At 38.6% G+C, this 254,304-nt stretch overlaps 17 protein-coding genes, 1 long non-coding RNA gene and 2 other non-coding genes across 26 annotated transcripts; 12 read left to right on the top strand and 8 right to left on the bottom strand.

The window, feature by feature from the left end:
- The first annotated feature begins 856 nt into the window (after positions 1-856).
- On the top strand, positions 857-10,365 carry LOC139951355 (steroid hormone receptor ERR2-like). Its single transcript, XM_071950212.1, has 7 exons — positions 857-1,143; positions 2,191-2,589; positions 3,570-3,704; positions 3,999-4,148; positions 5,188-5,395; positions 6,037-6,230; positions 7,551-10,365. Exons 2-7 carry the CDS (start codon positions 2,253-2,255, stop codon positions 7,793-7,795), a joined length of 1,269 nt encoding a protein of 422 aa, XP_071806313.1. The 5' UTR covers positions 857-1,143; positions 2,191-2,252; the 3' UTR covers positions 7,796-10,365.
- Positions 10,366-10,596: 231 nt separating this feature from the next.
- Positions 10,597-13,783, bottom strand: LOC139951356 (uncharacterized). The gene is made up of 4 exons (XM_071950213.1): positions 13,682-13,783; positions 13,101-13,155; positions 12,289-12,398; positions 10,597-11,231 (listed from the first exon to the last, which is right to left on the bottom strand). The coding sequence occupies exons 1-4, from the start codon at positions 13,728-13,730 to the stop codon at positions 11,116-11,118; spliced, it is 330 nt and encodes a 109-aa protein (XP_071806314.1). The 5' UTR covers positions 13,731-13,783; the 3' UTR covers positions 10,597-11,115.
- A 4,809-nt stretch (positions 13,784-18,592) lies between these two features.
- On the top strand, positions 18,593-29,068 carry LOC139951444 (uncharacterized). 2 transcript variants are annotated; one of them, XM_071950348.1, is made up of 10 exons: positions 18,593-18,729; positions 20,696-20,907; positions 22,485-22,698; positions 23,652-23,785; positions 24,279-24,774; positions 25,145-25,343; positions 26,158-26,330; positions 26,762-26,869; positions 27,251-27,440; positions 28,050-29,067. In XM_071950348.1, the coding sequence occupies exons 1-10, from the start codon at positions 18,723-18,725 to the stop codon at positions 28,144-28,146; spliced, it is 1,830 nt and encodes a 609-aa protein (XP_071806449.1). In that variant the 5' UTR covers positions 18,593-18,722; the 3' UTR covers positions 28,147-29,067. The 2 variants fall into 2 exon arrangements, with proteins under 2 accessions (XP_071806449.1, XP_071806450.1); XM_071950349.1 differs by having other exon boundaries at positions 18,604-18,741; positions 28,050-29,068.
- Positions 29,069-33,532: 4,464 nt separating this feature from the next.
- On the top strand, positions 33,533-40,212 carry LOC139951861 (uncharacterized). Its single transcript, XM_071950928.1, has 6 exons — positions 33,533-33,859; positions 37,505-37,640; positions 37,986-38,504; positions 38,761-38,930; positions 39,236-39,401; positions 40,070-40,212. The coding sequence occupies exons 1-6, from the start codon at positions 33,533-33,535 to the stop codon at positions 40,210-40,212; spliced, it is 1,461 nt and encodes a 486-aa protein (XP_071807029.1).
- Positions 40,213-41,797: 1,585 nt separating this feature from the next.
- Positions 41,798-47,366, bottom strand: LOC139951443 (uncharacterized). The gene is made up of 4 exons (XM_071950347.1): positions 47,061-47,366; positions 44,604-44,796; positions 44,041-44,127; positions 41,798-43,172 (listed from the first exon to the last, which is right to left on the bottom strand). Exons 2-4 carry the CDS (start codon positions 44,773-44,775, stop codon positions 43,138-43,140), a joined length of 294 nt encoding a protein of 97 aa, XP_071806448.1. The 5' UTR covers positions 44,776-44,796; positions 47,061-47,366; the 3' UTR covers positions 41,798-43,137.
- Positions 47,367-55,182: 7,816 nt separating this feature from the next.
- On the top strand, positions 55,183-58,212 carry LOC139951505 (uncharacterized). The gene is made up of 3 exons (XR_011787788.1): positions 55,183-55,275; positions 55,885-56,014; positions 56,747-58,212. It is a non-coding gene; the product is annotated as an uncharacterized lncRNA (long non-coding RNA).
- A 16,096-nt stretch (positions 58,213-74,308) lies between these two features.
- Positions 74,309-101,392, top strand: LOC139951304 (uncharacterized). Of its 2 annotated transcripts, XR_011787749.1 has the most exons (12): positions 74,309-74,457; positions 74,943-75,121; positions 76,967-77,051; positions 77,730-80,239; positions 82,937-83,054; positions 85,388-85,463; positions 86,061-86,845; positions 87,500-87,602; positions 88,340-88,540; positions 93,054-93,183; positions 95,510-97,480; positions 97,619-101,392. XR_011787749.1 is itself a non-coding variant. In XM_071950128.1 (11 exons), the coding sequence occupies exons 4-11, from the start codon at positions 80,095-80,097 to the stop codon at positions 96,490-96,492; spliced, it is 2,541 nt and encodes an 846-aa protein (XP_071806229.1). In that variant the 5' UTR covers positions 74,309-74,457; positions 74,943-75,121; positions 76,967-77,051; positions 77,730-80,094; the 3' UTR covers positions 96,493-101,392. The 2 variants fall into 2 exon arrangements, 1 of the variants encoding a protein (XP_071806229.1); XM_071950128.1 differs by having other exon boundaries at positions 95,510-101,392.
- Positions 101,393-109,542: 8,150 nt separating this feature from the next.
- LOC139951606 (coatomer subunit delta-like) lies at positions 109,543-122,098 on the bottom strand. Its single transcript, XM_071950573.1, has 10 exons — positions 121,984-122,098; positions 120,100-120,363; positions 119,067-119,246; positions 118,061-118,269; positions 116,808-116,975; positions 116,015-116,189; positions 114,841-114,988; positions 113,837-113,948; positions 112,725-112,929; positions 109,543-111,517 (listed from the first exon to the last, which is right to left on the bottom strand). The coding sequence occupies exons 1-10, from the start codon at positions 121,984-121,986 to the stop codon at positions 111,428-111,430; spliced, it is 1,554 nt and encodes a 517-aa protein (XP_071806674.1). The 5' UTR covers positions 121,987-122,098; the 3' UTR covers positions 109,543-111,427.
- A 382-nt stretch (positions 122,099-122,480) lies between these two features.
- LOC139951670 (porphobilinogen deaminase-like) lies at positions 122,481-130,760 on the top strand. 2 transcript variants are annotated; one of them, XR_011787819.1, is made up of 10 exons: positions 122,481-122,619; positions 124,056-124,128; positions 124,740-124,923; positions 125,306-125,383; positions 125,739-125,814; positions 126,347-126,460; positions 127,170-127,382; positions 127,678-127,773; positions 128,674-130,502; positions 130,667-130,760. XR_011787819.1 is itself a non-coding variant. In XM_071950652.1 (9 exons), exons 1-9 carry the CDS (start codon positions 122,557-122,559, stop codon positions 128,857-128,859), a joined length of 1,083 nt encoding a protein of 360 aa, XP_071806753.1. In that variant the 5' UTR covers positions 122,481-122,556; the 3' UTR covers positions 128,860-130,647. The 2 variants fall into 2 exon arrangements, 1 of the variants encoding a protein (XP_071806753.1); XM_071950652.1 differs by lacking the exon at positions 130,667-130,760 and having other exon boundaries at positions 128,674-130,647.
- Positions 130,761-131,172: 412 nt separating this feature from the next.
- LOC139951414 (zinc finger protein 511-like) lies at positions 131,173-137,498 on the bottom strand. The gene is made up of 6 exons (XM_071950299.1): positions 137,406-137,498; positions 135,794-135,896; positions 135,118-135,217; positions 134,022-134,223; positions 133,421-133,545; positions 131,173-132,460 (listed from the first exon to the last, which is right to left on the bottom strand). Exons 2-6 carry the CDS (start codon positions 135,882-135,884, stop codon positions 132,061-132,063), a joined length of 918 nt encoding a protein of 305 aa, XP_071806400.1. The 5' UTR covers positions 135,885-135,896; positions 137,406-137,498; the 3' UTR covers positions 131,173-132,060.
- A 349-nt stretch (positions 137,499-137,847) lies between these two features.
- Positions 137,848-148,407, top strand: LOC139951781 (uncharacterized). Its single transcript, XM_071950856.1, has 7 exons — positions 137,848-138,100; positions 138,916-139,137; positions 139,423-139,736; positions 140,284-140,445; positions 141,212-141,315; positions 141,814-141,936; positions 144,073-148,407. The coding sequence occupies exons 1-7, from the start codon at positions 138,013-138,015 to the stop codon at positions 144,152-144,154; spliced, it is 1,095 nt and encodes a 364-aa protein (XP_071806957.1). The 5' UTR covers positions 137,848-138,012; the 3' UTR covers positions 144,155-148,407.
- LOC139951782 (small ribosomal subunit protein eS19-like) lies at positions 148,141-153,448 on the bottom strand. Its single transcript, XM_071950857.1, has 5 exons — positions 153,351-153,448; positions 151,816-151,990; positions 151,195-151,263; positions 149,084-149,198; positions 148,141-148,612 (listed from the first exon to the last, which is right to left on the bottom strand). Exons 2-5 carry the CDS (start codon positions 151,988-151,990, stop codon positions 148,525-148,527), a joined length of 447 nt encoding a protein of 148 aa, XP_071806958.1. The 5' UTR covers positions 153,351-153,448; the 3' UTR covers positions 148,141-148,524.
- Positions 153,422-158,076, top strand: LOC139951780 (ferredoxin-fold anticodon-binding domain-containing protein 1 homolog). Its single transcript, XM_071950855.1, has 5 exons — positions 153,422-153,717; positions 154,169-154,325; positions 154,916-155,119; positions 155,406-155,570; positions 156,344-158,076. Exons 1-5 carry the CDS (start codon positions 153,474-153,476, stop codon positions 157,485-157,487), a joined length of 1,914 nt encoding a protein of 637 aa, XP_071806956.1. The 5' UTR covers positions 153,422-153,473; the 3' UTR covers positions 157,488-158,076.
- LOC139951779 (nephrin-like) lies at positions 157,940-184,715 on the bottom strand. Of its 2 annotated transcripts, none has more exons than XM_071950854.1 (23): positions 184,500-184,715; positions 180,268-180,407; positions 177,456-177,644; positions 176,956-177,072; positions 175,899-176,228; positions 175,101-175,210; positions 171,797-171,977; positions 170,432-170,512; positions 169,817-170,038; positions 169,113-169,403; positions 168,567-168,704; positions 166,488-166,655; positions 165,650-165,934; positions 164,403-164,678; positions 163,965-164,092; positions 163,276-163,456; positions 163,089-163,163; positions 162,426-162,638; positions 162,171-162,206; positions 161,674-161,808; positions 161,459-161,504; positions 160,887-161,161; positions 157,940-160,183 (listed from the first exon to the last, which is right to left on the bottom strand). In XM_071950854.1, exons 2-23 carry the CDS (start codon positions 180,350-180,352, stop codon positions 159,942-159,944), a joined length of 3,804 nt encoding a protein of 1,267 aa, XP_071806955.1. In that variant the 5' UTR covers positions 180,353-180,407; positions 184,500-184,715; the 3' UTR covers positions 157,940-159,941. The 2 variants fall into 2 exon arrangements, with proteins under 2 accessions (XP_071806955.1, XP_071806954.1); XM_071950853.1 differs by having other exon boundaries at positions 184,504-184,715.
- On the bottom strand, positions 172,532-172,650 carry LOC139951891 (5S ribosomal RNA). Its single transcript, XR_011787853.1, has one exon. It is a non-coding gene; the product is annotated as a 5S ribosomal RNA (ribosomal RNA).
- LOC139951893 (5S ribosomal RNA) lies at positions 173,764-173,882 on the bottom strand. Its single transcript, XR_011787855.1, has one exon. It is a non-coding gene; the product is annotated as a 5S ribosomal RNA (ribosomal RNA).
- Positions 184,716-185,141: 426 nt separating the features above from the next.
- LOC139951331 (kin of IRRE-like protein 3) lies at positions 185,142-212,226 on the top strand. The gene is made up of 12 exons (XM_071950183.1): positions 185,142-185,509; positions 190,638-190,809; positions 192,277-192,431; positions 195,602-195,919; positions 196,865-196,999; positions 197,679-197,798; positions 198,964-199,218; positions 199,657-199,794; positions 200,774-201,073; positions 207,237-207,341; positions 209,151-209,455; positions 210,183-212,226. Exons 1-12 carry the CDS (start codon positions 185,437-185,439, stop codon positions 210,540-210,542), a joined length of 2,436 nt encoding a protein of 811 aa, XP_071806284.1. The 5' UTR covers positions 185,142-185,436; the 3' UTR covers positions 210,543-212,226.
- Positions 212,227-212,667: 441 nt separating this feature from the next.
- On the top strand, positions 212,668-222,841 carry LOC139951330 (uncharacterized). The gene is made up of 9 exons (XM_071950182.1): positions 212,668-212,976; positions 215,058-215,199; positions 215,783-215,904; positions 216,505-216,881; positions 217,439-217,695; positions 219,048-219,252; positions 220,188-220,261; positions 220,731-220,847; positions 221,326-222,841. Exons 1-9 carry the CDS (start codon positions 212,845-212,847, stop codon positions 221,508-221,510), a joined length of 1,611 nt encoding a protein of 536 aa, XP_071806283.1. The 5' UTR covers positions 212,668-212,844; the 3' UTR covers positions 221,511-222,841.
- Positions 222,842-223,465: 624 nt separating this feature from the next.
- On the top strand, positions 223,466-231,771 carry LOC139951329 (uncharacterized). 2 transcript variants are annotated; one of them, XM_071950181.1, is made up of 8 exons: positions 223,466-223,871; positions 225,874-225,961; positions 227,244-227,296; positions 228,408-228,536; positions 228,701-228,900; positions 229,260-229,337; positions 229,684-229,897; positions 230,286-231,771. In XM_071950181.1, exons 1-8 carry the CDS (start codon positions 223,523-223,525, stop codon positions 230,330-230,332), a joined length of 1,158 nt encoding a protein of 385 aa, XP_071806282.1. In that variant the 5' UTR covers positions 223,466-223,522; the 3' UTR covers positions 230,333-231,771. The 2 variants fall into 2 exon arrangements, with proteins under 2 accessions (XP_071806282.1, XP_071806280.1); XM_071950179.1 differs by having other exon boundaries at positions 223,466-223,886.
- Positions 231,772-231,855: 84 nt separating this feature from the next.
- Positions 231,856-240,680, top strand: LOC139951556 (uncharacterized). Of its 2 annotated transcripts, none has more exons than XM_071950499.1 (6): positions 231,856-231,977; positions 232,926-233,033; positions 233,611-233,712; positions 234,338-234,457; positions 235,486-235,749; positions 237,028-240,680. In XM_071950499.1, exons 2-6 carry the CDS (start codon positions 232,985-232,987, stop codon positions 237,234-237,236), a joined length of 744 nt encoding a protein of 247 aa, XP_071806600.1. In that variant the 5' UTR covers positions 231,856-231,977; positions 232,926-232,984; the 3' UTR covers positions 237,237-240,680. The 2 variants fall into 2 exon arrangements, with proteins under 2 accessions (XP_071806600.1, XP_071806601.1); XM_071950500.1 differs by lacking the exon at positions 231,856-231,977 and adding an exon at positions 232,030-232,163.
- The last annotated feature ends 13,624 nt before the right edge of the window (positions 240,681-254,304 follow it).

Raw genomic sequence — 254,304 nt, 5'->3', positions numbered from 1 at the left:
GGTAGAGTTACAAATACGCAGTTTTACATGGTACATGGTACTAAATATACATGTACATTGTACATGTAACATGTGTACGTGTATGCATGTATGTGTAAATGTTTAATATGCGTGAGTGTATTTCCACAACTATTATTACGTCGAAGTACGCATGTGCATGGGAAAATGTATTATACAAATATTGACTGCTTCGAGTGCTATGGTTAAAACTATGACTCCCGAGGTGATCCCCGGAGCGTTCTATTTTCCCGAGGCGGAGGGAAAATAGAACGCTCCGGGGATCACCGATGGAGTCATAGTTTTTAACCATTGCACGAGTAAAAGCAGTCAATATTTGTATAATACACCCCAAACATTTCTAAATACTGTACTATTATTATTAAGTTACAGACCTGAATGCTACAATCCACGGGCGACGCCAATACAGATTGCAAACACTTTTACTTACTGTGTTGCATGTAGTGTCGTGCAATCCGAAATGGTTACAGACTATTAATTTATCATCCTCGTACACGCAACGGGCGTCTGGGTACTGCACGCCGTGTGCTAGTCTGTCGGACTAGCGCACGGCGCCGTGTGCTAGTCTTCGGACTAGCGCATGGCAAACCGACGCACTATCACACGGCCGTCGTCTAGCAAAACTAAGACATGTCATGTGACGCGCTCTAAACCAATGAGCAGGCAGAATACTTGCAAGGGGTGTTATAAAGTTAACTACGCCCATTTATGTAAATTGCACACGTTCGTCCTAGGAAAAAAATACGCGGGCGGCGGCTGCACTGCAACAACAGCTGCCGTACATATATTCTGTATGGTAGTTTTTGCAGGCGGTCTACGCCAGTCTTCCCCGCCTAGACTTGATTCAAGTCCCGTTTGCTGTGAGAGGTCCCCGAGTAATCGCTCCCAAGCACACAAAACGATAGCCCTATATAGGACTCTTTCTCTGTACACACACTGTAGTACAAAACGAAAGTGTAAGGCCGCCAGGGCTAACAAAACGATAGATTTCTGGTGATGTCAGGGGATTGGGACTTGAGTCAAGTCCACCCCCCCCCCCCGGCCCTAGTTCTAGATCCAGACTGAACATGTTCACGTTCCGTCCCAATTTTACTATGGAGCATTTTGATTCCATCGCATGACATTGTAAGTACCTTTTTTCCTTGACTTTTATAATAGTTGGAGATTTACGGGAAGGAAAATGATGGATTCGTCGTTTATGGTTGTTGTATCCAAAGTGCCCCCCGTGTGTGTAGTGTTGTGCGAGGCCTGTATTTTTGTGGGTGGGCCTTCAGTCTTCATGATGGATGGATTGGAGGTCAAACATGAACGAAGAACACAACCTACCTTCAATTTAACATTATTTAATTAAATTATTATTATTTTTGCTTCTAAACTCCTTATAATTTTATGAAGTTGAAGTGCCGTAGGCCCCCTACGTTGTAAAGAGCCGAAGGTTTCAATCAGACGGAGCGAGGTCCCCGTACGAATGTACAATGTAAAGCATAATTTTATTATTATTTTTTTGACAGCTGCCGGGGCGCCTGGCTGAAGCGCTGGCAGGGTATTCCATCAAAATTAATGCAAAGAAGTTAAAAATGTAAAATTATTGATGAAAATATGTTTGATTGATCTTATAACATGATGTATAACAACAACATCGATCGATTCACGTATTTTTCAGGTCATGACACACATAAACTGTGCTTACATAAAAACACATTGCGAAAGTAATGATAGTATACCCAGAAGGTTATGATAATTTGCTTATGAAAGCAAGGTTTTTAATCAGCAGCTTGCGTAAGTAATTTTGTTGTTGTTGTAGTTTTATACCCTTCCCATCCACCCACAGAGACGCAGACGAGTGCAGACCCCATTCTTGGCATTTTAGCCCTCAGCCATTGATAGAAAATGTATTCAAACTTTTGCATGGTGTTATTTAGAGCTTGACTTTACTTTCCAAAGGTGGGAGCGTCATTTGGTTTGTGTCAACATGATGCTGATTTATAGGCCTATACAAAAAAATAGTCTGGGCTTCTTCACAAACCTCATGGTTACATGTACAGTAGTAGAGTAGTCTACGATCTTCTCATAATGAAACAAATTATTTGTTTACTTGAATAATTGTTGGTTTTAAAAATTGAGGAAATTTTCGACCTAATCATTGAACTCTTCATTTTAATTTTCATGCAGGGAATTTTAGAAGATTTGTTCAGCCGTTACCTTGACGATACTTTAGTGGATAACTAGACAATATGGCAACGGAGGAGGATCAAATAGCAACTTGCAGTAGCACAAACTCAGAACAGTGCAAGATTGCACCTCATAGACTGAGTATCGAAGATGGTGTATCGACAACAACTAATATCGAATGCATCGTGTGTTCAGATAAAGCTACCGGTTTGCATTATTCAGTGAGTACGTGTGAAGGATGCAAAGGCTTCTTTAAGCGTACCGTTCAGAAGCAGTTGAAGTATGTGTCATGCCGAGGAATCGGACAGACGGGAAACTGTGTTATAACCAAGGAGAATAGAAACACGTGTCAGCATTGTAGGTACAATAAGTGCCTGAGAGTCGGTATGAAAGTTGATGGTGAGTCAATCCTATATTACTACAGCCCTTTTCACTCTGTATCTCTTATCCTCATGGAATACACCTCGGAGGGGGGGGGGGGGGGTGCCAGAGTTTGTTCACCCCTTTCTTACTCTGATGCACTTTCACACTGTCCCTGCCTAGGTACATGTACCTCTTCCACTGGGCACCACGATTCAAGAATACCTCAAGGTTTTACTGCTTGCATCTACTCCTTAGCAGGGGTGTGGCTATCCCCCGGGTATACCCATTGGCCGGGTAGATCAGGGGTATAAACCTCTCTCAAGCAAAGTGGACAAACATCTATTATTATTAATTGAAAAATCAAGACATTTTGATTCAGTAACTAGACAACAATACATATCTAGTCATTTATAAATCAGCTGTTAGCCAAGAAGGATTCAAACTTTCAACCTTGTGATAATAAAAAATAATAATAATAATGGCCACTTAATATCCGGTATCCGCCGCAAGTGGCGCTCATGGCGCTGCTCTACAAAACAACAACTATTAAGCAATGAAAGTAGCAAAAAAATAAAAAAATAAAGAAAATAAACCTTACAAAAAGCAGATCATGATGCATTACAACCACTGGACGATGGTGATATTTTACTGGCCTTCTTGTGTGGGCTACTTTTCAATAAAGGCCTAAAATAAATAGTGTTTGAAGCTTTGCATGGTGTGGAGAATAAGAGAAACTATAATATGAACAGTAAACTTGCGGGTACAACCATGAGTAAAATCTCTTGTGAAGGAGTGGTGGCTCTGAAAAGAGCTGGTTTGGTCTCGACATTTCAAACAGTATACTCTGCTCGTCTTCTGCTGTGTCTGGGTTGTTCGAAACGTAGAGACCAAACCGGCTCTTTTCAGAGCCCCCCACTCCTTCAAGATATTTTACTCATGGTTGTACCTGCAAGTTTACTATTCCTATTTAGTTTCTCTTAAAGGCCTAAAATGATTTCTTGGTTTGTTTTGATCAGCGGTAAGAGAAGACAGAACGCCTGGAGGGAAGCCTAACCGTAAGAGGAAGAAAACAGGGTCAACATCTTCAATGTCACCATTAGATCAAGATTCTTTAGTTAGCAGTCAATCATACAACGTTCAGGTAGCTCCAGGTATGTACTTCATGCACTTCATTTTCAATCAGAGTACAATCTGTATGGCATTATAACAGCTAATAATCGTAAAAGAGAAGGGGTTTGCCCCGGTGTTCCTTGTTCAATCGGCAGCATATTGCGCCACAGCACCTTGTAAACCATGTGCTATAAAGGAATATACGTCTCACACTTCAAAGCAAAGCTCCACATACTGTACAGGGAAAAATACTAAGCACTTTGATAAAGTGCAACTAAGAACTTGTTTTATCTTATTAAATTGCTGTCTTTCTTAACATTGTGTCTGTCTTGAAGAAGAGTCACCTTCTGAGCTAGTAGCAGATACTGACATCTCAGAGCAGTTGAAGCAACACGATGATGGTTTAACAGAGCAAGAGAAAAGTGACATGATGGAGTTACTAGAACAGCTTAAAGACACCCGCCCTGATATCATTCCATCTGCAGGTAAGTCTTAATGCGCTATATTTTTTACCGTGTGAGGGTCCTTTCACACATATTTGTATCACTTCTAGGGGTATATTATTTCATACCCAAAACAGTTATTAAAGTCTGAAACACATTACCACCAAAGACATCATGTCCCCCACGACTTTAGGACCTTTAAAGGAGCCGATACAACCCACCTCTAAAGCAACTTGAAACTAGTCTGCTTAGAATTGTACCTGTAGGCAGACCATCTATAGCTCAGCCTTGCTCAAGGCAGTCGCATTATTCGCTCCGAAAAGACGCTGCTGTAAACATACCCATATACACTGTGTGTGGTGCGTGTAATCACACCGCATTACCCACATGTATACACACTGTCACATCGTACGACTACTGTGCACACAAGTCATCCGCACTCGTACCACTAATTGCATGCGGAGGCCGTCAGGCCGACAGCCTTGTCGAGTCTGTAACTTCTGGGTTTAATGTGTTTCATGAAAAAATTTCCACCAGTGGAAAAAAATGGGCGGCTCTCGGATATGCTAGTATGCATCTCATGAATATGTATATCTTTCGTCAGACCTATCAGACAACACAGGATGTGAGGCAAATGAATTATTCATTTTGACGTCCAATCACGCACGCCTATCATGCTCGCTGAGCGTCCGTGGTGGTGGTGTGTGATGATGTAGACATGTCTGGTCTTTCGCGGGCATTATGGTAATGAGCTGACCGTGGGAACTCTTCGCTTATTATAGTAATGAGGTCAGTGGCTTCAACACGGACCCTACAAGGCTGTCGTCCTGACGGCCGACGCATGCGAATAGTGTACGGGGCATCATGTCGTGCGATGTTATGCACAGTGAATACGGGTGGGTTTTTATACAGTGGCGGTCTTTTTTCGGAGTGAATAATTCGACTGCCTTGAGCAAGGCTATCTATAGCTGCGCTGGGTAGGCCTCCCTGTCTCATCAAATGAGCGCACCATTTCACCTTCCGCTCTAAGACCTTTAGTTAAACCCCAGTAAAAAGCAGTCCTTTTATTTCTCCTTTTCAGGGCCTCTTCCAATGGGTACTGAAGTGCAATCCAACGATGATGAAGAATGTAATGCGGACACGTTTATGAATCCAGCATACAAGGAACTACAACTCGTTATCCAGTGGGCTAAGAAAGTTCCTGGTTTTAGTCAGTTTTGCCTCGGAGATCAAATGTCCCTGTTGAAGAGTGCATTCCTGGAACTCATTGTTCTTAGGCTTTCCTACAGGTAATAAAAAGCACTGGTTTTTGATCTACCGGAATCTCAAATAAACTCTTTATTTATTCACAAAATAAACATAATTTGCAAAAACATAAAACTAAAAAAAATTACATTAATAAACATGGTGTTACCGCGCACCTTTCCATATCGTATTTCACCATGCAAAGTTTCAAATCCTCCTCATTAATAAACAAGAGTCTGTAACAAATAACAGGTCGGCAGCTGGGTTGATTGATTGATTGATTGATTGGTTGTTTGATTGACTTACTGAGTGAATGATTGATTGATTGATTGATTGATTGATTGATTGATTGATTGATTGATTGATTGATTGATTGATTGATTGATTGATTGACTTATATTACAGGTCAATGGAGACATGTGCTGAGGGTATTATCTACTTTGAGTGATCGATTGATTGATTGATTGATTGATTGATTGATTGATTGATTGATTGATTGATTGATTGATTGATTAAATTGATTGATTGATTGATTGATTGATTGATCGACTGATTGATTGACTTATATTACAGGTCATAGACATGTGCTGAGGGTATTATCTACTTTGAGTGATCGATTGATTGATTGATTGATTGATTGATTGATTGATTGACTGATTGGTTGATTGATTGATTTATATTACAGGTCAATGGAGACATGTGCTGAGGGTATTATCTACTTTGCTGATGGTGTGAAACTTAAAGAAGAAGATGTTATTAAGCTAGGTTGGGATACTGAACTGGTGCAGTTAAATATCTTATTCGCTAAGCGTCTAAATGAGATTGATACTGACTTCTCAGATTTCTGCTTTCTGAATGCTTTGGCTCTAACATTCCCTGGTGAGTCCAAGTACCTTAAAGGGAAGGTACACGTTTGGTAATTACTCAAAACAAAAATAATAAAAGTCTTTTATTATTTTAGATAGGAGTAAAAGACTTCTGGCTAGAAGTATATTGTTCTTATCTCAAATTCGTGTTTTTTTCTTTCATCATTTTTTTGCAACTTCGATGACCGATTGAACCCAATTTTTCACAGGCTTTTTATTTTATGCTTGCTTTGATGTGATACCTCAAGTGAGAACACTGGTCTTTGACGATTACCAAACAAACGTGTACAGTGTCTTGAACATAAGATTTATTATGTCTGTATGTGTATTTTGATGCATACTTGTAACACTGTTATTGCTGTTTTATTGTTGTTTGTATAATATTATATTTATATATTTCTACATTTCAATATAATAATTAGTTGTGCTCGTTATGACCAGCTGGAGCCTCTATTCAGGAACTTTGTTTACTTCCGAGGCACCAGCTGTTTTCTTTTTACTTCCTCTGGTTGTTCATTGCTCATGAAGTATCTTTCAATGTTTTCACCTAGTTGATGGGCACTATTGTGCTTTTTATCTATCTGAGAAATGAAATAAATATAAGTTTTGACAAAAGCGCAAGATGGGGAACTCTGGCCTAAATGTGAAATATTGACTAGACCCCCATTTTAACAAGGAACTGTTTTCAGTTCTGACATTGAACATTGCCATCAATGATGTATCAACATTTGCTTACTGAAATGGCACCCATGGGTATTTCATGTTCAAACACTAGATAGAGCTCCAGTTCTCCATCTTGCATCTTCAGCACTGTATAATCTTTGCCTGCACCTCTTAACTTGAAGTAAAACATACATTGGTTTTTTTTCCTGGTAACGCTGATTTTTGGGGCAAGAGTGTAAAGAAAGATACAACAGAAGGCACATGTGAAAGTGTCAGCTGAATATAGTGTCTATCTGCTGGGAAAAACAAAACAATATTTGTCACAGTATTTTCACAAGAACGTAGAATCCATCCATGTTTAGCGAGGTGGGGTGAGAACCAACTACATCTCTGGCCTCGACATTATTTACTATTGGACACTAATTCTCATGCATGAATCCTGTCTCAGATTCTAATGATTGGGACCAAGGAGTATCTAAACACTAATTCTCATGCATGAATCCTGTCTCAGATTCTAATGATTGGGACCAAAGAGTATCTAAACCTTAGTTTGAAAGGAGTCCTTGTTCAAAATAGTTTTCATTAAGTAAGTTTTGCTGGTCATTTATTTTTGGAGTATTTATCAATCTATGATCCTACCTTTAATCATCACTTGATTCCATTATTTCAGATGCTGCAGGGCTGGAAGATCGAGAAGCTGTCGAGACGTTGCAAGGACGCTACATGGATTGTTTCTACGCCTACTGCCAGACCAAACGTCCCGAACACTACGGTCAAATGTTGCTACGTCTACAATCTCTAAGAGCCCTAGGCTCTAAAGCAGCTGACAGTTTCTTTAAGCTGGTGAATAGCGGCAGGCTACCAACAGATGAACTCGCTTTGGAAATGTTTGTGGATGGGTTTACATCTCTGTAAAGGTTGGGTTTTGTTCCGACACCCCAAGTGTTTTTTCCTAACCCTAACCCTAGATGTAAGTCAAAAGGAAGTTTTCAGAAAACAAAAAATTTTCATCTCAAAGCGCATAGAGACTTCTCTGTGATTGTGATAATACAAAAATGGTTCATTATTATTATAGTGTTTTCGGGACATAGGGGTGTTGCAACATAAGGGTGTCGCAACATAGAGTTTTCAGAACATATGGGTGTTGGAATGAAGGTGATTTTTTGGAACAGGGTGTCGGATGTAGAACAGTCCACTGTAAAGCAGCTGGGTTAATGATTATTAATGTTTTTTTAAGCAAAGCTTGACACAGCCTTGATTTCAAGGCTTATCTTGCTATGTAATCCATTTTGTTTGTACAATTCTTGTGCATCGTGTTAACTGTTACGTCTTTGTGTTGTAAATTTTATCTTGAGGGTCTGCTCTGTCTTTGATATTTTCCAAATAAGCGTAAGGTTCTTTATTCTTGTTTTCAAATTCAGTGATCATGTTTTCGTGAAAACAATAAAATGAAGTTATCAGGATATATCAGGATCTGTAAGCACTGTCATAATGATATGTGCTTTTTAAAATGTTGACATGGGCAAGCCCATTTAGTGGGGGCACTGTTTGATTTTTTTAGCATCATATTAAAGAGTTTATACACAAATGTGTTTTTTGGTGAACATGTTTAAATGTGCATAGAAATATTTTTCAGGACGGGTTGGAACTAGAAGAAAGTTAATAAAAAGTTAGTTTTCAGACTAAAGACTAGTAAAGCATGATTATTATTTATAAATTACAATGTGAACTAAATGACTGGAACTTTGAAGCCTGAGAGACAAGTTTGCTTGTTATGACTCAAGAGTTAAACCCTACTCTTGCTTGATAAGCATTCCCAGTTCTTTCACATGCTCTACTTGTTCTGGGCCCAATTTCATAAAGCCTGTAAGAACAAAATCTTGCTCAGAAAAATCACTGCTTAGCAGAAACCAGCCAACATGCCATATTGCTTATACAGTTGTCACCGGTGCCCCACTCATTTCTTGCTCAGCAAATATATGTGCTGAGCATCTGTGCCTGACTAAATTATGACATTGACCTTCGGCTTTACGTCCCATCAGATGGACAAAGCAATTGTGGTCAAGTATTTTTCTGAAAGACAGTTGTCTTGACTTGCCAGTTTGAATTTGAAGCCACCTTCTGTGGATAACAGAAGACTTGAATATTATGCATCAGATCACTCGGTCACCAAGCCCTTATTGATACAAAGGTGATGGCAACTTTAGATACCTTTTAAAAAGGTACAGGTTTTTAAGTAATGATAGCTGTTTTTGCAATGTAGTAAAGGTTTGTGTTTAAAGAGTTGGGAGTGGTTCTGAAAAGAACCGTTGCTTTCAACTTGACGTTTCGATCAGTATGCTCTGATTGACATCTGGAATTTTTGTAATGTACAACTGATAGTGATGTAACATTCTTGCCTGTATGAGAATATTGTAATAATTTTAAGGCACTTTAAAGGTAATTTGTTTTTCACAAGACAGTATAACATACAGTGCTTGGCGTGTAGTGGCTGAGCTGATAAGAACATCTCACTCGAGCTATGATCAGTCGAGTGTGGGTTCGAGTCCCAGTCTTGAGTCGCAGTCTTGACACTTGTGTCCTTAAAGGCAGTGGACACTATTGGTAATTACTCAAAATAATTATTAGCATAAAACCTTTCTTGGTGACGAGTCATGGGGAGAGGTTGATGGTATAAAACATTGTGAGAAACGGCTCCCTCTGAAGTGCCATAGTTTTCGAGAAAGAAGTATCGACAACGAGAATTACGGATTTATAGTAAACACATTTCATGACACGGCGAAACGCGCGAAAAACAAGGGTCGGTTTTCCCGTTATTTTCTCCCGACTCCGATGACCGTATGAGCCTAAATTTTCACAGGTTTGTTATTTTGTATAATTTTATAAGTTGTGATACACAACTAGTCTTAACTCTTTGTGAAATCCACCCCTGGGATAGTGCTACCAAACTGGTTATGTTTACTCTTTCTTAGGATCAGTCATTGATCAGAGTCTAATAGTTTGGTTGTTGAGTTGGGTATGGTGGTGGGTTTTGTTAGAGCGAGGAAGGATCCTAGTACATCACTCATGGGATCAGGCATGCCACCATAATCAGAGTCCAACAGTTTGGCTGCTGTGTTACCACATGGTGTTGGATTTTGTTGGTAAAGAGTGAGGAAGGATCCTAGTACATCACTCATGGGATCAGGCATACCACCATAATCAGAGTCCAACAGTTTGGCTGCTGTGTTACCACATGGTGTTGGATTTTGTTGGTAAAGAGTGAGGAAGGATCCTAGTACATCACTCATGGGATCAGGCATACCACCATAATCAGTCCAACAGTGTGGGTGTCAGACCGTCACATTTATGGTGGTGGGACTTGCGTCAGAGTTTATATTGGACATTTATATTGGACATTTAATTCGATGTGGTTTATTTATTAAGTGGTTATTTGCTTTACTGAATAATATGTAAAAATTGCACAATAAAGTACGATTAAAAGATATTTGTTTTAAGATTGAAATAACTAAGTGCAAAGATGGACCAAATGTCTTAAGTTTTGCCTTCATTTTCAAAGAAACAACCAACTCCTCCAATGCGTTGCTGCGCTAACCCACCGATGTTCACTTTCTTTTATATCACCCCAAACAAAAGCAAATCAATTTATATTAATAAACAAGTAATAACAGAAACAAAATTATATCTAAAAAAAAGTCTATAACGAAGAAACAAACTATTATTCCTGTCACAGTCTACACGCTGTTTTTATTTCCCTTTGACAAACTGACCACCCGGACCAATAACCTTACAATTACTGAGCCTAATCTCAATGGTGCACACACTAACTGTATTAATATGGGCATACGGATTGATAATCAATCTGGAAATTCATTTTGTGTTATTCATGGTTAATTAAAAACATTCAAGTTGGTTACAACGGTTAAAATTACATTGGATTTACAAAATGTTTTAGTTAAAACATGAACAATTACAGACAGAGTAAAATAGGGTTATAGTAGGATGGTCCATACTAATGCCAGTCTCCCCTACCATCCCTGCTGAAGATGCACGTTTAGACCTCATCAGTTTGCAGTTGAAAAAGAGCACTTCGTGAGCGTGTTAAACCCTCACAAAGTGTTAGTAAAATGTACGTCGAATATTAACCTAACCAGTTTGGTGAACATGTCAAAGGCTTGTTGTTTGTTTTCTTTAAGTATTGGAAATTAATACGACATGTGTTTGCAGAAACCATTTTAACAGCTCTCACTGATTTCTTCGATGGAACAACCTTCTCCACAGCATTCCTCGCCTAAGCCTTGGACACCCCTTTCTAAGAACTCACTAGCTGCTTCTTTCCTGACGAACAAATCTGTTGGGTTAAAGCCAGAAACACCATAAAGTACGGTACCAATTCCAAACTAAGGCCTCACTTATGTCTCATCATCCCTGGAAACATAAACTGCTCACAAAAAGTTAGGAAACTTTTTTCAATCAAGTAGATTATGTTTTATTACTTATTACTCTGTTCGTATTAAGTTATATATCAATGCAAAGCTGAAGTGTTCCTCTTTAAAATGATACCACATTTGCAATGATTACATGATGCTGGACTTGGCCAGATGAGTGAGAAAGAGACAGAGTCACAAATCAAATGTGCCAAAATTAGCACCTGCATATATATGAACAAACAATTGACACTGTAATTCAAGCAATTCTGATCTTTATTGAGACAAGAAGTTCAGCAACGAGTCTTGCAAATACCCCAACAAGGTGTTTTTCAAGAGATGGGGGGGGGGGGGGGGTAATTGTGTGTGGTGTTCTCACTGGTGCAAATCTTTGTGTAAACCATTCATGGTTCTGAAACTTGACCGGTTTGATTATTGATCATTACCTTGATTGTTTAGTACAGATAACGGTTTGGCACATTGATTTGTGACTTTGCCTCATTGTCATTCATGTAGCCAATTTCAGCAACATGTCATCATTGCAAATGTGGTATCATTTTAAAGAGGAACACCTCAGTTTTGCATTGATTTATAACTTTATACAAACAGAGTCATAAATGATAAAAATATACTTGATTGAAAAAAGTTTCCTAACATTTTGCAAGCAGTTTATGTTGATTTTGGCGCTACATGTGACAGTGAAAATTTGTTTCCAGGGATGATGAGACATGTCAGACTTTTATCTGAAGAAAGTTAGAACTACCTCAGCTGAGATCTGAGGTCTTGAAATCAAGCAACTAAAAGCACACAACTTGTGCGACAAGGGTGTTTTTTCTTACATTATTCTCTTGCAACTTCGACGACCAGTTGAGTTCAAATTAATACCACACACAGGTTTGTTTTTTTATGCATGAAGGGATACACCAAATGAGAAGACTGGTCTTTGACAATTACCAATAGTATCCAGTGTCTTCAACTTACTTCTTTTTGATCCTGGAAGTACTCCACATACTGACTCTCTATTTTGCTCCAGTACTACTCCACAGTAATAGTGATCTTCGGCTGCTCGGAAATGGCGTCCATTGCGAGCCCTATAAGACGAGACCAAATTAGGCATATTGATATTTATAGATTTGTAGTAACACGATGTGAAAATCTCTTTTGATTAGTGATGGGTCTGAAAAGAAAAGGTGGTTGACAACTCATTATTTCCATCAGTATATTATGGTCTGATCGTTTTTTTTTTTTCTTTTTTCTATTTTTTTTTCTTTTTGCAAGTTGAAAGTTCCACTTAGGAATAAGTGTATGAGTGACTTTCCTGAAGGAGGCCAAGACCTTTAAGATTCTGTTGGAGCCTTTCCTGCCCTTAAAGGGTTCTTGAAATTGAATGGAATAAAAGGAAGTGGACAGTTCCTTTCGTAAAAGACAAATTAATGTCCGTAAAATTTAGTTTTAATAATGAAATTTATTTCTGAAACCATTGAAGGACAGAAAAAGTCCCGACATCATCAACAAGGTTATGGATATTTGACTCCTGCCGACTAGATGCATTTTTATTCACCTTAATTTTGTTCTTGTGCCACAGAGTATTGGTCAATATTTCTTCAGAGGTCTATGGGCTGTGTGCCATGGTGAATTTTGACCAGGATGAAAAGATATTTCTCCAAAAAGGGTTCCCATATACAGAGTTTTGTTATGTGCTTCAAGTCCCCGGAGAAGATCAGAGCAAACTGATCGCAACGTTGAGTTGTCAATAAGTTGTTTTTCTTGGATTTTGATTAGGTCCTACTTACAGCGCCTGGCGCACTTCTCTCATCAGACCATCTCGAGATCTGAGTTCACCAGAAACTGTAGAGAAATGGAAATGGTTGATAAAAGATCTAACATAATAAGAATACAAACATTTGGCAAATTTACAAAGGAATTCGCCAAGACATGCACATATCCCGCTTTAATACTGATAAAATGAATGCGCAGCTAAAAAAAACCTTTAAAAAACATCCACATTTTAAACATTCCTTATAAAGACAACGGTTCAAGTTTGAGACAAAGAGGTTTCACGTTAAATATTTTTAACGAGTCCCAATAATATAAGATTCAAACTGCCTCTATTAATTTTCATTGCTGATTCAAGTTCGTTGGTCTACTGCTATACAGGCAAAGGTCGTGGGTTCTAATCCCGACCGAGTGTGCCTATTGTGTGTTTTTGTCTTCAAATGAATAGGGAAAATTACAGCACTCGTTACCTGTGGGAAACATTCGGTGTGTAAAACACACTGAAACAGTTACTTGCTAAATAAATTGAACATTAATGTTCATGATGGTTAAAATGAAGGGATCCAAACGTACGTGTTCCTACAAACTAGAAACTTACCCTGGCAAACCACAGCAAAGACCAATACAGCAAGTAGAACACGGTTCATATTGTTGGTGGGTTGTTTTGGGTCCAAAATGAAATACTACAATATGTTGTTCTTTTATAAATCATTTTTAATATCGGTTATCAGTTTTTACAGAGTAAACATTATGTGCAGTAAGTGTCAATAACCGTCTGAATTTGCGTCATCAAGTTAGTTTAATCAGATCAATAATTGTACCTTCCTAGTTAATTAATCAGAACGACATTTTGTTTGTAAAGTGCGTTGGTTAAAAACTAATAGGCGGGGTGGCTTTATTTATCATCATCATATGTGCATAGGCTGTGTTCATCCAGTGTAAGATGTAGCCATCCTCTTGTAAATGCCATTCATTTCAATTTCTTGTAGTTCTGGTCCATGTTGTTCCTTCATAAACCCTGATGTCATCTCTCCATCTTCTTCTCTGTCTACCTCTTTTCCTTTTCCAGTGTAAGATGTAGCCATCCTCTTGTAAATGCCATTCATTTCAATATCTTGCAGTTCTGGTCCATGTTGTTCCTCCATAATACCCTGATGTCATCTCTCCCTCTTCTTCTCTGTCTACCTCTTTTCCTTTTCCAGTGTAAGATGTATGCCCTCCTCATGTAGACACCATTCATTTCTATTTCTTGCAGTTCTGGTCCATGTTGTTCCTGCATAATACCCTGATGTCATCTCTCCCTCTTCTTCTCTGTCTACCTCTTTTCCTTTTCCAGTGTAAGATGTATGCCCTCCTCGTGTAAATGCCATTCATTTCTATTTCTTGCAGTTCTGATCCATGTTGTTCCTGCATAATACCCTGATGTCATCTCTCCCTCTTCTTCTCTGTCTACCTCTTTTCATTTTCCAGTGTAAGATGTAGCCCTCCTCATGTAGACACCATTCATTTCTATTTCTTGCAGTTCTGGTCCATGTTGTTCCTCCATAATACCCTGATGTCATCTCTCCATCTTCTTCGCTGTCTACCTCTTTTCCTTTTCCAGTGTAAGATGTATGCCCTCCTCGTGTAAATGCCATTCATTTCTATTTCTTGCAGTTCTGGTCCATGTTGTTCCTGCATAATACCCTGATGTCATCTCTCCATCTTCTTCGCTGTCTACCTCTTTTCCTTTTCCAGTGTAAGATGTAGCCCTCCTCATGTAGACACCATTCATTTCTATTTCTTGCAGTTCTGGTCCATGTTGTTCCTTCATAAACCCTTATGTCATCTCTCCATCTTCTTCTCTGTCTACCTCTTTTCCTTTTCCAGTGTAAGATGTAGCCCTCCTCATGTAAATGCCATTTATTTCTATTTCTTGCAGTTCTGGTCCATGTTGTTCCTGCATAATACCCTGATGTCATCTCTCCCTCTTCTTCTCTGTCTACCTCTTTTCCTTTTCCAGTGTAAGATGTAGCCATCCTCTTGTAAATGCCATTCATTTCTATTTCTTGCAGTTCTGGTCCATGTTGTTCCTGCATAATACCCTGATGTCATCTCTCCCTCTTCTTCTCTGTCTACCTCTTTTCCTTTTCCAGTGTAAGATGTAGCCATCCTCTTGTAAATGCCATTCATTTCTATTTCTTGCAGTTCTGGTCCATGTTGTTCCTCCATAATACCCTGATGTCATCTCTCCATCTTCTTCGCTGTCTACCTCTTTTCCTTTTCCAGTGTAAGATGTAGCCCTCCTCATGTAAATGCCATTTATTTCTATTTCTTGTAGTTCTGGTCCATGTTGTTCCTGCATAATACCCTGATGTCATCTCTCCATCTTCTTCGCTGTCTACCTCTTTTCCTTTTCCAGTGTAAGATGTATAGCCCTCCTCATGTAGACACCATTCATTTCTATTTCTTGCAGTTCTGGTCCATGTTGTTCCTCCATAATACCCTGATGTCATCTCTCCATCTTCTTCGCTGTCTACCTCTTTTCATTTTCCAGTGTAAGATGTATAGCCCTCCTCATGTAGACACCATTCATTTCTATTTCTTGCAGTTCTGGTCCATGTTGTTCCTGCATAATACCCTGATGTCATCTCTCCATCTTCTTCGCTGTCTACCTCTTTTCATTTTCCAGTGTAAGATGTATAGCCCTCCTCATGTAGACACCATTCATTTCTATTTCTTGCAGTTCTGGTCCATGTTGTTCCTCCATAATACCCTGATGTCATCTCTCCATCTTCTTCGCTGTCTACCTCTTTTCATTTTCCAGTGTAAGATGTATAGCCCTCCTCATGTAGACACCATTCATTTCTATTTCTTGCAGTTCTGGTCCATGTTGTTCCTCCATAATACCCTGATGTCATCTCTCCATCTTCTTCGCTGTCTACCTCTTTTCCTTTTCCAGTGTAAGATGTAGCCCTCCTCATGTAGACACCATTCATTTCTATTTCTTGCAGTTCTGGTCCATGTTGTTCCTCCATAATACCCTGATGTCATCTTTCCATCTTCTTCGCTGTCTACCTCTTTTCCTTTTCCAGTGTAAGATGTAGCCCTCCTCATGTAAATGCCATTTATTTCTATTTCTTGTAGTTCTGGTCCATGTTGTTCCTGCATAATACCCTGATGTCATCTCTCCATCTTCTTCGCTGTCTACCTCTTTTCATTTTCCAGTGTAAGATGTATAGCCCTCCTCATGTAGACACCATTCATTTCTATTTCTTGCAGTTCTGGTCCATGTTGTTCCTCCATAATACCCTGATGTCATCTCTCCATCTTCTTCGCTGTCTACCTCTTTTCATTTTCCAGTGTAAGATGTATAGCCCTCCTCATGTAGACACCATTCATTTCTATTTCTTGCAGTTCTGGTCCATGTTGTTCCTCCATAATACCCTGATGTCATCTCTCCATCTTCTTCGCTGTCTACCTCTTTTCATTTTCCAGTGTAAGATGTATAGCCCTCCTCATGTAGACACCATTCATTTCTATTTCTTGCAGTTCTGGTCCATGTTGTTCCTCCATAATACCCTGATGTCATCTCTCCATCTTCTTCGCTGTCTACCTCTTTTCATTTTCCAGTGTAAGATGTATAGCCCTCCTCATGTAGACACCATTCATTTCTATTTCTTGCAGTTCTGGTCCATGTTGTTCCTCCATAATACCCTGATGTCATCTCTCCATCTTCTTCGCTGTCTACCTCTTTTCCTTTTCCAGTGTAAGATGTAGCCCTCCTCATTTAAACGTCATTCGTTACTATTTCTTGCAGGTTTGGTCCATGTTGTTCCTCCATAATACCCTGATGTCATCTCTCCATCTTCTTCGCTGTCTACCTCTTTTCCTTTTCCAGTGTAAGATGTATGCCCTCCTCGTGTAAATGCCATTTATTTCTATTTCTTGCAGTTCTGGTCCATGTTGTTCCTGCATAATACCCTGATGTCATCTCTCCATCTTCTTCTCTGTCTACCTCTTTTCCTTTTCCAGTGTAAGATGTATAGCCCTCCTCATGTAAACACCATTCATTTCTATTTCTTGCAGTTCTGGTCCATGTTGTTCCTGCATAATACCCTGATGTCATCTCTCCATCTTCTTCGCTGTCTACCTCTTTTCCTTTTCCAGTGTAAGATGTATGCCCTCCTCGTGTAAATGCCATTTATTTCTATTTCTTGCAGTTCTGGTCCATGTTGTTCCTGCATAATACCCTGATGTCATCTCTCCATCTTCTTCTCTGTCTACCTCTTTTCCTTTTCCAGTGTAAGATGTATGCCCTCCTCGTGTAAATGCCATTCATTTCTATTTCTTGCAGTTCTGGTCCATGTTGTTCCTTCATAAACCCTGATGTCATCTCTCCATCTTCTTCTCTGTCTACCTCTTTTCCTTTTCCAGTGTAAGATGTATGCCCTCCTCGTGTAAATGCCATTCATTTCTATTTCTTGCAGTTCTGGTCCATGTTGTTCTGCCATAATACCCTGATGTCATCTCTCCATCTTCTTCTCTGTCTACCTCTTTTCCTTTTCCAGTGTAAGATGTATGCCCTCCTCGTGTAAATGCCATTTATTTCTATTTCTTGCAGTTTTGGTCCATCTCCATAATGCCCTGATGTCATCTCCTCATCTTCTTCTTTGTCTGTTATTTCCCTTTTCTCTGTCTTTGGTTGCCAATCCATTATTCTTGTCGGGGGGGGGGGGGGGGGGCTTTAGAAAAGAAAAGAGAGAAGAAAAAAAAGTCACAATGCCATACAAACGCTATGAGCCCAAAGTCCATCTTGTTAATGCAAAAGCACTTTATTATCTCACATTATAAGAAAACTGCATTCGGCAGATGGTAACTTTCTCACCTTTGTTTTATGGCCTAGTTCCGCCAGACGCATTGATAAGATCGATTTGTCGAGAAATGTTTCGAGTGGACCCAAGTTTGAGTGCACGCGCCAAGTATTCATAATGATTAGGTATCAGGGAAACACCTATTTTTGAAGTGTGCAGAAGTGAGAAGTCTATGGCCTGGAAGTTGAGAAAGCGTTCTATGCTTGAAAATGAGTGATTCGCTTTAGAGAAGAGGATGTTTGGCGAACATTGAGTTTGCAGTTGAAATTACATTCATTTATGCCTTAAGAAAAATGACTAAAGTAGGTGTACAATTACAGAATGGGTAGTTTAACCCGTATTTAGGCATAGGTCTAGTTGGCTCCATTTCCAGTGCGAGAAGAAGGAGGGGCCACGATTTCGTCACTGGGCTTAGAATACACAGTGAGTTGTTGAAGCAGATACAATAGAAGGAGTTAAACTGGTACGTCCGTTCCTGTTCAACTTTTCAGTTAAATTAATACCGCACGCCAATGTCTCACTTCAAACTCTACCCGGGAAAAGCACGAAAGAAGACTAACTTTAGTCTGGTGCTGCGTATTCAGGTGTTATAGTCTGGCCTCTAGACGCGTAGTTCCTAACTACACAAACACACGTGAAAAGTTGACCTTTCGAGAGCGACGCGAAAGCTAAGGCAAATGACTGACCTGGTGAAGAAAATGTGTTTCATCTTCGTTACTGACTGACACATTTTGGTATATTTTGTTACAGAACGTCATTATTAATTGCAAAACATATGCCTGTCACATGATAAGTAAGTGAAGTGGTAGGTGCTTGTTTTGTTTTTCTGGTTTTATCTGACAGTTTGTTGTGACAGATTGTTGTTTGCAGATGACGACGAAATAGAAAATGTCACACTCTTGGCCCTTGCTTGCAGCTCCTCTGTTCATGTGTGTTGTCTGGACTGTGACTGTACATTGTGTTTGTTTATTATCAAAACTATTTACATAGTGATTGGATATTTTTGGTTTTCTTCTTCCTCAGTCAATTATACGCTGTATGCCTACATGTCTTGGTTTATAAATTTGTGTATACAAATATCTGCAGGCTAGAATTCTCAGTAACTAATTAATGTTAGTGTTTTTACAATTACATATTTATAATCTTATTTATATAACCATTGTATTGTATTGCTTGTTCTTGTAAATCTTTGATGTGCAATTTTTTAATACATGTGTCTTTTCATGTTTGCTGGCATAGAAAATGAAATGAAAATGTATTTTGATACTTTGATAGGTCATATCATCATTCATAATCATAGGGTATAAATAGTAAATGTAACTTTGCCATAATTAAATAACAATTTCACACTAAATTGGCAATTAAATGAGAAAATATCGGCCGGCAAAACATAGACGCTCAGTCTCAGTCTACCATTACCATTGGCATTGTGAGCAACATTTTAATTAAATAAAGCCAAAAGTGGAATTAATTATTAAGTGTGAACATAATAAAGATTTGATTTTGTATCCACTAAATTAAAATTTGACATCAAACATTTTATTTATCTTTCATTCCCTCAAGTTAAATATGGAGCACCCCACCAATTTTTCACAAGTCAAGATATTTTTTTCTTCTTAAAAAAAATAGAAAAGTATCTATGGAATATGGGCCTAGAGTGTTGACTAAGTTAAAAATCATAATAACTGTAAAGGCTAGTTCCTGATTGTGAACTTTTTTTTATGAACTTTATTTAAAACTCAACTCAAGTTAATTGATGATGGATTAATTAATATTTCTAATCTTAACTGCAACTTATCAAGCTGTAAATGTTGGTTTTAAATGTATTTATTCAGGATTGATAAGGGTAAAAAATACCATTGTTTAACATTTTATTCTGAATTTGAAAACTTTGACCTACTGATAATGAAATTCATACTATATTATTAAAACAAAATTGTGTGTGAAATATTTCCCCCTAACAGCTGATTCATGTTGGTACAAACAACTTTTTAAAGGGGTGTGTCAACATAATCCAATCAGTCATGTGACTGTCAATGGAAAAACAAACTCTCACCAAGTTACTTGGCCACCAAGTTTTCTGGTGGCCATCCATTATTGTCTTACCACTGGCCCTGCTGGCTACTTAGCATATATAGCTACTTATGAGGAGAGAAAGTAAATCCTTTTTATAGCTCCATGAGGCACATGTAACTGGCACATGTAACTAAGCCCGGCTTAGTTATGCTTTAAAGCCAGTGGACACCTTCTGAACAGAACAAAAATTAAAAGTTCACAGAATTACAAATAACTTACTGGGTTTACAGAAGGTAATGGTGAAAGACTTCTCTTGAAATATTATTCCATGAAATGCTTTACTTTTTTGAGAAAACATTAAAACAATTATCAATTCTCAATATCGAGAATAACGGATTTATTTTAAACACATGTCATGACACGGCGAAACTTGCGGAAACAAGGGTGGGTTTTTCTGTTATTTTCTCCCGACTCGGATCTGATGACCAATAGAGCCTAAATTTTCACAGGTTTGTTATTTTATAGTTGTGATACACAAAGTGTGGGCCTTTGGACAATACTGTTTACCGATGTTGTGAGATTGCTTTAAACCTTGGTTATCAGTTAAAATAAAATTTGACATGTGTAGACTGGTATCCTGCTCATTTATGCTTAGCAGAAATTTGTTAAGCAGTATTTGCTGCTTTAGCAGCTCTACAGGCCCTTCTTATTTCTACCTTTCCTTTTCCTCCCTGTGTCTGCAGTCATGGAGTCTCCAGGAACCAACCCAGATGGGGCAGACTCAACATTGAGACGACCAATGAATGCCTTCTTGTTGTTTTGTAAACGACATCGGAGCGTTGTAAAGAACGGCCATCCATGGCTTGACAACCGAGCCTGCACTAAGATGCTGGCTGATATGTGGGCAGTGCTAGACTGGGATGAGAAATCCAAATACTTGCAACTTGCAAGAGAGGTAAAATCAAAAGTGCTATTCACATGACAGAAACTTAACTGGGGTCCCTTGCTTTATGTTAGCATGGTTGTGAAATGTAGCAATGTTTGAAAGTGTTTCTACTTGGACAGTTAGTCGTCCTTTCACACAAGGAACATTTTGTAAAATTTTACAAAAACGCTACAATGTAGCAATGGACCCTTGCTAATGTTCTCTCTTGTGAAAGGGGCTATAGATGCTAATGCTTGGGCTGGCATAGTGTATCTGTTATTTAGAACCACATTGGATGATATTGATTGGACCGTCTATTCGGAACCACAGTGGATAATCAGAATGGTCAGACAGTAGGAGGGTTGACTGTGTACTGTGTAGATGCATTTACCGTCTATTCGGAACCACAGTGGATAATCAGAATGGTCAGACAGTAGGAGGGTTGACTGTGTACTGTGTAGATGCATTCACCATTTATCGGAACCACAGTGGATAATCAGAATGGTCAGACAGTAGGAGGGTTGACTGTGTACTGTGTAGATGCATTTACCGTCTATTCGGAACCACAGTGGATAATCAGAATGGTCAGACAGTAAGAGGGTTGACTGTGAACTGTGTAGATGCATTCACCATCTATTTGGAACCACAGTGGATAATCAGAATGGTCAGACAGTAGGAGGGTTGACTGTGTACTGTGTAGATGCACTCACCATCTATTCGGAACCACAGTGGATGATCAGAATGGTCAGACAGTAGGAGGGTTGACTGTGTACTGTGTAGATGCATTCACCATCTATTCGGAACCACAGTGGATAATCAGAATAGTCAGACAGTAGGAGGGTTGACTGTGTACTGTGTAGATGCATTTACCGTCTATTCGGAACCACAGTGGATAATCAGAATGGTCAGACAGTAGGAGGGTTGACTGTGTACTGTGTTAGATGCATTCACCATCTATTCGGAACCACAGTGGATAATCAGAATGGTCAGACAGTAGGAGGGTTGACTGTATACTGTGTAGATGCATTCACCATCTATTCGGAACCACAGTGGATAATCAGAATGGTCAGACAGTAGGAGGGTTGACTGTGTACTGTGTAGATGCATTCACCATCTATTCGGAACCACAGTGGATAATCAGAATGGTCAGACAGTAGGAGGGTTGACTGTATACTGTGTAGATGCATTCACCATCTATTCGGAACCACAGTGGATGATCAGAATGGTCAGACAGTAGGAGGGTTGACTGTGTACTGTGTAGATGCATTCACCATCTATTCGGAACCACAGTGGATGATCAGACTGGTCAGACAGTAGGAGGGTTGACTGTGTACTGTGTAGATGCATTCACCATCTATTCGGAACCACAGTGGATAATCAGAATGGTCTGACAGTAGGAGGGTTGACTGTATACTGTGTATATATGCATTCACCACATGATATCATTTAGCAAGCTATCATAGTTTATCCACCATTCAAAACCACAGTGGATGAAATCAAATTGGTGGGCAGTATAGGTGCTAATACTTCTGTTCATGTCAAAAAACCTTTCTTACATTTTCCTGAATTCCTTTAACAGTTAGCGTTCTTGTTTTATTTTGTTGCAGTGCAAGGTGGCATTCATGAAGGCCCATCCAGACTATAAATGGTGTGGTTCCAATAAACAAAGTGTCAAGTCTAGCAGTCCAACCATGAAGACAAGGACCAAGTCATCTTGTGGGCATCTACCGAACCAAACCCTCGGAGTCTGGCCTCAAAACAACTCATTAAAACAAACTAATCTGCTTTCTTCTAGCCGAATCTCACCAGGCAAGCTCGCCGGTATGTTTATCTAATCTTATCATTTATAGTTCCTAAGTGCACCACATGCAATTATCTCAGCACACTGTACGCTTGTACAAGACTGTACCAGTTAACGATAAAGTTCATGTTACAAACACCTGCAGCGAAGCCAGGGTTGCCATTATGCACTCGCTGGGTGTACAAAGCCCATGGACCCCATCGCAGCTTGCAGCAATTGTTTTTTTATACCATGGTATAGATCTTGCTTTTTTTTTTCTTTTTTTTTTTACCTCTCCAGTGCTCGGGAAACTGTCCCAATAAGCTCCTTAAAATCTATTCTCCAGGGGTAACCGAAAGGTTAAAATACTATCATATACATGTACCACCAAACATTTCAGACCTTTTTCTTGCCCCTAACCTTTTCAGTGACTGGCCCGCAGGACTAGTTTACTTGTCACTTCACTGGTCTGTCTGGTTTGTCACTTCATTCATATTTCATATAAAATAGGGGTGCTTTTTAATAGAACTCATCCAGCAGGACTACTTTGTGACTGGCAGGGGTTGAAACTAAGTGTATTTTCATGGTAGTCAGCAGGGCTAGTAACCAAGAATGTATAGTATCCTGGATGAGATTTTGGTAGCCTGTTGTGAGTTAAACCTGATGTGGTCTTTTTTATTCTGTCCACACACAGTGTTAAAAGATAAACCCGAAGCGGTCTTTTGATTACGGAGGTCAAATGTGTCGTCTGTTGTGAGTTAAACCGGATGTGTTTTTTTTATATTCTGTCCACACACAGTGTTAAAAGATAAACCCGAAGCGGTCTAAAGATAAACCCCTCCCTGGACGGTTTATCTTTTGTGGGTTGAACTCGATTCGGACTAACTTTACAACCGTTCAGACACACAGAGTTGAACTCGATCGGGTTGAACCACGAGTTAAACCGACTTTAGTACTGTGCCTGAACGACCTATTTGTTGTTTGTATATTACAGATCCTAGTGATATGGGTGGTTTGAGCATGCTGCTTCTTGCTGGTGAACAATCAATGAGCAAATCAACAACCTCTAATACTCTCAGCCCAGGAACTCCGCTGTCCCCCAAATCAAGACTCTTTGAATTTGCTGAGGTAATGGACTAGCCACAACCTTGTTCCCAGAGATCTTAACCCCCGGAAGTATCACTTTATTTTTGTTGTTTGTTTAGATGATCTTCATAAATGCCTTTTGGTTAAAAGGCGTAATAAATTATGAAACTCTGTTCAGCTTATACGTTTTCTGACGTCCTTGAGCTCTGTACGCGTGTTGCATTTTTATGACTGAGACAGTTTTCGGATATGCATTCATGCACTTATATAGTATGCATCTAAACGTATCCAAAAACAACTGGTTTTGAACAGCTCCAGCTGGTCGTTATCAACCGCTTAAACACCCCCACGTTACGCGCTTTCCACCAATAGGAAAAGCGAAACAGTCTGAGGTATTTATGAATTGTGATTAAGTTACTCAGACGACAAAACTTATTCTAGTAAAATCAGCAGTCAGCTTGGTAGAATTCAAACTAACAACTGTATTATTACAAGTCATGTAGTCTAACCACTGGTTCTTAACTTGCTTTAACAGATGTGCTCAGATAGACTGGACCTGAAATACTCACCTGATCCACCCACTCTATCCCATCAAACCGTATGTACCCATCAGCCAGAGTCAGGGTTCCAGACCAGTCAAACAGACAATAATATGTTGACTTCAAAAACAGAGTTGCAGAGAAAAAATCATGAAAGATTTAATTTTGACCCACAAGAGATAAACAACAACGACTCAAGAGTTACGATCAGGAATAAGGAACAGATGGAGAAATCCCCTGGAAGATTGTCTGCCATTCAAGACCAAGAACTCAAACAAGAATTTACGGTTTTGAGTCGAGCACTGCAATCAGGAAATGAGTGTAAGGAACATAAAGGCGAGATGCAGTCTGGTGCCGAGGAGGTTCAGTCTTCTGAGGATATGATGGATCTACCTAGTAGTGATGGAGGAGATTGGGTGGAGGAACAGGGTACTAGACGAACTTCAGCTCGATCTTGTAAAGGACGTCTCTACAGGGAGTTCGTCATGGAAGGTAGGTAACAGACATACAGAGCCCAATGTCATTAAGCTGTTTAATAGAAAATTCTGCTTAGTGAATGCATTTGCTAAGCTAGAAAGTTTGCTTTGCTTTGCAAACGCCTTTGCTAAGCAAGAAATTGTGGTGGGGTACCAGCCACAGCAATGGTAAATGTGTGTACTTTTGGCTGGTAACCTATTTTTGATAAGCAAGAGTTTTCTGTGCTTTTAAGCAATGCTTTATGAAATTTGGCCCTGTTCATTTGGCATTGAACCACTTCATATTAAAAAAAAAAAATGTGATCTAAAAACTCTATATTCGCTGAGAGTGTTCATATCTAGAAGTTAGTCCGGTCACATCCCTGTATGCTTTGATGTCATTTCAGGAATGTTAGAGTCTCTTCAGAGGCCAGAAAGACCATTCAACTGCAAGAAAACCTGGAAGCAAATTGATGGAAGTAGCCTGAGTGATGGTGATGACGTCGTGTTTAAACCCAGCCCAGACAAACCAAAACGAGCAAGCAGGAGAAAGTCTCGCAAAAGGACCGTCAGTGGATGCGGGTCCCTGTCCAGCTCGGCGGATTTGTGAGTTGATTTTGAATGATTCTTGTAGTTTGAAGGCAAGGAATGCAGGGATCACATTACATACCCTCTGCAGGCCATTACATTCGCTCTTTTTTTTCCTTCATTTTTTTTTTTTTTTTTGTATGCAAGTCGCCTGACACACAAGGCCCGAAGGCCACTTCAAGGTGTGGGCTACAATTATTTTTTCCAGAGACCGTTGCCACCTACTCCTAGGGCTGAAACAGGGTTACCCCTTTCACAGTTCATACGAATGTAGAATTGGGTATCATCAATTCGAAGCCTGGCCGGTAGAGCAGAAAGCACTACCTCCCCAAGTTTATGTAGCAAGTGTCACTACCAGGATCCGAACCCACACCCTGCTGATCAAACACCAGTGCTTGAATCCGGAGCTCTTAACCGCTCGGTCATGACACTGCCTCGTCTGACTGATTTACCGCATGCACACATGCACATAGCATAGAACCAACGCTCTTTGTATGTAATTTTCCTGACCTTACATGCCTGAGTGCATGTAATAGCATAGAACCAATGCTCTTTGTATGTAACTTTCCTGACCCTACATGCATGAGTGCATGTAACATTTTTGCACTTATTTAGCTAAAATGTTGCATAATGATTCTAGTTCTTGAAATGTTTAAAAAGATATCGCTGACAATTTCCAACAATGGTTTTTTAAAAGTTTTATTTTAACAACCAGTAGTGATAAAGTGCACTCTACAGTGCAATTTGACATAATTTGTGTGAAAGGTCTAATTGTGTCCGGGTTACTGTGTATGATTCTAAAGCTCATGTACCTGTATTTATATTTGTTCAGTGACTACGGTGAGATTGATGTGGAAGCTCGCCTTGCTTCATTGCCCCAGTACTCGCCAGCTCAGTTTAAACCTCAGGGTAAATCTCAACATCATAAGAAGTCAACGTTCCTTTACAAGAATTCAACCTTCGTCAAGAAAGAAGGGAACACGTCTCATAAACACAACTCTAAGGGTAAGCATTGTGCTTTGATCTTGATGGAACTGTGCCTCAGAAATATCAACTGTTTGTTATGTCATATATTTTTAAGAAACTGCTCAAATATTATCTTTTTCAACAAATGTAATTATTTTCATGTAACTTTTTTGTGTGTTATTTTTGAGCTATATAAATGTTGTGATTGACTGATTGATTGATTGATTGATTGGTTGATTGATTGATTGATTGATTGATTGATTGATTGATTGATTGATTGATTGATTGATTGATTGATTGATTGATTGATTGATTGATTGATTGATTGGTTGATTGGTTGATTGGTTGATTGTGTTATACCAGGCTTCAAGAGGCGGAAGTGTAGTCTGGAATTTGTGAGACTGGTTTCCAAACTGTTTGATTTAAAAAAAAAACAGTCAGCTGTTTTATTTCAATTTTATTCATTTTAGGAGATCATTCTGTCGGAAAAATGCCTGTAGCTGGAAGCCGCAAACGTAAAGCACCCAAGTCCAGCATTCTACACCTGACTAACTACCAAGTTGACAGCTCAGCAAAAGGTAACCATGTTGAAAAAAGTTGGGTTTGATTCGAACCCAGAACCTATTAAATCGTAAGGATTCAAACTACCTCTAGCCACCTGGCTAGCTCAGTGGTCTAGTGGTAAGACATCTGCTCTAGCAATGCAAAGGTTGTGGGTTCGAATCTCATCGAGTATTTCTTTCTGTGGATTTTGTTTTTCACAGAACTCTGGAAAGTAGTGAGTATACAGTGCTTAAAACACATCTGTGGTAGGGGAAAAACAAGTTATATTCTTTAACCCTAACCGAAAGACTCTGCAAGGGTTGAAACGTCAGGCCATTAACTATTATTTGCATCTGTTTAAAAGGTAACCAAAAGTGTCCGACTGTGATTTTTATATTTATTTTGTTTGTTTGTAGCAGTCACTTCAGGTCCCTCAAGCAATACAAGGCTCTTCACTATGGATGGTCAACAAGGGGTATCTGATCTGGTGACATCTAGTGATCCTGACTCATTGAACAGGGTAGACCTCAAGGAACAAGACCAAGATGTCTTCAGTATCGATGACACCTTCAAAGTCTCTTCTGAGGAGACTAAACCATTCCCAAGGTACATCAGAATCAGAACAATCAAATCTTGACATCAATGTTTGTAGAAATGAAAACGAGGTGTTTGAGTTTGCCTTTCTTTTTGCTTTCAAATAAGAAGTTCCATAGCATTTATACAATTGTTGATATAAGTAAATTAACTGGTTGTCTGTCGCATTTGCATTTTTGAAATAAGAATCATTGATTAATTTGAAAACTGATATTTTCAAAACACGTTTTTGATGACAAGACTTTGATGAGCCATTTAACTTTTTCCCTATGTGTATTAAGAATGTTATCCTTTAGTTTTTTGTTTTGTTTTCCCACAGGTAACATAGTAAATTTTTATTTCTGAAATTCTTCATCATAATGATAACAACAACAACAACTAGTTTTATTTGTAATGGATTCTTTCCAACCTAAATCAGTATACAAGTGCTTTAAATATAATGTTAACAAAAAATAATTGTTTATGAAAACAGTAACTGGTTGAGAGTTCATAATTCCATGTACAGCCAGGAAAACAGTAACTGGTTGAGAGTTTATAATTCCATGTACAGCCAGAGGTCTGCTTTGATCATGTTGACACAACCATTTTAATGTTTGATCTTTGATATTATATCCAATGCAGCCCTCTATTGACCGAATCTCACCAGCTTCCAAGAAGCTCAAGTCATGTCATCTCTGCTGCATCCTCCGTTCATCGCTCAGTTCTGACTGTGTCTTAAACAACCATCACCAAGAAGCTCAAGTCATGGCATCTGTGCTGCTTCCTCCGTTCATCGCTCTGTCCTGACTGTCTTAAACAACCATCACCAAGAAGCTCAAGTCATGTCATCTCTGCTGCATCCTCCGTTCATCGCTCAGTTCTGACTGTGTCTTAAACAACCATCACCAAGGTAACCCACTACACTTGAATGAGCTGAGTAGTTGCCAAGAAATCTTGCATACAAAGCTTAAGTTCTCTTATGGCTGAGCCATAAATAATAATATAGTTTCTGGTTTCTTATATAGCGCTTGATCACACCCCTAGGCAAACCCGTCTCTTATCAGCATTCTCCCTTAGCTATAGCAGTGGTCCACTGGCCTATCTCTAGTTTAAATACCTAATGACCAGTTCAAGTTTACTCCAGGCGGTCCGGCTGGCTAGTTCAATGTTGAAAATCATCCTCATTTCATTAAACATTGAACTTATAAAAAAGCTGGCGGACTCGCGAAAATGGCAAGCTAAAGTCACTAAAAAAGTTAAGGGCAAATCCTGCAAGTCAAAAGCCATGATAATTTTTAAAATAAAACCTTAAAATATGGACAAGGGAAAATTCTGTTGGACAAGTGAAAAGACAAGCTCACTGGTCCATCTGACTAGCAACTAAAAATTGATGTTAGCTGAGTATTGTCACTTATGGCACAAGTTCTTATGGCTGAGCCATAAATAATAACAATACTGGTTTCTTATTATAGCGCTTTATCACACCCCTTGGGTTGTATCAAAGCGCTCAATGTGTGTTTCTTCTAGTGCTTTATCACACCCCTTGGGTTGTATCAAAGCGCTCAATGTGTGTTTCTTCTAGTGCTTTATCACACCCCTTGGGTTGTATCAAAGCGCTCAATGTGTGTTTCTTCTAGTGCTTTATCACACCCCTTGGGTTGTATCAAAGCGCTCAATGTGTGTTTCTTCTAGTGCTTTATCACACCCCTTGGGTTGTATCAAAGCGCTCAATGTGTGTTTCTTCTAGTGCTTTATCACATCCCTTGGGTTGTATCAAAGCGCTCAATGTGTGTTTCTTCTAGTGCTTTATCACACCCCTTGGGTTGTATCAAAGCGCTCAATGTGTGTTTCTTCTAGTGCTTTATCACACCCCTTGGGTTGTATCAAAGCGCTCAATGTGTGTTTCTTCTAGCGCTTTATCACACCCCTTGGGTTGTATCAAAGCGCTCAATGTGTGTTTCTTCTAGTGCTTTATCACACCCCTTGGGTTGTATCAAAGCGCTCAATGTGTGTTTCTTCTAGCGCTTTATCACACCCCTTGGGTTGTATCAAAGCGCTCAATGTGTGTTTCTTCTAGTGCTTTATCACATCCCTTGGGTTGTATCAAAGCGCTCAATGTGTGTTTCTTCTAGCGCTTTATCACACCCCTTGGGTTGTATCAAAGCGCTCAATGTGTGTTTCTTCTAGTGCTTTATCACACCCCTTGGGTTGTATCAAAGCGCTCAATGTGTGTTTCTTCTAGTGCTTTATCACACCCCTTGGGTTGTGTCAAAGCGCTCAATGTGTGTTTCTTCTAGTGCTTTATCACACCCCTTGGGTTGTATCAAAGCGCTCAATGTGTGTTTCTTCTAGCGCTTTATCACACCCCTTGGGTTGTATCAAAGCGCTCAATGTGTGTTTCTTCTAGTGCTTTATCACACCCCTTGGGTTGTATCAAAGCGCTCAATGTGTGTTTCTTCTAGTGCTTTATCACATCCCCTTGGGTTGTATCAAAGCGCTCAATGTGTGTTTCTTCTAGCACTTTATCACATCCCCTTGGGTTGTATCAAAGCGCTCAATGTGTGTTTTTCAACCGGGTGAACAGACATATAATTGTTATTATGAGACAGATTGATGTAGCACCTTCTAATGGTTTACAAGGTGTTTGGGGCCTTCAGCAGCTACTGCGAGAAACAATTTCTTTTTTTGGAAAAAAACCCACCCAAACAGCATTTTAAAGAGATTTGTAATTGTTACTCATCTAGAATGCACAAAGACCACCCATTTAATTCATAAGCACATCACACAAAGAAACTAGAATTTAATTCTTAAAAGTTTAGATTTATTACATAATTCATCAACTTATGGTGCATTTTTAGCTTTATTTATTTGGAAATATTTAGTTTTTTAAATGATAATTAGAAATGTGGTTTCTATTCCTTCCGTCAAAAGACATTTAAAAAACTTTGTTACTACATGTATCTAGAAGTAGATTTGTAGAAGATGTATTTTTGCATGATTACCCTTTTCCCAGGGTTTATACATAAACACTAGAAGCTATATTTACTTAAACAAAACAATTTTTAACCCTTGAGTTAACTTTTTTTTTTTTTTTCAATTTAATTAAACAAAATAAATTGATTTATTTATATTGCGAGAATTCTAGAATGTTCAATATGGGCATCGCATAACTTGAATATTCTGAAACCATTGACAGGTGCTTCTAATACGTTGCAACAAAAACATAGATCATGTAGATTTGTTTATAAAGAAGTTTGTTTGGTTTGGGATGATGGTAACTTCTCCAAACCCGGTCCCAGTCATGAAACAGAGTTCGGACGGTTCTCAGCCCAAAACAGAATCCGGATGTTTCTTGACTCTAATAGAGGCATTCTCGGTCCCGGTCCCTAAACGGAGGCGCCTAGATGGTTAAGTTGTTTGTTATTGTTATTGGCTCAGTTTAGGCTTATGTAGTTTTAAATTTGTTTTACTTATTTCTTATAATAAAACCATGGACTCCTCAAAAAGTGTCTCGTTTTTTATCAAAAATGTTAAAACTAAAATCCTAGTTTATTGTGCTGTGTTTATGGAATATTTTCATACATAGTTGCAGTAAATGAAAATGCCAAACTGACTGAGTCATCGGGAATAAGGCAAACCTGTAAATAATAAACCATATTTTTGCATGTTGTATGTATTAAACTGTACAGTAGAATTGTTTCTGGATGCTGGGTAGCGGCACATACCAGGCACATGTTTATCCATCGTTCAATGGGTGCGTTCGATTAGCTTCCCTGGGTCGACCCTGCGGTGCTCACTCATGTGAGCCCCTGACAAGAGCTAATCGTCATGCACCTCGGGCCAGCCCCAAGTGACCGTTCCACAAGCAGGGCACTTGGGGCTGCGGCAAAGCCATTCAAAGGTACAGGGGGCAGATCGGGGCCGACCCAGGGAAGCTAATCGGACGCATCCATAGTTTTGTAAATTAACTGATAAGTCTGTTGCCCATAGCGTTCAGAAAACTCCCAGTATAGTTTAAAAGAAATGTAATAATGAATTGAATAATATTATTAAATATAATAGAAGTTAAAGGCTTAGGGCCTATATAATTTCCCCTGTCAATATAGGATTTTAAAAATTCGGTTGGATCTGTTCCAAATAACAATAAAAATTGTGATTTTAAATTTTGAACAATCAAAGCCAAAATAGTTTTATGTATTCATAAATGAATTTAAATACCACTATAATGTATGTACCTTTCAGCAATATTAATTGTTGATGTGGTTAGTTTTGAATATACATCACATTCAATTCCATTTTCACTGTAAATTTACAAAGTAGGAACTTCTGGTTTGTCAGAAGAACTTGGATAAAATCCTCATTACACTCCGCTGTTCTTCCTATGGGATATTTGATTAATTAGTTTTAACTATTCCCTTTAGCATGCAAGGACAAACCCTGGGTAAAAATTTATTGGTTTTCTCAATAAGGAAATGTTTGCCTTAACACCATGTTATGACTATCTTTAAATGAGTTGGGGTGGTTCTGAAAATAACGGTTGGTTTCAACTTGACGTTTCGATCAGAGGATCAAAGCATACTGATCGAAACGCCGAGTAATCAACGGTTCTTTTCAGAACCACACCAACTCATTTAGAGATAGTCATTGGTGTTACTGCAAACCTTTCCTTATCGTATAGAAGAGTTTGCGGTAACACCATGTAATAACAATCTCTAAATGAGTTGGGGTGGTTCTGAAAAGAACCGTTGGGTTAACTCGACGTTTCGATCAGTATGCTCTGATCGTCTTCTGGAGAATGAAGACGATCAGAGCATACTGATCGAAACGTCGAGTTAACCCAACGGTTCTTTTCAGAACCACCCCAACTCATTTAGAGATTGTTATTACATGGTGTTACCGCAAACTCTTCTATATCTTATCTCCACCATGCAAAGTTTCAAATCCTACTTTCCTTATCGTACTTCCACCTTGCAAAGTTTCAAATCCTACTTAGTTTACTCAAACTCGCTAAGTACACAACTAATTCGTGCACTATTCGCCTTTGCACAGTCAGCAATTTGCATGTAGAGCCTGGAATTGGGGAAAGAGTAGTGAATTGAATATTATTCCGATTATGTTGACAATTCAATCTTTGTTTTGTATGTTTTAATTATTTTAATTCATCTTTATTTTTTTTACAAAAAAAAAATGTCCGGAGCATTTTACCGTTGAAATTGGACAGGTTCATAACCAATATTTGTATCAATGTCATTACGTAATTTTATTTAATAGCATTTAATGTTAATTCTCTTAGGAACTGTATTACTTTATTGAAATTTTAATCTTTACTTGCCATCTTTGAAATGTACATTTGAATGAATTTATCCTTAATTACTAAAATCTCTTCCCTTCCACTCATAATAAATAGTCTATTAAATAACTGTACTAAGAGAAACGCGTTTGGATTACTAGTTATTATACTATAAGTTTAAATCACACTCCTTGTTGCTATGGATTGACCAATCAGAATAAAGGATTCAAGCCTCCCTGAATAATATAAAGAAATTTCTCACTTTTCATCACGTGACGTGAATAAGTGTTTACAGTTGCGTCAAGGGCCCATTTTCATAAAGCTAGTAGGCAGAAAATACTGCTTGACAAATTTCTCTTCTAAGCACAAAATGAGTGGGGCACCAGTCGCAACAGTCTTAACTTTATGGAATGTTGGCTGGTGACCTGTTTTTGCTAAGCAAGATTTTCCTGTGCTTAGTAGTTTTTGTGCTTACAGGCTTTATGAAATTGGGCCCTGATCATTTTGTAGAGAATGTCCATTGGCGGACGTAAAATAAACTTGTACAGAGAACCATAGAGAGAGAACCATCCCCGAATGGATTTGTCTTTACCAATCTTACACATTGTCCTTAACATTTCAACAATTGAAAGAACAAAATCTACCTGGCAAGTAGACACACATGGTGTTATACCGCAAACCAAAATTGTTTCAAAAACTTTAGATTTTTTTCTTCTTCATAGTACATTGACACTTAGGTACCCCAGTGCCAGTAATTCAAAGGGAATGGTCCGGCATTTTTTTGTTTATAAATATTGCGACTTCCAAAGGTATTTCATTATTTTATGGAATACGGATGCACAAGCATTCTCTACAAACCACGGGGCCACACTTTGAAGTGAAACTCAACTTTCTTAACCTGGCACAGTGCAGTGGCCGGCCGGTTGGGTCGAGAATGGACACTTACGTATGTGTACCGAGCGAGTTTTGCCTTCGCATGGGCCGGTTTGTACAAGGGACCGAGAAGGAAATGAAGGAACCAGGCCTGCAGCCGAAGCAGTCGTGGGGTTTGAGCGTCTGGACCACGGTACCCCTCTGCACTGGAACACGCTTTGATGCTCTACAAGGCTCGGTAGTTGTTGCTCCGCGAGCAAGAGTGGTTGGTAATGGGCAACATCCTCAGGTAGGGATATTTCCGAATTTAACACTCGAACAAATAGTGGACCTAAATAACGTAGATGTTTGCATGTAGAAGTAAAAAAGAAAGCTATTTTGCAAACGAATATAAAAATTGTCATTAAACATTCATTATGCACTATTACATGAACCCAATTAAGGAGCACAATGAAAAGAGCTTTTTGTGCACGTTTAATTTCGCCTTTTGTTTTGCTAACTCAAAATAATTATGTCACAATTATTTTGTATTATTATGGAATTATCCACTTCTATTTAACTTTTCTTAACATATTCATAACTTGTTATCTTGGGCGTATTAATGTCATTAATAGCGACTTAAAGGAACATTACAGTTTTGGTTTTTGCTAACAAAAGTTGCTGGCAGTGTATAAGCGCTTTATGTAATCCACCATATACATAAACTGACAAACCTGTAGAAGTTTGAGATTGATCGGTCATCTGGGTCTCGAGAGAATAATGAAAAACCGATTACAAATTTTGCATTGCATCGATGCCAAATATTTCAAGGGATGTTTTCTACTATCATCATTAGACCGTGTAAGTTTTATGTAAATCTGTGATCTTCACGATTTTTGTTTCTTACCAATTCTGTAACATTTCTTTAAGAATTTGTTAATTGTTTATGAAGAAAGTATAAGTTTTGTAGTCCTCAAGGCCACCAATCTACATCAACGAAATATTAAAGAGAATACTAAAGACTCCCTATTAGTTTGAAATCTTTCTGACACTTAAAATTGTCAGTGAATCATTTTATTTTAGGTTTATAGCTATTAAATACAGACATGCTTGAAAGAACTTGACAAAGCAAACCAGTTGTTTCATATCCGAGAACGTTTATTAAAAAAACGTAGCGATAAATTTAGCCTGTTCTGATCCTTTCAAGAAAAAAAGCACAAAATGTGCCTAAGGTCTGACGTGGAATGTTAAGTTGTGATATGATTTTTCTGAAGTTTATATTTCACTTGTTTTCGCTTTGACAAATTGTTTCAACTTGGGTTGAATACTCATTCTAATTCAATGTGTATTATGCGTGCCCTATACAAAGTCCAGTATGGATACTTTTCTCGATGACGATCAGCTGAGAGCATTCGTGATCGAAACGTCGTTTTTAAAGACCACCCGTTCTTTTCAGAACCACCACAAGACAGAGAGAGCTTATTCAATGGTGTTTATCTCGTTAGAATAAGAAAGTTTATGCAACAAAATGCCCCAAGGTTTTAGGCGGTAACTTTTTCTTTGAAGAGACGCTCACAAGAATCTTTGAATAAACTGAACCTGTTGATTTGGTATCGCATTTGGAGAGCGTCTCACTAATCTCCTTGCACTCTCTCTCACTATTCATGTATTTTCATTTAATTGATTATGTTTGACTTTAAAGGCAGTGGACACTATTGGTCATTACTCAAAATATTTATTAGCATAAAACCTTACTTGGTAACAAGTAAAGGGGAGCGGTTCATAGTATAAAACATTGTGAGGAACGGCTCCCTCTGAAGTGACGTAGTTTTGGAGAGAGAAGTCATTTTCCGCGAATTTGATTTCGAGACCTCATCAGATGTAGAATGCATCTGAAAGCACACAATTCGTGTGACAAGGTGTTTTTTTCTTTCATTGTTACCTCGCAACTTCGACGACCAATTGAGCTCAAATTTTTACAGGTTTGTTATTTTATGCATAAAATATGTTGAGATACACCGAGTGAGAAGACTGGTTTTTGACAATTTTTACCACTGGTGTCCAGGGTCTTTAAATACCTGTTCATGTGTGTTGTATTGTGTTGTCATTTTAGCCTGCGTGAAAGACTTTACTAGGGTCGCTACATCAAGTCATTAACTATTTTTTGGCAGATCATCTTTGAAGATGTACAAGTCAATTTGTTCGTAAGTGTTGGTAATTACCACAGTATGAAATATCTGAAAAGCTACTAGTGGATTTGTTTCCTCAATATGTAAAGTTCTCTAGGAAAATTTTCTGACACTAACCATCATCAAGTTTCACAATCTGCGGCGGTTTCCCGACCTACTAAAATATACACCACCCTGTTAAAACGAAGGGAGCAAAGCAATGGTAAACACTTAGTGTTGACTTGAGGAGTGTGTTTATGGAGGGGCTTGGCTGTGGTGTCTTAAAGGCACTGGACACTATTGATAATCTCAAAATAATGTTTAGCATAAAACTTACTTGGTAACGAGCAATGGAGAGAGCTGTTGATGAGTATAAAACATTGTGAGAAACGATGAAGTAACGTTTATATAGTGTTTAAGAAAGCACCTCACTAAAGTATTCGAATTTAATAAGAGACCCCAGCTGAGGTGTCGAATTCAATGATCTTAAGGCACACAACTTGTGCGACAATGGTGTTTTTCCATCCATTATTCTCTCGCAACTTCGACGACCATTGAGTCACAATTTTCACAGGTTTGTCATTTTATGTATATGTTGAGATACACCAAGTGAGAAGACTGGTCTTTGACAATTACCAATAGTGTCCAGTGCCTTTAAGTGCTAAGCTACTTGGGGTGATTGTGATGATGACGGTGGAGTGTTTGTTTTACTTGCAATATGGATTGTACCAACTATCTAAACTATGTCATGAAAAGATCATTTCCGGGCACCTTATCTGACCTCGAATTCAATCAATTTTGCTACAGTGATTACTGCAAAGTCTGCAGCGAAGTTAAACCGTATACGATTGGTAGGCCTATCTGTTATACAAAAATATTTCCCTTTATTTTCCTGTGCACCAATCATTAGCTTTGCTTGTTTTTTATACAAATTACAAACTTAGTTCTTTTACTAATAGGAAGACCGCCCACAGAGTGCTGGATAGCTCAGTTGTTGGAGCGCCAGCACGTTAACTCAGAGGTCGTCGGTTCAAGTTCCGCTCCAGTCAATGTTTCTTTGTTCAAACCCAATCTAATTAATCTTGTTGGCAATTCAGCTTCCTCTGTGGTTTGTTAATTGATATTACAATAATCTAACATGAGAAAGCAAAACATCACATTTTAACGTCCAGTGACTCGCTGTGAGAATCCCACCCAAGCAGACTTAAACGCAGAACCTGCCAAATCAAAAGGCACTCTGTGTACATATACCCTTACAATATAAACAGATAATCTCAATATTGCGCTTCTAGGGGTCATAGGTCAACACTAACCGGAGGGTAATACAGTGTTGGACATTGTAAACATGCCCTCAATTTGATGATTAATTTATCAAAGAGAGAAAAGGAGTTCCACATGCACCCCCTCCTGTCAGCTATAAGTGAAAGCGGCTACCAGTTTGCACTATTGGTGATTAATGACATGCATTGGGTGTGATTTGGTGCAGTATGATTCTGTCTTTTGTTTACAATAGGTTTGTAGTAACATTATGACTTGATTTTTTGTGGATTATGCACAATTATTTATAACTATGCTATTTTATAGATCCAAATATTTGATCCCGCAGGATTATGCCAACGTGTTACTTTACGAAGAAGTAAAACATCAAAATTTCGAGGAGTATATGTGCGAATCATTACAATATTCTATTTTTAAAAAGTCCTTTGTTGTTCAAACAACATTTCACAACAGACACTTTTATCCAAAGTTCGCTTTCCAAAGCAACATGCCCATTTAATCCATTGCAGGTTTGGCGTAACTTCGGATGCTACGAAGAGGTACGTCATGATGGTACGAAACCTGAGCGCCATTGTAACTGGGTGTGTTTCCTTCAATCAACGATTCATAGAAGCCAGGCGAATATTGTGGTCTACAAAGCAGAAGGTATTTTTGTGCTTTAGAAAACTCAAAAATTTCCTTTAACACTCTGCAAACTCCATGATCAAAATTGATCCGGATCCTTATGATTCGTGGTGCCTCTGATCCATTTCTGGGTCAGTGTGACCCGGGACTGTGTCAAATGACCTATAAAATTGTGTCATCCTGGCGCATAATAAATCCGAGTTAAAACTGAATTAAATCTTTCGTTAATGCCAAATAATACTTGTCTAATTCAGTGTTTAGTCAACATGCTTTTGTATAAACAATGTCACACTAGAACCAAAAACTAAACATTCGTAAATCACATTAAAACTTTGATGACATCCAATTTGGTGTTTGTTCGGGCAGGGAAGCCAGTGTTTGAGGTGACCCAGTTCATCTCAGCTTGCACGGAATTGGTTGCATTCTTCCAAGTTACGGACCACAGCATTCGTAGAATACTCACTACAAATACAAATGCGCATGGTACATTGATGTCTACCAACTCGACTGGAAAGCCTGCACCAATAAAAGACTCCAAATCACCGGGGGGCTTGGCGGCTCTTGGGCTCCTTCAGGCTGGTACATCAATGGGTACCTCATTGACACCACTGGGTACCTCATTGACACCACCGGGTACCTCATTGACACCACCACTGGGTACCTCGTCGATATCAATGGGTACATCATTGACGCAAATGGGTACCTCATTGACACCAATGGGTAGGCCTACCCCATTGACACCAATAGGTACCTCATTGATGAAGGAGATACCATTATGGACGTCACCTCGTAAGGGCAAGGAGAGGACGTCACTGCCGTGCCAAGTATGCGGGAAGGCATTTGACAGACCATCATTGCTAAGACGTCATACGAGAACACATACAGGTATACTAAACTCTGACCATTTTTTTGTATTTCAATAGACCGTATGCGCATGACGTCATTTGAGTAGGGCGCCCTCGCCTAGAAGTCAAAAGGACGTTGTTCATTGGTCAATCATGTGCGCCGTCACATTACAAATCTGTGCGTTTCCATTGTTTCATCAATTCTAAGATGGCGGCTGTATGATGTCAATGCAAAAGGTCCATTAATATTGAGACAGATTTTCTTTCCATTTCTACCATTTTTTTATTTGGACTAGGTGAGAAGCCTCATGGTTGCACAGTGTGTGGTAAAGCTTTCAGTACGTCCAGCTCCCTCATTACTCATTGCCGTATTCACTCAGGAGAGAAACCTCATGTATGTGGGATATGCGGCAAGAGGTTCACAGCCAGCTCCAATCTCTACTATCACCGCATGACGCATAGAAAGGTACGTCACAAACTCAGATGACGTCATTGTTGTAGTGACTTTAATGACACAAACACTTACACCAGTTTTAGTAAGAAGAATGTTGCGGCCAAGCATTATTTTGAGCAGAAGGCACAAAGTAGAAATAATTATCAGCTGCAATGTATTTTCAAATAGAGCAAACGTGAATATTCTATGTGTTCTATTCCTGCCTATGTGTTCTATTCCTGCCTATGTCATGATATGTTTTTTCTTCTGTGAAATTAAGTAACAGGACGTCTTCTTTTATTCCTGTTATTTTTCTTATATCAATTTGATTACACCAGGACAAACCGCATAAATGTACGATGTGTTGCAAGTCCTTCCCCACCCCAGGGGATCTACGAAGTCACATGTTCGTCCACAACGGTTCCTGGCCGTTCAAATGTCATCTTTGTAACCGTGGATTCAGCAAACATACCAACCTGAAAAACCACATCATGCTCCATACAGGTATGTACTTGTATTTCCCTACCTACTGTCTAAAAAAAAAAAACTCCCGAGGAGGCAGAATGGGAGACTTTTGAACGCTAGGTGGCGGTAGACTTAAGGTCCGCTCACACAGGCCCCGATAACGAGAACGAAAACGAGAACGATGAAAAAAATGCACGCTCGCGATTGGTTGAATTGCTCCACGCAGAATACGCCCACGCTCATTCAACCAATCGAGGGCGTGCATTTTTATCGTTATCGTTTTCGTTCTCGTTATCGAGGCCTGTGTGTCCGGGCCTTAACCAGGTATATTATTTCCTTTACGTAGTTCTGAGCATGTGGACATTGCTGAGAACAATGCTTTATTTGGTAAGTCTGCAGCCACCTAGCAATGGAAGTTGACCCCCACCCGCATCAAAATGACGAGAAATGGGTCACATGATGTAAACTACTTCTAATAATAGCGCTCTGTTTTGAATGATCCTTCACCAGCCCATGCTAGATTTCTCTCTATGGGGGATATAATCTCCGGGGACACACCCGTATGCTTTTCGGATAATGTTAATTATATTGTGCTCTATATAACTGCCTTCAGCTAATGGCAATATGTTTTACCTTCCTAAATCCATATTAGTTTAGCCTGCTCAAACAAAATCAAATAATTATGATTTTCTTTTTTTGTCAAATAGGTGAGAAACCGCATGTATGTGTACAGTGCGGTAAACGCTTTGCTCTGGTCTGTAACCTCAAATCCCATTCAAAGACACACCAAGGGAGACAGGATACCATAGCTTGCAGATCAAAGGTGCATCTCACAGGTGCATCTCACTAAATAAGGGTTTAATCAACGAAATGGGCCATAGGAATATAATGGCTACAGAAATTATTTGTAAATAAATAAATACCTCAACAATTTAGTCCGGTGACGTAACAGTGTTTGTAATCTGTGGCATCACCATGGCACGGTTATGGAAGTGGTTAGATGGTACAAGTTATGAATGATTTTTATCTCCTTTTTTATTACTTCCCATACAGGTTTACTTTAAGATGAAAAGTGTGCTGTGCTTCCGTTTCTTTGAAAACGTTAACTTGCAAGGATTTTGTATAGATATTATTTCCTTGTGCTATTTTAGGCGACTTCTACTTCATTTAACTGAACGCAAAGTTTGCACTATTGTAGAGTTTCAAGGCACTTGATGTTACTACGGATTTTCTTGAGTGTTCCTAATAAAAAAGTCAATGCATTGGAAAAGATTGTTCCCTGTTTGGTTATTTTATTCAAAATGCTTGCTGCAGCACACGCTGGCGTTTGTGAAACCATACTGCCCGCAGCGAAACATTCCAAGCCTCCATCAAACTTGGGAATGATTTTATTTTCCTGTAATGAACGAGTATTGCATACAATAAAGGACAGACAACAGTAGGAAAGGCATGTGGATTACGTAATGAAGAATGTAGAAAAGTGGTTCAACGATTTGTATTTGTTGGGGTGCATCCAGCATCACCACAGCTGGGCATTTTGTCATGGCCAGATGCTTTACAATATAGTAGCCTACAATCAACGCGACATTTAAAATAACTGTTTAGTTACACATTATCTTGAGGTCTCCGGTTCAAACATAGACTTTTAAAGCAGTTTCCAGCCGGAGAGAGCTCTGTGGTAATTCGCAATAGACTGCAGTGTACAACTTCACGACCTCAAAGCCGAACACATTGTTCCAGACGGAACCCGACAGACCCAGCGTCCGGCAGGCAGACGGTGTAGCAAGACGGGGAGCTACTTCGGGCAGCCCCAGCAGCCACTCTCAGCGAGTTTCCCGTCCAGCCAAGCTTCAAGAGACATCGACCTGGAACTGTTTCTTAAGAACCTCTTAGAGCTGATAGCTCTATTATAAGAGAAGATGCCCAGGGAGTTGAAGATCTATGGATATGTGGTATATGTGTGTTTGTCTCTCATCTGGAGTTAATTGGAGTCGTCGCCGGATTAAGGTAAACTTGGTTTATATTCGACCTCCACTTTAAACAAATTCGCTTCTGCTCAGCTATTCACCTTTTTATGTTTAAATAGTCATGATAACAGTAAAAATATTTATAAAGCACCGTGTAAGAGACCCCCTTTTTATACCCCGCCCACGTTGTTGGGCGATTGGTCGAATCCAATGAAGATGCTTTGTAATTAGGAGACTAGTCTTACTGAATTTCTGTCATGGATCAATACTTCAAGTCGTCAGTAACTGTTGTCATGTTTTTTCGTAATTGCAATGTTCAACTTTAACTTCAATTTTAAGGAAGGGAGTACAATCTAAATTGAACTTGATTCATAATGTTCAATAAGTCTTATTAACAAATTGGTAATTTCTAAAGGAAATAAAGTACAAAAACAATCATCGAAAGTCAATTTCAGTACTTTTATTTTCAAATCGAACAATATAAAACGAGAGAATAGTTTTAACTTGAAACTTCTAGCAACTCAAACAGCTTGGATTTGTATTAATGATTGTCATGTGAAATCATGGTTACCTTACGGCAGTGTTACGCAAATTGATCAGAATCCGTGTCCGTGCGGTATAAGCCCGGAAAACGGTTACGAATAGGATTTCAAATCCAGTTCGGCACCATTTTAAACCTTTAGGGGGAATTTTGACACAGAGTCCGGGTTATACTGATTCAGAAAAGGGTCAGGCCCCGCGAATCCGGGTAATTCTGAAATATTGCAATAAAATATCTAAAATATTATTGTCTTTTTCCTCATAGAGAATTAGCACCGAGGATTTGATGGAATAAAAAACAAAAACACAGTTACACAGTTTTCTCATGACTTCACATCAATAATAAAAACTATTTCATTCAGGATATTAAAAATAAAATTTGACAGAAGGAGTACTCGTGGAACAAGTCATTCTGTAGTTAAGCATTAACCTCTATGATTTTAGCCCCCGAGAAGGACTCTACTAGGGTCGATTAGCTATTTGTTTAAGCATCACTAGTTGAAGAAGTTAAATTTTTCTAATTACGGGTGATATAATAGCATTAAACTTAAATGATAATTTGTTGTATTTATTTTTTTCAATAAAACCCATTGTCGAAGGAGACCACCCCAACCCCAATACAGTGAACTGTGTACAAACGTCTTCTAATAGCGCTCTAACAGAATCTCAGGGGAACATATTTCCCTATGACACCGCTTGTACTTTTGCCAATCAAGATCGGAAAAAACTCTCGGCTGTGACGATGTAAATACAAGGTGAATAATAATTAACTAGAAAAAGTAGGTGGTATTGGCGTCCTGACAGCAATCACACACACAATAATCAAAACCAATGAATATCTATAATGGGCATCAAAGTAAGACTTACACCTTATTGTCAATGGACACTTCGCGACGCTAGGTGGCATAACAAACGCGGCATGTTTACGTCATGACGCGTCATGCACGTCATGTGCACATTTTCGTGAATAATGTGTAGTTCCAATGTCTGCTGCCATCTAGCGTGACAAAACGTTTCCACAAATTTAAACAAAGTAATCTTGTTTTCTACAAGACACGGCTTGGATTAACAAAAGGGTAGCTTTGTGGACCATAAGAAGTAAATGTGTTTCAATGGCAAAAATTGTATCATAATAATTGAAACTCAAAATGCTTGGAACTAAGAAAATTGGGTTCATTAACAATTTACAAGACCAGTGATACACAGAAGTTACATAAAGATTCATCAATTAAAGAAAAAGACTTGAGACGGTGCAGAAGAAGAGACGTTCAAGCGAATGGCATGTCGTTGTAGCCTCGGCTTCCTGGGCGGGAAAGAAAGAAACAAAATTTGTTGAAATGTTAGTATTTTTTATGAATGTCCGGTAAGGCACTTTTCCAAACTATTAAATTGGGGATACACTTTGTTCCACACTTAATTTCCCTCTAGATAATCCAAAGCGATCCAGTTAATAAAGGCAGTGGACACAATTGGTAATTACTCAAAATAATTATTAGCACGAAACCTCACTTGGTAACGAGTAATAATGGGGAGAGGTTGATAGTACAAACATTGTGAGAAACGGCTCCCTCTGAAGAGACATAGTTTTCGAGAAAGAAGCAATTTTCCACGAATTTGATTTCGAGACCTCAATTTTAGAATTTGAGGTCTCGAAATCAAGCATTTGAAAGCACACAACTTCGTGTGACAAGGGTTTTTTTTTTCCTTCATAATTATCACGCAACTCCGACGAACAATCAAGCTTAAATTTTCACAGGTTTGTTGTCTAATGCATTGAGATACACCAAGTGAGAAGAATGGATTTTGACAATTTGCAATAGTGTCAAGTGTCTTTAATGCATAACAATTTGAGGGGAGAGTATTGAAACAAGACTAGGCAGTTTGACGCGGAGTCTGTGTCAAAATGATCCCACAATGGGTCAAACAGGGATTTATAATTATGAAGGTGACATCGTGTTACATATTTTTAACAATGAGGGCTCCCTCTATATGACGCATAGTACCCGAGTTGGCGGCTGCAGCTACGGCTACGACATGTGTTAAATGTGTTGCTACTCTTCCTTCCGAAGCCGCCAAGCCGCACACTGCCAACCCCTAAGGATGATGGTAGCACAATTGTAGCACAATGTGAAGAGGGAGAGTGTTCAATAAAAAGGAGATCCAACACTTACTTCCAAAACATGTGTATCTTCGTTCGTCGTATTTGTCATATGTGTCATCACACCGACAGAGGGCCTTTGTAAACCAATGTCTGCATTCTAAACAAAGACACCAAAAAAACAATGATAACATTTATTAAGTGAGTATTCTCGGCTCGAGACGTCCGTGACCGGCATTGTGTGTGCGTATGCCCGTTGTAATTGCGCCCCTTTCGGCATGAATTCTAAAACAGCTATCACAAACGTCTTGGGAATTGGGTATACATTTTCTTTGTTATAGAACCCGGGAGTCGAGGAGTCGAAACCTCACCAAGTTTTATGCCTGTGAATATTGTGTTGCTTCCTAACCCAGGACTCGGGAAAACACTAAGCGCGTATAGTGCTTATCGCACATTGTTTATACCTTGCTTGACGTCACATGCCGACCGACTGCACCCTCACTGGGGTCAATGAAGACTTCCCATTGGCTGAGAGGTGTGCGCGGTGCGTATGTGCACATTAACACTGTTTGACCTCAGCGGTGGAGGTTGGGTCTATAGCGTTCAAATTATTACATCTTTATGTTTTATACTTACTTGGGTACGATCTCTTTTCCAAGCTTAGGAAGTCATTAAAATCTCTCTTTGCGAGCTCCTCCTCTAATGGTGTCAAGAAATCTACGTCATCGTCGTCGTCATCCAAAAAAGCTGACGCTAATGAGATCACCATAGCAACTGCAAATACTGTGAGCAGAGTTTTAGACGCCATCTTGATTCTGTGTATGTGTATCTGTACGTTTATAGAGAATGAAAATAACTGTTTTACAGGACTTCAGATGGAAAGGTTAAAATGTTTCAGTCTTGGTATAGTAAACCGACTGTGGAACATTTGACCCTTGCAATTAAAAAAGAACCCATAATATTTAGCCCAAACCACAGTAGTAAACACAACGTTAGTAATAATCGAAGAAAAGTTTGATTGATAGCCCAAACACACAAGTACCACCTTAATAAAGATACCGCAATGCATAATTTTTTTATTCTCAAATCGAGTACATTGAAAAATGAAATCAAGTTACCAAGATGGACACAAAGTTTTACCCGGAATTTGTGTCAAAAAAAATAATAAAATGGATACCGACTCAGAATCCGATTTATAACCAGCCTCAGAAATTAGCCAGACCCATAAAGGACGGGTCAAATCAGACTTGGAAGATTATGGAGTGCAGATTAACTGCAAAATTTCAATTGGCCATTTTGTGTGAGGCGTACTACAAGATTGTTCTGTTCCTCCCTGTTTCTCACCAGGGACGCAAATCCAAGTCAAACTGGCCTTAAAATTTGGTCAGAACCATTCACTTGACAAGATCGTGGCTCATACTGACTCGGAGGGGAGGAGCATAGCTAATTGCCACTTGGGAGTCAGATCTGAGTCGGCTCTTACCACTGTCTTTAACATTAAAGCTTGGCTCCCGTAGCCGATGACTAATTAGCTAGCGGCAGTGCCAGAATAAATTGCACTAGTTGATGGATGACCAATCAAACCACACTGCGTATTAGTTTGGAGGAAAAACCACTTAATTAGTTTCTCCAACAGGTTTTCTTTTTAGTCTGGGGGAAGTATCATCAGCCGTGTCCTGATTAGAAACTCTAATTCTAAGATGGATTAATGAAGTGACAGTCGGATGCTAGACTTCTTTGTTTGTGAGTGTGGTGAAGTCATGTGTACTGTATGAGACAGAATGAAGTCAATGTGGCTTTGTAATTTACGGGATCCGCAAAAAAAAACTTTGATTTCTTCGGCATCCTTGGAAAATTAATAATCTTGGATTTACTTCATTTGATTGGAGAAGAGGCGACACTGATGGGGAAATTTGTGAGGGATACTATACTTATGGGAAAACAAATATGGGGACGCCCCTCACAATCAGGTAGGGACTGACAACTCAATCCACGTGCGAGGCTGAGGTGGGATTCGAACCGGGGTCTACAGAGGTGGAAGACAGAGTAACAAACCACTGAGCCAACTCGACCCCAATCTTCCTCACTAAGTTTGAATTATTTGCGGATGATTTCTAGTAATTATTATCAGAAATACAACTTTTGATGTAGAGAGGAAAAAAGAAACATTGACATAATTTTTGGTGTTACAAGAATTGATTGATTGATAGATCGAATTTATTTGGATAAAAACATGCCAAAAACATACACAATGAGAATTGACAATGAGATATGATAAACCAAAAAGAACGCAAGAAAAAAAGGACTGCACAAAATTATCCAAGGATTACCCCCAAAACACACAATATTTTCGGCTTATTTCCATTGTATCCTTGAGATAAAATCCTGCTTGAATAAAATCACGGGCTAAAAGCGCAGGTGTCTTCAAAGCAAGACACTTTATCCATTATTGCTTCGTCCTTTGGGAAATGATGGGAAATAAAGCCGTAGGTCCCGTGTGTTGTGAAATAAGCGTTAAAGAACTCGGTAAGTTTAAAAAAAATGGTTCGTCTTGGTGTTTTCTGGCATGGTTGACAATGCACGCACCCAACCGAACACAAGTGTCAAGACCGGGACTCGAAACCAAACTCTGCTGATCAGAAACACCAGAGCTCGAGTCCAGTGCACTTGCCCACTCAGCCACGACCCAAATGACAATGGGATTCTGGAAACAAAAATGCACTTCTCCGAGTCTTGAATTGTGTACATATAGATGCTTGTATTGCACCAAAACACCCCAAAGCGGCCACAAGATTTTCCCTTTTTTTTCGGTAAATATTTTCCTCTGAAATTAAATTTAAAATTCGGCAAAACAGCATTTGAAAACTGAAAAAAAAAAAAAAAAAAAAAAAAACGCAACAGCTTTATTCCAAAATGTTGATGGCAATGCTGACAATGAGATGATTACTCACTATTTTCTCCTGACTCAAACAACAACGGATTAAACCCATGTACACAGTTAAATGCTTGATCCCTCAAAACATGAACATTGTATGCAACTATAATGATTTGCCTGCTCTACGAATCCTGTATAACCTCTAAGAGTACCCTTACCTTTTGCGAAGCCGCACTGACCAGATTTCTCAAATCGCTATGAAAAATCAAACGTGAACTTTCTCTTGCGCTGTCCTCTCGTAAACTGACCGTCAAACTCTAAACCAGCGTCTTATATCCCTCAATCCGAAACTCTAACTTTGTGATTTTTCAGTAGGCGCCTTTTCTCCAAACTCCCTTTTGATTTGAAGAATTGGTAATGGAGGCGAGATCGTCGACAGGTGTTTGAATAGACAGGGGAGTTTGCCGCCTACTTCTAAACGTCTTATTGCTCTTAACGCATCATTTGTTACGTCTTGAGGCGCGCTGGTTGTAGTGTTGTTATAGGTCTGAGCTGTGCGCACTACGCACGGATGCGCAGCCGCGTAACAAGTATTCAACCATTAGTGAAATTGCTTTTTAATCCGCTATGGCTACTACTGGTTGCATCACTCCCTACTCGTCGATATTAAAAGAAAGGCTTCGACGAAATGATTTCGAAGGTGTCAGTGGGTTGAGGAGTCATTACACAAGTTCAGTGAACTTGGGATGGGATTTCGATTAATTCAAACTTCTGTTATTTCCATTCAAACAGTAATCCTGGATTTCTTTAGGGTTTAATTTGGTGTAAATAACGTATATTTTTTTATTGTGACTTTATTCTTTTTGGTTGAATCAACAGATCAATAAGTAAGAAAAAAACCTGATAAAAAAAGAACATTTCGATGACTGTGAAACGTTTTGATATACTGTGTATGGACCTACCATATGAGGTTGACATTACACTTAACAAAGTCCCGGGTTAGAAGTGACCCATATCCGGGTCTAAGTGAGTCAGACCATGGAGGAATGTTTCTTCCCTTTATGGTCAGCCCCAATTTCGGGTCATCGTGTCCCGGAAGGGTCAAGTTGCTCAGGAATACGTTTATGACTCCGATTTACGGTCATTGTGGTCCCCGAATCCGTTCATCAGAACCCGGAAGTGGGTTCAGGTCTACTTGTTACACTGTTTCCTCCTGCACAAACCCCGGGTCAGAAATGACCCATTTCCGGGTTATGTGTAGGGCCTGACCACTTTCTGTGTCAGTTTGACCCAGGGTTTGCCCAAATGATCCAGAAATGGCTAAGAATGAAGCAATGAACTAAACCGCGCAACCAGAGACTTGTTTACGAAAATGGAAAAAAAATGCACTTTGCAAAACGCTGGGAGGATTAAGCCTTTCAGTGACACAACAATACTTTTTTTTCTTCTTTTTTTCTAAGAAAAATAAAAAAATGTATGAGAGCGGTAGAGTGGGGGCAAAGACACAATTTGAAAGGGGCTAATTAAAGAACCGAACTATTCATTTGACTATTTAGTCGATCTCATTTGGGGTTTGGGGAAGGGTTCTGAGCCCCCTGCCCCTTCTGGTAAAGCTTTTGAAGCCAAACCTGCGAGCCGTGTTGCCAAAACCACTTCTATTTCCGGTTAGCGTCACCTTAATAAACCCCTGCTGATGCGCCAACCATTAAATAATTACACTCACACTGTGAAAGTGGCGCGTCTTGTTTAGTGCTACTGGTAGTAGTCAAACCACCTACACGATCTCTAATCAACTGTGGTACCACGTAGGCCTAGCTGTGTGGGTGAATAATGAAGGATGACGTCCACATTTATGCCGTAGTGTCTTTAAGCATTGGTGGTTGACTTTTAATACTGCGTCAATTGCGAATTATGCAATCGGAAAAAACTTAACTTAAAGGCAGTGGACACTATTGGTAATTACTCAAAAAAATTATTAGCATAAAACTCACTTGGTAACGAGTAATGGGGAGAGTTTGATAGTATAAAACATTATGAGAAACGGCTCCCTCTGAAGTAACGTCTTTTTCGAGGGAAAAAGTAATTATCCACGAATTTGATTTCGAGACCTCAGAATTAGATTTTGAGGTCCGATCGAACTCGAGCATCTGAAAGCACACAACTTCGTGTGACAAGGGTATTTTTTCGTTCAAATCTCGCAACTTCGACAACCAATTGAGCTCAAATTTTCACAGGTTTGTTATTTTATGCATATGTTGAGATACACCAAGTAAGAAGACTGGTCTTCATCACAATTTACCAATAGTGTCCACTGTCTTTAAAGTCATGTTCACACTGTATCCCTTACCCCCGTGTTTGGCTCTAGAGATGCCCGGAACTTATCCCACGGTAGGCTCCGGTGCACTTTCACACTGTCTCCCTCCTCCGACGGGATTCTGATGGTTGCACAATTCCAGACTACCCCGGGGTTTTACCTACTCCGGAGCAGGGTTTGCTAGTCCCCGGGGTATGCCCATTTGCCAGGGCAGACTGGAGGAAGACCGGGCAGACCGGGGGTAAAACCCTGGTGGTGTACTGCAAAAAAGGCCAGCGGTTACCCCCTGGGGCAACCCCGGGAATAGAGTAGTGTGGAAATGGCTTAAGTTCGTATGAATGTAAAGTGCTGGTTAAAGTTGTTGTTGTTTTCCAATTGCAATGAGAACTGAGGCTGCCGGACAGACGTAAATTGAGCAATACAAAGATGGGAGAAAAAGACAATGCGGTTTATGTTGTAAATGAAAACAAACCAGTATAAGTTGATATTGATATTCCTCTTAAAACAGTAGATTGTAGGGTGGAGGGAATTAAACTTGCACCAGGCTTCTAAATAAGATGCAGTAATTGGACAAAACCTATAGGGGTGGCTCTTCGTTCTTCATTTCAGCAAAGCGAGCGTGTATGAGTGAAATTCACGCCCTGCCAGTCCCTTCAATTTTATTTTAATATCAAACCTCTCATCTGAACACATACTTAGAAGACTAAGTAATAAACACCACGACATAAAGGTGTTTGTACTGTGTGTCTGACTACCACGATTACAACAGTACTGTACATTGTAAGACGTATAGATCCCATCCTTCACAGGCTGCTGCATATTGCTTAGCCGTGCGCGAGCCTTACTGATGCATGGCCGCCATCTTTAATCATGACAATGACCTAATTAATGAACACCAAAATGATGGATTCAAACTCGAATTAAAACCGGTTACACTTCGTAAAGTTTCATAGCCGTGGTACATGTAGTGTTACGATGTTTTAGAACATAAGACTTAATTGGTATCCAATTAAAGAACAGTGTTATTATTCTCATAATTAAAGTAATTACAATTAGACGTTGGCGGCTTCTACCACGTGTGAAGTCTTTGTTTCAATGAGTGTTAATTATAGACAAGTCTTCAGTAATCTTAAAGCACCATCTGCTGACGTACTTCTAGATGAGTCTTTATTAAGAATTCTTACAGGTAAACATAAGACGAGGCTACTGAATGTTTACGTACGCATCAGTAGGTATGGAATACGTAGACTATTATTGTGGCACTTATTGGCGTTGTATTTGATATGCAAGACTGTACAAGCGTAGTATGAAGTGGGCGGTCAATGCTGTATGGTTTCTACGTAAATACCCACTGTTGACGTCCTTATGGCTATTTTTACTTCCAACGAAGGGGGGTCATTGTTAGATGACTGCCCGCTCCCCCTCCCCATTGCTCATTAAGTAAGTTACACTACCATGGCACTGAAATCTGGCTGTATGCATTATTAACCACAGATTCACGACACGAACGAGATATGTTACGAATACTTTTTGTTTATATACCAACTTCACTCCCAGTTCGTAATTAGAAAGTTATAAGCCAAGTTGGTGTGATTTTTATTGCATCTCTCTTTAAAATTTTGTATACAAATCAGCAATCTATGGCCCTACCATACAGTTTTCAGTCGCACGCTTTGCTTTGGAAATTTTTGGTTGATTCTCGTAACGCTGAAAGCTAAGATGCTAGGTTTGATTTAGCCGATTTTACCCCAAAATGTAAATCAAAATTTAAAGGAGCACGTTGCCCTGGATCGGTCGATTTGGTCTTCGAAAAGCGTTTGTAACCGTTTGTTATAAAATGCATATGGGTAGAAAGATGTTGTGAAAGTAGAATACATTGATCCACACAAACATGCCTCGAAATTGCACGGGTTTCCTTTTACCTCATCGACTAACACGTTCGGCCATTTATGGTAGTCAAATTTTTGACTCCCATAAATGGCCGACCGTGTTGGTTTGCACAGTAAAAGGAAAACCACGCAATTTCGAGGCAAATTTGTGTGCATCAATGTATTCTACTTTGAAAACATCTTTCCAACCATGCATTTTATATAAAAAGCCGGTTACAAACGCTTATTATAGACCAACTCGTCCGATCCAATGCAACGTGTTCCTTTAAATAGCTACAGTCTTTTAAATTTATGTTTTCGAGAAAGTTAAAGGCTTGTATTTACTATAGGCCCATTCTACACGAAAAGATTCCGTCAATCATAATTGGAATATCAATAACCGAGTATATTTAAACAAATTAATTCCCGACGTTATCTCGCCCCCATCAGCCAAGAAGTTGTTATTCAAAAGTTGTTTTTTATTTTCTTGAGAATTGGTTGCTAATTACTTCATGTGACACAGCCTTTAGAATGTTTCGTAAAATGGCATTGATGAAATAGTGAAATATATTGTCTTCTAAAAGGCTGACAGATGATTCCACTGACAAATAGCTTTGTTACTTGCATCATTGTGTAGATCTTCATGAGACTTCAATTTATTTCAGAGTCGTCCATCATCCATCCATCCACTCTTTCTGACTCGTATTTGCGAACCTTCATTGAGACTACATTGTGAGCCAATAAAGCAACCAGTACTCGCTTCGGCAAGTGACAGTCTTGTTGACTCGTCTGGCGAGAGAGTTTGATTAACAAAGATGGCGGTTCTGTAATGAACAAAGCATTTCCTTTTTATGAATGAAGTATTGGAAAGCCAAATTTGGAGTCGAGAGCATGTGTTTGTTGTGATACTGTTGACCTTTACAGGGAAAAATATATGCATACAAAGGATTCTAACCTAAAGGATAAAAACATAACTAAAAGCTTTGTGGTTATGTCTGAATGCATGCGCTTTGGAACCATTTTTTAATGAACTTTTTACTCCCAATTGAAGTCACATTATTCGTTCAGCGCATTTCTTATGGTTTGATTGCAAGTGGTTAGTGTGAAGCGACCGTGTATTTCCCCGGGGAAAAACAGTAACCCGGGGGAGTTCTAAACGTGTTTAGTGTGAACGTTCTCCGGGGTTGTAGTGGGGTAAAAGCTCTTATAGGAACCCTAGAGTTTGTTTCATGGGGATTATTTATGAAGTGTGAAAACTGAAAAGGGCATTCATCCTTCCCCCTCAATGTAATTTGAACTGTTTTTATTATAGATCCGGGAAGGCCTATCTTGCAAAAACGTTTTGGCTTCCATTGATTTATGGATTATTGGAACTCTAAATTTGTGATAAACCGTTGTAATCTACTGAGCAAATCCAGGCCAATTATTGCATCTTCTTGTATTGCTGTACTTTCTTAAAAGCTGTCTTAGAGTGGGTGTGGTGCAATTTGCATAGCTCTGTATTTGTGTTGCCTTCTGACTTGGGACCTTTTATCTAGGCTTCAGAGCGACAGTAATTCGTGTGTTTGAGGCGTCTGTTGCTTCATTTACCAGAAACTATGAATATCCGCAGAGGGAGAGAAACCTGCGAAGCGAGACAGTTTCTTGAGACGAGATCTCCTCCTTCGGGAAATCGAAGATGCGACAGAGTCTTAAGAAAACACTATATAACTTGAATGGTTGGATCTGTCATTACATCTTCTACGGCACGGAGACACGTCCATGTAGCTTCTCTAATGTGAATTATTCAAACCTTCATTATGGGTTGTTCCAGTACACCAACTTTGGGGGTTTTCCTCTGGGGGCACGGTGTTTAAAACTCCATTCTCTTAAAGGCAGTGGGCACTATTGGTAATTACTCAAAATAATTATTAGCATAATACCTTACTTGGTGACGAGTAATGGGGAGAGGTTGATGGTGTAAGACATTGTGAGAAACGGCTCCCTCTGAAGTACGTTAGTTTTCGAGAAAGAATTTATTTTCCACGAATTTGATTTCGAGACCTCAGATTTAGAACTTGGTCTCGAAATCAACCATCTAAATGCATACAACTTAGTGTGACAGGGGTGTTTTTTCTTTCATTATTATCTCGCAAGTTCGATGAACGATTGAGCTCAAATTTTCACAGGTTTGTTATTTTATGCATATGTTGAGATAGACCAACTGTGAAGACTAGTCTTTGCGATTACCAATAGTGTCCACTGCCTTTAATTAGAGCACATGTCGTGTATAGAGGAGTGATCAGTGATACAACCATGCACTAACACGTTTGGGCACAACCCGGAAAAGAAGTACACATGGCACATCTTTCGAGCATGCTTAGCACAACATTCAGACCATCGGTGTCCAATCTCATGAAGCATGTATACTAAGCATACAAACTTACTAACCACATAATAGTATTGCTTGCAGAAACATGGATTGGGGAGTCTGAGTGGGTTTTACCTGGAAAAATCTTCTGTGGTTTTCCTCCCACAGCTAACACTCAAACGTCCTTATTGTCTTATCTCCATGGGGCCTTGGCTATAGAATTTAAGGATTCTTTCCTTGGCTTTACAGCCATAATTCTTTTATAAATGAAATAGAATGAGGTAAACACATGATGTTGAGTGATAAGAATCGTACACTGATGGATCACACACTATCATTTGCGCTCTAATTACGATGGCAAGGCATCAATATTTAAATGGTTCATCACGCTAACTTGTCTATGCGGTGTCAAAAATAAGAACCGGTGTACACCACTGGACTTCCAATAAGCTGTTTGCGTGTTATATTTGAATAGTGTCTGGTACCATGACTTTCTGATTCCACAGACTATCAAGATAGTTGCCATGTCTGATGGTTCGGGGCAAGCTTTTGTATAGCTACCTCCAGATGCTCCAGATGAGCAAGCCCTTGTACCATTCAGAGTCGTGTACACCCTCTCTTACGTAATAAAGCAAAAGCTTGCCTCGAATCATGCAACTGTCTTGAGGAATTTAAACTTAAGTGGCAACTTGTGATCAAGCACGTCTTTGTACCAGACAATATTCAAAACATTACACGCAAATGTCTTATTATAAGATGTGAAGTGTTGCAATATGTTCGAAGTCCCTCTGTGCGATTTTCTAAAAGGAATATTCTTCCAATGAGGTATATATAAATTAAGCACAGTCTACTTTAAATACAGTTTGGTAAACAGGATTTTCATTTATTTCACCGAACAGTTTAATGTTCACATAGTGACTGCAGCACAGAGCTGTGAGTGCGTGTGCGGACGTGCGTAAGTCAATTATAGTGTTTCAAGTCCCTTCAGTACGCAGCAGGTCCACAAATTATGTAAAGCTTCCACAGTCAGTCTCACGTAATACAGCCTTTGAATATAAGATAAATAAGGTTATACTCAAAGAACTTCTTGCCTCTTCAGTAATCAGACTTCAGTTAAGTTTTTAAAAAGACCGTTTCCTTTTTAATACATGTGCGCTTTGCATTCTGGATAAAGAAAACAAGATTCGCGTGGATCTTATTTATTTAGAAGATATGACGTCAAATTAACGATTCTTAGAAAGAGAAAACACAAGCGGAAACAACTCAGAACCAGCCCGTGTTTTCTCAATATTTGCCAGAATATTAAACACAAACACCAAATACTACGATCTTGTCAATGGTTTCCCTAAGTCAATACCGCGATCTAACAATAAAAGGAAAGAGTGGGTAGTACAAGTGGGCTTGTCGTGCCCCAAGCAGGAAGGGGCGAGCCTCTCATACTTGACTAGCCAAGCGATACAATACGAGTTGTATGACATCTTCATTATCCTTACAAAGAGACAACCAATTAGTTAAAAAGCAAGCACCAACCCAGCTTTAATTAGCACGGGTCATTAAATCTGCAAAACAAAGGGATATGCTTAAAAGGATATTCAACTATAAAATAATCAGGTTGATGATGAAGATATTAATTTTCCAAAATAAAATATCGTTAATGATTAATGAATCAAACTAAAAGGCAGTGATTGGATTCCGGAAAGAGAATTAATACACACGTCAAGGGAAATCAGTGCACACCAAACGACGACCCATTTGGTTTATTGGTTCGTGTATGGTATAAAATGACCATTTTAATCTAGACACAGCGATAACTATTCTGTGCTTCAAAGCGGCTAGGCAAGAGACTCAAAGATTGACGACTGTTTTATCTACTTGTATACTACAGTGAGAAGAATTTCAAGGTACGTGTAAAGATAGGCATCTTGGGTTGAGATTGAGTTAGATTTGAAGTTGACCTAATTGGAACTTGCATTGAGGCTTTAGTTGGTTTACTTGAGACTGACAATTTTTTAAACAGTAATCTTTCATTTTATTTCCTGATTTATTCATTTATGTGTCACATTGTGTCTAGTTTTATTGGCCGTTATTAGACTAATTGTGAAGCTTAACGCTCAAGTCTTTTGATACGTAACTCTCATGTTCCAGCCCAGTGTGGGTTCGGGTTCCGGTCCATACCACTTGTTCTTAAGCAAGCCCTAACGATCATTGTTGCGTCTTTCGAATGGGACGTATAGCCGTAGATCTGTGTGTTGTAATGCACGTAAAACAAACCAGTGCACTTATAATAAAAAAGGGTTCTCCCCGGTGTTACTGGTTTGGTTATTTTCTGCATGCATGTGGGTCACAACACGTTATACGAAAAAGGTCTCGGTATCTCCAGATACCTTGGAGGACGAAATACTAAGCACGTTGTGATATAGCGATAAATAAGAGCCTTGTATATATATATTATTATTAAGTACACAACGGGGTTCGGTTTGTCACTTTCTATTTTTCACCCACACATGCAGATGAGGACCTTTCTTATTTGCATCCTGGCAGTGACGATTCTTGCAGCGCCCTCTATGTCCATCTTCAACTTGGAATCTTCAACAAGTTTTGAGGCAGAAAAACGAGGAGTTGGTAATCAGCGATATAGAGGTAAATTTCCATTTGTTTAAAGTATTTGGCTGCCATAATATATTATCGCTGATGAGGTAACACATTGGAAACGTGCAAGAACGTACGCACCACGCACAACTCTCAGCCAATGATACGTCTTCCTTTGACCTCAGTGGGGGACCGTTTGAGCTTGTGACGTCATATGCAAGGGGCCAATGATCTCTATTATATTGACGCAAGGGGCCTACAATATGAAAATTGTCTGTGACTGGCTGCCCGATCATTTTGGATTAGCAAGTTAATTTTGTTTGGCCATATTATTATATTCAGCCTAATTTCGAAAGGCTTTGTTAAAGAGTTAATACTTAATTCGCTATCAGCGAGGAGTATATATAACGCCCGCTATCGACCATTTTCTTAAAGACACTGGACAATATTGGTAATATCAACATATGCATAAAATAACAAACCTGTGAAAATTTGAGCTCAATTGGTTGTCGAAGTTGCGAGATTAATGAAAGAAGAAAAAAACATTTTGTCACACAAAGTTGTGATGTGCTTTCAGATGCTTGATTTCGAGACCTCAAATTATAAATCTGAGGTCTCGAAATCAAATTCGCGGAAAAAATTAACTCTTTCTCGAAAACTACGTCATTTCAGAGGGCAGTGAGGTTTTCTGCTAATAACTATTTTGAGTAATTACCGATAGTGTCCACTACCTTTAATAATGGTGTAGTAATATTTTTTGTTTCTCCTATACTTTAAACGCAGCTTGTGCTCATCCAACCTACGGCAGGAAAGTCAAGTGTAGATGCGACATAACAAAGAGTCTACGTGACCCTCGGTATAGGAGATGTTTCCGGATCTCAATATCGGACCGGGTGTGAAGATTGTAAATTAATGTGAAGAAATTCACATTATAGGAAACAAACTTTTTGTTTTTGTTGCTTGTGAATTACGCAATATTTGGCCACAAAAGAGGAACCTCTAATTAAGATGTACTTCAGTTTTGTGATGCACTCATTATCGATTCCTCAGACTCGGTGTCTGAACTATTGATATGTTTTGTAGAAATGAAGTGGAATGCAGCTTATCTTTAATTGCAAATACTATTCAGCTGATAATAAACCGCAGGGTTCAATAAATGAGAGGACTTTTACTAATTTAAAAACAGGTGCAATTTGTTAAGAATATAATTAAGAAAGGAAGCATTCCTTCGATTTAAGACGAGTCTAATCCAACCAGATTTCCCAGTTCACAACAAGAACTAGATTTTGGCCACGGCTTAGATTCTAAACTAGAGATAACAATACTTCCGCTTGCACCTATTCTTTCAGTAGGAGAAACAAACTTTCATCCACCCAAATTTACTCAAACAAAGAAAGTAATTACTGACACCTGTCTGTTCTATAAATAACCCAATATAAAATTGAGTGCCTTTTTATCAGAGTTTTCATTCACTAAGAACGAAATGCTCTGCTCTACTAGCTAGAATGTAAGTGTGTGTACTTTCCAGTTCTTGTGAGTCGAAAGCATGGACCAGGGTACAATGTCATAGAGCTGCTCAAGCAAACAATATTGCTTAAAGACACTGGACACTATTGGTAATTACTCAAAATAATTATTTAAAACCTTACTTGGTATCGAGTAATGGGGTGAGGTTGGTGATATAAAACATTGTGAGAAACGGCTACCTCTAAAGTGGAGTAGTTTTTGACAAAGAAGTAATTTTCCACGAATTTGATTTCGAGACCTTTGGTTTAGAATTTGAGGTCTCGAAATCAAACATCCGAACGCACACACCTTCCTGTTACAAGGGTGATTTTCTCTCATTATTATCTCGCAACTTCGACGACCGATTGAGCTCAAATTTTCACAGGTTTGTTATTTTATGCATATGTTGACATACAGCAAGTGAGAAGACTGGTCTTTGACAATTACCAATAGTGTCCAGTGTCTTTAAATAATTATGATTAGCAGAAGTTAACAGGATACCAGTCACAGATGGTACGTGTGACCCAGTATCTTAGCACGAACTTTAACTGGTGAGCATAGCTTTGGTACTTGTGCTTACTAATTAAAAGCAGCTCTGTATGAAATGGCCCTGGTTTGAGCATTAGAACGGTCTAAATTACAATGGTGCATTAATCCCCGCCCACTGCACCGTAAATAACACAACGTGATTTACTTAATCTACATATTAATATAGACCTTTTATAAATACTCCCTTTAAATATCTGCCATAATATTTTGTATTAACATAGTTATGATTAAAACATTTGCTTTTAAATTATTTTGTTCTTTAATTATTTCAAAGTGTAAGCTTGTGTTTCTTTTTATTATTATTCTGGAACGAAATTAAAGTCGTTTTGGTTCTACCGGTAATCGTGATAAGCCGTTTCATGAAAAAAATATTCACACCAAAGACGAATTATAAAACACGTGACCCATGGCAATTTTTTTTTTTTTTACGCGCCCTCTACTGATAGTCAGTTTTGCGCCAAGCACCCTCTTATTGAACTCAGAAGTTTACAGAAATCGTGGATTTTGTTATAAATCTGTTAATGCGATTGTGTGTTTTACGAGCATTCGGCCGTCCATGCCAACCAAGGCGGTTTGTTTATCAACAAAAGTAAGTTCTATAGAGTAGAATACTTTGAAGGCCTGCCTATAAATATTAATCAGACCGACACCCTGTCTTCTCTTGTAATACTGGGGTATACCCTCAAGTGTCGTACTTTTCCTATTGGGAGGTAGTCTGGGGGAACTGTTTTGGGTAACACCAGCTTTACTGTTATTGTCCTCGACTGTGACGGGTTGGAGAGTGCGTTACACGTTTAGGTCTAGAGTTTTTGCTTTTATTGTGATGGGGATGTGGGTGTCGAAAATGTTGATAATGGTGGTGATTTTATGGTGACCGCCATTTTGCTTAAAGCCTTTTTTCTAAAGTATAATATCAAATAATAAGCCACCAGGGAAATTGACTGGGTAAATTTCCATTAGTTTCCCTTGTGGTTCATTATTTGTTATCTGAAATTAAACCCCACGTCCCCTTAAGGTGATCCCTCTGCTGCCGCTAACCAGGTTGAATCGTAAACGTGGATGTCATCTCTGACTATACAAGGCATGCTTTACGGGTTGAAATAAAACTGAAATGACTGGAACCCCGAAAAATGTTACTGACATAAAGGGAGACCACCGATTGGGCACCGGCACGTTAATCCCGAGGACGTTGGTTCAAATCCCACTTTAGTGAAAGTTCTATGTTCAACCCCAAATCATCTTTATAACAGTTGGACATAATCAGAACTACGTCTTTACAACTACTGAGCTATCCCACTACCCTTGTCTAATTATAGCTTCTTCTCTATTGTAGTACCTGTCTAGTTCTCTGTGTCGTAAACAAAACAACATCAGCTTCAAAACATCTCAACTGCAAAACTCATCAGTTCATCAAATGAACTGCCGCAGTTTAATCTCATGCTCTCCTCATAATATCAAATCAGTTCTCCACACTCATGTAAATCACAGCTGTCTAGTGATAAAAGAACAATTCTTAATTTGATTTCCGGCTGCCGACATGGTGGGGTCTGGTTTCTAATTGCACCTTAGCGGTTAATAATCGAGAGAGGTAATGTGAGGCTGATTGTAATAAAGAAAATTAGATGTGACATTGGAAGATGAAATCATATAATAATAGTATATTCAGTAGACAGAAGGCATGAATGGTGTAAACAAATTAGTTGTTGTGTGGATTATTATGATTTGGTTAGGGGGTTGAAATAACGGGAGGCTTACAACAAGAGTGCGCCGTGAGACTTCTGACTACTGAATATTTTAAAGGTATTGAAACAGGATTGGTACAGGAGAGATAACAAAATTGTCACATACAGTGTCCAGTGATCAACCATTATACATGTATTAATAATTAAACCTGTGTAAATTTTGGCTTCAATAGTCCGTTGTGTGAGTCAGGAGAATATAGTGAGAAACCATACACAATTTTTAGCCTGTAAAGTAACATAATGTCCTTGGTTTTATGGTTTGTGTTTGCTTTTTGTGTGCTTTTGATGGGTTTTCAGATTCATTTTTCTAGAGGATTATTCACTGGAAAATGGTTGTAGTATGAAACTAAGCTTGAGACTGCACTGTAACAATGCTGTTTTTATCTTTAATGCTAAAAATGTGAAAAGGGGTGCACTTTCTGATCACGTTCAATTCTAATAGGCCTGTTTTAAAGGCAGTGGACACTATTGGTAATTACTCAAAATAATTATCACCATAAAACCTTACTTGGTAACGAGTAATGGGGAGCTGTTGGTGGTATAAAACACTGTGAGAAACGGCTCCCTCTGAAGTAATTCTTTAATTTGTAATGATAATATAGTTTTTCTGTTATAAGATGCGGTACAAAATATTTCTGAAAATAAAATGCTTGACGTATTGTCCCGACACAACTCTATTTCCAGAAAACATCAAATCACACCCAATCATATCAACTCGAGTCACTGTACGCATAACCACCACTCCAAACATGGTAAAAAAAACATGAACAAGAAACATTCAAGTTTATTTCATTACATGTAATTTATTAATTGTTTACTACTGATGGAATAAATTCAAAGGAGATGCCGGAAGAGGTTTTTCAAGCAATCTCTCCCTACGCGTTGTCAAGCATCACTACCCATGCGTCTCCTCACTGACAGCTTATAAACATCTTCATCTTCGACTACTCCTCACTTTGTATCTCAGAAGAAAACCAACTTGAGTCGCCTTCCGAATATACTCAGGTAAGCATCTTTGTCTTGAAATGTTCAATACTAAGAAAATAGCCACGATACTCTGATGGATAAAATAAGGAAGTTAGTGGTAGCATTGGGATACTTTTTGTAACACAAAACAAAATGTCACAGATTTACATTAAACTTTACACAGTTTGAAGTTAATGATAGTAGAAAGCGTACCTTCAAATATTTGTTGCTGAGGTGCTGTAGTTTTTGAGATATTGGTGAACAATGTCATGAAAACACGTTTTTACATGCTAAAATAATTTTTGTCTCACGATCACTGAGACGAAAGTTATTTTCATTACATTGTTTTACCCATATCTCAAAATATACAGCACCTCAGCAAGAAATATTTTCAGGAAAGCTTTCTACCATAATTATCTTCAAACTGAGTAATTTTAAAGTTAACCTCTGGACTTTTTTTTTTTTTGTCCTACAAAATATATTCAGACCCTTTAAAGACTAACATAATTACATACAAAAACACCTGCATGAGCCTTCGTATATATTAACAACTGATGAAGTAAGTAGGAGTTGAATCTTTACATGGTGGAGTAAAACTATAAGAGAGGTTTTCGGTAACACCATTATGAGCATCTCATGGGTAGTGTTGGTTTGGACAAGAACCTGTGGTTGACAACTCAACTTTTCGATCAGTATGCTCTGATCGTCTTCAGGAGAATGCTGGACTCTGTTGTAGTGGGCTATCGTTTCTACGAAAGCTCATGCAGTTGGTTTTATGTTATTGGTTAAGTGCTACTACTATCTTTATTGTTTCGAAATGTTCGCTACCTTATGATATGTTACTATGAAGTCTTTGTATGTGAAATCACAGCTTGAAAAAGAAATATCACCTTTTCTTCTCACATTGACTCAAATTCATCTGGATGTATATTCGATTTACAGTAACACCATGTATATAAAAATACAGACTTTGTTGTGTAGATTTTTCTCATTTTAAGAACTTGACATGCTTATTGTTCTATAGCGTATATTTACATGTAGTAAATTTCTGAATTCGGTAGCTGGTTCTGAAAAGAACTGTCCATGCCTGGGAAAGTAGGAAATCTGCCGGGATTGCTATTTGTGCTTGTGCATGGATCGAAGGTACTTCTCTGTATAAATCCATTGCCACGGAGTGAGTTGTTAGGGCCTTAAAGGAACACGTTGCCTTGGATCGGACGAGTTGGTCTATTAAAAGCGTTTGAAACCGTTTGTTATGAAATGCATATGGTTAGAAAGATGTTTTAAAAGTAGAATATAATGATCCACACAAGTATCACTCGAAACTGCACGGTTTCCCTTTTACGTCGCGAACTATCACGGCCGTGATAGTTCGCGACGGTCGGCCATAGTGCACGGTCGGCCATTTATGCCATAAATGGCCGACAGTGTTAGTCGACAGGGTAAAAAGAAAACCACGCAAATTCGAGGCATATTTGTGTAGATCATTGTATTCTACTTTTACAATATCTTTCTAACCATATACATTTTACAACAAACGGTTACAGAACGATTTTCAAAGACCAACTCGACCGATCCAAGGCAACGTGTTCCTTTAACACACGTGGCAACTTTTACAGGCAACTCTTAAACTTGGAGGCAACCGACTTAAAGAATGCATCTACTGATTCAGAAGTAGCTCGGTAAAACATGAGTACTTTTAAAAAAAAGATGTCTCACGATCACCAAAAAACCCAAAAGTAAACATTCAAATGTGAATGCCTTTTTTTCTTGGAGGTTGCCTGGAACTGGGTGTCTGTAATTTGTCTCGTGTGACATGGCCGTACAGCTTCGTTGCCCATGCCTTAATGTAATAAACATAATTTCTCCTTGACTCTCAAAGTTCTTTTTTCCAGTTTCCTATAGCAATATGGATTTCCGAATGGTTTTTGTTCTGTCTGTCGTCATGTTCGCTATCGTCACAGTCAATTGTGAGACATTTGAAGAGCAAGAAACGAAGCCCGCCATCAACGTTGATCGAGAGAGAAGAGAAGTCGGTCTCTTTGATGAGGAGTTTGCCAAGAGAGGGCGTGGCATGCGATACCGAAGTAAGATTTTGTTTTTTGTTTGTTTTTTTATTTTTTTTAGCGGGATATGAAACTTTGCATGATGGAAGTACTTACTAAAGAGAGGTTTGCGGTAACACCATGTGTAAATATCTTTTGAGTAGTGTTGGGTCTGTTTAGAGTTGTTAACAGCCGGTCCTTTTCAGAACCAACACTACTCAAAAGATATTTTACACATAGTGTTATCGCAAACCTTTCTTAGGTTTTTTTTTAATTTTATTTTATATTTTAAGTTAAATCTGAGGTTGTTAACCAAAGGGGTCCGGTGGTTGGCAAACCGTTTTTAATTCGGCCCCTGAACATCAGCCGATCGCGCCAAACAATTCCTGCACAATCGGCCGATCGCACAAAACCATTCCTGCACAATCGGCCGATCACTCATAACCATTCCTGCACAATCGGCCGATCGCGCAAAATCATTCCTGCACAATCGGCCGATCACTCATAACCATTCCTGCACAATCGGCCGATCGCGCAAAATCATTCCTGCACAATCGGCCGATCGCGCCGAGCCATTCCCGCACGATCGGTTGATCGCGCATGTTCGTTGCCGAATGTTGCGCGATCGACCGCTTGTTGCGCGATCGACCGATTGTTGCGCGATCGACCGATTGCTGCGCGATCGACCGATTGCTGCGCGATCGACCGATTGCTGCGCGATCGACCGATTGCTGCGCGACCATTGATCTCCATTATACTGAAGATCAATGTGCGCGACCAATAGATATTTCAATAGCGCAGCGCGATCGGTCGATAGCGCAGCGCGATCAACCGATCGCGCAGATTGACCGATCGCGCCCAACATATACACATACCAATCTTTCTGAGGAATGCGTCGATCTGAAATGCTGTATACATTTTTCGACACCATATAGCTAGGACTTGGGGCTCGGGGTTTGGATCAGTTCGCCTAATTGAATCACCGTAAGCGCTCGTCTTCTAAACAACTCAAAAAGTTCTGGTTAAAACTAGTTGAAAAGGGTCTAGGACTTGCCTATGAGATGTGACTTCATTAAAAATAATATTATGAAAAGAGAGTTCTAGAACTAAATTTTATGGAACATGAGGTAAAATACAACACTAAAGGTAGTAAAACAATACAAGCAAATACTGCTGCCATTCAAAATGAGTGGGTAGTATAGATTTGTGAAGCATGTTTTGTGAACAAAATTACTGCAATAAGAGTATTATGAGATAATTTAAGCCTTTTCGTTTCGTCTATAATTTTTTCCAGGATGCATCAACCCTGATACAGGCTCAGTCTGCAAATGTGATCTATTCAGAAAAGGCCCTCAGTTTATCCACTGTTTCAAATAAGGTAAGGTTAACTTAAAAGCGTCCACAACAAATACTGGAGTGTCAAAGTTGACACAAAAGGTGTTGTCACGTAAAGATAGAGGATAACAGTTTACACCATAGGGTGTTCAAATAACGCTCATTTCATTGAACGCAATTACATTCTGGTGGTGTTTGAACACCACATAATGCTAGCTTTGATTCTCTCCTTGATTCTCTCGTTTGTGTTATTTTTAGTCATTTAATTTTGTTTTAATTCTTATTTTAAATCTATATCAATATTAGGTGGTATATATAATATATATGGTGCTAATTTTAACACTCCAGTTTTTGCAGTTGCGGATTGATCCTTTTCCCGACCTATCACTTTCTTTTAAAAAAGCTCCCACATACGCAGACTGCCTCTCCTTGTGATTTCAACGTTGCTTTTACAACCCCCAACTTCATGACCTCTTGCATTGGCCGCTATTGTTGCACCTGTGGAAGGCTATCATTGGCTGAGAGTCGTGCACAGAGCGTATGCCATGAGAGTACTTTTACAATGTTTATCATCAAAGATGGCGGTCAGTGACGTCATGCGCATCCTTGAACGCAATTCTTGAACCTTGACTTCTTGTGTACGTTATGGTTTATTATGATTCAGTTCAAGATATTGGTTATTAACGTTAAATTATTATTAATGAGAGACTTTTGGTGAAACTATAGGTGGCAACAGACTTCTTAGATGAATGCGTTGCTCCCGGAAAATGAGTGCATGGTCAGAACTGCACCGTAAACACTACAAGTTTGCAAGTATTAAGTCTGCTGCCACCTAGCGTTCAGAAGTCTACCATCGATATGCCTTTTTTAAATAATTGGGGTTTTTTTTATGTGTGTTTTATATAAATCTATGAAGGCATTAAATGTCTTGTTTTATGTTTGACATTTCAGAGCTGACTGGTTGATGCATTTGTTGTGATTTGTGAGCAACTTAAGGGTTATTCAAGTTTGTCCCGAGTCTTCAAAGTATTGATGACATACAAAAGACGACACCGAGGCCCCTCAGAACTGTGGCTTTTTGCTTCGTAGAACTGGAGATTTTCAGACGCTAGGTGGCAGGCTGCATACATGTCCGATTTTATCCGTAAATTACGTAGGTGTTCTGGGCATGCGTGGATCATGCTGTGGACAATGGACTTACGTGATATGTCTGCTGCCACCTAGCGTTCGCGAACATAGAGGGAAAGTGCCTATCGTTTGAACCATTCCAAGCAATATATTATGACTTAATGAAACAGTTATTTAATTATATTTTCAATTTTGTTCGATGTATCCTAAGTATCCAATGTGACTTTTAAATTAGTTGATGCATTGTCATTGAAACTTATACCTATTTTTAACTCTGCAAACTTGATTATTATTATTATTATTATTAAAACGACTTATAAAGCGCATGATGGTGTCCTATACACCACTGTGGACTGTACTTGTTGAATTCCTCATTCAAGTCTATATCATTTCAATGCGTGTCAATGCCTCTTGTTAGATCGCTGATAGATAACTAATTTAAACTGAAAACTCATTTTAATCATCTATTTTTATTAAAAATACCATTAGACAACAACATGTGAACATGTCAACCGATTCTACAAACTTGGGAAAGTATCGATGTTCCTTTGGGGTTAAGCTCGTATTTTGTGAATTTATAAGCATTTCTTCTCTGCAAACGCCATTCAGGGCCAACTTCAAAGAGCCGATAATGCACAAAATCATGCTTACCAGAAAATGGTTAATACCAGTAAAAACTCATTGATCTCAGATGACTATCAATGACTGACTGGTAACTTCCTCCATTTTGTTCCACCCAAAATCATTTTCAAATTCAGTCAGTTTCCCTTGTGGTTTCAAATTGGTTCCTCATTTTCGCTCAGTAGATTTGTTTTAACTGTCTATGTTGAATGAGGGGGTTTGCAAAACATGTGTTGTGCTTGTGTTTACAATAATATTATCTTTTGATATTCTAAATAATAATGTCCCTTATAATTACTGTATTTCAATTATGTTTAACAATAAGTCAATGCCTTACCATTTGAAAATTAAATTAAAATTGGCCTTTTATAAAGCCCCAAATGTGAGTCTTACAAACTGTTCAATAAGTCTCTGCGATTCACATGGAAATTTGAATTTTACACGATATTTACTAACTTTTGTATTGTCGGATTGGCTTTATATATTGTTCTTGTATCCATGTCAGAATACATATTACCACATTCTCCTAAACGGAGCAAACCATTAGTGACTAGACAATCTAGACTTAACTTGAACCCAGAGTACAGGGAGGTTGACCATATTGACCATGCACATGGAGCATGGTCGATATTGTCAATTCGAGAAGCACGTCACAGTTTCTGGTCAGTCTAGATGGTCTAGTCGCTCACTCAAACTTGTTACTTGCTGTTCGTGAATGGCGCCAGCTAGTGACGAAAAGACATTTAACGTCACAGCGAAACCCAAAACACTATGGTTGCAAATGATGGACATCAAGAGTCACATTAAGTTCGTTTGAACTATGACCCCTTTCGAAACCACGGCTTCGGCTTTGGATACGGCTTGAGGCTCCGTCTTCTCGTCTGAAGCCCTGAGTGCGTACGCAAAGCACGCGCAATATTATTATTGTAAAATCAACCGGCGGGGCCAAGCTAGCCTGAGTCGAATCCAAAGCCACTGTCGTTTTAAAAAGGATCTATGTGTGACCTTTGGTCGCTCTTCCCTCAAGCAAAAAAATATATTTTACTAGAGGGCGGTCTAAAAGTAGAGCCGAAAATTGAGAGAGTTACGACAACAAAACCCAATATGGCAAACAAAAGGTGCCAGACTAGTCTGCCCATATATCGGGTTGTGCTGCATCATTGAGACAAAATGGCATCCAGCAACCAAGAGCAAGTTCGAGTGCGCACATTTAGTCCACCAGTGGTCGACCACAGACTAGCAACGCACATGCGCAATGACGTACTCACCCGAACGACTCGGAGCAAGTCTAGTCAACCTTCCACCTTTTCTCTAAAGTGTCACTGGTTCCCCTCTGCGCTTAACACATGTTAGAATGGAACATGCTGTTGGGACCAGTGAAGAAACCATGGTCTCGAGGCTGCTCCTAAATGGTCGACCACAGTAGTCAACCAATGGTCGACCAGCCTGGGTTCGTAAAAACGGTCAACCTTTAGTTAACCATTGTGCACCCTCGACCTTGCTCCAACTGACAAACTGGTCCCTCTATGTCAAAACTCTCTCAAAATACAGCTCAGAACAGTCATGTGCAACTCTGAATAAGTTGTGCACTCCTTCCTTTTTCTTGATACTTAAATGAGTAATTGAAAGCACCCTCTATTGAGCCATGTTCGACACCCTTGCCTGGCCTGAACGTCATCACTTCAAGGCTCGAATGCTAGAACACTATGTGCAAACTTATACTACCACCAAGACTCAATATTACCACCTGAGACCCGAGAAGACCATAGCCCAAAACACAATCTGCGATCTAACATCTTGCACCCCGCCATCTTTGACGAATAGTGTACGCATGAAAGGCTGTCATTGGCTGAGAGTCGTACGCAACGCGTACGCACGCGTACACTTTGGTTTTCATCAAAGATGGCACTCAATGACGTCATGTGCAATCCATCTATAAAATATTGTAAGACTTAGTTTCCAAAAGGGCGGTAGACCCCAAACACAAGGTAATACCATATGGCTACCCCTGCTCCTCTGACATCGCGGTAAGAGCTGACTTGCTGAAGCATGAAGCCGGGAATGGGAGTCGATGTAGCCCACACTCCGATATTCAGCAATCCGAACTTGAGTCTGATGCACTAGACTGCTTGCTGCCCACCACACGCTAAATTATTACCATCTTATATGAGACCACATTGACCGTTAAAGGTTTGACCAACGGTGTCCTTAATGGCCGGGAGCTTTTGCTCACTTCCATCCGACCAAACAGGCAAAGGTAGTGCCATCAAACTATATAACTTGTCTCTGTTTGATGAGTTGCATGTGACGTCTAGGATCTTGTAATTGTCACACGAGGCAAATTTGCAGATATGAGGAGGTTAACCAACATGCTAAACTACCTTTTTGGTAGCACATGAGTCATTTCTCAAACATTTCTCACGATCCCCAAGAATAACATGTAAATATTCAACTGTAATATGACTTTTCTTCTTGGAGATTGCCTGGAACTGGTTGCCTGTAAACTGCCTCGTATGACATGGACCTAGATGCTAAAGCTTGGTAAATCGTGCGGGTCTTTGCGGCGTCTAACCTCTAGCATACAAATCATTCAAAACAAAATATCAAATGGTTCGTTATTATATAATAATGTCAGAAATTATCATTTCTGTTTATTTTAATTGGTCAAAGCAGCCTATCTGGTTGTTCATGAATTTGTTTATACGAACGCAAAGCATCAAAATAATAATGCGGCCCATACATCGATGTAGAGTAATGTATACACAGTATACTTTCCACGGCATATTACTCGGGTGAGATTCGAACCTATGACCTTTGCTATTCAATAAGCGGATTTATCTACCACTCAAATTAAAAATGGTATCCACCACAATAACAACAAGCAGAATAATAAGAAGTTGATACCTTTTAAAGGGTATGTACTTTTTCCTAACAAAAAACACAATGTCCAAAGATGAACAAAAACGTATTAACCATTTATGCTATGGTTCTGGTATAATATCATAACTGGTTAAGGGGATTTTACATGCTAAATTAAGTTTGGTCTCATGAGACCAAAATTATTTTGTGACTTGTTTTACTCATTTCTCAAAAACTACACAACCTTAGTTAGTAATATTTGAAGGGAAGCTTTCCACTATCATTATCTTCAAACCCTGTAAGTTTAATGTAAATCTGTGGAAATATAAAAAGGGTACCCGCATCCTTTAAAAGTTGTTGAAACGAGCAGGCAATTATAACACAGTATTGAACCATATATAAAATTCTACCCTTTTATTATGCTCCTTCGGAACCAGCGCCCCCAACGTGTCACGCTTAAGAGGACATCACTCCGTGTTCCCCGAGCGTGACGCACAAACACTCTGGTCACGTCAACGGTTGAGTGCATCGCAGGGAGTCCACGGGTTATTATAGACGTTCATTTCCACGGCCTGCTAATGGATGAAGATTGTCATGCATGACTGAGCAGAGATAATAGAAGGTCTTCTAATCACTCGACAAGACAATATTTTGGCAAATTAAAGACCTCTATCCTTATACGACCGCAAAGAAAATAACATTGAAGCCTAAGTTAATTAAGTGTGTGCGGCTATATTTTTAATATACCACAATTTATAGCTCAGCCATTAACACCTATCTAATGTAAGCTCATTATGTACCTGTCAACCACCGGCTCTTTTCAGAACCAACACTTTACTCAGTAGAGATTTATACATTGTAAGACCGCAAACCTCACATAATAAGTGTATTGATATTAACAGAAATATTTATAATAATTGGTTGGTTTATTGGTTGGTTTATTAAAAACATTCAAACTTCGCAACCAAAGGCTGAATCGTGTTTAAAATTAAGAGCTTTATAGACATAATATAATGTTTTTTTAAATTACAGAAAAACATTTTTATTTAAACAATTAAAAGAATTACAAAGAGATCAACAGTAGAATGCAAAAAATTAATATTTGAGTGATGATTCACTTGGACCTAACAAAATCCCACGGCGTTAACACATTAAAATACAACCTTATACAGGATTTGAGGCATTGCATGGTGAGGTATCAATTTGGTTTGCGGACACCATGTTGGTTTGCGGTAATGTGTTTGTAAAATCCCATAGCTGCTCACCCAATAGATAGATTACACATGACGTCATTGACCGCCATCTTGGATGTATCGTTGACAAACAATGTAAATGTGCTCTTGGTAAACGCAATGCGCACAACTCTCATCAGCCAATAGGGAGGTTTAGCTGGACGTTACGCGAGAAAATACGTGAACGTGAACTATACAGAAAATTCAATTCGATTCAATTCAATTCAATTGAATTCAATTCAATTTTTATTGGTCCTACCGTGGAGGAAATTCATTTTGAATACATGCAATACAGACAAAATTAATAAAGCACAATCATAAATAAACTACTGGAAAAACATACTATTAATTAATCAGAAAACTACATAATAAACCACAATGGAATCATACTGAAAACAACATCTAAGCAGAAAGTAAACAAAGTAGTTAAACACTGAGGTTGAGTAGACGGACAGACTATGGTATGAAGGAGTTGAGGTACCTGTTTGTTTTGCATCAAAATTGTGTTGTTTCTAGGTGACAACGCCACTTTGGGCTTATTTCATGCTCTCGTATGACGTCTGCGCACTGACGGGATGAAGCTTTATTAAGTTTAAATTTAACCAATAGAAATTAACTAGAGCGAGTCTTGAACCTGCGACCTCAAGATAATGTTTTGTGTGTGCCGGCTCTCTACTGTGATGAGCTATATGAAGCCTAATGTTCTGATGTTGTACTAACGATTCACTTATGAGAAGATTTTGTTTAACGTTGTTAAAAGTTTTTTTTTTGTAATTCAAAATAAAAACTAGAAATAAAAAAATAAACAACCTCAGGGCAAAACCAATTCAACCTCAGTGAGCTGTTCGTACTCACACTCATCAATCTTAAACACTTCAGTTTTTATTATAAAGACAGTGGAATGGATTTCAGAAATCACTGTACAAATGTGTGATTTCGTTCGCGAGTTAATTGGGCATGAAAGATTGGCGGATAATATAACAAAAACATCACCCCATGTATGAGGAGATATTAATGAAATAAAAACAACATCTGTTAAAAGACTTCTCCGTTCAATCCAATTAAATAATTGTTAACCAGACAAGGATCTGATTCTATTTCCATAAGTTGGCACCGATTGCAACAGAATTATTGACGTGTTATTCTAAAGAATGCGTGAAGAACACTGTACCGACCACTGACATTACCTTATTGAAATTTCAAGTGTAAAAGTTCAAACTTCAAGGATATTAAATTTGCCGAGTTTGAAAAACTGTTGCAGAAATACCATAGCAGTAAACTTGTGTGTCCAACCTATTATAATACACTCTTTAGGGAGAAGTCTTGATATGTTTTTTTCATAAGAGTAATGAACACTGAACTGAACACTGACATTTCCCTTTCGAAAAATATAAGTGTAAAAGTTCCAACTTCAAGTGTTACGGTGAATCTACTAAGTGAAAAAAAAAACAGTTCAAAGGTGGTGGACACTTTTTGTAATTACTCAAAATAATTTTTAGCATAATTTTGTTTACTTGGTAACAAGCAATGGAGAGCTGTTGATAGTATATAAAACATTGTGAGAAACGGCTCCCTCTGAAGTAAACGTAGTTTTCGAGGAAAAAAGTATTTTTCCACGAATTTGATTTCGAGACCTCAGATTTAGAATCTAAGGTCCCGAAATCAAGCATCTGAAAGCACACAACTTCGTGTGACAAGGGTGTACTTTCTTCAGTTTTTTTCCCCACAGTTTTTTGTATGCATATGTTGAAAAGACAAACCATATTAGTAAAACTTCTGAGTACGACTTCGTATAACATCTTTTGGGAGAAGTGTTGGTTCTTAGAAGGTGGTATCGACATTTCGAACAGTACATTCCACTCGTCTTAAGGAGAATGCTGAACTGCGGAAGACGCTAAGTTTAAATGATCCTGTGACTATTCGGAAAGATTAACATTGATTATGCAATCTTTTGCGTATTGGACATAATATTAAATTAAGGTATCAATGCGCTATATTCATGTTTGGAGAGTGTCCTGGTTATTTAGACTAATAACTTTCCTTTAATCTTTCTCAGCCCCATGCTAGCCAAGTGCTGTAGTGGTTCTCCGAAGCCTTTTTTATCAACCTCTGCCCTCACATAAGTATGAAGCGAAAGTAAAGCATCATGCTCAAGAACTCACGTGGCCGGGATTTTTATTTCTGTAGTATAAAAGTGACCTCCTCCAAAAAATTCGTGATATTGTTTTTATGGATATTAACCTTTTTAAAATCATTTTCAAAGAACAAAATTCCCCATTGAAAATCATACGACAATGGCAATTTTGATATATATAGACACAAATATGCGACTTAGACTCGAACCAGCACCCTAATCGCCAGAACTTGAATTGTGCGCCACTCACCAAACCGCCTATCCATGCCATGAGACGCCACATTCTCAACGAATGAAGTTGAAATACTTCTCTGTTACAGATTGAATCATAATTGAATCAATGTAGCAATTATTTTCAATTTATGTCTAACGAGCCTTGCCAAGTTTTTAATAGAGTTGTTTATATTATTTTTCTGAAATCAGTGCAGCCGAGACATTTTTAATAATTCTATTTTATTATAGAGTGGCCTCTTAAGTGAACCACTCTTAGCTCAAAATCTACGTCGTATAGCTTTTCTAACTAAGACCAACATGTTTTAAACATCCCAATACCATTACAAGAGCATACTGATCGAAACGTTGAGTTGTCATCCACCAGGGCCCATATCATAGAGCTGCTAAGCACTCAAGTTTGCTTAGCATGACATTTCCTCCTTGTTAAAGACAGGATTATCAAACAAATTTCCACTTGATTTTCAGGATAATCAGTTGAATATCAATAACAAGCAATATACAACAAATGGTAATTTGGTTGGTAATCCTGTTTTTATAAAGGAAGACATTTCGTGCTAAGCACATTTTTGTGCTTAACAGCTCTATGAAATTGGGCCCTGTTCTTTTCAGAACCACCACTACTCAAAAGAGATTTACACATAATATAGTTCGACAGCAAACCTCACCTACTTCCACCACACAAAAGTTTAATCCTACAATGTTACAAACAGGTGCAAGCTTCAACTTTATGCATCTTTTGTATCCCTTTCCCAGGGTGACTACACTTTTAAGACTGTGATAAGACACAAGCATTAATAATAATATTGACCCAGTTTCCTCATCAGCACAGCTTGAAGGAAAATCCCGTAAACTAACCAGATACATTTCACCTCAGATTATAGTCAAGTTTCCAACGCTCCACCATTTTTTGAAAGGGGATGAGAAGTGCACAATACTTCTCAAGATTGAAAATAATAATCCGTGGAAAGAAAATGAGTTACATTGGTGGCACCGCCCCCAAATTGGTGTCAGTACCCCCACCCAATACCCCAATTTGAAGAATAGACTTTTGAAATTAAAAATGACCAGGAGAGTAATGACTAATAAGCTTTAACGCAAACAGTACACACTTACTTCATTATATCTTACATAGGTCCTTTCGGTTGAAAACAGTTTGCAACAGCTAAATTTATTTTATCTTATAAACAGAATACTAAGGAGGCGTAAGGAAGCTTGGTCAGAAGTGCCCCTTCCCTAAAGCAAAAAATGGTGCACCCTTTTGCCCCCTTAAAGGCAGTGGACACTATTGGTAATTACTCAAAATAATTATTAGCATTAAACCTCACTTGGTAAAGAGTAATGGGGAGAGGTTGGCAGTATAAAACATTGTGAGAAACGGCTCCCTCTGAAGTGGAGTAGTTTTCGAGATAGAAGTAATTTTCCACGAATTTGATTTCGAGACCTCAAGTTTAGAACTTGAGGTCTCGAAATCAACCATCTAAACGCACACAACTTCGTGACTAGGGTGTTTTCTTCTTTCATTATTATCTCCCAACTTTGATGACCGATTGGGCTCAAATTTTCACAGGTTTGTTATTTCATGCATATGTTGAGATACACCAACTGTGAAGGCTAGTCTTTGACAATTACCAATAGTGTCCACTGCCTTTAAGATATTACCTTATCTTATTGCTTGCTGTATTAAGCATGACTTTGAAAAGTTAATCTTGGTGTTCATGCATCAGTATCCGTACTATATCTTTTAACAGTCCAGAATTTAATGTAATATTGTGATAGATCTCAAAATGAACACAACAACTCAGCATGCAGCAATTGGCGTTAATAAATTGATTCCATTTGATTACTCTGAACGAAGACGTAGGCTTCAAAACACAAAAAGGGGGCGTTGTTTTTCCATCTTCTCAAACATTGATAGAGGTAGTATTTACCGAGGTGTGACGACGCGAAGCGACTGCTGCCAGCTAATTAGGGTACCGAATCGCAGCTTTTACACCGCGACCGTTGCGGTCCATCGATGCCAGTGGCCGCGGCGTGGGTGTCGGAAAGGTATAAAACTCAGAGATTGTTGTGATTTCTAGCTCATACCGTCTTGCTGATTCTAAAGTCTGTCTTGTCTTGTTTGAGTGCATCCAGCCATCAGCAGGTAAGAAAATCAACATTGTAATTGTGGTAATAGTTTTAAATAATCGAGAAATAACCGCACATTGATGGAAATCTGTTTTGAAAAACAGTTTTGTGCAAAACCAAAGCGTTTATTGACAGAAATAATTATGAGAACTTTCATAATGTGAATGGGTTCTCTGTATTGAGATTGCCTGGTAGTCTTAATGTCCAAAAGTCTTAAGTCCAAAAGTCTTAATGGTATAGGACGCCACCAATAGCCTCGTCCGACACCAACCAAAATCAAATTAAATCTCGTCAGTGTTGCACACAGGCTGCAGGAATTCAACTATAGGATGGTGAAAATGTAATCTTGAATGTATAATGAAACAATATTACGTGTGCACGGATGCATTATAGTATTAATAAAGAATGTTGTTCAGAAGGAATCTCGAAACATGTGTGGTTTGGAATGTATAAAATGAGACTACATTTATTTTTGCTGAAATTAATTTGTTTGATTTTCAGAATGAATACGAAGGTTCTTCTAGCCCTTGCCATCGTGGCTGCCCTGGTGGTGCTTGTCACTCCATACTACACAGAAGAAGACGCTGATGAATTTGAGAAGAGAGGAGCTTGGGACGATTCCGATGTGGACGACTTTGAATACATGCTGCAGAAACGCGGACGGGGCAGACAATACATCCGTAAGTTACAATTCTTTTTTTTGGGTATACATTGACTATTGACTGCTTCAAGTGCTATTTTTGAAACTATGGCACACGAGGTGATCCCCTGGGCGTTTTATTTTCCCGAGGTGGAGCCGAGGGAAAATAGAACACTCAGGGGGTCACCGAGGGTGTCATTATTGTTTTAAAGGCAGTGGACACTATTGGTAATTACTCAAAATGAATTATTATCATAAAACCTTTCTTGGTAACGAGTAATGGAGAGCGGCTCCCTCTGAAGTGGAATAGTTTTCGAGAAAGAAGTACTTTTTCACGAATTTGATTTCGAGACCCCAGATTTAGAATTTGAGGTCTCGAAATCAAGGGTGTTTTTTCTTTCATTATCATCTCGCAACTTCGACGACCCATTGAGCTCAAATTTTCACAGGTTTGTTATTTTATGCATATGTTGAGATACACGAAGTGAGAAGACTGGTCTTTGACAATTACCAATAGTGTCCAGTGTCTTTAACCATAGCACCGCGTAGCTCGAGTAAAAAGCCGGAATCGATATTTTTTGTCTTATAACACCCCATACAAAGACCTAGACATCTCGGTACCACTCAGCGCGGAATAGTACCCGGGTTGCTATGGTATAGGACATTGGCTGCTAATGGTACAGTACGTCGCCGTTGGTGTGCCTTCCTAGTAAAACTAAGACATCTTGTGACGCGCTATAAACCAATCACAACGCAGAATCTATCTATGAGGTGTTATAAAACCAGATATCAGTCTTATTACCTTGTCACGCGAGGCAACTTTTGCAGGCAACTTGGAGCCAACCAACTGCAGTGCATGCTGCAGGACCACTTTGGTAGCACAGGAGTCATTTTCCAATCCATGCCTCACGATCCCTAAAACAAAAGATGAACATTCAAAAAGTGCATATTATTATGGGCAATTCCATGGTCAGTCGCATTACACTAAACTTGTCTGTGTCATTCCTTGATCTCGGTGCTTGTAGTTCTGTGCGAGATATTCTTTCCACTAAGTTTATAGGGACTGATTTGTACTTGACACCCAAGGCTTTGAATTGATGGTATTAGAAATGTGGGCTTTGTGCTCTGGATGTTATAACGTTGTAAAAACGCGGTCAGTCGCATTACACAAAAGGACATGGACAAAATATGCTAGTCACAATTCAAGTTTCTTCTAACTAAAAAGTTTGCGAAAGTTTTACCACATGTTACACACAACTCTTACACATGAGTATCCAACAGGATACTTAAAAATGGTCAGCAACTTGAAGTTGTGGGTATAGGCCTACATGGCAAAACCATGGTTAGTCGCATTACGGTCAGATGTATTACAGTTTTCCAGTCAATTCTACTAGCCAAGCCTACATGGAGCCCAAGTTGAGTTCTTATTTGGCAAAATTTGGTTAATTCCTTGTCAACCACTAAAAATAAATTGATTTCATATGTAAGCTATAACTTTTAAGTGGAGAGAAAGTTGTGTCAAAAATTTGATTTGTTGGTGTCATGTCCATGTTTGCTTGGAATTGCCCATATCCATTCTTCTTGAAGATTGCCCGGAACTGGCTGTTGCCTGTGAATCGCTTCGTACACGAGGCAATGTGGATTTGGCCGCCATTGTAGATGAATACACACGCGTGGAAAGAAAGACTACCATTGGCTGAGAGTCCTGCGCAGCGCGTATTATACAAGCGTGCAATTTTCCCATTGTTTTTCATCAAAGATGGTGGTCATCGTCAATGAAGTTATTTGCAATCCATATAATATAAAGGGTGACGATAATTACATTCTATCTCTGTTTTATCATTTTGTAATTTGTCTTCATTCTTTTTTTGTGACGTTACAACAGGTTGCATTGACCAGATCACAGGACAGAGGTGTGCGTGCGACAAGGTCAGAGGTCGGTCAATCAACAGGTGCAAGAAGTAAACAAGGTTAGTAAACAAGAAGTAAACAAGTTTATAGATGACGTCACATTACGTCTTGTATAAGTTCATTCATTCGTGCACTCATTTCCACCAAACCAATTTGTGTATACATACATACAATATGTATTGCATGGACATAAAAGAAAGGCATCTTGATTTTTAGTGGCAATATGACCCAATTAACCTGTGACGTCAACATCACACTAATCTTGGTTGCGCCATTTTGTGAGTCATGCGACCACCATGTGTGATACCTTGTAGTGCAGGCGCGTTTACCACAACCTCCCTACCAAGGGCAGTGCTCCGTATCGATACCTCTCGTCCATAGAGTTATTAAAAAATAGAGCCCATGGGTTGCGTTTTCGTGGTGATGAGCAATAATTGTTTCAGTCATTTGGTAAGTGGTTTACCACAACATGTATTGGTTGCTACCACGAAAACGCACCCCAGGGGTGGATTTTCCTAAAGAGTTAAGACCGATAGTCTTATCTGGAGTTAGGACGAGCTACTCATTCTAACTTAGGACTAGCCTAAAGTTGTTAATAAGTCCTTAGGACTATTCCTAAGTTTAGAACGAGTCTATTGGGGGAAATGACGCGACGGCTATAGATGACCTCTCCTGACATTGAAGTCTATTTTTGAGATATGTATCATGAGTAATTTTGTTTTCTTCTTTCTTTTCAGCCTAGATTTCCGTCAGTTCTTCGTAGCACGTAGACGTAAGAGCAGTAGCTAAGAAGTCATCCAAGCCTCCATGTGCGTTGGTCAGATCACGTGACTATTGGAGTATGGCGCCCTCTCTCAGCTCTTCCTTAGTCTCCCCATGACGTAGTATCCACAAACCCTACTTATTAACATAGTAACGTTGTAGTGGTCTTTATAAAATAAAATACCCTGTCCCCAAAATGATAGAAATATACGTTTTTTACAAGTAAGAGATCCCCTATTTTTATAGTCATTTAGCCAGGATCCCTTGTTTTGAAAATATGTTGAACCTAATAAATCTGTATTCGAATAACTTATTACACCAAATCCTTTAACAAATAACCTGCCGTTCCTTTTTCATAATTAGTTGTAAAGACAACCAAAAACGCTTACACTGTGAAAGTAATTTGGGGATAGGCCTACATTAAATCCAAAGTTTTTAGTAGGAACTCGGGGGAAATGCATTCCATTTAATGGTTGACAATCTACCCTTATCTTACATTATTCGGTGCTTTTTCTGTGTGGTTGAATCTTTAATAAAAATGAAGCCTTGATTGCAAACAAGTATGATAGCATTTTATGTGTCTTATTAATTTGTGATGTATATAATATCGTTTTATTCCAAGCAGAACACGCAAACATTAAGTTTATTAACAACACACCGTTGGTTTCCACGAATTTGATTTCGAGACCTCGGATTTAGAATTTGAGATCTCGAAATGAAGCATCTGAAAGCACACAACGTCGTATGACAATTAGGGTGTTTTTTTCTTCCATTATTCTCTCGCAACTTCGACGACCAATTTAGCTCAAATTTTCACAGGTTTGTTATTTTGTGCATAATGTTGAGACACACCAAGTGAGAATACTGGTCTTTGACAAAATTATTATCAATAGTGTCCATGTGTCTTTAAAAGATAAAAAGTAATAACGAATATTATTATTATTTTTTTTTTAAGTTACTATACAGCGACTCAGACACTCGTGGATTAATAAAGTAATATTTCATCTGAAATTATAGAAGTGTTCTTAAAGCCCGAAGGTCGATTTATGTCTTCCGGGTATTTTCTTATTGAGAGCCAAATCTTTCCAAGCAGTGTTAATTAAAACCCAGCAGAGCAGTAAAGCAAATCTCCGGGGGAGGAGGTGATGATTTGACACATAATTATCTTGATTAAAAAAATCCAAGCACTCGGAGTAGAAAACCAAATCGAGGACTTCGTTATTGAACCTGATGAGATTCAACCCGCAGTGTAAAGCCTAGCTCCTAGTTATAACGGCCAATCACATCTAAAATCCAACATTTTTAAACCGAAATACGGTCACCATTTTGACCTGGGCCAATTTCATACACCTGCTTATAGAAAAAAATATAAGTTGCTTAACAATTTTCTGCTTAATAGCAGAAATGAGCTTGATGACAGTAAAACTTAAAAGAGTGTACATGTGACCGTATTAATTTTGGCTGGTGGCCTGTTCTGGTAAGCATAATGTATAGCTACTTTTTGTGCTTTATGCATGCAGCTCTATAAAATAATTGGGTCACCAAAACGCACTCCTGTTGTGGGGTAATTTCATAGATGGCAATGATAGGCCAGGAAATAAAATGGAATTTTTTTTTAAAGGTTTGTTTTTTGGACGTTATGCAAATTACAACCCGTATACAGATGATGGAAGTTCAAAGAGTAAACGATACTTTCCCATGTAGGCCGACTGTCAAAAGCTGTGTGAGCATTTTAAATAATTTCGTGAAAAAAAAGAAGAAAAAAATGCCCTCCTTTAGATCGAGGTTTTTTATACGTTTTTTCTTCATCTCCCAATTGTTTGATTTGACGGGGTCCTTTCTCTAGGCATTTTTAAGTTTTGTTATAAAATCTTGTTTGAAACGACTCCGTTTTTTTTTTTTTTTTTTATATAACTAGTATAATTTTTTAATGAAAATTGACTAACATTTTAAATGGTTTCTTGTTTTAATCGATTCATATTTTGTTTAGACATAACTGATATTACCTTGGAATAATTAACCTATATTAAGAAAACAGGATCCGATGACTCATCTCGAATACCACATCTATTTATAGAACGGCATTACATTAATTTTGTTTACTACTTGTTTATTTATTTGTTAGTCTCGCACCCAGACGCCACCATGTATTCCTACTACGTACTTTTACCAGATAGTAAATGCACCCGACTGACTGTTCACTGACTATTGAAAAAAAAATGGCTGCTTGTTCAAGTTGTTGTTATATCGGTTGTTATTTCCGGGTATTAAAAACATAAGATTGTCGCGAATAATGGATGGATTCTGTTCTAACATCATGTCATCGAAGTCAATATTATTATGATGGAAGGTAAAGAGAGGTTTTCAGGGTGGGTTTTCTGTGTTCTTGTGGTGCAAAATGTCCTGAGTTGTGTTCAATCGCTGCCTGTCGGTGCAGCGAATGATGGTGACGATGGAGGCACGGCGGACGACGGCGGTCAATTTGGTTCGTATAATAAATGTGTTGTTTTTGTTGTACATAGTTACTAATATGTAAGGAAAAGTTTCCGTTTGGCGCCACCACTTTTTCGTTCGATATGAACCAATAAAGTATCCAATTTACCTCAATGGGATATATCCCTTTTTGTAAAAATGAGTGAAAAAGTGGTGGCGCCATACGGAAAGTTATCCAAAAACAAACATTCATACCAGCTGAAAAACCTCAAGGTACTCTTGGTTTTTACAGATAACCATCAAAATAGGGGCAATGGGTCTAACTTAATTAACCTTTGAGTAAATCAATTAATTAATTATTTGTGTCATCCATTTCTAGTCAATTCCAATACAAAATGTCTGTCCTCGTTACAAACAATGTGTCTTAAAGAAAACTGCGTAACTTCTTAAATAATAAGACATTTGTTATACTGTTTGGTAAGCACACTCACTATCAGCAGAGAATTGTACAAAACAAAATACAGGGAAAAATTTTGTATTTTGTGTACCCTCCCAGTCACAGTCCAAAAAGGTATCTTTTGGAACCAAAAAGACCCATTAGCGTGGACAGACCCTATTCACGATAAACATTATGGGTAGAAGAGCCTTATAGTTTACAGAAGTAGCAATGGGGTAATGGCTATGGGGCTGCGGGTCGAGTGAGATAGTTTTTGAAAACAATCCGTTATATATTTTATAGTTTAAGTTTCAGTTTCTGTACAATTTGTCCATGCAGACTCAGTGACTGACATTACGACCCAGAAACCAAACTTGGCATAAACGCAACGAGTGGGAGAGATTTAATTTTAAAGCATGGAGAGGGTTAGTTGCGACGGCGGGAGGAGTGTTACATTATCCTTGTTTTTAACATGGACAGACATATTGTGACAAATATCTGTCCATGTTACAAACCTAATATCTTCAAGATAACTCTCTGTAGTTTCTTGAGTACCCACGCAGATGTCTTGGTTTTGCCTAGAAACATTCTTTGCAGGGACAACAGAATTGTAGGGGACAACATTTTTGGCAATTTGTTTATATTATTATGCCTTTCTCACCATTTATGTACTAAATGTCTGTCCAACATTCCCCTGTTACAAACATAATCATCTTGAAGATGATCCCCAGTTATTGCTAAAATACAGATAAATGTGTCTTGCTCTTTGCAAACAAAAACCTTGAAGTGATTTGGAATGTGCATGGGAAACAAGCTTGACAAAACTCTTCTTGTTTATTTTTGTCACCCATTTATAAAAAAAAGTCACATCAAATGGTCCCATTAGTGTGGACAGACCCAATTAGCAAATTATCAAGAGAGGGCGCTGTTTTGAAGTTCTGAACCCACACAAAGATATAATATAGGCGATGCGTGCGCGAGTCGTGCATGACAATGTAAACCGCATAGCAAACTGCTCCATATGCCTTCCCACAACGCATTGCAGTTCTGAATCGCGATAAACCTTATTGCCCACGTCAGGTGCAGCTGTCTACTTAACTTAGCTACTTTGTACTTATGAAGTAGAATCTAAACTAAGTGTTTGGATTGGGATATCGTATATTCTCAACGCTTTGATTAGATCCAAACAAGTAGAGAAGACGATGAAGAAATTACAGATGTGTCAGAAAAACCCTGGCAGAGAACTATTCCAGGGAAAACACATGCAGTCATGTAGGGACTGAAAACCCAATCCACATAGTGTTCCTGGTGGGATTCGAACCGGGTCCCAGAGGTGGAAGATGAGGCAAAACCACTTACATCAACCTGACTGCCCTTTAGTAAGGCTCCCAATGACCCTCAAAAGGAATCAGACAAATTTACGTATCCAGCTTTTTCATTTTTAATGAAATAAAATAAAAGGGAGTGAAAAAGTAGTCATAGGATACAGAAATCTTTCCGGTTAACTCGTGGGTTTCAATCTTACCAAGCTAACTGCTGATTTCTCAGTTACTACAATAAGTATTGTGGTCTAGTTACTGAATCACAATTTCTTGATTTGTGCAATTAACGTTTAACTAATGACATGTTTGTATGAGAGAGATTGGCTGTTGCCAGTTTGGCGTTTAAAGGAACACGTTGCCTTGGATCGGTCGAGTTGGTCTTTGAAAAGCGTTTGTAACCGTTTTTTATAAAATGCATATGAGTAGAAAGATGTTGTAAAAGTAGAATACAATGATCCACACAAACATGCCTCAAAATTGCGTGGTTTTCCTTTTACCTCGTCGACTAACACGTCGGTCATTTATGGGGGTCAAAATTTTGACTCCCATAAATGGCCGACCATGTTAGTTCGCACAGTAGAAGGAAAACCACGCAATTTCGAGGCAAACTTGTGTGGATCATTGTATTCTACTTTTATAACATCTTTCCAACCATATGCATTTTATAAAAAACGGTTACAAACGCTTTTGTTTTGACCAACTCGTCCGATCCAAGGCAACGTGTTCCTTTAAATCCTCTTGTGGGTGTTTGCAGAGTTCCCTTGTTTGGGAAGATTATCTCAAACAAACAACAAAACAAACAAACTCTATTGAAGATGAGGTCTTCATTATGTAACAAATGCTGATTAAAAGCAATTTTTTTTCATTGGTGCAATCAATCAATTAACATGTCAATCAATTGAAGTCCTTTCAGCGTTTATTTTATTTTATTATTTATCCGCAGGGTCCTCGATTATGTTAGAAATTAAACTATTGTTTACCTTTTCATCAGGTTTTGGGGGCTACTCATCATCCAGGTTTGTAGGCATTTTGTTTGTTTCCATGGCAACAATGGTGACCCTGTCTGCTGCGTTAGTTCTCTGTGCATGTGGCGACAATGAGCCCAAAAAGTAAGTATCATCTTTTTTGTGTTTTGAGCTAAAAAGTTTCTTTTTATCATTGACAGATTTGACAGTGCACAGCGTCACCTTCAAGCTACACAGTAAAAAAGGCTGTGTGTACCTAGGCCTTATACTCCAAAAACCTCAACAATTTTATATTCCTCACAGATTTGATCCTTAACTTAAACTGTTGGGCTTATTGGGGGCTTGCTGGGGAAAAGGGGTTCTGGGGGTAGGGGCGGGGGGGGGGGGGGGGGCACTCTTATCGAAGCCCTGCAGTTATTTTGTGACTGAATAGGATTTTTATTTACAATGGATAAATCTGAACTGAAAAAAGGGAGTTCATTTAGTTTTAAACGGATTTGAAAGTTTGCTTGTTGGGAGTAAAAATAGGTGAGGTTCGTAATAGCACCATGTGTAAATCTCTTTTGAGTTGTGTTGGTTCTGCAAAGAACCGATGCTTGACAACTCAACGTTTTGATCAGTATGCTCTGATTGTCTTCAGAAGCATGCTTCAGGACTCTGTTGCTAGACTTGTGGACAAGTTGTTAGTGGTCCCGCACGATGAGATAGTTGAGTTGTGGCGGTGCTCTCGCGAGATCACTGCTCTGGTGCGAAATGCAGGTTGCCCGACTTTAATGGGGAGTAGAAGTCAGCATGCAACAAGTCGCGATCTTGCCATAGCACCGCCACAACTCTCCTATCTCACCAGGTGGGACCATTGACGACTTGTCCACAAGTCTACTGTTGCTGGATGCTGCTTACAGACACTGGACACTATTGGTAATTGTCACAGACTAGTCTTCTCACTTGGTGTATCTCAACATTATATGCATAAAAAACAAACCTGTGAAAACTTGAGCTCAATCGTTCGTTGAAGTTACGAGATAATAATGAAAGAAAAAACACCAAAGTTGTGTGCTTTCAGATGCTTGATTTGAGACCTCAAATTCTAAATATGAGGTCTCGCTATCAAATTCGTGGAAAATTTATTCTTTCTCATGCTACGTTACTTCAGAGGGTGCCGTTTCTCACAATGTTTTATACTATCAACCTCTCCCCATTATTTGTTACCAAGAAAGGTTTTATGCTAATAATTATTTTGAGTAATTACCAATAGTGTCCAATGCCTTTAAGTGGCCTACTACTGTCTTGGAGATTAAGTTGTTTCAGTCTCTGCCATTATGAGATGACTCATCATAATAGGTGCACCTGCTTTGATGATGTCACAGTGATGATGTCACAAGACTTACACACCTATAACTTTTCTGTGTCCAGATTAACAAGAACTTTATTTACTAATTGAGATCATGAAGTGTTTCCTATCACATTAGGTTATCCTTTTCTCTTTAGTCTTGCTTTGCTGGGCTTGACATTTCAATAACACCATTGGCCAGAAGCCAGAGGTTTTAAAGCATTGAGGCTGTAAACTCATCAGCAGAGTTTACTCTGCTCAAATATAAACACAAACGATTTCACCAGGTAATAATCCTCATGCAAGGCATTCTTAGCTTTAGTAACACTCATTGTTGTGCATAGTGTCTGTTATTTCATGAAAACATATTGGCCTGTTTTGCTGTTATTTATTTGCACCAACTAACATTTCATCTTTTCTAAAAGAGTCAAAATACAACAATTATCAAGTACATGTCGTTTGTGCAATTCTTGATCAAAAGTGTTCAACCAATAATTTCTCAAAAGAGACTGGCTGTTGCCAGCTTTGGCATTGATATTCCCTACTGCTATTTTTCCGAGTTCCCTTGACGAGAAGATCATCCAAATAAACAAACAAACAAACAACTCATTGATAATTAAAAGACCCTGGACAATATTGGTTATTGTCAAAGACCAGTCTTCCCACTTGGTGTAACTCAACATATGCATAAAATAAAAAACCTGTGAAATTTTGAGCTCAATTGGTCGTCGAAGTTGCGAGATAATAATGAAAGAAGAAAAAAAACCTTGTCACACGAAGTTGTGTGCATTCAGATGCTTGATTTTTAAGACCTCAAATTCTAAATCTGAGGTCACGAAATCAAATTCGCGGAAAATTAACTTTCTCAAAAACTACGTCACTTCAGAGGGAGCCGCTTTTCACAATTTTTTATACCATCAACCTCTCCCCATTACTCGTTACCAAGTAAGGTTTTATGCTAATAATTATTTTGAGTAATTACCAATAGCGTCCACTGCTTTTAAAAAACAATCAACTTATAGCATGGTTTGGTTATATGCTGTATTCTTAATTTCTATTTGTATACATGCTGACATAATGTTTGCTTTTGTGGTGTCGCAGTCAATTTGTACAAAAACAAATGGTTTTCTTTGGTAATTGGTTTTAGGGACGGCCAGACAGAAGAAGGAGAAGTAAATGGCGATATTGAAGCTGTTAATGATGAAGTACACATCGTACCATTGGTAAGTCCAACTAGAAAGTATTCTTAACAATTAGGCGATTCTTGCATGTTTATTTATTTGCCTAAACGGCTAAATTGATTGATGACTTCCGGTTTTCCGTTTAACCTATATAACCAGTTCTACCAATTCCAAACTGAACTATAGTACTTTCTATGATGGATCGGAGTTAAAATAGAACACGATACCCAGTTTTCACAGTCACAAACCACAAACATGCAATAATGGGGGAGGGTGAACACAGCAAAGTTGTAGGGGAAGGAAAATAATGTGTTACATTTTGTAGAGGATTATAAGATAAGATAATTCTAACAACAAAAGGGATGTCAATCATTCTTTCAGGAACTAGAAGGTTCTATTATCTTTAAAAAAAAAATACTGTTTGCTTCGTTTAAAAAAAAATATGTTGGCTTCGAACTGTTTAGGCAGTTTAGAAACAGATTTAAATAATAATTTGGTTTGTTTCAAATCGGTTTTTCTTGCCAGCTTGTTAGATTTTTTAACAACAAAGCAGATTAAAGGGATAAACACAAACTCTCACAAATTCTGTTCAATTAAATTAATCTATTTATGGTTTAATACTGTGTTTTGTTTCCTTAGAGTCCAACTCCAGACGAGTTGAAGGCACCAACAGATCCACAACCAACAGCTCCACAAAACAGCAAGCCTAAGGACCGTTCATCCAGTGTTCAGTCCCAAAAGTCACTTATTGGAGCCGCGGATGAGGCACTCATCCGCAGCTCGACGATCGACCGAAGGCTTCCAGAGCTACCCCCCACTCCCATGGCACCGGTCACGCCCACAAATGAGGAAGAGGAGGATGACTACAATCGGACGTACGATGTCATTGGAGACACCAAAGGAGCAAATAATCGGATGTCAAAGGTCGAGCGTCAACCATCAAAGGAAGAAGAGATCGCTGATGTTGAAGATGATGATCAGTACGCTTGTGTTACTGACAGCGCAGCTAATAAAATGGCCTCTGCGTCGAAACCTAACCTGAAAGACACCAATGATCCGGCGGTCGTCGACCAGCAGGACTTGGATGAAGAGGAATTAGATGAAGCCTATGCAAGCGTTGTCGTGGGGAAAGTCACAGAAACCGAAACTGCATCCTACGCGAGCGTTGGAAACAAAGATGACCGGAATGGTTATGCGAGACTTCGTAGTTTGCAGAAGCATCCCGTGAGAGATTCGTCGCCTGATGGCGGTGAAAAGAGTGGTTATGCTCGGCTGAGAGATGTCACTCTGGAAAGTGGTGCGGTGGGCGGGGTAGGAGGTAGGGCTTCGGGCGGGGCTGATGATGAAGAAGCTCCGCCTGTGCCATACAAGCCACCTGATTTACAGAATGAAGAGGACGCTGATGAAGTATCTCCGATTGAAAGGTCAGTCATCATTTTCTTAAGCCCGGTTCATACTTCCTGCGAAAGCGAATGCGATATGAATGTTGATGTCAAAAATTCGCATTGAATAATTCACAGCAGATCAACTCTGCTCAACTCACTTGCGAATATCGGTGCGAAAGGAGGGTTGTGACGTCAAATTCACGTAAAATTCGCTTCGCATTCGCATTTGCAGGAAGTATGAACCGGGCTTTATAAAAAAAATGTCAAAAAGCTGTGGAGTCAGCAGTGATGAATGAATAGTCTTACTTCCATTGTGAAGAAGCAAGAGATTAAATGAAATTTTGCAAAAAAAAAGCTAATGCCCTGAAGTTTCGACCCTAGCAGAGTCTTTTTAAAAGGCTAAAATGGAACCAGTTTGGAATTAATGAAATTACAACATGATGAATGAAGTGATTGATTGGTTAATACTTTGGTTAATACCCAACCTATTTCTTTACCATCCGCCCAGGTAATAGTTAATAAGCAGGACAGTTCTTTTCAGAACTGAGAAGTCTCTCGAAAACCCAAACAATCTACTCCGCGGTAGTAGAATTAAGCAAGACAGTTCTCTAAGAGCGAACTCTACTTGGCAAGTAGATACACACATGGTGTTACCACAAATCAAATATATATTGGTTAATACTTGTTATACAGAACGTCCAGCACTGAGCATGCAGTAGCAGGAGCAGTTGTCAGTGTAATGTCTGAAGGTATCAACACTGGGTCCGCTAAGAAGAAAGAACCTCCATACACACAGGTACATTGAGCACTGAAATAGGGCTGGGATTCTTACATTTTATCTACCAGAATTCCGTTTTTTGTTGTAAACAAACTAGTCTCAAATGACAGTACCGAGATATAGGGATAGACAGGAACAAAATGTCATGAACAAGGTACATGGTGACAGACTCAGGAACAGAGTGACAAATACAAGGACAAACATGTAGTGACGGACAGGGATAAAACGACAGATTTTGTGGCATGGTTGGCTTGTGCGTAAAGCGCTCACCTCTCACCAAGGTGACCCTGTTTCGATTCTTTGCCAAGGCCATATATGTGAGTTGAGTTTTGCGTTGTTTCTCTGCTGTGCCTTGAGGGTTTTCCAGACTTTCCAGTTTTCCTCCCTCTGGAAAAATCAAACATTTTCTGTCTTGGCTGTGCTCCGTGGTCATAATGGGTTGATGTGGCTGGCAGCTAGAGGCCCCGAGCCCCCCAAATTATTATTTATACAGGGGTTTAGTGACAGACAGGGACAAAGTGTCATAAACAAGGACATAGTGACAGACTCGGGAACAAAGTGACAGATACCAGAACAAATAAACAGACGTGTGCATCTTGATTCTTGTCTTGTGATATAAATTGTGGTCCAGTAAAAATGTTAAGCTACAAGCGCTACAGTCATGTAGATATTCCCCAATATCAAGCCATGCATGTATTTCCCAAGTACATTAGATGTCTTAAACACTCAACTATGCCTTGGTTTTTATCTTTCAGGTATCGGCTCGGGAAAGCCTGGACGTCGTTAGAGCTCGCCAACAAGCTGAGCAGAATGCTCGCATCGCTACTCACTACCAATCCATCGAAGAGGACCAAACACTTGATGCAGACCATGATGGGATCTATGAACCTGTAGATGATCAACATGTAGAAAAACAACCAGTAATGAGTCCACCCCCACTGCCTGGTGATAGACAGGTATACCACGCCCTAGATGCCACACCCTATACAATGTATATGCCATACCGTAGATCCAAACACCCCCCTCCCCCACATGTACCTGGTGATAGACAGGTATACCACGCCCTAGATGCCACACCCTATACAATGTATATGCCATACCGTAGATCCAAACACCCCCCCCCCCACATGTACCTGGTGATAGACAGGTATACCACGCCCTAGATGCCACACCCTATACAATGTATATGCCATACCATAGATCCAAACACCCCCCCCCCCCCACATGTACCTGGTGATAGACAGGTATACCACGCCCTAGATGCCACACCCTATACAATGTATATGCCATACCGTAGATCCAAACACCCCCCCCCCCCCACATGTACCTGGTGATAGACAGGTATACCACGCCCTAGATGCCACACCCTATACAATGTATATGCCATACCGTAGATCCAAACACCCCCCCCCCCACATGTACCTGGTGATAGACAGGTATACCACGCCCTAGATGCCACACCCTATACAATGTATATGCCATACTGTAGATCCAAATATCCCCCCCCCACCTGGTGATAGACAGGTATACCACGCCCTAGATGCCACACCCTATACAATGTATATGCCATACCGTAGATCCAAACACCCCCCCCCCACATGTACCTGGTGATAGACAGGTATACCACGCCCTAGATGCCACACCCTATACAATGTATATGCCATACTGTAGATCCAAATATCCCCCCCCTACCTGGTGACAGACAGGTATACCACGCCCTAGATGCCACACCCTATACAATGTATATGCCATACCGTAGATCCAAACACCCCCCCCCCCTACATGTACCTAGATGCCATACCCGATATGCCACACCCTGTACTCCACACCCTAGATCCAAACACCCACTACCTGGTGATAGACAGGTATACTCACCCCATATGCCACACCCTATATGCTACACTGTATGTGCCACACCCTGTATGCCACACCCTATATGTGACCCGCTCTATCGTAATGAGGAATATCAAGTAAATTTCATTCTAGAGTTTATCATCCTAATCCCAACGAGCAAATCTCAACATAAAAAAAATCAAGATCATACGACCTTCCTGTCTGAAATAATGTGGAATTTTCAATGACCCTGACGCTATGAAACAAGGGTGTTTTTTCCTTCATTTCTTTCTTGCTACTTCGATGACCAACTGAACCCAAATTTCACACATGTTCGTAATTTATAATGCATATGTTGGGAAACACCACGTCATGATACTGGTCTTTTACAATAACTAAAAGTATACCCTGCCTTTAAAGAAAACATTTCAATTGTATGCTACGCTCAACCCTTGCTTTGAAATTTTATCCGAAACCAGAATGTAACTTTGCCTTTTTTGTACTACAACAAGAACAACTCAACTGTTGCACAAGAGATTTTTACACATGGTTGTACCCGCAAGTTTACTATATATTTATATTTCTAGTTACTCTTATTCTCCACACCATGCAAAGCTTCAAACACCATTTACATGTAACAGTGTTGCATACTAAAACAGGAAGTGCAAACAGCATTAATAATTGTTTGTTTTGTCTTCAGCAGTGAAAATGAGGAAATAATTTGAAAGTAAAACGAGGAAGTTGGCACTAGATTTCCTGAAAAAATAACCTGCTCTAATTCCCTAAAACTATGGGTAAAAGTCATGGCTGGTTTATTTAAGGATATTCTCTATTTTCTTTTTTTCTTTTTTAAAGTCGTAAAGACTAAATCTAAGCTCAAATTTGTTTTTAATCACTTTCAAGGTACAAGTAAAGTTCATGTAAAACGTTGGGAAAAATTTGCTCCATGGTTAATTATTTTGATCAGCTGGCTGCCAAGAAATCCATCCTTTCTATTGAGCTTCTAAGCTGTGATGCAAGTGAATTCTAACAATTATTTATTTATTGCTTATTTACCTCATCTTAATTGTCTAGAGGTCCACAGTAAATAATAATAATAATAAAATTTGGTTTTTACATAGCGCTTTATACACCATGTCTCAAAGCGCTTTCAACATTATAACCCTCATTGCTGGGCCATTTTTCATTCCTTAAACCATCTCAGCTCCCTGGGGAGTATACAGCTTGTGCCTCCAACTAAACTGCTCACAAAAAGTAAGGAAACTTTTTTCAGTCCAGTATATTTGTTATTATTTAATACTCTATTTGTATATGGTATATATCATTGCAAAGCTGAACTGTTTCTCTTCAAAATGATACCAAACTTGAAATGATTACATGTTGCTGGACTTGACCACGTTAATGAGAATGAGACAAAGTCACAAATCAAATGTGCCAAAATTAGCAGTTTTGTGTTACCGTGTGAACAATCAAATTGACACTGTAATTGAAACAAGCAAGACAACTTACTGATCTTAATCCACTTTTGAGACAAGAAGTTTGGTATAGAGCAAGACAAATTACTGATTTTAATACACTTTATTGATACAAAAAGTTCAGTAACGAGTGGTTGATCCGAAGGCGTTGATGGCAGCCTGGCACCTTCTTCTCATGCTGCATAAAAGTCTTGTGATGCGCTGATGATGAGGGATGGCGTTCCATTCTTCAGGAACCTGGTTAGGTCAGCCACAGTTGATGTGTTGGTGGTTCTGGCGCGGACAGCGAGGCCAAGCTGGTCCCACAGATGTTCCATGGGATTCAGGTCTGTTAGCGGGCCAATCCATCCGGTGCACCCCAACATTGTTCAGGTAGTCAGTCACCAGTCAGGCTCGATGGGGGCGAGCATTGTCATCTTGAAAGATGGCTTTTTGGTCCTGGAGTCTGCAAGTATGGGACTGCAATCGGCTGTATAGAATATCGTCTTGCAAATACCCATCAAACAATGTGTTTTTCAAGAGATGAGGGTTAATTGTTTCTGATGAGCTCACTGATGCAAATCTTTGTGTAAACCATTAATGAATGGTTCTGAAAAACTTGATCGGTTTGATTATTGAGCATTACCTATTGACCATTCACAGACAACGGTAATTTTGGCACATTTGATTTGTGACTTTGCCTCATTGTTATTCGTGTAGCCAACTTCAGCAACATGTAATCATTGCAAATGTGGTATCATTTTAAAGAGGAACAGTTCAGCTTTGCATTGATATATACCATATACAAAGAAGAGAGTAATAAATAATAACAAATATACTGGATTGAAAAAAGTTTCCTTACTTTTTGTGAGCAGTTTACATGTACTGCCATCTTTGCCCTCACAGGTACCCATTTACTCCTGGGTGGAGAGAAGCAATTATAGTAAAGTGTCTTGCTTAGGGACTGAGTTCAGTACAAAAACTTTACTTTAAAAAAAAACCATATTACACCATCATCCCGCCTTCATGCTAATCTGCCTTCACAGTACTTAAGGAGCATGCAGCATCAGAGTCCACCTTTCTCCAGAAGACAATCAGAGCATACTGATTAAAACTTTGAATTGAAACAAACGTTTCTTTTCAGAACCATACCGACAGATAGTCATTGCATGGTGTAACCGCAAACCTTTCCATATCATCAAAATCGTTAAAAGACAAAGCCACAATGGTCTCATGTACATTAGTGTAGAGTTACATTGTAACTTTCAGTTTTAATCAGGTGATCATCATCGATAAAGTCTCGACCCTAGGCAGTTTCATAACGCTGCTTCACAACAAAAAGTAGCTTAGCACAACCAAATTATGCTTAAGGTTATGCTAATGCTTATTTAATGTGCGTGTGAGAAAGGTTACCAGCCGAACAATCATGTCACATGTACAATTTGTAACTGGTATCATCCTCATTTCTGCTTAGCAAACAATTGTTAAGCAATATTCTCTGCTTAAGCAGTTCCATGAATTAGGTCCTGGTCTAAGTGTCATGTACAGGTACTGGATGAGGTATCTAGACAATGACCTGGTAGTTCAATCAAGGGCTCTTACAAATAGTAACTTTAGATACTAGTTTTGTTATGAAAAGGTTTCGCTTCAAAAGAAGTGATTTCCTTCTTTGGAATAGAAGCAGAGATTGGTGTGAAAGGAACTACAGTTCAGAATGATCAGAAATTATTGTGGATAAGTACCTCGTGGTGTTCTGTTAAACGTGGGAAGTTAAGAGAATGGCACAGGAGTTACGTTTTAGACTTCGGACGTGGCTCATTCGTCTTGTGAAACGTCAGGATGAGGTTTTTATTACTATTGCTGGTTTGAAATTTAATCTGTGTTAGAATGAGATTTGAAAACGTCTGTGCTAGAATGAGGATTGAAATCGTGTATTTCATAGAGCTGCTTTTGCAGCAATTAGTGCTTAACAATATTCTGCTAAGCAAAAGTGGGCAGGATGGCGCTTACAGATGACACAGTATGTTGGCTGGTTGCCTTGTTCTGATAAGTATATATAATTTTGTTGCGCTTTGGCAGCTCTATGAACTTGGCCCCTGATAGATGAAGGATTTATTTATGATTGGAAGAGTGTTTTCTGGATTGATTATTTGATTATATTTTATTGGTGATTTGGTTTCAGGGGCCATCTTCAAGTATAGAGCCATCAGCCAGCAATGATTGGCAGATGACGAAGGCACCACGCCTTTATGAAGAGATAACAGACGAAACGAGACCACAACCAACTCAAGCTGCCCCTGATCAGCCCACAGGTATGTCATAATTATGACTTGTTTTTACATCAGGCATTTTACAATAACGTCTCAATGCACTTTACATTAGTGCCTTGGTCATTGAAAGATTAAAGGAATGTTACATTCCTTTAATCTTTCTCCTTGGGGAATTTACAACCTGGGCAACTGTAGCACTCCAAGGGCTTTTTCAAACACAATATCAACCTCTACCCTCGCTGGTACCCATTTGTACCCCTGGGTGAAGAGAAGCAATTATAGTAAAACATCTTGCTTAAAAGCACTGTACACTATGATTGGTAATTGCTCAAAAAAATGTTTAGCATCAAAACTTACTTGGTACCTAGCAATGGAGAGCTGTTGATTGTGAGAAACGGCTCCCTCTGAAAAAGCTTAGTTTTCGAAAAAGATTTTATTTTCCACTAAAATACTTTAATTTTATTTTGGGACCTCAGAATTAGATTTTGAGGTCTCAAATTCAAGCATCTAAAAGCACACAACTTTGTTTGACAAGAATGTTTTGTTTCTTTCATTATTATCTTGCAATTTCGATGACCAATTGAGTTCAAATTTTCACAGGTTTATTATTTTATGCATAGTTGAGATACACCAAGTGAGAAGACTGGTCTTTGACAACTATATGTCTTTAAGGACACAATTGTCACGCCTGGGATTCAAACCCATGATCACGATAACTCAAATTTGATGCTTAAAACCACTTGGCCATGACACTCTACCCATATCTTTTGGAGACTTTTGGGACGCTTGGTAGCAGCAGACTTACCAGGTCGGGTAAAATCCATTGTTCACGGTAAAGTGCGCATGATCAGATTTACGTAAACAATTGAAATTTACCTGGTAAGTCTGCTGCCACCTAGCGTTCCAAAGTCTCCCATTGATCCTGCATCATAGCAATAAGTAATATACCGCAAGGAAAACTGACTGGGTAAATTTTCCAAGAATTTTTGTTTGAACAAAGGCAAAACTGACTAGAGCAGGACTTGAAGCTGAGACCTCTGGAAATAAGCCGGTGCTCTACCATTATTTATTGGTCGCCACATTATTCCGGCAGTTGTTGGTTAAAACCCTGCTATTTTCAATTGTGTCTTTACCCCCTTGAAACTTAGTAACAAACCTCACGTTAAAATGGTATACATTGCAGCTGTGTTTGTTACCCTACTAATGCAATATGTGTCGTCAAAATACAAAATTATATCGGATTCATTTCATCAAGTCCAAAGTTATATTGAAACCATGCCATATGTAAGAGTCATGAACATTCAAATATTTGTTTTGTGAGACCTTTGGAAAAGTGCCGGCGCTCTACCATTATTTATTGGCAGGCACATTATTCTGCCAGTTGTTGGCTCAAATCCTGCTCCATTCAATTTTGTCTTGTTCTGCCACAAATTGAGTAATTAATTAACCTCATGTAAAAATGGTATAAAATGTCGCGTGTTTGTTACCCTTCTAAATTCAAAATTATATCTGATTCATTTCATCAAGTTCAAAGTGATATTGAAACCAAGCCAAATGTGAAAGTCATGAACATTCAGTTTCTTTGTAAGTTTTTGTTTCATGAGGTAATATTATCCTTTCTTTAAATCTGCATTACTTGTAATATATACTGCTGGCAGAATAATTTGAAAGTAAAATAAATTTCGCAAATACAGTAAACATAGCATACCAGAGGCCATGACTTAACCTCTGTTCTGGTTTCTTGTAGACAATTAAGAATTCTTTCATTCATGTTATAATTTTTAAAGACACTGGACACTATTGGTAATTTTCAAAGGCCGGTCTTCTTACTCGGTGTATCTCAACATTATGCATAAAATAACAAACCTGTGAAATTATGAGCTCAATTGGTCGTCGAAGTTGCGAGATAGTATTGAAAGAAAAAACACCCTTGTCACACGAAGTTGTGTGCTTTCTGATGCTTGCTTTCAAGTCCTCAAATTCTAAATCTGAGGTCTCAAAATCAAATTCTTGGAAAATTACTTCTTTCTCCAAAACTAAGTTACTTCAGAGGTAGCCGTTTCCCACAATGTTTGTTACTACCAACCTCTCCCCATTACTCATTACCATATCAGGTTTTATGCTAATAATTATTTTGAGTTATTACCAATAGTGTCCACTGCCGTTAAAAGACAAGCTTTGATTTCACTCATTTGACTTGCTCAGTCTTTTGGCAGTAACAGATCTTTTTATGAAGTATTTTTCACACAATGTAGACACAACACTCCCACATAAAAGATTGACACATGGTTATACCTGCACGCTTACTATTTATTCATAGTTTCTTCCTCTTTTCACACAAATTACAAAAAAATTCCTCTCATTCCAGATGATGATATCCAACCCTATGCAGTTACGGAGAAGCGTGCCGTCCCAAACGACGCACCAGGAAGTGGCCACAACAATAATATTTCCGAGGCAAACTACGCCGTGGTTAACAAGGTCCACAAGGCGACGTCAGGTCAAAGCAATAACAATGCCAGGACTGAGTTCAAAGCACAATCCATGAGCGATGATGAGCTTCCAGTATACGCTGTGGTCGAGAAAAAGAGTAAAGGTCAAGGGTCAAAGGTCATGAAGAGAGACAGCGCTCCAGAATTTCCTCCGACCCCACAGGACATACAGGAAGATAGCTATCAATCGATTGAAGACATGCCTCTGACACCGCAGTCCAACACGGCCGCTATTGTTGGTGGAATGGTCCACGTTGACGAACAACCGACTAGCAGTAATCTCTGGCAGAAGAAAGAACACATGTACATTGACGTCGAGTCGAATAAACCCTCCGAGAATGTCAACAATGCAGGTGGAGGCGGTCATAGTTATGAAATAGTCAGCCTGGTGTCGCCAGCAACGTCCAGTAAAAAGGAGAAACAGAAGGCGGCCAAGAAAGCTAAGAAGGAATCCAAGAAGGAGAAAAAGCATTCAAAGGGAGAACATCATGAGAAAGGTAGCGAGGGAAAAGGAGAAAAAGGTGGACATAATGAGAAAGGAGCCGATGGTAAAGGAGAAAAGGGCCGACAGCCTGAGAAAACGAGCGAGGGTAAAGGAGGAAAGGGCAAACATCATGAGAAAGGCGTAGATGGTAAAGGAAAAAAGGGCGGACATCCTGAGAAAACAAGCGAGGGCAAAGGAAAAAAGGGCGGACATCATGAGAAAAGCGGAGATGGTAAAGGAGAAAAGCCAAGAGCTGAGAGCAGTTCGGTGTGGAAGCAACAAGATGCGGCGGAAGGTAACGCTAATGGTAACGCTAACAACAACATAGATGAATATGAAGATATTGTCTTTCCACTCCAAGAAACAAGACTCTAAACCCATGCAGTAGGATCTGTCATCTCAATTTCATTAAGCTGCTTATTAGGCACATGCTTACCAGAATAAGGTAACCACCCAAACTACCATGCCCCCTGTACAATTTGTGACTGGTATCCTGCTCATTTCTGCTAAGCATAACATTGTCAAGCGACTTTTTTTCTGCTGAAGCAGCTCCTTGAGATTGGGTCAAACTTTAAGAGTAAGGCAGGCTTCTGGTTACTCTCCATGTCTCTGTTAATGCGCATGACCTAAACCCCAAGAGTCATGTTCTTATTTGTATAGCGCCCTCTCTTGGTCAATTTAACCCGTCCAGAAATGTTATAGAAAAATGTTTATCTTTGGCATATTGACCCCTTCCTCATTCATTTCAAATGCTTTTATAGCCCAAAGCGCCCAATCTGATGGCAGTGTAAACCTTTCATACGTATTATATAATGTGGAGCTTTCTTATTAAAAGGGATATTGAGATGAGAAAATTAATTAGCTGTTGCAAACGACTTACCAACCAAATGGACCGAGAGTATAAATGCAAAAAATAGTTAATAGCCTGACGTTTCGACCCTAGCAAAGTTTTTCTCGAAGGCTAAATGATAACACAACAAACATGAACAGGTAACTAAGTGAAACAAAAGCAGTGAAGTGGAAATACATGAATGGGGTTAGAAAGCATGCATGAAGAAGCAGGGGGTAAACAATGAATAGGGGGACAAGAAAGGGGGGGGGGAGGGAAGGGACTGGCTTGACCACAAGCAAGAAGATGGAAACACAAAGGACAACATCATGGGTGGTGAGGTTGGGTAAAAAGTAATTAATTAGTGAATGAGGCTCAGGCTAAAAGGCTAGGGGGAAAAAAAAGGAGTTGGCAAAACAAAAGGTTTATTAGTCGTTTCCTTCTTGGATGAAAAAGGGATATTGTTTGTGTTTAGTGGTTTTTGTGGTGGAGGGTTGTGGGTGTAGGGCAGGCTTTGAACTTAGCTCTTGAAAGGCTTTGAACTTGGCTCTTGAAAGGCTTTGAACTTGGCTCTTGAAAGGCTTTGAACTTAGCTCTTGAAAGGCTTTGAACTTAGCTCTTGAAAGGCTTTGAACTTAGCTCTTGAAAGGCTTTGAACTTTGCTCTTGAAAGGCTTTGAACTTAGCTCTTGAAAGGGCAAACTATTTTCTTTCGGTAAGGGGCACTTCAATGAGGAAAGTGTAAATTTGTTTTGGAAAATTACAAACGGCACCACAGCAAAAGCACAGCAATTGCTGTGGGTGCCGTGAGCTATTTCCAGGCCTGGTAGGGGAAACATGACCATTCTACGTTCAATGAGTAGTATATACTCAGCAGAAGTTTACCCTTAAAGTACATGTGCCAAACATTGAATTAGTCAGTAGTAGAGGACTTTATTCAAATGTAGCTTTAGAAACATCCAGCATTAGAGAGGCTTTTTTGAGAAATATTGCCTTTACTTTGAGCTTAGGTTTTTTTTTTTTTTTTTGCGTCAGCTTAAAAAGAAATTGGAAATCAATTAAATTTTCTTGCTGTTAGTTGATTATGAAGTAAACACGGAATGTTAATTGGGTGTCATGATTGGTTTGTGCATAAACCACTTGCCTCTCACTAATATGTCCCTAGTTCGATTCCTGGCTGAGGTGCTATGTGTGAGTAGAACTGTGTGTTTGTTTTCTCCTATGCCGTGAGGGTTTCTCCAGGCCATCCATTTTTACTTACTTGGGAAAAATTCAAACGCTTTCAGTCTCAAGCTGTGCTCCATGGTCATTGATGCCTGCTGCTCGAACAATGTGTACATAAAGCTGTGTCCTTTGCTGAGCAGTTTCTCTTCTGCAAGTTACAATAATTAATCTCTCTGATTTTTAGTATTAATTAGCAACTAAAAAGACATGCAGTTGATGACAATTACATTTAGAATTGATTAAAGGAAAAGAACATACTCAGTATTGACCTATGTGTGTACAATTAGATTAATTGTAGCCAGTTTTTAATATTGCCCAATTTGTATATATTAAAAAAAAGCTATATTTTATGATGGTTGAAGCTATTATGCATAGATTTTTAAACGTTAATTGTTAAACGGAACAAAAGTAAAAACAATTTTATACACAGTACACATGTAATCGTGTATTCTAATCGTAATAACATGATATAATGGAGATATTATTTACACAGTTTCATAGAGTATCAGTATGGTGCAGTTGATCAAGGTGCGCTAATATCAGTAATTACATTTAGAATATTTCTGTATCTGTTTGCGTAATATTTTCATACACAGTCGGGATCCAGTTTCACAGACTTTTCTTACCGCAAACCTTTTCTCTTGCAGCGTCCAATAAGCCTTTTTTTAGGTATGGCAGACGTGATAGGCGCGCGTCACACGCCGCGACTGATGCCACGCTCACCATGTTGGTGGTCATTAGGTTTACGTGTAAACGCCGCGTCGTCTAAAATGCGCACTTCACTGAATAACATATGTTCTATATCTATGGTCAATACGCACAAATTTACCACAACTTTACAGTGTTGTAGCATTGTGTCCGCCATATCTCAAAAAGGCTTATAAAGCACATGCTAGTGCATTTTTTGGGGGGCGCTAGGTGGCAGCAGAATTACCAGGTAAATCCATAGACCTTTTCGCAAATACTGGGGCGCGCGCGTAAAGCTTGGAATTAGGTGCATTGTGGTCTAGCTGATTACAAATTTGATTCATATATATCCCACAATGCACCTCGTTCAACAGTCTGCGCTTGCGCATTGGTATTTGCGATAAGGTCTATTGTTCTTTGTATTGGTAAGTCTGCTGCCACCTAGCGTTCCAAAGTCTCACATTTCACTAAATATCAGTTCTTTGTGAGAGTCATTATAATGCCACCACGACAAAAACTAAAGTTGCATGAGTGCCGTTACGCTACGCTACCAATGCGACAAACAGTATATAGTCATGTGACAGCCTTTACACTAACACCGTAATCATGACTTGTACAGACCTGTACACAAGTCTACAGCATGAACTGAGTCCAAATAACAAAATGAACTTGAATCTGATTGGACCAATAGGTTGACATACATTGGTATGTATTCACCTCATTTACATATTTACCTCATTTACGTATTAACCTAATTTACATATTCATGAGTGGTAAAAGCTTCCAACGTGTAAGAAATATTAGTAGATTAGAGAAAATTTATTTTCATCAACTTATACGAAATTTTTGTGTTCCAATGTTTTAAGCTGCTTTGTAAATTTGATTGTTGTCATTGCATGTGTAATTTAAGTAATTTTTTAACAACAGTTTGTTGTATTGTTTTTTTTTACTTTTTGTTTTTTAAATGTGACAATTTTTATTGCATTTTGTGTTGTAGATTTGTTTTTAGTCTGAGGTAGATTTTTGTATCAAATTTGTTGCAAAAGAAATTATTGTCCTTGCCTTGCTTTTTTAAAATTGAAATATAATCTTATTTTAATCAATGTTATCTTTAACTCAAGACGTTGTTCTTCTAATTTGTCTTTCATTCTAGCAAAAAGTCTGATGAAGTTTTTTATTTAAAAGGATTTTAACAAATTTTGGTAATATTACTTTTGGTTTTTACCCATACACCATGTACACCGATGTGTGTTTGCACTGTATACTCAGCACTTTCCCGAGTCCTGTGAAAAAATATCAGGCATTTTATTCTGGTGGGATTCAAACCCACGACCCTTGATTTTTTGGAGCAATGTCTTTACAACTAGACTACCGAGGTAGCCCAGTAGCTAGAGGCAGTCCGAATCCTATTTGTAATTCACAACATTGAATTTAACCTTAGAACCCCCTCTTTAACAATTCAAACAACTTTATTTTCATAAGATTACTTGAGACTAGTAGTTGTTCTGAGGCTTGTTGTTTTTATTTGAGATGAAGAACAGAAGTCCCCTCCTACAATACACTAAAGAATTCATGTGAATTCAAGTGCACAATGAATACACAGGTGGGCTACCACCATACTCAATGTCTTGCACCAAGTTAAGTGTGTACAACATGAGCAATGCTGTACATAATTCAATGCATTTAGATTGGTCATTTTTATACGGAAAAAAAAATCAAAATGTCAAAGTTTCCCAGAACACCTATCCACTGACTTTTATTCTTAACTTCTCATCGTGCATTGTTTGCCTGTGTTGCTTCAATATTTTAATGTCTGTATATGAATGGCCATGATTACATAAAAAAAAAAATGATTTACAAAAGTATTATGTGTTATATTAATTGCTTGTGTTATTTTATTGTTTAATTGCCAAATGCATATAAATATTCAATTCTTAATGGTGGATTTTATTGTAACAGCTTATACTTGTACTTAAAGTGTTTAGAATGTAAGGCGGTGAAAGGCAGGGTATACTTTTGGTAATTGTCAAAGACACGTATTCTTACTCCAGTGTATGCATAAAATAACAAATGTGTGAAAACTTTGGCCGAATTGGTCTACCAAGTTGCAAGACAACAATGAAACAAAAAACTTGTTTCAAAGGATTGTGTGGTCTTCAGATGCCTGAGAAAGGCTTCAAGTTTTTCTCAGGTTCAAGTTTTTGGTGAAATGTCTCCTCTATCTATAAAACTACATCACTTCAAAGGGTGTCGTTTCTAACGATGTTTTATAATATCAACAGCTCTCCACTGCTCTATTGAGTAAGATTTTAAGGTCATTATTTTTTGAGTTATTACCAAAAGTGTACACTCCCTTTAAGGTTTTAAAGACTTGACTGTCTGCTTAAAGAAGGAAATGATTGGTTTTTATGTGTCTGTTGTGGCAGTAGATGTGACTTTGTTGAATTTGGTTTGAAAAACCTGCGAGTTTAATCCAGCAATCATAATGAAAACACCATGTTCTTTAAAGGGTCTGTGTACGTTCGGTAATCACAAACTAATGGCAATCTAAACTTCGGTAAGAAGTACAGCAGCTTTAGAAAGTTTAATGCAATCTGAGAAACTCTTCACTTAATAGTACTGTGGTCAAGGAAAACGATATCACTTTTTAATAAAGTAAAACAATAATTGGAGAAGCGTTACTTACAGTCATGCTTCTCAGATTTTGTATTCCAGTTGCAGATTATGCATCCTGCGTGGACATAACTGTTGCAGAATTTCAGCATTATCTAAAAAATTCTACCACTTTTGAAATGATTTGTTTTGCTGGTTTATGGATCTACTATAGGATTGACACAAACAGTGCGTTCCAAATTACCAAAGGTATACAATCCCTTTAAAGGAACACGTTGCCTTGGATCGGTCGAGTTGGTCTTTGAAAAACGTTTGTAACCGTTTTTTATAAAATGCGTATGGGTAGAAAGATATTGTAAAAGTAGAATACAATGATCCACACAAATATGCCTCGAAATTGCGTGGTTTTCCTTTTACCTCGTCGAATAACACGTCGGCCATTTATGGGGGGTCAAAATTTTGACTCCCATAAATGGCCGACGGTGATAGTTCGCACGGTAGAAGGAAAACCACGCAATTTCGAGGCAAACGTGTGTGGATCATTGTATGCTACTTTTAAAACATCTTTCCAACCATATGCATTATATAAAAAACGGTTACAAACGCTTTTGTTTTGACCAACTCGTCCGATCCAAGGCAACGTGTTCCTCTAAGTTAGTGTCTCTGTTGAGGGTATGTAGATATCAATTATTAAAATAATTTGTTTCTTCAGTGGTTTTGAAGAAAAAGAAACTTCTGGAGGCTACTGTTTGTTGACTTTGTTGTTGTTTTTGTTTACATTATGACTCCAGATTGGTAAACAAATTGGTATTAAGTTTTCTCAAGAGTCTGATGAGTGTTGCTCCTTTAATTTTTGCCTAAAAATGAAGAGAAAAAAACATAAGGGGTAAGTCCAGCACTTTTATCAAATTTTAACCTTAAACTGAAAAAATCAGAAGGGGTAAGCAAGTCCATCATTTTTATCAAACTTGGGCCAAAAATTGTAATTTGATAAAGTCGTGCAAATAATTCTTGAAGACCAGTGATCCTGACCCACAAGCCTACTACTGCTGGTTTCAAACAACCGAAATGTTGAAGAGCAGTTTCTCATTCGGTTTCTCAAATATATTTTGGTCGATTTTTATTATTCAAAACTGTTCTCCCAATACTTCATAATTATTATTATAAACAGGATATGTAATTCCACGTTTGTTTTGTTTACTCTAATTGTGTTTTAACTTACGTTTTCTGTATGAAAGTCATGTGGCGCCGTAGCTACAGGCAGCGCGTGTAGGCTGGGAGCCATGACACCCAGGTTCAATTCCCGCTTGTGTCTTTTTTTTAACGTTTTGCTTGGACGCAGTGAATAATATAAGTAGTGTTTAAAAACACCTCTAAACACCAACGGGCACTGTGGCGACACAGTGCACTGGATAGTTCCATTGTGCGTGCTATCCAGAGCTGGTACACCCGGTTCGAATCCTTTGCCTGTACATATATAGACTTGATTTTACTGCTGGCCGCAGGAATGGATTGGGGTCCGTCATGTCTATCCCCAAATTAGGTTGGATGAATTTTGCCGGGTGGGAGAGTAAAGGAGGGACCGGGACTAGCCAATCCCAGAAAGGAACTAATGGGTGATCACCACGCTGGTTTCGACCAGACTTTGAGTCCCCTGAACGCCTGGTCGTCACTCTGACTAACTCTTTGCACAAATTAACTTCAATTTGAATAAATTTTAACAATCTATGTACTTCGATTGTAATGCACATGTCAACGGCAAACTTTTTTTCAGTTTAAGGCCAAAATTTGATTAAATTGCTGGACTTACCCCTTGTGATTTTATAGGTATTAGGCCAACATGTAATAAAAATGCTGGACTTACCCCTTGTGATTTTTCAGTTTTAGGCCAAAATTTTATAAAAATGCTGGACCCTCCATTGTGATTTTTTTTTCAGTTTTAGGCCAAAATTTGATAAAAAAGCTGGACTTACCCCTTGTGATTGTTTCAGTTTTAGGCAAAAATTTGATAAAATTGCTGGACTTACCCCTTGTGATTTTTTTAGTTTTAGGCCAAAATTTTATTAAAATGCTGGACTTACTCCTTGTGTTTTTTTTTCAGTTTTAGGCCAAAATTTGATAAAATTGCTGGACTTACCCCTTGTGATTTTTTCAGTTTTAGGTCAAAATTTGATAAAAATGCTGGATTTACCCCTTGTGATTGTTTCAGTTTTAGGCAAAACTTTGATAAAAATGCTGGACTTACCCCTTGTAATTTTTTTTGAAATTTTAGGCCAAATATTGATAAAAATGCTGGACTTACCCCTTGTGATTATTTTCAGTTTTAGGCCAAATTTGATAAAAATGCTGGACTTACCCCTTGTGATTTTATTTTTATTTTAGGCCAAATCGTGATAAAAAAGCTGGACTACCCCCTTGTGATTGTTTCAGTTTTAGGCCAAAATTTGATTAAATTGCTGGACTTACCCCTTGTGATTTTTTCAGTTTTAGGCCAAAATTTGATAAAAATGCTGGACTTACCCCTTGTGATTTTTTTTCAGTTTTAGGCCAAAATTTGATAAAATTGCTGGACTTACCCCTTGTGATTTTTTCAGTTTTAGGTCAAAATTTGATAAAAATGCTGGATTTACCCCTTGTGATTGTTTCAGTTTTAGGCAAAAATTTGATAACATTGCTGGACTTACCCCTTGTGATTTTTTCAGTTTTAGGCCAAAATTTGATAAAATTGCTGGACTTACCCCTTGTGATTTTTTCAGTTTTAGGCCAAAATTTGATTAAATTGCTGGACTTACCGCTTGTGATTTTTCAGTTTTAAGCCAAAATTTGATTAAAATGCTGGATTTACCCCTTGTGATTGTTTCAGTTTTAGGCAAAATTTGATAAAATTGCTGGACTTACCCCTTGTGATTTTTTCAGTTTTAGGCCAAAATTTTATTAAAATGCTGGACTTACTCCTTGTGATTTTTTTTCAGTCTTAGGCAAAACTTTGATAAAAATGCTGGACTTACCCCTTGTAATTTTTTTTGAAATTTAAGGCCAAATATTGATAAAAATGCTGGACTTTACCACTTGTGATTATTTTCAGTTTTAGGCCAAAATTTGATAAAATTGCTGGACTTACCCCTTGTGATTTTTTCAGTTTTAGGTCAAAATTTGATAAAAATGCTGGATTTACCCCTTGTGATTGTTTCAGTTTTAGGCAAAAATTTGATAACATTGCTGGACTTACCCCTTGTGATTTTTTCAGTTTTAGGCCAAAATTTGATAAAATTGCTGGACTTACCCCTTGTGATTTTTTCAGTTTTAGGCCAAAATTTGATTAAATTGCTGGACTTACCGCTTGTGATTTTTCAGTTTTAAGCCAAAATTTGATTAAAATGCTGGATTTACCCCTTGTGATTGTTTCAGTTTAAGGCAAAATTTGATAAAATTGCTGGACTTACCCCTTGTGATTTTTTCAGTTTTAGGCCAAAATTTTATTAAAATGCTGGACTTACTCCTTGTGATTTTTTTTCAGTCTTAGGCAAAACTTTGATAAAAATGCTGGACTTACCCCTTGTAATTTTTTTTTGAAATTTTAGGCCAAATATTGATAAAAATGCTGGACTTACCCCTTGTGATTTTTTTCAGTTTTAGGCCAAATTTGATAAAAATGCTGGACTTACCCCTTGTGATTTTATTTTTATTTTAGGCCAAATCTTGATAAAAACTCTGGACTAACCCCTTGTGATTGTTTCAGTTTTAGGCCAAAATTTGATTAAATTGCTGGACTTACCCCTTGTGATTTTTCAGTTTTAGGCCAAAATTTGATAAAAATGCTGGACTTACCCCTTGTGATTTTTTTTTTCAGTTTTAGGCCAAAATTTGATAAAAAAGCTGGACTTGCCCCTTGTGATTTTTCAGTTTTAGGCCAAAATTTGATTAAATTGCTGGTGTTATCCCTTGTGATTTTTTCAGTTTGGCAAACATTTTATAAAAATGCTGGACTTTTCAGTTTTTAGGCCAACATGTAATAAAAATGCTGGACTTACCCCTTGTGATTTTTAAGTTTTAGGCCAAATCTTGAGAAAAAAGCTGGACTTACCTTTTGTGATCTTTTCAGTTTTAGGCCAAAATTTGATTAAATTGCTGGACTTACCGCTTGTGATTTTTTCAGTTTTAGGCCAAAATTTGATAAAAATGCTGGACTTACCCCTTGTAATTTTTTTTGAAATTTAAGGCCAAATATTGATAAAATAGCTGGACTTTACCACTTGTGATTTTTTTCAGTTTTAGGCCAAATTTGATAAAAATGCTGGACTTACCCCTTGTGATTTTATTTTTATTTTAGGCCAAATCTTGATAAAAAAGCTGGACTAACCCCTTGTGATTGTTTCAGTTTTAGGCCAAAATTTGATTAAATTGCGGGACTTACCCCTTGTGATTTTTCAGTTTTAGGCAAAAATTTGATAAAAATGCTGGACTTGCCCCTTGTGGTTTTTTTTCAGTTTTAGGCCAAAATTTGATAAAAATGCTGGACTTACCCCTTGTGATTTTTTCAGTTTTAGGTCAAAATTTGATAAAAATGCTGGATTTACCCCTTGTGATTGTTTCAGTTTTAGGCAAAAATTTGATAAAAATGCTGGATTTACCCCTTGTGATTGTTTCAGTTTTAGGCAAAAATTTGATAAAATTGCTGGACTTACCCCTTGTGATTTTTTCAGTTTTAGGCCAAAATTTGATAAAATTGCTGGACTTACCCCTTGTGAATTTTTCAGTTTTAGGCCAAAATTTGATAAAAATGCTGGACTTACCCCTTGTGATTTTTTAAGTTTTAGGCCAAAATTTGATAAAAATGCTGGATTTACCCCTTGTGATTGTTTCAGATTTAGGCAAAAATTTGATAAAAATGCTGGATTTACCCCTTGTGATTGTTTCAGTTTTAGGCAAAAATTTGATAAAATTGCTGGACTTACCCCTTGAGATTTTTTCAGTTTTAGGCCAAAATTTGATAAAATTGCTGGACTTACCCCTTGTGATTTTTTCAGTTTTAGGCCAAAATTTGATAAAAATGCTGGACTTACCCCTTGTGATTTTTTTTTCAGTTTTAGGCCAAAATTTGATAAAAAAGCTGGACTTGCCCCTTGTGATTTTTCAGTTTTAGGCCAAAATTTGATTAAATTGCTGGTGTTATCCCTTGTGATTTTTTCAGTTTTGGCAAACATTTTATAAAAATGCTGGACTTTTCAGTTTTTAGGCCAACATGTAATAAAAATGCTGGACTTACCCCTTGTGATTTTTAAGTTTTAGGCCAAATCTTGAGAAAAAAGCTGGACTTACCCCTTGTGATATTTTCAGTTTTAGGCCAAAATTTGATTAAATTGCTGGACTTACCGCTTGTGATTTTTTCAGTTTTAGGCCAAAATTTGATAAAAATGCTGGACTTACCCCTTGTAATTTTTTTGGAAATTTAAGGCCAAATATTGATAAAAATGCTGGACTTACCCCTTGTGATTTTTTTCAGTTTTAGGCCAAATTTGATAAAAATGCTGGACTTACCCCTTGTGATTTTATTTTTATTTTAGGCCAAATCTTGATAAAAAAGCTGGACTAACCCCTTGTGATTGTTTCAGTTTTAGGCCAAAATTTGATTAAATTGCGGGACTTACCCCTTGTGATTTTTCAGTTTTAGGCCAAAATTTGATAAAAATGCTGGACTTACCCCTTGTGATTTTTTTTCAGTTTTAGGCCAAAATTTGATAAAAATGCTGGACTTACCCCTTGTGATTTTTTCAGTTTTAGGTCAAAATTTGATAAAAATGCTGGATTTACCCCTTGTGATTGTTTCAGTTTTAGGCAAAAATTTGATAAAAATGCTGGATTTACCCCTTGTGATTGTTTAAGTTTTAGGCAAAAATTTGATAAAATTGCTGGACTTACCCCTTGTGATTTTATTTTTATTTTAGGCCAAATCTTGATAAAAAAGCTGGACTAACCCCTTGTGATTGTTTCAGTTTTAGGCCAAAATTTGATTAAATTGCGGGACTTACCCCTTGTGATTTTTCAGTTTTAGGCCAAAATTTGATAAAAATGCTGGACTTACCCCTTGTGATTTTTTTTCAGTTTTAGGCCAAAATTTGATAAAAATGCTGGACTTACCCCTTGTGATTTTTTCAGTTTTAGGTCAAAATTTGATAAAAATGCTGGATTTACCCCTTGTGATTGTTTCAGTTTTAGGCAAAAATTTGATAAAAATGCTGGATTTACCCCTTGTGATTGTTTAAGTTTTAGGCAAAAATTTGATAAAATTGCTGGACTTACCCCTTGTGATTTTTTCAGTTTTAGGCCAAAATTTGATAAAATTGCTGGACTTACCCCTTGTGATTTTTTCAGTTTTAGGCCAAAATTTTATTAAAATGCTGGACTTACTCTTTGTGATTTTTTTCAGTTTTAGGCAAAACTTTGATAAAAATGCTGGACTTACCCCTTGTAATTTGTTTTGAAATTTTAGGCCAAATATTGATAAAAATGCTGGACTTACCCCTTGTGATTTTTTTTCAGTTTTAAGCCAAATTTGATAAAAATGCTGGACTTACCCCTTGTGATTTTTCAGGTTAAGCCAAAGTTTGATTAAATTGCTGGTCTTACCCCTCGTGATTGTTTCAGTTTTAGGCCAAAATTTTACTTAAATAAATGGTGGACTTACCCCTTGTGGTTTTTCAGTTTTAGGCCAAAATTTGATTAAAATGGTTGACTTACCCCTTGTGATTTTATAGGTATTAGGCCAACATGTAATAAAAATGCTGGAGTTACCCCTTGTGATTTTCGAATCTTGATAAAAATGCGTGTGATTTGTTCAGTTTTAGGTCAAATTTGATTAAAATACTGAACTTACCCCTTGGGATTTTTTTCAGTATTAGGCAAAAATTTGATTAAATTGCTGGACTTACTCCTTGTAATTTTTTAAGTTTTAGGCCAAAATTTGATAAAATTGCTGGGCTAACCCCTTGTGATTTTTTTTTCAGTTTTAGGCCAAAATTTGATAAAATGCTGGACTTACCACTTGTGATTTTTTCCAGATTCAGGCCAAAGTTTGATAAAATTGCTGGACATAACCCTTGTGATTTTTAGCCCAAAATATGATAAAATTGCTTGTGATTTTTTGTTCAGTTTGAGGCCAAAATTTGATAAAAATGCTGGATTACCTCTCGTGATTTTTCAGTTTTAGGCCAACATTTGATAAAAATGCTGGCTTTACCCCTTGTGATTTTCTTCAGTTTTAGGCCAAAAAGGATTACAATGCTGGACACTATCGGTAATTGTCAAAGACTACTCTTCACAGTTGGTGTATCTCAATGAAAGAAAAAAAAAACCTCATCGAAGTTGCGAGATCTTAATGAAAGAAAACACCATGGTCACACAAAGTTGTGTGCTTTCAGATCCTTGGTTCCGAGACCTCAAATTCTAAATCTGAGGTCTCGAAATCAAATTCGCGGAAAATTATGTCTTTCTCGAAAACTACGTCACTTCAGAGGGAGCTGTTTCTCACGTTTTATACTACATATATTAACTTTTCCCCATTACTGGTTATCAAGAAAGTGATATTTTGAGTAATTACCAATAGTGTCCACTGGCTATAATATAACCCTTGTGATTTTTAAATTTTAGGTCGAAAAAGGATAAAAATGCTGACATACCCCTGGTTATTGTTTAATTTATAGGCCAAACATTTTGCAATTGCTGGACAATTACCCCTTGTGATTTTTTTCAGTTATAGGTCAAATTTGATAAAAATGCCGACTAACCCTCTTTGTTTTGGGGGTTTCAGGCCCAAATTTTTATAAAAATGCTGGGCTTACCCCTTGTGTTTTTTCAGTTTTAGGCCAAAAAGGGCTAAAAATGCTGGACTTACCCCTTGTGACTTTAAGCAAAAATGTGAAGAAAAAAATGCTGGACTTACCCTTTGTGACTTTATCAGTTTTTGGCCCAAGTTTGATAAAAAATGCTGGAGCACTACACCAACCTGACTGGCATCTCATACAAAATCATGAAAAATGCTCACAACAAAACAGACAACAAAACAGTGGCACAGAGTTGTGTACTACTAGCTATGAATTTATTCACAGTTCAACATGTCAGTAAAGAAGGCCTTCACAAAAAAAACAAAAAAAAAGTAGGTGGAGAGTTGATAAATTTATAGTTTTTATGGCAAGGTTGCATGACTAACAGATGCGTGAATCCATTTGCATACAACATTTCCCAGGAATGACAGAAAAACTAAAGGTTTCTTGGAATTATATTTAAAGGTATCATACAGGATTGATAAGAATGAAAACAAATTCATTTTGTAATTTTTCTATAAATCTTTTCTGAGTATGAAGTTCATTCTATATGTACAACAATTTTTCTGTGTAATATAACCCTAAAAAAATGAAGTCAGATTCAAGAAAGCTGCTTCTAAAATCCTTTAAGACACTTCACCTGATGTTGGTTCGGTTGTTACAACCAAAATGAAGGACAATGCGTTTACATGCTTAATTATTTTCACTAGTTTCAGTAAGCCAAATTTTCACAGGTTTGTTATTTTTTTCCATCTAAATAGTTGATCACATAAAACATGAAGACAGTCTGTGACTATTATGTCAGCTTTACCGATCATGTGACTATTATGTCAGCTTTACCGATCATGTATAATACCTTTAAAATAAAAAGGGAATGGAAGTAATTAACTTTACCTTAAATACTCTCAACACAATTTAAATAACTTTACTCAAAATGATAACTGTGCAGAGAGAAAAAAAAAATGGAGCATTAATAATTTCATTGATTAGCAAATCATCGTTCCCACAAAAAGTTTGAATAAATGGCCATTTATAATAATATTACCATGATATTATACAAAAGAAACACAGTAATTTAAGAGCATAGTAATTTTGTACATTTTAAAGCTCCTAGATAGATATAGTTGTCTCCACTCCAAGAAATAGTGAGAATTCATGGACAGAACCTCAGCTTAGGATCTGTCTGCTGATGTTTGAACCACCTCAAGTAAACCACACACTACTCCAAAATAGTAAAGGCCTAAAGACCAGTTTGTACTCGCTGCATTCCCACTGTGTACGCAGTTCATGGAGCCCAAGCACAAACTTCATAAACCTGCTTAGGCACAAAAGGAGCTAAGCAAAACAAAATTATGCTTGCCAGAATAAGGTAACCAGCCAAAATACTATGTCACATGCACCAACTTTGACTGGTATCCTGCTAATGTTGGTGAAGCACAAAGTTGTTTAGCAAACTTGTAAGCTTAAGCAGCTCAACAAAATCTAGCCCAGAAAGTTCAGACACCAACCTCCCAAAACTTACTCCCAAGATGTACTTTAAAGAGAAACATTTGTGACTTTGTCTAAAATGTTTTACAGAATTGTTTCTTTCTTTACCCAAGAACTATGTGCTTTGGAATCTGAATCAACACCAAATATTACACATAAGAGTAATGTTCCCAGTATACTCGAGTACTTTAATAATATTAATTCTTGTCACTTTAAAAGGGGCCAGACTATTTTTCTGTACATGTCTTATTTTGGTGACAGACAGGAATGATGGCTAAAGAACAAAAAGCAGGGCCAAATTTTCTGCGGTTAGAGAATGACTTCCAGGCAAGCTCCTTTGTAATTTTTATTCATGTATGCGTTTTAAACTGACACTTCCTTTAGCAACCGATTAACAAAGGCGCATAGATTTGAATAAATTGTCATTTTTAAAATGCAGCTCTTTTTTAACACCGGGGCAAAAAGACATCTTTTGAAAAGACAAACAGTTATTTGCAAAACATCTTTTGTTTTTAGTTTGTACACTAGCTTGGTTTGATAAGAATTCGCTTCAAGCACACAAGAAGCCTGGCGAGAACTCATCTTTACAAGAATAAATTTATAAGTAAATCTTGACTTTAGTTTTTATCACGTACTCTGACAACGATGTCTTATACAATCTCATACTTCTCCACCAGCAGCGCTACATCTGATGAGAATTTAATCGGCTGCTCATTCTCCACGCCCAGTACATCAGTCACCTGAGAAAACGAGATCAAACAATGAAGATCATCTGTTACTATGGCAATATGTAAAATCTAACCCAAACTATGGAAATTTCCCTAGGATTATTGGTTGGCTTACATGTATGCAGAGCTAAAATGTTACACTAGAACTCTGGCTTGAGGCCAGTGATTTCAGTGGCGGGCCAGTTAGCCCAAGACAGGACAAGTCCGGTGGTCTTGGGTTTTTTTCAATTGCACACCTTTGTCTCAAAGGAATGATGTTCAAATGTTGAGTTTGGGTCTCACAAATATCTTTCATACCTGCTAAGTATCTCCCATAACACAGAAGGGATCAATCTTCTCTTATTGTTTGTTAAAATAAAACATCTTAGATGATAAAACTGAGTTCTCATTTTAGTTCTAGAATCTAGTCCCTTCTCAATTTATAATTCTGGTCCTGAGCGCTAGATCAAGCCTTGGTATGAATAGGTGCTTATTTAAAGTTAAAGAGGGACTGAATCGATCACTCTAGAGCAAGTTCAATCAAGGGACTAAAGTTGACTATTGGCAACCATTGGGCAATGTTTCCTGCCATCGATTTCACCAAACTCTTCCTAACTTAGGATTAATCTTAGGACTTAGGACGGGTTCAGTTCCGTATCCAAATACGTAGGACGCATTGAACTCATCCTAAGTTAGGACAGGTTACTCGTCCTAACTAGAGTTAGGATTGATCCTAGCATTTCGTGAAATCGGCTGCAGGTACCCAGGATGTATTTCATGCACAGGTCACCATGAAACATTGACCAGTGGTTAATAATAGTAATAATAATAATAACCTGTTTTTATTTAGCGCTTTTCACACCCGAAGGGAGTGTCCCAAAGCGCTTCACATTATTACCCCTGGTCACTGGGCATTTAATCATTCCTTAAACCATCTCATCTCCCTGGGAAGTATACAGCCTGTGCCGCCAAATATGTAGCGCAATCAAGGTTAATCAATCACAAGAACCAACTCTGCACTCACAGGTACCCATTTACCCCTGGGTGGAGAGAAGCAATTATAGTGAAATGTCTTGCTCAAGAACACAAGTGTCATGACCGTGATTCGAATCAACACTCCGCTGAACAGAATCACTAGAGTTTGACTTTGGTGCTCTTATCCGCATGGAACATTGACTAGAGGTTGACAAATAGTCGCTGATGGAACTTGCCCTAGTGTCCTAGAGTCTTGGGACTTTACCTGGATGTCACAGTAGGATTTTTGCGAGATGAAATTGACGGTCACTGGGAAGAAGTCGTCCGGGTGTCCAGCGATGCTGAACTCCAGACTTCCGCTCTTGTTGCCTGAATCTATGACTGGAAGGGTCCATTCTAGGACGTTACGACGGTGATCGTAGCGAGAGTTACCATCGATCTCGCCAACAATGGGGGCGCCGCAACCTGACCTGTTGATGAGTAAAGAAAACGAGGAGATTGAGTGAATGAGCGAGTTGTCTTTTATAGAGCTCCTTGTGTGAGAACCTCCAGACGCTTTTCACAGACAAAAACAGACGCAAAAACTTTAAAAGCAAAAGGTTTACCAAAATCAAATACAAGTCACAAGAGACAAGTCAAGAGTTAAATTCCGTTATTACAGAATGAGGGTTGGAATTCATCATGCATCTTGTGTTTTAGTCTTTCTTTTGACATAAACATTGTTTGAACACTCTAGCAAGTGTTTATCACTCTACCAGCAAGGCTCCTAGTGGATGATACCCATGCCTACATTCTTACAGACTGTGATGGGGTGACCCCGTTTCAGCCCAAGGAATAGGTGGCTCCTAGTGGATGCTACCCATGCCTACATTCTTACAGACTGTGATGGGGGTGACCCCGTTTCAGCCCAAGGAATAGGTGGCTCCAAGTGGATGCTGCCCATGCCTACATTCTTACAGACTGTGATGGGGGTGACCCCGTTTCAGCCCAAGGAATAGGTGGCTCCTAGTGGATGCTACCCATGCCTACATTCTTACAGATTGTGATGGGGGTGACCCCGTTTCAGCCCTAGGAATAGGTGGCTCCTAGTGGATGCTGCCCATGCCTACATTCTTACAGACTGTGATGGGGGTGACCCCGTTTCAGCCCAAGGAATAGGTGGCTCCTAGTAGATGCTACCCATGCCTACATTCTTACAGACTGTGATGGGGGTGACCCCGTTTCAGCCCTAGGAATAGGGGGCAGCATGCTTCTAGGGACAGTTAAGTGTAGCCCTCACCATGAAGTGGCCTTGTGATGTAAGGTGATTCCTCATAAAAAAAATCTTGTATAAAATGAGGGCCTCGTCTGTGAGGTTTATGATGATGGGTAACTTACGGCACTGGTATAGTAATGACAACATCTTGCAGCTCCATGTGTTCTTGTAGTAACTCATACTCAATGTTCACATCACATCCGCCCTTGTTGTTTTCAGATGGCCAACAATTGACTGGTAGGAAAGTAAAACAACAAAAAACAAATCATTACTTATTGCTATCAAGCAGCTCATAACTAGGCCTGGGCGAATTATTTGAATATCCGGTTAATGGCGAATAGGTTTTCCTATCCGTAACCGCGAATGCCTTTTTTTTCTTAACCGGATATCCGCATAGGGCGCACATAGCTATTTATAAACCGGATAGTTCTGTAATTACAACCAAGTAACCGGATATTCTTTAATATCTAAATATCCGCAGACGTCAGGCGACAACTGATATGAATGTTTTGTCTGAATCCTTATGAAACTTCTATTAAGACAGCATAAAACAGCACATATTAAGTATTTAACTATGCTCACCTCTGTGAAGAGTTAAAATAATGACATTTCCAACGTATTTTGTTCAAAGATTACAAAAGTTTTCCTTCACGTAGTCAATCACGATCAAAAGAAAAAGCAAATTGCCATCTTTAAATTAGATACGGTCATTTTTATGAATGAACCGAGTGACACTGTCTAAAGCTAATATCAATCCGCCCATAAGATCTCAATCACAAACGAACAGCGCCCTCTAGCGGCAAAAAAACTATTCGAATATCCGGTTAATTTCGAATAGTTGGCCAGCGGTATCCGAATAACAAAATTTCACTATTCGCCCAGCACTACTCATAACCATAGGATAAACTAATTGATAGTAACACCCACAGTTTTCCAGATGGTCTAGAGATTGTATTTCACCATTCCAGGGGCGGACCCATGGGTGGGGGCGGGGTTTGTCAAACAATATTAATATTACACAACAGAACAAGGCTCATTTGTGTACAGCTGACCAGTCTTTGTTGTAAAAACTCCAGCATGTAAACGACCATGCTAAGTGGCAGTGTTAGGGCTATAGTGTACTTACTAGAGATTGGCATGAGGCTCTCATCCTTGGTGGCTATTCTCCATTTCAAGACTCCAACATCAGTGTTAAGTGGGAAGGGCTTGGCTGGGTTCTTCATTCCGATGTAAGATTCAGACATAAAGAGTTTCTTGTCTACGTTGGGGTGAGTCTGAATACAAGATACAAATATTATTATCATTATTAAGTACTATTTATAATAACAATAGTAATAATAACCGTATTTATAACGAGCCTTTTGCCAAAGGATACAAAGCGCCAGGTATTACTACTGCAAAGAGTGGGACAAAGTTTGAGATATAAGACCTATTTATATACATAAGGTAGCCCAACCAGAGTGCAGACACTGTTCTCCCTTGGGGCACTGTAGAACTGAATTTAGCTGAGCTGAAAATATTACAGCTTCTTGGTCCAGTTTTATAGAGCTGATAAACCAGATGAAGAATCACTGCCAACAACATTTGTTTTTCTATGAATGAGTTGACAGTTTTAAACAAAGTTTTGAAGAAGTTTTGATCATTCTATATTATACAAACTGATCTGAGCCGAGCTGATAATATTATAACTTCTGGGTCCAGTGGTAAGACTACAGGACTTGCCATCACAAGGTTGTCGGTTCGAATCCTACCACGCTAACTAATGATTTCACAGTAATTAGAATAAGTATTGTAGTACTGAATCACAATGATTTCTTGATTTGTTCAAGTCATAATCATAGACGTTAAACCAGTGTTTGTATGAGAGAGATTGGCTGTTGCCAGCTTGGCGTTTATATCCCTTTGTGGAAGTAGCCTGTTTGGCAAGATTATTTAAACAAGCAAACAGTTTCAAAGAGCCAAGAGCTGATAAACCAGGAAGAAAGTCACTGCTGTCATCATTGTTTGCTTCGCCGATCTTAATCATGCCCATCTGTTCATTTTTCTTGTCAAACCTGAGTGCGATCACACCTACTCCATTCTATAACCCTACATTCTGTACCTCGATACTCTGTAGCCCCATTATTCTATTTACCTGTAAGGTCTGTATTCGTTTGTCATCGTTGTTTGCTACGCCGATCTTAATCATGCCCATCTGTTCATTTTTCTTGTCAAACCTGAGTGCGATCACACCTACTCCATCCATTCTATAATCCTACATTCTGTACCTGGATACTCTGTAGCCCCATTATTCTATTTACCTGTAAGGTCTGTATTCCTTTATCATCGTTGTTTGCTACGCCGATCTTAATCATGCCCATCTGTTCATTTTTCTCATTAATCCTGAGTGCGATCATTCCGTGGCAATCTAGGCTCTGTAATCCACCTTCTCGTCCTGCTGTAACGGACATCTTTTCTTCCACACGAACGTGAACGCTGTTGAGCCAATTACAAATTCATTCTCTTAAAAATACGGAACACGATGGAAATATAGTGAAGTATTTGTTGAAGTTTTATTCAAAGTTTGAAAAGTGTGGAGGTCAGAAAAAAATCTTTAATTTTGTTTTGAAAATATTGTATTTTAGTACGAAGAAACATATTATCGTACTTTGCTAGTTTTATAACACAACATCGTACTGGTTAGCAACTCTGCTCTGTTAGCTTAGGTTGAGACGATCATGAAGCCATTACCACTCTTTCAATTAGTAAATCATACAATCAAAAAAAATACTATTAAGGGAGTTTTCCCCTGCCCCCTTTCAGAATCCATGCATCCCTCTACCATTCGGAAAGCAAGAAACAAAGAATTATCAAAAAGCAAACATTTGGAAGGGCTATACTAAATGTGATGGAACATGTCCCTAATAATCATTTAATAATAAACCACAAGGGAAACTGACTTGGTACTTTGATTTGGGGTTGAACAAAACAAATTTACTAGAGCAGGATTCAAACCAACGGCCTCCTGATAAATGGGTGTCGGCTCTCTACCAACCAAGTTATCTAGCCCTATGTTGGCAGTCTCCTTAATAATGATTTAGATCAGTCGCTTACATTTCTGTTTTGTTTGATGGGGTGGTAGTTTTAGCGATGCTGGCCGACTGTTTTGATTTTACTGTTGATGATATGACGCTTTGTCCTTCCGTCCGCAGCTTGTCTACAAAGCTGTCTACGTCCTTCGTCTTACTGCTCAGCTTCATGGCCTTGCCAGTCTTACTGGGTCTAGAAAACAAATAAAACAAATAAATAAACAACAATCCATCAAATAGACAAACAAACAAATAAACAACAGTCAACCACATAGTTGAATATTGCCCAACATAAAGGCCCAGTCATGATGCAAAGTATTATACCTGGGCCAAATTTCATTGAGCTGCTTAAGCACAAAAAGTAGCTAAGCAAAACAAAATTATGCTTACGGAAATAAGGTTACCAACCAATCTATCATGTCATCTGTACAATTTTTTACTGGTATCCTGCTCATTTGTGCTTAGCAGACAATTGTTAGTTAGTTTGAACCCACACAGTATGGATATAAATCCACAAAACATGAAACTCTGAATGGTTTCCAATCAAGCTGTACATCTCAGCAGTCAGTAGTTATTTTCAGGAGAGGTTTTAATGCAATATGTATAAATCTCTCTTGAGTAGTGTTGGTTCTAAAAAGAACCGGTGGTTCACAACTTCAGAACCAACACAACTCAAAAGAGATGTCACGTGGTGCTATCACAAACCTCACCTAACTATACACCCACTATTAGACCTTAAAATAACCAACATCGCCCACAGAAATTGCCATGGTGCCATGAGCTTTTGATGTGGTGCTCTTTATAAAGATCCAAAACAAAGTTAGATTGTCCTCATAGAGTACCCATTACCGGAGGAAAATTACGGGGCCCCTTCAAGAGCGAAGTTGAAGGCCTACACCATGCAAAGTTAGATTGTCCTCATAGAGTACCCATTACCGGAGGAAAGTTACGGGGCCCCTTCAAGAGCGAAGTTGAAGGCCTACACCATGCAAAGTTAGATTGTCCTCATAGAGTACCCATTACCGGAGGAAAGTTACGGGGCCCCTTCAAGAGCGAAGTTGAAGGCCTACACCATGCAAAGTTAGATTGTCCTCATAGAGTACCCATTACTGGAGGAAAGTTATGGGGCCCCTTCAAGAGCGAAGTTGAAACCCTACACCATGCAAAGTTAGATTGTCCTCATAGAGTACCCATTACCGGAGGAAAGTTACGGGGCCCCTTCAAGAGCGAAGTTGAAACCCTACACCATGCAAAGTTTAAATCCTACTTAGCACTTACTTTGTTGGAGCTGCTGATGGTCTGGTCTTCTCGACTGAAATATCAGACACAACTGGAGTCACATCAGGACGAGATGACGATGAAGAGGAAGAACCAAAGCCACTCCCAAACCCTGGAGGGCGACGCCCACTCTTCTCTGCTTCACGGCGGCTACGCTGCAGCTCCTTTGCCCTTCGCTGCATCTCTTGTTTTGCTTCACGTTCTTGAGTCTGAGAAATAATGCAATCACAAATTACCAATGGGCTCATTTCCCTGGCCTTTATTGAAACAATAAGAAATTTAGACCTGAAATTTCACCTTTGGAAGGGCACTATCATTTCGTTTTGCAAAGGACACAATTAAAAACTTAAAGTCTACAGGAAACTACGGAAGGGGCACCAAGGCCAAGACCAAGACAACAGAGGCCATGGTTTCTGTAGCCTCTGTGTAATACCAGGCTTGATATTGTTTACTTAAAGGCACTGAGACACCTTTGGTAATTGACAAAGACCAGTCTTCTCACTCGGTGTATCTCAACATAATAATGAAAGAAATAACAAGCTTGTCACACGAAGTTGTGTGCTTTCAGATGCTTGATTTCCGGACTTCAAAATCTAATTCAAATTCAAATATTTTAGTGGAAAGTTATTTCTTTCTCGAAAACTACATTACTTCAGAGGGAGCCGTTTTTCACAATGTTTTATACTATCAACAGCTCTCCATTGCTTGTTACCGAGTACGTTTTTATGCTAACAATTATTTTGAGTAATTACCAATAGTGTCCAGTGCCTTTAAGTTGCACTCAGAAATTTCTTTTAAAATGCCTTTTTGGAATATGGGTCAAAAGATTCGGACACCTTTCAGAACTAAATACAAGGCTTTGGACTACAGGTCAAAGGTCAATGAATTTAGAGAAAATATGTTATTGTACTGTTACAACAAGAGGCCAGAGTTTATATAGCCCAATTGGGAATCTACCCCGACTGTGGACATGATTCCTAATTGGAGATGAGGGCAGCCATCTTACCTGTCTAACAGCTTGGAATACTTTCTCCTCATGAGAGTCCATTTCTGTGAATGTACGAATCTGTGCTAGGTTCACGTTCTCCCTGTAGCCCAACGCTACGATCTCATCAAATGCAAAAATCAACTCAAAGGAATGGTCAAGGATCTCGGATTCTTCCATGGCTCGACAGTACTCTGGGATCTGCAAGAAGGAAAGCAAATATACAGATAAATCTAAGGATCAGTAAACTTGAACACACTGCCTTGTGCATCAGCTTTGGGTGCATTTTTATTTGATTTTTATTTCTGTCACATCAACCTCAATTTTGTTTTGGTGGAATGATTTCGAGAAAACATTGTCAACATGATGCTTGCAAATGGTGTTAATAAGAGGTGGTTAGTAATGGTAGTTGTAGAGGCATTTTGTTCTATTCAGCAGTCAACTCAAATCTCATACTTAGTTGCAATGTGCTGCATGGGTGTTGTTCTCAAAATCTTTGGCATTATGAACAAAAACATATTTCAAGAGATGTTTTAGACAATGACCATCTTTATATTGTGTTTTTTTATGTGTAAATCTGTGAATATTTAAATCTTCTGTACACCATTTAAAGACACTGGACACTATTGGTAATTGTCAAAAACTAGCCTTCACAGTTGGTTTATCTCAACATGCATAAAATAACAAACCTGTGAAAATTTGAGCTCAAAATTTGAGCTGCATGATAATTATGAAAGACAAAAACACCCTTGTTACACGAAGTTGTGTGCTTTCAGATGCTTGATTTAGAGACCTCAAATTCTAAATCTGAGGTCTCAAAATTAAATTTGTGAAAAATTACTTTTTTCTCAAAAACTACATTACTTCTCACAATGTTTTATACTATCAACCTCTCCCAATTACTTGTTACCAAGAAAGGTGTTATGCTATAATTATTTTGAGTAATAACCAATAGTGTCCACTGCCTTTAAAAGGTCTCATTTGAACGATCAATTTGTTTATTAGTGCATTACATTTTCAACAACAACAAAACCAAAATCACACTGGAACTTACCACTCTAGAAAATAACCTTAGCGTCTCCAGATCTTCGAGAATATTACTGGTTTTTGTGGTGATGAGAAGCATGTACAGTTTCTCAAGTGGTTGGTAGACGTAGCGGACACTTTCTGTCTCGACGAATGTGTGTTGTTTGCCCGTGTTCATGAGTTTGGGGAAGGCTGCCAGGAGGCCCTCTATACGGGCTCTGGTCATCTCAACGAACTGTCGAGAGATTAGAGCCTTGCCGCTCTTTGTGCAGATGGCCGCTGCAAGGAGCACCTGGAAGAAGGAGAAACATTAAGTTGTTATTATACAGTGATCTATGACATCTTGCTGTTATACTACGCCAGATATGCTGTTGAAGTGTTGGCACCTGCTGTTGCCTCGCTAAACGTTGATCTATTGTTTGAAAAAACTGTTGAGCGCATTTGGCCAGGTTATAAAACAAAACATATGTACATGGTTTACGGTTCAGGCTCCTGAAAAAGGGGAAGTGGGAGGGGGTTTTCATTTTGTATTCAAGCACATGTAGCTCTGCCTTTCTTAATGAAATGTGCATGTTTTTTTACCTTTGGTGAATTGTTGCCAACTGTGATTTTTCGTAAAATAACGCCGAAGGAGATAACAAATGTTTGTCTGAGTGCTCCGGTCCTACTAAAAGCCGACAACAAGCCGACAACGCCGACAACAAGTCCAGAGTGCCGCCAACACGCCGCCAACAAGTTTGAAATACCTCAAAAATGGCAAATAAACCATAAATATATTAGAACTATATGTGTTCTGTAGTATAAACATAAATTTCATGGAAAAACTTCACGAAAAGTGTGTATTTTTTAACCAGAAAAAACTTCACTTGTACGAAAAGCGGTCGGACGCCATCTTGGCTTAAAAATCGTGTTTGGACCAGACCATTATGATACGGGCAGATTTAGCATTTGTCAACAACAGAGGGCGGGCTTCATGTGAAGACCTTCACTGCAGTGTGCACAGTGCATGACGCCCGCCCTCTATTGCTAAATCTGACTTACCCGCATCATAATGGACTGGTCCAAACATGATTTTATGCCAAGATGGCGTCCGACCATTTCCCGTAAAAGTTAAGTTTTTTTCCTGTTTAAAAATTCACACTTTTCGTAAAGTTTTTCCATTAAATTTATGTTTATATTACAAAACACACATAGTTCTAATATATCTATGGCTTATTTGCCATTTTGGAGGTATTTAAAACTTGTTGGCGGCGTGTTGGCGGCGCTCTTGACTTGTTGTCGGCGTTGGCGGCTTGTTGTCGGCTTTTAGTAGGACCCGAGTGCTCTCCACAAATGAGATTGAGGTAGGGCCTACTGTTATACTAATAGTAATACATATTGACAAATTCTCAACATAAAATGTCGGGCGGTTTCTTTTCGAAAAACTATTTTCACCTCCTGTTGAAAATAAAAGGTACTTTCTATTCTAATCTAACTTACTTAAAAATAAATGGGCGGGCGTAGGGCCGGTAGGACAAGCATGAGCGGAGAGGGAGTCAAACTCAAGCCTATTTTTTTGCCATTTTCTTTTTTTTTTTTTTTGGGGGGGGGGGGGGGGGGGCTAGGCCTAGTTGAAATACAATACAATGTCATTTTGTTCGTTAACATTTTTCTTTAAAGCACATTGCAAGAACAAGGTCCAGAATTTAAGCGATGAATTTGGTACCAAGAAGATGTCGGAATTAGACGATTCTACCATACCACTACACAACACAGTAGGTTAATTCATTTTTACATAAAACTCCAAATGCCAAACATTGACAAGTTACACGTCATATTTAATTTAATTCATTTCAAGTTTTCTACACAAAATTTTCAAAAGCTAGTCTATTAAATAATACAACAACATCTGAAATTCTAGTAGTTTTCTTACCATTGTGACGAAATGTTGTAAACTGGAATAAAAGTGTATTTTTTCACCCACTTTTCCTGGACTCTCCCAAGGAAATGTTGGTTTCGGCCACGTATGTATCCGAAATAACCTTGCAACACGTCACCAATAGAGGGCGGTTTCCACAAAATGAAGCGTGTTTTTCCATAAACTTAAACAAGTTCAAGTCCTTCCATATTGCCTCGTCTCTACTCTCTAATCACGAATCTAGTATTTGAAAGAAAACATATTTTATGACTTTATAATTCCACTATAAATTTAAGAAAATTCTTCAAAGAGATAAATTGTCTTTGTCTTACAATAAAGGCTTTTTCTTACCTCCATGATTTTATTAATATGGTTTGTCCCTCTTCCGTCTGTCTTACATGCACCCCTAAAACAATAATCATTTCACCCACAATACACTTTTGTGTGGCGCGCCACGAGATTTGATGGGCAATGCTTACTTGCAAAAAAATAAAATAACATATACAGTTAAAGGTGGCCAACACAGCACAGCAGCACTGTATCGCCGTGTTTCGTTAGTTTTTTTAGAAGCAGAACCACGATCGACTTATGGCTGATAAAATGGACGGGGAAGTACCTGATGTGATACGAGTAGGCTCTCGTAAAAGTGAGGTAAGATATTAATTTAATGTTAATTACCAACAATAATATCTCTTCTAAAATTGGATTTTGTGTGTTCATTATTTCCTACGATGATGATTGATGAGCACACAAAATCCGATTTTAAATAAGAACCCCAGCAGGGCGCAATTTTATCATGATAATGTGGCTTAATGCCTATCAATGCCTTTTTTTTTACCGTAAGCACAAAGTGCTAAGCACAGAAAAACCTGCCGAGCAGAAACTGGGTACCAGCTAAAATTCAATAATGTTTACATTCAATTTGGTTTTACATCTTAATTATTAAATCATCATAGGCCCACCCTGTTTTAAAAAACAGTAAAGTTAAACAAAACTATTGCCTCACTCTTTTTTTGCTTAGCACATAAATTTGTCAAGCAGAATTTATTTCTAAACAGCTTTATGGAATTGAGACAAAAAGTTTACATTGTTGCAACTGGTGATGTGATGTCCACTTATTTTTTGCTCAGCAAAGAAATTGCTAAACATTAATTTCTGCTTTTAAAACTATATGAAATTTGGCCCCAAAGTTTTGAACAGCAATTTGGACATAATGAGGTTTGTGGATCGAGAGAAAAGATTTCCGCATCCTGCCACCACTTTTTAACTAATTTTTCATCAACAGGAACTAAATTTTGAGTAAATCATTATATACCATTTTATTTCGTAACAAATGAACAAGTGCTGGCAGGATTTGGAAACTTGCCCTACCTACTTAACCGCTTTATGAAATTGGGCCCAGTTACATAAACGTGAAGGGCCAAAAGTTCTGAATAGGATGTTTTGTACACGATGACAAGGATTGAGACGATAGCACTTGCAGCCTTCATGGATTTGCACAGGCTGAAGAAAGTTGAAGCTGCAGTACATCAAGTTCATAGTCACTTGTCATTTTGTTGTAATAAATCTATCTATTTGATTTCAGTTTAAATCATTGACAAAAATGTATCTTGAAACGAGAAATTCCTGCCTTTTTGCATGACTGCTTGCATAGATTTGTTAGGCCTATTGTCTGATACATTCACACACTTTGAAGTCTAGTCTAGACATTTTATGTATATTTACAATACAAGCACTGTGGTTTCTATGGTATTAATATTATCACTACATTCCAGTTCTTAATACTTTCTGATACCTTTGATGAATAGATGTTTCTTTTGATACCGCCAGATTATTTGTGTCTGATTTATGGTTGGCTGAATGTAAGGGATTGGTGCTGGGGGGTGACGAGAGACTTTAATCCAATGCTCTATGCAAGCTTGGCTCTATGCTTCGATGACTCTGAAGCCATCTAAACTTGATGCCCTAGACTGGTCGGCTTCTACAATTGTAAAAGTGATTCAATCTAGGGTTCATCACGTCACATGGGATCAGGTAATAATCAAGATTGATTATTTCTTTTAACTGAATTTTTTTCTTCTTTCCAGCTTGCATTAATCCAAACCAACGCTGTGATCGAAAGACTTCAGAAGATAAACCCTGACCAGAAATTTGAAGTCAGTAAGTATATAAAAAAAAAAAATAATAGAAACAAATTTGAAAAAAAAGTCAATAATGGGTGCCATTAAAATACTTGATTGGTACAAATATTTGAATGAAGAACAGGTATCTCTCAAGTTGTTCCTGGCATTTAAAATGTCCTACATATAAGTCAGTTTTTTCAATGCAAGTTTTCCTGAAACAAGGCTACATGTAAAAGCCACTCTTGATAAGGGGCTACAAGAACAAAGATATATGTATTAAAGATGAAAATATCACGGGGGAGCTCAGCTGAAGGTAGTAAATGATATTCCTCTTTTAACAGCCTAGTATGTACTGTAGGATGGGGGAAACTTTCACCAGGCAAGGAGTTCCAAAGAGATGCAGTACATCTTGTACATGGAATAAAGCTATAAATCTGTTGGGAAAAGTCTTTGTTTTGCATCTCAACAAAGCAAGAAGTGGTTAAAATGGTTGCCCATTTCTCTGTCTTAATTTTTATTTTCCAAATGAAATTTTGCACATTGCAAGAACACATACAGTTCCTGCACACACACAACAGAATGGCTTGAAATTTCATTTAGTTAAATTGAACTAAATTAAACGAGTGTGTTTATAAATGTTTTCCACAGTTACCATGGAAACAATCGGAGACACAATTCAAGACAAGCCGTTATCGAGCATCGGTATAACAAGCCTGTTCACTAAGGAACTAGAGAAGGAGCTAGCAGCTGATAAGATTGATATGATCGTCCATTCATTGAAGGATTTACCAGCAGTGCTACCCGATGGAATGATCATCACCACAGTGTGCAAGTATGGATGTGGCAAAAACATTGTGTCCTAATTTTAAATTATTTACTTATTACATACCAAAGAGCACAATAAGCGCCAATAACAGGGTGATAGGAAATAAGAAGAAATGTTTAGTTTTAGAATGTTGGAGGAAAACCCCAATGGGGGAAACCCACACAATGGATAGGGACTGAAAAGCCAAGGCTCTTTTCTGAGATGGGATTCGAACCAGGTCCACAGAGGTGACGCTGAGACAGAAACCACTGAGGCAACCTTTTCCCACTTTTTATTCTAATGTTGTATCTCGCTCAAAACAGGCACCATTGAAAACATTTCTTGATTTCATTGGCTCCAAATTGATCATTTCAATGTTTCAACCCGAGTTATTTATGATTGCACGTAGGAGAGACGACCCCCATGATGCATTAGTACTGAGTGCAAAGCATTCTGGGAGAACGTTGGAGACTCTACCACCAGGCAGGTAAGTTCACACACAGGGGCTAAGCCAAGTTCATACTTCACGCCGAAGCGAAGCAAATTTTCTTGCGCCACAATTGGAAAAAGTCTGCTTACTGAATATTGCATCACCAAAATTGGTTCACAGTTGCCAGCAGTGTGAACTCCATCACTTAGTTCAAGTGCCTGATGAAATTTACATATGGTGGTCACAAGATGTGTTATTAGCAACTGAGAAGACTTGACTAAATTACTTTTTGAAAGCCTCGTTTAGTTGCTGAAAGGCATTGACGAGTACTGGCATAGATGTAGAACACGATGATATACAGTATTTTACCTTTTAAAATGTCTGAAATGGTATTTTTTATTTTATTTGACAGTGTAGTCGGTACAAGTTCTGTTCGTCGTATAGCCCAACTGAAGAGGAAGTGTCCACATTTGGAGTTCAAAGATGTTGTATCCTTATATTTTGTTTACCTAATGACCAGCCTTCCTTGTCCCTCCATAAACCTTTTTGAGATTTGGCTCACACCTTTGTTTTGGTGTATGCAGACAGATTTACCCAAACCAAACAGTGCAATTATAAGACCCCAGGGCTCAAATTTGGGGGGGGGGGAAATTCACAAGACTGCATGGCTTGTAGCTCAAAACGTTTACTGGACTAGAATTGAAATGAGAACAAAATAGTCACACAGTTTAACTTTTGAACCGTTTGAACAGAAGATTGATTTAATTTACATTTAATAAAGAAATACATTGAGTAAGAATTCTTCAACACTCAACAGAACAGAAATGGATCTATCTGACTGAAAGTCAACATTTGAACAAACACAAGACTTGCTGAACTTGTCCAGTCATGAGTTTACTGGCCCAACGCTAGAATCACTGGCCTCAGTTTACTGGCCGGATGCTAGAATCACTGGCCTCAGGCCAGCAGTTCAGTATAAGTCTGGAGTCCTGAGAACTATTCCTTAACTTTGTTACTCAGCGTGGTAATCTTAATACAAGGTTACGTAAGCTAGATACAGGCACCGACTACGCGTGTTTAATTTTAGCTGTTGCTGGCTTACACAGAATGGCTTGGGAACATAGAATTAGCCAGGTAAGTCAATGTTAGCTGCTAGAATTAGCCAGGTAAGTCAATGTTAGCCGCTAGAATTAGCCAGGTAAGTCAATGTTAGCCGCTAGATTTAAAAACCACAAGTTTTGCAAAGAATAGTTAATGGCCTGAGGTTTTGACCCTAACAAAGTCTCTTTTGTAGGCTAATGTAAATGACAACACAACGTACATGAACAAGTAAGTATAACATAAGGACAATATTTCATAAAACAAAGAAATCCTGCTCATTGGTCTACTTCTCTAGTGCTTTTGATACAGTTTCCAAAAGCTCCTTGGAATCTATAACCCCATGGGTTTCCAAACGGTAGAAATGGCATCATTTCAATATACCTTTGAATTTGTATCCAAGTTTCAGACTTTTTCGTTACTAATGACTCTCACCCCATGGAAAATTTACCCAATTATCTACTGTCGCCTATTAATGTCTCCAACTCAACCATTAACAATTGGTCCACGAGGCTAAAAACCAAATGATGTTAATTTCTTGCAATATTTGTTTACTGTAAATTTCTCTATGCATAATGTGCGCATACTGTTTATTTGCTCGTTATTGTATGCCTATGTGGTTTAAGGGTTTTCTGTATTTTTTGTCATTTTTAATATTTTTAGACTCGCAAACCAAAGTGAATTTCACTGTATATACATGTATGTGTGACAATAAAACAACTGAATTGAATTGTATTTGTTTCAGATTTTAAAGCCAGATATCTGCATGTACTCACCATGTCAGGGAGCTATGGCTGTTGAAACCAAGTCCAGCAACAAGCAACTCATCCAGTTCTTATCCAAACTACACGACCCTTCTACACTGCTCCAGTGTGTCTGTGAGAGGGCGCTCCTCAAGACACTCGAGGGGGGTTGTAGTGCACCGGTAGCCTGCCATTCACTGGTCACCGATAGCGAGGTAGGAATTCCCTCTTTTCAGTAACTGAGATAAGAGTAAGGGTGCGTTTTCGCAGTTGTCACCAACAACTGTTTCGGTTGAATTGGCCATTGGTTAATCACCGGCCAATGAAACAGTTATTGGTTACAGCTGTGAAAACGCATTCTGCTTAAAGCAGACAATTACAAATTGCTTAGCAGAAGTAAGCAGGATACCAGTAAGAAATGGTGCATGTCACATGGTATTTTGGCTGGTAACTTTATTCCGCATGATTTTGTTACGTATTAAATGGGAAAAAAACTTTTGTTAATTTCAGATCAAATTTACAGGAGCTGCATTTAGTCTAGATGGTTCTGAATGCGTGGAGGAAACTCAATCAGTGGACCTACTAGAGGATGCATTCTTGAAACAGGTACGCTTTCAGACGTTCTCAATTTTACATTACTGAAGCTGTAAGCTACAGGGTTTGCCCATAACTTTTTCAGTGACTTGCCAGCAGGACCAGTTTTATACATGTAGCTACATTTTACTGGTCCGTCAGATTTTGCACTTATCCATAATTCATACTAAATTGGGAAGCTTTTCATCACTGAACTAGTCAGCCGGTCCACCTGGAGTGAATTCTGACTGTTCCTCAGATGTTTTAACTGGTATTTGGTCAGTGGATTACTGTTAAAGCCATTATACACTTTCAGAACAGAAAAATAAAAATTCACAGATTTACAAATAACTTACAGTGTTTACAGAAGGTAATGGTAAAAGACTTCTCTTGAAATATTGTTCCATGAAATGCTTTACTTTTTGAGAAAACATTAAAACAATTATCAATTCTTGACATCGAGAATTACGGATTTATAGTAAACACATGTCATGACACGGCGAAAACGTGCGGAAACAAGGATGGGTTTTTCCCGTTATTTTCTCTCGACTCCGATGACCGATTGAGCCTAAATTTACACAGGTTTGTTATTTTATTTAGAAGTTGTGATACACGAAGTGTGGGCCTTGGACAATACTGTTTACCGAAAGTGCCCACTGGCTTTAAGGGAGAATTATTTTTAAACGATTATTTTTCATTGTTGTAATGATTTCTTTTGACTGCTGTTTGATATTGTTTTTTGTCTTTTGATACTGTGGAAATAAAATGAACCTTGAACCTTGAGAAGGCTGAGCTGCATATCATTAGAGGCATTGTCACCTGAGAGCCTTGTGCTTGATTTTTTAAAGGGCAGGGGCACCAAGGCGTTTTCTCCTTTGTAAAGGGAACTTTATTTAAACAGGAATGATGTCATACTAATTGTTTTCCTCATAGGAGCAAGCAAAGCCTGACGATGATTCTTTCAAGGGTTACTCCAGCATTGTCGCTCCACACCTATCCCACAAGGCCATGCTAGCAGCTGAGAATCTTGGGAGTCAGGTTGCCAGGGTAATGCTTAAAAACGGTGCAGACAAGATTCTGGAAGCAGCCAAGAAAGAAATTGAAGAAAGGAGGAAATGAGATGCTCACGTGGCAGGGGACAGCCAGTTTTGTTTTTCCCAGTCGGGTGCTTTTTGGGGGGGGCTTTGAGAAGCGGTATTCTTGATTGCGTTTGGATACAGGGAGCTAGACAGATGCTGTGGCAGGATGATAGAAATCTCTTAGATGTGTAGATCAGGTGGTAGGATGGGCTTCCATGAGATGTACCTTTTGATACTATTGTGTGTGGGATGACCCTAGTGATGCAAAACTTCCACCTTTTAGAAATAGATATATTTTTTTTATGGGCCTATTCTACAAACCAATTACCCGCCGACCCACCAGCAAAATACTAGAACGAAAGTATCCGTGACTACAAGTCTGAGTCATGCTGTATGACTCATTATACCAGGGCCCTGTTTCATAGAGCTGCTTAAGCACAAAATTATGCTTATCACGCGTACCACTTGTGACTGGTAATGTATTCTGCTAAATTTTCTGCTTGAGCACCCTTTTGAAAATGGGCCCTGCTGGCTAAATTATGTATGTAGATGCACTAGGCAAGTTTTCTTGGGTTTAGTGAACTGGATGATTAATTAAGTAATAAACCACAAGGGAGACTGCTTTTTTTTGTCATAATTTTATTGAGTAGCACTGACATGCGTGAATAATAGGAAAGAGAATGTCTAAAACGTAATGACTATCTGACTCAAGACCTTGCATGTTTTTACAAAGAACCCCAAAGTAAAACTCACTTTACGGTTACCAGGTTACCATAAAATTTACACTGCGCTCATTTGTTGGTGGTTTGAAAGGAATATGCCTCTTTTAATAATGCATGAGGTAGGTCACAATGCTAACCCAAAACGAGGTGCATCCACTGCAGTGATGGCGGACGAGCGCCCATAGCCTGATTTTGGGTAAAAATTATGACGTCATGAATAAATATTTAGAGAGGCATATTGTTAAAAAAAAAAGGTTGTGAGAACGGCTGTGGTGCTGGGTTGTTGGTTCAAGTGAACAAGTATTTTGGCATAAAAATGGGAGTAAAAACTCCTCAGTTTCATAATAGTGTTTAGATTTGCGACAATTTCAGCTTGAAACCGTACTTTGTTTCCTCTATTTCTGAAAATGAGTTGAGCAGAATTTTGAACAAATTTGTATTTAGAATAAGATGCATTTCCTCCAATGAATGCGCTCAAATTTCACAAATCTTGCAGAGCTCTCTCTGGATCAGGAGTTGTTTTGAAAATGTTTTTCTTAAAAAGTAGTTCTCTTTTTCTAGACATATTATATATATAGATATATTGGATGATCTTTTTATAGGTTTTGGTTTACAAAACCTGTTATCCAGTCTTCAAAGTCAGATATATTTGATTTTATGGGAAAGTACTGGACTTCTTGCCAGTGGTCCAGTGGGTATTTAGAACCTTAAGGTGCTTTTGGAATAGTACAAACAAAATCATTAAAATGATTTATTATTTGTATGTCAGGTTGTATAATAATAAAAATCTGTTCCAAAAGTCTATTTCAGTGTTTCAAAGGTTATATGTATATTTGTATATGTATATTTGTATCATTTTTAACGATGGTTGATGAATCGTACTGTTCATTTCTTGAATCAAGAATACCTCAAGAAGCCACAAATTGCGCAGGGTGGCTGGCTGCCTAAACAGGATAAGTAGGTACACTTACTCACGCGGGTAGCACTTACTCACAGGGGTAGCACTTACTCACAGGGGTAGCACTTACTCACGCAGGTAGCACTTACTCACGAGGGTAGGTGCACTTACTCACGAGGGTAGGTGCACTTACTCACGAGGGTAGGTGCACTTGCTCACGAGGGTAGGTACACTTACTCACGAGGGTAGGTGCACTTACTCACGAGGGTAGGTGCACTTACTCACGAAGGTAGGTGCACTTACTCACGAGGGTAGGTGCACTTGCTCACGAGGGTAGGTACACTTACTCACGAGGGTAGGTGCACTTACTCACGAGGGTAGGTGCACTTACTCACGAAGGTAGGTGCACTTACTCACGAGGGTAGGTGCACTTACTCACGGGGGTAGGTACACTTACTCACGAGGGTAGGTGCACTTGCTCACGAGGGTAGGTACACTTACGAGGGTAGGTGCACTTACTCACGAGGGTAGGTGCACTTACTCACGAAGGTAGGTGCACTTACTCACGAGGGTAGGTGCACTTACTCACGGGGGTAGGTACACTTACTCACGAGGGTAGGTGCACTTACTCACGAAGGTAGGTGCACTTACTCACGAGGGTAGGTGCACTTACTCACGAGGGTAGGTGCACTTACGAGGGTAGGTGCACTTACTCACGAGGGTAGGTGCACTTACTCACGAGGGTAGGTGCACTTACTCACGAGGGTAGGTGCACTTACTCACGAGGGTAGGTGCACTTACTCACGGAGGTGACCGGGTGATATGGCATTACTTGGATTAGCTTTTCTTTAATGTGTCGATATGAAAGAGTTATGAGACATTAGTTTGCACTTTTTATTAGTGATGTTCATTTCTTGAGATGAGGTCATGATAGCAAGGAACAATATTGTAAGCATGTTGGCTATTTACTAAAGGCTGTGGACACTATTGGTAATAAACCAAGACAGTTATTAACATAAAACCTTACTTGCTAACGAGTATCGGGGAGACGTTGATAGTATAAAACATTGTGAGAAACGGCTCCCTCTGAAGTGACGTTGTTATCGAGAAAGAAGTAATTTCCACAAATTTGATCAAGTTTAGAATTTGAGGTCCCGAAATCAAGCATCTGAAAGCACACAACTTCATGTGACAAGGGTGTTTTTTCTTCCAATATTATCTCGCAATTTCGATGACTAATTGAGTTCAAGTTTTCACAGGTTTGTTAGGTTATGCATCCGTTGAGATACACCAAGTGAGAAGATGGTCTTGACAATTACCATTATAGTGTCCATTGTCTTTAAAACAAAAAGAGTACAAGTTAAATATTTACTTGTAGCCATACAACACAAACATTACAAGTGGACATCATGAAAAACCACTCATTGGCTCATTCCCTTGATTACTCTCCATCTGTGGCATATCCATTGAATCCGCCATTAGGGCGGGGCCTTAAGGTCATGAATATTTACTCATTGGCTCCTCCATGTTTGACCTATTATATTTATGACGCCATTCCTTGATTACTCTCAATCTGTGGCACCCATCCATTGAATCCTCCATTGGGGCGCGCTCTGGAAGGTCATGAATATTCACTCATTGGCTCCTCCACGTTTGACTCATTAATATTCATGACGTCATTACTCTCCATTGGTGGCACATCCATTGAATCTTCCATTAGGGCAGGGCCTGATTGTTTCTGATTAGCTCCTCCCTTCTTAGGTTTAGTCTTTTGTTTTTGGTGCCCTCGTTGAAATGACCGTGTCCCTCCACGACCAAATGATATGTTGACTGGGACCCTAGGTCTGCCTCCAGTTTGTGAACCACGCCCTGGATGCGCTGTTAGTGTCTCACTGGATGCTGAGTAGGTTGCATCACTCAGGGGTAGGGGTGTATCGCCATGTGTGGCACCACCTGCTGGCGCTTCAGTGTCCATCTGATCTTCACCGATACTCGATGCTGGTTTAGCTGCTGGTTTTGACCTGCCCCACAGAGGAAAATAACAAATAGAATTGGTTATAAAATGAATTTAAGAGGCTAATCATCCTTACTTGCAGCTGAGAAGCTGATTTGCGAAGGATGCGCATAATTTATGAGAAAAATGTATACACTTTCAAAATGGAAGTTGAAAACTTGTTCTTTAAAGGAACACGTTGCCTTGGATTGGACAAGTTGGTCTATAAAAAGCATCTGTAACCGTTTGTTATAAAATGCATATGGTTGGAAAGATGTTGTAAAAGTAGAATACAATAATCTACACAAATTTGCCTTGAAATTGCGTGGTTTTCGTTTTACTTTGCGAACTAACACGGTCGGCCATTTATGGGAGTACAAAATTTGACTCCCATAAATGGCCAACCGTGTTAGTTGAGGAGGTAAAAGGAAAACCACGCAATTTCGAGGCACGTTTGTGTGGATCATTGTATTCTACTTTTACAACATCTTTCTAACCATATCAATTTTATAACAAACGGTTACAGAATGCTTTTCAAAGACCAACTCAATCGATCCAAAGCAACGTGTTCCTTTAAAGCCATTATACACTTTCGGTAAACAGTATTGTCCAAGTCCCACACTCTGTGTATCACAACTTATATATAAAATAACAATCCTGTGGAAATTTAGGCTCAATGGGACGTCGGAGTCGGGAGAAAATAACGGGAAAACCCACTCCTGTTTTCGCGCGTTTCGCCGTGTCATGACATGTGTTTATAACAAATCCGTACTTCTCGCTAACGAGAATTTATATTGTTTTACCGTTTTCTCAAAAAGTAAAGCATTTTGTGGACTATCATTTCAAGAGAAGTCTTTCACCATTACCTTCTGTAAACCCTGTAAATTATTTGTAAATCTGTGATTTTTTTATTTTTTTTCTGTACCGAAAGGGTCCAATGGCTTTAAGACAAGGTTTGGTATTGGATAAATAAAAGAGTTACATGTACCTTGGTTTACAGATCCCCTTTTGGAATCTGAAGTTAGCTGGATAGTGATGGTGTTTGATCATGTGATCTTTCCTCATCAGACCGTCGACAAACTTGTCACTACAGCTCTCAATCAGACACTGGTACTGGAAGAATTTACACAAGTACAAAAAATAATTTTAAAGGGAAGCTATACGTTTTTTTAGTTAATCTTAACATTAATGGTAATACAAACTTTTCGTTGGAAGCCTACAGCAGCTTTCGATAGTAAAAAGCATTTTGAGGAACATTTCACTTTAGTAGTATAGCTATGTATATCAGTTTTTTTGCCCAAAAAATTGAATCTGAGAAGGCTAACTGTCGTAATGCTTCTCATATTATTTATTCAAATCCTAATAGGAATTATTCTTCCTGCATATATATGCTGCATGGACATATTATTCGCTATGGATTTGTTGACGTTATCTCAAAAATGCGACCACCATTTGAAATTAAATTTTCACAGGTTAGTTTTATTGTAAACTCCAACATTTATATAGGATTAAAACAATCAAAAGGTTCCAAAAACCAAAGGTATACTTTGCCTTTAAATATGATATAATCTGCCTCGGTCTGTACCTACCATTGGCTGCTTTTGTGCCATGATCTCAAACAAAGAGTCATGTGACTCTGATATATGAATATCAAGGAGATGATTGGATGGATATGAGCGACGGCAGTAGCGACAGATGTTACGATGAGAACCATTGTAGTGGATCTCGAAAGACGCAACCGTCGTAAAGGTTTGGTTGCAGCCCATCACATGACATTTGAAATCTCTATGCCTGTATTGAAAGAAGAAAATAAATAATAAACAGAACAAGTGTTTTTGTGATGCAACAATTGAACAATGGATCATGCATTTCAAAGAATCAGGAGGCATGCACTGGTTGGTACTATGAAACTAAATTTTCTTAGCATGTGTATTGAAAAAATAGCCTAAACACCAAGATAAAATCTTGCAAAAAATAAGGTTAAGTGGCCGTGTGGTCTAGGGTGGTGGACTTAAAACCTGTAATTTACAGAACGTGTATCTGTATTCAAATCCTGGCCTGGTCGGTCGTGACACTTGTGTCCTTGATCTAGGCACTTTATCATAGTTGTGTCTCTCTACCAAGGAGTAAAAATGGGTACTGGCGAGAGATGGGGAGTAACCTGGGATGGATTGGCATCCTGTCAAGGGGAATACAAACATTCTCATTTTGTTTAAAGGCAGTGGACACTATTGGTAATTACTCAAAATAATTATTATCATAAAACCCTACTTGGTAACGAGTAATGGGGAGAGGTTGATAGTATAAAACATTGTGAGACACGGCTTCCCCTGAAGTAACATAGTTTTCGAGAAAGAAGAAATTTTCCACGAATTTGATTTTGAGACCACACTGCAGATTTAGACTTTGATGTCACAAAATTAAGCATCTAAAAGCACACAACTTCGTGTGGCAAGGGTGTTTTCTTCTTTCATTATTATCTCGCAACTTCAATGACCGATTGAGCTCAAAACTTTCACAGGTTTGTTATTTTAAGCGTATGTTGAGACCAACTGTAAAGACTGGTCTTTGACAATTACCAATAGTGTCCAGTGTCTTTAATGCTAGGAAACCGGAGATATCCACCTGCCTGATGAGCAATATTGGCTAAATACAGACTCTTTACTTGTAAAATACTTCATTCACCTGATATGATCTTCTTCCTCCTCATCATAATGTTCATGTACTGGCATCTGCTTGTAGGATAAGCTTGTCTCAAGATTACCATCTTCAAAGAAAGCATCTCCTGAAATTATGACAAGAAAAACATGTATTTGTACTAAATTTATGTGCATTTTCAAAGACCAAATCCACATTGACATTCGAAGAAGCAAAAATTAGTAAAATAGTACAAATAAGGCAGCTGTATTTGACAGAAAACACTATGTTAAATGTAATTAATGTAAGTCTTGAATCATGGCTTAAAAGTTTCTTCTAGTATTGCGAGGGTCCTTGCTCACCAGAACCCAATTTCATGGCTCTGCTTACTGTAAGCACAGAATCAACGCTTACAGAAGCAGGGAATTCTGTGCTAACAGTAGGCGTATTTGACAGGTTAGCAGTGAATTTTGGCTTATTTATGTGTGTACTCCACTTTACTAGGCATTACTAGGCATTCTATGCTTACATGGCTAGTGCAGAAATGTTGGCACTTGCTTGTTAGCGGGGAATCAAGATCATAAGCGCAGAATTCGGCGGTAAACAGAGCCATGAAATTGGGCCCTACAGCTACTTAGTAGAATAATAATAACCCTCCATCCTCTGGTCTCGATAGTCTCACTCTATCGGGAGGATGGAGGGTTCTGATTAACGCAACACTCACCTGGTTGTAACCTTCTACTCCTTGGTACATAGCCAAGACGCACTGGAGTACTATCTTCCGTCGTCTCACATGGTGACATTTCCTCCTCCATTCTTGCAGAATGCTGTTCAAAAGAGACATGGATTCATTTTATTGATTAATTGGGCCCGATATGACTAGCCTACTTGGGCCAATTGATTTTTTTTAAATTGTTTAACCAGGGTTTATTTACTCACAACCCAATCATCTGAAGTATGAACCAGGCTTTTGGAGTTTGACCATCTTGAATACAATGACAGAATTTCAGAAAGATCATCTATACTATATAAAAAAACAAAAAAAAACAACAACCTAACACCCAAAACATGCCAAACCAAACAACCCAACAAACACCCTGACAAACAACCAAACAAGCAACCCAACACACAGACAGACAAACAACCAAACAAACAAACAAACAAACAAACAAACAAACAAACAAACAAACAAACAAACAAACAAACAAACAAACAAACAAACAAACTAAACAAACAACCAACCAACCAACCAACCAACCAAAAAAAAAACAAAAACAAAAAAACCAACACACAACACAACAAACAAATACACAGACAGATAAACAAACAAACAAACACCCCAACAAACAAACAAAGGGGGGGGGGGGCGACTGTATCGGGGGGGGGGGCGACTGTGTCGGGAGCGACTGTGTCAGGGCGACTGTGGCGGGGGGCGACTTGTGAGGGGGCGACTTTGTACACGGAGGGGGCGAGCTTGCTAGGGGGCGACTTTGTAGGGTAGGGGGCGAGATGACTGGCATTCTAGTAGAGGGTTATATCACATAAATGCCAGCGGCAGACAACATGGGGGCTGGTCATCTCGCCACCTAGCAAGCGCGCCACCAACAAAGTCGCCCCCTGCAAAGTCGCCCCTAACCGGCTCGCCCCGAGTTGTTACAAAGTCGCCCCCTGACAATGTCGCCCCCAAACAATGTCGCCCCCTAGCAAAGTCGCCCCCTGACAATGTCGCCCCCAGCCAATGTCGCCCCCTAGCAAAGTCGCCCCCAGAAAATAGTTAAGGGTTAGGGTTAGGGTTAGGGTTAGGGTTAGGGTTAGGGTTAGGGTTAGGGTTTGACCTTCCACAAGCACATTACTTCATACGGAATTTTTTCTGAAAATGTTTGTTTACCAAAATTATTGTACCCTTAATTATTTTCCGAACAACATCTGGGGGCGACTTAGCTAGGGGGCGACATTGGCTGGGGGCGACATTGTCAGGGGGCGACTTTGCTAGGGGGCGACGTTGTATGGGGGCGACATTGCCAGGGGGCGACTTTGTTTCAACCCGGGGCGAGCCGGGTAGGGGGCGACTTTGCAGGGGGCGACTTTGTTGAGGGCGAGCTTGTCAGGTGGCGAGATGACCAGCATTCGACAACATGGCAGAGAACTGGTCATACTCATACAGACATACTGGTGAACAGGCAGGGGATGGGAAAACAAGAAGGTCGAGTTGTCCCACCACCGTAAACACTAGTTTTAATCCTTCAAAATGTTGAAAACAGGTGTTATTTACAGCATACTGCGGGTACAATTAAACAGTTATACTTATAATACATGTCATTAGTAGAACAACAAACCTTTTTTTCAAGATCGAGAAACGTTTCGATGCGTTTGCAGCACGGACGGATCTGCAGACGTGTGTTCCGCCATTTTTAAAACACGTATCCAAGCTCCAGCCTTCTTTTTAGTCAGCCAATGAAAAGCGGTTTCAGTGAAATTGATTAAATATGGTAATTTATGGTTTTAATAAAAAACAATTCATTTTGGGCTTTACTTTTCAAAAAACGTACCTTCAATTCAAAATAAATAAATTGCATTGTTCATTTTGAGTCTTCCTTTTCTGCAGATAACCATGGGAACTTGTGAAATTAACAAAGAAACGTAAAACATCGAAATGGATGTAATATGAATATGCAACAGCTATTTTCTTTTGCCCAATCAAGAAGTTGAAAACAAACTCCCGCTCTACCTAATTTGCATTTTACGCGGGGTATTTACAGGGTTTCGCCGGCGGTGGCGTTTTACTATAAACAGCAACTGCTTGGTGGATGGAAAGTGTGAACGCACGGTCAGTTTTCGGACAGTGCATAAAAAACTCCGAAAAGTCCTGTATTTATAAAAAATTGTTTGAGCTTATAAACAACAACAGGAAATCCATCTTTTGACAACAAGGTTTGCTGGGCTATGGAGGGTTTCATTGACAACAGAGACCAAGTCCGGCAAATTGGAACTCGGAATGTGTTGAGGGAGCTTCGAGTCGCAGACACATCAGGTTTGTACAGGGACAATGCATGGGGAAACGTCCTTGTTCATGTTGTTTGTTTCGGCGTGGAATGAGTACGGGTCATGACTTGTTATGTGAACGGACTGGGAGGCGGGAAATTGTTCATTGGTGGAATATGTGTGTGATTTTGTCTCTTTATAATGTTAGTTACAAATATTGAATTCTTATTTGATGGTCATGGTAGTCGATGACAATATAAACAATTTAAATATTTTGTAAATTTGTATTATGTTTTTTTGTTTTTTGAGAATTAAATTTTTGTACAAACTTGTCTTTACTTTTTTGTTTTAATTTTACTCCAACAAGTCTAACGGGGTCAAGGGCTGGGATGTATTATTGCACATAATTTAGTAGTTGCGATACCGATAACGTTACCCTCCTGCCGACAGCGAAGCCGACAGGAAAAAATTAAACCGTCACTATTTTAATTTATTGAAAATATAATTATAAAACATATTTATGATGATTTTTCTGAAGTTGATCAGAAGCCCCCGCCCCCCCCTGAATACCAGCAGCAATTCGCAATGTTGATCGGCCGAATATAATAATAATGAATTTGCTGTTTGGCAATATCTCAAAAAAGCATTGTTTATAATAAGCGAGTGAAATTATTACGTTCATTTTGTTGTCTTAACCTAAAACTAAAAAAGGATTAAAACAAGTGAACGGTTCTAAAATTTAAAACCAACTAGCAACTGTGTAAGCTACTTTGCCTTTTATGAAAAAAAGTCAACATAAAATGTTAAAGTTTACAATTTCAAACTAACTTTGTCTTCATATTCCCCATGATTATTTCCCTCCAGATTCACAAAGTAATATTCAAGACAATGAAGAGTGGGATGCTGGGATACTAAGGCGTCGTACCCTACGACCTCGCCCAAGGGTCACCTACGAAGACTTGTCTCCCATTCACCGAAGAACACCTTCACCTCTGACGGCAACGGGTAGCTTCACATTTGAACCGAACATTCCAGAGGAGAGAGGGGACATTGATCAGGAACAACAGGAAGCCAATCAGACAAATCGTAAGGAAATAATGGAGGACAGGACTCTAATTTTACACTAGACACAATCCCAGGCCAATGATTTTAGAGTCCAGCCAGACCATGACCTGACAATTCCAACTAGCTTGTATTTTTCAACAGATTAACAATACCTCACTGACCTTACACAAACAAATGATGTTCAAATTCGAATATGAAATTTGCCCCTGGTGGCTAAAACCATGATAGTCATTGTCATTTATACATGAAAAGTTGTTATTTTTGCTTTCAATTTACATTTTGCAACATGTTCTTTCTTAACCATAGGTTCTCTTCCTTCGGAAATGAACTTTGAGACGCCCCCAAAGACGCCCAGATCGTCTCGAAAGTCACCCTCGAAGAGACCCATAGAAATGTCGCCCTCGACCACCGACCTGCCTTTCACAATACACATAGACAGCCCTGGCGATTCCCCGGCCGTAATTTCTCTGCTACCCAAGGAGCCTGTTCCAGCGAAGAGACCAAGAATGCTGATGCTGGGAGACCAGGCATCGCTGGGTCAACAGCTAGCCAGCTTGACCAATGAGCAGCTTGTGGAGTTGGTGGAGGGAGTTGTCGAGAAATATCCTGAAATGCATAAAGTAAGTCGCGTAGAACTCAAACTAAACAATGCTAAAGAAACACATACAGATCCTTGTACTTTGATTAATAAAGTATGTGTCATTCGTCATCCTTTATTTTGCCATATTTACTGCGGAGCCCTCCAAAGTTTAATATTGGAGTCCAATATAGATAATTATTGTACACCTCGCAGCATCGTTTCCACTATAAACGTTACCTGTCCGTTTGTTCCAATGAGGCAAGGTCGTGTCATAGAGAACAATATTGGTGTCTACATGGAATCGTCCTCGTTGATCAGAAGGTCTTAAGAATTTTCAGAGCGAGTTGGAGGAGTTTTTTGTTTTTTTGGAGGAAGAAAATAAACCAGTAACCTGGCGAACTAACGGAGTCACAACTTCAGACTAAAACACCCAGTGTGAAACTGTGTTTGCGCACTGAGTTGGAACTTCAAATTTTGCAATCACCACTCCAATGTCTTCTGCTACAACCCAATTTCAACCAATTACACCCAGCCATGCCCATAGCCCAATTTCACCCATTTTCACCCATTACGCTTATCCCATTCAGGAAGTACTAGCATTGTTACCTGAGCCTGACTTAACCCAGTACCAAGAAAGATTGTCACAGTTACTGCACAACATATTCCGTGCCTTACCTCGAACAAGACTTGCTTCAACCCGTGGAGCATTGAGCTATAGACAGGTCAAAGTTCATCTCTTAGAATTTAAGGTAAGATTAAAATGTTACTGAAACTTCTGCCTCTGGTGTTGATCAAAAAATTAGAAAAAGACATGAACTGTGTATCATCTCTTATTCCACTGCTCCTTATTTAAACAATCTCAAAATTTTATGACTGCAAAGATTTTAAAGGCAGTTGACACTAATGGTAATTACTCAAAATAATTGTTAGCATAAAACCTTACTTGGTAACAAGCAATGGAGAACTGTTGATAGTATAAAACATTGTGAGAAACGGCTCCCTCTGAAAAAACGTAGTTTTCGAGAAAGAAGTAATTTTCCACAAATTTGATTTCGAGTTTCCAAATTTTGATTTTGATGTCCCGAAATCTAGTACCAAAATCAAGCATCTGAAGGCACACAACTTCGTGCGACAACAGTGTTTTTTTTTCTTTCATTATTATTTCGCTACTTCGACGACCAACTGAGTTCAAATTTTCACAGGCTTGTTATTTTGTGTATTAAGATACACCAAGTGAGAAGACTGGTCTATGACAAAAAAAACAATAGAAAATTTCTAGGTTCGCTACCGTCCGTGAACTGTTTTTGAAAGTATGTTTACTTCTTGTGAATTATTGTTTCATTAAGTATACGCTCCCCTCTGCTCGCATGCTCATTAAGATTTCCTTTAACCAAGGCCCAATTTCATACAGCCTGAAAGCGTTATGACTTTGGGCCAATGGAAACTAAAGTTATCAATTTCAAATAGTTTCTGCACTACTTTAATATATCTAAATTTTCTTTTTTTTAACCTCAGAAATACTGTATCCAGCAGGGACGACATCTCTTGAGCTGTCAAGCCTGGGGAGCAGTCATCAATTATGTACTGTTGGCATGGCAACTTGTCAATTTTCTACCAATGTGAGTAAACATTTGCATGATGAGAATAGATTTGCTCTCTCAAAGATGGATTCCAGGCCTGTCTCTTAGGGAACTGTATTGACCCCTTGCACCCGCATCACACGCGGCGACTGATGCCACGCTCACCATGTTGGTGGTCGATAGGTTTACGTGTAAACGCGCACTTCACTGAATAACATACGTTGACATTAATCACCAAATTGGCACATCCAAGATTATTTTGATGATGACGTCGGGTGAATTGGGTCAATAGAGCACACTGCATTCATTGTATTAGCCTAAAGGGTGTCTGGATGTCTTATGGACACCCTGTTTTAAATTTGGACACCCTATTTTATCTAAGAGTATTTTACATCAAGAGTTGGGATACTCTGTTTCTAAATTTCCAGCAAATTTTGACACCCGTTTATCGAATCTTGGCTAAGAGAGGTTTGACTGCACTGGGAATTGTCTGTATTTAGACAATCATTTCGTTTTCTGTTTTATTTGATATTTCAGTTGGGAGAATCCAGCCCATAATAAGGTGAGAAGTCAATGCCTCCGAAGTCTCGTCCTAGCATGTTCCAAGGCACTGAGGTCGGATGAGATAGACACAGAAAGACTAACGGAGCTTAGACCAAGGTAAGGAATAATTTGTTTATAATAATCCTGTGCTGTGCAGACATTAATATCGTTTCAAAAACGTCATTTCTCAATATTGCAAAAACATCACAATCTTGTCCCAAGTGCTCTGTGCATAAACATTTTATTCAATTGCGAGAACTTGCTATGGACATCTGGGATGTTTTAAGAGAGATACAACATTTTGACAATTTCAAAATCACTTAACATAAGGCCGAGTAAAAAAAGAAACATGTTTAGCGTCCCCACCCGCTTCCTTTTTAGGGGCGGCCTCCTTTTTTTGTCTTCTTTTTTTTTCCCTTTTTTTTTGCAAAATAAAAAAAAAAAAATTAATTATTTTTTTTAATAAGAAAAGTCATACATTTTAAACAACCTCAGCTCTTGTCTGGATGTCTTGTTCAACATGTTTCATTTATGTATTGTGTGTTTGAGCAGTAGAAAAAACAATGGATTTTGACATTTTAAAAATAATGGCGGCCATCTTGAAATAAAAAATAAAAAGCCCCTTTCTGCTTTTTCTGAGAAAACCGGAAGCTAAACATGTTTCTTTTTTTACTCGGCCTAAGCACTATTTTAAGAGATGTGACATTTGTGAAGTGACATGACGATATGAAGTTTGGCGATTAGGGTGGGGTGTATTGCTTGGTGTGTGTATTCGCTATAGTAGAGAAGACGTGTATTTGACTTAGTATGATTTACTGCATTTTCTGTGAGAACTACCAAGGAACTACTACCATGTGAATAGTATTATGTCTTCAATCAATCAATCAATCAGAGGGAATTTATATAGCACCAGAAATCAACTAAAGCTGTTCAAAGGCGCTCTGCAAAGATTTTCAGACTTGTAAATGAATAAACAAAATCATTCTGTCCATTCGTATACATACCATGTTACATGGTAAGGTAGAAACCTGGCAACAAAATAAGTGAAAATTGCTGTCATAATGAGTTCCATGCCTGATACTCCATGGAGGCAACGAAGGCCATTGCCTCAATGCCCCTTGGTCATTGCCTTGGTGCCTTGAAATGCTCCAGTACAAATTTACACTTTCCTCATAAGGTGCCCTTTACCAAGGAGAAAACTACTTGGTGTCCTTGCCCTTTCAAAAACCAAGCATACATGACTGGAAGTTTCTTCTTTTGAACCCCTCTATCACACTAATGGTTACAAGGTTTCCCTTTAAAGTTTTTCTCAATTGTAATCTATATTCAAATTGAACTACCTTCCCCCTAAATCCTCTTCACAAACCTTACTGGGAAATGCTGGCGTCAACAATGTCCACAAACAAAAGGTTTATTGTTACTCTGTCCTTACTCTATGTCTCAATGCACACCAACACTTAGTGTCTAGACCACAGCATGTACCATGTATACTGTCACATGAAGATAATGACTGCATAGTCCTTAAGGCCAAGTAAAAAGAAATACCAGTTGATTGTCCCCTTACTCATCCTTTTTTTGAGGCAGCATTTTTGTTTCTCTCTTTGTTCTTCTTACTGTGTATCTCTCATTTAACTAACTAATCTTTTTAGAGATTGTAACTACGTAAAGTAGGTGGTGACTTTAAACTGAAGAATTGGTGGCCAGTTTGCCTTCTTGGCGGCCACCAAGAAATAAAAAATAAAAATCCCCTCATCCTCTTTGTGGACAATCAACTGGTAGATTTTTTTACTTGGCCTAATCATTTAGCTTCATCACTTGTGAAAAGCAATGCCAGGTACATACAAAGGCCAGTGTACCCCAGTGTCCCTGTCAATTGAGGAAGTACATCAGGGTTTCTAAATTGGACTTTTTCAAATTGGGGGAGGGGGCTTCTTGAACCAAAATTTTGAAGTTTGGTCCCCAAAATGTGGGTCATTCTCGACCCAATTTTTGAAAGTTTGGCCTGAGCACGTTGAATTGAAACAATGTCTTATGTGTTAAATTTGCATCGGGTTGAATAATTTTAAATTTGTACCCCTTAAAACTGTGTGTAAGCACTGTGTACTCAGTACTTTCCTGAGTCCTGCGAAAAGGAGGAGGACCTGTCCTAAAATGTTCCAATTTTATTTGAGGGATTTAATATCATACATCTAAAGTTTTGTTGTTGTTGCTGAAATATGGTTACGTATACTGATAATTTGTTATGTTCTACAGATTGTTGAAAGCCTGCCGCCTGAACTCAATGATGCAACCATGCCTAGACTCACTACGTATTTCACTAGACTCTGACGTTTGACAGGGTTCAAGATTTACAATGTATCAGGTAGTTTTTATTGTACATTACTCAGAGCTACAGAACAATCGTCTACTGAGTGCTATAAGGTCATTAACTGCAATACAAACGAAAATTTACTCCATGGCAGCAGAGAATTATCTAGAATTCAGAAAACTCTACTCTGTGGAAGTTGAATAATAGCAAGGTTCTCAAAAACAAATCAACCTAGCAACATGTAAACAGATGGTGTTACCGCAAACCAGATAAACAAGATACTCTACCCTGCAATGCCTCAAAACCCACACTGTGATTTCATATTCGTTATAACACAAAGGCCAGAAAAGTGACAAATGAGTTTGTGAGATGTTTGGAGAAACTGACAGTTTCCTTTTGTCAAAATAGTCACTTAGGAGACCAATCTTGATCAACATACTCAATTTATCAGGAGCTCAAAAAAATGCAAACTCAATTTATAAAGAATCCACACAAACCGCAAGAACGACCTTATAGTCCTGAGCCGACACATTCAATATTCCACTCCAATGTAAGCCCTGTCCAAATTGGTGGCCATGGCTATGGCTGAATCACCGTGACAACATATGATGAAGTATGGGGTGTTCTTAGCAACAGCCACAGCCGTTGCCACCATTTTGAATGCAGCCTAATGTGCCTTTCATGCAAAGAGTTTGAGTTTTTTCTAAAATTTTAAATGTACATTTTTTTTATAGGCAAGGCACAATATTGGTATTTGATAGCCTTTGCAAAACTTATGCAAATTCCTTAATTGTTACATTCTTGGTAAAGTCTACTGCAATAAATTGTTCCTTATAAAGGGAAATTCATGATTATAGTTCATTAAATTTGAAGAGAAAATTAAAACTCGTCATTACGTTAGGCTTTTCCACTAAACCCAGCTTACAAATGAACTTTTAACATTTCTTTCAGCTTAGTAAATTAATTTTGGGTCATCATACTTAAGTGAATACAAGGATACGATTGATATTTTGTCAGATGTTAAGCATGTTGTAATTATGACTTAATGTTTTTAAAAGTTGTATATAAATTATTTTAAACTTTCTTATATTTTGTCATTGGGCGGTTATGAACAACAGTAATTTTTCACTCTGAGTGAGAAAATTTTTCCACCGCAAAAACATTCCATTTCGCCGACTGACTTTAAGTTCGTTCTTGAGAAACAATTCTGCCCCAAAGCAGAATTCTAACCTTACTACTGTTTTTCAGTTTGGCAGATTGTGTTCAAATGTTGTGTTGATAGAGAAGGAAGTTTCATAGTAATGTCAGTTTTTAAATGAACATGGATTTTGAAAGGAATTTTGTTTAAACTTTGAACAGAAATTGCTTTTGTTTAAAATCTTTTATTCTATTCCAAAATAAATACGAGTTGAAACTAAGTTGAGTAGATTTAATTTTGATTATAAATTATGTAAAAGACTTAAAACGATTTGTTTCAAAATTATTGAAGTTTTCAACAAGTATTTAAAACCTAATACCTGTTCATATTTAAAGAATGTCCAGTTTCTTTAGGGAAGCTGCTAAAATAATGCAGAAATCTTGCGTCATTAAGTTATTAGTGGAGCAACAATGGTGACTTTGGAGACACTAGGTGGCAGCAGACATAGTAATTCCATTGTTCTCAGAAATATGTCAACAACTTTTGTTCCAATGTTTTCCATCAGACGATTTTCATTTATTTTAATGCATAATTTTTTCTTGATACCAGCCCAAGTTTTTCAGAGAAGTTTTGTGTCTAAATTCCAGACATGCTTGAGAGGTGTATTTGATTTATGTTCCATTAAAGGACGCACACAATTCCCCCCAAATAAGAAACATTCGGTCTTTCCTGAAAAAACTTACAAGTGCCTTATTGAGTTTGTGAAATTCTTCTCTGTACATTAAAAAGTTGAAAGGTTAGAAATGGCTGAGCCTTTTAAGAAATCAACAAAGAACATGCATCATTCCTTTTATGTTGTGAATTTTAGCTAGCATCAAGGCTTGGTAGAGATTAATATATTTGTGGGCAAACATTTTGCTTGTTAAAGGAACATGTTGCCTTGGATCAGTCGAGCTGTAACCGCTTGTTATAAAATGCATATGGGTAGAAAGATGTTTTAAAAGTAGAATACAATGATCTCCACAAACATGCCTCGAAATTGCACGGTAATCTTTTTACCTCTTTGGCTAACACGTTTGGCCATTTATTGGAGTCAAATTCCCATAAACGGCTGATAGTGTTAGTTCGCGACGTAAAGGAAAACCATGCAATTTTGGGTGATACTTGTGTGTAACATTGTATTCTACTTTTAAAACATCTTTCTAACCATATGCATTCCATAACAAACGGTTTCAAACACTTTTTATAAACAAACTCGTCCGATCCAAGGGATCAGTTTCTTTAAGTAAACCTATAAAAATAATGATGAAATTTCGGTGTGTACCAGGAGTTTTGAATGTTGTACTAATTTTTTAGTTCAGGTTAAAATGATTTGTGATATCTTGATATGAATTTTTTAAATTAAAATGCAATAATAAATTGAATCAAAAAAGGATTATTCTTGTATTCCTTAAAGGTACTGTACATGTTTAGTAATTGTCAAAGACCAGTCTTCTCACTTGGTGTATCCCATCATAAGCATAAAATAACAAGTCTGTGAAAATTTGGGCTCAATTGGTCATCGTTTGGTTATTGTCAAAGACCAGTCTTCTCACTTGGTGTATCTCAACATACTTGTACACGCTTAAAGACAATGGACACTTACTAATTGTCAAAGACCAGTCTTCTCACTTGGTGTATCCCATCATAAGCATAAAATAACAAGCCTGTGAAAATTTGGGCTCATTTGGTCGTTTGATAATTGTCAAAGACCAGTCTTCTCACTTGGTGTATCCCATCACAAGCATAAAATAACAAGTCTGTAAAAATTTGGGCTCAATTGGTCATCGAAGTTGCGCGAAAAATGATGAAAGAAAAAAAAGTATTTTAATACTTTAGTGAGAAGTTACCCTTCTCAAAAACTACGTTACTTCAGAGGGAGTCGTTTCCCACAATGTTTTATACTATCAACAGCTCTCCAATGCTTGTTACCAAGTCAGGTTTAAAGTTAATATTTGTTTTGAGTAATTACCAAATGTGTACCTTCCCTTTAATGCTTGTATGTAAGTGGTGTCCTTCGCTAATGTCACAAGAAAGTGTCCACAGACCTCTGTCCTTCATGTACATGTAGATATTTCATCTAGTGTCACAAAGTTCATGTCCCTGGGAGGCATGCCCACATACAAACAATACAATCAAACTTTCTTATCCCTGCATGGGAGATTTCTTTGAGGTATGACCTCAACCTCTCTAGATTGAACCTTTCATGGGCTCCCAACGTTGAATGGGTGCTCAGGATGGCAATAGCACTGCCTGACACTTGACTCTTCTTCCGCAAGACTTTGCACTTAGTTTAATGCGTAAGGTTCTTTATCAACATCAGTCTTTGATCATGGGGGACAGGAGCATGGTTTTGTCAGGGCGTCGCTTGTTCCATGATTTTCACACAATTTTTTAATTATAGTGACCCAAGCATTAATTTTGTCCAGCAAAGTACAGGTCAACTTGAGGGTGGCTTTAATAAGCTCCAAATATTGGGGGAGGGGAGCATGTTGAAATGATAGCATTTCAATCTTTACGTAACCCAACAAGACATATATTTCAAGGAGCATCTGGGATCGGTATTCCAATCCGAGTGATTGAGAAATAGAACAAAGAACACAAATTTCTTCCTATCTGGAGAAATAAATAGATTGTTCTTCCATATTCACCAGGTGGACTTTAACAGTAAACATTTTTATATTCAGATAAAAGTCTATAATTTCTCACCCCTGAATATGGAAATAAAAGTTTCATGTGCAACTGTATTGTGAACAGTAAAAACTTAAGTGTTCTGAGAAACTGACACATTAAGTCATTTAAATGACAGAAAATAAAGACCAAAGTACACACTGCATTTGAGATCACGTCTGTAGTATTTTATTAATTACATGTAAACCTCTCCAGAAATCTTCAAGTTCAGTTGGATTATGTCATAATAGTGACCAGTAGAGGGCGCTATTAATTATGGTTTGATGAGGACACTGGTAACCCGCAGTCTTAAAATAATTGCTGTACAGAGTTAAATACATCTTGGTAAAATTGTCCATGACCTAGTGTGAACCAGTGTAACCTAGCCAGTGTTTCTGGTTGATATAAAAAGCAATACTAGAAAGCTGCAATACATGGTCACAAAAGGCTGGATTTTAAGACAAACTTTGTACCAGTGTCTGTGATAAGAAGTTATGTTGTTCAATTGAATTGATGGTGCAGTAACAGGTGTTATAAGCATTGATACAGCTTATTCCTGGACAGCCTTGGCTTTGGTTTGAACTTGAGCAGCGATTCTGTCCATATCCCGGATTCCTTGGCTGGTTAGACGACGTCCTCTGCGGAAGAAAACAACAAATAACAATGTCACAGTAATCATAATCATTTGACAATATCAAAAGCTTCTAGTGGAATAACACTGAAGTGTGGTGTGAGCCTCACACCGCTTGCAACCTGGACAGGCAGCGGGGTCAAGAGACACTGGTGTACAGGATGCTGGAGCAAGACTGCCCCACGACCAGCAGCGAAGAGAGGTCAGGCGGACAGGGGTACGCTCAAGTTGTTTATTGAACACAATATACATTTATGTATGTCGTTCGTGACACAACACCATAGACCTATGGGACAATTCTTAACTGATAACAAAACTCAAACCTATTCACAAGTGACTAGGAGTAGGGTCTTTGGGGCAGGAGAAGTTGACAAAAGACCACAGCCATAAACAAATGTTGGCGCAATGGCAAAAACAAGTACCAAGTATCAAGCAAAAACTTGAAACTGATCAATACCAGACAGTTGTGTTTCCTTACCCGTTTCCTTCACGCTTGACAATGTTAACTCCTTCTAGAGCTTGCAGGACCTTGCGTGCAACTGAACCTGACCCTGGGCAGAAATGACTAGGTCTGGTACCTCGACGCTTGCGACCTGAAACAACAAATAGATAACAGGCATGTTTGGTCCATGAAACATTTGATTCAGTACAAGGGCTTACATACATGTACACATGGTTTTAATTGACTTTTCAGGCCTTAGGGCAAACAAATCGGAAAACAGACTTAAGTAGGAAGATTATCATGCCTGACCTTAAAGTTATCAAAATGGATTTTTCAACTAAATATTTAATGATACATCCCTCTCGTTTTAGGAGGAATCAGGATAGTCCAGTAATAAGGAACATATCTGGCACCAAGACTCGATTGATACATAAGAAGAAAATTTTAGGAAAAAAGAAACGATTTCAAATAAGGGAATAAAAGGGTAGCGACGAGTTCTTCAATGGCCGTTTAAAGCCGGCAGGGTTGGCGGCCGCATCGCACGGCAACGACCCTGCAAGGTTTTAAACGAATGTTTAAGAACGATACTACTCTATAAATGCCCTTTGGTAAAAAACATAAAAAATACAATTATATACACTCAGCCCTGATACTTCACGACGGCAACGACGGCAATTGCCGTCGTTGCCCCTACCGATTGCCGCAATGCCCTTCAAAAACCCAATTTTTCACGGCAATGATTGCCGTGCCCTTTTCTCATCATTGCCGCCGTGCCCTTCCTCCCAAAAACAAATTATATTCAACGTTGTCAAAGTTCGAAAATAAGCTAAAAAGTCCCGATGTCTGTGTAAATTTCACGCAGCGAAATAGGCCCCAATTTCACGCACGTAAGGCACAGCAGCAGATTTCAGGCCGGTTAGTTGTTGTTCTTTGCGTGCGACAAAAAAATACTCGCAACATCGAACGCTAGAGGGCGTTTCCGAACAAAGAGATAGCGTGAGATTAAACGCCCTCTAGTGGTAAAATTACGCAAACCAACGCTAAGCGCCTTGAGACAAAGACTCGACGTGCTGTGCATGCTGGGATAGTGGTTTCCCCCATGCTTGGTACATGTGACAGCATAGTCGTAGCGCACCGCATGCATTTATTCTGTCAACATCGTGTCAAAATGGAGCAGTTACGTGGGAATTTTAGAGTCTCTACGAAAAACTACACAACGTGCATGACCAGTAGTAGGATTACGTATGAATAAAAATTATTTATTGTGTATTGTAAGTAGTTGTTCTTTATTTGGTTGAGTTAGATGAACGCTTTCTTTTTTCATTGGGTAACAGTTAGAAAATGGAAAAATTTGAAGAACTATTTTTTACAGGCAACTCAGAGTTTTTTTTTCAAACTGCCGTCGTGCCCATCGCAACTTTTTATGATTGCCGTGATGCCCTTCCAAATTTTTGAAAATTGCCTTGGTGCCCCAAATTTTTACAAAAAGTCAAGGCAAAACTGCCGTGCCCCTTAAAAGCCGAAGTATCAGGGCTGTACACTTTAACAATTGAAAATTGAGGTTTTGATTTTTAGAATCTGTCGATGCGCGCTCGCACTTAGATTAGATTACGCGCTGTTACTATAGCTATGAATTGCGTTCCGCATGTTAATCTCGCGCGCCCGACATGCGGAAGCCAGCTTGTTATAAACAGCTCCAGCTGGTCATCATAAAAGGTTTAAACACCCACACATGACGCGCTCTCCACCAATAGGAGTAGAGAAACTGTCCAGGGTATTTATGAATGTTTAATTAAAATATAAAATAATAATAAAAAAGTAACTAATAGAGCTTATACAGTGAATTACAAAAATTAAAAAGCCTTAACGCAAAGTACTTAACAACGAAGGAAAAACTGATGAGTTGTAAACAAAATATAAAGAACTAAATGCACAAGCATTAGACAACAACAAGCACCTTATAACACAAGTATTGGATAACAGTACATGTGTATATACACAAAAAATCACAAACAGAATTATCGACAGCAAAATTTGTAAAAGGAACTAAGCCGTAGCCCAGAAGATTTAACAGAAGGAATTAAACAACTGAGTATTGAAGCTTTTCTCATCCTTTTGATTTAGAAAAATTGACAAATTATTCTCACCTCCGTAGATTTTCCTCATGGCGTTTACGCCCACACCGCCTCTGAAGTAAAGATGTCTGGCAGTTGATGCTACAAGAATCAAGAAATTCAACCATTATTCATTCACATATTTTATTTACATGTAAAAATTAATCTAATTTCCTGTTAAATATTCCAACATCAAACATCATGGTCTAGTGGTAAGATTGCAGGGGTGGATTTCACAGAGTTAAGACTAGTCTAATCTTGAGTTAGAACGAGTTACTCGTCGAGTTACTCGTCCTAAGTTAGGACCAGCCTGAAGTTTTATTATCTCCTAGGACTGTTCCTAAGTTAGGTCTAATCCAGGACTTGCAATCACAATGTTGTGGGTTCCAATCTTACTAAGCTAATCGTTGACCTTACAATGACTAAAAAAAGTATTTTCATCTAGTTAATGAATCACAATTCCTTGATTTGGGCAATTTTTAATCATAGACGTTAACAAACGTTTGTATGAGAGATATTAGCTGTTGCCAGCTTGTGTTTTTATCACCTTGTGTGAATTTGCCGAGTTCACTTGATGATAATATAAACAAATAAAACAAACAAACTGAATAACATACGTCAAATGTGAATTCTTCAGTGTCAGACTACACTTACCAGCCCGTGTGTAGAACCAGTCTTGGTCGTAGGGTGCCAATTCCTTGTGGATGCCCAACTTGACGAGATCTACCCAATCAGGGATCTTCATCTTGCCACCTGACTTGAAGAAGACCGCGAGGGCCTTCACGAAATCGCCTTGATCGACGTCTTTTACTGTGCAACCACCAGGCATCTACATAAATAAATACCATTGCATGAATTTTACATTAATTGTTTGCGCTTTTTTGAACTTTTGAGCTGGAGTGGAAGGCAATCGAAAAGGAAATCTCAAAAAATAAAATATATTTTGCAGAAAACCAAGAGCATTTAATTTGTACCCAAGCACATCTCATGATCAGGTGATCAGAAAACACAACAAGGCCAACACCAGAAGATCATCACACTACAAATTGCCCTTTCGTTAAAATAAAACAAAACAAAATTATATAATATTTTAATTTTACCCGATGGACAAAGTATCAGCTTCAGGGCCTGTACAAATATGAAGCAAATATAATGTATTGTTTTTTTCCGGAAAGTTTCTGTATCATGCCATCACTTTTTCATGTGATTGATATGAAATAATATACTATCTCAATGAGATATCCCTTTTTGTTAAAATGAGTGAAAAAGTGGTGGTGGCAGGATCTGCTGCCGATTTCACCAAACTCTAGGATTAATCCTAACTCGAGTTAGGACGAGTAACCCGTCCTAACTTTAGGATAGGTTCAATGCTTCCTACCTATTTGGATACAGAACTCAACTCGTCCTAAGTCCCAAGATATATCCTAAGTTAGGAAGAGTTTGGTGAACTCGACGGCTGGAAAGTTATGTTTTTTCTTTGCATGGTCTGACTGGTAATGAAGCTTGACTTTTATCCCGTCATACGTACGTACGCCGTACACAGAAGCAGAAAAGTGCATCAATCGGACACTGAACTTGAGCAGAAAGATTTCTGTATCCTACCACCACTTGTTCACTCTTTTTAAACCAAAATATAAAGGAATATCTCATTAAGGTTAGATAATATTATCGAATGCAAAAGAGGTGGCACTGGCACTGCCTGGATACAAAAAAATTACAGTTGAATTTTAAATAAATTTATTTATTTTTTTTTTTTTTGGGGGGGGTCGTTTTTTTCATTTGAATCCTCAAAAACAAATGTTTGGTTACACTGATGAGATTACAAAATAAGCTGCAAATAAGAAGTTAGTGTTAGAAAATACTAAATATTGTCTTAAAATTATGTTTACGCCCAGAGAAAAACGAGGGTTCATTTTTAACTGGCTCCCAATCTGCACACATCTGACATGGTTTAGCATGCGGTACAATTTACATACAACACGTTGTCCACATTTTCTCAATTTGCAATCCTCACTTCATTTTTTTACCCCCAAAATATTCCCATTTCAGATCTTTATTTACACAAAATATTAACTTCATAATGACCCTGAGTATACATACACTTTAAATAAATTAATAAAAACACTTCAAAACGAATCTAAACATCGTATTTTAAGGATTTTATGAGAGACATTTTACGAAGTTTTTACCTTGAATGCTTTTTGAGGGAAAGAGGGCGCATGGCCGTGTTTCGAGTTCTCGCGTCACCTCGGTGTAAATCTCGCGAGTTTTAGCCGTGTCTTGTCAGCAGCAGAGGGCGCTGTTACAATAATATGATTTTTCACGTGTGTGGTCATAAGTATAGATTTGATAAAGTAAAGATGGAAGGATTGTACGCCTCCTGTTCTTCGCTTCTTCTTCTTGGTGAGGGAAATTTCTCCTTTGCAAGATCTTTGAGTCAGAAACTCTCAGATGAAAGTCGGAATGTCAGCATCACTGCAACATCGTTTGAGATCGAGGAAGCTGTTGTAAAGAGGAATAATGGCAGGCAGAACATAGATGCTCTGAAACAAAATGGTAAATGATTGTCATTTATTGCGTCAAATGCAAGAATATTCAAATGCAAATGTCATGAGTGATGAGTGTCTTCAATGAGTTTCTGGGGTTTTTTTTAAGTTTTTTTTTTAGATGATTGATAGTGAATGGTCAGACAGTAGGGCGCGGTCTACTCTAAATCATAATGGGACTGAAGTTCAAAGTGTAAACTTAATAACATTTGTTCATGAATCCGCTCTTTTTTTTTTTTTGCGGGGCCATAAAGGTTTTAAATTGCAATTACCTCCATATCCTGACTGATTTTGCTGAATGGCCTAAATGCACTGTGGGATGGGCAAAGGGGCTTCGTAAGCCCCTTTTTTCCCATCCCAAAGTGCCTTTCGGCAATTCAGAAAAATCAGTCAGGCGGTAATTGCAATAAACCTTGCGACTTAATTTATGTGAGTTTTTACTTTGCACGTTTTCCCTGTAGGTGTGACTTGTTTGTTTGGTGTCGATGCAACAAAACTTCACAACAATCCATTATTGGAGGGAAAAGAGTTTCAAGGGATCATCTTCAACTTTCCTCACATTCCTGGAAAGGCAAACATTGCTAAGAACAGGGATCTACTCAGAAGTTTCTTCAAAAGGTAAATTCAAGTGCACCTGATCATTATGTGAGAGTTTAATGTTTCAATCAAGCTAGATGCTGGGGCAATTGAGATATACAGCTGTACTTAAGTGTAACTGTAAGGGTCCAATTTTATGGCTTTGCTTTCCGCAATTTCCAGGAATGTGAATTTCTTTGTTTTCTTTGCTTGTTTGCCAGTAGTTGTGCTTGTCCCTTGTCTTTCGGTTTTTGATGTGTGGACAAGGGTCCCCATTAAGTTGGCCCGTGCCTGTTCGGGGTTTCCCTTTTGCACCGATGTCATTTCTTATGTATTTGTGGATTAAAGGTAATAAAATCAAATCAAATAAAATCAAATCAAATCAAATCAAATCAAATCAAATCAAATCAAATAAATTGTGAAGAACAAAGTACAGTTTGTTAGCGCAAAATTCCTCGGTAAGCAGAGCCATAAAATTGGGCCCAGAGATTTTACCCACGTTTGAGCTGCTCTTTGAAACCCAGATCATAACCTGCTAAAAAGTTTGTGTAACAGAACTTGTTCTCTTCCCAACCATAAAAGAACCCCCTTCACAATAATGATGTGATCCATTTCTCGTTTCTATGTTTTAGCGGTGCACAGAAGTTGAGTCCAGCTGGTCAGATTCTGTTGACTCTTTGCAACGGCCAGGGAGGCACCCCAGCAGACGACCCTCAAAGAGAACCGCAGAATTCATGGCAGATTGTTGCCATGGCGACTTATGGTGACCTCGTCTTGACCATGACTGTTCCATTCAGAGCAGGGGAGTACCAGGAGTATGATTCTACAGGCTACAAGTGAGCTGTTTGTTGTCTCTTCATTAAATTTAAGTTTATACTGTTGGGACATCTAACCTTTAAAATAGCGTAACAGTTAAATGGAAGTCAAAAGTTCCGTTTTTAAACCATTAAAAAAAAGACTTAACTCCAGAAACTGTTTTTTGTTAAGTTCGGGAAAACACACCCTTGGTATACTGCAAGCACTCGCCCATAATAATCGTCAAATTAAACATAACTTAAAACAAAACCATGACAAATGTTATTGTGTGGACTCCATCTAACTTCCTGTCTTATTTTCTTACAGAGGTCAAGACAAGGGCTTTCTAACTGAAGGAGCTATCACTCATGTATTTGAGAAAAGTCCATCGCTTCAAGATCATCTCCTTTTGACTGAGACATTGTCAACAATCGTAGATGGACAAACCGTTGACTTCCAGTGCCCAGGAGACTTAAAGATATTCATGACAAGGTAAGGAATGAAACAGTGTGTTAAACAGTCAACTCTCGTTGTAACAAGATCTCTTGGACTGGCAAAATTACCTCTTTATAATAGGAACGTTGTTTTAAGAGGACAGTAAAACAAAGAAACACAAAGCAGAAATGAGATTTTGGACTTCAGAAGGGCTCTTTTAAACTAAGAACCTCTGTGTAACTGCTGTATAATGAGGGTTGACGGTACACATATTACTCAATGAAATCATAGCCAAAGAACCTGGATTTTTTGCAGGCACAATTTGTATGTAACCTAGACTAATATAACCATTGATGAGTTATCAACATATAATGGTTTGTGTTGTGATATCACACTATAGCTTAGCTGTTTAGACTGCAGTTAAGATTGATCTTAACTCTCAATGAAACCATGAAACCATAGCCAAAGAGCCTGCAGCCGATTTCACAAAACTTTATGCAACTGCGTAAGTCCACTTGCGCACTGTTTAAGGCTCAACTTACGCAATAATTATTGCACAAGTGGACTTACGTAGTTGCATAAACTTTTGTGAAATCGGGTGCAGGACTTTCCTGCAGGCACAATTTGTACAAACGTTGTTGATCCAAAGGTTGGTGTAGAATTTTCAATGTGTGGTAGATGAAATTCCGTGTATATTTTGAACAAATTTGTTCCAGAAATTCTTTAAATTAATCCAGCGCGAAGCATTGGAATAAGTCTTTTAAAGCAGGCACGTTTCATGCTTTATCATTCATACTTGAACTAAATGTTTCTTGATTTTTCTGTTTCAGAAATCTCCTCTCCGATTTGAACCATCCTCTAAACCTTTTGAGGACCAGGATAACCTCAACCATTCAGATGACATTCCCTCAAGTAAAGACTCTTCAAGAAGACAAATGCGCCAAGGTTTGTCATGGCAACCAGAACAACTGTCCTGGAGTCTACACAAGTTTACATAAATCATTGAATATTCATGAAGCTACCATTCTGAGACCACACCTCCTTTGTGATTTAGACACCTTGATCGACAGTTATGCAAATGAGGGATGTGTCATTGCTGGAAAACAATTCCATAGATGTGTCATATCTTCTACAACGTTTCCCATCATGCACGAGTTGCTACTCACTGTACCACAAGATGCAAATGATGCATCTTGGGAAAAGACGGTTTCTAAACTTTTAGAGGGTCTTCATGGCAACAGATCAAAACTGAACTTTTCGCGAGTAGATGTAAAGAATGGATCTTTAGTTGGTATTGCATCAGCAGATTCAAGAAACTCACTGAAGCGAAACCACAGTGAGAGCGAACATTCTTGCAAGATGCCAAGTGAAGTAACTGAAGAAACGAGTCCCATTGATCAATGTGTTGTTTGCTTGCAAGGAAGAGTCAGCAATATGAGTATCATAAAGCTCGCTGACAGCTGTGGAAACCAGACTACTGTTGGTGTGTGCGGCAAAGGGGCTTCAAACAATGACATCATGCTTCTATTTTTAGACCATCTCATTATGCATCTATTGCATATTGATGACATTCGGTTGCTGTGGTCAACGGACATGCTCTTGTGGGAGGAGTTTAAAAGAACACACCCCCTGAAAGAAATTGACAACCCTACTGGGATGTTTGATAGTGTACCATTCCAGTCTAGGAGTAGGCACCCTCCATTATACATTAGGGATGTGAGTTTCTGGTGTCCAACAGAGGGTGAGTTTGATGAGCTTAAATTCATGTCAGTACTCCGTCAGGCGAGTGGGTTTTTAATCCATCGAGTCACATTGAGAGGTGTTTATCGGGATGAGGTCAAAGGTGATCTGAGTAGGTGTTATCGGATTGAGTATCTCTCATGCGATCAGGCTTTGAGTAAAGAGAAACTCGCTACTATTCACCCACAAGTTCTAGAACTCATTCGGTTGGAGTTGGGACTCAATGCCCGATAAGAATACACTATATTTAAAGGTATGAGCAAGTTCAGGTGGTGATTAGACCGATAAGACTAAAGCACAGGGAGATTGACTATATGGAACCATGTACTGGAGCATGGTCAAAGGTCAATTCAAGAGCTACTTCATAGCTTCAAGTCTAGTCACTTACCTGAATAAACAGCCTAGGATTGGTATGGATAAAAAACATTGTATATTTTTAGTCTGAAAGCTTACTGATAATGAAGAACATACTAGAACCCTTTTTTACTGTGAAAATCTTTTGAAACGCAACAGCTGATTTCGGTTGTTGCAACCAAACTTGGGTATGGTTTTTCACTATATTCTTTGAGTTAGTGTCCACTGCCTTTAATGAGTTTCTGAAAATAGAGTTTGCACAACTGGTACTTTACAGAAACAGCGTGGGAAAAAAAGCTGCTACTCTTCAACATGTTTTGTAGTTTTTATATGTGATTAATTTAATACAGTGTAAAAACATTTTTACAATAGATTACAATGTTTATGTATAGTAACAGTTATTGAAAACTAACAAAAAATACATTAATTAATACAAATTGATACAATAAAAATGATCTATACTACTGTGCTACAATGTTTTTGGGTGAGATGTACTCACAATGCCACTTTGTACAAATTGTAAAATTAAACATAAGGGCCATGGCAAGATTTTCTTGATATTAATTTTTCAACTATCAGCAGTGTATAGTACTAAATACATTAATCATGGCTATCCACAATTACAAATGGCCCTTAGAAGCCCAAACAAGATGTTTGATGCGTGAAAATATAAAAAAAACTTGCATTTGTGCATTTGCCAGTGAAAAAAATTGCATGCAATCTAAAAACATGAAGTCACATGTTAAATTTTATAGAGCTCGTGAAATAAAAAACAAGTTAACTGGGAGTGCTTTTAGTTTTTGGTCAAACACAAAATACTAATACTTAAATGAAAAGGGGAGCTATGCCTTCGTTGAAACTCTTAATGATTTTGTTTTAATTGTGATAATAAGAATGGCTTCTTATGTCGCGCTCAGGTCCGTCACACAGTGACGCTCATGGCGCTCCAACGTTATTACCCCTGGTCACTTGGCCTTAAATCATTCCTTAAACCATCTCAGCTCCCTGGGAAGTATACAGCCTTGTGCAACAAATGCGCTACTTGGCTAAATCAATCACAAGAACCATCTCTGCCCTCACAGGTACCCATTTACCCCTGGGTGGAGAGAAGCAGTTATATTGAAGTGTCTTGCTCAGGGACACAAGTGTCATGACCGGGATTCGAACCCACACTCTGTTGAACAGAATCACCAGAGCTTGAAATTCGGTGATTCACCATTGGTTCTCCACTTTTATAGAAGATCTTGGAATGTTTTTTGTACAACATAGATGCATTGAGAAAGTTTACATAAAATGCACACATACATTATTTATCATAATCAATGTAATAACTCATGGAGGTTGAACATTCAACAGTTGATTCCAAACAATAATATTTTAGAAATTAATAAACAAAATCTCAAATAAATTTGAATCTTTGAAGATCACCTTTGTTACATTTTGGGTTTCGGTTGGAGGGGTGGTGGTCAGCGGTACCAAAGGCCCCCCATGGTTTGAGAAGCATTACGCTTTAAAATTCCATTAACAAAATTATTCTACTGTCACAAAGTAAGGCACACACACATTTTTTGCCAATAATAAAAACTATTCTAAAATAGACACAAACAAAGAAAAACAACAAAGACATCTAATTAAAAGGTACAAGTAAATATTGTAAGTAAGACACAAATATAGAAGTTAAAAGTTAAAGCAGTGTCGTCCTGATTGAAGCAGGCTTGTGGCTGCACATGGGATTATGAACTCTAACCAAGTTACTGCACGGCCGCGCACTCTCCATATAATACCTATGAAGAACCCTTGTACGTGGGCAGTAACTTGTTGGTTCACAACTCCATGACGTACAGCCAAAGGTCTGCTTTGATTATTATGACACATCCCCTTTAGGAAGTTATCTTACATTAATTCACATACTGAAAGTTATCTTCAGAGACTGAGAAATGTTATTAAAAACTTAGCCATTCTGTTATAGCACAAAACATTTCTGCTTACCAGAATAATGTTACAAGCTCAAATACCATCTCAAATGTACCCCCTCTGACTGGTATCCTTTTTAATTTTGCTTATCAGAAATCTCCTGAAGACGATCATAGCATACTGATAAAAAAGTTGAGTTGTCAAGCACCAGTTCTTTTCAGAACCAACAATACTCAAAAGAGAGATATACACATGGTGTTACCACAAACCTCACCTTATTATACTCCCACCATGCAAAAACTAAATCCTTCTAAGCAGAAAACTGTTAAGCAATGTTTTCTGCTTAGCAGAAACCTGTTTATCATTACCAGAAACCTGTTTTCTTAAGCAGCTCGTTGAAAGAAGGCCCTGGACTTGGATTTACACTAGGAACCCTTCTTCACTACCAGCCTGGCTAGCAGTAGGTCGAGCCTTAGTCAATTGGACAAAGTTACCAAGGCTGCTTGGTACTGGACTAGGAGTGACAGATGAGGTGTAGTCAAACTGTTTAGCTGAGGATGGACCTGTAGTAAGCTGAGCTTGTTTACGTCGTAGCTTGTCGGCATAGTTACGTTCCTCTTGGTCCTCACTGATCTGATCTGTCAAGATGCTTGGTGTTTGAGCTGAAAATAGAAGGAAAAAACAAGGCATATTTTGTAAATGAGCAATGAACAATGAATTCAATAGCAATTTTATACAACCAGTCTTCTTGGTAAAGGGCACCCTTGGAGGAAAGTGTAAATTTCTACTGTAGCATTTTAAGGGCACCAAGGCAATGACCAGGGGACATGGAGGCAATCGCGTTTGTTGCCTTTGTGCAGCATCAGGCCTGTTCAAACTACCTTCACTTTATTTGTAATGAGTAGGTGTTTGGTGGAGTGGTTTACTAAACGGTGTTTGTACAATTTGTTGTTGTACTGTTTTGATTTGTTAACCACACTTACCACACCAATGTAGACTTTTTCTCCAACATTCTTTGACTAGTTATCAACGACCAAGAGAGGGTGCTATAGACCAACCTTTACATTGGCTAAGGCTGTGGGGGAATTGGCGGCTACAGCTATGGCTATGTCTAGATTAGGACAAGCTTTACAAAACCCTTAGCAACAGTCATTAACTGGTGGCTTTGGCTATGTCTAGATTTCCTTATCATACAGTGAAGTATAGGACACGCTTTACAAACCCTTAGCAACAGTCGTATTAACTGGTGGCTACGGCTACGGTTAGATTTCCTTATCATACATTGAAGTATAGGACACCCTTTAAAAAACCCTTATCAACAGTCATTTTAACTGTACCAGCCAATTCAGATATGGCCTTACTTACCAAAACTGTCCCAGCTCGGTGCGTATGATGGCGGTCGGTACCCGGCATTATGGTAACTGGATCCCGGTTCCCTACGGGACGTCGCAATTGGCTGCCGATCGTCATCGTACTGATCACTGTAGGTCTGATAGCTATAGTCATCATACTGCTGGTTGCCATAGCGACGATCGTCATAGCTACGTTCATCATCTGAGTATGGATCTTTGGAGTATTCTGATTGGTCACGATGTGACATGGAGTCGAGTGTTTCTGTGACGGTCGCACTACCTTCGTCTCTGTACGATCAATCAATGAAAAGAACACATGTTAAAGGTATGGACTATGTTACCTGTGAAATCATATGTTTAGAAAAGAGTCACAGAGCCTGGACTTCCTGCAGGCATGATTTATTCAAAGCTCAATGGAAGAAAACATTAACTCTTATAACCAAGTGGAGATTGGAAGGTCTGATTGTATCAACTTTTGATATGATGAAAGGGGGGAATTCTCAAATAAAATTACAATTTATAAATCATCCTGTCTAAATTTTGTCTTTGTTTCTAATGTTGTTATTGATAAGATGTTCAACTTACGAATGCACGGTTTCAATTTCCTTCAGCTTGATGTCAGATTTCTTGGCTGTGAATCAATAAAGAATGAAGTTGAACTTACATTGTAATGTATACTAGATAGATGGATAGATAGACACTTGGGTTCTGTATTCAAACCAATTATTCATATTTTTATTATTAATATTAATATTTTTATTATAAGGTGGTTTTACAAAAAACAACGCGACTCTACTCACCTAAGTTCTTTTTCTTGGATGTCCGTCTCTTGATGAGGCAACAGATGAGGAAGAGATTGAGGAAGACACAGCTGAGGAGACTCAAGAAGGTGACCAAGAGGAAGAGGTATAGAGGGATATTCCCCACTAGGATACCTTAAGATGGGTGACAAGAACAACGATGGAGTAAGCATGGGGTAAGACAGGGAACCTATGTTCTTCTTTTTACCAGTTAGGGTTATTATGGAGCCCAAAGCAAGAGCCATGAGTACGGAGCCAAAGTTACGAGCCAAAAGCCAGAGCCCGGAGGCAGAAAACAGAGCCTGAAGCCCAGAGCCCAAAGCCTGGAGACAGAGCCAAAAGCCGGAGCCAGAACCAATAGCCAGAGCCTGAAGCCCAGAGGTAGAGCCCAGAGCCAGGGCCAGAGCTAGAGCCTGGAGCCCAGAGCCAAAGCCAGGAGCCCAGAACCTTAGTAGAAGCGTTAGCCAAGGTTTTGATGTTTTGAAAAAGGAGCTTACCTGATGGACTTGGGACAACTGGTTGACTTGGTGCAACTGTGTGGAAAGAAAAGAAATAGGTAACTCATCAATAAAATGACAGGATTGTCAAACATAATACCAACCCAGCACTCACAGGTATCTATAAATACACCTAGGTTACAGGAAGCAATTAATGGATTAAAGTCACTTGCATGATATTATAAGAATCACTTTAGAGAACAAAAGTATTGAACAAAATCTTCCGAATAATCTTCCGAATGTAAATCTTAGTACCTTCTGTTGATGCCGATACAATCCCAAGGAAGTAGGCTCCGGTGCCAAGATCGTTTCTCCCACGTACAGTGAACTCATAATCAGTGCTAGGGTTGAGGTTGGTCACAGTGTACGTCGTTTCTTCAGTTGGGATGACGTCTACATACTGGTACTGTTGGTTTCCCTTCTGATTGAAACGCACTTGGAATGTTTGGGGCCGACCGCCGTCAAAACCTGGTTGTGAACAAAAATAGTGATATTAATTTTGATTCTACCCATTCACACCGATGTGTGTTAGCACTGTATACTCAGTATTTCCAAAGTTCTGTGGAAAAAAAAAAATCAAAGGCATATTACTCGATGCCAATTTCCATCTAATAAAAATGTATTGAAGATTTAATTCATAATGTGCCAATTCCAAGCAAGGGTTGTTATAAGGCGCAAGACAATGTACAAAAATTAAAAAGTAAACCACTAAAAATGTCATTACACATAAGAACAAAAACAAACAGTGTGAGGATTTTTATATTTGTATATTAAGTAGCATTAAAAGTTTAAAATAAATGTTTACAAATTTAAAGAACATCCAAGTAAATTTGAAATAGAGAAAACTTCACAACTCTAAAACGTTAGGCATGGAACCAATATTAATCACAGCTATGGCACATTTTTTATGATTCTTACCTGCCTTCCAGCTTAGTCTGACTGAATCATGGGTGATTTTCTCAACTCTGAGACCAAACGGTGCTTCTGGCTCACCTGAAGATAAAAGAAAAGGTAGAGATGGATGTAGGCTCCAATGTTTGGGATGTGGGTTACATTAAGTTTTTAATCATAACAATCATTATTTTGAAATGACAACATTCCTTACTTGTTTTTTCCAGCTGGACAGAAAAAGTAGTCTCGCCGAGGTCATTGTAAGCTTTGCAAACGTATGTCCCATAATCAAAGAGTTCATTGACAGGTCCGATGTATAAGCGACTCTCGTATCGGTTGGAGTAGGTCAGATCTTGTCGAGTGTCAAAGGTGTAGTGGTCACTTGTTAAATTCACCTGAACATTAAGAAAAATGGGAAATATAGATTTAGTTGTTGCAAACTGTTAACCAATCATAGGCAGGCCTTGAAATAACCCACAGCACCCACAGTAATTGCCCTGTGCTTTTGCTGTGGTGCCCTTTTGCAAGGTTCCAATACAAATTGTTATTTTCCTCATAGAAGTGCCACTTGCAAGTGGAGTCTTGCTCTTCAGCTTTTTGTAAAGTAGCCCACCGGATTAGTTAGCTGTGCATTTTACTTGCCCCCAGGAAGTCTTAGGCCGTGTCCGAAACGATGACTTCGGCTACAGCTACGTCTAGATCAGCGCATCTACCAGTGTTGAAGAATAGGCAGACGTGCTCGATCTAGCCGTAGCTAGCCGTAGCTGTAGTAACACCAAAAACAAATGTATAAAATATAAAATTTAATAGCGCTCTATCTGCGGGCATCCAAGGCACTTAGTTAATGTTTGGCAGACAGGTCCGCTAAGATTATGATCTTTCTCATCAAAGCTTCTCACTGACCTGAGCCGCTCCTTGGAACCATTTGAATCTGACGACTGGTGCTCCTTCAGCTCGGCAGCGTAGAACGGCCGTCTGACCGATGCTCTGGGCTACCTTGTTGGCAACGGTCCGATCTATCTCAGGAATAACTGAAGGAAAAAATCAATTTAAAAAAAAAATAAAAAAATAAAAAAAATACAGATAGAGAAGGATGTGTTTTGCTGGCCATAGCTCCAGTAGCATGGATGAACCTAAACATGGAAGACACAGGGTCTTTCTCAAACCTCCGCTTGGGCTCTATGCACCCTCTGATGTTCAAATCACAACCGAGTGCAAAACAAATGCTGCTCCAAAAATGTACAGGCCTAAAAGGTTTTTCTTCTTGGAGCCCCTTACCAAGAGTGGCTTTCAGCCTGGTTTAGGGCAAACTTGCATACATAAATAATAATAAATACTTACACTGTACAACAACCTGTATGTTCTTAGTAAACGCCGGCGCTATTCCGTTATCAGCAGAACACGTATAAAGTCCACCGTCCGCCTTAGACACATTCAAGATTCTGAGTAGAGCTTTACCCTCGGAGTATTCCATCTGATGAGCGCTGAGATCAAATCCATCACGAGTCCATGTAATGAAGCTTTCTGGTTTAGGGTTGGCATCGGCCTCACACACTAACTCACTGATGGAGTGAAGGTTGATTATGATCTGGTCTCCGGTTGAAATGATCGGTGAATCTGGTTTATAAAAAGAAGGATGATTTAAGATTTATCAGAAGAAAAAAAAACCTTCCAACAAAACTGATTTGAACTGCTTTTTTCATGAGATGTAGGGGTTGTAACAAGTTCAGGGGCAGATTTCACAAAGAGTTAAGATTGATCTTAACTGTGTATCACTCTTAATTGCAAAAAAAAGTGTGATGTCACAATACAAATCACTTTGGTGATACTGACAACTCATCTTAAGATGATTCTTAGTGCATTATGAAATCAAGCCAAGGCTTTGTGTTGACAGGTCATACTCGGACATTAAATTCACATTCATAATACCTCGGACAGTTTTCCTATTCCTACGTGGCCGTGTGGTAAAGGCCCTCGCCTTCGGCCCAAGCCTTTCATCACACGGCCACGACCCTGCCGGTTTTAAACGGCAATTTAAGAACAAGACACTACTCTTTTATTCCCTTATTAAATAATACGCAATAACGAAGACCCAAACATTTAATCTTAGAATAGTTTAAAAATTATGAAAATTTGGTTTTAGATCAATAGAGTTTCAGGAAAAAAAAACATGCTGGAGTTTTCCTCCCACATCTGAAGATAAAACTTCCTTCCTTGTCTTCTCTCCATTGGGTTTTAGTGATTAATTATGCTTTTGGTTCTTGGATATATATAGACCATATTTAATAGTCCCTTTGCTGCTATGAAAGTTGCCATCTTGTAGGTCAAACCGTATGCGCGTCTAAACGCGTACATCAAAGAAACAGGCAGCACGCAATGTTCCCGGTTTGATTTCTACGGCACAATCACGCACACACACATGAACACGCTCGCAGAGGCCATCTTGTAGGACAGATAATTGTACGGTGGCGTCATATTCAATACGGTCTATTACAGTACCCATGTTCTCTTCTGTGAGAGTTTTTGGCTTTACAACCAGAATTACTACCCTGAAATAAAATAAAAGTTACTCAACCCTAACTACTCACATTGTACATCGAGTATGGCCGTGATGTTACTACTCCCTTCTTCATTACTCACGAGACACATATAATTCCCAACCTCAGTCCTTGACGCATTATGAACAAACAACGAGCCAGCGTCATTCAATGTGAAGCGTGTATTCCCATCCAGGACTATCGGGACGTCATTCTGATGCCAGACGTACGTCAGCTCTTCAGGGTTTCCCTTAGAGGTACAGTTTAGGATCTTGAGGCCTGGGCCTTCCTTGGTGCTGATTGTCATCTTGTCTGCGACACTGATTTGGGGCTTAACTGGGAAGGAACAAAATTGAAAAGATGTCAAACATTGTTTGTGGAATACAAGTATACAAAAACTATGTTAACAACTTAACGCCTTGAACACCCAGCAGGGTGGATATGTGCGCGTAACAAGTCTTATTATTATTATTACCTTGTAATCATTGTGTATGTCTAAAGATTTAAAATAAACAAAATAAAAAATAAAATAAACCGCCACTCTCCTGGATACTCAATGGTCATCTTCATGAGTTGGAGGATAGTGGAGGATAACCGTTGCCGATTTGATTGGACAAACCAATCTTATTCAAGTCCATTGTGACATTCTGGTGAAGAGTCGGAAGATAGAAGAGGATTGAGGGCTGTAGGCGCATACCAAACTTATCCAAGACCAATCATATGAGGTGGTTACTTAACTCTGGTATTAAGCATAAATTTAATGTCACTACTTACACAAAAATAAAGACACGATAAACCATTGTTATGTTGGCTGCAGAAAACACTGAACAATGATTTGAACATTAATCTGGTAAGCATAATTTTGATGCGCTTAGCTGCTTTTACTTACATCTGACGTTCATGATCAACCCATCATTAACTGCTTCTACAATGAGCTCATTCTTAGCACGGCAGAGAAACACTTGGCCATTATCTGATGATAAGACTTTCTCTACTACCAGCTCACTGCTTGTTGAGTAGCCGCTGTTGTCTGAGGATTCAGTAACTGCTGCTCCACCTAACAAAATAACCCCAAGATGTAAATTCTTTATCGGAACACAGAGAGTAGTTGCGAACTTAAAACAAATGATACTATGGGATGTTAGAAGGTAAATTCAACCTTTTGGTAACCCTTGGAGTTAAAGATTGCAAGGAACCTCTGGGAACAGTACCCAGGGGTAAGAGTCACTGCCGACAACAAAGTCTAAAACTGGGATCCAGATCTTAGGAGGTAAATTAAAACGATGGTATTGTGACGGACAGTGCCGGGTGTATGTTATAAATTGTGTAGTTATGAGCATGCGCGAGCTTATGCACGATCTGCGCATGCGTTGGCTTGCGGAGCACGCTGGTACTCTGGGACCAAGTGTGCATCGTCAGTCTGCAGCGAGATTTCGAGAGAGAAACAGGTACGTTCTTTTACTCTGATTACTACCCAAGTGTTATTTGTTGTGCAATGTGCGCTAGCGTGCGTGATTTATTGCAAGTTAATGCAGCGAATTCTAGGTCTCACTGATTAGCTGAAAGGCTTTGTGCTGTTGATCGTGAGAATTTCTGGGTGAAAGGATTGACGGAAGCTGAGTGCTTTTCGATCTTTTTGGGGTAGCAGTCCGTCGCTGAGTTAGCCAATGTTAGTTTTGTGGTTGACTAGCAGGATTGTGGTTCAGGGTATCTGTGTGAATGTCTCAGGGGGTACACGTGAGTTGAAGCAGGGAAGACTGTGCGTTGTGCTAGTCCACTTCTCCTCAAACGTGGCGGCTGCGGGACTCGTGTAGGTAATTGCTGGTGCTTTACCTAGGGTTGTCGATATAGCTGGGCTATATTGCGGTGTGGGTGATTGCTTTGTGCTTTTACCTGCGGTGTGGGTGACTGCTGTTTTGCGGTTTACCTGCGTTGCGGTTGACTGCTGTTTTGCGGTTTACCTGCGGTGTAGTTGACGTTTTTGTGCTTTATACCGGAGGTGTGGTTGGCACTGCTGCGGCGCGTGCTTGTTAACGCGTGGAGTTTTAACCTTTAGTTAGGAGGTTGACTAGGCAATTGCTGGTGCTGCTTAGGCGCGAGAATCACGGGTAATAGTTGAGTAGAACGTATGTGTCTTTTGCAAGTAACTGGTACTTTATTATTTAATGCTCTGTAGCTCTGTATTGGTCATTGATTGTGGTGGATACTGCAGAGGTTGACACTCAAACCACGTTGACTGATGCTTGTTGTTCATTGTTTATTGTTTACTGCAGAGGTTGACAACTAAACCACATGTTCTCATTTTTTTTGGATACTGAAGAGGTTGACAATTAAACCACATTTTCTCATTGTTTATTGTTTACTGAAGAGGTTGACAATTAAACCACATTTTCTCATTGTTTATTGTTTACTGAAGAGGTTGACAATTAAACCACATTTTCTCATTGTTTATTGTTTACTGGAGAGGTTGACAATTAAACCACATTTACTCATTGTTCATTGTTTACTTGAGAAGTTGACAATTAAACCACATATATTGCTGTTTGTTCTTTATATCTCTTGTGGAACTGTGTATTATTTTGGGAACTGTGTGTGTCTTGACAGAGAGGTTTGCCATCTTTTATAATCGGGCGGTATATTTCCTCCCAAACGAACCTCGCCACTCAGCCTCAAGTCCGCTTAGTGACTTCAACTTGAGTCGGCAAGAGTCAGGGTCAAGTTGTATTTAAGCGCGGATCCGATAACGACCCGTGCCCGCCACAGTATGATAACTGGAGGAAAACCCCATAGGGACAACCCACACAGTCAGGTAGAGATTAACAAACCCAATACTAATGCAAGGCTCCGGTCTGGGTTCAAACCGGGGTCCACAAAGGTGAAAGGCATGAAGAGAAACCATTAAGCCAACCTGACTGCCCCCAAGTTGAAAAATTAAAAGAGTTTTATATGGCCTCATGTAACAACTCACCATCGACAGGTACTCCATCCTTCCACCATGAGAGCTCACTAGCGGGGTTGCTACTAGCAGTCTTACATTTCACTACAACTCTGTCTCCATCACGGCACTCTGCCGGTTCTGCCGTCACGAAAACTCTCTCTGGAGGAACTGAACAAAGAGAGTAAATTAACTATCGGGGATCATAGTAATAACTACTGAATCTCAAAAGCATTTGACTTGATTTGAATTCAATTGAATTTGTGACAATAAAATACAGCAAGAACATAGCAAAAGAAAATGGCTCCGTTCTGCTTAGCAGACAATTGTTAGGCAATATTTTTGGTTTAAGCAGGTCTATGAAGTTTGGCCCCGAGGGGTCGATTTCACAAGGATGGTCCTAACTTAGGACTAGTCCTAGGACTCTTAAGGATTTATTTAAATTTTAAGTCTAGTCCTAAGTTTGGTCGAGTAGCTCGTCCTAGCTTCAGATAAGACTAGTCTTATCTCTTTGTGAAACCCACCCCTCGTCTCTTACAGGGAAGATTAAGAAAGGTTAGAAGGAGATCCTAAACTTACAGAGGACATCAAGAGATACTTGTGCAACCAGGGGCTCCGGTGTCGCTTCATTCGACGCTCTACAACTATAGTTAGCTTGATTATCAGTCTGCTCCAGTATAAGAGGTAGCTCGTTGGTAGCGAGTTGTCCACTGGTTCCATAGCTACCCTCCAGATCTACTCCATTCTTTTGCCAGGTGAGGGTAGCTAGAGGGTTACCACCTACAGCAATGCAGGTAAGTCTTAGAAGGTTATCGGCTTTGACCTCGCGACCTTCCTCGTAGCCGGAGATTACGGGTATCTGTGGAGGATCTGTTGGAGCAGAAGGAACAAGGTTTGAAAATCAGGGAAGGATAGAATGATGAAAAAACGTGAACTGTGGGCGCGAAGTGTGAAAGCTTGTGAGCGTGAAGCCTGCTTTATTAAACATCTATCTTTTGTTTTGAAAGCCCTACCCTACAATCTGGTGTTCCATTTGATTTTATCTTCATTATCTTATGAATAAATAAAAACATTAAAATAAAGTATTTGTTCTTAGTTGTTTACTTCTATTTTCTTTATTGCTTTATTTATTTTCTCTAGGTTTTTTTATATTTTTTTTATATATATATATTTTTATTTTTTTATTTATTTTTTTTTTTTTTTTGGGGGGGGGGGGTTAACAAAACCATGGATTTCCAGTAACAGTGGAGAAATTACATCCCTGCAAAAGAAAACAAACTTACACATGACGCTAACAGTAGCTACAGCATTAGCGTATTCATAGAGTTCTAGATTGGTGGCCTGACACATATAGTCCACGCTATTCATCTGTGCAGTCATAGTGACAGTTAGGTTCTGTGACGTGATGAAACCTCCGTTTGGAGCTGCTACAACAACGTCTGGTGATGTGCTGACTTGCTGACCGCCGGTATACCATGAGATAGAAGCACTTGGGTTACTGTTTGCTGTAAGACAATCAATTAGAGATAATGTTTGATTAGGAAGATATTTGAACCGAGGCACTGCAGCAGATTTCAAAAAACGCTATGAGTTAGGATGAGTAACTCATCCTAGCTTAAGATGGGTTCAATGCATCCTAACATCTATGGATACGGAACTGAACTCGTCCTAAGTCCTAAGATTAATCCTAAGTTAGGAAGAGTTTGCTGAAAGCGACGGCTGAACACATTTGGTAATTGTAAAAAGACCAGTATTCTCACATGTGTATCCCAACTTATACATAAAACAATAAACTTGTGATTTCCAGGCCTGTGGGAAACGATATTTCTCTTAAAACAGTCTAGATTGTCGGATGGAGGGAAACATGCACCATGCACTCTCTCTCTCTCTAAACCAACCTGATTTGCAATGGAGTGTCAATGTGGCTCCAGTGTTGACCATCTGCTCATGACCCGTGATGTTAACATAGGCTGGGGGAACTGTAGAAAAGACAAGCAGACAAATGACTATAACCATCATCACAAAACTGAACTATCATAAAAGAACAAGTTAAGGGCAGGGTATGCTTTTGGTTAAAGACAGTGGACACTACCGGTAACTGTTAAAGAGCAGTCTTCTCAATTGGGGTACCTCAATATATGCATAAAACAACAAACCTGTGAGTTGTTTTAGCTCAATTGGTTGTCGAAGTTGCGAGATAATAATGGAAGAAAAAACACCCTTGTCACATTAAGTTGTGTGCTTTCAGATGCTTAATTTCGGGACCTCAAAATCTATTTCTGAGGTCTCGATATTAATTATCGATAACTTCTTTCTCAAAAACTTTGTTACTTTTAGAGTGAGCTGTTTCTCACAATGTTTTATACTCTCAACAGCTCTCCATTGCTTGTTACCAAGAAAGTTTTTATGATAACAATTATTTTGAGTAATTACTAAGAGTGTGCAGTGCCTTTAAAGACCAGTGTCCTCACTTCGTATAATGACACATTCATAAATACCTCAGACAGTTTCGCTATTCCTATTGGTGGAGAGCGTGTCATGTGGGGGTGTTTAAACCGTTGGTAATGACCAGTGTTTATAACCGGTTGTCCGCGCTAGTCTTGATGCAAGACGTTTCTTGTTACGGGCGATGCAGGCGCTGTCGGTGAGTTGGCTGCGCTGTGCGTAAATGGAAAACCAGCGAATAAGCACCAAGACTATACGTGCATGCGCACGAACGGAATCGGAAAACACACGCGTATGGACATCATACATGTACATTCAAACAACATGTATACTGAACGTACCATTGAGGTGGAAACATACAGAGCTCACGCACTCGGAAACGGATAAGTTTTACAGAGTTTCTTACTTTATTACGCCTTTTAACCAAAAAGGTATTTATGAATGGGAATCAAAGTGTGTTGAATCAGTTTTCAACTAGTGGTTTAAACCCGCCGAGGCCTGGTTCTTTTTTATCAGGCCTACTCTTTCTCTATTGTACTGTTTATGCCTTGTTAATGTTTGTATTTCATACTGGTGTGTTCAGGCCTCCAAACATCTAGCGGCACCCACAGTAATTGCTGTGTGCCCTGTGCTTTTGCTGTGGTGCTCTTGCAGAGGTTACAACACAAATTTACATTTTCCTGATAGAGGTGCCCCTTGCCAGTGGACAATTGCTGTGCCCCTTCAAGAGTGAAGTTCAAGGCATGTGTGTCTTTATGTAAACAAAAAAGGTCAAAGGAGATTCCCATGCAGGGACAATAAAGTTTGATTGTACTCACAGAAAACAGTGAACTGTACTTGAGCCGTCAGAGGTTGAGGTAAAACCCGACTGCTTACTTGACATCTATACACAGCTTTGTTATCACTGTAACCAACTGTTATAGGAAGAGTGTTTCTAGCCCCTGCACCATCAGTGATGTACGAATGATCCATCTGAACACCATTCTTCCACCAATACACCTGTTTCAAAAAGAAGAAAATAGAATTGATTTAAAGAGAATTATTAAATTTAAAAAGCATGGTCAATATCGATGTATGCTTCGTTGTTTGAAGGGCAAGGGCACCAAGGCATGTTCTCCTTGGTACAGGGCACCCCATGAGCATTTCTAGGGCACCAAAGCAAAGACAGGGAGCATGGAGGCAATCGTCTTCATGGCCTCTGTGGTATCAGGCCTGATACAAAGTAAACCTCTTTTTAAGCCCACCTGAAAAGGACTAGAATAAAAACAGGGATAACAGCAAAGTCACATCATGTAATGCTAACTTTTTTTTATTTCACATTTTCTTCTTCAAAAACATTGTTTTTTCTGCGTATTTTCTTTTGAGAACTTGTATTTGTAAAAACATAAAGTGGGTGGTGAGTTTGGTGACTTTAACTGAAGAATTTGTGGCCAGTTTGAATTAAAATGCTTCATGGCCACCTTTGAAAGAAAAAATAAATGAAAAATAAAAAGGCCCTCATCCTTTTGTAAAAACCTGGACGATTTACCTGGCCTAATTAAACAAAAATGAATAGCCTACAACACCCGGTATTCCCAGGCGGTCTCCCATCCAAGTACTGACCGGGCCCGACGTTGCTTAACTTCGGTGATCAGACGAGAACCGGTGTATTCAACGTAGTATGGTCGTAGGCAATCAAATATGGCCTTTGTAAATATTTATTGATAACTTTGTTTGCCATATCATTAGCATATTTCATGATTGTGCAATTCAACTGGGCGGCATGATACAAACAACAAAGTTCGTGAAGCTTCGGTGGAGCGCACACAGTCAGTAAGTTTGATGAACCCTATTGGGGAAGAGGACTATAGAAGTTGTGACGACCATATCCAAGTAACCAACTCAGTGACGATCGTTGATCCAGTGACCCGTGAGCAAGGAACCAAGAGACCAAGTATTCAAGTACTTTGTATAAAGTAGAAGCTCCAGTGACACAGTTTTTACGAAGCCTTCATATTAGTAAACCTTGTTATGAACATGAACGAGTGGATTCCATTGATAAAAAAAGGAATTCTTGTATGCTTTTTCTTTGAAACAAACTTGTTTCATATCAATCGTAAAATTTTGTCAATTTTTTATGACACTGGGTTTGCTAGTGTTTGGGCCTACTGGTTGATCTGTTGGGCAGGAAAGCTACATGGGAGTGCAAAGGATTGGACAAATAGAATTTTTAAAGCCACAGGAAGGATTCTTGGGGATTCGTGGCTGCTTTTGACACAGTATATGAGGACCTGCTGGCTGGCAAGCTAAATATGCTACTGAATGATGCTAACCATCCGCTTCATGATGCGCTTGCCAACCAGCTGATCCCAAGATCTGGTCGTGTTGCGAGTGCCATAAGCTGCGACAAACTGCTACCACTCCTCTTTTATCCTTCACGCAATAACACACCACAATCTCATTTTTATATGTTAATTATAAATTGTATCGCCCAGTCTCCAGTATTTTTCTTATCGCTTTTTAGTTGGCTTTCTTATACATAGCCATTGTCTGTTTTTAATGTTTTTAATGTGTCAATGTTTTTACTGTATGCAAGCATTTGAATAACCCTTTTTTGGATCTAATAAAGATTAATTGAATAGAATTGAGCTCACCTAAAAAAGGACTAGATTAAACACAAGAAAACAATGACAATCGTCTCAAGATTTTGAGACAGTTTGTTGTGCCAAAAAAGACAATCAATTGGTACCAAAAGTAACCCCGGAACCATGTACTCAAGATCGGTTATTGACAAACAAAAATGAATCGCCTACAACACCCGGTATTCCCAGGCGGTCTCCCATCCAAGTACTGACCGGGCCCGACGTTGCTTGACTTCGGTGATCGGACGAGAACCGGTGTATTCAACGTAGTATGGTCGTAGGCGACCAATTGAGGCCTTTGTAAATACTTATTGATAACTTTGTTTGCCATATCATTAGCATATTTCAAAGACTTTATTTAGACTGTAAGATTCTTATCGCCATATCTGAAAACCTAAACAAATAAAACATAGCAGCTGATTACTGATATGTTATGTTAAAACAGTCATAAGCCGTGTTCGCATTGGACTAACATTTTACCGAGACAGTGGTTAACATTCCAAAAAGGGAAACTTACCAGCGTCCGCACTTGGATTAATGACGTGGGTAAACTAACCGACAAGATCGGTAAAACACATTCCGACTAACTTAACACAAACAAACGAGGGCGCTATTGCAGTGGCGCAACGTGGGTCGGTTAAACTATCCATCCGTGGGTCGGGTATTGTTACCTGGGAGGGAAACTTCCTGGGCTGTTCGCACTGGACTTAAAATGGATAAGTAACCCATTGGCTCGGCTACATTACCCAAATTAAGTTACATGCGAACAGGGTTATACTATAGTACATTCTTATTTTGATGGTAGCAATCAAAATAAACCATGGTGACTTAAAGGAACACGTTGCCTTGGATCGGTCGAGTTGGTCTTTGAAAAGCGTTTGTAAATGTTTATTATAAAATGTTCATGGGTAGAAAGATGTTGTAAAAGTAGAATACAATGATCCACACAAACATGCCACGAAATTGCACGGTTTTCCTTTTACCTTGTCGACTAACACGGTCGGCCATTTATGGGAGTCAAATTTTTGACTCCCATAAATGGCCGACAGTGTTAGTTCGCACAGTAAAAGGAAAACCACGCAATTTCAGGCAAATTTGTGTGGATCATTGTAATCTACTTTTCAAACATCGTTCCAACCATATGCATTTTATTAAAAAAACAATTACAAAATTACAAATGCTTTTTACAGACCAAAGGCAACGTGCTCCTTTAAGGGTCTGAAGGCAAATAAAAGTCTGAAATATTTTCTGTGCATTCGGCGAATTTTCTCTTACCACACTGCTCAATTCATCAATTATGGAAGAAAGTTCTACCTTAACAAAAATTGCTTGAATAAATACAAACAAGTAAAAATTTTCTTTCGTCACAGTTTGAGGGAGAGCTTGTACCGATTATAGCATCACCAAAATTTGCTTCGCAATCCCATTCCCAGGAAGTATGAACCGGGCTATAGTCAAAGAAAACAATTTGCTTGCAATTGCAAAAAGGTTCTAACATTACCTCAGCCAGTGGGTTTCCACCTCTGGAAGCACAGTCCAAAGTGACCACATCTCCCTGCCGAACAGCTAAACCCTGCTGGTAACCAGTGATCAGCGGGGGACCAGGAGGAACTGAAACAAGTAACAGACTAACATTAAAGAACTCTCAAGAGAAAAAAAAACTACAAATGGAAACTGAATTTCAAATCTTCATTCTTCTACATTTCAGCCATTGTATGTTGTTTCATTAAGTATTTCATTGCCATTGTAATGCTGCAATGGTGTTGCCCTTTTAAAGATGAGATTACAGGACTGTCTTAAGTATGTGAACTAACAAGAATGAGAAAATAGAAAGATGTTGCAAACTGCTCACCAACCAACAGAACCTATGATTTAAATGCAAAAAATAAATAGTAAGCGGATGTTCCGCACCTAGCGGAGTCATTCTCTAGGACAGAAAGGCTAAACATTATAGTTCAACTTTAAACACAACTTTCTCAAAACATGGATGTGGGGCTATGGAACGGATTCTGAGAAAGACTGCTTGGGGTCGATCAATGTCATGAGCTACAAGCCCTGTGGTTTTGTGGACTTCCCTCCCCCTCTCAAATTCAAGCTCTGATATTTACATCTAACATTGACAAATTCTTGGGTGGATTTCACAAAGAGTTAAGACTAGCCTTATCTCGTGTTAGGCTTAGGACTAGACTTGAGTTTTCAATATCTCCTAGGACTAGTAGGACTTGGGCTAACTCTTTGTGAAGTCAACATTTTGAGCTCCCCCCCCCCACCTCTCTCCAATTCAAGCTTTGATACTTACATCTAACGTTGAGAACTACATTTACAAAGTGCGGCATGACCAAAGCAGGATGCTCCACGACGCACTTATATTCCACTCCATTGTCTTCCTTCTCTGGGTTCAACGTCAACGTGCTGACTAAGTTCTGCTTCTTCCCTAACGGATCCCCAGAGGCTTGTATCGCAGTGACCGGCGTGATGTATAGGACCGGGCCGTCGTTCTTGAGCCAGGTTATGGTTGCTTCGGGTCGGGCGTTGTTGGCATGGCAGGTCAGAGTGATTGTTGAGGGTGGATCGATGGTGATAAGGGTGCCATTCTCGTAGTTATCAATCGAGGGTGGATCTGGGGGTACTGGAAAGGTAAATAACAATAATAATAATAGTAATGTTAATATCGCAGTTTCATAAAGCCCACATATCCACCAAGGTGCCCAGGGCGCTTTTACAATAAATTAAACAAAATAGAAAAACTATTCACTGGGCTATAGGACCAATGGAAAACTTTATGGGCTGGACTGAAGAGGTAAGTTTTGAGATTAGATTTGAATGAAGAAATGTCAGGTTGTGACCTAAAGATGAGAAGCAGGCTGAGAGCCAGGCCTGGAATTACACTGAGGCCACCAAGGCCATGGCTTCTGTTGCCCCTGGTATTGGCCTTGGTGCCCTTTCTTTACTTTCCCACAGACTTAAAAAAGACTACCAAAATGGAAGTGCCCTTTCCAAAATGGCCTTGCCCTCTCCAAGATAAATTCCAGGCCTGTTGAGCCGCATAAAGGTGGTTTGGGTTTGCGTAGTGGTATCTTGTCTTCGCTTCCACCTCATCTGGAACCACAAGTTCAAGTTCTTGGACAGTCTTTGCTGAAAGTCCCTGACTTCACAACCAGAACTAATGAAATGCATTACTAGTAATTGAAAAAATCCTGTAATAACTTTTTCAATAAACACATCATTTCACCAAACTTTGAAAGATCACATTGTTAATACTGTTTTTTTGTTTAGTTTCTTTTATAGGGAGTTTTTTAAGGATATTTAAGTACTGACAATTGTCAATCTCTGTCTTTGACTGGTGTTTTGTTTACCTTGCACTGTTAGTGTAGCTTCTTCCGATCTAAGACCTGGTACTTGACACCTATAGACATCATCATCTTCTAATTGTGCATTCTCAATGCGAAGGTTAGCTTCACTGGTTGCATCACCTAAATGGAGTGAAACATTTAAAGGTAGAACCATAGATCAGGTTTTTGTCACTGAAATGTTTTAAAGGCATAATTATCAATGACGGATAAAGAGACTGCTGGGCCCAATTTCATGGGCCAAATTTCTGAAAATTCTGCTTAGCAAATTCCTTTGCAAGAAAGTAAGCAAGAAATTAGTAGGGTATTTTATTAGCCACAGCATTCATTGGTAATTAATGTTCAGTATTTTGCTTGTAATCTGTTTTAGCTAATCAAGAGTTTTTCTGTGCTTAGCAAGCTTTTGTGCTTACATGCTTTATGAAATTACGCCCCGGGTGTGTTGTTTTGAAGACGATTTGAAAATGTTGAGAGTGCTAAATGATGAAGGGTGATAAATGACTTACCTACGATATTGTACCTAGGGTAGCCTGGCATATCTCTGGACAGTCCCAATGGTACATTACTGCTTCCCTTAGTCCATAGAATCCCTGGTGTAACCTCTAGGTTATCCACTGCACAGTACAGAATCACCTCTCCTCCTTCTACTACTGTACTATCTACAGGTTGTTGGGAAAAACTGGCCTGACCAGAAACTGGATCAAACAAGGAGAGACAAATGTACACAAGAATACAATCAGGGAAAATTCACAATTTACATCAGACCAATGAAAACAAGTCTGGGGTGGATTTCACAAAGAGTTAGGACTAGTCTTATCTCGAGTTAGAACCAGTTACTCGTTCTAACTTAGAACTATCCATGCAATTTGTATATCTCCTAGGACTAGTCCTAACTCTTTGTGAAATCGACCCCTGGTGTTTTATTTTAGAGGGCTGTAACCTGTAGGTTATCCACAGCACAGTAAAGAATAACCCCAGCCCCCTCCTTAAATTCTACTACTGTACTATATAGGTTGTTGGGAAAAACTACATTGTAGCCTGACTAGAAACTGGGTCAAACAAGGAAAGAGAAATGTACACAAGAATTACAGCCAGTTATGGAAAAAGACCGTTTACAATTTACAGCAGCCCAGTGGAAGAAAGCCTTATGTCATATTTTATGAGGGGTCGCACTGTCTGATTTTTATCAACTTTTGATATGAAGAAAGGTTGAGCAATATCTCAAAACTTTTACAGCTTTCGTAACTCTTGAATTTATTTTGAAAATATTGTAAAATGTAGTTGCCTGCCAGAAAGTCCCTTGAACAAGTTCACTGTTTTGTAAACAAAGGTTATAATCAACAAATGATCACCATATGGTGCACGTACAAAGAAGTCCCAAACTGGTAGGTTTAACATCTTATGACTTTAGGCCTACACATTGTATTTTGTAATTTTGAAAATGCCTTAACTAGGAGGAGAATAGCAAACAATTTTAATAGTTTGCACTTTTCGTCTTCCTTTTTTTCACAGAACTCTGGAAAGTACTTTTTAAGCACTTTATCCCCAATGCAAAGCTTATTCTGGTGCAAAACTAAAATAGTTTGCATTTGATAAGGTGATCCCTACACACATCTAGACCCACCCTCCTCCATCCACAGAGCAAGGACAAGTAGCCCCCCAACCTCTAGAATAATCTGCAGCTGAAGTGACACACCCCTGCTGAGATATGACCTGACCCAGCTGAGTGACATGTGGTTGACATTAATTGTCTGGCCTTGTCAGCGGGTTGGGTCATACCACTTGCTGGTATGGGTGAAGAAGGGGAACACTGACAACTTAAGCGTTTTAAAGGGATCTGTGTAGTTATATATATTAATTATATATTTATTGGTTTGTTTCATAAAAAACATTACAAAGGAATAAACAGTATGACAACCGATATGGTTGAATTGCACTAGAACATGTACAGTATAAAAAAATTCCTTAAAAATAGCTAAAAGGTTAAACAGTTAAAACACACATTAGGTGATGCGAAAAGTATAACAGACAATCCAAACAACCCACCAGTAGTAGGCTGGCATTTTGATAAGAGCAATGGTACCAATAACCATCAACTACCAGTGTACAGGAACATTTATAGGTGTTACCATCGAGGAGTTTCAAAATTTGTAGATGTTTGACTGAAACAAGGTTTTCAGAATGTTGTCTGCTACTGGTGTTTGTCTTAGTTTTTACACAGACAATGTTTTTATCTGGAACACCGTGTGCTTTTTCTTTTGATTTTTTCATGTTTAAATAAAAAATAAAACAATTATATATCTTTATTCCCAACTTCTCTGGACTCTACCCTTTATTTTTTTAGTCCTCTGTGTTTCGGTTATCTTTTCCATATTTCACAGCAATTGCTTATAAAATAAAACATCTTCTTTTATTACTTCTAAATGTTCATTGTTTAATGTTTTAGTGAGAGTGTTTGACAAAAACAAATGTTTCATCTTTAGACTGTATTTCTTAAATTTTACTCTGTGTAATTTTGAAATGCTTTTATGCAAAAGTGCCTCTTAAAAAACAACTTTGGTTGAACCAGCAACTGTAGTGCTGTGCATAAACAAACTTTAATAAATAGTCAAATCAAACAATCAATACTTGTAGCAGAGAGAAATGCTTGTGATAACAATTTTGGGAAAAATTTTTTTTCAAAATGCTTATATAAAACAGAGGCTGCTTTATATGATAACCAAGTGTTGTTATTGCCATTAATTTTAAGAGCAATGACCAAATGTCCTCCCTTTAAATTAGGTGACCCAATGGAAGGGTCTGCCATGACCCTTATCAGAAAATCAGCAACAAGAATGCCAAACATCTTGAGAAAACAGTGAAGGGGAGATAGGGACAGTACAAAAGAAAACATTGTTTCTCCCTAAAGCCTGTGTGAAAACATGGTCACACCTAGCATGCTTCTATAGCACTTAGTCATGATCTATTAGGCTGGTCTGCTACCTCCATGCATAGTCCTTCCTCTATGCTCCATGGTATGGTAAGAGGAAGGTTGTATACAGTCCTTGCGGACCATGCATAGAGCAAGCACAGAGTTGCCAACATTTGCATCTTGCAATCAGGGATATTTTGTACAACAAACAGGGAGATATCTAGAATTTGGGCCTACATTCAAAGTAATAAAGAAAGGTTTCCATAATATTATATTTATTGGTTTATTTCATAAAAACATTACAAAGAAATGAACAGTATGACAACCGATATGGTAACATGTTCCTTTAACACTACAGGGCTATATGAGTTGAGATTGAAAAGAAGAAAGTTCCAAACTGTACTCACCTACGCTAATGAAAGACAGGATAATTGGAAGCGACAAAAGTAAAACACAAGAATGTGCTGCTGGATGCATTGCTATGGAATCCATTGTTATAGCTTTCACTGCAAAGCTATTAGAACTCGCTCATCAAGATAAATCTGATCTGAAAAGAAACAATATGTAGACAAATTTAAACACATATTTTAAATGTTTTTAAAGGCAGTAGACACTATTGGTAACAATCAATGGAGAGCTGTCCACAGTATAAAACATTGTGAGAACCGGCTCCCTCTGAAGTAACGTACTTTTTGAGAAAGAAGTAGTTTTCCACAAACTTAATTTCGAGACCTCAGAATTAGATTTTAAGGTCCCGAAATCAAGCATCTGAAAGCACACAACTTCGCGTGACAAAGGTGCTTTTTCATCCATTATTATCTCGCAACTTTGACGACCAATTGAGTTCAAATTTTCACAGTTTTTTTTGTTATGCAAATCTTGAGCAAAAACCAAGTGAGAAGACTGGTTTTTGACAATTACCAATAGTGTCCAGTGTCTTAAACAAAACAAACTTAAATATAACACTCTTTAAAGGCAGTGGACACTATTGGTAATTGTCAAAGACTAGCCTTCACAGTTTGTGTACCTCAACATATGCATAAAATAACTAACCTGTGAAAATTTGAGCTCAATCGGTCATCAGAGTTGCAAGATAATAATAAAAAAAGGAAAACACCCTTGTCACACGAAGTTGTGTGCATTTAGATGGTTGATTTTGAGACCTCAAGTTCTAAATCTGAGGTCTCGAAATAAAATTCGTGGAAAATGACTTCTTTCTCTCTATGTTACTTCAGAGGGAGCCGTTTCTCACAATGTTTTATACTATCAACCTCTCCCCATTACTCACCACCAAGAATGGTTTTATGCTAATAATTATTTTGAGTAATTACCAGTAGTATCCACTGCCTTTAAAACAATCTGCATACATCAAAAAAACAAAGTTTTCAAAAAAATCACCATGTGATTATTGTCCCCAAATTCTTCCTTTTTTTGAAGCCGAATCCATTGTGTTCTTTTTAATATCCTCAAAACAGCCAAACAAACACCACAACAAACCTATAAAGTCACCTGGAAAAAACAAAATTCTTCGAACATATTTGAGTATATGTTTCTGAACAACAAAATAAATTTTTTAGTAATTGTTTTTAACGATTTATATATATTTATATATATATCAAGAACAAATTTTGTTGTTTGTGTGTGAAAAAAATTGTGTACCAGTGCACGATCACTACTGTAAGCACAATGCTCTTTTGTCTCCTTGAAATAACTGTTTTAATTTGTTTTAAATTAGTTTATTTTTATGAGCATGTTCAACCATGGAATTTTCTTCCTCCCTGGTTCAACTAAGCAAATTTCTATGTTAAGGACAATAAACATTGAATTAAAGTCTGACTTATAATATGAATGAAAACCCCACAAATTCTCAACCGATATTAGAAAGTATTACTTGTCAGTTGTAGTTTATGTTTGTACATCAATTTGCCAGGGGAATTATAAAACCCCAGGCAATAAAAAGAGCTATACTAACCAGCTGGGTATACAACTGACAGTGAGAGTGGTCTCACCTGGTGCACGATGGGGGAGATACCAGACTAATGTACACACACAAAATGGACCTAAGGGGCATTCAAGTTCATCTAGAAAAACTTTTTCCAAAATGTCTCATACTAGGTTTAACTTAGGCTTTGCCACATAGGGCAGTTTTTGCAGGCAGCTAAGCAATTAGGGCCTGTAATGCTTCATTTTTTAAATAGGGCAAAGGGCACCAAGGCATTTTCTCTTTGGAAAAGGGCACCCTATGAAAAACCTGGAATTTTTATTGAAGCACTTTAAGGTCACCAAGGCAATTTTCAGGGGGCACGGAGACTGTCTTTATTGCCTCCATGAAGTAGGCTTGGCAACCAATGAACTGCATGTACTGCATGCATAAGAGTTTTGGTAGTTTGGTAGCACTTACTGATAGTTGAATACTTTTAGTATCTAAATGTCAAAGACAATTATGGGGAAATTGAGATAGGCCTATATTTTTTATCTTGGAGACAGCCTGGAACTGAAGTGGTTGCCAATAAATACATCATGTAGAATGTGCAAGTCTTGGTGTATTGAAACATTGGGACAAAATAAGTGTGCGAGTTCGATTCCTTCTGCTTCATGTGTAAAAAAAAGCAATGCATGAGGGACTCAAGTTGTCCACAAATCATTTGAATACCTTGCCTGATCTGCATTGCCTTGTATGACATGACCCTGACACATTTTTGTAAACAGCTGTGAACGTCAATGATCTCAACAAAAGGTATTAACAAAAGGCAAGAAATTGTTTATAATACAATGGATCCCTACCTCACAAGTCATCACCTCTGTCTGTTTATGCATAAAGCAAGGATTAATAGAAGGGACTTTTGAGTGTAAATCTTCTCTTGTCATTTCAACCTTAATCTCTGGCTTTCAACTTTTTGAATGCATTATTTCAAAATTATTGTATTAACCAATGGTTTAATTTTCTGAATTTGCAAGGTTTGCCCTCTAAACCCGAGTGACAGTGAAATTCAACCAAGAGCTCCTTTCATCAGAGCATAATGATTTCAAACTTGTCATTGCAAAGTCTGTGTCAAATTTTATTTAAAACTGAAAGTTACAGATGAATACTAAGAAATTTCAGGAAATCATTAAAACATACAAACTGCCATAATCCAAAGAGCAAGGCCAAACTTCACTTGGTTGCCTTAGTAATAAAACAGTACGAAGAAACAACCCAAAACTGCTCTGTTGCCTTAGATTAAGAGTTTATGAGTAATGACTTAGCAGGATGTTCAGAATTATGAAAAAAAGGTTGGTTCTCTCTCTGTCAATGGTTTGGTAGATTGTTTATTTTGCTCAATCCTAATGCCTCAAATCATCCAGAGGGGCTGGGATGGGCTGACAATGACATCATTCCCCTGACATTTAACCCCAGGACACCCAGGGGTCACCTCTTCCTGTTTACCAAAGGTTCCACTGTCGATACTTGATAGACCAAGTTGTTTAAATCCATTGCAATTAGTTATGGCCATTGCCTTGTAATGTACAATCACAACATTCTTCTTACTATTTTAAAAAGAACATTAAAATTTAACCAGCCTCCATTTTTATAATGGAGGATCATAATGGAGGATCCATGGTTTCAATGTAAACAGCCTTTTTTATTGTTTTTATAAGGTGTGCAGTACATGTAATAAGTTGTGATTGTGCGCAATGCGTATACTGCAGCACTCATTTCCATTTTGCTTTTTATCCAGAACAAAACAGTTTGTTTTAATCATTTTATTTCAGCCACATCCAACAGCGCAAGCGTCAATAACAAGATGAATAGAAACATTAAATTAAATTACATAAAATAACCAAGTAAAATTAGTTAACCAGACAAAACATGACAGATTAAAATGGTGAAAAGTTCTAACGTCAAAATAGTGTGTACTTGGAAGCTCATTTTATATTTTGTACTTGAAGCTCATCAGTGTGGTCTTGATTTGAGACCAGTGGTGCGAAGCAAAATTATTTACATTGTTTATTGGTTAGTGGAGTAGGCCTCCCTCCTGTAAATTTACCCTATTAATTAACAGGGGTATTTAATTTCTTACTCCAGTAAAACGCAAAACTAAGAACTAAATAAAATACACAGTACAAAAATAATGAAATGGGTGAAATGTTGATTACCGACTGGTCCATTGTTGTAGAAACTGTGTTATGGTTTCTTGGACCCTTCCCCTTTGGTTTAAAATTTAATGGATAATGGTTTATTAAACACTTTTTAGTTAAAATAAATAGACAAAAACAAATGAATTGAAAGTTTGCTTGCAGATTTCCCAAGCTTGAGAAGTTAAGTGAGTACTTTTAAACGGCATAATTAATACAACATGGTCATGATGATGAAATACGTATAGGATCTTGGACTTGTACCGTCCTTCTGGTAGGTTCTTGTGGGTCTAGGCTTTACAATCCTTGCTATTGACTACATTTTAAAAGTGTTAACTCTGAATCTGATGACCTAGCTATAGGCATGCTAGGGTAGGGGGCCTACTGATAATTTTGACAGTGTCTCAAAACGAATCGTCTCAAAACAATGTTCAAGAATTTCATCAAACAAATTAAACCCATTGTGTAACAAAACACAGTACAGTTCAGTGGTAGAAGAATGAAGACAACATTGTTCACATACTCACCACCAGTTGCACATGACCAGAAGGGTGTAGTTCAGTCAAAGTTTCCTCCAAATCGATGAACTTTTAGCAGTCGTGATGATGACAACCGGGCCGAAGGTGGTAAAAGTAGGGGGGTTCGACGCAAAAACCGTGGCAGGGGGATGGATGAGCACAATGTACGGCGTGGCCAGATGTAGACAGCATGTACACACAGCTAGCTAGCTAGCTCGTTGTTTTCGCTCACACATCATAGATTCTGCGTGTGCGTGCGTGTCGAACTCATAAATCACGCCGTGCGTACATGAAATTTGAGCCCATCAACTTTGGTACCTCAGTCTCTAATAGTCACTTTCTAAAAAGCTAAACAGCGGTTTTCAAAATTTATTTTTGAAGTATTTGATGTCAATTTGTTTTATGATACTCATGTAAACTGCATGGATTATTAAAAATAAATGATCTCATGCCAAATGAGGGTCTACTGGGCTAAAAGAGGAGTTATGTTTATTCATTGCTACGGCATTGTGGGAATGCAATAAACAACCTACAGAATTGTGGTGAAGTGTTGGGTTAAATTATGCAAATTTAAAAAGTTGCAGAGCCACCGCATGCGCGTGCGCGTGTATGATTTTCCTCGTGTCCGTGTGTGTGTGAAGCATTTTGTTTGTTGCTGCTTGCTTTTTAAATGGGTGGATTCGGTATTCGACCCCTGGTTTTTTGAGGACTTTTGAGTTGCTGTCCTATGCTCATGTCGTCATTTTTTTACCAGTTAGCTGACTTTTCGATCGCATTCCACTCTTTTTTACCACATTCCGGGACATAAATCTTTAATCTGTCACATTAAAATGTAATGAAAATTACCAAAGACACAATCAACCGGAATTGTATTCGTTGAGATAATTGTTTAAGTGGTTTTAGAGAAGTGTCCTCTAATTCTTTTAGCCTGCTGGTCCAAAAATGGCGTCACAGCGATCTGACGTTAGATTCTGTGTTTTTGCTGGAGTTGTCCTGCTTTTTGGAACACTTGGAGGTAAGTTTCTGTTACTCTATTTGTTACAGTCTGCTCTCGTAATATCCGAAAACTGAATTTTATTGTAGGAGAAAAGAACAGTCATAACTTCAAATGGACAGTCGAATCACGTGAAGTGGTTCGAACTCCATGAACTCAGCGGAGCGCGCAGAGAAGCACTACCGTCAAAATTGCGTAGTTCACGGTGGCCTTTCTTTGTTGACACGCGTCGTATGCAATGCTTCTTCCGGTGTGGTTTAAATAAAAGTTGTGTTGTTTTTTATTTGCATTGCACCAAGCCTAAGAAAACATTACTGTGCTTATTTTTTGATTAATTATTTATTTACCTACACATGCTAACCTTATTCTTTTTGAGAGAGTTTATTTTAATTATGTAGACAAAAAAAACTAGAAGTTGTAATTGTAATTGTATGTAAATTAAAAGGTCACAAAACTTTGGCCAGCAGAACCACCGAGACTTAGTGAGAGAATGCTGTGTGTACCGGTACCTTTTATACTTCTAAACCAATGAAAAGAGAGAGAGAATGTGTAACACTTTTAAAAAAGTTTTCATTTACAAAAGATTAATGGCAAGCATTTTTTTTTGACTTTGTTGTATGAGATGGAGTTGTGAGTGGCATGATGAAAAACCACCACACAGGAAGTTGTTGTGGGTTGTTAAGAAATCATTCAATTTCCTTGTATGAAGCTGTAGTACTAGTAGTAGTACTGAGGATAATCTTGTTAATGCCCTGGCTGGTTAAGCCATGGAACAATGTGATGGTTAAGCTGGCACAGAGTCATCATTGCGGGTACCGGTCAACTCGGTCCCAAGCCAACTCGGTCCCAGTCAACTCGGTCCCAAGTCATCTCGGTCCCAAGTCAACTCGGTCCCAAGTCAACTCGGTCCCAAGTCAACTCGGTCCCAAGTCATCTCGGTCCCAAGACAACTCGGTCCCAAGGCAGGGAAGCTTGCACGGGCGGGAGGGAGGGCAGGGAGGGACCATAACCCAAGTTATAATTAAACAATATTATATTTGTTATTTATTTTCGACCAAACAACACTACTTTCCTTAACAGTTTTCGTTTTTTAATTAGTAGATTTTGGTTTTTATTTAATTTTAAATGTAAATTGTAAGTTACTTGAAAAGAAATCAAAGAGGATTCAATTGTTAATGTTTGTCAATTAATGAATTGTTGAGAGCCATACAGACTGGTTGAAAGCAAAGAGACATTTTGAAGATCTTTTTTTTGGTTGAAATATATTGGCCAACACAATCGGTAATTTTCAAAAGTGAATGTTGAATATAGAAACAAATGGGTTGCTATTGAAGGCATGCATGAAGGGTTGCTATTGAAGGCATCGAATATTATACCCCGAACATTGGTGCACACTTATCCCATTTTATGTACAAAGTCAAAGGACAGTAGTTTTTTTTCTTTCCAATTCAATTATTTCCCGTCAACCATACGGACCGAGTTGACTTGGGACCGAGTTGACTTGGGACCGAGTTGACTTGGGACCGAGTTGACTGGGACCGAGTTGACTTGGGATGGAGTTGACTCATAAGCATCATACCGCCATGGTTAAACCATGGAGGAATGAATATGGTTAAACCATGGAGGAAGAATGGTTAAACCGGTTAAACCGTAGCTCCAGAATCAAGCTCATATTTGGCCCTTGGTAATTGCTCCAAAAGATTTTGACCAGAAAAGCTTACTTGATAATATTAATAAGACAGTGAACAATTTCCCTTGTAAGTTTTATAGCATAGCAAAATGTAACACAAATTCTATAGGATTAAAACAATAATAGAACAGACAAGTGAAAAGGTAAACTTTGCCTTTAAAATAAAGAAAGGTAAACATTTGGGGTTTGGGAATGTGTTCTTTTTTCAAACAAGAAGTAACATTTTCCAAGTGCCATTCCTTTTCCAGGTAGCCACATTACCACTTCCCACTATCCATATTCACTAAGTAATATGATTCACCATTAAACATTTCTCAAATTGACTGTAAAATGACAGTTAATAGAAACACATGGCAATTGTCTGCTCTACCAAGCACCAATTGATGCATTACTAAAGCAACTGTTAAATCTCCACTGTACACACAGCCAGTGAAGCAATGCTTACCAACAACAAAACTTACCAAGGCTACCTATGGCATAATTTCATAGAGCTGCATTAACTCAAAAAGTAGCTAAGCAAAACCCAATTATGTTTACCAGAATACGATGATCAGGCAAAAAGAACATCATTGTTGCATTACCCTGCTTTCTTTTGCTCGCAGACAATCTGTAAAAAAAAAACTTTTTCTGCTTAAAAATTTGGCCATGACAATTTTAATCAGTTCAAACACTGCTGATGCATAGAGCAAGGAATGCTCTGTAATCTGTTCAGACAATGATGGCTCTTCACGCCTATGACCTATGTTGCAATTGGTCTATTGTGCATTGCCTAATGTTTATTTTTTAAATATTTAAAGGCAGTGGACACTATTGGTAATTACTCAAAATAATTATTAGCATAAGCTAGTTGGTGCTGAGTAATGGGGAGAGGTTGATAGTATAAAACATTGTGAGAAACGGCTCCCTCTGAAGTGCCATAGTTCTCGAGAAAGAAGTAATTTTCCACGAATTTGATTTCGAGACCTTAGATTTAGAATTTGAGGTCTCGAAATCAACCATCTATTAACGCACACAACTTTGTGTGACAAGGGTGTTTTTTCTTTCACTATTACTTGCAACTTCGACGACCAATTGAGCTCAAATTACAGGTTTGTTGTTTTATTCATGAGTTGAGATACCAACTGTAAAGGCTAGTCTTTGACAATTACCAATAGTGTCCAGTGTCTTTAACTGTAGGCCTATATATTGACGCAATTTAGCCATTGGCTACAATTTTTTATACAAGTTCAATTTTAATAAACCATCAATAATAATAATAACAACTGTGGAGCAATGGTTAATTGCTCCATGAGTCAACCAATTGGAGACTGTTTGAAAAAAAGTCCACCTTGAAATTAGTTGACAGTTTCCCAGTGATTTGGGGGTCTCCAGTAGGAGGCTTTTGGATAGAAAGAAATAACACAAACAGTTTTGAGGTCAATACCAAAGTATGATATGACTATGGAGGAAGGAACCCTTCTTCTTTATATAACCCTAGCTTTTCGCTGGGCTGTTATGGCTCTCTCTAGAAGAAGACAAAATTGTTTTTAAAAAAGAGCTATTTATAACAACCCAATAAGGTGACCTGAAGATAAACTGATTTTAAACAAAGACATTCTGTTTTTGATACCCTTTTCCTAATGGCACTGCAGTGTCTCTTTAAAATGCACTACAACATAGCATAGAGTCAAGAGAAAGGAATGACCTGTTGAATGGGTGGGGAACCATCTTAACTAGACACTTGGGCCTTATTGATCAAGGACAGTTTGTGGTGACTTGTTTATATTTTGTTTATCTCATTGTTTATTCACATTCCCTTGTTTCATGCCAGGGCCATACTAAAATAAAAACATGTTGCTACCATTGACAAAATCTACATTATTTAGATTATATATTTTTTCTACTCAAAGTGTCTTATGGTTGTTGTGCCATTTGTCTCTGAACAGATCTTCTTTCAGTCTTTGCTTATGTTTTTTAAAGTCAATTTGTTCAAACATGAATAAAAGTCCAACCATCTTATAATTAGATACTTGTATTATTTTCAGGCATTTAGAAGTTGAATGACTTGAAAGTCACCCAGCATTGTCCCTCTTAAAGGTAGGGCAGTGGTGGCCGTAGATTGGTACATGACAAATTAATGGCCATAAAACCTTACTTGGTGAGAAGCACTGCAGCTGTTTGGGCATTAATAGTAAAATACCATTTTCCCCTTCACTTGGGCCCCAAACCATTTGAATCTGGAAAAATTGAATTCGTATGAATTGTTCTCAGATTTCTAAGTGTTAGTGCCAGTTCATGAATGCAGCAGCCAGAGATGCAATTGGTTTCTGCTGTCAATGCACTCAAAAACAATGCTGTCAAAACATGGCCGAATTTAACATTATTCTGAAAATAACAGGTTTTTTGCGAGTCAGCAAGAGGTCACTGTCATCACAAATTGCTGATTTATAAAGTTTATTGTTTGGTTTTATTAGAAAATGTTTATGTTTTAATCAGGATACAAATATTTTAATTGGTAACTCTGCTCAATCAAGTAAAAGGTTGAAAGAAAAGCTTTTCTTCTGGAAGATTCATCAACGAAAAGTGGAATTGTTTATTTATTGTGGTAGCAGGTTGTAGGCGTTTAGTCATCCAGTGTGTTTATAAATTCATCCTTGCCAGAGAACATGCCAAAGTAGTAATTCATCAAGGTGGCAACCCATTAAGGGATCTACTCAAAAAACAACAACCTACAACAGATGGATCATTATGCACTAAAGGCCAACCTGAAAATAGCTTGATTGAGGCCTTGAGGGATCACCTTGGAAACACTGACCAGCTTCAATAACAATGTACCTCAAATACCAAAAATAAAGATACATGGTAATCAACTATATTTTAAGGGGATTTAACTCTTTTTTTTCAAATTCAAAGTTATAAAAGTAAAACACAAAATATAATGATTTTGGGTTCAACAAAGAACAGACCCATCATATTTATAACAAATTACCCAGTCAGTTTCCCTGGTGGTTTATCACTTGACATTTCTCACTTTTCAAAAATACAAACAAAAGTACACAATACAGTCAAAAATTTAGAAAAAAACATTCTTGAGTGAAAATAGTGTTTTAAAATGTAACTTTGTTACTCTAAACAATCTCTGTGATTGGTGTAATACAATCTCCCTGATTTCAAGATGCAAATTTTGGCTCTCTAGGACTGCTAGGTACATATAACAAACTAAACCATTTGATTTTTGTTTTCTTCTTCCCACAAAGATTATAAACAAAAGTTCAAAATGTAGTTAATATTGCATATTATGTCTATTTTATAAAAAAATGTTCTTGCTATGAAAATATTTTGAATGTGGTTCTAAATACCTCACTTGATTTGAATAAAACCTCAGTAAAAGGCCAGATATGTAAATATTGGCTCTGTGACTTGTAAAAACATTTGAAATTTTTGTTTACTTCAATGATTTATTTTCCAATCCTCTCCCAGGATTGGCTTTACAATCATTCCAGGAGGAACCGAGCGACACGGCTGTCATGATCGGAGAGGCAGTCGTTGTTCTTAAATGCATCGTTACAGAAACATCAGGAAACATCTTGTGGTTCAAAGGAGTCGACTTTATTGCTGGGGATACCGATCCTTTAATCAATCATTCTCCCAGGTATGGTGCCACCATCTTGTTTTTTCCCCCATTCATTTTGGGTGATATCAAAGTGAGGCTAAGAGGGCAAAATGGTCTGGTTTCCTTATGATGTATTCATATTCACTTTAAAACACTTTAGGCTAAAGTCAACCAACCAAAGTAGTTTGAAACAGCGTTTCTGTGTGTTTGTTGGGTTGTTTTCATATTCTTTACTGTGCGTTTGTTTTATTGGTAACTAATGTCTGTCATTCCATTGCAAGGCTAAATAAACAATGAAGAATTTCACCTATTTGTGCAAGTATTACTTTCAGAAAATTTTGTTTGAAAGCCTTGAGTAAGAAGTTTAATTTGCTTTCTATGGCCATGTTCTAATCCTGCTGATTTTGTGTTATTAATTCTTCAATTTCTTATGTGTTTTGAAGGAGAATTGTAACTTTACATAAGAGTTCTCTGTTCTAAAAATTAACAATGACAAATTTCATTGTTTAGTAAAAAGTAATTTGAATTCAGGAGGGGTTGAGATTTTTCTTTTCCAAAAGATAATTTTAGACTCACAAGTTATGTTCCGTGCCAGACATTATTCAGAAGCACTTAAATATGGATCATGTGTAAACCATCGTCTGGTAGGGGACCACCGTAGCGAAGATAAACATGATGATATTAATATAAAAAAAGCTGCCAGAAGGCAATTGGGACTCCATGGGAGACCATTCAATGGTGTTAGAGTTTGTTAGTGTTAGGACATTAGATCCTATGCAGGCATTAAAACATGCTGGTACCGAAGCACAAAAAGCTGTAACAGGCTCCGATAACGAGAACCAAAACGAGAACAATAAAAATGGATGCCCTAGATTGGTTGAATGAGGGTGGCATACATGTATTCATCATGGAGCAATTCAACCAATCGAGGGCGTGCATTGTTATTGTTCTCGTTATCGGGGTCTGTGTGACTAGACCTTAACTCTATCTGCCCTGCTGAAAGTTCCCTGGGAAAAAAACTTTGCTTATGGAAGAGTACGACACTGAGCTGTCAACTTTCCCTGATTTTGCTGAAAGTTTCCTGAAAATAAACCAATATTTCTGTGCTCAATTTTGAAAATTTCCCTGATTATGGAAACTTCTACCCTATTGTGTTTATTATAGGGCTAATTATAAGTATAATCCAGTTGTTGGTCATCAATTTCAATGCTGTTTTTATAATATCATAACAATTCAGGAAAGAACCAAAAAATGTTTTTAGAAAAACGCACAGACCATACTTGAAGTTGAAAGTTTTGGGGATTTTGTAAAGAATTGCATGTGAAGGGTATTGGCTGGTATTTTACACAATTTTCACCTGAGGTTAGAGACTTGTACTATATAGTAATTTGCTGTCCATTTTCATAAATATTTTTAATTGGAAGTGAATCACGAAACTAAATTTAAGTTTTAAAAGTTTGATTAGTTTTACATCTTATTATTTATATTAATTTTTTTTTTTTCCAGATTTTCTTTTGTTGGGAATACATCTCTTGGAGAGTACAATCTACAGATTGAGAATGTGATTCTTGAGGATGATGGAGAGTATCTTTGTCATGTCATCTCAAGTGAAGCTGAGATTCCTGTCTTAACATCCAGACCCGCAAAACTTACTATACAGAGTAAGTAAGAACACCAAGGGCCAATTCCATAGAGCTGCTAGGCACAAAAATTAGCTTAGCATGAAATTTATTCCTTGATAAAAACAGGATTACCAACCAAATTTCCATTTGTGGCAAATTGCTTGTTACTTGTATTCAGCTGTTGTTTGCTTATACGGAAAATCACGTGGAAATTTGCTTGGTAGTCCTGTTTTTCTCAAGGAAGAGACTTCATGCTCAGCAAATTTTTGTGCTTAGCAGCTCTATGAAATTGGGCTCAGGACCTTCATAGAGCTGCTTAAGAGCTCAAAGTAGCTAAGCACGACATAATTTGGCTTACCACAATAAGGTTTTACCAGCCAAACTACCATGTCACACGAATAATTGGTGACTGGCATCTTGCTCATTTCTTCTAAGCAAAAAATTGTTAAGCAATGTTTTCTGCTTTAAAAAGACACTCATTGGTAATTGTCAAAGACCAGTCTTCTCACTTGGTGTATCTCAACATATGCATAAAATAACAAACCTGTGCAAATTTGAGCTCAATTGGTTGTCAAAAGTTGCGAGATATAATAGAAAAAACACACTTGTCACACAAAGTTGTGTGCTTTCAGATGCTTGATTTCGAGACCTCAAAATCTAATTCTGAAGTCTCGAAATCAAATTCGTGGAAAATTAATTCTTTCTCAAAAACTACGTTACTTCCGAGACAGACAGCCATTTCTCACAAAGGTTTTATGCTAATAGTTATTTTGAGTAGTTACCAATAGTGTCCACTGCCTTCAAGCAGCTCTATGAAATTGGGCACATGAATTTCCCATGGAGCTGCAGAGATTAAAAAAAGACCTGGTGGTGAAACAACTCAAATTTACATCATGCTTTGATATTTTTGTTGGTTTATTTGTTTGTTTTTTCCCTGATCAAGAATATTTAGTTGTTATACCACAGTTTGTTTGTTTGTTTGGTTTTTGTTTGGTTTTTCAGAACCAACACAGTTCAAATTGAGATTTGATGTGCAAAGTGTTTCTGCTTTGAAATTTTTCTTTGAATTGTTTACAAAATCTATAAATACAGTGTATGTATGTAGTTGCAATTTGGTTTGTGGGGGGGGGGGGGTCTTCAGTTTTTGTTATGCTATACAGTTGTTCAGATAGTACACACATGGTAAACACATGAACCAGTAGGTTTCAAATCTTTACCAAAACTGTCAGCCATAAGTAATCTGTTATATGAATTATTTCTGACTCATCGCTGCTTATTTCTCACAATACACACTTGCTTAAATTTCACTGAGCCCCAATCTAAAAACCAGACAGTCTAGAAAGCTAGAAAGCTTTGCCAGTGATAAAACCATCAACTAGAGTTGGCCTCAACCCAACCCCACAAGGATGCCCTTATAACCGATAACCCATGCATGGCCTGTAGTGACCTGTGTTGACCTCTAAGGCTTTATCATAATCACAATGGAATTCACTATCCAGAAGAAAGTACTGTTTCTCAAACATTTGCACACTGTCAGCCCCCAAAACCAGTTAATAGAAACTAGATTAAACAAGTGTTTACAACTTAATATCTAAACTTGTAAATGTCTTTACAAAGAGAGGGTACATTTGTACTTCAAATATTATTGAACATAACATTACTTGGTATATCATTCTTAGAAACGAATCCCTTTTAGGGTTTTTACATAATCACAATTACATTCTCTAAAGTTTTGCACACTGTCCCCCCCCCAAAAAAAAAAAAAAAAAAAACTTAAAAGAAACTAGATTAAAAACAAGTGTTTTACAACTTTTGTCTCAACTTAATGGGAGGGTATTATACATTTGATCACTCCAAATATAATTGAACATAAAAACTTGCAGGTGTAAGATTCTTAGAAATAATACCTCTTTCAAAGGGTTTTACAAAATCACAATGGAATTCACTATCCAGAAGAAATTACTGTTTCCCCACAGCTTGTACACTGTACAAAAAATATACTCTAAGAAACTAGATTTTAAACAAGTGTTTTATAACGTAATGTCTAAACTTAAAGGAACACGTTGCCTTGGATCGGACGAGTTGGCCTATAAAAAGCATTTTGTAACCGTTTGTTATGAAATGTATATGATTAGAAAGATGTTTTAAAAGTAGAATATAATGATCCACACAAGTATCATTCAAAATTGCACGGTTTTCTTTTTACGTCGCGAACTATCACGGTCGGCCATTTATGGGAGTCAAAATTTTGACTCCCATAAATGGCCGACCGTGTTATGTGACGAGGTAAAAAGAAAACCATGCAATTTCGAGGCATATTTGTGTAGATCATTGTATTCTACTTTTACATCCTCTTTCTAACCATATGCATTTTATAAAAAACGGTCACAAAATGCTTTTTAAATACCAACTCGACCGATCCAAGGCAACGTGTTCCTTTAAAGTGAGGATATACATATTACTCCAAACATAATTGAAACTTACTTGATAAAACATTCTTAAACGACTCCCTTGTGTTTATCATAATCACAATGGAATTCACTATCTAGAAGAAAGTACTGTTTTTTTATTTTACACACTGTTCCTAAAAAAAAGAAACAAACTGAGATTAAACAAGTGTTTAACAATGTGTTGTATTGACTTAAAGGGGAGTGTAATGTATCACTCCAAAAATTAATGGCCATAAAAACTTACTTGGTAAGAAGCACTGTAGCTGTTGATAATGTGCAACATTTCGAGAAAAGATTCCCATTAAAGGAATTTGGTTTTAGGGAAAGAGATTCAAAAGATTGTCAATCTCAGAAACGTTTCTGAGACAATTATAGAGAGAGGGATTAACAAATATTTCAATCTGAGAAACTTTTGAAATGTTTTCTCAGATTGTGTATTCCAGTTATGGATTCTCGTCATCATCTAATAAACACTTCTACCTTTAACATTGAAAATGTTCACAGGTTAGTTTTATTTATATTCAGAAACCAAACTTTCTGTATACATGAAATGAAAAGCCCTTAAACATTTTCGCTTGGTCTATTTTGAATTACCTTGCATCAATCAGTTTACTTTCTTTCTTTTTTTAAACTATTTTTTACAATGGCTTGACAATAATATGCCATATTATTTTTTAATGGTTTAAAACAAGTTTTTCTTTTGTATTCCGTGTTGGATTAAAAATTAAAACTGAAAATAATTCTTTTAATTCCAAACAGAAATACCAGAGCCCCCAACCATTTACCCCAGTGATGCTATCCTACCAGTCGTCGTTGGTGTTTCAACCAACCTAACCTGCCAAGCCATTCGAGCCAACCCAGTCGCCCAGATCAAGTGGTTGAGAGCGGAGGCAGAGGTAGCAGCTACCCACACGAGGGCGTGGTCTGATGTTGACCCATCTGGGAAATTGATGAACGTCGCTAGTACATTGATATTGTCCCCAACTGTTGAGGATCACAGCCTTGTCTTTGTGTGTGAAGTCTCCCATATGGCTCTGGGTACACCTAAGAAACTTGCAGTCATTCTGGATGTTCAACGTAAGTAAACTTACTCTGTCAAGGCCCACTTTTATTAAGTTGTAAGCAAAATAACTTGCTAAGCACAAAATAGTTTTGATTAGTAGAATTGTGTTACCAGCAAAAAATACAGTTATTGGTGCCCCACTCAATAATATTTGCTTAGCAAAGAACCTTGTCAAGCAGTATTATCTGCTTAAGAGCTTTTTAAATATGCCCTTAAGGAAGTGTGTACTTTAGGTATTTACTCTTCAAGTTTATGACCATAACAACTTAAAGAGCACTGTAGCGCTGTGATACAATACTGCATGCGATTTCCTTCAAGGGCAAATTTTGTCTACATCCAAAACATACAATTTAGTCATTCTGAGAAAATGGGTCTACAGGTACATTTCTGCAGAAAATTGTGACTTGGTATTTTGGCTGGTTACCTTATTCTGTTGAGCGTAATTTTGTTGTGCTTAGCTATTTTTTGCCATTAAAGCCATTATACACTTTTGGTAAACAGTATTGTCCAAGTCCCACACTTCGTGTATCACAACTTATATATAAAATAACAAACCTGTGAAAATTTAAGCTCAATCGGTCATCAGAGTCGGGAGAAAATAACGGGAAAACCCACTCTTGTTTCCGCGCGTTTCGCCGTGTCATGACATGTGTTTAAAATAAATCCGTAATTCTCGCTATCGAGAATTGATATTGTTTTAATGTTTTCTCAAAAAGTAAAGCCTTTCATGAAACAATATTTCAAGAGAAGTCTTTCACCATTACCTTCTGTAAACCCTGTTAATTATTTGTAAATCTGTGAACTTTTTTTTCTTTTCTGTACCGAAAGTGTATAATGGCTTTAAGGCAGGGTATACCCAACAACTTTTTGGTAATAAGCACTATTAGAAACGACACCCTTTGAAGTATTGTAATTGTCATCCCTTCTTTCATTGAGATGCTGTTTAACATTCTTTCCAGATGCCCCAGTGGTTGTAGTAGAGTCTACTCCATCAGAGATCAGAGAAGATATGACTGTATTCTTCCGCTGTGTTGTGGATGCAAACCCAAGAAGTGTGACGTATACCTGGGTTAAGAATAATGAACCAATATCAGGTAGGATCTCAGAAAAAAATTTATAGGACTGTCATTTGATGGGTTTTTTCCTCCTTTTGTATAGCATGCCTAGAATTACATGGATGCCATCCATTGCCCCCGGTCCTTGGCCCTGGTGCCCCATCAAAAGTTTCCCATGGACTTTAAGATTTTCCATTGGAAGTTTTTTGTTCCCTTTGCAAAAATGAAAATTTGAGAGTTGTAAATTTGCAGGTAAGGACAGTCATTTCTCATCCTGAATCAGCCGTCGATTTCACCAAACTCTTCCTAACTTAGGATTAATCTTAAGACTTACATATAGGACGGGTTCAGTTCCGTATCGAAATACGTAGGACGCATTGAACCCATCCTAAGTTAGGACGGGTTACTCGTCCTAACTCGAATTAGGATTAATCCAAGCGTTTCGTGAAATCGGCCGCTCATCTTGTAAAAGAAACTCAGGTCCAGTGAAAATGCCCAGCTACAAGCCCTGTGATCTTGTGAAGTTATCACCCAAAGATAGGAGCCCATAATTGCATCGGTATTGATAACAACACACCTTTGTTAAAGTAAAAGTTACGACCAAAACGTAGCTTGGAGAGTCATGAACTTGTGTTATATTACCCTGACTGTGTGAAAACTGTCATAATTTATGTTAATAAATTGACCTTTATGAGTAAATTGACCTTTTAATTTGTAGGTGCTGAAAGTAGTCAACTTGAGCTTCTTATGACCAAAGATGACCACATGGCTTCTATTTCATGCACTGCTACCAACGCTATTGGCTCCACTACAGGAAGTATTACCGTTCCAATCCTATGTAAGTATTCCAGATAGTTATGAAGTGGGATGGGCCATTGTGTTTTGTCATTGCTGTTATTATTAGTCAAATATATTTGAACTGTAAGTGACCAACGAAAAATTGACTGGAGAGGGACAGGCTTCTGCCCAGGATTTCTTTAGTGGTGGAAAAAAGGGAAATTGCAAGTTTAATTTAAAAACTTGGGAATTGTGTGGTTGTCTAAAACAGATGAAATTTTTTCAGTGGTTGGGGAATCGTGAGTGCCAGGCGGGTTTACCAGCACGACCACTGTGTGTAGAACTAGTAGAACCCTGGAGGGATTTAAAATTGAGTTCTTAGATCTACTTTTCTAGCACTGAGGATGATATTCCCCAAAAGATCCTTGATATTTTTAACTCCAGGGGTTGCCAAAAGATAGAAATGCTATCATTTCAACATCACTCCTTAAAGTTGGATCCTAGTTTCAAACCTTTTTGTCATCAATGAATCTCACCCCTGTTTTTTTTTAATAATGTGACAAAAAAACAATTGTTAAAATATTTGGGGGAAAAACGCACATTAGCTTGGGCTGCAGGTGGGTTGGCATAGTGCTATCTTCCCTGGCCTTCCCACCTCCAGGACCCCGGATGTATCCCGTCCGGGTACTTTGTGGATTGGGTCCATACCGTCCATACAGTCCATACCTGAATGTGTGGATTTTCCCTTGAATGATTCTCTAGGACTTCTTTTTAAAATAATAATTCATGATAATAATAATAATAATGATAATAAACACATTCTTTTATAGCACATATCACCGTGAGGTCCCTTTCCGCTGTAAAAGGAAATCAACAATTATTGTACAAAGTCAACAAATATGTTTTTAAATGGGTTTTGAATTGTTCTGATGTCTCAGCCTGTTTAGCAATCTCTGGAAGACTGTTCCATAACTGAACTGCTGCATATTGGAAAGAGCGGGAACCGTATGACTTGGTTTTGATAACTGAGGGAGTCAGAAGGTATTTATTTGAAGATCGCAGATTCCTGGTTGTTTTGTACTCCTGAACTAAGCTTTGAAGATAAACAGGGGCAATACCATGGATACATTGATAAGTCCGAACCAAAACTTTAAAATCAATTCTAGCCCGTATTTCCCTTGAATAGTTCTCTTGGGCTCCTTTTAAAATATTTTTTTTCTCCAAAGATGGACCAAGATTCCTAGAGGTTCCAGTGTCGGTCTCCGTTGATGAAGAAGGACCTGCCCAGATGTCATGCTCAGCAGATGGCAACCCTAAGCCGACCATTAAATGGACACGTATGGGCTCCCGGGCCACGCTAAGCACTATGCATGTCCTGCAGTTTGATATGATCAGAGACAGTGATGTTGGAACCTATGTCTGTATCGCTACGGTCCCTGGATTCCAACCTATCATGAGTTATGGACGAGTGGATATCAATGGTAGGTCGGCAAGGTTGATTTCTCAGCTATTTTCGATCCACTGCAGCAGGGCTCAATCTTTTGTGTCCTTCTGTTTTCTCTTTTTATACTGTTCTTAAGATGTCAGTAACTTTGGTTTATTCCCTTGCCCATTATCTAAGCACTATTGCACTGTGTCTCATATTTCTGTGGTTTGGTGTCTGTTCATGGATGCTGCGGCCAGAGTGGCAGTTGGTACCCCCTGTCACCTCACTAAACGTGGATGGATTCAACGTTTTTATGAAAATACTTTGTTAGTTTTTGCTGTTTTCTCAGCAAGAAGTAGACACTGTATTCAGCCAGAACTTTTCATGTATCTTTCTGATATTTTTTTCCTATAAATCAGCGTTATGTTTACAAAAATTAATCTACTAAGAACCTACATTTAATAAATAAACCCATTCCAATATTTTCATCTAGCAATTACGGATATCACAAGCCCTTCAGAGCAGAAAGCAAAGATCGGACGTAAAGCTACCCTGCAATGTTTTACCAGTACTAAGCCAGACCCATATCTTGTAATATGGTCCTGGGGAGATGGTAATGAACTTGAGGAAGGTGAGTAATGGGAAACTTTAGACTATCTGCCAATCACCAAGAGAGGGCGCTCTTCACCAGGTAATGTCAACAACTTAGGAATAGGAGAAGCATGAGTGACGGTCACTGACAGCAAATACCTTGTGTTTTGCGTGTTTTTGATTTTGTATTTAAGATTTAGCCAAACTGTATTTTGTTTTTCATAACACATTGCCAGCATAAACCAAACTGTTCTGGAACAGGACGTACTGGACACAAGTTCCCCAAGGATAACAAGCGGTGTGCATGAGTTTCTGGGAGTGTTTCTTCTAGGGTAATTAGCGAAAATTCCAAAATGCTGACCTACCAAAACTTGAGAAGTAATCTGAAATTTAGTTGTATGACAATGTATCTGATTTAATTTTCAAGAGGCTGAGAGACTTTTAAATATTTTTTGAGTATTTTTGAACTTTTAGTTTTTACCATTGTTTGCTATAGGAGTTGTGCACCCTTACCTGGTAGGTCTGCTGCCCTCTAGTGGCAGAGCTTTCAAAAAGTCTCCCATTGTCATCTTAAAGATTTATCATTGCATTGTGACAGTGTATCTCACTTAGAATAGACCTTATGCATTGACGTCATCCAGCGGCCATCTTAGTGGAAAAACGGTGACGAAACAATCGAAACGCACAGATTTGTACGCGCGGCGCACAGGATTGGCCAATGAACCACCTCCTTTTGACCTCTAGGTGAGGGCGCCCTACTGAAATGTTGTCATCTGCATAAGGTCTATAGCTCAGATACACACAAACAAGTAGGCGGCAAGATACAACATTTTTGCACAGAGCATTTTCATGCGAGATACAATTTTGTTCAGGTGATAAGGTGTTCATAACCTAGATCCTCAAAGAGTTTACCTCTCTTATGCTGCGTTCTTCCACAATCAACAACTCTTATAAAGCCCCACAGTTAAAAAGGTCCGGTATTCTAAAGCTTATCTTGATTTTTTTTTTCTTTTTCTCAGGGACATTTGGGCGATTCACGGTAGTAAAGCATGAGGAGAAAGGTGGTATTCTGAGTGAACTGATAATAGACAAGGCAAAGATGGGAGACTTTGGGGTGTATAATTGTACCATGATGAATGATGTTGGAGAGGATACACTACTTATCACACTCGTCCAACAAGGTGAGATATTAGTTACTAACTTGGTTCTTAGTGAACTGATAATAGACAAAGCAAAGAGGGAAGACTTTGGGGTGTATAATTGTACCATGATGAATGATGTTGGAGAGGATACACTACTTATCACACTCGTCCAACAAGGTGAGATATTAGTTACTAACTTGGTTCTTAGTGAACTGATAATAGACAAAGCAAAGATGGAAGACTTTGGGGTGTATAATTGTACCATGATGAATGATGTTGGAGAGGATACACTACTTATCACACTCGTCCAACAAGGTGAGATATTAGTTACTAACTTGGTTCTTAGTGAACTGATAATAGACAAAGCAAAGATGGAAGACTTTGGGGTGTATAATTGTACCATGATGAATGATGTTGGAGAGGATACACTACTTATCACACTCGTCCAACAAGGTGAGATATTAGTTACTAACTTGGTTCTTAGTGAACTGATAATAGACAAGGCAAAGATGGAAGACTTTAGGGTGTATAATTGTACCATGATGAATGATGTTGGAGAGGATACACTACTTATCACACTCGTCCAACAAGGTGAGATATTAGTTACTAACTTGGTTCTTAGTGAACTGATAATAGACAAGGCAAAGATGGAAGACTTTGGGGTGTATAATTGTACCATGATGAATGATGTTGGAGAGGATACACTACTTATCACACTCGTCCAACAAGGTGAGATATTAGTTACTAACTTGGTTCTTAGTGAATTAATAATAGACAAAGCAAAGATCGAAGACTTTGGGGTGTATAATTGTACCATGATGAATGATGTTGGAGAGGATACACTACTTATCACACTCGTCCAACAAGGTGAGATATTAGTTACTAACTTGGTTCTTAGTGAATTAATAATAGACAAAGCAAAGATCGAAGACTTTGGGGTGTATAATTGTACCATGATGAATGATGTTGGAGAGGATACACTACTTATCACACTCGTCCAACAAGGTGAGATATTAGTTACTAACTTGGTTCTTAGTGAATTAATAATAGACAAAGCAAAGATCGAAGACTTTGGGGTGTATAATTGTACCATGATGAATGATGTTGGAGAGGATACACTACTTATCACACTCGTCCAACAAGGTGAGATATTAGTTACTAACTTGGTTCTTAGTGAATTAATAATAGACAAAGCAAAGATCGAAGACTTTGGGGTGTATAATTGTACCATGATGAATGATGTTGGAGAGGATACACTACTTATCACACTCGTCCAACAAGGTGAGATATTAGTTACTAACTTGGTTCTTAGTGAATTAATAATAGACAAAGCAAAGATCGAAGACTTTGGGGTGTATAATTGTACCATGATGAATGATGTTGGAGAGGATACACTACTTATCACACTCGTCCAACAAGGTGAGATATTAGTTACTAACTTGGTTCTTAGTGAATTAATAATAGACAAAGCAAAGATCGAAGACTTTGGGGTGTATAATTGTACCATGATGAATGATGTTGGAGAGGATACACTACTTATCACACTCGTCCAACAAGGTGAGATATTAGTTACTAACTTGGTTCTTAGTGAATTAATAATAGACAAAGCAAAGATCGAAGACTTTGGGGTGTATAATTGTACCATGATGAATGATGTTGGAGAGGATACACTACTTATCACACTCGTCCAACAAGGTGAGATATTAGTTACTAACTTGGTTCTTAGTGAACTAATAATAGACAAGGCAAAGATGGAAGACTTTGGGGTGTATAATTGTACCATGATGAATGATGTTGGAGAGGATACACTACTTATCACACTCGTCCAACAAGGTGAGATATTAGTTACTAACTTGGTTCTTAGTGAACTGATAATAGACAAAGCAAAGATCGAAGACTTTGGGGTGTATAATTGTACCATGATGAATGATGTTGGAGAAGATACACTACTTATCACACTCGTCCAACAAGGTGAGATATTAGTTACTAACTTGGTTCTTAGTGAACTGATAATAGACAAAGCAAAGATCGAAGACTTTGGGGTGTATAATTGTACCATGATGAATGATGTTGGAGAGGATACACTACTTATCACACTCGTCCAACAAGGTGAGATATTAGTTACTAACTTGGTTCTTAGTGAACTGATAATAGACAAAGCAAAGATCGAAGACTGGGGTGTATAATTGTACCATGATGAATGATGTTGGAGAGGATACACTACTTATCACACTCGTCCAACAAGGTGAGATATTAGTTACTAACTTGGTTCTTAGTGAACTGATAATAGACAAAGCAAAGATCGAAGACTGGGGTGTATAATTGTACCATGATGAATGATGTTGGAGAAGATACACTACTTATCACACTCGTCCAACAAGGTGAGATATTAGTTACTAACTTGGTTCTTAGTGAACTGATAATAGACAAAGCAAAGAGGGAAGACTTTGGGGTGTATAATTGTACCATGATGAATGATGTTGGAGAGGATACACTACTTATCACACTCGTCCAACAAGGTGAGATATTAGTTACTAACTTGGTTCTTAGTGAACTGATAATAGACAAAGCAAAGATCAAAGACTTTGGGGTGTATAATTGTACCATGATGAATGATGTTGGAGAGGATACACTACTTATCACACTCGTCCAACAAGGTGAGATATTAGTTACTAACTTGGTTCTTAGTGAACTAATAATAGACAAAGCAAAGATGGAAGACTTTAGGGTGTATAATTGTACCATGATGAATGATGTTGGAGAGGATACACTACTTATCACACTCGTCCAACAAGGTGAGATATTAGTTACTAACTTGGTTCTTAGTGAATTAATAATAGACAAAGCAAAGATCGAAGACTTTGGGGTGTATAATTGTACCATGATGAATGATGTTGGAGAGGATACACTACTTATCACACTCGTCCAACAAGGTGAGATATTAGTTACTAACTTGGTTCTGAGTGAACTAATAATAGACAAAGCAAAGATGCAAGACTTTGGGGTGAATAATTGTACCATGATGAATGATGTTGGAGAGGATACACTACTTATCACACTCGTCCAACAAGGTGAGATATTAGTTACTAACTTGGTTCTTAGTGAATTAATAATAGACAAAGCAAAGATGGAAGACTTTGGGGTGTATAATTGTACCATGATGAATGATGTTGGAGAGGATACACTACTTATCACACTCGTCCAACAAGGTGAGATATTAGTTACTAACTTGGTTCTTAGTGAATTAATAATAGACAAAGCAAAGATCGAAGACTTTGGGGTGTATAATTGTACCATGATGAATGATGTTGGAGAGGATACACTACTTATCACACTCGTCCAACAAGGTGAGATATTAGTTACTAACTTGGTTCTGAGTGAACTAATAATAGACAAAGCAAAGATGCAAGACTTTGGGGTGAATAATTGTACCATGATGAATGATGTTGGAGAGGATACACTACTTATCACACTCGTCCAACAAGGTGAGATATTAGTTACTAACTTGGTTCTTAGTGAACTAATAATAGACAAGGCAAAGATGGAAGACTTTGGGGTGAATAATTGTACCATGATGAATGATGTTGGAGAGGATACACTACTTATCACACTCGTCCAACAAGGTGAGATATTAGTTACTAACTTGGTTCTTAGTGAACTAATAATAGACAAGGCAAAGATGGAAGACTTTGGGGTGTATAATTGTACCATGATGAATGATGTTGGAGAGGATACACTACTTATCACACTCGTCCAACAAGGTGAGATATTAGTTACTAACTTGGTTCTTAGTGAACTAATAATAGACAAAGCAAAGATCGAAGACTTTGGGGTGTATAACTGTACCATGATGAATGATGTTGGAGAGGATACACTACTTATCACACTCGTCCAACAAGGTGAGATATTAGTTACTAACTTGGTTCTTAGTGAATTAATAATAGACAAAGCAAAGATCGAAGACTTTGGGGTGTATAATTGTACCATGATGAATGATGTTGGAGAGGATACACTACTTATCACACTCGTCCAACAAGGTGAGATATTAGTTACTAACTTGGTTCTGAGTGAACTAATAATAGACAAAGCAAAGATGCAAGACTTTGGGGTGAATAATTGTACCATGATGAATGATGTTGGAGAGGATACACTACTTATCACACTCGTCCAACAAGGTGAGATATTAGTTACTAACTTGGTTCTTAGAGAACTAATAATAGACAAGGCAAAGATGGAAGACTTTGGGGTGAATAATTGTACCATGATGAATGATGTTGGAGAGGATACACTACTTATCACACTCGTCCAACAAGGTGAGATATTAGTTACTAACTTGGTTCTTAGTGAACTAATAATAGACAAGGCAAAGATGGAAGACTTTGGGGTGTATAATTGTACCATGATGAATGATGTTGGAGAGGATACACTACTTATCACACTCGTCCAACAAGGTGAGATATTAGTTACTAACTTGGTTCTTAGTGAACTAATAATAGACAAAGCAAAGATCGAAGACTTTGGGGTGTATAATTGTACCATGATGAATGATGTTGGAGAGGATACACTACTTATCACACTCGTCCAACAAGGTGAGATATTAGTTACTAACTTGGTTCTTAGTGAACTAATAATAGACAAAGCAAAGATCGAAGACTTTGGGGTGTATAATTGTACCATGATGAATGATGTTGGAGAGGATACACTACTTATCACACTCGTCCAACAAGGTGAGATGTTAGTTACTAACTTGGTTCTTAGTGAACTAATAATAGACAAAGCAAAGATCGAAGACTTTGGGGTGTATAATTGTACCATGATGAATGATGTTGGAGAGGATACACTACTTATCACACTCGTCCAACAAGGTGAGATATTAGTTACTAACTTGGTTCTTAGTGAACTAATAATAGACAAGGCAAAGATGGAAGACTTTGGGGTGTATAATTGTACCATGATGAATGATGTTGGAGAGGATACACTACTTATCACACTCGTCCAACAAGGTGAGATATTAGTTACTAACTTGGTTCTTAGTGAACTAATAATAGACAAAGCAAAGATCGAAGACTTTGGGGTGAATAATTGTACCATGATGAATGATGTTGGAGAGGATACACTACTTATCACACTCGTCCAACAAGGTGAGATATTAGTTACTAACTTGGTTCTTAGTGAACTAATAATAGACAAAGCAAAGATGGAAGACTTTGGGGTGTATAATTGTACCATGATGAATGATGTTGGAGAGGATACACTACTTATCACACTCGTCCAACAAGGTGAGATATTAGTTACTAACTTGGTTCTGAGTGAACTAATAATAGACAAAGCAAAGATCGAAGACTTTGGGGTGTATAATTGTACCATGATGAATGATGTTGGAGAGGATACACTACTTATCACACTCGTCCAACAAGGTGAGATATTAGTTACTAACTTGGTTCTTAGTGAACTGATAATAGACAAAGCAAAGATGGAAGATTTTGGGGTGTATAATTGTACCATGATGAATGATGTTGGAGAGGATACACTACTTATCACACTCGTCCAACAAGGTGAGATATTAGTTACTAACTTGGTTCTTAGTGAACTGGTAATAGACAAAGCAAAGATGGAAGACTTTGGGGTGTATAATTGTACCATGATGAATGATGTTGGAGAGGATACACTACTCATCACACTCGTCCAACAAGGTGAGATATTAGTTACTAACTTGGTTCTTAGTGAACTGATAATAGACAAGGCAAAGATGGAAGACTTTGGGGTGTATAATTGTACCATGATGAATGATGTTGGAGAGGATACACTACTTATCACACTCGTCCAACAAGGTGAGATGACTATAACTTACTTGGTTATAAAGCCAAGGGTTCATAGAAAAGCTAACTTTACTATGGATTTGAAGCTTTGCATGGTGTGAAATATTTGGGAGAACCATTGTAATCAATCTATTATGAGCTGAGATGATTCTGAGAATGTTTTCACTGTTTTTCAAACATTTGAGTTTTGGACTCTCTAGATCAAATTAATTTTTTTCACTCATTTCTCGAAAACTAATTGCATTTTAAGCAAAAGTATTTCAAAAGGGAGTTTCCCACCATACCATGTACGTTGTGTGCAAATTTGTGAACATTTATAAAGTTTGTTTCCAAATGTATAGCTCTTGAAAAAATCAGGAATTTGTTGTTAAATTTAAGGGCTGCAAAGTCTATTATAGCATACACAATGTGTAGATATAAGTCAGCCCTTGTACTTACAATGACCTAATATCATATCTGCATATAAGACTACAGTATGAAATATTAGTTATTATAATTTTATTTGATACTATTTTCTTTAGAGTTGGATCTGATTGTATGGATCATCATTGCAGTTATTGGAACTTCAGCCGTTATTTTCATCTTAACCATCATCTGTATGGTATGGTGTAAACGCAAATGGCAAAGTGAGTAGCACCTTTCGTGCCGTCAATTTCAACAAACTCTTCCTAACTTAGGATTAAACTAAGGACTTTAAATTCCGTATCCAATTAGTAGGAAGCATTGAACCCATCCTAAGTTAGGGCGAGTTACTCGTCCTAACTCGAGTTAGGATTAATCCTAGCGTTTCGTGAAATCGGCTGCTGGGCATTTAAAGACAGGGTGTACTTTGGGTTATTGTCTTCACTCCAAAATACACATAAAATAACAATGTTTCCTTTGTTTTAACTTTTACTTCTTTTGTAAGGCACAAGAAAATTGCTTTTTATAAATGCTCTGTATTATTATTATAATGACAGGCCTGGAATTACAATTTTTTTAGGGCAGGCCACTTTGGCCTTGGAGCAGGCCAAATTTTGAAGGGCACCAAGGCCAGTAGAAAGGGCACCAAGGCCAAAACAGTGAAAATAAAAAAGGCATCAAGGCCAAAAAAGAAATTGACCAGGGGGACCCCTACGGGTGGTAAACCCAATTAAACAGTTCACATGAATAAGGATATTGATAATCAAATCTCAATAAGGATATTGATAAATCATATCTTATTCATGACAGACTGTACCATTTAGTTTTAAAACAATATTTGTATTATTTAAAAATATAAAAATACTTACCCCCCCAAACAATTTGTTTTTAATAAAGCAGCAGCTTTAAAATCAGTTTAAAAAAAAATTGACCAGTTTACATGAAGAAGGATATTGATAAATCATACCTTATTCATCATAAGCAAACTTGACATAAGCAAACTTGACATAAGCAAACTTGACATAAGCAAACTTGACCTGATTGGCATTACATTGAATTGATTAACTTTTATTTTAGGCCAACTAAAAAATAAAAATAAAAATAAAAAAAATCCTTAATTGCCCAAAAAAGAAGTCAAGTTTCTTGCATTTTTCAGCAGAACTTTCAGAACGCTTCAAACGCTCTTTTCGCGACATTATTCTATTATGAAGTTATAAAGTTGACCTGAAAAGTTTTTGCAAGCGATAGTAACTAAACAAGTTTTTCAGATCACGCGGTGTAACAATGCCACCAGCAGAGGGCGGTCGAAGAACAACAGCGCCCGCTGTCGTTCAATGATTCATGTAATAGATGGGTCCCCTGTGAAAATGGGACGTCAGATGTTCGGGCTAATCGCATGTACATGTGTACGTGTTCGCAACGGATGTCACGATGGGAATAACAAGTTGCGCTACTCGTTGTTTGTACGATGATGACTCTTTACCTGATTGCATTGGATTATATTTGTTTACACTTCACAAGCGAAGTTTCGTTGGATGAATACTAAACACGTAAATATTGGGTTTTTTAAAATGAAAATAAAGGCACGACGGCCCTTTTTTTTTTTAAGAAGAAATAAAAGGGCACTACGGCCAAAAGGAAAAAAGGGCACGGCAATTATGGCCGTGAAAAGCAGAATTTTTTGAAGGGCATCACGGCCAGTTGGAAGGGCATCGACGGCCATGGCCGTCGTGGCCGCCGTGTAATTCCAGGCCTGTAATGATTAGAACAAGTATTGTCGTCTAGTAACTGAATCACAAATTCTTGATTTGTGCAACTCATGTGCAACTCATAATCTTAGACCTCAAACCAATGTTTGTAATGAGAGAGATTGGATGTTGCCAGCTTGATGTTTATACATTCCCCTTGTGGGAGTTTGCCGAGTTCCTTTGATGGGAAGACAAACAAACAAAACCCCTGATGCCAGTCAAAGTTTATGTGGGGTAGTCAAAGAATCTGATAACAAGGTTTTAACTGAACTTCTTTTCTCAAAGGGAGGAAAGCCGCCGTTTCTGACACCAAAGGGAAAGTCAAAATGGAAGTTGTTCGCAAACTCAGAGATGAAGACGATGATTATGATGACAAATCATACACAGTCAGTTATGATTACAACGCCACCCCACCAAGCACTCCAGGAAAAGTACGCTACGCAGAGCCGCAAATCACAAGAGGGCGCTCTGACTCATTTGATGACCCTTATTACCGTGCCCCACATCGTATGTCGGACGGATACTCCAATGATGGATTCTACCCACGGCGGTATTCAAACAACGAGTACTCTGAGCCAATCATCAGAAAGGTAAACATTTTCATCTGATTCCGAAAGAGTCCTCAATAGATCGTATTGAGTTACCCCTTTTTTGCTATGAAAGTTGCCATCTTGTTGGGCAAACCGTATGCGCGTCCAAACGCGTACATCAATAAAGCATACAGCAGTCCCGGTTTAATTTTTAAGCGTTGTAGGGCAGATATTTGAACTGTGACGTCATATTGAATGTGGTCTATACTGATTCAGATCATCGAATTAAAGTTCTAGTGGATAAGTCATCGGAGTGTGGAATTGAATCCGGTAGCGACACTTTTTGTCTCCTTGAGCTAGGTGCTTGAAACTATAACTGCTTCTCTTCACCTAGGGGTATAAATGGGTACCTGCGAGGGTAAAGGCTGATATTGTGTTTGAGGCCTTAAGAGTGCCACGGCAGATAATTATACACTCAGTACTTTCCTGAGTCCTTAAGAAAGAAATCCTCAGTCTAGTGGTAAGACATCTGCTGCTCTACAATAGCAAAGGATTCAAGTTCAGTCATATGCCTGTGAGTTTTGTTTACAGGACTTGGGAAAGTACTGAATATACAGTGCTTTACACACGTATGTGTATTGATAAAACCAAATAGTATCCTCTATTCTTGATGTAAGATAAGCATTTATTAAACCTTTAATAAGTAAGGGAAGTACCAATAGTGCTTGGGACTTATGCAATTGGGAGGATTTATTTTTAAATTGACTGTTAATTATTTTCTCCCCAGAGAGATGACGACAATGTCTCATATCATTCTGATCGGTCCGAAGACTACGCTCGTAAGGATGACAATGTCAGTCGCCATGGCAACGATGATACACACGACAACGAAGTCAGTCAATACAACCGCATGGACCCTCGATATGAAAGTGACACTCGCTACGACGGCCATCGCTATAGTGATAGCCGTTATGATGGAGACCGCCGCTATGACGATGAACGTAGTTATGATGACGAGCGTAGCTATGGTGATGAACGTAGCCGCAATGAGGAGCGTAACTATGGAGGGCGCTATAGCACTGAGGGCTCGCAAAAGGGATCCGATATATCCCTTGAATCCAAGAACAAACTTGCTACCAATGTGTGATGATGCTGTTCTTATTTACAAGTCGCCTGTTGTTAACTTCTTTCCTTTTTTACAAGCGGTCTGTTGTTGTTTATCTCTTTCCTTATGTACAAGTGGTTTGTTGTTGTTTACCTCCTCTCTCTTTCATAATAGTCATATAGAACAGTGTACAAATTTAGAGTAATTCAATTTTTATTTTTTTTTGACAATTACATTGTTGAGTATCCATGTATCTGTGCCCAATTCCTTTGACCTTTGTCCTTAGTTTTGGTGGCAGCAACCAAAATCATCGGTTGCGGTTGTTTTCAGAAACATTTTCTCAAATATGACTTCATTTCAGAGGGAAATATTTCACAGAAAAATGGTTCTAGTATTAACTAAATATTCAGTAAGCTTTCAGACTATAATTAAACACTGTTTTCATCCTTGCCAATCCTGTATAATACTTTTAACCTGTGCACTAAACTTTATAAATACTTGTGGCATTGTGTACATTTTTCATCACCATTATTGAAAACAAGTATCTGAAGTGTGTATTTTAATGTAGTTTTTATGTTGAAAAAAATGTATTTTGAAAATTCTGACACTTAAGAGTGTCAAATCCAAGGCATGATAGTTGAGTTGAAGTTTTGCCAATGTAACTTGAGTTGAGTTAGACTTGTAGACAAGTCGTTAAATCGGCCCCACGCGCTGAGATAGTGCTCTCGCGAGATCACTGCTCTCGCGCGAACTGATGTCTCCCCGATTTCGACTCCTCAGCCATCAGTTCGCGCGAGAGCAGTGACCTTGCGAGAGCACTATCTCAGCGCGTGGGGCCGATTTAACGACGTGTCCACAAGTCTAGAGTTGAGTTGAACTGAGTCAAACTTTAGTCAAATCTTAATTCTTACAAGATGGTTGATGGTTGGACACCATATTTACTGATGATTTGCTCAAATAAAGAAAACAATAGTTAATGTGCTGACGATTTGACACTGTGTGTTCCTAATACTATGCAGTGCCGATCTATTTAATCTATTTAAGCTATAACAAATTATGATGAATGTCTGTGCCTTTAAAAGTTTTATCATTCCATTTTAGAAAAAGGGGAAAACAGTGTAAAGTCTTGCTGTGCTTGCCACTTTCCCCTGCTTTTGTTTTTGGACAAACTGATGTTGCATTTTTGTGTAATACAGTTGCCTTTTTGTCGAGTATGAACCAATATTAATTATAACCACCAAATATAATGTTACATAACTGTAAATTAAACAATTTTGCATGGACTGTATTTAGGTATTGATTGTTTTCGTCTTTTTGTATTCCTTATAATGTAAATTTTAGAATGTATTCAAACAAGTAGCTTTTGTAACCTAGTGTTAGCCTGGTCTATTAAAACTCTAATTGTCAACAACTAGTCCTCTCTTCTGATTCATTTAGTCTAGGATAACTTACTTACAGGGGCACTTAGCCCTTTATAGGACTCTTCCTCTGTAGTACAAATACGAAAGTGTAAGACCACCAGGGCTAAGGGGCACTGATCATTGCATGTCTGTGTCTTTATCTCGGGTGAGACATTTCAGACTTTTTTAATTCTGCCTTTTAAACAAAAACTTTCGGCGCTTTTATCTAAACACTGACGACATTGTTCTCAAAAGCTCCTTGGAATCTATAATATAACGAAAATGCCTTCTTTTCAATGTACATCCAAAGATCTGGCCCAAGTTTCAGACTTGTTTTGTCTGGTATATAATATTGGCATAATTAGCTGTATTCGCGCTGGCCATCATCAAAGTAAAACAGCTGGTCACGTGCATTGAGGCGGTGACGTCATAGTTCGCATCCAACGTTTATCCAAACAGCCGTCTGGAAAAGAAAAAAAATTGAGAATTCGCAGAATCACAAAAATGGTAGTTTGTCACGTAACTCGAGAGTCGAGGTCGAGGTAACTGAATTAAAGAGAATTTGCAGAATCAGTACCGCTCGTGCATTTCCCTATCATATATTACGTTTTATTTTAGATTGACAGAAAACCAAATCGCCAACGACATGTGATAATGAAGTTCTTTGACATTGATTCTTATTCGGGGATCAATGTCCAATTATTTACCGACTTCTGTGACCATTAAGATAAGAAAGGGCGATCTCGGCGAAGGGCATAAACACTCACTCCCTATCTTTGTTATGCAGTAATGTAAACAGCCATCACGTGGATCGGACTGGCTATCGGTAAAAGTTCCAGTGTGCACTAGTTTACGTCTATGCACATCTCACACTGCTGCCAATTGCAGTCGTTTGGAACCAACGGGAATTTCTCTTAGGTTGTGTTGCAGTAGCTTCATTTGAGATGTTTCCAGCACCTTTACAGTCGACTAATGTCTTATTAATTGGAGTAGTGGTGAGCTTGGTGTTTCAAGTCACGTGTGCTCACATCTGCATAATCTCACCTCGACAGAGAGGCCCGTTTGATATATCACATGTAAGTTTGATGACAAAAATAACATTAATCATGATGTTGTGATGCTTTGTCGTGGTATTGGCCTATTGATTAGACTGCTGGAGTTTCAGTTCACAGAGTTGTGGGTTCGAATCCTATCAAGTTAAGTTAACTGATGATTTCACAATGACTAGAATAAGTATTGTCTAGTAGACTGAATCACAGTTTATTGATTTGTGCAATTCAAAATCACAACCATGTGTTTGTATGAGGAGACATTTGGCTGTTGCCAAATTTGGTGTTTTACATCCTTGTGGGAGTTTGCCATGTTCGACGGGAAGATTATCTACAACACACTGACTTCTTTCTTCGTCGTGATTATAGACGATTTGGCTGCCATGCCCCCCCCCCCCCCCCGCTCAAGGGATCATAAACATAAATTAAACACACGTTCTCGCTATACTTCTACAACGTAGGACGTTTTACACTTGCTAAACAGCACACTATTCAATGGCGTGCCCTAAAAAGACACCAACAAATCACGAGTTAACGGCCATACAATGGTGTTCATGATACCGAAACAAAGATTACCATAATATAAATGTATTATGTGTTTCTACCTCCATTCAAAAATCAGACGTATACAAAACACTATGAATAGTTGAGCTTATAAAAATAAAGTCATTGGATCTATGAAAGAAATAGGTCAGGGTGCCGAAGCAGTCAACATTGTGATGCACAGTGTGTAAACCTATTGGTAGGGCCTAGTTATGATCCGTCTCGACATTGTTGTATGTTCACCCCGGACGAACTTTAAACGGCACATCCATTAGTTTCACAACTGTGGTAGGAATTTTGGTGTGTTTTTCTAAATCGATGCAAAAAGGGAATCCTTAAAAAAGAAATCCCAGGAAAATTGTTGAGGATGGAAATTTTATGCTAAATAGTTACTTTATTCCCGATTCAGGTATTTCACTCATTCCTATAGAGTTTAGTCGCAAATCGGGTGACAGTTATGGATGAATGACGTTGAGATATCCATTTAAAAGTCCGGCCAAGATATTACACTAATATCAGACCAAAGTTCAATATTTCAAATTGTGTAAATAGCACAATCAGTCTATCGATAACTTATAGTGCAAGTTATCGATAGAGTTCGTCGCCACTAGCCTATACACGTGAACTTTTATAATTCGTTTATTGTAAGGCCAAGTAAAAAAGAAACATGTTTAGCGTCCCCGCCCGCTTCCTTTTAACAGGCCGCCTCCTTTTTTATTTATTTTTTATTTTAATTTTTTATGCACATTATTTTTTTTTGTAAGGGTTATTTTAAACGATCTCAGCTAAAACAATCTGATGTCTTGTCTGAATGTCTTGACCAAAATGTTTCATTTATGTATTGTGTGTTTGAGCAGTAGAAAAAAACCAATGGATATTTGACATTTTTAAAAGAATGGCGGTCATCTTGAAATAAAAAATAAAAAGCCCCTCCTCCTTCCTTTTTTTGAGAAACCCGGACGCTAAACATGTTTCTTTTTTTACGTGGCCTAATCTTGCAACCGTAAAGCATAATTGATTACACTTTGTGTTCCATACAAACTAAGTATTTAAAGTACATTGCTATTGTTGGTGAATCCCACATTGTTTTTGAATCTACATTGTACGTTTTATGTTAATTATTTATGATTTGAAACTTTGCAATGTGGGGGACAAAATTACATAAACACTCGCTATGAGCTGCGGTGGTTCTAAAAAGCACACTGTGGTGTTTTAACAACTCGACGTTTCGTACAGTGTGCTCTGATCGTGCTTTACTGCGAACAGGTTTTTTAATTTATTGAGGGCTCAAAGGGAAACTAAAATGAAATTCTTGATGAACTACATGTTTAGGCATTGGTATGCAGAAAAGCAATAAAAACAAACTAGATAATAACGTCGAGAAGAATCAGACCTTTAGGTTCACACACTCGTGCTTCGGCACCCTGAGCCGGCCGTTTCTTTCATAGATCCATGGCTTACTTTTTAAAATCGTTGATGAATTACATGTGTAGAGGTATGCAGAAAAAGTAACAAAACTAGACAATTATATTGACTACTTTTTGACCGTGTTGTTGTTACTCCAGCCAGCAAGCAGTACATGCATTCGCCATGGAGCACCATGCGGTGGCATGCCGCCTGAAACACCCACAGTGAAGTACATCGGAGGGACGAATATCCTCGTGAAGTTCCAGCAGAATTTGAACCACTATGAAATCGGCTATCCTGGTAATGATCATTTCACAAATTAATGCCACTTTATATTTCAATGAAGAACCAAATAGCGAACGGATTTGGGACCTTTTTCTTAAACCAGCCCTTTCCTTTTCCTCCATCACCCTTTCTGTCGGCTTATCTCACTTTTTATTTCTTTCAACTTGATCGCTTCTGTCACACCAGTTTACTTATTAAGTGTGTTGTGCCGCCATTTAGACTTCGAGAAATACTTTGCTAAGGTTGAAACGTCAGGGGTCGATTTCACAAAGGACCCAGTCTAGGAGATATTAAAAACTTAAGACTATTCCTAAGTTAGGACAAGTAACTTGTCTTAACTCGAGCTAAGACTATTAACTCTTTGTGAAAATCCACCCCTGGGGTGGATTTCACAAAGGTAGTCCTAACTTAGGACTAGTCCTAGGCAATGCAAAGAGATAGGACTGGTCCTAAGTTAAGACCAGTAACTCATCCTAACTTAGGACTGGTCCTATCTCTTAACATTGCCTAGGACTAGTCCTAAGTTAGGACTACCTTTGTGAAAATCCACCCCAGGTCACTAAACTTGTCTGTAAAATAAATTTTCAAATGTTGTCAGGCTATATGGACGTTGCTCTTGCCAATAACACGTCAGATGATGCACACTTCGACATTGTTGCAGTGTTTGGTGATATGGATGAGCATGCGCAATCACATCAAAGAAACTACACCCTACCGCTGGTGAGTTCATTTTCAAGTTCGGTTTGAGAATGAATTTAAGCTTTTATTTGTAAAACAATGTACTCTGTATGTTCGTTTTACAATAAATATACATCTAAAAGCACAGTTAGCGCCTATCAGGAATCGAGAAGAGATGTTCCGTATAATAAATGTGTCCCCAAAAATCGTCTCTTTAGATTGGTCCCTGCCTTTAAAGACATGCACTGGTGTCACGTGTACAAAGATGTCATTGGATACAATGATATCATTTGATAAAAGTGATGTGACGTAATTAGCTTTCCATATCTGTGTTATGATTGGTCGAGGCTACGAAGGTTATTTTGTTAACTGCATGTTTTCATGTTTTTATTTGAATTTTTTTTTAACTGCATTAGTAGAATTTGAACCTTTGCATGGTGGAGATAAGATATAGAAGAGTTTGCGGTAACACCATGTAATAACAATCTCTAAATGAGTTGGGGTGGTTCTGAAAAGAACCGTTGACCCAACGGTTCTTTTCAGAACCACCCCAACTCATTTAGAGATTGTTATTACATGGTGTTACCGCAAACTCTTCTATATTTTAACTGCATTATTTCACGTTCTTCGTTTTTCTGTCAGACTTTGCCCGACATTGACTGTCCCCATTGTGTGTTACGAACAAGATACATTGCGCACAAACCTGGAGAGACACCATTCCTTCAATGTTCAGATATCACGATCCAATCATCCAAATCAGCAGGACTCGTCACAGAGGATACCCAGAGTCGATCGTCCCCGTCGTTTATAAACAAGCTTCTGGGTACGAGGTCAAAGCTACCCATAGACGTTCCCACCACAGCACCCTCAGCCACCTTGTATGGGTTTGCCTGGAACGCCGAGAAGTCCGGCGGCAGTGTGTTTGTAACAGTTGATACGCAGACCGGAGTGAAGGCAAAGGCCGGATCCATGTATTTTGGTCTCGGATCCGGGATTCAATACGGAACACCATCCCCAGTGTAGGTGTGGCAGGAGATTCTGTCCCCCATGTGGTGAACTGTGTACAATTTCTTCCGCTTTTGAATCCTCCTTCTCTAGCCCATGTTAATTTCCCATGGGGGACAGAATCTTCAGCGACAGATTTCCCTATGACAGAAGGCATCCACACAAAATGCTGTAATTCAGATGACAAAAAAGACCACTCCAAACGACAGTTTGGCATAATTTTGTATACATTTTTAAAGAGCGACGCTAAGGTCAAATAATGCACTTTTGTAACGCACTAATTTTTCAATTGACTATTGTTTGAATTTTAGCAATCTTTGACCATACCTTTAATAGACCCCTTGCACTAACCGCCATCTTTGATGAAACGTGCACACGTGGAAGGCAATCGTTGGCTAAGAGATGCGCAGCGCGTCACGCGTGCACATTTCCCATTGTTTTACATACAAAATTGTGATCGATGACGTCATGTGCAATCCATACGTAAGAGCAAACACAAGTATTCTCTTTCCCGATGCAACATTAACATCTACTGAATTATGCATGTTTGTCTTGTTCTTTAATTATGCAGCGCTCAATCAAACAAGTTCATCTTGGACCAGATTGTTTGCTATGGTCGTGAGATGCCTTACTTGAACCTCATAGAGCATCGTAATGGGGGGTTGGATGCCACACCTAATAAGATCTTATGGATTGATATGGTGGTCAAGGAGATTGCTGGAGAATATGAACTGCAACTTCCTGAAGAAATCCCTATTGTTAGTATGGTGCCTTATCTTAGACAGGTGTACCTTGCTATCCAAATCAAAGAGATTGAGTCCAACAAAGGTACTTATTGGTTTGTAAAGGCCTTGACACATGAGGCAATTTTTACAGGTAACTTTTACACAGGCAATCAACATTATGATCATGCATGTACAGGACCACTTTGGTAGCACATGAGTAAACATTTTAACATTGTCCTTGCTCTATGGTCTTACGATCCACACAAAATGTGAACAATGAAACATGTGAATGGATTTTGTTCTTGGAGATTGTCTGGAACTGCATGGTTGCCGATTATGAAACAAACAAATATGCAATGTAACATTGTTAACGCTCACAAAGTGTAGAACTTGTGCACAAGATGCCTAGTCTGGTCCCCTGACCAAATATTCCTTGACGTCTCTTGTTAAAAATCTTAGGTCAGGTATCACCCACGGTTAAATATAGAGCATGACGCAACTTCTCAGGGTCGGGGGTCGTCTCCAGGGAAACCATGTCTAGTCTGCACTAGTTGGTTGCGATAACGTAACCCTCCTCCCGACGGCCGCCAGGCCGGAGGGTTACGAGATTATTTTGATCGGAAATTAATTACAATCTGGTTCAACACGTATAATTTCGACAGCTAGTCACCAGATTTGCCCCATTTTTACCACTTTCAAAAATCATGAAAATTAATCCTCAAGCAATGTCTAATGAACACTCAAGTTAAAACACCTTTGAAAAAACAATTTTGAAAAAAAGGACAAAAACTTACCAGGGGTGGATTTCACAAAGAGTTAGGGCTAGTCTTATCTCGAGTTGGGACGAGTTCTCTTAGGACTAGTCCTAAATTAGAACTAATCCTAACTCTTTGTGAAATCGACCCCAGATCCCGGAGCGATTTCCCAGGTTTATATATTTTGAACTTGTTGCATCGCTTTGCAAACGCTTTATTTAAGGACAACGCCTGCATTGGCAATTGCTGGCATAAAAACTCCTGGATCTACGGCCGACAGGACTGATATTACGACTCCATACCGAACATCAACGATACTGTCCGAATCTTGACGACAACACGTTCGGAACATTTCGGATAACTTCGAAAGAGGAGGAATTCCTCCTTTTTGGTCACGTGATTTTGGGTGATACCGGACCCTAAATTCGACAGAGCCTAGTCGGAGATTTTTGGGTCTGGGAACCAGACTACAAGATGCCATTTTAGCTGTACGGCGCCCTCCCTCGCCTTAATGTCAAAAGGCGGTTGTTCATTGGTCAAGATTATAAAATAGCAACCACCTTGAAACATTAGTACTGAAACATGCATTTTTGAAAATGTTAATAACGATCTAGAGCTACCAGGTTGTCTCATTACTGTCTTCATTTTTTTTTATAAAGCAAAATAATAGTTTGGCTGACATCAATTTTTGCTTTTCCAGGAAATTTCTTATTTCAGTACGCCACAATGACATACGTAGGGAAGTATGAGCTGCTACATGTAACCAAGACCCCTGAGCCACTCTATGTGAATTTCCTGTCTGCTTGTTTGAACTACGAGACCAAAATGCATTACATGCTTATTGGGAATGAGAACTCTCTCCAGGAGCTAAATGCAAGAATCTACTCATTTGACGTGGCAAAGAGGTAAGAGTTTAGTGCGGTTTTATTAATATACATGTATACAAAGTTATTTTTGATGACGCACGGCCTGAAATCACAATCCACTCTCCCTCCAAATACGTCATGCAAGACAAGCTGCCACCAGAAGTAATTTCCCCTAACGACAAGAGACGAACCAGCTACCATTGCTTCACCAGACTCAAAATTTCATGAAGCCCTTAAAGGGAAGGTACACGTTTGGTAATTACTCAAAACAAATATTAACTTAAAAACTGACTTGGTAACGAGCATTGGAGAGCTGTTGATAGTATAAAACATTGTGGGAAACAATCCCTCTGAAGTAGCATAGTTTTTGAGAAAGAGGTAATTTCTTCTCACTTAAATAATAAAAGACTTCTAGCTAGAAGTATTTTATTCTTATCTGAAAGCACACAAAATTCGTCCAATAAGGATGATTTTTCTTTCATCATTTTTCTCGCAACTTCGATAACCGATTGAGCCCAAATTTTCACAGGCTTGTTATTTTATGCTTATGATGGGATACTCCAAGTGAGAAGACTGGTCTTTGACATTCCCAAACGTGTACCTTCCCTTTAAATCAGACACACATTGTACGGAATATTACCGCCAAAATATCTTCTCGAGAAATAATGATGATCATGTGGCTATACTTAGACTTGTGGACAAGTCGTAAAATCGGCCCCACGCGCTGAGATAGTGCTCTCGCGAGATCACTGCTCTCGCGTGAACTGATGGCTCCCCGATTTCGACATGAGGAGTCGAAATCGGGGAGCCATCAGTTCGCGCGAGAGCAGTGATCTCGCGAGAGCACTATCTCAGCGCGTGGGGCCGATTTAACGACTTGTCCACAAGTCTAGGCTATACTATGTAAACAGCTTTCAAACTTCAACTACTTATTCTTATTTTACTAACTCACCTTTTCCCCTATAATGTCACAGAAATCTTACAAAGATTACCGAAGTGGATGTGAGTCAATACACAATCGCTGATATTCAAGTTTACGAGAAGACGGGTAAGATTCAGAACTTCCTAAGTGGCCATGTGTTATTCTGTTCTCTATAATAGTTTTCCCCTGTCACCCTCCAATCCAACCAGGTTTTCTTTTTAGCAAATTATTATACTGCATTCAATGTCGTCTCCCTGCACAATAGACCCCTTCCGTTGGCCGCCATATTTGATGAAACTTGCACACGTGAAAGGATGTCATTTGGCTGAGAGTCTTGCGCAGCGCGTAAATGCGTGCACTTATCCAGAAGTTGAAACCAAAATGGCGGTCAATGACGTCATGTTAAACTCTTCTATTGATTTCGTTCGTTTAATACGGTTCGTTGTCGTTGTATTTAATTGCACCGGTCTTAAGTTGAATATTATGAGATTGATTATATAGTTGAATAGCCTCTTGCTACATTTATAAAACGTCATGATCTTTTGCGAGCATTATTGTAATGCTTTATTATAATCTTTTTCTTTTTTCTTTTTAGGGGAATTGCTGTCCGTGTCACCCGGTCTCTTTGGTGACTCGTACCCAGCCTACACACTAGTAACACTAAATCCAATGGATGGTTCCATTAAGAAGAAATATGAAGTTGCACCTGCAGGTATGGTTAACAATTATAAGTGATTGTAAAATGCAAATTAGTAGGGTTTGAAACTTTGCATGTTGGGAATGAATGAATTCTCTTGCCTGTTGGAACATTTTATTTTATTTATTTATTTATTGTTTTATTTTATTTATTTTTTTATTTTTTTATTTTTTTATTTTTTTATTTATTTTTTTTTTTTTTTTTGGGGGGCACTGATCTCTGAGATCAGCGGGCCACTTAAATTGCTTTTTAATAAAAGGCGCGAAGGAAACAAACGTGTGCACTTCAGTGGGTCCCGAATGTTGGCGGTCTACCTGTTTGTCAACATTTTTTGGGTGCCAAGCCATCCAACCTTTACATGATGTATGATCACACTAAAGTGAACGATAGGAGGAAGCGGCAGTCAAGGGCAGCCCTTTTGCGACTTTTTTTGTTCAACCCCAAATCAATCCATTAGTCATTCACTTAAATTTGTTTGTATTTTTCTCTCTAGGAATATTCCGTCAGTATTATGGAGGGAACGTCATCAACATTGACCAAACAAATGGAGTTCTCTATCACGTCCTGCAAACGGAAAGTTTCAAAAATATCATCGCAACTATTAACCTTGATACAGGCGCAGTGTCCTATTCGGGTATTACAGATCTTACGAAGATCTACAATTTGGCTTTTTACTAGAAGTGAACTGTTTTATTCTGTCAAAGATTGATCTTCAAGTTGTTTAATGAATAAGCTGACTAGGCACTTCAATACATTGTTTAGTATATTATTTCTACTTGACAGTAATAGAGTAGTTTAAAGACACTGGACACTATTGGTAGTTGTTAAAGACCGGTCTTTTTACTTGGTGTATCTCAACATAATTATGCATAAAATAACAAAACTGTGAAAATTTGAGCTCAATTGGTCGTCGAAGTTGCGAGATAATAATGAAAGAAAGAACACCCTTGTCACATGAAGCTGTGTGTTTTCAGATGCTTGATTTCGAGACCTCAAAATCTAAATTATGAGGTCCCGAAATCAAATTCTCAAAAACTATGTTACTTCAGAGGGAGCCGTTTCTCACAGTGTTTTATATAGGCCTTCTATCAACAGCTCTCCATTACTCGTTACCAAGTAAGTTTTTATGCTAACAATTATTTTTAGTAATAACCAATAGTGTCCACTGCCTTTTAAAAGAAATGGAATGTGGAAAACAACAGGGATGGATTGGGAAGCTGTAATCCAGGCGCAGTGTCATATTCAAGTAATACAGACCTTAAGAACATCTACAATTAGGCTTATACTATAGAAATAAAATAAAATGCTCTTTCACAGATTGAGCTTAAAGTTGTTTAATGGATAAACTGACAAGACACTTCAATACATTGTTTAATTGACAAAAGAGAAGGTTAAAAAGAAGTGGGATTAGGGGAACAACATGGATTGTACTAAAGGTTTGCGGTAAACACCATGTAATGACTATCTCTAGATGAGTTGGGGTGGTTCTGCAAAGATTGTACTTTGGATTGGGAATCTGCAATCTAAAAGCTCACGGTTTAGAATTAACCCAGATCTAACTCTTCCTAACTTAAGACTAATCTTAGGACTTAGGACGAGTTCCAAGCCTGCACTGTAGCATGCGGACCTTAAGATTAATCCTAAGTTAAGACGAGTTACTCGTCCTAACTCGAGATAAGACGATGTCCTAACTCTTTGTGAAATCGACGGCTGGCCAATTCCGGGGTCAGTATATGACACAGAATTTGTGTCAACATAACCCTCACAACGTTGGGAAACTGATTGAGAATCGTCATCATATGAACCCCTATTTTTTGTCAGCCTGGGGCCAAATCGCGTCAGGTCACCTGGAATCGAAATCCGGTTTAATTCTGACCCGGGACTTTTTAGGGTGTGACGGCAATCGGGGAAAGGGGAAAGGAGAAGTTGTTCAGGGACAATACAATCGAGATGTCTTGCATGAAAAATGAATCAATTATTTGGGGTTAAGGATTCCTCCATTATGAAACAAATAAAGAAAAATACAAAGATGTTATTTTAGTGATTGAAATGTGGTGCTTGATATTTGGTGGCATATCCCTCCCCCCCCATCCTTTTATGTCTTCATTGTAGTGAGAATCTAAGGAATTTTTTAAAGATTTTCTATAATAATAGTTTTTGTTCAGGCACAATAAAATACAAACATGGCCCAGAAATTGGCCATGTACCCGCAGCAGCGCGAGGCTGATTATAATGGTCAGTTTGACATGGTTTGACCCGGTATTTACCCAGTATTCAGAACCTTCAGAAATGTATTAAAACGCCTGGGGTGGCTTTCTAAACATACATCAGTTAGTCGTGCATGCAGCAGGCTCCCTAAGTGTTAAAATATTCTCCTTTTTTTTTGGGGGGGGGGGGTCAGATTCCCTTGCTCAAAATGACATCAAGTCTGGATTTGAAGTATTTCTCATGTCAACTGGTAGGAGATTCCATTCTGACATGCCCAAGCAAACTCAGGTACTATTTTAAGGCCTTGAACCCATCCACCTATATATAAAAATAACTGAACAGCTACCATAAAAAGGGTATTGTTGAATGAACAATAGAGGTTCCGCTGAGTGAGCTCAGTGTGGAATCGATTAACACTGGTGAAACTTCTTATTCAAGCCTTACCTGTACATGTATATACAGGACCCATAGACTGTGGGAACATGGAGAAAAACCTAAACCAACCACCGATTTTATTTACAATTTCGGAAGCTGGGGTTGACATTGATTCTAATGAGATCGAAGCCCAACAACCGAGATCACGTAGAACATCTCCAGCGAACGGACTGCCCATGGAGTACCGTGAAAATGCTCTGGTGACCAGTGCCCAGCGCCCTACCGTCACGGTGAGGGAGAAGAACCGGTGTGGTGTTGGGGACAGATTCCCGTCTGTTTTGACTGCTGTTGCTGTTGTTGTTGCATTCATTGCTCTCCTGATTGGATCCATTGGACTGGCAAGAAGGGGAGATATAGTTGTTAACATTTCGAGTGGCACTGGTGACACATCTGAAGGTAAAAGTCATTACAGTTGGTGTTGCATGGACACGGGAAATGATACCGTAATTTGACCGTTAGGCATGTGTTCACACACACAAAACAGCACTATGTTTGGGAGATTGTCTGATAAACAGACACAAAAATGCATTATAGTGTCAGAGCCTATGCATAGAGTCAGAGGAGTATGCATGTAGAATCTTTCTAAAAAGATTTATTAAAGGCAGTGGACACTATTGGTAATTACTCAAAATAATTGTTAGCACAAAACCTTTCTTGGTAACGAGAAATGGGGGAGAGGTTGATGGTATAAAACATTGTGAGAAACGGCTCCCTCTGAAGTGCCTTAGTTTTCGAGAAAGAAGTAATTTTCCACGAACTTGATTTCGAGACCTCAGATTTAGAATTTGAGGTCTCGAAATCAACCATCTCAACGCACACAACTTCGTGTGACAAGGGTGTCTTTTCTTTCATTATTATCTCGCAAGTTCGATGACCGATTGAGCTCAAATTTTCACACAGGTTTATTATTTTATGCATATGTTGAGATACACCAACTGTGAAGGCTAGTCTTTGACAACCCCTGGTGTCCACTGCCTTTAACAACATTTGCTTAATGGGTTTGAAACAGCAGGCCACAATAGCATGGAGGCTAATTTGCTTAATCCATGCTTAGCCATCCATCCAACCCAATACCTCATCTTCATCCAAGCAGTACGATCCTATCACAAATGTAAATACCAAATCATCCTAGCACCCTCCACCTATACAAATATTCGTTTTTCCCACGAACAGTCTTATGGTGGAATGCCCTCCCCAGCCAGATCCTCGAGCTCCCATCCATCAAGGTCTTTAAGGGGACGGTCGGAGCAAGTACATCCCAACTTTTTACTTGCACCGTATACAACAAAATGCACCTATACAACAAAATGCACTGATACAACACTTGGCACTGCACATAGGCAGCTATCCTTGGCGTTTACATCCTGACTGAAGGACTAATGCCAAGTACCGAAGTAGAAGTACATGTAGAAGTATGACGTCAGTCAGCGCCATTGCACGATGAGTCTATATACCTGGGCTAGCCATTCTATCTGCTTAACAGTTTTCCTGGGGTCATTTTGGTTGGAGCTTATAGATAGGCCTATATACATTTATTCTATTTATTCCGAAAATGACTGCTCTGTTGAATCTGCAGTCAAATGAAATAATTCAACTATGGTATGGGTAAAAACCCAAATTAAGTTTTGATAGCCCCGGTGCAAATTTACCATCTATTGCAACTTCTACCAGTTTAGCATCCACCGGTAAAAATCATTCAATTTCACTAGGCCGCATTTCGCAAAGCCAGTAGCTCAGAGCTGCTCAACCATTAAATGTCATCAAGCTTATGTGGGGAGTAGGAATTCAACTTAAAGGCAGTGGAAACTATTGGTAATTACTCAAAATAATTATTAGCATAAAACCTTATTTTGGTATCGAGTAATGGGGAGCTGTTGATTGTATAAAACATTGTGAGAAACGGCGCCCTCTGAAGTAACGTAGTTTTCGAGAAAGAAGTAAATTTCCACGAATTTGATTTCAAGACCTAATATTTAGAATTTGAGGTTTCTAAATCAAACATCTGAAAGCACATTGCTTCGGGTGACAATGGTGTTTTGTTCTTTCATTATTATTTTGCAACTTCGATGACCGACAGAGCTCAAGTTTTCACAGGTTTGTTATTTCATGCATATGTTGAGATGCACCAACTGTGAATTGACAATTACCAATAGTGTCCAGTGTCTTTAAATAAATTCCTATAATGTTTGAGTGCGATGGGGGAAAGACGTTGGTTTACGCGTGTTTACGAATTAGTAAACCTTTGCTGACATTGGCCGGAGGAAACCTCATTAATATATATAGCGCTTCATTGAACTAACAGTGATGGACTTGTTTGGGGCTTGTGGTTTCACGAGCAAGGTGTCTTTTAATATTAATATTGAATATTTATTCAACTGGAATCATTTGCCTTTCCCAGGTGAAGCTTCAAACACAAGTGATACACTAGATACTGAAAGGGTTTGGACGTTTGCAATTGGCGACTACGGGAGCAGACTGGAATATATGTAAGTACATTTTGGTTGTGGGTTCTAATCCCACCTCAGACCGGAGCTTTGCATGTGGATTTGGTTTTCAGTCACTACCCGATTGCGTGGACCCTGGTTCGAATCCCACCTCAGACCTTGCATGTGGATTTGGTTTCCAGTCACTACCCGATTGCGTGGACCCTGGTTCGAATCCCACCTCAGACCGGAGCTTGCGTGTGGATTTGGTTTCCAGTCACTCGCCCGATTGCGTGGACCCTGGTTCGGATCCCACCTCAGACTTTGCATGTGGATTTGGTTTTCAGTCACTACCCGATTGCGTGGACCCTGGTTCGAATCCCACCTCAGACCGGAGCTTGTGTGTGGATTTGGTTTCCAGTCACTCGCCCGACTGCGTGGACCCTGGTTCGAATCCCACCTCAGACTTTGCATGTGGATTTGGTTTCCAGTTACTCGCCCGACTGCGTGGACCCTGGTACGAATCCCACCTCAGACCTTGCATGTGGATTTGGGTTTCCAGTCACTACCCGATTGCGTGGGTTCCCGCGTCTATAACTAATGAAAGTTTTATTCTCGTGCCCTGTTCATCCTGTAATTGGCGGTATATTGAGCTTTTCGATATGCAATCAACAATTAATAATAACTATATCCACGGACGAATGAGATGTGTAGCCTCTTGCAGGTGTCTTTATATTGGTTAAAGGGAAGGTACATAAAGGGTTTGGTAATTACTCAAAACAAATATTAACTTAAAAACTGACTTGGTAACGAGCATTGGAGAGCTGTTGATAGTATAAAACAATGTGATAAACGTCTCCCTCTCAACAAGCATATGTTTTGAGAAAGAGGTAATTTCTCACTAAAATAATAAAAGACTTTAAGTCTTTAATTCCTATCTGAAAGCACACAAATTCGTCCAACAAGGGTGTTTTTTCTCTCATCATTTTCTCGCAACTTCGATGACCAATTTAGCTCAAATTTCACAGGTTTGTTTTTTTATGCTTATGTTGGGTTACACCAAGTAAAAAGACTGGTCTTTGACAATTACTAAACAAGTACCTTCATTGTTAAAACTATTTCAGGTAAATAAAACGGCTCACACAGTCGCTCACAGCATGGAGGCTAATTCTACCTCCATATGCTCACAGTTGTTGTCTGCACATTGGTACGGATATTTGCGTAAAGCGAATTAACTGACAAAAGTCTGATCCTTAATAAACTACATGTAGGCCTTGACCTATTATATTGATTTCTCTTTGTGCAGAATATGAAAGTGCTTTATTGTGTTTTTATTTGCATTCAGTGATTCGAACAGTGGGGAGGTCAAAGGTTATAACGTCGATGTTGTCAACGCAGGTAAAAATTATTGTGTTTATTGTTAAACTAATATTGGGGCAGACATGTTGTTTGTGGTATAATATTGAGACTTAGGTGTGTATTTATATGGGACATGCACGTGTGTCCCGTATTTGTGACTGCTCCATGTTCTTACACTGTTCTGGCAATTTTGGGTTGGGGTTCGGCCATGGGTTTGGCCTTGCTCAAGGCAGTCGCATTATTCGCTCCGAAAAGACGCCGCTGTAAACCCACCCGTATACCCTTTTCGTGGTGAGTGCGATCACACCGCATGACCCACCCGTAGACACACTGTCAGATCGTACGAATACTGTTCACACAAGTCATCGCACTCGTACCACTAACCGCATGCGGAGGCCGTCAGGCCTGACGGCCTCCGCATGCGGATAGTGTACGGGGGCACCGTGTCGTGCGATGTTACGCAGAGTGAATACGGGTGGGTTTTATACAACGGCGGTCTTTTTTTCGGAGTGAATAATTCGACTGCCTTGAGCAAGGCTACCATGGGTTGGGCTTGGGGCGTTGGGGTATATGGTTGGGTTTGAGGTACTCCTAGAAGTATGCGGTTCGTTCCGCTATCGTCTCCAGACTCCACTTTAGTGGAGACGATAGCGGAACGAACCTCATAGTTATAGGAGTAGGTTTTAGGCTGGACTAGGGTTGGTGTTGGGGGTTGGTGTTGGGGGTTGGTGTTGGGGGTTGGTGTTGGGGTTGGTTGTTGGGGGTTGGTGTTGGGGGTTGGTGTTGGGGGTTGGTGTTGGGGGTTGGTGTTGGGGGTTTGTGTTGGGGTTGGTGTTGGGGGTTGGTGTTGGGGGTTGGTGTTGGGGGTTGGTGTTGGGGGTTGGTGTTAGTACATGTATTGGGTTGGGGTTTAAGGTATAGGTTTATTACTTTGACGTCATGTCGTCTTAATGTGGTTGGCCGGAGTACAGTAATATTGACGCCCGACCTGAAGTGTCACTTGCTCCTGATCAGTTCCTGTCAACCATAATCACATTTATTTGGATCGACCGGCATTTAAATTGTCCTCCATTTTGAGGAAATAAAAACATCCCCATCAGGTCTCGACTGGTTATTGCTGGTAATTACATACGCTTTTATTTGCCCGTAGTTTGCAGGATTGCCGACAAGAATTGCAAGCTTATCTGGGACCTGTATGATCGATGTTGGCAGAGTCGAGCCGGCAGTTCACCTCAAGCTGGCATTGGTCTTCTTGGTAATTGGTACGATGCGTGTACAGGTGAATCTCCAATCATTAATATTAAATAAAAATTAAAAATAAAAGCAAGCAAGCGCAATATTTAATTCTAAAGCATCTCTCTATTTAATACTGCATTTATTAATTGGGTCAGTTGGTATTTTTTATTGTTATAAATATTGTTGACACTTTTTGTTTGTTTACAGCTTGGTCCGCAACGTACGAACGCGCTCGCACGTTTGCATTTACAGACGAAATGAGTAAACAACATCTTGCAGTATTCATGGTTAAGATGGGAACGGATGCAAACGCCTTCAACTGGCGCGACCTAACAGGGAAGAAAATCGGCTTTTTACAGGCGTACGTCGAAGATGAAAACTGTCTGAAACGATATCCAGAAATAACTGTAAGAAGATCTCTCTTTTTGTGTGAATTTATTGGAGTTATTTTTGGTGGCGTGTCATTGCGGATAGAGCACCGTGACTCATGCTCTGCGTTGCTGATCAGCAGAGTGTGGGTTCGAGTCCCGGTCGTGTCACGTATGTACATAATTAAGATACATTGCAGTCTCCTCTGAACAAAACAAACTGCGGATGAGACATCGAAACGTTGGTTCCGTGTACTTCTGTTTTTGTACTCAGTTACCTCGTATCTTGAGTGACGATACTTCAAGAAACTGCTTTGGTCTTGCAATAACCAATGCTGTATAAGTACTGCAAGGTAGTATCTCGGCATTCTCTCATTGTATTTCTTTTCTTCACAAAGGGAGCCACTTTACCGAAGGAAAAGATCTTTTACTTCGAGACACAACAGGCGCTTCTATCAGCAGTCAACAACGATATTGTAAGTATCATCTAGAAAATGATTTAATTTCCAAATCATTTGATTTTCATTTTAATTCAGTGTCAGTTTGACGACCATGTTTAGGTCATTTTCACAAAGATGCCGGTCATTGTTTTTTTACCCACACATTGGTCAAGTCCAAACTTTGTCTACAGATTTTAATAGTTTTATCTTTGGTTGCAATTATTTGACCTTTTGGTGACAATTATTTGACCTTTTGGTCACAATGCGATACTACAAGTATCAATAAAAATAGATGCCCAAACCAATATATTAAACTCACCCAGAACCCGGGTTACGTTTGACCCTGTTTGACATCCGTGTGAATCGTTGATCCAAATCACAGGTCGATGCCGTCTTTCTGAACCAATTCTTGGAGGTAACTGCAAACTTACAACTCGTATCAGAGAAGCTTGATAAGTGTGCGATAAGCGGAATGGCTATTATGACAAGAAAAGACAACCCTTTAGCATCTTGGTGGAACCCAGCCTTCAAGACTCTGATCGCTTCTCCGGAATATAGACAGATTTGTCTGGGATTGGAAGACGTCAATGTTCATGGTAATCAAAATTATACCTTAATTCCTGTTTCGAGCCTGTGTATAATATTGGTTATTTTGTGTAACCCTTAAGAGTGGAAGTAACCCGTGTATTACAAAAAATCATACATGAATGTTTTATCTTTCAGAGGGGAGGGGGTTGGAAACCTGACAAACTAGCACAACGATGTTGTTCAGCTTGAATCAGACATGGCTTGAATATGAATGGCTCGAATAATGACATTATGAACTTTTGATTTCCAGACTATAATACCCTGCTCACCCCCCCCTTCTCGCCCCCGCCCCGTAAATGATATTATAAAAAATATAACAAATACAAAATACAAATGATTAAATGCATTTTGCATGTATCACTGAAATTTTAGTATTATTTTGTTCTTATTTTTCAGGAAACATACCAGGACCTCTGGTGGAACAACAATGCGTTGGGTTCTAAAAATAAATCAGCTAAAATTGCAATCAAAATGTAAGCCACCATTAGAACTGCTCGCATTGACCACCGTCGTCGCTGATGTACCGATCAAACACATGGAAACTTCCGGTTATACTCGCCGCGCACAGCTCTCAACCAATGATAGGTATTCACTGACCCCAGTGAGGGCGCTGTTTAGATCTTGTGACGTATGCAAGGATAAGGGTTCGTTCGTTTAGCTTCCCGGGGTCGACCCCGGCGTGTGGCTCTTTTTTTCCCAGGACAAACGTGTGCAGATAATAACCCACATTCGTCCTGGAAAAAAAAAGCCGCCACACACACGGGGTCGACCCAGGGAAGCTAAACGAACGCACCCTATAAGAGTACTGGGCGCGTTCGTTTAGCTTCCCTGGGTGATCGACCCCGGTGTGTGGCGGGTTTTTTTTCCCCCAGGACGAACACGTGTGCAGATAATTACCCACGTTCGTCCTGGGAAAAATAACCATAACACCGGGGTCGACCCAGGGAAGCTAAACGAACGCACCCACTGTTGTTTGCTTTTTAAAACAACTATTGAATTGTACAATGTGATACCGGGGGTATTCGATACCGGAACCTTAATGACAATCATGTAGGAAACAATAAGCATGCATGTCTTTGTTGTATAAGTAATATTGTGGTTGCCCACCATCATAAAACTAAGGAACTTGCTTTTGTACTAATATAAAGATGAATGTGTAAATATGCCCATATAACCATTTGACTCGTTTCATGTGTTTTAATTATGATGTTATCACTAGTTTTGTGTCGTTTTTATTTCTAAGCCTATTTTTAATATAAATATTTGTACAGTAGGCCTTTAACGGGTCCATTCATTATCCAATTGGCCCCTCAATGCTTACTATGAAACGGGAAATTGACTTTAAGAAATTAATAAAGAAAATAAAGAAGTTAATACTTTGACCAAATTTAGGATTTCGAACAAAACACTAAAACACAACTTATTTTTTGGTCATCTTTACAAATCAAACTTATTGGCCCCCTAAGTTTTTTATGAGTATTATCGTACTAAATAAACTTGCACAGTTCAGCCGTAACCGAAGTAAAAACTACTTATGATTTGATAATTTTTATATCATGTGCTGCATAATAATTTCCTCGTCACTTTTCTAAACATTTTATAATATGGGAGGCCGATATGTGAGGGAAACATAGATGACGTCCCATAACGAAGATGGCGCGTTCAGACTAAGTTTGTACACAGTTTTGGTCGGGCGTATGGGGGGGGGGGGGGTGTAATTTTCGGGGTTTGGCCAATGGGCAGGATGAGGATATCTCGTGAGTTTCCTTCCTCCGTGCTCTAAATAAAAACATCCACATTGGTGGCTCCACCGTTCTTTTAATGATTTTTTATTATGTACATTTGAAACTGTAGAAATAAAATGAACTTTGATATTATGAACAATCTATACAAGCATCAACTTCTCTGAATTACTCAGCATATTATTGAGTGAATTTAATCAGCTTTGTACCGCCCTCTACGGTGACCGAACGACAATGAAAACACAGCAGAGATCGACAATTTTTTTGTACAAGTGTGACGTATCTTGATTGGCGTCAAAACAACTGATAAAAAACTGAAACTGTGCCCTACATTGATCAGCTTTGGGTGAGTGTTGGTTAAGTCAATATATCTCTGTACATATGAAATTACGGCATTACTCATGTTAGTGTCAGGCAATTGGGAGAAGGGTAGGGGAACTATTTCGGTGTTTGACTGTGACTGCGAGCCTAACTGCCCAGTCTCCGGACAGAAAGAGAAAGCAAGCAAAAAAGACAACAGTCAACAAATGGGGTACAACTACATCTATCTATTCTGTTTTCAGCTACTTGTCAAAGCCTATTCAGCATCTAGACAAGGGTGCGGCTGCAGACTGTGGACGGGGTCGTATGTTTAAAAAGGGGGTAAATTCTGACAAGTAGCAAATAAGGAGCATCAAGTTCTAGTATGAATTCTAATTCTAAGAAAAAGCATTTCAGCATGTTCAGTAACGATGAACGCAGTCACTGAGACACAACACAACCACAACAGCTTATTCTTTATTCTGTTAATGAGTAATACATTATTTTAATCTGTGCCTGTGTGTGGATAACTTTCTGTATGGCATGGCGCCACCACTTTTTCACTCATTTTTACAAAAGAAAAAGGGATATCTCATTGTTGAGGTAAATACGATACTTTATTATTTCATAATCGTATCGAAAGGAAAAGAGGTGGCGTCATACGGAAACTTTCCCCTTTTTGTTTGGTGGTAAAAAAATAAGTTCTGCCAAACTTGTCTCTGCCAGCAATGGCTGAATGGATTTAACAAAGTTCCGTCTGCGCAGACAAGCACGTATGTCAAAAGACAACATGGCGGATATTTCCGTTCGTTACTTAATTCAGGGTAAAAAAACAACAATTTTTTTTCTACAGTTTGAAAGTGATTTAGGTGCATATGACTCTTTTGCATCATTTAACGGTTGTTATGTTCAAATGGTCTGTTAAAGTGCATTTAAAAATTGTTGTCGTGAGTTGTCGGTATTTAGTGTGACCCTTGTTTTCCCTTTCTTTCAGGAATTCATTAAAAGAAGATGTGAGGATCTCACGAATGTAATATATTCACAAGTACAACGATGGACAGTCTTCAAATGAGTAACGTTTATTTTGTTGCAATAGTGTTTGGTAAGTTATTACCTGTAGGTAGGACCGCTGAAACCTTTTTCCCAATTTAAAGGACTTGCCCAATTTAATACTCTCTAGGATAAAAGTCCTAAATTCTTCTCTAGTATCAGATCCAATCGTCAACGTGAAGGACTGTGGCTAGTGGCCGTAAATAAGAGATGTGTAACTATTAGTACAGGGTCTGACATTCCAATCTTATCCAAATCCCCCAAAATTAGTGTTGAGGGACTTGGAAGGAGGGGATATTGGAGGAATGTAAGCCCCTGGTTGGATTTGAACCCGGGTCCTAGAGGTGGAGGTGAGGCAAGATACCACTACGCCAACCTGCCCACCTGGTTTCACAAGGAATCGGAGTAGGCAGGGTACAATGGGGGACTTTTGGGGCGTTCCTTTTTAACTATTCTCGCCAGTAATGCGCGTGCTCAGACCTACACACACAATACTGAGCATGTGCGCTCCCGCTCAAAGCTGCATAAATTATTGTCAGTGTCCTGTGTGTTGCCGCCAGCATCTTAAAAGTCTCTCTTTTTGTTGTGTTTTATGCTAAGATTGTTCTTATTCAATTTTATTATTATAGTTGGAGTTTTATCACTATCTGTAGCATCTACACTGTCACCAACACACAGCAAGAACTTACAAGAAACACCAACCGCTACAGAGGAGTCTGGTAATGAACTCGGTAAGAATATATATTTTTTCTCAAACAAGTTGTCAGGATTTAGAACTTACCTGGTACTGAGCAAAAGAGTGCTTTTGATAACTGTATAAATAAAGTGAGAATCGGCTTTCTCTGAAGTAACGTAGTTTTTGAGAAAGAGGTAATTTCTCACCCAAATAGTTGAGTCTGATAAAAGACTTCAAGCCGGAAGCCCTTTTTAGGCATCTGAGAGCACACACATTAATTTTATGCAACAAGGGTGTTTTTTCTTTCATTATTCTCTGGTAACTTCGACGACAAATTGAGCCCAAATTTTCATAGATTTGATTTGATGCATATGTTGGCATACAAGTACACTAAGAGAGAATGCTTGTCTTTTGAGAATTGCTAAAGGTGTCGTGCCTTTAACAGTGGTCCGTTGGCCAAATGCCAGTTAAACACCTGAAGACCAGTCAGAATTATGTCCAACTAGTCCGAAGTCCCATCCCTAATTGAAAATCACTTTAATATCAGTTCAAATTACAATTTCCATGCTAGTGACAATATTGAAAGAAAACCTTAAAATATTAACCAATGAAAAATCTTGCGGACTGTCTAAGTAGCATTTATTTGTAACTTTATTTATATCCTTTTTATTTTTTTGTAGATGCGTTCATGAAAAACCTGTTAAAGGACTTGAACTTGGCTACAGATAAACCAGAATATGACTACGGGAAAATTCCAGAAATGCCGGAATGGTGGACCAAATCACCATTGTGGAACACAGGTACAATTATACTTTGCTTTAGATATTAATAATGAGTTATTATTGCAGGCATGATACTATTGATATTCTTTCACTTTAATCTGATTTCTGAACTTTTTTCCCTTGTGAATCTTGATTCTTGAATTGTGATACAGCCACATGCTTGATGGACGCTGAGCTCATGCGCCTGGTTTAACGCACAAAGAACAGCTATCGTCCAATCATTTGCCTCCTTGGTCTCAAAGTATCGGTAATGTGGTTAATGCACGAAAGAGACGGGAACCGTGAAAAGCTAAAATATGGCCCCTGATAATGTCTGGAAGTATCGTCGAGAGAAAAGTAAAAAAAAATTTGATTATTTTAGCTGTCTATTCCAGTAAAAAGGTTAACAGCGCCAGCCACCAACCTGGTCATTACCACGCAGTGAAGACCGGGTCCTCGGTGTATATGGGTAAAGAAAAATTAATAATTGAACAATTTGTTGACTGTTATGTATTCTGAGGCAATAAGATATCTTGGTTTGCACTCAGCAGTTTACTGTTAATATTTTTAAATGTAATGTTAAGCACTTCAATCCTTGGGAGGGGCGCTTTATAAATGTTGATAATGTAATAACTAATTCATGTTTTAAAACTTGTTTTTCATGCGAGTTTGCAACTATACTTTGTGTGTGTTTGTATTGATGTATGCTTTTACCTATCTTTTAATTTTTTTATTTCTAGTTTTTTAACTTTGTACATTTTATTGGTGTGAGGTTTTTTTTTTTTTTTTTTAAATGAATAAACTATAACAATAGTTAATACAAATTTTAACATGTCTTTTGTGCCTTTGATCATAATCTAAATTTTTAATATTAATATTTTTATTATTATTATTGAAGTTTTTGTTTTTGCTATTTTTATGTTAATCCAGAAGACGAACAGAGCATACCGATCAAAGCGTCAAGTTGGACCCCAACTCATCTAGAGATTAACATTACATTGGTGTTACCACAAACCTTACTATATCATATTTCTATATTATTGCATTTTTTTTCATTTACCGTTTAGAAGCAAGTTATCCAGGCCACTTCGATGACCAGTTCCCCAAAGTGGACCTCAGCAAAGAGAAGTTCACGATCAAGCCGATTTATTTTGACAACCAGGATTTCAACAACGACAACATCTGGGAGGGTGATAATAAGATGAGCAGTTATAGTTGGATTACGCTGACTATCGTTCTAGTTGTCTTCTTTAAGGTGACTGTAATCGGCATCATGATTGCACGAAGAATGCGTCGCACACAACACCGTGTCGTCATTCGATCCTCTCGATGTAAGTTCCACTTTCCCAGTGAAAAATGTTTTCTAGCCTCGCATTTAGTGTTTAGGCATGATCGGTTGCACTCTGCTGCAGGCCTGTATACTTGGTTTTTGAAAGGGCAAGGGCACCAAGGCATTTTCTCCTTGGTAAAGGGCACCCTATTAGCCATTTTGAGATATGGTGGATACATTACTATAACACTATTAGGTTTGGTTAAATCTGTCTGTATACACCACAGTGCATTCCTATTAAACCCATTGCATATGGCGTCACACTAAAAAAAGAGGCAGATCATTGGACAATAGCTGTTTTCTGTGCGTAAAAAAGTGCGCGTGACCTCGGCGTTCCTGTAGCATCTCGCGTTATGCAAGGGGGAGCTATTGATTTCTTACACAATACAGTACGCACCTCCGAACAACGCGTGTAATTTTGGGTGTCAACTCTCTTTTATGCATGTTTGTATACGATTTTGACACCCAAAATGACACCTAGGATAGGCACATGTGAGTACGCTGTGCAATTGAAAGGGGTCTATAGTGACCACCATATCTCAAGAAGGCTAATGAGGAAGAGCACCAAGGCACTGTCTCCTTGGTAAATAATGGCATCTTATAAGGAAATATTAAATTTCTACTGTAGCATTTCAAAGGCACCAAATCAATGAAGGCATGGAGGCAATTGCCTTCATTGTCTCCGTGGAGTATTGCAGCGAATACCGGCACTTTAAAACAGTTATGATATTCTTCCTATTTTCTGATGTTTTTTTGCCCTTCGATTTTTTAATTTTTTTTTGTGGTTAATAAAATGTTCCTACTTTTTTTTTAAAGACCAAAATAAAATGTCATGCCTGTTTAAAGACACTGGACACCATTGGTAACTGTCAAAAAGACCAGTCTTCTCACTTGGTGTATCTCAACATATGCATAAAATAACAAACCTGTGAAAATTTGAGCTCAATTGGTCTTTGAAGATGCGAGATAACTATGAAAGAAAAAACACCCTTGTCTCGCGAAGTTGTGTGCTTTCAGATGCTGGATTTGGAGACCTCAAATTCTAAATCTGAGTTCTCGAAATCAACTTCGTGGAAAAATACTCCTTTCTCGAAAACTACGTCACTTCAGAGGGAGCCACTTCACACAATGTTTTATACTATCAACCTCTCCCCATTACTTGGTAAGGTTTTATGCAATCATTATTTTGAGTAATTACCAATAGTGTCCACTGACTTTAAAATTGTTCATTACTATTATTATTACTTTGATTATTTATTATTTCCTGTTCTTATTGCAGCATCAGCCATGACTCTTCCCAGTGAGTTTACAAGTGACCAAGCCCACCTGGTGACCCCTGCAAATATCATTTATGTGGACACAGAGGGAGCCCTTCCCCCTCAGATACCCCAGATTTACACACCACCCCCATACACTGAATCCTTGCTCCCAAATGATAGCACAACTACATACAACAACCATGAGCAGCCACCACCATATTCAGGCTAGATAGGGGTGGTAAGTTTTTTTTATATATATAGAAAGAAAGAAAAGAAGTGAGCTTTAATATCTGTGGTTGATAGTCTTTATTTTTCCTCTTAGAAACCACAAACTTATATTAATCTAGATTGCTTATTTGGTGAGTGTTTAATGTAATATTGAGTTTAGTTTCAGTGTAAATTAAACGTTGTGTAGAGACTAATATTATATGGATAGAGATAAGACTCAAGTAAATAAACAGATACATTAACAGTCGCATCAGAAAGTTTCAGATGAATGCAGTGTTGGAATAGCTGGTGCCATCTGCTCTACCAGCCAGGTTGATACCTGTGTCGGCCCCCAGGAGTAGGTTGCAACTTGCCCCTGGTGGCAGTTGATATGGGTCGATAGCCCAAATGATCAGTTTAAGCGTAGTAAGAAGTGGCTGCCGGCCTTGTTATATTTGGCGATTTCTCATTTAAACTTTTTTTAAGAGTGCCTGCCTGCTGAGAAAATGGGAAAAAGCGTCACAATAATTTCACCCAAACTAAAATCCAATTAAAGGAACTAGCCCATCATTGCACTTAAAATGAATCAGTATAGTTGGCACAGACACTGCACAAAATTGAAAAAATAAAGATGTTACATCTTTCTAGATGAAAGTTTAACTGAAGCTTCTGTTGTTCTTTTCGAAGATATTAATGTAGTTCCACTGAAATTCCATGAAATCACTTGTGGAGCCCTCTGTGTTCATGTTTTGATATTGTTTATTGTTTATCGGGCATGCAGACAAAGAGTGCCACATTTCTTTGTATATAAGGGATTTTTGTATTGTTATTTTTTTTTGCTTGCTTGTTCTATTTATTCTGTTCTGTGTAATTATATACAAGTGTATATGTTGCTTTTGTAAACTTAAATAGGTTAATGGAAATATAGCATTTATATTAAAGGCTTGTCAGTTTCTGAAGTGTATTTGTTTAACTTGGTAGTTAAGGGAACGGGACACTTGTATTATTGCTAGGTGTATGTCATTGCTATGCAAGATAGTTTATTGACCTTATGCTCATGATGTCATTTTGAGTAGGGCGCCCTCACCTAGAGGTCAAAGGTTAGATATTCATTGGTCAGTCCTGCCCACATTGTGACTGCATGCACACTAGCCACCGATGCTCGGGTCATGTCTGACACAGCGACTTCGGCTACAGCTACGGCTAGATCAGCGCGTCTGCCAGAGTTGGAGAATATGCTTTGTTTGAAGATCTAGCCGTAGCTATAGCCGAAGTCATTGTTTTGGACACGGCTTCAGGATCAAGTAGACGTAGCTTTGTATTAGAAGGTATATAGAGGGTTAGATGTTACAGTTCAGTATTTCTTCAATATAAAGACCTTTCCCATGAAATTCGGTAATTGCATGTCCCGGGTGCGCATTAAAGGAACACGTTGCATTGGATCGGTCGAGTTGGTCTTTGAAAAGCATATGTAACCGTTATAGAATGCATATGTTTAGAAAGATATTTTAAAAGTAGAATATAATGATCCACACAAGTATTACTCGAAATTGCGTGGTTTTCCTTTTACAGCAACGACAAACACGGTCGGCCATTTATGGGAGTCAAATTTTTGACTACCATAAATGGCCGACCGTGTTAGTTCGCAAAGTAAAAGGAAAGCCATGTAATTTTGAGGCAAATGTGTGTGGATCATTGCATTTTACTTTTTAAATATATTTCCAACCATGTGCATTGTATAACAAACAGTTACATACGATTTTCAAAGACCAACTCGACCGATCGATCCAATCGATCCAGTACTGTTAGTGTTATTGAGCTGCTCAAGCAGACAATTTTGCTTAGGAATTTTGTGCTTAGCAAAAGTTAGCAGGATACCAGTCAGAAATGCTTCACATGTGATATTTTTGCCGGTAACCTTATTCTGGTAAGCATAGTTTTGTCATACTTACCTGCTGACTGCAATAACTGTATATTCCTGGTAGTGGGGCAGTAAACCAAGGTCCCTATTTATTCATTGAGCAATACAGGGCCAATTTCATATGGCTGTCTTTAGCAGAAAATGCTGCTTAGCAGATTTCTTAGCTTAGCTGAAACAATGAGCGGGACCGTCCACCAGTTTCCTAACCTAACCAGTGTAAACCTAATGGAATGTTGGTTTGTAATAAGATTCTGTTAACAATATTGTATGTGCTTAGCAAGTTTCTTATGCTTACAGGCTATGAAGTTAGGGCCTAGTCTCCTGATATGATGAGCTTTTGTAAAGGAGCCACCACCCTGTTTTGTCTGTTGGGTTTCACAAATTGTATTTATATTTGCACGATTATTAAAGCGTCAACCAATTCAGTGTGTATAAGAAGAAACTATAAATAACTAGTAAACTTGCGGGTACAACCATGTGTAAATCTCTTAGGGTGAGTGTTCTCTTTGAAAAGAGTCGGTTGGGTCTCGACGTTTCGAACAGTATACTCTGCTCGTCTTCATTGTGTATAGTCATAACTTTCCAATGGTATATTGTGACATAGTTGTATTTGTGAACATTGATGTGCTCTATTTAGTTTAATAATAATAATAACATTAAGTTTATAAGGCGCACTGTATCTGGAATGGTACCATTCAAAGGCGTCGGATGCTACCAAACACACAAATTGAACAGACAATTTTGATACTTGTAATTTGATAATTTTTTTCTTGAATCTTACAGAAGGAAAACTGGAGTAAATACTTACAGTGGTATAGGTCATCACCGTGATGCTCATTTTCAAGTTATGACATGATATTTTTCTTAGTTAATTTAACTTTATTTGATTTATTTTTCACCGTTATTAAATGGCGTGCAAATCTGTATAAGGCTCCATATAGGCCAGCCCTTGTACTCGACCCATTTCCACTAAAGGTTGTTGTGAAACCCAAAGGGATGATTTAGATCAGTCTTTTAAAGCATCTGCTTCTTTTGGGTCTACTTGCCCAAGTCCTTCTGAATTCTTTACTTAAGCAATTTTATGTAGAAGGATTTGGGACTGGGAAGGTTTAATATAGTTCCAGTCTGTTTAGGCCTAAAGGTTAAAATAACGAAATAATGGTACACTCTAAAAACTGAGGAGTTGAATCCAACACTTGCATGAGTTTGGTGAGTGACTACACTTTGAAAGTGTTTGATCCAGCGTTCTGTTTGTCAACAATTTAAGTGTTATTTCAATATCTCAAAAAATATTCTTTGACTTGTTGGATCAGCTTTTTAAACGTGAAACTGGCACTTTAATTGTTGACCGAATACTTTAAAATGCTGGATTGTAAACATATAAAATGCTGGATCCAACACTTTCAAAGTGTAGTCACTCACCGAACTCATACAAGTGTTGGATTCAACTCGTTAGTTTTTAGAGTGTACCTACACGTTCCTATCAGTAGCAGTTCCAATTAAATCAAATTGTATCAATAATAAAATGCGCTCTGGTAATATTGAGACAGCCTTTAAATAACGGACAATGATTCTTTTTAGTCTGGTTCCTTTCACTCGGTTTTTATTACGTCATTGATCAATGGAACCGTTTTTCAAACAGTTCTTACAATAAATATATTGCAACATTGAGCTAGCAACTAAAAGCAACCCATAAAACAATCAGAAACTCGTTTGTAAACTAATGGTAGTTTCACCCGTTATTGCAAGCGATGCCACTGGTCGGTTAGCCTTTTGTCAAGGCCCACGTGGCTTGGACAGCTTCGTACAACCGCGATCCCGAGCGACTGGAAGGGGAGACCACGCACGCAGGTCGAGTGGCGAAGCAACACTCGGTGCGTGGTCTCACTTTCCAGTCGCTGAGGATCGCGGCTCTACGAAGTTGTCTAAGCCACGAAGTCAATACATGTATTGTGGCTGTGCAGACAGCAGAGTGAAACCAGAGCGGGCCTTCAAGGGAATGTTTGCTCTTAAAATTAAAGGCTGCAATGATTTATTTTTGGTTAGAATCTTACAGCAGCGTTTGCATTTCAACTCGATCGAAGAAATGTGGCCATGTAAAAAAAAACTCGGTTTTTATATCTCGAATTTGAATGTGATAAGCATTACTGCGGTAACGTTTCTCTGGTTGTGTACTCCTACTACTAGAGATTATTCTTCATGTGTGGACTATTTGTTCGGTTTCTCGGCGATATCTCAACAAAGGTGGCTACCTTTTGAAATAAAATATTCGCATGTTTTATTGTATAGGCCTACATCAACATTTATACGATCCAGCGGTTCTGAAAACCTTAGGTATACTTTGCTTGTTAAGGTGTTTATGTTAGAGTGATGTCATTGTTACGTAAGAGCGGGCCTTAAAGGTATTCATTATGAACTTCAAACTAGTGTTGTGGTGCATTGTGTGAAGCGTTTTAAATTCCTTAAATTCTTTTACTGCGCCTCATCAGGTTTGCTAGGCTGACAATTTGAACGACTATTACGTAAGCAAGTTGTTAAGAATAGCAGTTGGGTCTTGGGCGTGGTGCCGTCATTGCTTACGTAATAGTCGTTCAAATTGTCAGCCCAGCAAACCTAATGAGGCGCAGTAAAGGAGTTTAAAACACTTCACACAATGCACCACAACACTAGAACCATATTGTGTCCGTGTTTTGCCTTTCTGCCATCAACGAACATGCTTATAAATCATTACAACAACAAAATCTCCCAAGTTCTGTCCACTTCAGTGTGCACTCATACAATAATAGCAACATTGAGATTTCTGCTTGGCAATTTATCATACGTTTTTATACGAATATGGAAATAAGCATTTAGCATAAAATACAAGCGGGAAAAATACCGTAAAATGGCAAAAAGTAAAGCCCACGAAGCGTCAAAACTACATGAAAACGTAGGCCTCGACGAACGTGCTTATAAATCAGGCCTCGTTTAACATTGTTTGGGGGTGTTTATACGTTTGGTAATAAGCAGCATGCATAATGATAAAGATTTCACTTTGAACGACTCGTCGGTTATGGAAAAGATATCAATTATCACCCAACCAATGTTTAAAAAAGAAGTGTACCGCATGCAGTATTATCGCTTCTGTGTTTTCCTAAAGGGATTATTCTTCCTGCGAAAATAGTATTACTCCTTCCAGAGTTTCGGCGAAATGAATTTGTCACAGGTTAGTTTTAATGAAAAACCCTCATTATAATTGATTTAAAAAAATCGATTGGTTCGAAAAACCGCAGGTTTACAATGTATTAAAAATGTAAAACTGAAAGTTAGTGTGTTTTTGTACACCACGTGCTCATGGCGTCATAACGGATTAATTAAATGTGTTATCGTTTTACCAAACGAATCTTAAAATGGGTTGCATGGATCGACGAAATCCCATTGAATTATTGTGTAGAGTACTCCGAAGGCAACGTACCATTTGGTGACTTGAGGTATAGATGGACTTCGGTAATTAAGAACCTGAGTCCCTTGTATGTCCACGGTGATGCTGTCGCCATTGATGGTTACCACGATGTACGAACCGGTGTAACTGACACTAATCTCTTTTGTTGTGATCCAGTCAAACCAGTCAAAGAAATTGATGTACAAACTGGAGGCACTTATTCCTGATTAAAACCAAACCCAAAACGACATAATTATGAATAATAAGTGCGAACAAAACCCCGTAATTCTGAAGCTATATACTTGCGTTTTGGGGTTTAATTGTCTTTAAAATGATACCCAATTTAAATGACTATAACTATTTTTTTTGGGGGGGGGGTGCAAAAAGGTTAAAATAACAAGCCATGAGTCATGATCTACATACCAACTTTGTACATTCGGTTCTCGGGAGTATTTGCAAAAAATATCACTTAAGCCTGCTGATCATTAAGGCCCAAGTCAGCTTTGAACTCTAGGCGAAGAGGTACCTGGAATGCCGATGGTATATCCACAAACTCCTCCTTTACTGTTGTGCGAGTCCAGTGATCACATGGTAGCGCCACAGATGTACTGAATGCTTCAGTAGTTACTATCATGTCAATAGTGAAAAATATACAATAAAGTTATTAATATTCAGTACATTTATTTCAATGCTGTCATACAAAACAATAATACAATAATGTACATTTTTATGTCGAAATTAAACAAGCAATAATATAGTATGAGGTATGATTGGGTACACGATACTTCAAAAAATAAGCAGCAGTTATGGCGAACACAAATGACATAATATCAATACTAATCACTGTGCTTAGTGTCACTTTTTCTAACGCAAATTTTGAAGAATTGTATGTCAATAGCAAAAACATCAGACAGAAAGAGTTATTGGAACTTATAAGTCACAGCAATAACGGCAATGGAACAGGTAACCTACACAAATCAATCAATCAATCAATCAATCAATCAATCAATCAAAAGCCATTCATGAGACGTCTTTGTTGAGATCTCGGTTTGAGCATGTCCGGGATGCACTTAGGAGCTTGTTTTATGGTACAATAACTTTATTCAGCAGGATCATGACTTTGAAGATGATTTTAATGTGAGATGAATAATCAATCTGTGTGCGGAAATCGTCGTACATGATTCATAGAAATGACATGAACAGACAAAATCAGTAATGTGGTTTGGCAAAATTGTTGAAACTGAGTCTTAATTTCAATTGGGAGTGTGGCGAGGGGAACTGGGGGTGTGGGCGGCTTTGGTCCCCTCCCCCGCAGATAGTTTTTAAAAGTAGTTTATCTTGCTTACCCTCTGTAGATTCACCCACCCGGGTGGTAGATTCATCCTGGATGTCTTTGTCAAGCAAGACGCATCTCGAGGACCGCACTGTCATAGCTCTCTCTGGCAATGTGGTATTGAGCTGGCAGAGGTTTTGATCTTGGCAGTATCTGAAAGATTCACAGATACCATCCCTCATGCAGATTAAACCACACATCACAGCCGAAAGAGCAGTGACATTGCGGGTGAAGCTTTCACCCGATGCGTGAATGCCTCCGACGGGTCCGGGACCGGGGCAAGAGGGTCGAGTTGGTCCCTCCCCAGAGTAAAGGGATCGTCGCTTGAAAGAAGTGCAGTACCCATCCGAAGCACTTGCTGTCACGGCGACTATCGCTAATAAGATTAGCTCCCACAAAATGCCAATCATTGTGACATTCTTGGATCTGTGTTTACAGGTTCAAAAACAATGTACAATTTTAATTATACTTACATAAAGCAGTGAAATGTAAGTTCGGAAGAAATGCAAACCCATTGCTCAAATCAGTTTGCTATCAAATATTGCTAAGGAAGAGTTCAGTACCACAAATTAACAAAACTGGGTATTATACTCCTATTGAATCATTCTCTTTCCACGGCATGCCACTTTATTGTCATAAAATTTGGGCGGCGAAGTCATTATTAAAAATACCGCGCTGAGCACTGGATGCGCCCTCTGTTGATCATTACCCTCACAACACTAAACTTCTGCATTTTGCGACGTATGCAATTTTGTTTTCATGCGGCGCACGACCATTGTTGGAAAAAATTGCAAGCACTTAATTAGGGCGGTCTGCACCAGTGCCAGTCTAAGCATATGTAAACAGAAAACCATTCATTGATATTGACAGCCGTAGCTTTGAGGTAACTGACGTTTAATTTACTGTCCGGCTCTTGTAAACAAACCCCAAAGCATCGGCCGTTCTTGCTGTCAATTCTGTATGTACCAATGACCTTGATAAAAACACACCCGGTGACGGGGACAAACAAATAGCAATTGTTTTGTTTGCACTACCAGACGTTTGAATCCGCCCACGGAAACAATTAGGCTCTATTCCACGGAGTTCCGTAAGCAGAAAGTTTTGCAAAAACAAAGATGATCTGCTAGAAAATAAATAAACAGGGTACCAGTCACAGGTTTGGCGGTGGAATGGCACCTTGGCAGGTAACCTTGTAAGCATATATATTTTGCCCGGCATTTTGTGCTTGTAGGCCCTTGGCCCACTTCCATAGAGCTACTTATCTCAAAAGTAGCTAACCAAAATATGCTAACCAGATAGGGTTACCAGCTAAAATACTATGTCATACCATCTTCTTACCGGTATCCTGCTTAATTTTGCTAACAGAAGTTTTAAGCAATGTTTTCTGCTTGCGCAGCTCTTACGAATTTGGGCCAAGGTGGTGACGCAATGTAGCCACGAGCGCGTTGGCTTCTGATTGGCTAATTGGTGGTTGAGTTGGTGTTTGATGATTGGTTACGGCATGTCTACGTGGACTTTGAGGTTGTTTCCCAGGGGGAAAGAAGCCTGTAGGTCTATATACAATGGCTAGTTGAGTTTTACCTGCCAGTGTCTTTTGCATGATGAAATTCTCTTGCAATTCAGTTTTCGAGAAACAAAATTGATACAAATCTTTAATGAAATAAACTTAAATGATATAGTTACACGGCAGATTGTGGTCAGACATGCAGATGCCCGTGTTCATTTTGTTTTGTTCGGTTCCTTTTTTTTTATTTTTTATTATCCCCCCCCCCCCGTAAGCTAGGCTATGACTTTTTAATTACTAGTTTCTTTCATGGATGCTAACCAAAGAGAGTTGACAGTCAACTGGAAATTTACTTTTGTGACTATTACAAGAATCTTGTGGTTAGAAGACCATGAATGGTAATAGACTACCCTTCTAAGTCGGGGAAACAGAAATTAGAACACCAAGGTTGTTGGTACCATACACAACGTGACGGACTAAAATAAAATCTTTATCCTTCGTCGACGGTAAATTCTTCTTTTCGCTACTTCAATAATTATATTAAATTAAAATTATAGACTGCATTTTTTTATGATATGAGTTTTTGTTGTCAACTTAAATAATACTATGAATTGGTCTTGCACGTGGTCTGAACTTAACAAAAAATATATTACTTAGTAACGGAATGTGGGCGCTGTGGGGATAATAAAAAGGCAGATTACACTACACTGCTTTAGGTCTTTGTTTACTTGTTTACATGGCAACAAGAGACAAACATCTATTTAAAAAAAAATATATTTGTTTTTCTTTGTTTTATTTCATCTTCATGTATGGCTCTGTATGCGTATCACAGTCAGTTGATGAACTGGATCGCTAGTGTATGGTCGCACACTGCCTATTGATACCAGGCAAAACTTCATTTAGCTCGACATTCATACACATGTTTGTTGGTTTGTCGTTTACAATGGAACTCGGCAAACTCCCACAACGGGATTCAAACACCAAGCGGGCAACAGGCAAAGTCTCTCTCATACAAACATCATTGTTAAGAGTGTAAGTGGCGCTTGTGTTACCGACGAATGTAGACAATTATTTGAAATTAACAAGCAACTTATTTCGATGCAAGATTCTTCTTATACTCGACATTAATGACTTGTAGATTGATGTAATCATGCAAATCTATAGCGTTATGTTGGACATTAATGTTACAATGGCGGCCATGTTGCGCGCTACCGCCATTTTGACGACAGTCTTTGTAACTGTAGCTTCGGACGGGCACTGCACTTGTTTCAAGCGACGATCCCTTTACTCCGGGGAGGGACCAACTCGACCCTCTTGCCCCGGTCCCGGACCCGTCGGAGGCATTCACGCATCGGGTGAAAGCTTCACTCGCAATGTCACTGCTCCTTCGGCTGTGATGTGTGGTTTAATCTGCATGAGGGACGGTATCTGTGAGTCTTTCAGATACTGCCAAGATCAAAACCTCTGCCAGCTCAATATCACATTGCCAGAGGAAGCTAAGACAGTGCGGTCCTCAGGATGCGTCTTGTTTCACCAAGATGTCAAGGAAGAACCTACAGACGGTAAGCTGCAAAAAACTGCTAAATTTGTTCACTTAAAGACAGTGTACACTGTTGGTAGTTGTCAAAGATCAGTCTTCTCACTTAAGGTATCTTAACATATGCATAAAATAACAAACCTGTGAAAGTTTGAGCTCGATCGGTCGTCGGAGTTGCAAGATAACTATGAAAGAAAAAACACCCTTGTCACACGAAGTTGTGTGCGTTTAGACGGTTGATTTCGAGACCTCAAGTTCTAAACTTGAGGTCTCGAAATCAATTTCGTGGAAAATTATTACTCCTTTCTCCAAAACTAGGTCACTTCAGAGGGAGCTGTTTCTCACAATGTTTTATACCACCAACCTCTCCCTATTACTCGTTACAAAGTAAGGTTTTATGCCAATAATTATTTTGAGTAATTACCAATAGTGTCCACTGCCTTTAAAATCTTGTCCAAATATACATTCATACAAAATACTCGCCCTGTTTGACCACATACCCATTCACACGGATTGCAATGAGACTACTCTGAGTAGTAATCATGTCAAACCGAAATGGTTGTTTGTGGGTCTAAATGATCTTTGAGATTATTCTTTTTGATAATATGGATCAGTTATTCGGAGAATTGCGAATATTAATGTGACTTATACTACTCTCACACTGGGGAAAATATGCTAGCGAATGTGCTTACGAATGAAAATATTTAACAATCGCTCAAACTTCGCAACATTCGCCACAAATTCACTACGTTCACAAGTCATTCTCCACCTCCTTATACGAAGATTGGTCCTTTTATGCTGCTCTCACACGCTATGCTAGCAAATATGCTATCGGAAGGACATAATTTGCAATCGCTCAAACTTCGCAGCATTCGCATTGTCTTCGTAAGCGTTGGTAACAAATTCGGAACGTTCACAAATTATTTCCCACCTCCTTATACGAAGATCGCTCAATTTACAAACCGGTTTGTTAATTTCAGCGAATGTTGCGAAGAGGGTCATTCGGCGTGATTTTCGTAAGCATTGGTAACGTTGGTAAATCATGCGTAGGCGTTTGCAACGTTCAAAGGCATTGACAAGCGTTGATAAGCAGGTAATATGATAATCATGGTAATATATTCGTAAGATATTGGTAAGGAGAGGGCCGACCGCGGATGATCGAGGGGTGAGGCCGAGATGACAATATTCACTATCCAACCGCCATTTTGGACCAGTTTAACGCGAAATTCAAATATTTATCTTCGCAAGAACATTCGCCACTGTGAGAGCAGCAATAGCGCTTCCGTACATTCAGCGAATGTTGTGAAGCCATCGATTTGCGTAAGCATTTGGTAAGCCATTGGTACTGTTGGTAAAGCATGTGTATTATGCGTAAGATATTGGTAAGCAGAGGTTTAAGGACGACAGAGAACATATTCACTATCAAATCGCAACTTTTGGGCAAATTCATCGCGAATTTCAAACATTTGTATTCGCAAGATATTCGCCCAAGTGTGAGAGTGAGAGCATAAAGCCTGGTTCATATAGTATACTTCCTGCGAATGCGAAGCGAATGTTCACGTCACAAATTCGCAACGAATAATTCGCAGCAGCTCCCCTCTGCTCTACTCACTTGCGAATATCGCTGCGAGAAGAAAGTTGTGACGTAAAATTTACGTCAAATTCGCTATGAATTCGCATCCGAATGAAGTATGAACCGGGCTTAAAGTAATTATGCCGTCTTTTTATACGCGCGGTTTATCTTTAGCTGTGGCTTATTTTGTGCATTTCTTAACAATTTGATATTTAGTTGCTGAAGCATCCAGTACATCTGTGGCGCTACCATGTCAATTTACCCGCACAACAGCAATAGGAGAGTTTGTGGAGATACCATCAGCATTACCAGAGCCTCTTCGCATCGAGTTCAAAGTTGACTCACTGGCTGGTCTCGCTAGTTTGGTGTTCTCTGCAAATACTCCCGAGAACCAAATATATCGTATTGGTGGGTACATGTCTGTCAATCGGTCCGTCAGTTTCACTTTATTTGCGACAAATTAGAAGTAGAACCTGAAAGTTCTACTTATACATTGTCATTAATAGAAAAATCAATAGTTTGTGATGTAACTTGATAATTTGAAAGACTCAACAATTAAGCCTTTTCATACCAAGCTATGCCAGCAGCTTCAGCATAATGAAGTTTACTATAACCTTTTCCCAATATTATTCAGATGTCGTATTTTGTTTTGTTTACTCAGGTATAAGTGAGACCACCTTGAACATCAAAGTAATGGAAGACACATGGAGTGAAAGGAGTACAGTCCGTGGCATATACATCATCGGTAAAACCATCTCGGTAACCATCAATGGCGGCCTTATCACCTTGGCCACACAATGGTCTTTTTCTTCTAGCCAAAGTCCATCTCAACTTGATGTCACAAGCTGGTATGTTACATTCGGAGCAGACGACACAGAAGTTCAATGGGTTTTCATCGATCTCTGTACTCCGTTTTAAGAACATTAGTCAAACGACAACACCTCTAATTAATGAGCGGCGGTAAACAAAACCACACTTTCAGTTTTTTTTTTTTAAAGCGTTGTTTACCTTTGTTTTTTTGAACCGATCGGTTGTTTTAAAGGCAGTGGACACTATTGGTAATTACTCAAAATAATTATTAGCATAAAACCTTACTTGGTAAACGAGTAATGGGGAGAGGTTGGTAGTATAAAACATTGTGATAAACGGTTCCCTCTGAAGTAACGTAGTTTTCAAGAAAGAAGTAATTTTACACGAATTTGATCAGAATTAGATTTTGAGGTCTCGAAATCAAGCATCAGTCTCAAAGCACACAACTTCCTGTGAAAGGGTGTTTTTTCTTCCATTATTATCACAACTTCGACGACCAACTGAGTTCAAATTTTCACAGATTTGTTATTTCATGCATATGAGATACACCAAGTGAGAAGACTGGTCTTTGATAATTACCAATAGTGTGGGTGTTTAGTTGTAAACTAACCTGTGGGAATTTATTTCAAAAGGGGGGGGGGGGGGGTTGAGTAATTTTAGATATTGCCGAAACTCCGGAGCGATTAATATTATATACACGCCGCAGGAAGAGAAAATCCCCAATAGGATCGTACAATCTGAAAAGCGTTACTGTGGTAACGCTTCTTTTTCAAATATTTTGTTTGGGTGATAAGTGAGATCCTTTTCCATAACCGACTAGTCGTCGTTCAAAGTGAAATGTTTCTCTAAATGCTTTATGCAAGCTGCTGTACTTCTTACAAAGTTTGTTTGTATTGCCATTAATTTTCAGAGTTATTACCATTCGTATGATGAAGACCCTTAACAGTGTTATGCCTACAATTCCGTGAAGTTTTGACGCTTCGTGGGCTTTACGTTTTGCCATTTTACGGTATTTTTTCCCGTTTGTATTTTATGCTAATGTTAATTTCCATATTCATATTGCCAGGCAGAAATCTCAATGTTGCTATTATTGTATGAGTGCACAAAAGTGGACAGAACTTGGGATATTTCACTGTCGAATTCGTGTAAGTTCATAAGTTCATGGCCAAACACAGTACAAAATGGTTTCATTAATGTTCATGATCAGTAATTTTTCAAACAAAATAAAAATGTTTGTTATCAATCCCGTATAACACCTTTCAGGCCCGCTTCCACGTCACTCCGACATGACCTTTGTTTTTTAATGGTTCGGTTGTTTTAATCCTGTTCAAATTAATGTACATGTTTACTAAACATGCGAATACTATAATTCCAACAGGTAGTCGGGGTGCGCGTTTAGCCGTAAACCGGAGCAATAATCTATGCAGGAAGAATAATCCTACACAACTCTCTCAGATTCAAATCTGGGATATATAAAACTGAATTTGTTTTACACAACCAGATTCTTCGAATTGAACTGTTGCTCAAAATGCCTTTTCCAACGACTCAACCAAATAAAATTGTTGTTGCTGTATTTTTTAAGAGTGACTACCAAATCGTATTTAAAGGCCCGATCTGACTTCACTCTGCCGTCTGCACAGCCACAATAATGACCAACAAGTAGCCTTTTGTCAAGGCCTTTGTGGCTTGGACAACTTCGTAAAGCCGCGATCCTCAGCGACTGGAAAGTGAGACCACGCACCGAGTGATGGCTTCGCCACTCGACTTGCGCACGTGGTCTTCCCCTCCAGTCGCTCGGGATAGCGGCTGTACGAAGTTGCACAAGACAAGAAGGCCTTGACAAAATGCTAACCAACCAGTGGCATCGCTTGCACCGAATGATGAAATTGCCATTAGAAGTCTACAAATGAGTTCAGATTGTTGTATGGTTTGTCGTTAAATGCACTTGCTTTATTTGTTCTAGTTGAGCTCAATGTTGCAATCTATTCATCGTAAAAACTGTTTTAAAAGGGTTTCATTGATCAATGACGTAATAAAACCGAGTGAAAGGAACCAGACTCAAAGAATCATTGTCACGGGTTATTAAAGGTTGTCTCGATATTACCAGAACGTACATTTTTTATTTTGATACAATGTGATATAGTTTGAAAAGACTAAACTTAAAGGAACGTTTAATAATATTAAAGATACATTGTTTCGTTATTGACTTTCATATCCAAACTGGAACTACATTGAATGACAGAACATGGTCCACTAGTTGCGTTCATCTTGGGTTTAGGTAAGAGTTGGGCCATGGTTTGGGAAAACATTTCACAGAAGACTCATCCCAGACGTACAAACCCACTAAAGGTACAGATAAAAAAAATAAAATAATAATAAATAAAAAAAAACAGGTAACAAAAACTTAAATAAAATAAAAACAAATAATAATCAAACAAAAACTTAAAACTAGCGGCCACCATGTAACGGTACAAACAAGTATTCTACGTCACAGGTCATCGGGGTTGCAGTTGTCGGACTCCCCATAATGACATTCAGTAGAGGTGCGCAAGGATTCATCAACAGAGGGCGACGCGAGTTTTTATTTTATGACATTGCCTCGGGGAAATTTTGCGCATTATTATGTGGTATTTGTATCTGAATAAAACAAAATAATGCGCGAGTTGAATAAACAAAATATAATAAGTTTGTTTAATACACATTTGTTGTACACTCGAACTTAGCAATTGCCTTTTTAAGTTAATATGGGACCTATAGTTTGTTATTGCTCTCTCGAAATTTGTCATCGCAAAACAAGATTTCTATAAAAGAAACGTATTACGAAGGAATACAAATAATATTTCGATGACGTGTCTTTTTCTGTCCCCAGTTTCCCTCTCTTTACATGCGCCGTTATTGCCCGTTACAGAATATTAAACGAGATCGATCGATGGCATCCTCGACAGTTCCAGATATATTCAATTAAAAAACCGCTAATTTTATCAAGATCTTTGTAACCTGCGACCAACGGCAGCGTTGGTATTGTTCAACCACGCTCCTCTCAAAGCTTGCCAAGGCCAAGAAAGAGAGAAAAAACCTTTGCAGTGGGTATAGAAATCACACACTACGTCATCTGACAGTTGGTTTATTGGAGACGTCAGTGAATGTGGGATACATCAGAGTGCTCAAATTGTGATTCTTAAAAGAATCCTGAAACTTAATTTGCGGAAGGTAAGACGCTGGTTGTATATTTTGGTGTATCAAATCTGTATAGCCCTACAAGTCAAAATTGATACTTTAGGCCTGCGTGGCTGTGGTCAAATTCAGTTTTGCGATTCACTCTTTTTCTAACAAACTGGAGTTTTTGTCAGTCGAATGAAGTGTTTCTGTGAAAAAAACACAAGTCCACGTAACACATGCTGCAGCCAATCACCAAACACCAACTCAACAACCAACTAGCCAATCAGAAGCCAACGCGCTGCGGTCCTTGCTGCATACCATCTCAGTTAAGCAAAACAATTATGCTTTAAAGCCATTGGACACTTTCGGTAAACAGTATTGTCCAAAGGCCCACACTTCGTGTATCACAACTTATATATAAAATAACAAACCTGTGAAAATTTAGGCTCAATCGGTCATCGGAGTCGGGAGAAAATAAGGGGAAAGCCCACCCTTGTTTCCGCACGTTTCACCGTGTCATGACATGTGTTTAAAATAAATCCGTAATTCTCGACAACGAGAATTGATAATTGTTTTAATGTATTCTCAAAAAGTAAAGCATTTCATGGAACGGAACAATATTTCAAGAGAAGTCTTTCACCATGACCTTCTGTCCTGTAAGTTGTTTGTAAATAAGTGAACTTTTATTACTTTTTTCTGTTCCGAAAGTGTATAATGGCTTTAAAAGCAATATATACCTTTGGTTTTTTAAAGCGTGTGAAAGTTTCATTTCAAAAGGTGGTCGCATTTTTGTAGGTATTGCCGAAACTCTGGAGTGAATCCTTTATATGTCTACGCAGGATCCCCAATACCAGAAGCTTCTTATATTTAAACCTTTGTGGATAAAAATGATTTTGTTTTTTTCAAAAACCGTGGTACTTCCAAATAAACTTTTCTCAAGCGACTCAAATTCAAGCGACCGTTTATATACTTCTTACCACGATAGGCCAAGGTCTGTGCACTGCCAAAGATATAAACATTTACCCCACAGTAAACAAAATCACATGCACTCTGTTACTTGTTCATGTCTATTGTTGTCAAAGCAGAACAGTATTATGTACAACGTTTTTCTAAGAAACTCCATGAATGGGCCGATTCCTATATAAAACGCCAGGAAGTGCAAACAAAACCCAAACTATGTGGTATAGGCCTACGTCACAGTAGGCCTATAAAAAAATTGTTGACAGTCGGTTTAAAAAAAAAACCTTCAGCGTGCGCGATTGTAGGTTTGGGAATTAGAAAAAAACATTGCTTTATAATTAGTTAATGAGATAACAATTTTTCATTGTTTTAAAACATGTTAATACAGATCCAAGAATGTCACAATGATTGGCATTTTGTGGGAGCTAGCCTTGTTAGCGATAGTCGCTGTGACAGCAAGTGCTTCGGACGGGCACTGCACTTCTTTCCGGCGACGATCCCTTTACTCCGGGGAGGGACCAGCTCGATCCTCTTGCCCCGGTCCCGGACCCGTCGGAGGCATTCACGCATCGGGTGAAAGCTTCACCCGCAATGTCACTGCTCCTTCGGCTGTGATGTGTGGTTTAATCTGCATGAGGGATGGTATCTGTGAATCTTTCAGATACTGCCAAGATCAAAACCTCTGCCAGCTCAATATCACATTGCCAGAGGAAGCTAAGACAGTGCGGTCCTCAGGATGCGTCTTGTTTCACCAAGATGTCCAGGAAGAACCTACAGACGGTAAGCTGCAAAAAGCTGCCGAATTTGTTCACTTAAAATCTTATCCAAAAGATACATTCATAAAAAATACTCGCCCTGTTTGACCACATCCC

Source organism: Asterias amurensis, chromosome 19 (genome assembly GCF_032118995.1).
Source record: "Asterias amurensis chromosome 19, ASM3211899v1".
Lineage (NCBI taxonomy): Eukaryota > Metazoa > Echinodermata > Asteroidea > Forcipulatida > Asteriidae > Asterias > Asterias amurensis.
This window is presented reverse-complemented; position numbering and strand designations above follow the sequence as displayed.

Coding starts and splice junctions, on each gene's coding strand:
- LOC139951355 (XM_071950212.1), top strand. CDS start 2,253: ATGGCAACGGAGGAGGATCAAATAGCAACTTGCAGTAGCACAAACTCA. Junction 2,590..3,569: donor AGTCGGTATGAAAGTTGATG/GTGAGTCAATCC, acceptor TGTTTTGATCAG/CGGTAAGAGAAGACAGAACG. Junction 3,705..3,998: donor CAACGTTCAGGTAGCTCCAG/GTATGTACTTCA, acceptor TCTGTCTTGAAG/AAGAGTCACCTTCTGAGCTA.
- LOC139951443 (XM_071950347.1), bottom strand. CDS start 44,775: ATGGCGTCTAAAACTCTGCTCACAGTATTTGCAGTTGCTATGGTGATC. Junction 44,128..44,603: donor GGAAAAGAGATCGTACCCAA/GTAAGTATAAAA, acceptor GTCTTTGTTTAG/AATGCAGACATTGGTTTACA. Junction 43,173..44,040: donor AAGATACACATGTTTTGGAA/GTAAGTGTTGGA, acceptor TTTCCCGCCCAG/GAAGCCGAGGCTACAACGAC.
- LOC139951781 (XM_071950856.1), top strand. CDS start 138,013: ATGGAGGGTTTCATTGACAACAGAGACCAAGTCCGGCAAATTGGAACT. Junction 138,101..138,915: donor TCGAGTCGCAGACACATCAG/GTTTGTACAGGG, acceptor ATTTCCCTCCAG/ATTCACAAAGTAATATTCAA. Junction 141,937..144,072: donor CTAACGGAGCTTAGACCAAG/GTAAGGAATAAT, acceptor TATGTTCTACAG/ATTGTTGAAAGCCTGCCGCC.
- LOC139951670 (XM_071950652.1), top strand. CDS start 122,557: ATGGCTGATAAAATGGACGGGGAAGTACCTGATGTGATACGAGTAGGC. Junction 124,129..124,739: donor TGACCAGAAATTTGAAGTCA/GTAAGTATATAA, acceptor TGTTTTCCACAG/TTACCATGGAAACAATCGGA. Junction 125,384..125,738: donor GAGACTCTACCACCAGGCAG/GTAAGTTCACAC, acceptor TTTATTTGACAG/TGTAGTCGGTACAAGTTCTG.
- LOC139951330 (XM_071950182.1), top strand. CDS start 212,845: ATGTTTCCAGCACCTTTACAGTCGACTAATGTCTTATTAATTGGAGTA. Junction 212,977..215,057: donor GCCCGTTTGATATATCACAT/GTAAGTTTGATG, acceptor TTGTTACTCCAG/CCAGCAAGCAGTACATGCAT. Junction 215,905..216,504: donor GAAACTACACCCTACCGCTG/GTGAGTTCATTT, acceptor TTTTTCTGTCAG/ACTTTGCCCGACATTGACTG.
- LOC139951606 (XM_071950573.1), bottom strand. Junction 116,190..116,807: donor CCATCAAACAAAACAGAAAT/GTAAGCGACTGA, acceptor TTGGCTCAACAG/CGTTCACGTTCGTGTGGAAG. Junction 114,989..116,014: donor AAGGAATACAGACCTTACAG/GTAAATAGAATA, acceptor TCTTGTATTCAG/ACTCACCCCAACGTAGACAA.
- LOC139951556 (XM_071950499.1), top strand. CDS start 232,985: ATGGACAGTCTTCAAATGAGTAACGTTTATTTTGTTGCAATAGTGTTT. Junction 233,034..233,610: donor TTTTGTTGCAATAGTGTTTG/GTAAGTTATTAC, acceptor TTATTATTATAG/TTGGAGTTTTATCACTATCT. Junction 235,750..237,027: donor CGTCATTCGATCCTCTCGAT/GTAAGTTCCACT, acceptor TTCTTATTGCAG/CATCAGCCATGACTCTTCCC.
- LOC139951356 (XM_071950213.1), bottom strand. CDS start 13,730: ATGAACCGTGTTCTACTTGCTGTATTGGTCTTTGCTGTGGTTTGCCAG. Junction 12,399..13,100: donor AGAGAAGTGCGCCAGGCGCT/GTAAGTAGGACC, acceptor CTCGTCTTATAG/GGCTCGCAATGGACGCCATT. Junction 11,232..12,288: donor ACTTCCAGGATCAAAAAGAA/GTAAGTTGAAGA, acceptor TTAACCCAACAG/ATTTGTTCGTCAGGAAAGAA.
- LOC139951779 (XM_071950854.1), bottom strand. CDS start 180,352: ATGGATTCCATAGCAATGCATCCAGCAGCACATTCTTGTGTTTTACTT. Junction 176,229..176,955: donor AGCTACACTAACAGTGCAAG/GTAAACAAAACA, acceptor TTACCTTTCCAG/TACCCCCAGATCCACCCTCG. Junction 163,457..163,964: donor GGTTCCAAGGAGCGGCTCAG/GTCAGTGAGAAG, acceptor CTTAATGTTCAG/GTGAATTTAACAAGTGACCA.
- LOC139951304 (XM_071950128.1), top strand. CDS start 80,095: ATGATGGAAGGTAAAGAGAGGTTTTCAGGGTGGGTTTTCTGTGTTCTT. Junction 83,055..85,387: donor GGCGACAATGAGCCCAAAAA/GTAAGTATCATC, acceptor AATTGGTTTTAG/GGACGGCCAGACAGAAGAAG. Junction 93,184..95,509: donor TGCCCCTGATCAGCCCACAG/GTATGTCATAAT, acceptor CTCTCATTCCAG/ATGATGATATCCAACCCTAT.
- LOC139951414 (XM_071950299.1), bottom strand. CDS start 135,884: ATGGAGGAGGAAATGTCACCATGTGAGACGACGGAAGATAGTACTCCA. Junction 135,218..135,793: donor GAGTAGAAGGTTACAACCAG/GTGAGTGTTGCG, acceptor TCATAATTTCAG/GAGATGCTTTCTTTGAAGAT. Junction 133,546..134,021: donor TGGCACAAAAGCAGCCAATG/GTAGGTACAGAC, acceptor AAATTCTTCCAG/TACCAGTGTCTGATTGAGAG.
- LOC139951780 (XM_071950855.1), top strand. CDS start 153,474: ATGATTTTTCACGTGTGTGGTCATAAGTATAGATTTGATAAAGTAAAG. Junction 153,718..154,168: donor AGATGCTCTGAAACAAAATG/GTAAATGATTGT, acceptor TTTTCCCTGTAG/GTGTGACTTGTTTGTTTGGT. Junction 155,571..156,343: donor TTAAAGATATTCATGACAAG/GTAAGGAATGAA, acceptor TTTCTGTTTCAG/AAATCTCCTCTCCGATTTGA.
- LOC139951782 (XM_071950857.1), bottom strand. CDS start 151,990: ATGCCTGGTGGTTGCACAGTAAAAGACGTCGATCAAGGCGATTTCGTG. Junction 151,264..151,815: donor CTGGTTCTACACACGGGCTG/GTAAGTGTAGTC, acceptor TGATTCTTGTAG/CATCAACTGCCAGACATCTT. Junction 149,199..151,194: donor CATGAGGAAAATCTACGGAG/GTGAGAATAATT, acceptor TTGTTGTTTCAG/GTCGCAAGCGTCGAGGTACC.
- LOC139951329 (XM_071950179.1), top strand. CDS start 223,523: ATGGAGAAAAACCTAAACCAACCACCGATTTTATTTACAATTTCGGAA. Junction 225,962..227,243: donor GGGAGCAGACTGGAATATAT/GTAAGTACATTT, acceptor ATTTGCATTCAG/TGATTCGAACAGTGGGGAGG. Junction 228,537..228,700: donor TTGGTACGATGCGTGTACAG/GTGAATCTCCAA, acceptor GTTTGTTTACAG/CTTGGTCCGCAACGTACGAA.
- LOC139951444 (XM_071950348.1), top strand. Junction 24,775..25,144: donor CAGGGAGTTCGTCATGGAAG/GTAGGTAACAGA, acceptor ATGTCATTTCAG/GAATGTTAGAGTCTCTTCAG. Junction 26,331..26,761: donor TCATAAACACAACTCTAAGG/GTAAGCATTGTG, acceptor TATTCATTTTAG/GAGATCATTCTGTCGGAAAA.
- LOC139951861 (XM_071950928.1), top strand. CDS start 33,533: ATGCACAAGCATTCTCTACAAACCACGGGGCCACACTTTGAAGTGAAA. Junction 33,860..37,504: donor GTAATGGGCAACATCCTCAG/GTAGGGATATTT, acceptor AATCCATTGCAG/GTTTGGCGTAACTTCGGATG. Junction 39,402..40,069: donor CCACATCATGCTCCATACAG/GTATGTACTTGT, acceptor TTTGTCAAATAG/GTGAGAAACCGCATGTATGT.
- LOC139951331 (XM_071950183.1), top strand. CDS start 185,437: ATGGCGTCACAGCGATCTGACGTTAGATTCTGTGTTTTTGCTGGAGTT. Junction 197,799..198,963: donor TATTACCGTTCCAATCCTAT/GTAAGTATTCCA, acceptor TTTTCTCCAAAG/ATGGACCAAGATTCCTAGAG. Junction 199,219..199,656: donor TGGACGAGTGGATATCAATG/GTAGGTCGGCAA, acceptor ATTTTCATCTAG/CAATTACGGATATCACAAGC.